At 39.0% G+C, this 288,358-nt stretch overlaps 4 protein-coding genes across 8 annotated transcripts in view; 2 read left to right on the forward strand and 2 right to left on the reverse strand.

Annotated features, from left to right (window-relative positions):
• Positions 1 to 17,613: 17,613 nt before the first annotated feature.
• On the forward strand, positions 17,614 to 59,508 carry MUC6 (mucin 6, oligomeric mucus/gel-forming). The gene is made up of 42 exons (XM_062495357.1): positions 17,614 to 17,665; positions 22,389 to 22,451; positions 25,726 to 25,966; positions 26,559 to 26,685; positions 27,860 to 27,947; positions 28,335 to 28,444; positions 29,380 to 29,587; positions 30,399 to 30,521; positions 31,175 to 31,295; positions 31,582 to 31,720; positions 31,894 to 31,998; positions 32,337 to 32,409; positions 32,703 to 32,840; positions 33,679 to 33,840; positions 34,385 to 34,479; positions 35,131 to 35,263; positions 35,900 to 36,149; positions 37,305 to 37,357; positions 37,462 to 37,571; positions 38,263 to 38,414; positions 39,157 to 39,298; positions 39,674 to 39,784; positions 40,149 to 40,334; positions 40,752 to 40,991; positions 41,405 to 41,561; positions 42,299 to 42,442; positions 42,996 to 43,058; positions 43,825 to 43,869; positions 45,185 to 45,373; positions 47,301 to 47,342; positions 47,568 to 47,801; positions 48,495 to 48,542; positions 48,986 to 49,274; positions 49,344 to 49,429; positions 49,950 to 50,372; positions 50,883 to 51,321; positions 53,715 to 54,166; positions 54,684 to 55,109; positions 55,180 to 55,182; positions 55,620 to 56,198; positions 57,486 to 57,588; positions 59,331 to 59,508. The coding sequence occupies exons 1-42, from the start codon at positions 17,614 to 17,616 to the stop codon at positions 59,506 to 59,508; spliced, it is 7,122 nt and encodes a 2,373-aa protein (XP_062351341.1).
• Positions 59,509 to 61,100: 1,592 nt separating this feature from the next.
• AP2A2 (adaptor related protein complex 2 subunit alpha 2) lies at positions 61,101 to 105,448 on the reverse strand. Of its 5 annotated transcripts, XM_062495347.1 has the most exons (24): positions 105,307 to 105,448; positions 91,746 to 91,814; positions 84,259 to 84,401; positions 83,454 to 83,647; positions 81,429 to 81,558; positions 80,349 to 80,450; positions 78,878 to 78,986; positions 78,248 to 78,398; positions 77,670 to 77,838; positions 76,386 to 76,523; positions 75,021 to 75,203; positions 74,593 to 74,690; positions 74,189 to 74,420; positions 73,230 to 73,403; positions 71,153 to 71,316; positions 70,923 to 70,942; positions 69,393 to 69,429; positions 68,413 to 68,495; positions 67,581 to 67,670; positions 66,643 to 66,766; positions 65,783 to 65,899; positions 65,531 to 65,600; positions 64,221 to 64,355; positions 61,101 to 63,491 (listed from the first exon to the last, which is right to left on the reverse strand). In XM_062495347.1, the coding sequence occupies exons 1-24, from the start codon at positions 105,371 to 105,373 to the stop codon at positions 63,414 to 63,416; spliced, it is 2,877 nt and encodes a 958-aa protein (XP_062351331.1). In that variant the 5' UTR covers positions 105,374 to 105,448; the 3' UTR covers positions 61,101 to 63,413. The 5 variants fall into 5 exon arrangements, with proteins under 5 accessions (XP_062351331.1, XP_062351327.1, XP_062351326.1 ...); XM_062495343.1 differs by lacking the exon at positions 70,923 to 70,942 and having other exon boundaries at positions 69,393 to 69,470; positions 78,248 to 78,395; XM_062495342.1 differs by lacking the exon at positions 70,923 to 70,942 and having other exon boundaries at positions 69,393 to 69,470.
• An 8,050-nt stretch (positions 105,449 to 113,498) lies between these two features.
• On the forward strand, positions 113,499 to 210,676 carry CHID1 (chitinase domain containing 1). The gene is made up of 12 exons (XM_062495209.1): positions 113,499 to 113,624; positions 114,752 to 114,901; positions 116,253 to 116,385; positions 117,307 to 117,351; positions 118,647 to 118,753; positions 120,070 to 120,131; positions 128,565 to 128,657; positions 146,307 to 146,408; positions 147,623 to 147,778; positions 206,077 to 206,157; positions 208,482 to 208,524; positions 210,550 to 210,676. Exons 1-12 carry the CDS (start codon positions 113,499 to 113,501, stop codon positions 210,646 to 210,648), a joined length of 1,197 nt encoding a protein of 398 aa, XP_062351193.1. The 3' UTR covers positions 210,649 to 210,676.
• A 24,069-nt stretch (positions 210,677 to 234,745) lies between these two features.
• The window catches only part of TSPAN4 (tetraspanin 4), a 181,063-nt gene continuing 127,450 nt past the window's right edge, over positions 234,746 to 288,358 (reverse strand). Inside the window, exons 3-7 of the mRNA XM_062494480.1 lie at positions 279,732 to 279,806; positions 246,579 to 246,680; positions 239,798 to 239,929; positions 237,694 to 237,777; positions 234,746 to 234,814 (exon numbers count right to left, since the gene is read on the reverse strand). Of these exons, the coding sequence (XP_062350464.1) occupies positions 234,746 to 234,814; positions 237,694 to 237,777; positions 239,798 to 239,929; positions 246,579 to 246,680; positions 279,732 to 279,806 (462 nt within the window). The remainder of the gene's footprint in view (positions 234,815 to 237,693; positions 237,778 to 239,797; positions 239,930 to 246,578; positions 246,681 to 279,731; positions 279,807 to 288,358) is intronic.

Raw genomic sequence — 288,358 nt, forward strand, 5'->3', positions numbered from 1 at the left:
TACATGCTATTACACCATTTACCAAATCATTTTACTTCTGCTCAAATAGATTTCTGTGATTAGGTATTGGGGAGGTCATCCACACATTTCCAGTTTGAATTTCTGAAGGTAGCATTTTCACATGAAATACCATGGAGTGATATCCCTCGCATAGGGTGCTTGGGAAGGGAGAGTCCTGTCAAAGCCTCTAAAGCAAATATGAAGACCCCCAAAACACAAGCTAAAGTGAATCTGAAGAGTCACTAATACCATTTCAATTATCTCTTTATCTAGTAGCAAATAGACCTCTTGCCCTTTTATATTTTATGTACATTATGCTTAAAGCAAGAATTTTCTTTCGAAATTATCTCCTTGTTCATCATATCAGACTTCCCATACCTGCAGTTTTAGGAGTTTCCTTTCACAGAAGGGAAGCAAGTGCGCAGTTTTACATACTCCTCAGAGGAGATGCTTTTCAGAGGGGGCAGTGCACACCAAATCAGTTTCTTTCCACTCTTGCCTTCTTACACTGTAGGGGTTTATAAATTGTGTGCTGCTCCAATGATGCCAACCTTTTGTTATAAACCAGCCTCAAAGAAACACGATAAACATTCCTAAATGTTGTTCAGAATGGCTGCCATCCTCCTTATCTTAAAAGGGGCCAAAGCTCAACATGGCCAGCACTTCCTCAAAGTTTGTAGCACAGAGGAAGATGCAGCTCCTTCCAGGAGCACAAAGTTGTTCTCAGGAGAAATGGCTGCAGTTCTGTGGTACCCACTCATCCTGCACAAAGGCCTATACAGCTCAGACTGCAAAGCAACATAGAGTAGGTGACAGAAGCAGAGCACTCAGTGAAGATGACTTCTTGATTAAGATTTGTCTTTGATATAGCAGCCAGTCACTCCGACTGACAGATTCTGAGGGTGAATAATACAACCATAAACTCATATCTAATTTTCTGTAGCACAGACTGGGACAAAGGAGTGTCAGTTTGTGCTGGTGAATGGATGTTAAGGGCACCCTGAGAGACACAGGTCCTGCTATAAACCATTGTCAGCCAAACAATCAGTAAAGACAGATCCAGTTCCAATGCTATCTCTATCTCTCACAGTATCCTCATCTTTGGATGGCACAAATAATTCTCTTCCTGCCTGGCAGAACAGTGTTTACCACACCCTGCTTAGGAAGGGTAAAGGATCAGTACCAGTGGTAGCAGGCATTAATAATGGAAGTGAGGGACATTAGAGATTACATGACAGCTCCCTACCCTAAAGCAGAAGTTATCTTGCTTTGCAACTCAGGAAAAGGCAGAGAAACTAGGTCTTGCAAATTAGTTACTGCATTTTAGACCTTGCAGGAAAACCTCATCCTAAAAGAGAAACAGCCTCTGCATCCCATGATTTCAGTCATGGAGTCCACCTAGGTCTGTAGGAGACCTTTAGGTCTGAACCTTTTACAGAATGCTGTTTACCATTTAAGAGTGCCTTGAAAGATTCTCTGCCTTGGGCCTGAGACACCAACATTTCTCCTCATCATCTCCCAGTGATTCCAGTCTTTCTGCCTGGAGATTACGCAGCAGGCAGCAGCAGAGAGCATGGTCCAGAACTAAGGGAGGCCCTGGCACAGGAAAGCAATGAGGAGAGGAGACATTTGGGGGAGGATTGCTGGGACCTTGGCCAGAAGTTGTGTCCTCAGACAGCAGGAAGGAAACATCACTAGAATACAAAGCAATCAGCTTTGGCTCTTTGAATAATCAATAACTAAGAGTAATGATTCTATTTAAAGAACTGCTCTTGTTATACTTAACTGGAGAATACAGAGATAATTGACAGGAGGCATGCAAACAATTCAGAGCCACTCCAAATAATTCCAGAAATTTTTTGAATTTTGGAGATGTGAAAACAAAACAAAATCTGCTAAGCCACAGAAAGAGATTTTCAGGATTCTCCAGTATCAAGCTGACAGTTAGCAAGATTTCCTTGCAAGTAATTGGTTCAAATTATTTGGAGCAATTGATGGACAAGGTGAGATCCTGGTACTTCCTCTAAGGGAAGGTCATGGAAAACTAGAGGCTAGTCAGCCTCACCTCAGTACTTGGGAAGGTGATGGAGCACCCAATCCTGGAATGCATTTTAAGGGACAGGAAGGCCAATGAAGTTCAATCAGGAGTAGCCAGCACTGATTTACCAGTGGCTAAATCTTCAGTAACAGATCCAACTCAAGTTTGTTCTGCCTGTGACAGCAACTGGTGATTGATCTCTCCCTATCCTTATCTCAACCCTTGGGCCTTTAGCTGTATTTTCTCTACTCTGTCCAGTTGAGGAAGGGAGTGATACAGCACCTGACATCCAGCCAAGGTCAACCTGCCACAAGTTCTTATTTCATATAGGCAATACTTTGCTCTGAAAAACTGTCCAATAATTTCAGCATTTGCCACAAAGAAATACTGCCAAAAGATGCCATGCAATCATGTTCCCCACATATGCTTTGCTTCAGACAATTCAACTTTGTCCTTCAAACAAAATCTCTATCCTTTAGAAAATATCCTTTAGATTCCATAGGTACAAGATGAGACAAACTCGTCTGTTAGACCAACAGTGCAAAAAAATGCCCATATGGAACTTGCAGAGATATCACAATCTGGTATCAACATCATCACTGAATGTAAATACTAAATAGTGACTCACTTAGTGCTACCAATATGTAAACATACTCTATCTGTTGATTGCGTAGTTAAAGTCCTGGAAAATCAGTGAAGAGTAAACACTTTAAATTTTCCTGGATTTCTTGATATAAAAATTATTGTTCTGGAGATTACTGACATACTCAGAATCCTGGTTTTCAGAGATACCAAAGTCCCCACTGACTCTCTTAGATTTGAAACAAGAATACTTATAATCAAGAATAATTAAAAAACAAGCAAGCATGTTTTGAACTCAATTTAAAAAAATTACAAAAAATCCTTTTATTTAATTTCCTGTTTATAGCCTAAAACTCATGAACTGATCCTCTTAGCATGCTACATTTAAATTGCCTCAAAAAGATTATGTTCTTGAGACTGCACTGGTAACTGGATTTTAAAGCAGAGCATATATAATTTGGAATAAATTACATCCAAAAATTTGCAGAACATGAAGATGAAAGTTTCAATAATCAAAATAGACCAAATCAACACCCTAGCTAAGTTCAGTGTAATACACTACATGTACATAAATGACCTTTGTGTTTTATTAGTACTGAGACAGAAAACAGACCGAGGTTTGAAACAAACTCCATTAGGTCTACACAGGCCAGCATCACTGATAAACATCAGTATTTTGGTATTGAAAAAAATAACTGGTATTGCTCAATACCTGCCATTCCCACCTTGCTGCAGACACAACCTGGGTGTGTCCTACCACACATTCTTTGAACCACTTTCAGTAAGTTCCCCCTGAGAGCGATGGGTTCAGGGGGCTCTGACTGACTGAGCACAGGCATTGTGGACGATCACGGACTCCCAAGAGGCATCTGAGGGATACACTACCTGGCAAACTACATCAGCCCACCTCCCTACTCAATTTTTTCAACAAGACTCAGTACACAGTCTGTCGAATTGCCTGCAATTTAATGTATATTTGACAATATTTTACCTCAAAAAAGAGCAGCTGGAGAGTAAAGCAGAAAACTGCCTCCTTTTCACCGGCTGTCTCTTGCATGAGGGCACTTCCATGCAAGCCGCCGGGCATCCGCAGGGAAGGGGAGGTTTTGGAAGTAGGTGGGAAGAGGGTTTTAGCTGAGCTCCGTGGAAAGTGAGGGAGCCTGTAGGATTAATGAGGTCAGAGTCCTGAGAACCCACAGGGGGCTGTGCACAGGGCGGCTCAGGCCACGGGGAAGGCTGAGGGGAAGATGCGCCCCGAGTTAAATCGCTGTGCTGTGAGGACGTTGTGGGTTTGTGTTTCCAGACTTCTCCCATTCTTTCCCTTTTGTTTCCAAATCAAAACCATTCTGCGTCTTATCGTTTTAAATGGTAATATTTCTAGTCTCTTTGTCAGGAAAACTCACTTTTCTTGAGAAGGTCGCTTTAAATCCTTCACATAGTCGGGCTCCACTTGCTCCAGCGCAGTGCTGAAGGCTGAGGTGCAGCTGGTTTTGATTAAGTCCTGAGGCCGGGAGGTGAAAGCGCTCCAATTGCCGAATATACCCTTGTGCTGAGGAGCACAGGCAGTGCCGGTGAACAGCTGCCGTGAGGACCGAGCTCTGTGTGGCGAGAGCCCCGGGCAAGGGGCCGTGAAGTGCCGAGGCTTTGCACAACTAAGGGCCGGGGCCGTGCGGCCCAGGCCGGGACACGCAGACACCGGAGGTGCTGATGGCTCTGCTGGAAGGCATCAGACTGGGTGCACGGACCGTGAGCGTAAAAACACGCGAAATCTTTTGGCGGGCACCGGCTCGAGCTGGTAGCTATGTTGCTATGTGGCGATTAAATTCCTCTGAGGATCTAGACATCCGGGACTCGGCTGTGGGAAACCCAGGGACGGGGCGGTAAGGAATCCCTGTCCGACTGTGTGAGTGTGGGGTGTGCGGGGAGCCCGTGGGGTCACCGGAGCTCCTGCCGTGAGGGGCCTGGACCCCGCTCAGGTGGTGGGAGTGTGCCACTGCTGGAGTGGCTCATGGATGGCTGGAAGGAAAGCTGCCTTAACAGTCCTGATCACAAACTATTGCTGGAGGATGAGGAATGTTACAGCTGATGTTTGCAATGACACTGAAGTCCGAAGTCGTTTTTAAGTGAGACTACGCTACCCGGAAGCTGGGGCTTTTTTTCTGCTAAAAAGAGACTGAATTGTGTAGAATAGACTGAGTATGGTGTTTCTGTAATTTTCCAGAGAAATGCTGAAAAATTACATGAATCACTGCATCTTGAAAACTGATTCAGTGGTTTATCAGTTTCTCTGTGTTGGCAGTAGTTCTGAGCTGCTGGACACAGCTTCTGGCCAACAGTTTCAATTTGTGTGGTAGCTGGGTCTGCTGTGTTTCACACAGCTCAAGTGATCAGCTATTCTCTTTCAGGAGAGCCTGCCCTAAAGGCATTTCATTTGCAATTAATGGGTTCAAATAGTTTGAGCTCACCAGATGGTTTCTTAATCAGGTATCCCCTTCATGCCTACATAAACCTATATTGCTGTTGGAACTTTGAGAGTCATTCTCAAGGCTTGAGTCTATCTGAATATGCCAGAATAGCATAGTCATAATAGATTTTTATGGGTAATGAATGATCAATGTTCAGTATAATGTTCAATAGCATGGGAGGTTCCAAAAGGAAGAGTTAACTAGTCATTGGAAAGAGAGATGCTCTTTAGCACTGTATTTCACTTCATATCAACCACAAGCAAGCTACTACAGCTATAATTACAGCTGGGTTTGATTTGGGGTGTTGAGGTGGGGTTGTGTTTTGGTTTGCTTTTTTTTCATTCCATTGAGGAATTGTTCTGTGTCTGCATATGCATATTTTTTTTTGAGTTAGAGACAATGCTACTGAGTAGCAGACTTTAAAGTATCAGGCCCATATAGGTAGGGATAGCATACTTGAAAATATTGCAGGTATGACCACCAAGAGTCCTGGTTTGTCACATTAGAAAGGACAGAATCACATCTCAGGAGCTTACTATTTTTGGATGCTTCTCTGTATTTATGGATGGATATTCACAGAACTTCATTGTCACAGAGGTAGGGAAGAATTTCTTTTTTTTTGTTTTTTCAAAATTTGAAGTAGAAGCCTGTTAAAAATTAAGGAAATTTTAAAAGAAGCCTAATGTTTGGATTTTGACTCTAGGGCACTGGGAGTTGAGTTTACCTGATGTGCTCTCAAGTGAATGTCGTATATATGTAGCTCAAATATGTCATATTGTATGGCTCAAATCTTCTTGAAGTTGCTCAGGAGGTTTTTTTCTTAGATGATCCTGAAGTAAGGTTATCAACAAAGCATGGTGCCATATGCAAGATCACAAGTCAGAGGTGCTTCATAACTGCCTTGTTAATAGAGCTTTTTGTAATTTCCACAATTTCTTAGGCTGTTGCTCTGTTTTTGTATTGCTACATTAGATACAGTGAGAACAGTACCGTTTGTGTTGGGGGATCAGACAAAAGTTCTCTGAATCAGTGAGATATTCCACTCAGCAGCAATCTGTAGCCATGGGTCTCATGGTATATTATTGGTCTTTATGTGGACCATGAGTGCTGTCAGATCCAGATCTTGATGATCTTCTGTGTCTCCCAGGTCTGCAGAAGACAGCTGGGAAACCATCATGTTTCTTTTAAAATCTGTTTTCTTTCATAATATGGACATTTTAGATGCTGATACCTAGCAGTACATACTTTAGTAATGATGAGAGTTTCTTACCCTTCCCTCCTTCTCAGTAGCCATGAATGGACATTTCCTTTGGCAGAACCAATAGCATGACTTCTCTAAATCCAGATGCTTCAAAACGGGCCGAATACTTGAAAAGGCAACATGAAAAAAACAGATGTTGCATCTTCAAAATAAGTAATCAAAAACTCAGAGTCATCTTCCATTTGTGTATTCTTATATTTGACTCGACTTAAGAACTTTCTTGTAAATATCTCAAAACCTCAAATGCTCAAGGATATCCTGATGGGGTGAATCATACTTATGTCATTGTTGAGATATCTGTTGAGTTTGGTGCTTGCTGATGAGAATTTTTACCATGGTCATTTAACTACTTTCTGCTGATCCTTTAGGATTTAATTTAGCAAGTAGGCACTGTTAAAGTGCTAAATCTTGAACAACACACAACATTATGTTCACATTTGGTTAAAACAAAAAATTGAGAATTATAGCCTTAGTGATAGAAATCAGTGTAGCAGTACAGGCAGTGTCTGAAGAATTTTGTTGCTTTTATCTGTGACTCTGGAAAAAACTTTCATACAGGGACAGGTTTATAACAGAAGTGTGCCTTCAGCAGTCCAGTGGATCCCCTATGGGACTTACTGTTAGGAAACCAATTGTGGAAGAATGTCCATGTAAGCATTAGTGTCCTCAACCCAGACTGTCAAGAGAATGGTCACGATTGTTATCTTGTTTGCTCCAAGACAAAGTTCTTTTCAATTAAGAATCCATTGTCAGGGTTTATCCCCAGCTGCTAACCAAGTACCACAAAGCTGCTCACTCACTTCCCCCTGTATCTGCTCTGCCATGGGATGGGTAGGAGGGTCAGGGAAAGGAAAAAAGCCCTGCAAACTCCTGGGTTGAGATAACAGCAGTTTAATAAATGTAAAATATAATGGTGCTAATTGTAAAAATTAATACTGATGTTACGTTACATTAATATTAATAATAAAACTTGGGAATAACCCAACTAAGCAAGTGGTGCACAATACAATTGCTCACTATCCAATGCCCACCCTGTCCTCAAACAGCAACTGTACCCATCCATATAACTCACTTCAGTTTATACGCTGAATATGGTGTTCTGTGGTGTGGAACATGCCCTTGGCCAGTTCAGGTCAGCTACCCTAGCCATGTTCCTTCCAGCTTCTTGTGCATCTCCTCACTGGCAGAGTGTGAGAAATTGAAAAATCCTTGCCCGAGGGTAAACACTACTTAGCAACATCCAAAACACTGATTTGTTTTCAACATTGTTCTCATACTAACTCCAAAACATAGCACTCTACCAGCTACTAAGGAGGCATCTAGCTCTATCCCAGCCACAACCAGGACACCCATGATGCAGAGTGCCTTAGCTAAGTTTCTTGGTGTACCATGGAGTTGCCATATGCCTTTGTAGAAAACGGTGGAAAACCTCCATCTCCCAACAGCAGCCACCCCACTGCTCTCAGTTGTGAGGAGAAAGGTCATTCAGGTTTAGCCATTATAAAATCTGCTGGAAAACACTATTTTCTCTCTCTCTCCTGTGTTCATCATCATTGCAAACAGAACAAAATAGAGGAAGAGACTATTAGCACTGACTAAAACAGCAGAAATGTTTTCACAGTTATTAATGTGTATCTGCTGAGTATAACACTTCATAGCTTGCAGCCCTTTGCAAAAAACCTGCCTCTGTCAGTATAGGCTGTAATAAATGGGTATTCTCAGATAGCAATGAGTGGCTACCAATGGTTCTTTTTGTTGTCTCCCATTGGATATAAGGCTGCTAAATATCTTTCCAACAAACAGCACAGTCTTTTCATTGCTTGACTGTAATAGAGGATAATAAACTGAACATGAAGCTTTCATTATATGGGAAATGATAGCCAATGAAAAATGCTGCAGAGCACCTTCCCATCAGTCCATAACAAGTATATCACATTATCCTTTGTTAGCTGTGCTGCCTTCCCATACACTTTCAAATCCCGAACCAGCCTTTCAGCAGGCTCTCGTCTGAATTCAGTATTCAGAAAGCTCTGACAAAAGGTTGTAATCCTCAGCAATGCTCTTCTACCAGATAGGCATCCTTTTTAATAAGCTGCCATTATACCTCAATGAGCTTACCTGAGAGCAAGAGAGGACTGTTCTAATGCTCGCTGCTTGTCACACATCATGTGCCAGCATTGACCTCAGCTTTCATAGTACATTTAATGGTGTTTATTAAACACCAGCTCTTTAAACAAGAGCCCCACTGTTACATCTTTCTCACCTTGGGGAAGAAGGAGTGTTTGAACTAATATCTGGCAGATGTGTCATCTTGTTTTGCAGTGCATTACTGGAAGAAAGCAAGATCATAAGTGGGATGCAGTAGCAATTAGTAAGAATTCAATATGATGTTTGAAGCTTAATGCTCAAAATAAAGGTGTGTGAGAAGCCCACTTTTTAATATCAAGCTAAGCAGAAGTCAATGAGGATGCTCCTGGAATTAAACTTCATTGCACCTGTAGTTGCAGTTCTTGCTGGAGAAGAAGGGACAGCACAAAGAAGGTTCTCCCGTTCTTTTCTGACTGTGTGAAAGCTCTCACATTGTGATTTCTGCTTCTTACTGAAGAATCCAGAGTCTGCCAAACCCCAGAGAAACCAGAGACATGCTTATCCGTGAGGGCAAGGAATACATGACATTTCCTGCACATTTATATAGCAGCACTCCACCACATCATGAGGAGTTGTAGTAATTGGTGAGAGCATATGTAAGCATTGTAAGCTTTAACTTCTCAGGTGAGATGAATGGAACACAATTAAATGAAATTCTTTCTCAAAATGTGTGGAAGATAGATAAATATGATAAAAGAATAGTTGAAGTTCCACTTCATTTATGTATTTGTTTTCTGTATTGTCTTAACATACTGGTACTTCTCAGATATGAATATTCCACTGCTTTTGAGGCTTGGAAAATATTACTTTAGAAGTACATGAGAATTTTATCATGGACTTCAGGAACAGTCAGCATTCATGGATGTATTAATTTTCTATTTAATTTAATGAAAACATGTAAACATAGTAGTTATTCAGCTTGTCAGATTCCCCACAGGCAATTTTGAGCTCTTGTATTCTCAACAAGCAAGTATTCTGCTGATACTTGGTTGAGAATTTAAGGTAAGAACACAATATAGAGCTCAGCAGCCACAGGCCTTTTAACCACTGTAAGGTTAACTCAGATGGAATTACTGACCTCATACCAGAATTACATCAGTGATTACATCACCTGCCCCTGCCATTTTTTCCCCTGCTTTGGGCCACGTGAAATATTTTGATTTGAGTTCTGTTCTGTTCTGTTTAGAGTTGTCATCCTGACAGCAGCACAGTTCTCTGGACTCACTAAAAAACTACTCAAGAGAGCAGGATCTATAGATTCATGCATAGCATATGTGTATACATTTATAGTAAATACTAGCAGGTGGAAATGCTGGCTAGCATGTTATAGCATTTAAGTCACCTAACTTATCCAAGTAAGATCTGAGATGCATTTAACCATGTACAGTTTGATTTCTTAGAAAGTATCAGCATATTGGACCTTAGAAAACAAATTTGGCAAATATCTTGCTTGTATTGGATTGTAACATATGTGCATGTTTTCTGATTAGCCCCTCTGCTTGTTCTTAAACTGAACAATGAGAAAGTAGAGATTTCAAGTCAGTAATTAATGGAGTGGAACATTTACCTGAAAGGAAAAATGAAATGGAAAAAAAGGTGGAGAACAACTCATAGAGAGCATCTACTACTAATTTAAGTATTACTTTAAAGAATAACACAAGAGAGTAGCCCTACTCAAAAGTGTAAGGACTAAAGTTAAGTCTGGATCCTACCAAAGCTCTGTGAAACAGTCCTTTATATTTGTCCTGTACTTTTGCGTATGAGACAACTACCCACCTGACCCAAGGGAAGAAAATCCAAGCTTGAGATAAAGATATAACTGCATGGCACAATGCAACAATTCAGTGCTATATTGTGCTGGGTTTAAAAACTGGGCAGTGCATTTGTCAAACTGAAACTGCCAAATAAAGGCAGTTTAGTGTTTAGCTTTCATTTTCCAACTGATTCTTCATAATTTATTATGTTTAATCTTCCTTAGGAACATCATAGTATTAAAAGTGCATGGCAACTTAATTACACAGATCTTTCAAATAGTGGGGGATTTTATCATGAGCAAAACCCATTCTTTCTGTACCAATGTGACCAATAATAACATGCAGATTTGATTCCATTTAGTCATGCACAGAAGCAAAGAGCTTTCAGGACAGAATCTGTAGCATTTATTTAGGTGAAAAATGAGGGCAAAGAATTTTAAATCTTTGTGAGAAAATAAGAATGCTGATATCTTTATTCTACATTAACATAAACTGGCTGCCAGTCTTTTCATGCAGTGAGGTCTTAATATATTAAATAGTCAGCTGAGAGAGACAGACATAACACAAACACAGCTGTCTGCCCTCAGAGACCAAGAAGATGTAAAGAAGAGTTGCAGGTTGCAGCTGCAATTCTGTCATGTTTGAATAATCAGATGTAAAGACATGCAAAAGCATTGCAAGTTGTTAATTCTTGTTCTTGTATGATGTTTATCATACAAGATTGTATAATTCTCCCTACAGAGAGCTCTCTGCCCGTAGAGAAAATAGCCATACTGTCCTTTGTTTTTGAAACTGTGCATGGAAACCGCCTCCATCAATCCCTCCACACTTTTCCACCCTTACCTTTGATTCATTCTTCCAATAACTTAATTTCTTTGGAAATGGAAAGAGATTTTGAAATTTGAGAATAAGATTTAAGTCGTGATTTTCAAATCTGTTCTATCACAATTTAGACATCTGTGAGATTCAGAACTTTGGCAAAGTGACTACAGAGGCTGTTTATGTGTGGTTAGTTGTTTTTTCTTTAATCCAAGTCAAACAAAATGCATAAAAGAAAAGAAAAAGGATCAGAATTTATCAAGTAAAGGGTAAACAAAAGTTTATGCTTGACTTTATTATCTTAGTAGATATATTAGCATCAGCTGGAGACTATATCTTCTAAAAGGCACACACATTAAAGAGCAAGTTAAATATGGATTGCCACTGACTTCCTGTTCCCAGCTCTTGATATTTGTGTAAATACAGGTACTATTTTACTTCCTTACCAGTAGAGGTCAAACCTTGTACTTAATGAATTCCTGGTTCACACAATGTATTTGCTTTTCATGCTGTATCTGTAACAAAATCTATTTGATTATTAAATTAATGGAGCTGTAACAAGAAACAAATAATTTTATTTTTTCCAAGTCCAGTTTGAACATTAATTGCAAACTACAGATTTAGCTCAGTTGTGTGGCAGTTACAAGTACCGCAATTAAGAAAACTTAGGATGTTTCAAATAACTTACTGAACTGAGTTCTTACTAAGCTAGGAACATTACATGTGTAATGCTTTCCATTCCTTTTCTGTATAATATGGCGTCAAAGTGCATGCTGCCCAGCAGAATGGCTGATGTATAATTCAGGATACTCCCTGAATTTCCCTTAGCAAAGGAATACTGATTAGTTTTTAAAGCCTAAAGGCCAAAAAAGTACCCAAACAAAAACCACTGATCTGTGCTTTCACAAATTTTTGTCTGTCAGATAAATGTTCTCCATGTTAATGTAAGTCAGAAGAAAAAGATTGTTTAGGAATTTAAAAAGTAAAATCAAATTGGTTTCAACATTTTCTGTTTGGGAAAAAAAGAGCACTCCAAATCTGGATTTAGTTCAGCATGAAGTCTAATCTGTCTGTAGAATTTATATGAGGTCATCATGAATCTTTTTTCTCTCTACTAGAAGCAAATGAAAATGAGAGAATAGGTCTTCCTCTCCTCTGCAGATTCCTTAATCACTAGAAAATAAGTTTGGCCTTTAAAGAATCTGCGTGGAGTTTTGTTCATGATCATATCATTTGAGGGAAATTTTAGTTAAAAAGTCAAAGGGAGACAGACATAAATATAGGTGACAGTCCTCCTACAGTTTCTTTCCACAATCCTATTATTCCACTCTTTCCTGTCAGCATTGTAGCTAAAATGACCAGAATTCAGGATTCTTATAGAACAGAGTGTGAAGCCCAGACCACTCCAGAGATCAGAATGCAAACCAGTTTGAGTCCAGCACCAACAACACAGGATTCAGAAGCAGGAGAAGAGCGTGTGAGCTGAGAACAATCAGAGTTTGTCTTCCCAGTGTTCCTGTGCGGGAAGGGGAACAAAGTATCATAGTAGCAGGCCTTACTTTGTTTTGTGTGGTTTATTCTTTTTCCCCAAATAGTTTTACTCCAGAAATATTTCAAATATTTTGTCCCTGTCCTCAGGGCAGCGGATACACTTCAGGGAACTGTGGGAGTGGCAGCTTTGTCAGCCTCTGGTTTTGGCAGGACATAAAGAGTGAACTGCACCAACCCAGGTCCCCACAGCTACAGTATCTGAGATATTCCTCACAGTGAATGCCAGAGACATGAAGCCAACACGAGGAGATCTCAGGCCATTGTTCCCAACAAATTATAATTAAAAGTTAAGTACCGATCTATGAAGTCTTTACCGCTATTAGAGGCATGAGTTTTAAATTATCTTCTACATTTTTTTTCTGACAGGTATATGGGAAGGACTTGACTTTACAGTCATTTAAGTTCAAAAGTATTTTTGGAACAGTATAAGAGTGCTACTTTTGGAACAGTGAGAGTGCTGTTAGTATTTCTTAGTTTGTGTTCACTTTCATCTATACACATTGTTAAAACAAGAAGTTAAGTACACCCTAACAACTATGGTCACTGTGTGTCTGTATATTGCATCCAAGCATAATTTACAATGTTAAATTAAATTGTAAATTTAAATATCTGCAGGCAGCTACCCAAGGACAGCAGAGATGGTTCCAGCTGAATGGCAGCCCTAACAGTCTCTTCAGTAGCAATATTTTTCTGGTTGCGTGTGAGGTATCTCAAATACTTCAAAGGTATGAAGAAAATAAGTTTTTTTGATTCTGGTGACCAAAAGGAAAGCAGATAGTGTGCATTTCTACTAAAACCATAAGGTGGATTGTTTATAGTGTCTGATAGCAAAATCACCCTAGGCTTCTTTTAGGTACTGTTTGGGGAAGGAGTTTAAGTGTACAAAATGCATGAAGAAAAGCAGCTGGAAAGGCACACAGCATTAAATACCAGGAAGTTCTAAAGCAGGGACATAGGCTGAGGATGAGGGATAAGCTGGTTATAATTTTTTGTAAATACTTCTCAGTAAAAGAATTCTTATTTACCACAATTGGAACATTCTCAGAATATGTGTCTGTTTTACTGCCAGTTTCTTTGGAAAGCATCTTGGCAGCAGGGACAGCCAGCTGGCTGTGTGGTACCTGCCAGCTACTCACACAGGAGCCCCTGGTGGGTGCCATAAGCTTAGCTCAGGGAAGCTGCACTATATGTGATCCTCTGCTCCCTGGATACATTACCTGAAAGACAAGGATGAGAAACAGGAAGAAAAAATGGGAGCTTGTTTTCTTCTGTTTCGCATGTTAATGCCAATTATGTTGTGCTTTTGGTTTATTTTTGAAAAGTGGAATGGTAGTGGAATTACCTTGTGTAAGGTGAAGCACCACTAATAGAAAATTAATAGTGTTACCTTGGGACAATCTGTACCGAAAAAACCCCTGGACTGTCAGACTTTCCTACTGAAATTTTACAGCTCATTGGATTGTAGGTAGAAACCAAGGTTCCCCTGCCAGTTATACTGAATGTCTCAGTCATAAAGGATAAAATACAACCCAGTTGATTTCAAGAGCCTTATTTTATGTAATTCTGATACAGCATTTATGAGACCATAAGTGTTATATTCATTATACATAAATGATTCAATCGTGAATATTTTAAAACAATTACTTGAAGGCTGGGCATCTGAAATAGTTTGGAAGTTAAAGTACAAATGATTTTAATAATGTAATATTAAAACAATTTATCTTAAAATTATTCAAAATTTGAATGAGAAAGGAAATCAAATTTCAGAGCTCAAAGACAAAACCCATCAGCTCAGCTGTTGTGTCAGATTGCTATCAAGCTGTGGCCTGAGTCTTTGCATTCCACTAAGAGCAATGGAAGCTTACAGGCACAAGCTTCCAAAGCAGGAACTTGCTTATACACCCGCAGGGATTAGGGCTAATCAAATGCTGTATTTTGGTCTGACTCTTTATAAAGATATGTAGCTATTTATCCAAGAAATAAGCAAGGCTGCTAAAATAATATACAATGCATATATTACAGGAAGTGGAATGTTTTCTTAGCAATCTGCATAAAAGCATCAAAATATTCTGTAATTGCTATACCTAAAAATTCTTAGAGTAATTAAATTATAGACAAGATAGTCTATTACATAGTTGAAATGTTGTAACTTTCTCAATTTGCATAATATCTGGCTTACATAAATTCCTTAGACATTTCAAAAATCTTCCAGAAGTATACATGATGCCAGAAACTAAACTATATTTCAATACTAAGAAAATGTTACTGGATACTAAATATGGCCACAACAGTCTCTGCTTACCTGTGCAACAGCAGTTTCTGACATGATGTTGTTACTAAACCAGTTATTAAGTGGGAAAAAGCCCCACATTAATTAGAGGCATCATTCACTACAGCTGGGCATACAGTATTTCACAAAGCTTTTCCACATAATTATCTGTGTACTGTGAACTCAGTCACTTCTCGCAGTCCTCAAGCAAATGCTTTTTTCTTGGTCTGGAGTCCTGACTTAAATGTAGTTGTAGATGGATGCTTTTGATTAACTGTGTTCACAACATCACTGGATGTCTCCATAAAATAATAACTTACTGATTCATAAGTATTTAGACTGATAAACTGAAATTCCTTCCAGGAAAGCTGAAAATAATATCTTTATTCTGACTTCTCAGACAGAGTGAGTAAAGAATGTTGCTACAAATACAGGAAACTGAAAACAACAATATTTTGGGTACATATTTGTAGTAATTTTTGTCAGCATCTGCATTTCTTGAGAATTTTATAAGTTTTGTATAGTAAAGACATAAAAGGTATCAGTAAACATAAGGGCTGCAAAGAAAAGCTTGAAGCCATGGTAATGGAAAATTAACTATTACCAGTGGTCTTAATTCCATGATGTCTCAGTTTGCTACCTTTGACAGTAAAAGTGATGCTCTCAAGCGCTCAGGTCTTCAAATGAGGAAGCCATGAAATGCTCATTGATGTCAGCTGTTTTAATTTATTACTGCTCGACAGGAAGATTATGAACATATATTACAAAAAACATCCTATTTGACAACAGTGATGAAATTTTTTGTCTCTTCTGTCAGAGAAAGGCAAATTTCTGTCTGAAACTCAATTATCAAGTTTGAATTGCTAGGGAGTGCCGTTGTCCCTTGTCTTCATAAAGAAGATACTTCTTAGAAGTGTAAAAAATTGAATTCTATATTGGATTTCATTAATAAGAACTTCGAGCTGATTTGCCAGAAATATTGTGAAATCTTAATGATGTATTTATCATAGTGTCAGTGTGGTTAGAGGTTGTTTTGAGGACTTACTATATTTTCACTTTGATCATGATTTTCAGAAGTGACAAGTGATTTTGTTCATTTACTTTAGGGCTTTTATAAAGCAGATGTAGAACATTTTCAACTGAATTTTTTAAACTTAGGATCTCAATTCTATTATCAACAGCCATATACTTTATCCACCTTCTGTTGCTGGGGAGAGGAATGGGGAGTAGTAAGGGGGAAAAAAAAAACAACAGTGAAAACTAAAAAGGCAGACCTTCACGTCAACTAAAATTTAGTGTTCTCATTTTAATTACAACCACATTGAGCTAGGGTTGAAATTATGTTAAGTCACTGTCTCTCCTGGGCTTCTTTCCACCACTCAGAAGAGGTAACTCTGAGAAATTTCCCTTCCCCTTCACTCCCCTTGCCTGAGCTTCCCCCACCTTCCCTTCTCTGACCCTTAATGCTCTGCCCCTGGGTGCTGGAGGCAAGAGGAAGCACCAGGGCAAGCACACTGTTTGCAGCTGTGGCATGGCTTATGATCTGGTTGTTGTGATACTGGCGGGGATGACAGAGGAGGCACCTCTTGTGGAGGCAGGTTAACAAGGAAAAGGCCCTTTCCCCACTTTCTTCAGAGGCTCACCTCAGTATTGCATAGGTGAAAACAGGAAAGGCTGAAGAAATTCATATGGAGAGATAACCCATGCATTTTGTGTTTCATATGAAAGGTTTTCTTATATCGAGACTATTTTTTCCACAAGCAATTATTTTGCTAGTGAAAAATGACAGGATCAAGCAAGCTCTTGTTTTACTGTCAAATCAGTGATGGCAGTGATGCTTTGCACACATCCAGTGCATTCAACATTTCACCTCTAATGTGGAGAGATTCAAGTGTAACGGAAGTGGAATTGATCCGTGATGTTGGTGGGAAGGTGGAGATTAAGCTGTGAAAGCTTCCAAAGTACTACAGTGCTATAGTCCCCCCATTTTGGAAGAGAGTCTGCCCTCTGCCCTTGGCAGTGCTGAGGTGGTGGGCAAAGGCTTAATTAGCTCCCTTGCATAGTCAGGAAATCAGCTGTGCCATGGAGGGACCTCTTTACCCGGGCAAAGTATCAGTTTGCTTAAAAAGTCACACAAGGGCAAAATTAACACAGTCACCCAGGAGAGTGAATGGAAGTTAATGAAAGAAGAGTTAATACAGAAATGTGAGATTTGTATCTCTGTTCATTCATGTCTTACCTTCTTTTATTTACACAGTCTTTTCAGCAGTTCCAAAACTCGTGCACTTAATTCTTCCACTTTGTGTGCTGGTCCAATATTATTCCTTTCCTTATCACCTAGTGATCCTAATTTGTGTATTATTTGTCTTTTTGCTTTTGAGTGTAATACCAAATTTGTTCAGTGAAGGCAGGTAGAAGTATTTGAGCTGTTACAAATAGAAGCCATTATAAAAACCTTGTAAGAATGATAATGAACTGGAGGAGGTTTGCATTTTCTTTTTTCTTCTTTTTCTAAGTGGCTTTTAGGTGTGTTGAACTTGATAAAGAGGAGATCCTGTTTGGCGGGTACTCTGCTGTTGCAATTTCTGCAAGCTGTGGGAATGAGGGAGGGCATTGCAATTCTATATATAAAGCATCCAAGCTTGAAGAGGGCAGCCTAGAAAGTGGCACTGCCCGCTTGGAACAGAGGGGAGCACTGAGAACACTGCCCAGGGAGGGCATGCATCATGCTCCCAACACTGGTACTGCTCATCTTCTGCAGTTTCCTGCACTCTGCCGGTAAGTTCGGGGTGCCTGGGCTCCTCTTGGTACATGGCTTGAAGGAAAATTGTATTATATCACATGAGGTTCAGGTTTTGTTCTCCTCTCTCACAGCTTGTAGAATTGAGTTTACACATTTTATTTTCTTTTGCTTCATCTTAAAACACAACAGGTTATTTAATAAATACGTGACTGAAATAAAATTATTCATTCATAACTATTTCGGAAAGTTGGTTACTGGTTTGTTGGATCCTTCCCTAAAACTCATTCCCTAGATACAGAGAATATTTTAATGGACTTCTGTTGTGTTTCTGAGTTGCTGAGTGCCTTCATCTTTCAGATGTTCATGATCAGTGTCCTAGTGATGTCATTGCAGATACATATTGTATATCTTCTGTGTAGTGTGAAAATCAAAATAATTTTTCTTTGTTACGTGAACTGCAAAAAGCATTAAGTATGAGCTATTTGATGGCATTTATTTTTTGAAGAATGATGTGATAGAAAGAATCCTGTGCTGGAAAACAGGCAAATGGTTCTAATCTAAAAATTTTACATGACTCTTAATGAATTCCTCCATATATTATTCAGTACAATCCTTCAGTCTTTCTAAGAAGTCTGTCTTACATTTTTAGTCCAACCCACCTGTACACCAGATGAATGTGTAATTTCTAAAGAACTATTTGATAGGTAAGTTCATTGGCTCTGTAGCTACCTGGCCACCTTACTCATTATTCCTCCTGTGCAGTTACCATTGGATTTTTTTGAGAATAAGCCCTTTTTTTGCCATGGTTGGGCATTGCTTAAGATTTTTTTTCTTTTAATCTCTTCTATATATTCTCTTTAATTGCCAGTTATAAGTTAGAATTTCAAGAAAAGATTTCAAGCTGCTAAAAAGCATACTTCACTTGCTTCAGGTTTGAATTTATTTCTTCTGTATTGTGTTTACTACATTTAATGAACCATTTAGTTCAAATTGCATGGAGACATTTATTGCTCTTAAATCACTGACTTAAACTGTAGCATGAAAATAATTAAAATATAAGCAACTCTAACCTTTTGTAGACTCTCAGAGCCAATTTCTAACCTCAGCTGTATTGTTATAAATCAGGTGTAACTCCATTCACTGTATTAGCACCATTGTAACCAATATCCAGTCAAGTACCTGAACGTGGGTCCTAACCCCAAGTTTTGCTGCCTCCAAGAACAAAATCTTAATCTACATGTCTTCCTATTTTAGATAATTGATGTATTGAAATAAATACTTGCAGTAAAATGGAAAACTGCTGTAGACACACAGCCACAAGCTTTATATGTAAGCTTGGCAGTCACAAATCAGATTTTTTTCTACAAAGGACTAAGTTGAATTTAAGAATAAAAACCCTAGAAGCAGGATCTAGAAAATTCTTATTTAGTAGTTTTCTTCTTTGAGATGTGTCAGTATTTCAGGTCCTTGGAATGCCTCACAAGATTGGAGACTGTGAAAACAGATTTCATTCTGTCAAGGGGAGATTTGAAATCAATTTTTGGATGTTGATCTGTACATTCTTAAATTGGACAATGTGCAGGGTGCTCATTGTTTGGAACTCTAGATCCAAGTGTTGTTTCCTTAGAATGAGTCAGATCAAAGCCAGGACTTAATTCTCTTCTTCATGGATCTGCATCCAAATTCTGTGCCTTTATTTTGTCTCTAGCTGGAAAGAAACTTACATATTGATTGAGCTTACATATTGATTGTAAGGACATATATTTGACTATTTGATGTGAAGTCTGATGGAAAATGCTAACTTAAGCAAATCAGTAAACATTTATTCATTTTGATGTTTTATTTTAATTTGTTTATATGATGTGAAATACTTAGATTGAAGACATTATAACCTGAAATTGGATTTTCCCATAGGGATGTTTCATAGTAACCATAGTGTAGGAAGAAAATTATTTATTTATTCATAATAAGTCCTGTTCCCTGACTGGCTTGTATTGCTGCCATGAGCTAGACAGGCTGACCACACAGAAACTGCATTTCAACAGATATAATTCTCAAGGAAGTTAGCCAGCTGGAGTAGAGTGGGAATTGGAAGTAAAACCTTCCTTTATCCAAGCAAAGTGAAACTCTGGTTAGAGTTCTACAGAGGTAACTCAAAATAAGTATTTTACGTCATTTCTCAAAGGAAAACAGAATACTTGCATAATGGTAAAATGTCAGTAAGGAAGATTTCAGTGCTTTAGAAATCTCATTTAACACTAGGACAGCCTTTTAATTAAAAAATTCTAAAATGATTGCAAAATAAAACTTCTGCATAGCCATAGCACTTGATACATGTGTACAATCTGCCATTTTTTGTGCTTCTGAATGGTTGATAATGTTGCCAGGAAGATTTCACTATTCAGACTTAAGTGTGAGAAAAAGAATGTAAATGCTGAGAATAATTACTGTGCTGTAATTAGTATAATAGTTTGATCTGACAGGTTGCAGACTGATTAGCAGATAGCAAATGGCTCAGTATTTGTTTTATTAGCTGTTCTTTGGGCAAAAAGTTAAAGTGGATTTAATATCCTTAGTTACTTTCAATCTAACTCTTGTACACCTCCATGTAATCCAGGATGATTATTATGCTCAAATTTTATCTAAATTCCAAACCTGAAGTATGTGTTAAATTTGTTTGCCATGCTTAGATGTTTGAGTTTGAAAAGCTAAGAAACAAGCCTTGTAAACTGATTTGTCTGTTCTAATGCAAAATATTTGTCCATTAATTGTTAGGCATTTTGCTTTACATCAAGCTCTGTAGATAGATCTGACTTGAAGTAATGTTTTAGGCATATTTTCAATTCCTGCAAATTGAATATCCTTGGAAGGCAGCTATTACACACTCCTAAATCCCATTCATGCAGCGTTTGAAGTTTAGGATTAAACTATAATGATTGGAAAACTGTAAAATCAACAATAACAGATTATTGAACAAATGCAGATATCAAAATCCAGGTAGATTTTGCTGCCAAAAAAAAAGGCAGCAGCAACTCTAGGCATGAACAGTGTTAGCCTGAAAGCCATAAACTGACTGTTCCTTTTTGTGGTGTACTTACTGTGATGCAGTTCACTAGGAACTTGGAAGGAGCATGCTGGATTTTGGAAATGCCTGCTGAGTTGCAGGCCAACTGTGGAGGTTTTCTAAAACCCTGGCAAAATTCCAAGCAGTTACTGGCCAGTGCTGACCAATTCTAGACAGCAAGGCAGCATGAGTAGGATCTATAATGATTTTGTGATGAGTGTCTCAGACTTGGGAGTGGCTGAGATAAATGTCATTTAAGCTATTAGAGCATTTAGGATGGGAGCACTTCTGTCACTGAACTTATATGCTTGATTTTTTTCCCCCTTATTCCTAAACAAGCATTGTATACAATTCTACCAGTATAGTATTTTACCTCTTAAAAACTTAGATTAGTTTATCCAGATAACATCTTTTTTCAGCAAATACTGTTTCATAGAAGAATTGAGGTGTAGACTGATGGGAATGTTGGAGATGCCTGCGTCTGAGATCCAAATCAAAAGGATGTTTTGTTCCAAATTTTGTTCCAAAATTCCCTCTTGTACTTTAATCTAGCCTTACATAAAAAGCCTCACCTGTTTTCCTGTAGCTCTTGAGGTAGCACGTGGCAAATATTACCTTACCTTCAGCAGCACAGCATGGAGTTGGTTGAGATTATGCTACAGCTGGTGAGCTCCCTGGAGGCTTCCACTCACTGCAGTATCCAAGGAAGCAACAGCACCCTGCAGAGCTGTATTGTATATATAGATATGTATGTGGATTTGGCCTGGTTTATTTGATGAAAGAAACCTTCTGCCACAACATTTTCTATGTTGCAGAAGATCCTAAACATGTAGTAGAGAATCACATGGGTTCTACAATACTTGCTCCTGCTGTCTAAGAAATACCAGACATGAGAAGATTTAAAAATGAGTAGTACATTTCTGAAGCACCTCAGGTCTTTATTCCTGCATCTTGTTTTGGTTTTTACTACCCAGCTATTGACTCTGAGAGCTCACTCCAGCAGTGCTGGAGGAAAATGATGAGTGAAAGAGCCTTTGGGTATGTGTGAGAATGTGGAGTAGTTGTGTTCATGCAGCAGGTTTTTGACATGGAAAAGGAGCCACACTGTGCTCAGCTTCCTTCCTTGGCTTCTCCTAACCAAACCAGGCTTTGTGAAGTGGTGCCTGGAAGGGAGCAGGTGACAGCTTGCATCATTCTACCTTAATGTGAACAGCAAAAGCAACAACTACACCTGGGGATTTCCTGCTCCTCAGCTCCAGATCCCACAGTTCTTGTGAGGAACACACGGTACAATACTTTCCTCATATTTTCACAGTTTGGCGATACCCTCCACTACTTCTACCCAGATGGTGAAGTAAGAACTCAAAAACACGAGGAAAGATTTATCCCATTTTTTAAGTACTGGATTTTAGTATGAAGTATAGGAGCTCTCATACTGCATAGAATTTCTGGCAAATTTTGATAACATTTGACTGGTACAGAAGTATTTTCTATTACTTAATTATGTAATTAGGAATTATGTGATCTTCCATGGTAATTTCCATTCAGATTTGTGTGACAGATCACAGTTATCTGTGCTAACCCTGCTTTGACTTGCAGCATGCTTAAAAATAAATAAATAAATACACAAATAAATATTCAGCTTCCTTTTGCTCAGAGGATACCTTCATTGTGTTGTGTTTTTCCTTCCACAGCTTTTGAAGGAAATTATTGGTCCCCCATTTTTTACCAAAAACAGACAGAATCTCTGCAACAAAGTAAGTATCTGACCTGGTTTTTAATGTTTGCATTCAAGTGTGAGTGATAACTCTATTCAGCATCAAGTCCATATTGCAGAAGGCACTGTACGAACCACATAATAAAAATAAGTCTTAGCCTCAAGGAGCATATGTTTTGAAGCATTCCATTTTAGAAATTTCAAATGAAGACTTTGCATGTAGAAAGATTATAAAATGTGTTGTCTAACTGTGGTAAGTTTTAAACTGAATTGAAAGTGCTTTAGTATGCCATGCTGAGGTTTTGATGCCTAAGGATAGAAACTGTGAGCAGTTTAATGGCCTTCCACATTTAGAAATACCACAGAAATTACTCCAATAGTGTATGTTTGATTTTCATTCCTATGTATTACTGCCTAAAACTATCTAAAAATATAGGATATGGATTCTTTTGATACTGCAAAATCCAGGAAACTAAATTAAGCTCATTCTCTGTATAGATTAGGTCTGTGAAAATGATTTTAAAGATTTCAGGTTAAAACAAACTTACATGCAAATGGGCAATCAGAGTGTGGAATACTTGTTCCTTACCTTCATTACCTTTATAGCCAGCAGCCAGAGGGGGGTCAGAGTAGGACAGATCTCTGCTTCAGCCTTCAGCTGTGCCAGCTGCTGCCACACTTCTGGTAGTTCACCAGCAGTTTGCCCTTAACTCTGAAGAATGGCTTGTGTGCATCTCTCCAGATCTGTATGCAAAACTAACTCCAGCCACCTACTTGCTGTAAATTTATGCTAATCCTTCTGAGTCTGAGAATTACAAATAGTAAGGTACTTCTATCTTAGTTGTGTAAAACAATGTGCAATTCCAACACAAAAAAAAAAAATAGCATAGCTTTAAAATATTTTAAATATTAAGTAGCAGAAGTATGGTTAGAAAGGCAGATATCCTTAAAATGTTAACTCATAATTAAAATTTAATGCTAAATTTCGACTGTAGTTATTGTGGAATTTTCTGCTACAAAGAAACTTTGGTTCTGTTCAAAATTATGGTAGACAAGGACTTAGAAGCCAGAGCACAAATGACAACTAAGCAGAAAAATCTCAATAGCCTCACAAAATTCCCTGAACTGAAAAATAATTGGAGACAGAGAGAATATCTGTGGAAGTATATGTGCCTGATCTGATGGTAGTGTTCCCTTGGGCAGGCTGTTAATGGTCACTGCTGGAAATAAAATACAGAGCTACATCAACCCTTGGGCAGAACCCACACTCTTTTTCACATATCCTTTTCTGAAGAAATGTGAGGCACTGACTTCTAAATTTGAAGTTCATTCAATAGTCATGTAGTTTTCCATGTACATGGCAAGAATGAATAAATGTCATCATGCTAATGTGATATATTTTATGGGACATGATGTTCCTCTGCTATGGGATACAGAAGGCTATAGGCCTTCTGAAAACACAAAATTTTCACAAGATCCTTTCTAAAATAATGATATCAGTCCTAATATTCGGGCGTTTTTTCTATCCTATTCTATGTACAGACAATCTTCCTAGTAGTTAATAATTTTAATGTTTTACACTAAAATATCATGCTTTACTTCTGCATTGGAAAGCAATTCTCTGTACTCCAAAGCTTGTTACATATCAGTGGTTGAATGAAATTCTTCATCCAGTTTGGGGAAAATGTGGAGGTGTAGAACAAAAAGAATTATATAAAATGAAAATTTATTATAATAAGCACTTTTTAGGCAGAAGAAACTGAGAGTGGCTTGAATTAGGAGAATTCTCATTCAGGATAAGCATGGAAAAGCTACATTAAGTTCATCCTTAAAGTAAAAGTAGTTGAAAAACTTTTGATCAGACAAAAAATTCCCAGGTATTCAAGAGATCATCTCTGCTGTCTATTCTTACAAGAGAAACAGTAAAGCATGAATATAGACTAGTTAAAAGAAAATCCCTAGATACAATTTAGTAAAAGCTGAACTCAAAAGACAAACACATAATCTGGACTTAAACTTCCTTGAGTTACTGACATTCCCATTTGTTATTTTTCTTTGATAAGATTGAAATGAAAACAAATACAGTGACTGTGCTCCTGTATTTATTGAAAGGGGCACCTCTTGCACTCTGACCATTGTGCAACCCTGGGTAACCATTCCTTGGCATACTCCAGGGTTTGTGGTCAGTATCTCTCAGGCACAGTGTTATTAAACTAGCTGGACTTGGGCACGAAGGATCAATGATAACAGTCAGCCAATTCCTATTTTCCAGTCAGACCTTCAGGACAGAACAGAAGTGTTGAAGAGGAGTACTTTTTGCCAACAGGTAACCACTCATTGGGAAAAAGTATTTTCTACATGATCTGGATAAAACCAGTAGCATTCTATAGTTATTTGATCTCCCCTTTAAAGTAAAAAAAAAAAAAAAAGAAGATGTTTTTGCTTTAAAACTGTAAATGTAAATTGCATGTAGACTTTGATAAACTTATCTGCTACTTTGTAACTCTAAGATATATTTTGAGATACCTGACCTTCATATGATTCCATAAGGAAAAATAATTTAAAAATTAAAGTAACAATCTAAGTCAAGAAATACAGAACCGAGGATGTGATTTTAGGCACTTCAATAAAATTGTCAGCTTCAGAGGGACTATTCAAATGCTGTAAGTAGGTGCAGAACTATCTAACAGCAAGTGCTGGAGTTGCATCTCTTTTCCTTTAATTCATTTCCACATCTGAAAATCTGTCTATTCAGATGAACAGCCCAGACTACTTCTTAAAAATGAAAACTGATTAAAACATTCCATATACTTATAAAACTGGGTGGAACTTTGTCACACAAACACACAGCCGAAAGAGTGTGGAATTGCAAGTTGGGCTTTGAAGACTGTCTTTGGATATCTGGTGGTTTAACAGTTAGTCATGATACTGTAATGCCCTAGCTTGGTAAATGCTGTGCCTGAGATGCTAAAGTTGCAAGCTGTCACCTTTGCAAGCAGTTCTAGTAGACTGAAATAAGAAGGTAAATCTTTATATTACCCATAGGAGTTGGAAGGATTTTTCCCAAGTTAGGGAGCTAGGGAATTCTCCTCTACTTACAGTAAATGAGAATTGCTCTCACTCCTAATATTGTTTCACTTCCTGACTTGAGATAAAATTTTGAGGTTACAAAAGAAAAAAAAACAACAGAGGGCTAGAATGTTGTTACAGAATTAATCTGAGTAGAAACTTTATAGCTTGTCCTAGTATTTTTATTTGAAATGCTAATCAGAAGGAGCAAATATGCTAAATCCATGTTTCATTTTCTTTTATAGTTTTGAGCAAGGACTCCTGTTCTACCTGGGGAGGAGGGCATTTTTCAACCTTTGATAAATACCAGTATGACTTCACTGGGACTTGCAACTACATCTTTGCAACTGTATGTGATGAGACCAGCCCGGACTTCAACATTCAGTTCCGTCGTGGGCTGGACAAAAAAATTGCAAGGATCATTATTGAGCTTGGACCTTCTGTTGTCATTGTTGAGAAAGGCAGCATTTCTGTTGGGAGTGTTGGGTAAGATTCTGCCATGAATGGGGTGTGAAGTGTTTAGAGAGGGCAGGGAGTTGTATAGCACGTGCACTAAAGACTGCTCTGTGTCAAAAATGAATTGACAAATTACTAAAGTTAACACACCTAACTGGACTCTACTCCTGTTGCTTCCCATCAAGCGCTCACACAGTACAACATTGTCTTTATGGGTTTCTCTGACCTTGTCAGTTTTTGGTCATAATTCTTATATTAAAATGCCATATCCTCAGGATAATCAACGTCAGTTCCAGCCCACCAACTTCATAGTTACAAGTTCTTGAAACATGTAACTATGCTCTAATAAACCAAGTGAAGATGCTAAGTCCTGTGCAAATATTCTCAGTAGTAGAATCACTATGTGACCCATTTTATGGTGATTCTTCTGTGAAACTGCTAACTTGGATTTTCAGTCAACAGAAATTTTAATGTGATTTGAAATATCACAGTTAAAAATGAAAAAAAAAATCTGTTTCATGTTGCTGCAGCTACTCAGACTGTGTGTGTGTATCATATCCAAAATAAATAACACCTATGTTATCTTGCTGTGAGGTTGGTTTCTCTTCTCACCTTATTTCAGTGTCATTCAGTTGCCTTACACCAGCAATGGAATCCAAATAGCACCTTATGGACGCAACATCCGCCTGGTAGCCAAGCTGATGGAGATGGAACTGGTGGTCATGTGGAACAATGATGACTACCTCATGGTTAGTAAAATGTTCTCAGAGAGCAGAGAAGAAAATTCTTTCTCATTTACTGAAATGGCAAGAACTCTCTGAACTTAATGGGTGCTTTTGCACCCATTTACTATTTGGATATTTATTCTTTTCCTGTTTTATCCATTCCTCTTGAAATAAACAACTTTACATGTAACTTTCACTTGCAGCATTGGTAGTTAGCTAAAGCCACCAGTGCAGAGATTCCTGGATACTTTTACACATTTTAATCTTTCCTCAGAGTATTCCAGCAGCTGCAGTGGTTTGCTTAAGAGGCATTGTTTAAAGTTGTGTAGAGCTTAATATTATATACTATAGTTTAGTCTTTTTTATTGGGCTTCCCTGTAGTTTCAAAAATCTTTTGGTTTCAATCATCAAGTGCTTCTACCTCTTTCTTTTTTCTTTCCTTTTTCTGAATCTTTTCAGGTTTTCCCTTCAAAATCCCCATTATATTTTCTCAGTGTGAACTGTGATATTATTGCCACAAAAAACATTGAATTTTAAATTGATTAAATTTGCTAAAACAAGATGCAGTGAATTGTCTGGGAGATTTATCAGCAATATTGTCACATATATAAGAGAACATGCTACTGTGATGGGTTAATCTGACTACAAAGAATATGGTTTTATTTTCCTGATCTAAGATTTTCATAATAAAATACTGTTTGTAGCCAGTAGTAATACTACCATTTTAGTCTCCAGAGCAATACAGAACTGAATAACCTTTTTCTGTAAATAGATTTTCATCCTGTAACCTTAAGTTTCTAAAGAGAAGAAACCTGAAATTTGTGCCCTGTAAGCGAAGATTTTATGAGGGCTTCAGCATTATTTTCAGTTTTTTTCCTGGCTCCTTAGAATGTTATTCACCCTCAATTCCCAGTGCCTTCAAATCTTACTCTTACTAAGTACTAGTTTTAAAAATCACTATTTGCCTATTGGAAAAAGACATCACTGTTTACAAAATTCTTCCTCCAAAAAAATCCCTGAAATTAATGAGAAGAATCAGTTTTAATCGGGTGCTTGAACTGAATTTGTTTGAGAAAGGTATTGCTGTATATAATAAGATAATTTCATTAAAGATTATTTTATTTATTATTTATGTAAGATAATTCTACTTAGGGTGATCCTCTTAAATGTGGTTTTTTTTTTTTCAATTTTATTTTAGGTTTTGGCTGAAAAAAAATACATGGGGAAAACATGTGGGATGTGTGGGAACTATGACGGTTATGAACTGAATGAATTTGTGCGTGAAGGTAAGAGACAAGGACACTTCAGACAGAAGGAGAATGAGTTGAAGTGAGTCAAAGTGAAAACTGAATACTGTGGTAGCATTGCTGTGTTTCAGAATTGAGTAAAGCAGTCCCATGAGGCACCAACATACCTCATATGATTATCCTACACTCTGTTATCTGCTATGAGCATAATATAATGGGTTTCTCACACAAGTGATAAGGACTCTTATCTTTTAGAAACAGGTGGTAAGGATCACACTCCCAACTTCCACAAGAGGCAGTTATTATTGGGAAGATTAACTAGTAGGACATTTAACAGTCAAAGATTAAAATCTGAGTTTTGCTACATCACAGCAACAAGTAAACAAATCAATGCAGTCTTTTTCCTTACAACCCTTCAATTTCCAGGTAAATTGCTGGATACATATAAATTTGCTGCAATGCAAAAAATGGATGATCCATCGGAGATCTGCCTGTCTGAGGAGATACCAATTTCCACCATTCCTCACAAAAAATACGTAAGAAAGATCTTGGCTTCTCTGCAGCATGACTCTTAGTGGGGAAGAGGGAGGGGCAAGATAGATAGATAAAAATCAACAACTGAGAGGCAATGGTTTTATAAAAATGACTTCCATGAAAACAGGTACAGTCAACATCTGTATAGCATGATATGAGAGAGAAAATGAGTTCTTTGCATTAAAATACATTTGAATAACAGCCCACAGGTTTTTAAGGCTAGATTTAAATCACTCATAAAAATCAACCAGCATTTAGCTCACAGCTTTCTGGAATTCCATGCAGGTCATCACAGGAAGTTCATGGAAACCAGTAAAGCTTTAAGAACTTTTTATCTGACAGCCAGAGACCTGACACTAAAAGCTCCACAGATTTGAAGATACTCACAATGCCTAAAACATTGCCAGATAACAGCACTGGTAACAGGGACAACCACCATCAACTGATATCTCTTACAGTTCTGAATGAAAAGAACATTAGTATGCCTGAGAGCCTTTGAGACCTCACACTGCAGCAGGCAGTGTGATAGGCAGCACAAACATGCAGGCAACAGAAATGCACCACGTGTATGCTCGAAGAGGAATGAATTTTTTGTTCTTTAAATCTGGGATGTTTTTCGTGGAACTGAATTGCCATGAGAAAACATATTTCTTGTGTGTAATGTTCTCAGCCATTTTTAGGGGGGTTGATAGTACAGAAAGTGACTTAATTTTCAACATAATGAGAAGTAGAATTATTAAATATATTAAGTTCTTTCTGTTGTACAATGGATTTATATTCCCTTCTATCTGTGAATTTCTCAATCATTTTAGCATTATTAAACCCTAGGGGGAAAAGCAAACAAATCAAGAAGATCATAAGTAGCAGTGTTATTCCATTGTGGTTTTCATATGAAAGAAACACCACCAGGAACAGTTTTCTTTCTCTTTTTATTTAGGCCATGATCTGCTCTCAGCTACTTAATTTGGTGTCCCCAACCTGCAGTGTGCCCAAGGATAGGTTTGTCATTCGTTGCCAGCTCGATATGCAGGACTGCAGTGAGCCAGGACAAAACAATTGCACTTGCTCTACACTGTCAGAGTATTCCAGGCAATGTGCTATGTCCCATCAAATGGTGTTCAACTGGAGAACTGAAAACTTCTGCTGTGAGTTCAAATGGTTTATTCCTGAGAGACTGTGCTTGAGATTTCTGTGTGTTAAATAGAGGGATAATGATAAATGACTGGAATATTATAAAAAAGTCTCTACTGTCTTTAACCAAACAAATTATTTTCTGCAGAGAACAGTGGTCTTTGATAAAGCTGTAAGAAGGAGAGCAGGGAAACCTCAAAGAAGAAGGAAGCTCCAAACATAGCTCATGTCTAGATCAGTGACAGTAAAACAGATGAACATCCACCAAATGAAAACTGTTTAACCTCTCAAACTTCCTACAGGAGGCTGCTTGCTCTAAGTTTTCTTATTACTGTATTACATTTTTCTTATTACTGTACTTGGAAAATTAGCTAGTGAAGAGGGAGCACTTTTAAATAGCCCCTGAAGTCTTTGAACCTTTGTGCTAGTAATTGCCATAGCTCCTTTTATTCAAAGATGATTTTCAGTAGTCCTTTTTCAGATGCTTAAGCTTCTTATTTACAATGACTGATTGGAAGTAAAACTTGAAATACTGTGGAAAATCTGATTTGTGGTACTTTGTTAGACTGTGGTATGACCTGTTTTCCATTCTCCAAGCTTCTGAAAAAATGTTTCCAATTTTTTTGTGCAAGAAAAATGAAAAAAAGCCAGAGTGAATATATATGATGGTAACAAAGAATACTCAGATGATGAAATAAGTATTGAGGCAGAATAAAAGAATGTTAGTGTCAGAAATCAGAAGGTCTTTTCCTTCCTAGGTGGTAGACAAAATATTCTTCCATGTTTACGCTTCAAAAATCTTAACACTCCCACTGTTTGTTGCAGCTGTGGGAAAATGTTCAGCGAACCAAATCTATGAGGAATGTGGTTCTCCATGTATTAAAACCTGTTCCAACCCAGAGTACAGCTGTTCCAGTCACTGTACCTATGGCTGCTTTTGTCCAGAAGGTATCATTTCATCACATTCTTAATGGATCATACAAATGTTTTTTGCACATATCCAGTCAAGTGGAATGGACTGCTTAATAATGAACTAGCTCTGCATTGCTGGACTGTTAGAACTACTCTTTCTCAGATAACATAATGTACCTGGAGTCTTGAGTAATTTTGGTCCTTATAGATGGTGCGTCACTCTTTGCAAGAACAGAGCTATAAATACATTTTCCTCACCGTGGTTTGTGATGGGATAATGATATGCCATCTGCTGAAAGTTCTTTACTTAAATATACATTGATCAGGCACCAGGAAGAGGTAGCATACTTCCTAGAATTTCTGCAATATTGTGGGAATTCTGTAAATTCCCTTTAAAATAATGCAAGATGAACTCATTGCAGAAATTGTGATTATTACTATCATTTGCATTTCAAAGTAGGACAGTTGACTGTGCTTTCATATGACGGAGTAATCAAAAGCTGTTGTCACTCGTTCATAATCAGTTTCATTTAATTAGGAGAAAATTTCCTGTGTGTTACGCCTCTGAGTGTGGGCACTGGCTGTGCAAGAACAGCATTCTCAGGCTAATTTCAGAAAGCATTCAAGTCATAATAACTGTAGTGTTAAGTGAGGATGGGGGAAAATGTTTTGTGTATCTTCTTTGGCAGGAACTGTTCTTGATGATATCTCGAAGAATCGGACATGTGTTCACATTAGCCAGTGTCCATGTACACTAAATGGGGAAACATATGCTCCTGGTGAGACAATGAAAGCAGCTTGTAGGACCTGGTGAGTAGCATTCATGACAGAATGAAAAGTACCTTCACCAGACAACTGGAAAATTTTGCCTCGCCTTTCACAGTTCGGGAATGTTTGCTGACAATCCATACAAGAGTTCAGCAACTTTGAATTAAGATAAGTAAATTCAACTGATATATGTAGACAATGAAAATCAAAGCATAGAAAACATAAGGAGAAAAGTGATAAAAACATCATATTTCATTATAGGAAGTAGCTGAGTTTTTAGAGCATGAAGAAAAGAATATCCTCACACAGAATTCCTTGTTTTCTGCAGTAAATGTGTGATGGGTCAGTGGAACTGCGAAGACCTGCCCTGCCCTGGAAGGTGTTCACTGGAAGGAGGGTCTTTTGTTACCACGTTTGATTCGAGGCCATATCGATTCCATGGGGTTTGCACTTATGTTCTTATGAAGGTAAAAAAATGCAGTCTACAAACAGAGAATATAAAATGGATAAATTTTAGTCTGTCTTTGGTTTCTTATTGGAACACAAACTGAGGACTTCATAAGATCCACATTTATTCTACAAATCATCATTTTACTGACTATGGCATCTCTTTTAACCGCTCTTTTCTGTTTCCCTCTAGAGTTCCAGCCTGCCACACAATGGAACCCTAATGGCTGTTTATGAAAAGACTGGTTATTCTCATTCTGAGACATCACTTAGTGCTATAATTTACCAGTCTACAAAGGTAGGTGTTCCCTCCACAGGCTCCATCCAGCATTTCTTTACTAGATTAACAAAATAAGTGCTCAAAGTCATTGCTACTAGCTTCAGCTTAAAAATTATGGAGGATAAATACTGATGATATGTTTCTGCTCATGTATACACAGTAAAGATCTCAGTTGCTACATCAACTCAGGAAGGTATTTTCAAAGTGAAAACTAAAAGCAGCATGTTATAATGTGAGAAAATGCTTGAATTATTATTTTTTTCTTTTACATAGATTGTCGACAGTGTAGTTGCTTAACTTATCATATAAATACTGTCTGTAAAGATAGTTACTTTTTGTTCCATGTCCTCTTACAGGACAAAATTGTGATTTCTCAAAATGATCTCCTTACTGATGATGCTGAATTTAAGCGGCTGCCTTACAGATCAGGTAAAAAAAAAGGGAAATGTAAGTTACATACAAATTAAATTAAATGCCTGTTTTTACACAACCCAGCATCTTTCACAATCTTTCAATTGCTAATACCAGGGGTTTTAGAGGAAGGTTAATGTCTTTCCTGCTGTTTTACAGGAAGGTTAAAGTCCTTCCATCTGTTCCTCTGTGGAGGGTTGTGTGTGGGAGAAGAGTTGTAGAGAGAGTGCTGGAACACTTGTATATGTGTTAAAATCATTACCTTGCAGTATCACCAACATCTCTATTTTTAAACGTGCTTGTTCCTTCAGGAGACATCACTGTTTTCCGACAGTCCTCCATGTACGTTCAGGTGCATACAAACTTTGGGCTGGAACTTGCAGTTCAAACATCACCTGTCTTCCAGGCCTACGTGAAAGTTGGATCACAATTCAAAGGCAGAACACTAGGTAAGTAAACAAGTCCTCTTGCAAAGGAGACAATTTAGAGAGTATAATTTTGAAAACTTAGTATTCAACTTTTAGGAAATCAATTTTCTTCTCCAGATTCAAAGAAAAAAAAATGCATTGGAAAACTGATTTGATTTTTCAGAAATAACTTTAAAATGAATCAAAGAAACTAGAGGTATCACATTTTTCATACATAATACAATGCTGTTCAGTGTTTTGTGTGTGCCTTTTTCAATATGTGCTTTCCTACACAATGAAGGAGCAACAAATAAGTCTGTGTGGTCTCTGCATCTTGGAGCACACAGTTCTTGGAAGGTAGTGCATGACCACAGTAAACACAATGAGCCCAAGAATCTGAAAGCTTCTCAGATGGTAATTACTAGAGATGTTTCTTGCACAGCAGCATTAGCCACACAAGCATATTTTGCATATTGATTATTGGGAATTAAAAAGAGGCTTTAGCTTTTACAAAAGCCTAAACACATATTCCTTGTCATTATGCATTTAATATACATAAGAAAACATGCAACTTCAAAAGTGTTTCATGGCCTTTTTCTTTTGCATTATTTAAAAATCACTTTTTTTTTCTAAAAATGGGAGAGAAACTTCTCTATGATTTTGTCACTGATTAGAAGCTGACACTCTTAACTTGAGGAGGCAGAGACTCAGTGACTGAATGTGTACATAATCAAGATTCTCTGGCTACTTGACCCCAGTATTCATTGACACTCTCTGTAGGGCTTTTGAATCAATTTTCTCACTGTTATAGAATGAAACATTTGCCATTGTGCACACATTCTTTAATTTCCGCTGTCCCTTGCATTTCTGATGTTGTCAGGTTTGTGTGGCAATTACAATGGAGACACTACGGATGACTTCATGACTAGCATGGATATCACGGAAGGGACAGCCTCCCTTTTTGTAGATTCCTGGAGGGCAGGAAATTGCCATCCTGCCTTAGAGAGAGAGACTGATCCTTGCTCTTTGAGCCAACTGAACAGTAAGTAGATGATGCTGTGGTAACTGATCTCTCCAGCTGGCTTTGTCCAACACTTCCATAAGCCCATACCAGGGAAATGAGAGAGCTGCATAGAAACAGAGAGGGTTAAACATCACAAATTTTGTCACCAACAAGCCATTTCTGCTTTTCAGAACACATACCAAGTGAAAGCTCATCAGGTCCCATTCTAGAGATCTGGGATTGAAATGATAAATGGGAGAGGTTTGGTCTGTCTAGTGAAACTGCAATGTCCATGGTTGTCTTAGGCTTGCTCAGCAGTACTGAGACTGAAATCCAGGTTTTGTCTTCCTAAGTCTCTATTGCTATTGGTCTTAAAAAAAAAAAAGGTGAAAAAGAAAAAAAGCTCTACTAAGCTGCTTGTACAAGAATAGAGTCTGAAAGCTAACAAGCTAAGTAGTTGTCCTGTTGTTCAGTGCATCATTGCCAAAAGTTCACCTAAAATACCAAATTTTTAAAAAAATTCCTTTTCAGTTCTTTCCCCCCTAACTTTCCCTTTTTAATGTTTATTGTTTACTTTCATTAGAAATATCTGCTGAGACTCATTGCTCCATTCTAACCAAGAAGGGTACAGTGTTTGAAAAATGCCATGCTGTGGTGAACCCTATTCCTTTCTACAAGGTAGGAAGTTATAATGGATGTTGTACAGAGGGAATCAAAATATTAACAAGATTGGACTCATCTGTGGTGTCCCATGCATTTAATCATCAATGCAAGAAGCTTAGGAACAGGTGTGGTTTTGAAAATTGTGTCTCCACCAGTCTGAAAGTCTGTTTGGTCACAGGCACCAGTCCCATCCCTGTGAATCAGAAAAAAATTTTTGCTCATACAGTTGTCCATGACAACAACTTTTAACTGCAAAGTATTGATTTTACCATGTGGATAATTGAACTCAGTATATTTGCCAATCTACACAAAACATTTTGAATATTGAAAACGAGAAGCAGCTAATAAACAAAAGGCATTCTTTACAGATCTAAGTATATTTTATTTACATCAGCAAGGCAGTTACTCAGATATTTTCCATCAGTTTTAGTTATGTAATAATACGTATCTTGTGTGATTTAGTTCTGTAATTCAGCACAGAATCATATTGGTTGGGAAAAATTGTTTAGATCATTGAGTCCAACTATAAATAGAACAATTCCAAGTCCACTACTACACTACATCCCTCAATGTCACATCCACACATCTTTCAAATACCTCCAGCATTTAGCACTTCCAAATTTCTGATCCTCAGTAACAAAGTACTCTCCATATGTTGGGTTTCAGAGGTGTGTCTACCAAGCCTGTAATTATGAAGAGACCTTTCCTTATATATGTTCTGCTCTGGGATCGTATGCACGAGCATGCAGTTCCATGGGTTTAATCCTTGAGAACTGGAGGAGCAGTATGGACAATTGCAGTAAGTACTGAACCACTTCATAGTGGTCTGTCATCAGGTAAGTAATGAGGAAATAGTGTTCAGAAAGAAGAGCTGAAATTGATAACAAATATCCAGCTGTTGGATACAGTTCTAGTGTCTGTCTGAACAGGGTTGTTATTTCAAGACTATATGAAAAAGATTATTTATATGCTCTAAGGTGAGCATATGGATGCTTCCAGGACTCGATAATGAAAGTACAGAATAGACAGAAAAATAAAGCCATCCTGTAGAATGAGAAAGAACCAGGGAAAACTGACTACAGATTTTATTATTTTGCAACTCAGACATAGGCAGAGATTTCACTGTTACTCAAAAATACGTTGATATTTCTGCTAAGCTTCCTTTGCATTATTGAATTCCAAGATTCACAAAAAAAGCTGTAAGGTGTTTTACCTGCATGAAACTTCTGAACAGCTTCATAGTTTGCTGCTAAGTCTCGGTCTGCAACATGTTCTGCTAGAGCTCCACATCCACAGGAAGAGAAGCAGCAGGAAGCATTAAGCATTGAAGCTGTTGACACAAAATAAGCAGCTCATAAGCAAAAGGACATAATCTTTCACACAAGAAGATGGTCAGTAAATGAAGGGTAACATACACTCCTGTCTTGTTTTATAGCCATTACTTGCACTGGCAATCAAACATTCAGCTACAACACTCAGGCATGTGACAGGACATGCTTGTCACTCTCCAACCGAGCCCTGGAATGCCATCCAACTGATATTCCTATTGAAGGCTGCCAGTGTCCTAAAGGAATGTATCTGAACCACAAGAATGAGTGTGTTCGTAAATCTCATTGTCCCTGCTACTTAGAGGACAGAAGGTACATCCTGCCTGACCAGTCAACAATGACTGGTGGGATCACCTGGTAAGTGGGTCAAGTTTAAAGGTGAACAAACTGAAAATGGACGTGAGGTGCCTTCATGTCTCAGTGAAGGGTCAACTGCAGTAAGCAGATAAGCACTACATAGCCATTTACTGCAGCAGGATGTGGAAGAGAATCAGAAGAACAACAGCAAGAAACCTTATGGGTAGAGATACAGATAGTTTACTAAATTTCTTTGTGAATAGTAAGCAAAAAGCTTATTTAATAAGCAAAGCAACATGAACAATCAAAGCTAAGTAAGGAATTGATTCAGAACTTCCTGTCAGCAGGCAGCTATTCAGACATTTCCAGGAAAGTATAAATTTTCTATGAATTATGGTTTGTTGGGAAGGTGGGTGCTGTAACTCTGAACATCCCTCCTTCTTCCTTCTTTACCTAAGCTTTTATTGCTGAGCTTGATGTAGTATAATATGGAGTCTTTCTTTGGTCAGTGGGGTCAGCTGTTCTGGCTGTGTCCCCTCCCAGGTTTTACTTAGAATGAAAATATTTTGCTTCTTAGCCTCCTCCCTGGCAGGGCAACCTGAGGAGCAAGAATGCTGGGACACTGTTCAGCACCAGCTAAAACAACATTGTGTTTATCAGCAATGTTTTGGTCACAAATCCCAAACATAGCACCACTGAGCTGCTACAAAGAAAATTAACTCCATTCCAGCCCAAGCCAGTATAGCCTCCGTTATTTTTTAATAGCATAAATTTATTTTTCAATACCTCTTTTTTGCCCTTTTCTACAAATTAGACATTAATAAACTACAAACATCCTTAACTGAACAGAAAGCATTTGACTTACCTTCAGCTTGGAAATGCTACAGAGAGTAATAGGAAATAGTGGCTGTGATCTGATTATTCCTACTAGATTTTGTCAACAGCACTTGGCTATATACAAACTTCTGGAATGACTTGATAGGCCATCCTCCTAGTGACAATTGCCTATTAGTGATAACAGGCTACTTTTCACTTTCCAAAATTGATGTTACTGTGTAATACAAAAAGTGAGGAGACAAGTTGACTCATATTCCACTTCAAAGGATAGGAAGGAGGTAGTAACATAAGTAAAACATTTTTAATAAAACCATTTTGCAAAAAATCAAAGTGTCTTTCTTAGAAGAGATTTTAATTGATTTTTCTTTTTCTTCCTAGCTACTGTGTTAATGGGAGGCTAAGTTGCACAGGCAAACCTCAAAATCCTGCAGGTATGAGTCTGATATTGTTTACTTTTGTGTTGTAAAATTACTACTTTGCTGTTCTGTTTGATGTTAATTTCTCCTCAATGTTAATTTTTCTTCCTTTTTCCTAGAAAACTGCAAAGCTCCTAAGAAATACATATCGTGTTCTGACAATTTAGAAAACAAGTATGGAGCTGCATGTGCCCCTACCTGTCAGATGCTGGCTACTGGAATTGAATGTGTGAGTTTCACACCTCTGGGTTTTTTATCGTTTTGAGAGAGGTAGAATATTTGAGTTGTTACTTAGAAGTAGACTACAGTGCTTCTAGTGAAATTAAAGGAATTATTTTAAATGACATGATGCAGTTAAATATCAGGCTGTGGCCACAAAAATTGAGGCCTCAATCCTTAAAATCCATTAAGGATTCTTAACTACATGACTGTAATCTCTTGCTCAGATACTCCATAAATTGTGACTCCATGTCAATGGAGATATGGGGTTTATGCTTCCTGTTCTATTTTTTCTCAACTCTCTTCTGCTGTTGATCACAGAATGCAGGAGACCTGGGCTAGGTGAAGATCTGGGCTGTCCTGATAGGGTTTTCTTGTATTAAGGGAACAGACTAATTGGAAGAATAATCTTCCTTGATATAAAGGATATTCTTATGTACTGTTTCGGAAAGACTGGTAGTGATGGAAGACAAATTTTTCAGAGTCTTTAGGTGTGTTCAGTATCTCAGAGCACAGGTATATGTTACAGCTTCAGTGACACTAGTTCAACTGACAGCATATTAATAGAAGGAACATCACAAAACTAAAATCAAGCCCAAACAGAACTTGGCACAAGTTCACTCCTGATATTACTCACATCCAGGATAAAATTCATCTCACATTCTTTTCTTTTTGTTTCGCAATCTGTTGGCCTTTCCCAGATACCCACGAAGTGTGAATCAGGCTGTGTCTGTGCTGATGGCCTCTATGAAAATCTTGATGGCAAGTGTGTGCCAGCTGAGGAGTGTCCATGTGAATACGGTGGCCTTGCTTATGGAAGAGGTGAACAAATCCAGACTGAATGTGAGATCTGGTGAGAATCACAGGGTTTTTCATTGCACATCCTCTTTTACATTGAAGTGCACAGTCACATAAAAATAAGTGTTTAACTGACTGGAGAGTAGGAAATGGCAGCAGCTGTAAGGAAGAAATACCATGATGGAGTCCAGGGATTAACAGAGAGAGAAGCTTAACATTTGGTAATATATGTATGGATAAGAGTCATTGTACCAGCTTCAGGGATAATTTCTGCCTTATATATGTTCAGGAATAAATTCATTCAGTAGAGCCTGTGACTGTAAATGATATAACGTCTAGTATTATTAATAATTCTACTTAGATAAAGATGAGAGCAAAATCTTTTCTGTAGATAAAAGCAACCACCCCAAAAATATTCCCATCTCTTTAGCAGCATCCTTTAAGTACTTTATTCCCTTTCCAGTTACTAATCTATTATTAAAAAAACATTCCCCAAACTACACAGAGCAGTGACTTCTGATTTCATTAGGAGCAAAAATAAATGGCTTATATATACTATTTCTTTCATGAAAAAGCACAAAAATCTATTTAAGGTTTCTTCTTTATTATAAATTCATTTTATAGGCAGTCCATAAATTTTAATTATGTTTCTCATATGAACTATAGCTTGGTCTCAGTGTTCATAAGTCAATCGAACATGACATCGATAAAAGTGGATGTGTTATATATATATATAATAAGCAGATGAACATGGCATTTCTTTGAAATCTGAGTGTGGTTTCTCTTCTCACTCCCAGCACTTGTACAAAAGGCAAATGGAAATGTGTTCAGAAAACAAGATGTTCCTCCACCTGTAATCTGTATGGAGAAGGCCACATCACCACCTTTGATGGACAGCGTTTTGTGTTTGATGGCAACTGTGAATACATATTAGCTATGGTAACCTGCTTCCTCCTGGTTGTTTCAGCAACATCTCTGAATCAAGAAATGATAATGACTTACTGAGTTTCTATATATTATGTTTATTTCAATACCTAGAAAGAAAATATTTAACTTCTATAAAAACATAATTTTCATGCAATTATAACCAATTTTAGATTTTTTAATAATATTCTTAAATAGTCATTGTATTCTGTACCAGCAAAATATGTCTTTTAGGGAAGTTGCGTCAGTTTGACCAGCAAAGCAGGGGTCATCACCTCCCAAAACAGAATTACTCATGACATTTTAAGCATCCTGTATTTTCTTATACTTCTGTGTTTTAATTTGGAAGGCTTCAGGCACAGTCTATTGAGGTTTGTTTTGTCTTTTTAGGATGGCTGCAGTGTTAACAGACCCATTTCCTCTTTCAAAATTGTTACTGAGAATGTCATCTGTGGGAAATCAGGAGTTACGTGCTCCAGATCCATCAGCATTTACCTTGGGGTAAGCTCTTCTTTCTGCCATTAACCAGCTAAATAGATTTTAAGAGGTTTTCTTCATTTTTGGAAGCTTTAGCTGTATCTTAAGAGAAAGGTCTTTCAAGTGAAATTATGTGCTAAACCTAGAGCCTTGGTTTTAGCAGGAAATGCCATAGTTTTTTGTTTGGGTTTTTTAAATTCTCATGTTGTGTTTCATTCTCCAAGAATCTTGTCTATATAGAAGCCAGGAAATTTTGGAATTTACTCCACAGTGAATTGCTCAGTCAAAAAAATACTGTTTTCCTGCTGGAGTATCACAGCATCTGAACTTCAGCAAGGAAAGTACTGAAACTTGGTAAGTTGCAACTTCCAGATAAATTTTCTTCCAGAATCTGACAATCATACTGAGAGATGAAACCTTTGCTATTTCTGGGGAAAATCCTGGTGTACAATACAAAGTGATAAAGAACGCTCTTCACCTGATGTTTGATATCATTATCCCAGGAAAATACAACATGACCCTTATTTGGAATAAGCACATGAACTTCTTCATCAAGATCTCCAGAGAAACACAGGTACAGCAGAATGATTTCCTTAAAATGTCCCTCCTTTCAGACTGAACTGCACATTTGAGCACAGTTGCCTGGAATCTCTGGGATGGCAAAGGTTTTCGAGAAAAGCTACTAGCAATTCATTTTTATCATTATCTCCAAAAGAGCAGAGATCCTCACAAGAGGCTAACTTCTAAGGGATTTCTGTCCTGCATTCAGGAAGTTCTTGAGCTAAGCGTTTGTAATTTATGCAACTGCATGTTTGAATTTGATCTCTGAATGATGACAGTTTACAGTTTAGAAGAGAAACCCATGCATAAGTACGTTACAAGAATTTGTAGATGACATTCACTTCTAAAGCACAGGAAACTGTCAATAGTCAAAAGGTAAGGTGAGAATTGTAACTTGCTGTACTGGTATAGGTGCTTTCATTGAATCTAGGAAACTATCTGTGGTTTGTGTGGGAACTACAATGGCAACATGAAGGATGACTTTGAAACTCGAAGCAAGTATGTGGCATCAAATGAGCTGGAATTTGTCAACTCCTGGAAAGAGAATCCTCTCTGTGGGGATGTGTACTTTGTAGTGGACCCCTGTAGCAAGAACCCTTACCGTAAAGCATGGGCAGAAAAGACATGTTCCATCATCAACAGCCAAGTTTTTTCTGCCTGTCACAATAAGGTAAGAATTTTTTTGCTTTTTCAAAATTTTATTTATAGGCATAATCTGTATTCTTCCAAATGCTCATGCTCCAACACGTGATATTCTGTTTGGCAAAATGTTTCAATAAAATAATACATGTTAAAAATGTTATGGCTCACATTTATGTTAATTTTCTTTTTTATCTGCACTTTATCAGCCCTTTTGTGAACACAGAAGCTAAGTATGGTATTAACTGGTTAGTTAAATAAGAGAGTTAAAAAAGAATGAAAACTTAAGAGTCAGGAATTAGTCTGTTGGTGATGCTTTTGATACTGATCAATGCATTTTCAGATGGTGAAAAACAGTGAGAAATGTGGATAATGTTGCAGTGGCTAGAGTATAATAGACACAAAATAATCTTGGAAAATGAATCCCTTCCTTTTGCCATGCAGGTGAATCGGATGCCCTACTATGAGGCCTGTGTGCGAGACTCCTGTGGGTGTGACATTGGAGGGGACTGTCAGTGCATGTGTGACTCCATTGCGGTCTATGCCATGGCATGCTTGGAAAAAGGCATCTGCATTGACTGGAGGACCCCTGAGTTCTGCCGTGAGTTTCCTTAAGCTCTACTTAAACAGGTTTAAGAGATTTTTATTGTCAGTATATTCATTTTGCAGCATAGGAAACTTATTAACCACTTTAAAGTTTGCATTTTCTCTGTGAGCAAGGAGTTGACCTCAGCCAGTTGGGTTTTGAAATCTCTGCTTTTCTGCTAAATTAACCAAAATATTTCAACTCTTTTTATCATGGAATAACGAGAGAGAAAATAACGTGGTCACAGAAAGCAGATTGTTTATTCTGCTATCACTGTATAGTGCACTGTGAGTTTGCTGGCAGAGAAGGCATGAAATTGTAGAAAATGTTTCATTTGAGCTCTGATGAAATCACCTTCTGTGTGGATGTCAAGGGAATGAAGACAGCTGTGATGGCTGGAACACTGTAAAACAGGAACATTACATCAAAGTGTTCCAAAACAGCAAATATAGAGGAAAAAAAGAGGATGAACACACTATAAATCAATGTTAGAGTTGTCATCTTTGAGAGTTTTCTTTCCACATTTCAGTATATTGTATATGAAAAGTTGTGGAAATGCCTGTATACTGTACTTGCAAAAAAGAAGCTGACTTCCATGAGTTAAAATACATATTTACATACACTTCAGTGAATGGCTTTTTATTCCAAATGTTAATTAATTTTGTTGTCCTTCTAGTACTGTGGAAATACGCCATTAATTTGAAAAAAAAAATAATCTGACTTCTCTATTGCTTGTCCTTTTTTTCTTTTAGCTGTCTATTGTGAGTATTACAATTCTCATAAAACAACAGGAATTGATGATGCTTCTTCCCATGGCTACAACGATGACAAATGCGACTGGCACTACAGGCCTTGTAACTGTCCAAATCAAAACTACAAATATGTCAATATTGAAGGTAATAACCTCTACTACAGTAAACCAGGAAAAAGTAACAATTGTTTTCAGTGCTTTTGTTTTTTTTTTTAAATCACTCATATCACAGTTAAATTATGGCAATCTAATTAATGTTATTTTTGAAGAAGTTTTGCTGATCTTTCCCTTACTAGTAGTGTTTTAAATACATAATCAACTCAGTAGATGTACTATATTTAGCTTTATTTCAAGTTCAGCCTGTCTGGAAGAGAAATTCTGACTTGCACCAAATTAAAATAATGCACTGTACTTAGGAAATAAAATGTGGAGAGAGCAATTAATATTTTTAGTATTTAATTAATTAATACTTTATTATTTTATTTTTAATAAACAAATGGATATAGCTGGAGAAACCAAACAAATTCCTACATATACAAAACCTCCTTCTGAGGTTTTGTAAATACTTACTGAATAGATGAGATTGCAATTGATATTATTTTTAATAACAGAAATATAATATATTTGATTATAAATAGTGTAAATCAAATGCCTTTCTCTGAGAAATGTAAAACAAACTTCTCTTCCCCTTTCTTCAGGTTGTTACAACTGCTCTCATGATGAATACTTTGACCATGAAGAGGAAAGGTGCATGCCATGTGGTAAGCAGCACTTTTTTTCTCCACAGTAACTTGAAAACCATACTACAATATTTCCACAGACTCACAGAAGATATTTTCTAGTATGTCTCAAAAAATGAGTGTTCATCTAAACATAACTTCATTTCAAAATAAACCCATTACTATATTGCATGTAAAATGAATTATAGGTGTTTTAATCTGTGTGAGGCACAGGCCCAGCAGAGATGTTAGTCTCAGAGGTATTTAATGTGTAGCAGAAGAACAGATTTAGCTACTGGACTCAATAAATGCCTTTTTAGAGTTTTGTTTTTTTTTTTTTTTTAATAATTTGAGGTTTATTACCATATGGCTTATTTCCATGAAAATGTATCTTATTAAATAATGTTCTGGATAGACTCTAGCTGGACAGTTTGGATTTTCAGGCAGGTATAAAAACAAAAACAAAAAAAAAAAACCTTAAGAACAAAATTTTTTTACAAAATTCTGTCTTATGTACAAAAGCATGTTCCACTATCCCTAAAAACTGAGATACCCTTAGCCATTAAAGTCATAACAAAGATAGGAAAACTTGCTTGTGTTCATTATAATAATGAGATGCATTGATTTCTTTGTAATTAAGTCCTTTGATGTGCATTTGGCCACTGAAATATGTAACGTTAAATACTTTTAGAAATAGCTCAATAATTAGCATAATTCTTGGAATCCAATCTAATGAGATTTGCCTTATCTGGGATATTTTAATATGCTTTTATTTACAAATTTAACCTGTTTTGCCTTTATGTAACAGGTCAAGTAAATGTTACCACCACACCCGAACCATCTCCTCCACCAGGTTAGTTTACACAGTTGACCAACTGTGTAACTTACACACTGATATTATGTCCTTATAAGTGTTTATGAAATCAGTAATGTCCTTTTCTGTGTGATAGAGCAGCATTATCAGTTTCACATGCATAAGGTAAAACTATGAAAAATACCCTGGTACCATAATCTCCTAGGCTGCATCAAAGGCTGCATGACCAGCAGCTCAAGGGAGGGCACTGTGCCCCTCTGCTCTGATGAGAGCCCACCTGGAATGCTGTGTCCATCTCTGCAGTCTTTAATTCAAGAAAGACAGAGGAGGGCCTCAGATAATGACCAGAGGGCTGGAACACCTCTCCTGTGAGAAGAGGCTGAGATCTGGTGTTCTTCAGCCCGGGGGCAGGGGGGAGAAGGCTCCATTGAGATCTCTTTATGGCTTTTCAGCACTTGAATGGGGCTTATAAAAAAGATGGGGACAGACTTTTTAAGCAGGGCCTGTAGTGATGGGATGAGGGGTAATGGTTTTAAATCAGAAGATAATAGATTCAGACTAGATAAAAGGAAGAAATTGTTTGTGATGAGGCTGGTAAAACACTGGATGATGTTGCCCAGAGAGACTGTTGAATCCCCTTATCTGGAAACATTCCGTTCAGGCTGGAGAGGCCTTTGAGCAACCTGACCAAGTTGAATACATCCCTCCTCATTGCAGAGGTAGTGGATTACATTATATTTAGTGGTCTGTGCCAACCCAAGTCATTCTATGATTCTGGGATGAATCTATGATGGAAAGAAAGGATCTCACAAAAATTTATGCCAAATCTTACTAAAGACTGGCCATATAACACTTCAACAGTTGAAGAAAGTCTTGATGGAATTGTGTGACTGACTATACCAAATCCCTGTAGCCTGATACAGGAAAGGAATCTACATATGCTGATCTTAAATTTGTTAGAAATTCCATTAATTTCCCTGAAGACAGATGGTATTGGAAAACTTTACATGTCAGTTGCATGAATAATAAAATTATGATTACTACTGGATAGTAGTTGTTCCATCTCTGCTGGTATGAACAAGTATTTATGCCAAATCCACTTTAAAGTGAAGAAAAAGGTTTAAAGTATCTCCAAGAATACTGGTTTAATGTATTCACTGCACAGAACAGCAAAGGAAGCAATGGATAACAGCTCTTCAAGGTTTGATCTAAAAGGTAATGGGTTTTATTAGTAGATACTGCTAATAGCTATAAAAACACTGGTTTTACTTTAGAAAAATTCCATTTATATAGATATGAATAGATTATTGAGGACTATTTCTTATCTTATTGTTTTGTTTTTTTTTTTGCTTAGTGACAACGGTGCAGCCTAAAGTAACAAGGAGCTCTACCACAAGCACACTACCCACAGAACCTAGTACTTCTTCTGCAACAACTCTTGCAGTTGAGACTACTGAGACTACATATCCAACAATAACTGCAAAAATTACAATTCCAAGAACTTCACCCTCACTACCACTTGTCACAATGAAGCCTACAACTGGTAGGTTTTTAGCATTATTGTCTAAAATAAATCATGATAAACTTGCTCTATACCTCTGTACATGGTTGAGATACCATTCCTAGGAATGTATTTCAAATTCATACAACATCCAAGCATTAGACTCCAAATCATGAAGAAGGCAAAGCAGGCTTCCAGAAAGGAGTTTATTAACCAGAAATGTTCAGAAGTGTAGATTGAAAGCGCATGAAAAGATAAAGAATATAGGCATTAGGTTAAAAACGCAACCAAAATATGACTCATCTGAGAAACAGAATTAGAGGTTCTATAAGCAGTGAGCAAGCCCAGCTCCAGTTGGGTTTATTAGCTCAGCTTCAGCCTCTTTTCCACTGGTTCATCTATGGAGTTCAAGGAGGACCCAGTCTAAACTCTGAATAATGTAAGCTAGCTGCAAAGCAGAGTCATACAGGTATCAGCGTAGCAGCGCTGTCTAGGTTTCTGAAGTCCTATTCTCTGGAGGATTACTCTGCCAGCATAGATTACTTTCTTATTCTGTGGCTTGTGGGGCCTCATTTAGCCTCATACCAACATGCAGTTCAGCTAATAAACCATCTTGGACCATGGCTGTCAGGGAAAACAGAGGTAAAAATAGGCCCCAGAGGAGTCAAAACCCCCAAAAGCTGACATTGTGACAGATTATTTGTGTACTGAGGCAGGAAGAGTCTATAGTATGATGTTATTTAGCTTTCAATACAAATTGCAGAAAGCTACAAGTGTGGCTTTGGATTTGGAACGTTATAAAAAAGCCAATGGACAAAGTCCATGTTATCACTTTAGCCAAAGTGACAACAGAGCTAACTATTTAGAAAAAAATGTGTTTTCCTGTATTAGATTTGTTTAATGTAGAAAATGAGAACAAAGACAGACATGAGACAATAGAGAACAAACGTAAGCATATGGGAACATGAATACAACAGTCACACTGAAAATATTCTAAAAGTAAAAAAAATAGCTCTAAAATATTATTGACTTCTTTATAATTTATCTGGTTTTAATTTTTCTGTTAATTGGTTACATTATATCTTTATCTTGACTGCCAAAGGACATACAACATCAATTTTTACCACACCAAACATGACTACAACCATCACTACCCCTTCCATAACTACCTCAATGAAAAGAACCTTGACCACTACACCAAAGTCTGTTGCCTCATCACCTTTTGCCTCATCAACCGCTGCTTCAACAGAGACAGAACAAGTAGGGATCACCTTTGCACCCTTCAAGACCACCACCAAAAGGGAGATGGAAACCTCCTCAATACCTACTCAAACCACAACTCAGAGCACAACTTTCAGCCAGCCTAAATTAACAACAGCAGGTAAATACCACTTTGTTATATCTGTCAGGTGAAGCCATCACTCACAAGACATACGTCAATATAATCTTTATAAAAAAATCTTAGCATTCTTACTAGTGGTCTTAACATTGCAAATAGAAAGGAAAGGACATGGGTAAGAAGTGTGAGTAAAATGGAAATTTGTCTTGCCAGCAGAGCAAGCTTCTGATATCCAAATACGATGTTAAGCTAACATTTCTCTTCCAACACTTCCTCCAAATTTAGACAAAATCTCTCTACGCTTCAAAGCAAGACTACAGAATGTATATTCCCCTCACCCTTTGTAAGAAATGCTCCCCCCCAAATATTAATCTTTTTGAATGTCTGACACTCAATATACAAAGAAGGACTGTCTCCTCTGAGGCTGTATGGCAACATGTATTACTACATTAGCAACTGACAGGCTGGGACAGTGTGTAATGGGAGGCCAGCTGTACACTCTTTCCCAAAGCCAGGTCTCTCCCACATATGGGGTGCATATATCTGGGTCTTCTTGTGCAAGCAATTACAGCTTCCTCTAGGAACCTTACCAGCTCCCAACCATTACTAATATTCATTCTTTCATCACAGAGAGTGAGGGAACCGAAACAACCACTCTGCACTACCCAGAAGGTGAGTAAAAGGGACTAGAGAGATGCTCTTGGACTAAGACTCTGCTTCACTTATCCCAGCTTTTCCAGATGATGGTCTTGCCCAGTTTGGAACACCTGGGAGGGGAAACGTGCATCCAATGAGGCTCTTCTCTCCTCAGGAGCTTCAGAAAATGGCAGGGAGTGTAAAATTTCAGAGACATCCTTCAGACCCACCCTCAGTTGACTTGTGGTTTTCTCTCTGTAGTTGTCACCCACATAAGAACAACGTTGACACAACCTGTGCAGCATCTTGTCACACAGACACAGACCACCCCTGCCATGTCCACCAGCAGCACCTCTGTCTCGAGAGAAACCAGCCCTGCCACCAGCCCAGAAGTTCCACTGACAAGGACATTTCCAAGCTCCAGCTCTTTGCCTGTCACCTCAGCTTCATCTGTTTCTTCCCTCTCCTCAACCCAGCTGGGAACATCATATCCAGGTAAGGCTCCCTCCTGCCCTTCCTGCTGCTCTGCCTGCTTCTTCCAGCTCCCGCCCTTCTCTCCTAAGCAGCACGTCCCACAAAGGCCTCAGTTTCAGTACTCATTCTCAATTGCCCCTGCTATTGCCATGGGACACTGGCAGCTCCTGGGCCTGACCCACACATGACCCTGACTGTATCCTTCTCCATGCAACTTCAGGGCTTTGGTTCTGGGGCACAGGCCACTATGAGGGTTCAGGCATCCATGAGTTCCTGCCCTACAGCTACCAATCAGACAAGCTGAAACACCTCCCTCTTCTTACAGTGCTGCCTTGAGAATGCACAGTGGGGCAGGGGTGAACAAAAGGCAGGGAAACTGGAAACACATCTCTAGGTTACAGCTCAGGACAGTTTTCACTGAGAGGCATAACCCAAGGCATCATCTCCAGCCAAAGGATGCCTAGGCTGTGGCACACCATAGCAGAGTGCTGTTCAACAAATATGACCTCATGGACCAATGCTGACCCCGAATGCAAGAGTGGAAAGTGGGCAAGACAGTGTACCCTCAACTCCAGCCTAAAGTTCTTTCTCTTAGACCCGTGTGCCAGAGTTGTCTAAGTGTTGATCCTCCTTTGGGAAGATGCCACAACATGCTTTGCCTAGAATCTTTCTCCAGGACTCAATCGTTCTTTTCTCTCATACCTTTCTTTGGAGAAAGGGAGCCAACCAGAGCTAAGACACTGACTACTAAAGTAGTAACAGGTGAGTGCTCTGGTCATGAAAGAGATAGGAGTCATCCCTGGACAATGCATCCATATCCATTTAGTAGCCACAGCCCTCCCATGGATCTTTAACAGAGGACTCTGGAGCTAGACAATTTCAAACTACTAGTAAAGAGGTTATAACTCTTCCCCAGTCAACTGTCCCAGGAAGGAGATGAGATCAATTCCTAGAGGTCAATCTGAAAAACGGTCAAGAACAAATATTTAGGAAAGAGAAACAGGACACAATGGAATATATTTAGGGTAATGGATAACTTCACTAACTGGAAAAACCGCAAAAACAAAAAACCAATCACACTTACTCGGGACTACGCCACCCATCCTGGACCATACGAGCAAAAAAGCTCCAAAACAGAAGACTCTGGTAACTCAACTGTCGATAGGCCAGCAACATAAAACTCACCTGTGCTTTCTTCCGCAAAGCTTTCACTGATGAACAGTCAGCTGCGCCACACACGGGTCCACCTGTGACCACGCACAAGACCAGCACAGGCACCTCCATCAGCAGCACCTCCAAGACCTCTGTCTCCACAGGAGCCAGCTCACCAAGCAGCACAGAAGCCCCTCTGGAAACAACCTCTCCAAATCCCAGCTCTCCAGCTGCCCCCAGCAGCCCGCTCAGCACCCGGCTGCCAGCCACTGCCACCACTTCCACAGGCTCCTCCACAGCAGCTCCCAGCACCAGCCCCAGGCCTACACCTACAACCCTGAGGCCCAAGCCCTCTTCCCCAACAACCAGTGCTGCAAAGGAGTCTCCAGTAACGGTGTCCTCTGCACCCACCACAGCCAAAACCAGCACGCTGCCATCTCCTGCCTCTTCCCCCTCCTCAACTGTGTCCTCAACCTGGCTCAGCTCCTCACAGCCCGGTATGGCTCTCTCTTACCAATCGAGATACTTCCCTCTGCTCTCTCATTTCCCTTCTTAGTCTCCAGTTGCACAGGCTGCTTGCACACTTGTTTGAGTTTTTGCTCCCCATTCCCCCTTCTTTCTGCTTTGGAACACTGATATGGCCTTACTTTGTTATGGCTCTCAGGCACTGGTCTGTCCCAAGTAGCCTGAACTGCCAGTCTCAGAGGGGACTGTCCGTAAGCTCTGCCTATTCCTGGAAGGGACGCATGCATCTCCACACAGGGGTCTCTTCCAGGAACAGGTACTTTGATCTTGTGTGTTGGAAGGCACTGTGTCCATTTCCTCCCTTTTTAAGACAGAGACGAGACAGCTTAAGACAGGACCCACAGCCTGAGTGTTCCCCTTTTCCCGGGAATACTCAGTGCTGCAAAGCCCTGCCATTCTTGCTTATATCCTAAATTCTGAGGCCTCTGATGCCCTCCATTTCCTGCTTTTTCTGCTCTCATCCTTAAAAACTCTGTGCTTTAGTTCCAGCAGCCTTCACCCATGAACAGTCAACTGTGACCACGCACAAGACCAGCACAGGCACCTCCATCAGCAGCACCTCCAAGACCTCTGTCTCCACAGGAGCCAGCTCACCAAGCAGCACAGAAGCCCCTCTGGAAACAACCTCTCCAAATCCCAGCTCTCCAGCTGCCCCCAGCAGCCCGCTCAGCACCCGGCTGCCAGCCACTGCCACCACTTCCACAGGCTCCTCCACAGCAGCTCCCAGCACCAGCCCCAGGCCTACACCTACAGCCCTGAGGCCCAAGCCCTCTTCCCCAACAACCAGTGCTGCAAAGGAGTCTCCAGTAACGGTGTCCTCTGCACCCACCACAGCCAAAACCAGCACGCTGCCATCTCCTGCTTCTTCCCCCTCCTCAACTGTGTCCTCAACCTGGCTCAGCTCCTCACAGCCCGGTATGGCTCCATCGTACCCCTTCTGGTGTTTCTCTGTGGTCTCCCTTTCCCTTCTTTGTTTCTAGTAGAGCAGGTTGTTTTAGGTTTTGCAATCCATTCCCAGGTTGTTTTGCATCAGCACGGTGCTATGGCCATCCTTCAGTATGGCCCTGGAAAATGGTCTCTCCCATGTAGCCTGGCATTCCAGTGTCGGAGGGGCAGTCCAAGTCCCTACACACTTCCCATTCCTTGGAAGGACATGAACATTCAGAAAGGGCCATGTTCCATAAGAGGAAGAGAGATTTTGCCCCTAGGAAGGCCCCCTGTCCATTTCTTCCCATTTAAGGGGCAAGTGAGCAGCAGCTCATGGACAGGACACATTCCAGGTCCTCCCTCAAACTTGAGAATGCTCACTGCAGCAGTACAGGACTTCTGGTTCTCCCTATGCTCGCAGTCTGTTCCTTTGACTAGTCTTCTTTGGATTCCCCTTCTGTCCTTACACACAACTGACCTGTGCTTCCCTCATGACAGCCTTCACCCATGAACAATCAGCTGTGCCACACACGGGTCCACCTGTGACCACGCACAAGACCAGCACAGGCACCTCCATCAGCAGCACCTCCAAGACCTCTGTCTCCACAGGAGCCAGCTCACCAAGCAGCACAGAAGCCCCTCTGGAAACAACCTCTCCAAATCCCAGCTCTCCAGCTGCCCCCAGCAGCCCGCTCAGCACCCGGCTGCCAGCCACCGCCACCACTTCCACAGGCTCCTCCACAGCAGCTCCCAGCACCAGCCCCAGGCCTACACCTACAGCCCTGAGGCCCAAGCCCTCTTCCCCAACAACCAGTGCTGCAAAGGAGTCTCCAGTAACGGTGTCCTCTGCACCCACCACAGCCAAAACCAGCAAGCTGCCATCTCCTGCCTCTTCCCCCTCCTCAACTGTGTCCTCAACCTGGCTCAGCTCCTCACAGCCCGGTATGGCTCTCTCTTACCAATCGAGATACTTCCCTCTGCTCTCTCATTTCCCTTCTTAGTCTCCAGTTGCACAGGCTGCTTGCACACTTGTTTGAGTTTTTGCTCCCCATTCCCCCTTCTTTCTGCTTTGGAACACTGATATGGCCTTACTTTGTTATGGCTCTCAGGCACTGGTCTGTCCCAAGTAGCCTGAACTGCCAGTCTCAGAGGGGACTGTCCGTAAGCTCTGCCTATTCCTGGAAGGGACGCATGCATCTCCACACAGGGGTCTCTTCCAGGAACAGGTACTTTGATCTTGTGTGTTGGAAGGCACTGTGTCCACTTCCTCCCTTTTTAAGACAGAGACGAGACAGCTTAAGACAGGACCCACAGCGTGAGTGTTCCCCTTTTCCCGGGAATACTCAGTGCTGCAAAGCCCTGCCATTCTTGCTTATATCCTAAATTCTGAGGCCTCTGATGCCCTCCATTTCCTGCTTTTTCTGCTCTCATCCTTAAAAACTCTGTGCTTTAGTTCCAGCAGCCTTCACCCATGAACAGTCAACTGTGACCACGCACAAGACCAGCACAGGCACCTCCATCAGCAGCACCTCCAAGACCTCTGTCTCCACAGGAGCCAGCTCACCAAGCAGCACAGAAGCCCCTCTGGAAACAACCTCTCCAAATCCCAGCTCTCCAGCTGCCCCCAGCAGCCCGCTCAGCACCCGGCTGCCAGCCACTGCCACCACTTCCACAGGCTCCTCCACAGCAGCTCCCAGCACCAGCCCCAGGCCTACACCTACAGCCCTGAGGCCCAAGCCCTCTTCCCCAACAACCAGTGCTGCAAAGGAGTCTCCAGTAACGGTGTCCTCTGCACCCACCACAGCCAAAACCAGCACGCTGCCATCTCCTGCTTCTTCCCCCTCCTCAACTGTGTCCTCAACCTGGCTCAGCTCCTCACAGCCCGGTATGGCTCTCTCTTACCAATCGAGATACTTCCCTCTGCTCTCTCATTTCCCTTCTTAGTCTCCAGTTGCACAGGCTGCTTGCACACTTGTTTGAGTTTTTGCTCCCCATTCCCCCTTCTTTCTGCTTTGGAACACTGATATGGCCTTACTTTGTTATGGCTCTCAGGCACTGGTCTGTCCCAAGTAGCCTGAACTGCCAGTCTCAGAGGGGACTGTCCGTAAGCTCTGCCTATTCCTGGAAGGGACGCATGCATCTCCACACAGGGGTCTCTTCCAGGAACAGGTACTTTGATCTTGTGTGTTGGAAGGCACTGTGTCCACTTCCTCCCTTTTTAAGACAGAGACGAGACAGCTTAAGACAGGACCCACAGCGTGAGTGTTCCCCTTTTCCCGGGAATACTCAGTGCTGCAAAGCCCTGCCATTCTTGCTTATATCCTAAATTCTGAGGCCTCTGATGCCCTCCATTTCCTGCTTTTTCTGCTCTCATCCTTAAAAACTCTGTGCTTTAGTTCCAGCAGCCTTCACCCATGAACAGTCAACTGTGACCACGCACAAGACCAGCACAGGCACCTCCATCAGCAGCACCTCCAAGACCTCTGTCTCCACAGGAGCCAGCTCACCAAGCAGCACAGAAGCCCCTCTGGAAACAACCTCTCCAAATCCCAGCTCTCCAGCTGCCCCCAGCAGCCCGCTCAGCACCCGGCTGCCAGCCACTGCCACCACTTCCACAGGCTCCTCCACAGCAGCTCCCAGCACCAGCCCCAGGCCTACACCTACAGCCCTGAGGCCCAAGCCCTCTTCCCCAACAACCAGTGCTGCAAAGGAGTCTCCAGTAACGGTGTCCTCTGCACCCACCACAGCCAAAACCAGCACGCTGCCATCTCCTGCTTCTTCCCCCTCCTCAACTGTGTCCTCAACCTGGCTCAGCTCCTCACAGCCCGGTATGGCTCCATCGTACCCCTTCTGGTGTTTCTCTGTGGTCTCCCTTTCCCTTCTTTGTTTCTAGTAGAGCAGGTTGTTTTAGGTTTTGCAATCCATTCCCAGGTTGTTTTGCATCAGCACGGTGCTATGGCCATCCTTCAGTATGGCCCTGGAAAATGGTCTCTCCCATGTAGCCTGGCATTCCAGTGTCGGAGGGGCAGTCCAAGTCCCTACACACTTCCCATTCCTTGGAAGGACATGAACATTCAGAAAGGGCCATGTTCCATAAGAGGAAGAGAGATTTTGCCCCTAGGAAGGCCCCCTGTCCATTTCTTCCCATTTAAGGGGCAAGTGAGCAGCAGCTCATGGACAGGACACATTCCAGGTCCTCCCTCAAACTTGAGAATGCTCACTGCAGCAGTACAGGACTTCTGGTTCTCCCTATGCTCGCAGTCTGTTCCTTTGACTAGTCTTCTTTGGATTCCCCTTCTGTCCTTACACACAACTGACCTGTGCTTCCCTCATGACAGCCTTCACCCATGAACAATCAGCTGTGCCACACACGGGTCCACCTGTGACCACGCACAAGACCAGCACAGGCACCTCCATCAGCAGCACCTCCAAGACCTCTGTCTCCACAGGAGCCAGCTCACCAAGCAGCACAGAAGCCCCTCTGGAAACAACCTCTCCAAATCCCAGCTCTCCAGCTGCCCCCAGCAGCCCGCTCAGCACCCGGCTGCCAGCCACTGCCACCACTTCCACAGGCTCCTCCACAGCAGCTCCCAGCACCAGCCCCAGGCCTACACCTACAGCCCTGAGGCCCAAGCCCTCTTCCCCAACAACCAGTGCTGCAAAGGAGTCTCCAGTAACGGTGTCCTCTGCACCCACCACAGCCAAAACCAGCACGCTGCCATCTCCTGCCTCTTCCCCCTCCTCAACTGTGTCCTCAACCTGGCTCAGCTCCTCACAGCCCGGTATGGCTCTCTCTTACCAATCGAGATACTTCCCTCTGCTCTCTCATTTCCCTTCTTAGTCTCCAGTTGCACAGGCTGCTTGCACACTTGTTTGAGTTTTTGCTCCCCATTCCCCCTTCTTTCTGCTTTGGAACACTGATATGGCCTTACTTTGTTATGGCTCTCAGGCACTGGTCTGTCCCAAGTAGCCTGAACTGCCAGTCTCAGAGGGGACTGTCCGTAAGCTCTGCCTGTTCCTGGAAGGGACGCATGCATCTCCACACAGGGGTCTCTTCCAGGAACAGGTACTTTGATCTTGTGTGTTGGAAGGCACTGTGTCCACTTCCTCCCTTTTTAAGACAGAGACGAGACAGCTTAAGACAGGACCCACAGCGTGAGTGTTCCCCTTTTCCCGGGAATACTCAGTGCTGCAAAGCCCTGCCATTCTTGCTTATATCCTAAATTCTGAGGCCTCTGATGCCCTCCATTTCCTGCTTTTTCTGCTCTCATCCTTAAAAACTCTGTGCTTTAGTTCCAGCAGCCTTCACCCATGAACAGTCAACTGTGACCACGCACAAGACCAGCACAGGCACCTCCATCAGCAGCACCTCCAAGACCTCTGTCTCCACAGGAGCCAGCTCACCAAGCAGCACAGAAGCCCCTCTGGAAACAACCTCTCCAAATCCCAGCTCTCCAGCTGCCCCCAGCAGCCCGCTCAGCACCCGGCTGCCAGCCACTGCCACCACTTCCACAGGCTCCTCCACAGCAGCTCCCAGCACCAGCCCCAGGCCTACACCTACAACCCTGAGGCCCAAGCCCTCTTCCCCAACAACCAGTGCTGCAAAGGAGTCTCCAGTAACGGTGTCCTCTGCACCCACCACAGCCAAAACCAGCACGCTGCCATCTCCTGCTTCTTCCCCCTCCTCAACTGTGTCCTCAACCTGGCTCAGCTCCTCACAGCCCGGTATGGCTCCATCGTACCCCTTCTGGTGTTTCTCTGTGGTCTCCCTTTCCCTTCTTTGTTTCTAGTAGAGCAGGTTGTTTTAGGTTTTGCAATCCATTCCCAGGTTGTTTTGCATCAGCACGGTGCTATGGCCATCCTTCAGTATGGCCCTGGAAAATGGTCTCTCCCATGTAGCCTGGCATTCCAGTGTCGGAGGGGCAGTCCAAGTCCCTACACACTTCCCATTCCTTGGAAGGACATGAACATTCAGAAAGGGCCATGTTCCATAAGAGGAAGAGAGATTTTGCCCCTAGGAAGGCCCCCTGTCCATTTCTTCCCATTTAAGGGGCAAGTGAGCAGCAGCTCATGGACAGGACACATTCCAGGTCCTCCCTCAAACTTGAGAATGCTCACTGCAGCAGTACAGGACTTCTGGTTCTCCCTATGCTCGCAGTCTGTTCCTTTGACTAGTCTTCTTTGGATTCCCCTTCTGTCCTTACACACAACTGACCTGTGCTTCCCTCATGACAGCCTTCACCCATGAACAATCAGCTGTGCCACACACGGGTCCACCTGTGACCACGCACAAGACCAGCACAGGCACCTCCATCAGCAGCACCTCCAAGACCTCTGTCTCCACTGAAGTGCCTCCAGAAATCTCTGTAAATCCCAGCTCTCCAGCTGCCCCCAGCAGCCCTCTTAGCACCTGGTTGCCAGCCACTGCCACCTCGCCGTTTTCTTCTGCTTTGGCCCCAACCATGAGCACAGTATCTTTGCCTACATCCCTGAGTACTGCCACATTTAGGCGTGCTGAAGGCACCACACATTCTTACTTCCAAAATACTACATCCACTCCATATGGCAAAATATCTTCATTAGCTGTCCCTACCAGTATCTCTGCCCAGTCCAGGCCAATGTTGATCCCCACTGTTTTATCTACAACCATTACCTTTGCTCCCCACGTTATCACTACGGCTTCTACAGAGTCTGTTGAAAGGAGTTCCCTGCGAACAACGACACTGACCACTGCTCACACGTCGTCATCTCCTCCTCTCACCTCTGGACTTTCAACATCCCTGTCCTCTGTTGTGCCATCAACAGTGCCACATGGTAATGTATCTCCATATCATTTTCTTTATCATGGATTTACTTTTAATTCCTTTTTCTCTTTTTTTTATGAGTGTAATAAGTTTTCTTTACAAGTCCTTTGGTTATGATTCTGTTTGTACCCATTGGCTCTATCTTTTCTTTTTGCCTTTCTGTAGTATATTTTAGGAAGCTATTGCCTGATCATATTTCATACAGGTTCCCTGCAATTCAATATTTTAAGCATTAAGAAGTGTGAGTTAAAGAATCTGACGGGATGCACTCTAGGAGAGCCACAGAACTTTTATTCTGTCATCTTAAAAAGCAGTGTAAGAAACTTCTTGTTGGAACAGGCTGTCCCCTCATTACCCTGCGGCCTTCCTGTTAGCTCTCGTATGCTCTGCACACTTGGGCATACAGATACAGCATCTTAGTCTATTGCCCACTGACTAGATGTCTTATTTTCCAGTAAGAAAATCCCGACATACTACAGCATTAACAGAGCCTCCCCAGCAATAATGTTCAATAATCTAGAACCCTCTCTCAGCAGGGAACTCAAGTGTGCTTAAAAGACCATGGTGCAGGATCAGGTGTGAGCAGTGCATGAACTGACTTCATAGTGTTCAACATCTTTGTTCTCCTTAACATAAACTTCAAACACTATCTGTGAACTCCTTGGAAAACCTGTGTTTTCAGTCAGCTTTCTGCTTCATAAAGTGCTTAGTGCAGTGCTTCAAGCCAGGAGAAAGCTGATGCACTGATGCACAGAATTGTTACCTAACATGTGGCATTAAACATTCTCTGTAGTAAGGCAAGTTGTAAACTTCTGGCTACCCATAAATATATCCCTAAAATTAGTAAATTAAGTAATTTTCAAATAAGTCAATTCTGTGAACCAGAAATAATTCTACCAGAATAAGCCAACCGGTTGTTCTCTTTGCATCTTTGCCTTCTCAGCAGAGAATTAGTTTTTCCATGCTGGAATGAATGTGTACTATATTCTTAACAGGATTTTTTTGCTCATTTCTAATTCCAACACCTTCTGTTTTCTTAAAAAATCAAGTTTCCTTTAAAAATTATTTTCTTTTATTGTCTTCCAGGGTAAACCTCTCCTGCAACTTTAGTGCCCAGTTTTAAACCTTCTCTTGCTGTGTAAATCACTTGTGACTTGTTAATTATCTCATGGAATAAGAATAGTTTTCCATGAAACCAAATATGGAGGCTTTTGGCATCTAACCAAGGTCACTCAAGAAGACCAAGACAAATTATAGAAGAATGTTCTGTTTTTTTTTTTTTTTTTACATTTGACAGAGCCTTGTAGAGAAGTTGAATATAAAGAAGAAATAACTTACAAAGGCTGTTCCACAAATTTCACTTTGAGCCGATGTGAAGGATCATGTCCATCTTCAACAAAGTAAGGATAACTGAGGCTGTGTAGTACTAAAGTTGTTTTCCTTATTCAGTCATCTGTAAGTAGGGATATTTATGAATTACTGTGCCTTTATAATCCGGGGAGGAAAATATGGTTAGAATCCACCCAGCAATATACAATGTTGCTGTATAAACCAGTTAACAGCAACAATAAGGTCATTTATTACACAGGAATTTACATGTAATTAAGGAAGGTCATCTCACTTCCGTAAGTTTTTGTTGTTTTGTTTTTTAAAAAAGCCAGACAGTAGTGCTGCAGGTTTGGAGGGCTTCTCTGTTGTTTTGATGGTTGGGGTTTTGGTTTTGTTTGCTTTTTAAAGACTGAAAAAACAGTTTAGACTACAAATACCTATATCAAATAGCTAGGACAGTAAAATAAGAAGTTTCATATAAGGTAAGTAATGCCACTTCAGCTGTCTTATAACATGCCCTTAATAGTATAATTCGGGTGTATTTTATAATTAGAAGGGTACTATCTGAGCCTGTGCAGTTCTGCTGCCCATTAGGAGAATTTGACAGGAAATCAAGGCTTCAAATACAACTAAATAGTGCAGCAGTATTAGAGTTCAGTTATTGGAGGGGAAAAAAAGTTACATTCCCAACAATCCAAGCCAACACAATATTAAAGAATGGGAAGCAATGAAGGGTTTTGTTCTTGCAGGAACTAATTTAAATTAATCCTGATGCTAAAAATTGTCTCCTTCAAAGCACATTCAGGTGTCCCCCAGCATTTTGAAAACTGAGTGACTGACCTTGTATCCTGAAAATAGACAAAAGGGCTGGAAACCTGGAGGAAGAATTTTTAGAGTTAAGGTTTGTCTCAATTGCTAAGAAAGTTGTGGTTAAAACCCAGTTTTAACTGAAACCAAGAAAACTTTTTTCCAGTTCCAAATAGGTTTTTCCAAAATTTTTTTCCCCTTAACTCTCTTTTTCCCATACCCGAGTTCTGGCCTGTTATTGATAGAGTTTCCCACTGACAAGGAGGAAGGCAGAACCAAGGCCAGGGAGGCTGAACACAGTCAGGAACCAACAGCGTAAAAGCTGCAGTACTTTAAGGACAGACTCAAATCTTCACCTGCCTATTCAAGCTCTCACTTCACCTACCTGTGCGCTCTGTTACTGTGAACTCTAATTATATGCAAGTCTTGTACCTTGTTAGATGACCTCACACCCAGAACTGGCATCATACAGCCATCACCTCAGACTCCAGCACTAACTGTTCCGAGGGAGAAAGGGGTTCTCCTTCCCCTGTGATCTGCAAATGGAACACACATAATTCAGCATCTGCGAGAGACATTTTGTAAACTCTCAAGTGGTCTAGTGCGCAGCTTTAACAAATTTAATCCCTAGTTACTTTACAAATATTCAGAAGGCCAAAAAGAGAGCAGGAGAATCAAATTCTATTAGTTTTCCAGTGAGGTCTGAGGCCTAACAGATGATGAGATCATAGAATCACACACTATCCCAAGCTGGAAAGGACTCACAAGGATCAGAGTCCATCCTATTCTAAAATGGAAGGCAGCAGCTCAGCACACCAGTTTCTGCATCTTGAGAACTTAAAATGGAGTCATTTCCCACATTGTAGTCCTGCAGTTTACAGAACCATTCAGCTGAGGGCCGTGCTCTTTCCTCTAAACCTCCCACCATAGGAAAGAGGTTCATTTAGGGTATGAGCCTAAAATGCTGTAAACAAATGCCAGCTGATTCTCCCTCCCTTCCACACAGGCTGGATGTTGAGAAGATGACCATCAGCACAGCATGTGGCTGCTGTAGGCCACTTGAACTTCTTAAGAAGCAATTCCAACTACCCTGCCAAGACCCAGATAACCCTGGAAGGAAGCTCACCACAGAAATAATTGTATTTAGTGGCTGTGTGTGTAACTTTGACAGTTGCACACAGTAGTCAGACCTGGTGGCTGCAGAAGCCGTTTTTTGTAATTAAACCCTGATCACAAGTTAATCCTCTCACAGTTCATTGCTGGGTTCTCTTGTACTGATTACACAGGACAGCCTTGCTGTCAGGCTGCCTGAGCAGCTGCCTGGACTGCCAGTGGAGTTACCAGATCAATTATTCCTGGTCAGGAGCAGGGTGGGGTACAGAGGCGGAAAGAAAGATCAGGCATGGAAATAAAGAACAGGCTCGGGGAGGGACAACAAATTGTTTGGCCTTGCTCAGGGTGATTTATTTAACCAGAGGCTAAAACCTGGCCCACGCACTGGGCAGTAACAAAAATTCAATGTTCAAATAAAGTAAAAGGAACTGAATTTGCTACCTTCTTTCTCCTTGACCAATTATTTTAACTGAAATATAGTCCATCAGATTCACTACAGTAAACTTGGACCTGGGGAAGAGGCCACTACTTCAGTGGGAGAAGTGATCTGTTCCTTGCCTTTGAAGGTGGACAGAACACATGTGTTCATCATTCACAGATGACAGGGTTGGAAAGCAAGGTGCTACATGACCCAAAAGTGAACACTGAGGTTTCCACAAGCACCCTTAGTGTCGTGGGACATTTTGAGAAACATAACTAACACACGGAGCAGCTTTGGGAAAAAGCAGGAAGCTGAGAGCATTTCTCTGCAAGAAATCAAAGCCCACAGGCATCTAACAGGATACAAAGTGGTTCACTCACAAGCAATTCCTACTTGCTGCCACACTAGACCATCTTTAGTTTTACTGCAAGTCATTTAAGAAAAAGCTGTATGATTTCACAAAAGCTCAGAGTGCCTTTTCTTCCCTTCTAGCAAGTTAAAAGAAGAATCTGAAACATACATTTAAAGCTTAAATGAGGTTATTTGGCAGTTTAGATTACTACTCTTCTACAGTGCCATCAACCATGCATGCAATACAGGCGTGTGCTGCTTAGCTTCAACCCTACCCCTCTATTGGAGCAGTTTACTGCAGCAACTCCTGCTCATGTACTTACTGTTGTTAAACACTCTACGGAGAAAGATCTTACATCTGAGGCTTTTTAAAGATACAGTATTTATAACTTGTAACCAAACAAGAACAAACTCAATGGGGGAGCAGAAATCTGTAGACCAGGTAAGACTCCATTGAACAAACCCACCAGTACTTCTCATTAAAGAATCACAGGAATTGTTCCACAACAACCATTCCAGAAGAATATTTTTATACCTTCATGCCCCCCAGACAAAAAAAGGACAGTTTCATCACTGTTCTAATCATTTATTTAATCTTAATATGTTCTTCTGATGAATATAGTCTAATATATAGTCTTCTATATGAAAATTCTCCACTTAATTTGACAGAACTTTGTTTTATACAAATAAGACAATCACCATAAATGTTACATACTGGAGTGTAGGTCAAGAATGAACATATGCTACCTGTTTTGCTATTCAGTTATTTTCACATGTCAATGCCTGAAAATACTGCACTTAAAAACAATAACACTGTTTACTGCAGAAATTACTTTGTCTGCTTGACAGGATACATCACTGGTAAGTTAACCATCATTCACAAAAAAAAAATAAAATCAAGTGTTTGTCTTTAATTTGTTCACTGTTCTGCTCATGGCTTCATTGAGCTGACATTTAATACAAAGAGTGAACAGTCATAAGCTTAACACAGTCACCACTGAAAAGACACTTTCCCTACCCCCCCCTCCTTCCCACATTTTAATGCACATTTTAGCACAGCTTGAACCAAAGCAAAGTGAAATAAAGTAGTGCAGTGTCTCAAGGTGTCCTTTAATGAGGGCACAGAATATTTTTTCAGGGGGACAGATATACAACAGGATTTGGAAAATACAAAAGAGAACCTCCTCCTCTTGTCTTTGCTAAGACTCCCTTTAGTTCAGCACATCAGATTTTAACAGAGCAGCCAAGAGCATGGTTAACCTAACTAATAATGAGACACAGAACATCGAGAGGCCAAAACAAAAGGTATTCCATCAGTATTTGCCAACTGCCCAACCTGACTGCAGGAACTGCCCACCAAGATTTTCAATGACAACATTTATGATTGAAGAGTCTTAAGTAAGAAGAATTTGAAAGGCCTTAAAGGGGCCAATTGTTCAAGAGAACTTTTGCAGTAAGACCAGGCCTTTAGCCCAGTTTTCAGCCTTAGTATCCATAGTTACCATTTCTGGAAAAAAAAAACATATCCCCCAAAATCCACATATCACAGCCAAACCTTTGTTCCTCATTTTTCACTTTTACTCAAGTATGATCAGGAGCCTTCAGCCAAACCAAGTGATAATCTCCCAGTTCCGTGATTTAAGGTCAAAGCACTGACGTCAAAAAGCAAGGCACACTCAATCATGGAGAATCCTGTCCCCTGCTGAGCACTGGGCAGCATGACAGCAGCCTCATTTAAATGTATTCTCAGTGTCACCACCATGACTCAACACCTTCATTTCCTGGGCACACTTGTCTGTATATGTTGTGCAGGCTTCCTTTCAATGATCATGAGGGAATCTTGACCTGGGGTTCCCTTCTCCTGTCAGCTGAAGCTGATTTTGTTCATCATGATCTGCAGCTCTTGCTGACACCAGCCCATGGTTTCTAACTGGGCTACCTCACCTGCTTTGGTTTACCAGCCCCTGTTGCACCTCAAGGCTTGAATAGTGTGAGCCAAAATTTCAGTCCACTGACTTCTGCAGAGAGGCTGCAAAGAGTTTGATGTTAAACAAGGTACAAAGACTTTGGCTGTAAAAACCACTAGAAAAACTGAGCATTTTGGGGTCTTCTACTTTCAGTTTCAACAGAAGTTTTCTACACCATATTGGGCATTTTACCACTGACAGGAAGGAAACTGCTTAGACACCAGTTATTCAACCTCTTGAGTCTGAACATTAAAGTACACTGGGGAAAAGATACTGATTAAAATTACATTTTCACCTAAGAGTGCATGCCTTACAGCCCTTCAAGGGCCCATTTCTTCCCACTTCTTTTATATAATACTAGTTTCTGCAGTTAATTGTATCACATCATTAGGACTATTACTTGTGAAGTCAGATGGCAAACAGAAAAAACACAGAACAGAATATTTAACTTCACTGAGAAACAACAAACAAGTATATACTCATTCACCCCCTACCAGAGAAGCTCACCTCATTAATGGAGATAAGCAGAAGGATTAAGAGTAGCTTTTGTGTTCAATCCAAAGATCGGAAAACATTAAGGTGTAAAATATTGCAAGATTAATACTTTTAAGACTCTGGTCCTGTGGCATTTTTCAAATGCAAAGATTGGTGACACAACATAAATGTTCACTTTAATCAGATTCAAACATATCTTCAAATCTGCCCTTCCATCCAGTAGACAACTTGTAGCAGTGTTCAACTTTACAAAGTTTTGACTCTACATCAGCACGGGGATTAACCTTCCTGAGCAGCAGTACATTGGTTTCCTTCAGCTCAGAGCAGAGGAAGTATCTCTCAAAGGTACTGAAGCAGAAGGTTTTTGAGCTATTTTCAGCTGAAATCTTTGATTGCCACAACTAAAACATTTCCCTTCAACAAGTTTAAAAGCCTGGCCTCTGCAAAAAAAAAAAAACAAAAAAACAAACAAACAAACAAAAAAAAAAAAAAAAAAACCACGGAGCAAAAGACAACCCTCCCACCCTTTGTGTAACACACTAAAAGCCATTTCTAATGGAAAAAGTCACTTCCCTGTACTGTACATTTTATAGTCTTAATTTCAAACAAGGGTCAAGTCTTATTAAGGCAGGGAGCTGGTATTGGTTAACATTGCAGTACTCAGACAGTGATGTACAAGACATTTATTTGCAGTATGATGACAGTGATGTAAGTGGAAAAACCAAAACTGACATGGTTAATATTAAAACTGTTCTGACAGCAATTCACATAATCTCTGAGATACAGCTTCTTTACTTGTTCGTAGTGTGAGCCTATACATCTGAAAAAGAACATAAAATAATACTTTTTAAAGGTTTGGCATTAAAGGAATGCACATTCAACAGTGAAAACTAAGTTACCTCTTGCTTTGTAAGCTTTGGTAGAAAAAAGATGTCAAAAACACTCAGAGGCAGTGAGCCACTGAGCAACACAGCTTTTTCAAACCACTGGGTGAACCAACCCTCTTCTTCAAACCCTTGTTGAGAATTACTGTTACTCGAGTATTTTTTGGCTTTAAAAAATGTTGTCCAGAATATCTGTTTAAGAGGAGAAAATGCTGTGGAAAAGCCTAAAGAACCTGTACAACCACTTCTTCAGGGAACAGAAGATAAAACCACCCAAATCTTATTTTTAATCCTTAGTTAATTTTGATAACACCTCTGTCAATAAAGTTTCAGTGAAAATACTCTTAACACTGTACTCACTTGCTTATGCTTTCTCTTGTAGCCAATTAATTTAAAACAGCAAAAGGAAGCATGCTTAATCTGGTCCTAAGTGCACAAGACAGTCTGGACTATTACAACGATCTCTTCCAAGAGGAAAGAAGTGCTCTGAAAAAGCAGCTTACCCAGCTGGGCCAGCTGCTACCATTTAAGTTCTTGTTGGAGCCTGCAGTCATAGACAGCTATTGCAACAGTGATTTTTAAATATCTTAAGGAGTTTCAGATACATAGAGATATTTAGTGTAAATGAGAACTTTTGTCTAAGATGGAGATAGTTACACAGATACCTGTGCCTGGAGGTTGGGTTCAAGGCGCAGCAAGCATCCAATCTGAGTGGTTTTTGTGTGTATGATACCAGCACCAACAAAGTTAGCAGGATTGGGATCTACCTCCTCAAGCAGGGCTGACCCAAATCCAATAATCTGCGAAAGAAACCCAGATTTACATGCGGGGAGAAGAGGACACAAATAGCAAGTATACCTTAACAGCCACCATCAAATAGCAAAACAAGGAGGAAACTAATTTTGAAGTCTTCAAGACAAATTCATTACTACAAATTTTTGAAGGCTGACCCTGATAAATGAGCTGTTCTATAAATAAGGCTCTTTTTAAAAGCAACTGAGAAGCAAGTTAAGATTTAACGTCAGTCTCCCCTCCTTTTTATATAGCCATTCCTGTCTTACACAGTCACTTCTGTTTTGCCTAAGGCAGCCAAAAAGTCACTTCCCTTTTCTGCCCAGTACCTCGAGTATAAATTAAGGCTTGAACTATCTTCCAGTTCAGTTTTAAGCAGTGAATTGTTGCTTTCTTAAACAGCTTCAAGTCTCCAGCTGCTACTGAAGACTGCATCTCATTCAAAGTACAGCTAGAAACTATCCATTCAAATCAGCACTGCCATGATCTATCACATAGCCTAGACTCACACTTTCACTGGATGATCCAGCTGCCATATAAACAAAAACGCATAAAGTTGCTTATAACACATGCTAATTTGGGCTGGGATAGAGTTAATTTTCTTCTTAGCAGCTGATTTAGGGCTGTGTTTTGGATTTCTGCTGGAAACAGTTTGTAACACAACGATGTTTTAGTTACCACTGAGCAGGGGTTACACAGAGCCAAGGTCTTTTCTGCTCTTCACCCCATCAGTGAGGTAAAGCTGGGGATGCACAAGAAGCTGGGACAGTACACAGCCAGGACAACTGAACAATGGGATATCCCATACTGTAAGATGTCCTGGCTCAGCATATAAGGCTGGGAAAAGAAAGAATGGGAGGATGTTCACAGCGATGTTGTTTTGCATTCCCAAGTAACTTACACCTGATGGAGCCCTGCTGCCCTGGGGATGGCCAAACACCACCCTGCCACTGGGAAGCACTGAACTAATTCTTTGCTTTGCTTGTGTGCTTGGCTTTTCCTTTACCTACTGAACTCTCTTAACCTCAACCTACAGGTTCTCTCACTTTTACCCTTCTCATTCTCTGTTCCATCCCACTGGGGGAGAGTGAGCAAATGGCTGTGTGGTGCTTAGTTGCCAGCTGTGGTTAAAAACGTGACCTGCCACTTGCCTGCACATGATGAATTAAAAAATACCACTCACCTTTGCTTTCGTGATCTCTGCATCCATTGGGTGCTTTGCTTTAAAGATATTCTGTACTTCCTGTTTTGGACTGCAAGACAAAGCAAGATAAATACATTATGAACAGCATTTCCAATAGCAATTAAGTCTACTGGGAGAACTCATGGCTTACAGGATTGAGTATGGGATGAGGCACTGCACCAGCTACATTCATTCAGAATATACCTTGCTCTTCCCTTGCCCACCACAAGAGCCCAAGTACAAAAGTCTTACTTGCTCAGCTGCTTCCAACGCTGAAAAAAGTCTTGAGAAGACATCTCCGTTGGCTGGAAAAATTTATTCAGAGTGATGGGTAATTTTACGGAAAGATTTTGAAATGTTCCGCCGTACCTGCAGATGGAAGAGAAAAACCACAGTGCATGTGGCAACCTCAGCACTGTCTCAGCAGAAATCAACCAAGCAGTTGAGGAACTGCTTATGATTCAAGTCCATCAACTGCACATGACATTTCTAATATACAGTTTCAACCTACTGTTAAATACATTTATTTTCTCTGCTTAGATGGCACAGAATGAATGGTCAGAACTGCTAATAAGGTTCTCTCAGTTTTAGCACAGCTTTATCCTTCTAGATAGCACACTAAGGGGTGAAAATATATTTCTGTGAAAATATACCAATAAAAACCAGTTTAGACCAGAACTCAGGATTTTATAAAGCTGAGCTGACACTAAGTGGACAGAATAAGATTCTATTTCTGGTTTCATACACTTCCAGGCCAAGTTATTTACAGAAATGTTCTTGGTTTCCAGAAGGGAGAAGTTACTGCGTATATTCCTGTCGAGATTTCTAAAGCAAACAGGAAGACTGCTGTTTTATATAGATAGCAGAGACAGAAGTCATGAAGACATTTTATCAGTAGCTACTTCTTGATAGTCTGGTTTGGCTGGGGTTTTCAACCACACTGTTCCAAGTAGATTCTCCCTAGCACCTTAAAGCTTAATTAGATCAATTTTTCAAGCTGTCTACCCAAGAGAGCTTTGCATGTCCATATTTTGCATTTCAGTCACAGGGCCATGCCAAATTTAACATCTTTCATCTAATTAATTCACTAACATTTGAATCCTTTGTTTTACCTGAACTGAATGTTCAGGATTGGAGCTTCCATAAAGTCTGACACACATTCGATGTTCACAACCTGCTGAACCTGTGCACCTCCATCCACTGTGGGGTCAACAGGTTTTGTCTGAAGATTCAGGCGTAGAAAAGTAGTTAAGGAAACAGATCAATGAACTGATAACTTAAAAAATGCACATCTTCCAACAAGCTGTATGAGGAATTAGCATCATGTTTTCACTCATTCTCTGTGTGCTGCTGAATGTTTAAAGCTGTTTCTGTACAAGAAAAGAGTGTGTGGGGTGTTATTTTTTTGTTTATTGGGTTTTTTTCATATTGACACATCTACAAGCAATAACTCTGAAAATTCTGAGTTAATTGCACAGCCTTAAAGAAAGATGCCCTTAAAAAGGTGTGAAGGCTCGGAGACCTCACAATAAAAGCAACAGGACTACTTTGAACATGACAGAGATGCCTTGAGTCAAACAAGCCTGATTATTTAATCTCCCAGAAATGCTAAATTTGCAATACCAAGCATTAAGGACCAGCCCTTAATTAAGAGCTTATTTTAAAGTACCATTATCTTGGCATACATGTGTTCCATTTCCATGTCAAGTTTTAGGCTATCTGCTAATGCAGTACTTGAAGGACACATTTCTACCTCTGCTACTTCAGGTCAGTGGCAAAAGTTACAGTTCCAGTACATATTTACTCAGCTTGATTTCTTGTTATTTCAGAAATAAAATTTGTGTTTATAACCAGGGCTTTAAGGAAAGAATTTTTCATCCCTGCTCAAGACTACTTCTTTCCACAAGAACATTCGAGAGCTATCAGCAAGTTTCTCATTTCTTCATGTTCAAGGACACCGTGCCTTGATCCAACGGATTTATTCTATTGTGCAGCAATAAACCACAAAAACCTAACAAGAACAGACAAATGCTACAACATTTAAGGATATTTGACTGAAGGTCATCTGAGCAGATTACTGTTGGAGTAAAATTCAAGAACTGGGTTGATGTCTTATTACCATAGAATATGAACATACGTCCTGGAAAGAGAAGAATGAGACATCCGAATTTTTAGGTCATGCAGTCACATTGAACTATTCATGCTTCAATTCCTAACACATCTTTCTACCTTTCTTTAAAACCACTTTTAAGAATAAAATACAGTTTAAATGGTTTATCTCACTAACACATTCACAGTTCAAAATGCAGTGACTTAACCAAGCCATTAGATCACTCCTACAGTAGCTGTCACACAGGCAGTTAAATCATCGGTGGAAGTCTTTAAATTGCTGGAGAATTTTGTTAAAATGCTGCCATGCCACTAAGAGTTTTAGAGAAAGGGAGAAGCAAGCAATTCTGCTGCTAGCCTGTGTTCAAATTTCATCTCTTTCCTAGATGGTTCCAGTATCTTGTGCATTCAGCCTGATCTGAAATGCACTGTGTCTCATATCATTACAATAAGTAATACTGCAAAATGTAAATTTTGACAACAATGGTCCTTTATGAACCTGGTTCCACCAGCCATACAACCAGGCAGAAAGAGCTGGGATGCTTGGAGCTTAATACTCCTATTTCATATCAGCTACCAAAACAATCAAAAAATTTAAGGAAGCAAGAGCCCACACAAAAGTCAGGTATGCACAACAGTGGGAGCTATGAAACAGCTTAGGCCTATAATGCTATTTTCCTCTTCAGCAGCTAGAAGTTGAGTCCTATCTGGAATATCATGCTGGCACTGTGATGGATAATGCAGACAGCCAAACACGGCACAACAGATCTTACCCAGGTTCTGCCGAAATTCAGACTTCAAGCCAATTTGTAGCAACTGATTTTCAAATAAGACACCATTATTTTTACACACAAACCTAGGGGAAGAGAGGGAAAACATGTTTTAAATTGAGGTGCACTAAACAATATTTAGAACCACAAAATTCAGGGTTTACACAGAGGATGAAGATTGCGGTTAACCTAGAATGCATCAATCTGTGAGAGAGGTCTTTGCAGAAAACTGCAGAGTTAGAAAAGACAACTTTACAATCAGAGCCACCACTTGTCGAACACTAAAAGAACTGACATTTTTATTTGATAGGATGTCTGAGAAACTATGAAGGAAACCACAATATGATATACACACAAACACTGTCTAATAAAGGACCAGGCAACAGATTAGAATTTTTCTTATTAGTCTTGAGAACTTCTGAAACTCATTAGGTTGGTGCAGAATTGAAAACTTTGAGGCTTTGACTGTTTAAACCTGAAAGAAAAAACCCTCTTTTTTTATCATTTCTGTATCACCTAAGCCAACTGAGAGATGTAGTTTTCCCACTTTGAGAGAGGAAGCCCGTTCTCCAGTGATTACTGTCCTTTCTATCACCCTTCACTTAAAAGTAGAAGAGGTGGTCAGCAAACATCTGCCTTTTGCATACAAGGCACTTAAAACACACTCCCAAATATCAGTACTTTTGATACGTACTCCTGGATTTTATTTATTTCCAAATAGTTAAAAAAAAACCATAACATACAACTGGCACTGCCTCATTTCAGAGCAGTGTGTGATAGCACTGACTTGTAAAGGCAACTCTAACCTGTGTATTCATGAGCCTGTCACAAAATCCACAGCATCCTCAGAGGCGTTCTAGTCACAAGTCTGACAGTACATGTTTCTTTAATTTTGCTGGTATTAAGTTAATGAACAATATAGTGTTGCTTTATAACTATATTCTGGAAATTGCCCAGCCTTGCAAGGTTTTAGTATTGCTTACTTGTGAAAAAGCTCATCAGCATCATGCACAGTATCAGCTGGTTCCTCAGAAACTACCTCAGATGAAGCCAGGTCAGGGCTAGTTCAGGCAGCACAAAGGAAGAAAGGCAGTAGCGACAGAGACAGCAGGAGTTAGTAAAGACAGCTTAGAGCTTAGTTACTTCTTTTACCTCCTTCCTCAAAAACGGCACTGCTGAGCTTAATGCACGAGAAATTAATTAGCTGCCCTAGCTCAGAACCCTAGAAAGGTTTTAGGCATTAGGCAATGTTTTCCCCCACCCCACCCCGACTGTTAGAAAACAGCAATCTCTCATGAAGACAGCTGAAGGTGCTCAGTAAATCTAAACCTCTTACAGAACCAAGTCCTTTTAGGTGTTTTACTGTGACAGCAAAATTGTTTATGTTCAAAGTAAAAATGGTAGTTGCATATTAACTACTACAAAGGTGAGCTTAAAAGCAGATGCCTCATCAACCTTAGGGACCCTTCTAATTACAGATGCACAATCAGTTCCTAAAAACACACAAGTATTAAGCATAGGCAAGAGTACATGGGCGCACAGAGAATGACTTACCCAAGCAACAGAATAGAAACAAAAAGAGGCAGGAAACGGTAAAAAGCAACTTCTTAGTATCATCAGAGAAGCATTTAATTATCTACAGACAAACCAAGGAATTGGGCATTGCTATACTTTCTTCTGCAGAAAGAGAAAACTCTTCCTAAGTAGCATTTGCTTATGAAGCTACTAGCATTAGTTCATTTTTCTACCCTCTTAAAAACAAATAAACAAAAAAAAGAAGCTTGTGTAGCTTCCTAAAATCCTGTTTTTGTGTTGTATGATCAAGTACCACTTCTGACCTTTCAGCAGAAACACAGGATCAAGTATTAATCACTGCAAACCCAAAACAAATGCACTGTCTGGTATAACATTTTGATCAAAGTGTCAATGATCCAGGCAAATCTGTTTCCCTAATTATGTCTTCTATATTAAGATGCAGTGAAAATTTGTTGTGCCAGTATTCAAAATTTGGTCCTTGACAAAAGTAATATGTTCTTGCCAAGTAAGACAACTGATTTTAAAGACACTCTGTGATTTTATGCCATTCATTGCCAAAAATTTAGCCAAATAATATTTGAGAGTAGCCACAGGGGCTTTTAATACTCATGGGATTAGTAACACATTCACAACTGTAGTGTAGGTACAATGTAATTGTAGCATCAAATACTCTTTAAAAAAAAAGAAAACCACTTGTTCCTTATCCCCCTTTTCAGACTCCTTTGTCAGACAGTAGCAGAACAACTGAAGTGTAGCATTAAAATCTGGGAAGCAGTATCTCTGGATACAATCCATCTCAGTGTTTCAGTAGCAGTTTGCCGTAAGTGGAGAGACAAGAATACTTTATGAAAAGAAAGTGAGAATAAATGTATTCATATCAAAACAGATAACCCCCACTTCAAGATGTAGGGAGATGCACAAGCAGAGTAATTTAACAAAGAAGCAAAACCAGCAGGAAAACCAGACAACTGTGTAGCAAATATCCTCAGGTTGAGTACTACAGACTCAGTTTTTCCACTAGAAGAGATATTCAGTAAAGACAGCACATCCAGTAGAGTGTCTAAGAACACCTCTCTTGCTGCAAAACTACCACCCAGGAATACACTCAATATGCTGGAACAAAACCAAAAGTTATATGTGTTTTTCCTTCAATCCTGTTTTAACAGACAAATTCTTCTTCAAATTCCTTTCAGGGTGACTTAATTACCTCGCAAAGTTGTCATCAGAACCAGGAGCAAGAGGTGCAACTGCAGAAGCTGCATCTGAAAATACATCCACGAGCAGGCTACCACTAGAGGAAGGTGGGGGAGCTGAATTGGTGACAGGGGCAGCACCCAGACCCAGCAGATCCGCCGATGGAGAAGGAGTAGACTAAGGAAGACAAGACACTTTGGTGTTACACTGCAACAAAACTACAACAAAGCTGTCTCGTTTGCATAGACAATTAAGCTATGGCAAAGTGCCTCTCCCATCCCCAAATCAAGGTTTGAATGGCTGTAAAAGGCTTCACAAATGCAGCAGTACCACGCTGAATTTCAACTTAAGGTCATTTACAGATGTGGTTTTCTTTTTTTTCTTTGAAGAATGTTATGTCCATCTGACCATTAAATAAAAAAACCCTGAAATTAATCTTTCTAAAATCTGGTTCTGCAGAAGAAAGATGACAAAAAATTACAGCTTTTCCCCTCTGTCTTTTCCCATCAGTTTCAAGGGAAAGTAAGCACTGTAGAGAATAAAATTCACATGTTGATTTTCTTTCATGAAGAATCCATCAAGAAAGCAAATGGCTTTTACACAAACCAAAATCACATGTCATCACAGCATCTTTAAAATTGACTATCAGTTTAATCCTGGGTTTCTGAAGCCTAGCAAATCTTAGAAAGAATGTAAACCCAACCAGCAACAAAAGCAGAGCCTGTAGCCAGTTCAAGCTGCAAACACTAGAGGAAGAGACAAGATGTTTAAACTGTTTTTTCCTCAAACAGAACAAGTCAAGCAGTCAGGGTACAGAATCATGCAACAGAGGCTGCATATACGTGCCCAAGTCACATGCAAGAATAAAGCATAGACTGTTAATCAAAATGGTCATGTATTAGACATTAGCAGCTTCCACTATGCCAGATAATCTGAGGATGAGTCATGAGATGCATTTGGATGAATCTGAAATCTTGTTTTTGTAAGACAACTCCAAGTTATCATATACTCCATACAGTACAATATAAAATTCCCTGGCAAAAGACTTTTAAGAAGCCAATCATTAGGACCTACTAAAAACAAACAAAGGTTGGACATCAAATTTCTATCATTTTTGGAATCTAAACCAGATAAAGCCATTGGTAAAGATAACACTGTGCAGTCTGTTACATGACCACAATCCATAAAGTGAAGCTTGTAAAGCATAATGCAATATTGTCTGCCAGTCACCTCAATTTGGAATTCAAACAAAATTTTACAACTTTTCTGCTGGAAAGAGATTTCTGTCCAATCAAAACCATTGCACTTGGAGTAGCTACTCTTACACACTGCAGTAACTAACTAGTAAATTATTATGCTTTAACAAACTGGGCAGGGAGCATGCTACAGTATTTCTTTCTCTAGATAATCTTCTACAGCATCTTAAATCTAATTACAAGTTATTCTAGGCATTAAAACCCCAAAGAAGTATTAGATTATGGAAAAAATTGATCCCACGAGCTTTAACTGACAATAAAATGAGAAGTTTCAGCTCAAGACAAAAAAAACCAAACTGTGGACTTGTCTAACATAACTGAATTCAAATAGTATTGCCAAATAAAAAGTAACAACTTTATACTGATTTAAGGACATCCCAGTGAAGGTAAGTGGTGTCCACTTCTATTAAAAACAATAACCCAAACCAAGATTGAAAATAACATGTTAGACAAAGCAGAAAAAATAGCTGATACTCTAAAATTCAAGTTAACTCCTTTTAAATATGTTAATTTTATAATCTTGCCCTCAGTGCAATTTCACCAACAAGGAGATTCACATTTCTAAAGTGAACAGCAATATTTTTAAATAACAAGATAAAATATTTTTTTAGGCTGCAAACTATTTGTCCCCATTTCCATAAGATTTCCAAAAGAAAACTGCATCCAAGATGCAGCGAGGGGAAAGCAGCTGTACATCCCCTGCTTTATAGCAAACATCCACAGCCTTAAGTTTCAGTTGAGAGGTTTTACATCCCCAAAAAGCCACTTTAGGAAACCAGTCTTTTCTCACTTGCACACCATCTAAATTAGTGAAATAACAGCTTTTAAACTCACAACAGCACTGGCATTGACAGAGGCAGGTTCAGCACTTCCATTCATATCAGAGCTCCTCTCCTTTTTGATCTCTTCCAGGTCAGTAACTGTGCCTGGACCTTTCTTCTTCTTCAGTTTAGCCAAAATAGAAGATTCCCTCTCTGGAAAGGGCGGCATTTCTTCCAACACTGTAGCCTTACCATAGGAAAGAAAGAAGTATTAGTTAAACTTCAGAGAAAAAGTCAAACCAGTTTGAGTTTTTTAAGAGACACACCCTTGTAGATTGCATAAAGCAAAAGCAGAAGTAGTTACCCACAAAGAAAATTATTATGCAGTTTTTATTGTAGTGAGGGATTGATCACTTTATTAAAGGAAAAAATTCTTCAAAACTTTCTGAAGTCCTTCCAAAGCACTTGCTTAAGAAGACAGGAGCATATCACTTTTCTGAAACAGTGATGTTAAATAAAAAAATGTAAATAATTAGATCACAGTAGACCTAAGGGTCCTTAAGTCAGGCAGACCTAAACTTCACAGAGAACACCCAAGCATTTATTAGATGTCAGAACCAAATGTGCAATGCTCCTCTCAGACCTGAGAGCACCAGGTTAAATCACTGAACTTCAAGAGACAAAACAATTACACTTTTCCTGCCCATCATCAATAAGTCCTCAAAAGAAAGCCCCAGCCTTTTGATACAGGGTCCTTTGAGGACCCTGTATTGTGCCAGCTTTCCCTGGCTTCTCTGCTCCAGATTAATATGTCTTAATGGTCATATGTCCCACTACAGCAATAACAACTTGGAATTTAGCTCTAAATTAAAGATGACTATAGCAGAATTAAGGAAACTAAAAGAACCAGCACCCACATTGTAATCCTTAATCCTGCACTGGGATTTCTAAGCAATCAGGTAAGCTTTAGTTGAGTTTAACTTGTTGACAGCTGAGTACTGCGTAATAAAGGAAATAAACCTTTATACCTACCAGTATATCAGTACTAGCAATAGTACTGAGCCTTAAATACTCAACAGCTCTCTGCTGCAGCTCAACATCAGCATTCTTTAGCTGACTGTCACTGCGCAGCACGTCTTGAATTGTAGTTTTGATTTCTGGAAACAAGTTCACAAACTTGATGTAGGTAGACAGAAGCAGGGCTCGGGTAGGAACACTACACAGATGAAACTTGGAATGTAGCAAGTTGAACTGGATGAGGGGACTTAAAAGAGGGAAAAAATAATTTGTTCAGTTTTTGTAGATATGATAATCATTATTATTGCATTATTAGCAAGAACTGAATGATTTGTTAACTAGCCTTTAGGGATGCTAGGAATTAAATTCTTTACAGAAAGCATTATTACTTCAACTCAGTATTTTAGAAGATGTTTTACCTTGATCTTGGATCACCTGCTATCAGATTTCCAAATTCTCCCAAGATATAGCCACCTACTTTTACAAGATTCTCATGACATGCTGGAGCTTGAAGGGCCTGTAACACATTAATAATTATTGATACACAATGTACAGAAAACCCCACCTTTTCTGTCACTTCCATTCCCAGTTGTCTCACCTACTTTCCTGCAAGAGCAGACCACAGATCTAGGCACTTACAGAGCATTTATGAGAAAAACATGACAGGTGGTATGATTTCACATAAGACTCTAATATGAGTATTACTTGATTAAGAGCACTCTTAGGCCCATCTAGCAGCACTGAGGACTTTTGATGACAGATAGAGCTCCTTAATATTCCCCTGTCACATCATGTGGTGCTTCCTTAATTCTTATTTTGAAAGGGAATTGAAAACAGTTACTCTCACCTCAAAAACAGTCTTTGCTGCATATCCTTGCACATCATCCCTGTTGATGACAATCTGAATAACTCGGTACCACACTTCTTCGCTGACATAGTCACCAGCAATGCGAATCAGATTCAGGATTGTATCCACATACCACGTGTAATCCACTGCATACTTCTCAGCGAGAATTGCGACCTTCAGAACCTGAGCACACAAGAGAACGCAGAAGGTTGGCTAGCTCTAAGAGCTGTATACACCTGGTGATGCCCACACTGATGCCCACACTGGCCCAGAAGCCTCAATTTCAGATACATGAGCTTGTTCACTTGTTCCCACAGCTGAGGTAAAAGGTGAACATTGAAATGCTGTGTCAGAATACAGCAGTTGCCAGGCACATACTGCTTTCCCCATAATGCATTCAAATATGCAGCATCTTTGTGGCTTTCCAACTGTGTACCTAAGTGATCAAGAGCAATTTATAGAACACTTCTTGTTCGCTATAAAACCACCATCTAAACAACCACTGAGACAGGATCAAATAGGAAACTGGAAACCTCTCAAAAAAAGGCAAAAGGAAACTTAAGATAGCAGAGGCAAATAGAGTCACCAAAGTATAGCTAACGTTTTCAGGTCATACTCAGATTCTTGTGTCCTGAAGCAAACAACTGGCTTCAGGGGAGACCCCACACAATTTATTATCAGTTGCATTTACTGCTCTTAAAAGAACAGATCAGTATATAGGAACAGAATGAAATTCTCACTATCTGCCAAGTCAGGGGACATTGCCAACAGTAACCAGATAGCACAAGACATAAATCAACTAATACTGTATTCCACATTCACTTCTCCAACCACAGGACTTCAGCACCCAAGCTAAATAACTACTGTAGGAAGAAGTTTTGTTTACCATCCTAAAAAGGTTTAAGTTGAGTTTTTCAACTTTTATCATACTGGTAGGAAAGGGACAAATATCAGGCCTCTTAGCTGATTATAAGGTACTGAATCCTTAGACTGAACATTCTCAGAGCATACAAAGTTCTACCTACAAATAAGTATTTACCACTCATTTTTGAAACTATTGGAGAATGACTAGAGTAGGACCTAACTCTCAGATGTAGAGAATGTGTTGAGGCTCACATAAAAAATTCACTTCACTTCCTAGACCAAGATCAGCTTTTAAGATTCTTACATTTCCAAGGTTCCCCTCTGCCCCCTGGATTAATTTAACCTAAGTTCTTTGCTACTAGACTACAAAGTAATGAGTTTTTTTGTTTGTTTTAGTAGTTGTGTCTGGGGGTTTTTTTAAGCCACCATGAAAAGCAATCTCTATTACAGACTATGCAGCAACCCAACCAGCTATGAAACAAATAAACACCAATAGCTTACAATTTCTTCTCTAATGGAATAATCAGCAGTCTCCAGATAATTGAGCATTTCAGCCACAATCTGCTGGGCATTGCTTCGGTCACACATTGCATACAGGAGATCTACAGCTCTTTGTCGTACACTTACATCTCTTTCAGTCTGCAAAAAGACACGGTCAAAGCTCAATATGATTTCATCTTTGTTTGGAAAGTACATGCAACTTAAGAGATGAAAGTTAGTATAATACACAGTTAAATTTAGAAGAAATGAATTTGCATAATTTTTCAAATGCAGAATAAACTCTTTATGTAAGATATAAGCTTGTATATATATCTATATATGAAGATGACTTTTAGTCATCTAGGAAGAAGTCAGTGGAGACTAAGCTTCCTGCTTCTAAATACTATCACAAAAATTCAAATAATCAGGTTTTGTTTCTGTAGCATACTTATTCAAATCTGTGCAGGTGCTGAAAGAATGGAGGAGTTTGTACAGAACACTTCAGTATTACACCAAGAAGGGTCAGTGAATCTATGCTCCACTATGCACTGAGTATTGGTACCAATGGCCATAAATGCACTGGTAACTGGCTGAAATTGCTGAATTATAACCAGGCCAATGAGCATTCAGCTACCTGTAGGTTTAGTGTCTGGCATTCCTTCTAACAAATGAAGTCCAGCTAGAACAAATACATACTTTGAACTTAGACAAACATAAAATATGCTACAGCACAAACTTGGAAGAAAACAAAGCATATAAACATCCAAGTGTGCAAGTAAATTTACATGCAAATCAGCCTTACTCTTTTGACTTCTGCTTTGTGACAAACATTGCATGGGAACGTCTCTTTCTGGCTTCTAGTCTTTACAATTCTCCAGTGCAACATGATCTGCTCTACCACTCCCCATAAGCTACTGCAGTGAAAGAACAGTGTCCAATACCAGAAAGACAGTAATAAAACCATATTCCCAGCATTCTCAAGTTTGAAATTCCACATTTTTAAACAATTATTCATCTTCAGCCCATACTTCAGCAAATAGCAGTTTTACAGGGGACAGAGCTACATGTATCAGATTTACCAGCCAGGTGCAGATATCAACAAGAGCTGACCTCTGTAACTGCCAACACAGCAAGATTTTACTGGACTGAGTTAAAAAACTGAAGCAGACTTCAAAGAATAACTCATTTGGTCCCCAGGTATTATTAACTTAACTGGGGACAGGGATCTTGGGGAAGTGGGGGGGAGGGCATTGAGGCAGGGGAGAAGACAACACTCAAAAACAGACCACACACTTCAATATTTACCTTCAATGCATTGATAACTGTTTCTATGTGTGTTTTCACAGCCTCATGTGAGAATTCAGAGCTGGCAAGCGTGCACATGCTTTCCAGTGCTAGGTAACGCAAATTAGTTTCTCGGTGCTGCAAGAACTGACCTAGCTGGTTACAGGCACGGACTAGTAGGTTTGGCTCACTGCACAGAACAGGAGAGAAAGTGAAAGGGTTAAAAGCAACAGGTTTGAGAACACTCCATTCAGAATACTGTTTTTGCAGTGGAAATTTCTTAAAATGCCTTAAAGTGTCTTGCTAAAATGCTTTGCTAGTGAAATGCAAATTCAGACACTGTGAGCAAATAACCTCTGTCGGATTAGAGCAGTGGGGTCAATACAAAACATCAAATAAAGAAGCAGCAAAACCCAAAGCTACACAGATTATTAACACTGTTCAGTTACATTGCTGTGGTTGTGTTCCAATCTAGCCAGCAACTTCATGTTCTTTTCTCCTCCACTCCCTCCCCCATTAAAATCTGATTAACTGCAAGACAAAGCGCCAGCTTTTCACTTTAAAAGCCCCTCTGATAACAAAGTGTTGCTCCAGCTCACCTGTCATGATGTATAATTAAGCTTATTGCCTCAAACAGGACAGCATTCTTCGCATTTGAGTGTTGCACTTTCTTTGACTTTGGTGGTTCCTGTGCTTTGTTGAGGATGGTTTCCAGGCATTCTGTCAGACGGCCACGTACCGCAGGGTCTTCTGGAGAAGAATGAGCCGTTGGACAACTTCATTTTGCTCCAAACCTTAGGTTTTCCCTAGCTAAATCTAAACTAACTGAACTATTCTGAGACATTAAAAACATTTACACTCCCCAACACACATGGGAAAAGAATTCCAAGCCACAGTTCTGTTTGGGTGAGAACAAAAGCCAAACACAATCTGCACTACAACATACTTCAAGGCTTTAATATAGTTGATAATTTTAATGAATGTTTAAAATGGTAGCTGCCAATGATTTTTAAGATGCACACTGGTTAGCCATTTGGTTAAAATTAAACACAACATAATTCAAAAGGCCAAGTACCTTAAAGCTACCAGAAACACTCAAGAGTACAAACTTCAGTATCTTTGCCTTAAGACAATGTGCTTGCACTCCAAGCTATAACACTGCAGTGCAGTAGCTCTTTGAAGCCAGTGTATGGCATGAGAGATGACCGGTGCTGTCATTTATGCATTACCTGGAGGTGGATAGCACTGTAACAGCCTTAGAAGTTTCACAGATAGCCAGGGAGCAGGAACAAAGTAGTATGTGTAGTCCTGAAGGTCTGTTGATGCAGAAGTTACAATCTGTAAAACAAACAGCCAGCACATCAGCTGCTGAAGTTAATTGATTCACAATCATGAATAGGACCTGAAGAACACTGTAGGTCACCTCTAACAGAAGCTTAAAATACTGTGTCACTACCAATGTCTAGTTCAGTAGACTAATTTGGTGCAAGCTGCCATACCACAGTAAATGCTAGTAATGGAAATTCAGTTTTGCAGATACAGTAGTCTAGAGAGTCTCTTCTGAAAGCCTATTTTCTTTCTTAAAGAATGAAGACAGCAATCTTGTAACATCAAAATGTTTAGCCAGACGCCTGACTTTCTCTGTTCCAGCAATTCACAGATTCAGCCAACAATCTGGTGGCTGCTGATAGGTGAGCCTGCAATTCAAATACAAGATACTGTGATAGACTGACCTAAAGCAGAAGGACCAACTAACACCTTCAGTAATATCCATACAGCAAAGCAAAAAACAGACAGCATTCACAGAAGAGGTTTGTATGCATAATGAAACGTGATACAGATTAGATTAGATTACCCCTCTTCACAGATTTCTTTTACCCCTTTTATTCTAGAGTAACCATGAGTTTGGCACTAACTTTGCTCAAAATAATTCTACCTAATTCTTACTGCTCCATTACAGAACAGCCTTTTACTTCCCTCAGCACTCCCTTGCTTCTAAGTATTATAAAAAATTCATAATTGAAAAGAAAGTAAACTGTGACCTACAAGTAATTTGGGTATAAGACTGCATAAAACTGGGTGTAAAAAACATTTGTGAAGTAATAGCCCCCCTAGTCTTGCACACCTTCCAAAACAGGAGGAGGGGGAAACAAAATGAAACAAAACAGTGACATCAGTTTTCCAGCACAGAAATGTTAACTTAGCGACATGGCCCTCCACTCCTCCCTGCCCCTGTTTAATCCCCTACATCATTTACAGAATATCAGGTGCTTATGATTATTAACTTAGCAGCAGCTCAAAAGAAGGAAGAGGAAGGCAATTTGTCTTGTAAGCAGCTTAGATGAAGTTAAAGCTACAGTCTGCATTTTTGAGGGGTTTGTATGAAGTCTGTAGAATCAGTCTTTGATCCAACTACTCTTTGGTATTACAGTAACAAAGTGAGGATTACTACTTGGAGCACAGCAGGGATTAAATTAAGAAAGTTTGGGCAAGCCAATACAGCTTTCTGTCCTGGTAGGCAACAGGCATTTAAACAGGTTACCTGAAGCACCCACATGAAGTGACACTGAATCATCTTCACATTTAATGGTACAGTAAACTAATCTGACCCTAGAAAGCTGAACAGGAAGCTAACCTGATCTAGAAAGCTAAGCAAATTAATCAACAGTGAAGTATTATCAGAGTCATCATTGGACTCACTCTGCTTAATCTAGACACTGCCAAGGAGACTGAAGTCTTAAACTCCTCTGGGTTCTTCTGTGCCAAAGTGGTGATCAGACTTGTAGCTGCAGTAACCACGCCCTAGGAAAAAAACCAAAACAAAAAAACCTGCGATTAATTTTCTATCAGTTTATGATGCTGCCCATTAACACTTCTCAATCCAACTGTTTCACAAAAAAATATGTTTATCCCCATTACAAAGTCCTACATTAAAAAACCCTTTATTTGGCCAGCAGCTAGACTAATTACACACCTGCAGAATCCAACAGAATTTTCAACAACATGATACTGCCATGCTTGCAGAGCATTTTATGCTCTTTTTTCTATTAGCTTTGTCTCATATTTGGGTAGTACATCTAAAATAAGAGAGCTGTATTAAAATTAAGCCTGGACACAAACTGTCTTATTGTACATGACAAGCATGAGCAGAAAAAATTCAATGCAGCAGATCATCCAGGAAAGAATTCTTACAACCCAACATGAGAGGGCTTTGTATAACACAAGCATCAGATACTCCTACTGCAGACTAAAGTACTCATTAATGTTGAAACACAGGTATTAATAGCCTTATTTTTATAAAGTAACTGGACTGAGGGGGGAAAAAAAGGGTCTCCTTTCTAAAACAATAGAGTTTTTTTAAGCATCAAAGTAAGAATGACATGGACACCATAGGAAAGGAAGTCTAAGCAAATGACCAATCAAGTCTTGAATTTTTAGTGCAGATCTCATCTTAAAAGGCCTAGGAAAATTCGTATTACACCTATCCAATGTGATTTAGTGTAACAAGCCACAAGATTCATGAATTTGCAGCCAGAGGAAAAAAGAACTTATACATACCATTCTTCTATCTACAGTGAAAAGGTAAACAAAGTCTTATTAAAATTAATATATACAGCAACTAAAAAAGGACAACTTCTTCCATTTTCTTCCCAAAGTCTGAAGACAACAGTAAGCCACTTGCTTGAAAGACTCAAGAGGAAATAAATTGTGATTTAACAGCAGAAGTCACATCATTCCCTATATACACTAGGCCCAAGAAGCATAATGAAGCTGATTTACCAAGTGCTGGTCATTGAGGAGATGCACCACTCGAGATGTCCAGTCTCCCATGGGAACAAGGTCAGGAGAAGTTCTGTACAAACGCAGCAAGCATAAAGCAGCGCTTTGCTTCACACTATCCATAGTGTCCCTGCAAAACATACACACCGATGTAAAAGGCACAGCAATACTTGCAGGACAGCTTTATGCTGGATTTCACACTGACTCAGCATCCCTGGCCAGGCTTTATCTTTTCAACAGAAGTTCACTGTAGTCTTCTCATGCTGAAGTATTTGTTCTTCTTAATTTTTCCAGTAAGTTTAATTAGTGACATTTTCAACGATTATAGAGGCGACTAGACATATGTAATGATTCTTTGCAGCTTGGAGTGACACTTCACATCTTTTTATGACAACTGGAAGTCCATCTCATCTGATCAAGAACAAGCTTATTCCAGGCTGACTGAAGTCATATAGTTCAGATAGTGTATCTATCTTAAGAATGTGACCAGAGGTGGATTTCCTGATAGGTTCTGTGTGTCAGATAGAAATCATGAACTACTGAACAGCTTCAACACCTACAGCTACAATGTAAGGTGCCTGGCAGCAAGCACACAATCCACAAATCTATGCACCTTGCCATCCCCGCTGCTGGCACAGAAATGGACTATTTTAAGGGCGGCATGCAACTATACTAGTTCAGTGAACTCCTTTTCACAAAGTAGTTGATTAAGCATTTTGTGTGATGCACAGACAACAGCTATAAAATGTACAGAGCACTACTAGTAAAAATTTTAAGAGGCAACTTATAATGTGCAGTCTTGGTAAAATGTTCAGAAACCTCTACATCTCCAGTAGAAGTTCAGCCCAGCTATTCTTCATGAATTTATCCATTTTCCATGAGATCAAGTTGTACCTCGGTTAAAAACCCTAAAGCAAAACCATTAACCTATTCCTCCCATCTCTAATTTATATTTAAGCCAAGAGAGCTACGCTGAATTTGCAAATGTAACTGACAATGCTCATTTTGCCCAAGTCACTTAGACAGACAGGCACACAAACATATTTCATATACATTATCTTAGAAATGCAGAAGGAATGACACCCTGAAGAGTGATCTCAGAAAACAAACATAGCTCCAAGTTTAAACAAGTCTGACCTGAAGGTGCTGTGCTCTGTCTGCAATTAGTGACCCCAAGTGAAATTTTTTGGAACTTTTTAAGGTTATCTTATTAAAAGCCCATGACTCATCACTGCAATATTGTCTCCATTACGCTACATGGAGAACAGCACCCCGCTAGGGCAGTTGCCTGACATTTAGAGTATTGATACAGTTCTTGCACCACATGTCACTTTTTATATTAATGTTACTTGTTATAAAAAGATCCATAAATATCCTAAAATGTTTCATATCCATAAGAGTTGAAATGCACTGTTTGCACTTGGACATTTTAAGTTTCAAAATAAATAAGCCCTATGATCACAGGTCCAACTTTATACTGACTCAACTACAGCTTCAGATATTAGGAGCTTTCAGCTATACCAAAGTAAGAAAGTTGGTGGTGACTATTTGCCATTTACACAAATTGCTATTTACATGGCTAGTAGAGGAAGTAAGAAAACTCACAAATCAATATTATCATGTTTCTTGTGAAGTTAGTACATTTACATAAGAACTTCAGTTTGTAACAAAATTTATATACTTACGTTCATTTATTTCTTTTTTCCAACAGGAAACATAAGGAAAGTAAAACTTGTGCATTTCAGGGGTATTCAGTACCACAGATTTATCCAAAACAAAAATCAGATCACAACAAGGCTGTGAAAAGCCTATTCAAGACACCAAAATTCTGAATTTCCATGTAGTCTTAAACTCCTACAAGCAACTCCACACTCAGGCAAGTGAAAGCACCTGCAGCTATTGGAACTGTCATTATACTGCAAACCCAGGGCTATACAGCCCGAGCACGGATTAGGGTGCTGCAATGGAACCAAGCTGCTGAAAAGTGTATTGGTGGTGTATTTTAAAGAGGCATGTCACACCTACCCAGCCACAAGAATTTTGGGAATTTCTCCAGCAAATGCTTCCGCCATCTCCCGGCTGCCCACATTGGCAATGCAGTGCAGAGCAAGGCCCATGAAGGTGGGGTTCCGGCTGGCCAGGTCATTCTTGATGGCGTTGTTTATCAGGCGAATGAGCTCACTGTTGGAGTTCACCAGCACGGAGATGAACAGATAGCCCTGTGAGTCACAACATGGAAAATCTATTTCAGCTGACTTCATTTACTGTGGCATTAATAGGAAACATGATTTCTTTGATACGTACTCTTCTCTCCAATACCAGTGGGCAGAAAAGGTACTTAGAGAGAAGGCTAGAATGATTAAGTGAATTAAACAAAAAATATTAAGTTCAGTGTTCCCCTAATTATCTGGTTTTAAGTGTATTCTCAGTCTATTCTGGCATATACTCAAAAGATCACTTTAGATGAATGGGGACCAACCAAAATGTTGGCTTATTATTCAAACACTAATAAGTTATATGCACCTGATAAAGACAACCTTACCTAGGGAGACAGAGAAAGATAGAAAATTAAAAGGCTACTTACCTTTTAATGCAAGACTTGAGGCAATTTCTTAAGAGTAATAATTTTATGCAGAACATACTTTTTTTGCAACTAGTTCAAGACTCCCTGTGCTCAAAAGGTGTTTAGATTTCAGAATCATTCCTAGAGCCAAAATAAGGCTTTAAGCCATGGCAGGAGGAATGAAGTGACATTCTTCACAGATTCCACACAGCTGAGGCAGGATATTAGATAGATCAGCTTATCTTTTATAGAGCCCAAGTTACTTACAATTTGTTTCTCTGTATATCTATTGGAACTGAGCAGGTTTACAGCCTCCATGTGACCAAAGTCGATGTCATGCCCCAGTAGAAAGATGAAGAGCAGTTTGCAGACATATTTTTTCTTACTGTAACCATCCAGAGCCTTGTCACCTGAAAAGCATGGAAACAAACAAATAATTAAGCCTATGTTGAGCTTTTAGCTGGTTAGTGATAATTCCATCTACCATTATCTATAACCTAAAGGATGGTGATGAAAGGATGGTCAGGAAATGATGCTATCATCTAGTCCTTGAGGTATCCTGCAGTGTCCTTAAGAGTATGTTCTTACTAAGATGCATTGCATCCATGTTTGCTCCATCTGGATTTTTTCACTTCTGCTAAGAGCATTTATGTCTTCCATACACATTCTCCTCTTAAACCAATTACCAAATCTTTATTACAGTAAAAGCGTTAACATGCTTTTCCCAGTGCACCACCGCAGAGAACTAAGTAACAATAAAAAATCTCCAGCAAGCTGTTTTAGACAGATCAGGTGACAATGGTCTATCCCAAAGACCTGAAGAAACACATGAAATGAGATTACCATGAGACCTTTAAAGTTTTTGTAAAATGAAAGTATTCACAAGTGTTCCAGTTTTAGAAGAAAAATGCACCCTAAATAGGTTTGGCCATATGTTGCAGTACTGCTGATTTTAGAAGTTTGCATAAGTACAACATGGAGCAGCACAGCTTCCAGTTCACTGGGAGACCATTGCTTTTCCTGAAGGGAAGAGTTACACATGAACATAACACTTTCTGTGTTGCATTCTCTCCCTACCTCAAATCAGGAAATAAAGGGGTATCCAGTGAATCAGGCAAGACTGACTGCTGGATAGTTCAGTCAGGGTAGCAAAATTCTGATATATATTGCTGCCTAAAAGGCTATATAAGCTCCTTTGTCTCAGTATTCAGGGCCAGGAATAAATGATCTGTCACATCAAGTGTGTATTCCTTAGTGATGGGCAAGCTCAGCAGGAACAGCACTGCATACACTAAAGCTTCAGTAAGATATCCCTCACTGCCCTTGCCAATAAAAGCTCTAAGCTGCCTTTTTATTTTACATTTAGCTGCCTATTACATAAATCTGAAGTCAAAAAAGAATCTTGATAGTACAGAAGTTGCTCCTTCTTCCTTCTTGTGATCTGATTCAGACGCATATTAAATTTGCCAGGCTACATGAATCTACAGCTCCCCTGGATTTTACACTACAATCACAGACTGGATAAAAACCAAGGAAACCTTACCACTACTAAATTTACAGTTAGGGAAGGAACGAAGACTAGCATTTGTGTGTGAAGACATAACAGTGAACCAACAGAAAGCACACCGGCCCACTGAAGTACATAATGCTAAAAGGTTATGTCTACAGGCTGCAACTATGCATTTTGGGGTTTGCTTTCTATTTTGACCCTAAACAAATATCTTCTATTTAATCTTATTTCAACTGAGATAAACTTCAGCAAACCACTGCTATTTTAATGAAGACAATGATATCCTTCTAATTTGGGTTTTTAGGCACCCGTTGATTTTTTAAACTGGTACAGACAGTGCATCAGTTGCCAACAAAAGGCTTCACCTTAAAGCTATTTTTATGTTGTTCAAAGAGGAGTCGTGTTCAGGTCCATAATACAGAAGCCAAAATATGTTACATTTTACTTCAATACAGGAAGCAGCACTACTGAAGATATCCATGGCAGTGAAATCCTGCTATACTGATCCTGTCAACATTCTCTGACAACAGCCTGTTCTTCAGAAAGCTGCCTAAAGACATGTTTTCTTCAAGTCACTCTTACAGTTTGCTGCCATAAGGCTATTTTCCTTCTGAGTCAGCAAACAAATGTAAGGAATTTTGCTCTCCTAGACATTGGAATTACTGTCAGAAGAACCAGAGTGAAACATCCAGTGGGAAATATTTTTTCCCCTTCTTTGGAAGCAATATGGCCAGAGGAAAGAGAAGATACTCAACCACGTCTGCCCTCCTGCTGTGACCTTCAAACTATGGCGTAAGCAGCAGTGAAGTATTCTGCATAATACTTCCTGTTATACTATTTTCCCAATAAAATGGCATTCAAGAGCAGAAACTTCTTCCTATCCCACCATAGTGGGGAGATGCAAATCAAAGGTACCTTTCCTTAGGAGAGGCAAGGAAAAAAAAAACAAAAACAAAACACAGGAAAAGGCAGTGACACCTTTGGTTTTCCAGTATTTTTTTCAGCTGTTTAGGAAGAGTTTCTACAAACTCTTAAGATTTGATTTTAATTGGTCATCTACATAAGATCCAGAAGGAAAAGAAATAATCAGTGAATAAACCAGTGGGGCTTTACATTACCTAGCAACAAAAAGCATTCTAACCCCTGACAAGCCAGCTATTCTAGGGGACCAATGAAAGGAAAAGGTGATGCTCAATACCATTAACAGATACTATTATGATTCACAGAAGGGGGCACTAAATAAGCTGAATCCATTTTAGTCAGTCTAAATCTAGTGGCCAAGGTCTACATAACTGAGGACTTACTACGGTATTGGATAGTGTTAATATGATTAGTTGTTTCTCTGAGATTCAGATACAGCAAAAGACATCAGGAAGTAGCTGTCATGTGAACTTTACCACAAGTGAAGACACCCCAATCAAGTCTCCAAGACCGAATTCCCAGCAGGCTAACAGGCTGAACTCCCTGTTAGTCTGTCAATCCATCAGCAATATACAAAAGTCAGAAGCATTAAATCTAACCTCTTATATTCTCAAATGACTGGTGTTGACTTTGGGATACCACGAGGGAAGAGGAGTACAGAATAATGCAACCCAACTGCTTAACAAAGAATGTAAGTGGATGAAAATATGTATACTTTGAACCACATCTCCTTTCAAAACAGACTATTTGTCAGAGCTTGGCACTCCCTTTTTTAGATTTAGGTCCCAGCTATTTAAAACATTATATCCTTCCAAGATACCAATATTTTAAGATTAGCAAGGTCCTTGGATCTCCAGGTATCTGAAGAATTTTTGATAGAAGCTACGCCATGCAATCAAGCACAAAACATATCACCATCCTACTAACAAGCAGCTTCCTTCTCCACCATGTGGTATCAAAGAAAAAATTGTGAATTCAGTACCTGAAACACCTTTTCTGAAGACAGAAAAAATGCTACACTGACTGCTTGCAAAAGCTCCTGTTCCTTGTATACAGAACTGAAGGCAGTGTGACAGTTCTCAGGCAAGCTTATAAACTAGACCAAGTTAGAGCTACTACAGCTCTTCTTCAAAGTCTTATTAGTTCCCAGAAATAACAGCATACTGGATTTTTAAAATTTTTTTATTGTTTAAATCATCTGAGCAATTTGAATAAAAAGAGTGCTTCAGTCATAGGTCTCACAATGGTTGTTTAACTCCAGCTGTGTTTTTAAGAAGTCTGTGACTTGGATTCTTATTGAAATTTTAACTATTCCTCTCCCTTCCATGTCACATTTACCAAGAGTTCTGAAGGTTCTATTTTAAACATTAATAACAAGTCTCATTGCTTAAGTATGTGCCAAAATAGTACAGCTTCCCCCAGTCCCAAGCAAACATCCGAACAAGAGCAGAAGGAAATGTCACATGTTCTGTTATCTCCATTGCAATACACAATCATTTCTTTCAACTCAGCTCATTTTCAAATGCTTTCAGGAACATTTGCAAGTGCTGCAAATCAAGTCAGCAGAAACAGGAAGGATTCACAACACATGTCAGCAGGTTTTGAGCACAGTGGGCATTTCAAAAGCTACTTGCTTTTCATGAAAAATTTATTAGTTATTTTGCTAAGAAATAAATTATTAACAGATGATTAACAATGAGTACTATTAAGAAATAATTATTACTTCCAAATTTCTGTGTATCACCTCCCTAGCACTGCAACCCAAAAGTTTTGATTTTCATTGCTCATACAGATCTTTCACACAGCCCTCTGAAAAGAACAAAATAAGGCAAGAAAGTACTGTAAGACCCCTTGGTTCTCAGGCAGCAGCTTCCAGCTCTAGTTTGGAGTATAAATTTAAAAACACCACCTGCTTTTCAATCGAACTCAGTGTACTTAAAGCCAGTGTGCTGCACCGTTACTGAGCCTGCCAGCAGCGAGAGGAGTCAGGAAAGCAGTTCAGTCCTTGGGATGTTCACTGGCAGATTAGGAAACCTGACAAGTCTAATCTCACTAGCTTTCACGTGGCTGATTGCTACCTTAAAATCTTAGCTTTTAAAACACACTAATGGCTTTTGCAAAACAGAATGGACAACACTGTTTCTTTGCTTCCTTCCTACACTGACCTCTGTTCGTGCAATTGGCAGCAATCCAGGGATATACTGTATCAGAAGGCCACTACTAGCTTAGGGGCTAAGAAAATGGAATTTGATTTTTATGAACGTAGCTACACTTTGACACAAGATCTGTATTTCTGCAGGAGTGACAGTCCAAGCCCTCTCCCATCAAACGCTGAGTATTTGTGCCAAACAACCCAAAATACAAATCCATAAACTAGTATTTATTCACCATACTACTAGCACCAGAACAAAGATCAGCCCTACAGCTCAGGTCATATTTGAAGCCTGATTTTACTTCCAACAATTCAGTTTGTCATAGAAGACACTTTAATATTTTACTGTGTGATTGCCTTCACACATGATCAGAAGACAGAGTGACTAAGCAGGCCCATCTTAAATATAAAGTGTATGTTTTCACAGACTGCCAGGAAAGCAATTTACCAAATTTACTGTTACATAGTTTCAGTTTGAAACTGATATTTAGAGCCTCATCTTACCTTCCTCCAAAGGGTTACTGTGTATTTTGGGAAAATAGAGAAGATTTGCTCAAATATGTAAAACAAAAGTCAGCAGAATAAAAAAAAAACAAAAAACAAAAACAAACAGGAAAAAAAGCAACAGTTAACAACTGACACTGGGGCACTTCTGCACCAGCCGAGAAGAAGATACACAAGCATGTCAGAAGTCTAGAAGCCACTCTTGTAACACAAACCCTATTAAGCAATCAGAACAAAACTAAATTCTAATGTCAGCGTAGGAAAAAAAGAACAAGTCTGAATCAAACAGAGAACAAAGTTTCTCTGACTGCAGAAACAGCTTAAAGATTTGTGGGCAGCTTCATTAATACACAAATTCTGGTTTGAGTGATCAAAGCGATGCAACAATTTAATACACCGGGTATTTGTTCACTCCCAAAGCAGTCACTCTGACACTGAAACTTCCAATTTGGTTCAAGCATGGGTGCAAAATCAGCTTACAGTCTGAACATGTAAAACAAAAAGGAATAGCATCTCTGCACACTTTACTCCTACAACTTCCCCTTTATCACACTGGTGTAGTTTCTCTCTACTACATTCTTATCTTAGTCAATGCAGAAGCATTTAAAGCAACTGTCAAGGACACAGTGACCTCAGCAATGGAGCTTCCTCATGCTTAGACAAGAGACACAGTCACCTTAAGTACAGAGATTCTAAATTCCTGCTGAGCTTTGGTGCACAAAAGCTGGATCAGAACCCAAAGCCATAGCACTGCTTGTCCAGAGATGTGAAACCTTATCCCGGCCTGATAAATAGAAGGGTATTTTAAACACCAAGTTACCCAAACATAAGGCAGGTATCAGGCTTGACAGCTACTTGCAAACTAGAACAAAAGTAGAAATACTGAGGCTCTGTCTGCACCAGTGTAAGACCACACCCTGCAAGTTACATGGGACAGGCATCCAGATACTGCAACACTGTGTACTGAAGCATACAAAGGCCCAGAAGTAGACCAGACTCCTACACTAGAGTACTAGTGTACAAGTACTTCTGTCAAGAGGTCTTGTTTCTTGGACCTTTCCCTGATTACAGCCATACAGACAGTCCAAAAGCTGCATCTTTGGCCAGATAGGGCCAGTAACTCAGGGCACCAGTATTCACCACAGTTATTTAGCAAGGGACTTCATCTTAAGTTCACAATCACACATTTGTCTTAATCCAAACCATTTAAAAACATTTTAAGGTCAGAGCTACATGAAAAGAAACTAGGCTAAACTGAGTAATCTCCACTTAAACCAAGAATAAAATGCATATGGAGGTCTCTTAATTTTTATATAGCCCTTCTGCAAGGAAGAACCATCCAGCATTAAGTCCATGTGGGACTCCTGCAGCAGAAAGATAACATAGCTATCAGCTCCTCTCACTCTCATGGCCTCAAGCAGTTACACAACAAGTTGTCTAAACACAACTTTTTCCAAACTGTGACATTTATGTTTTTGTTCAGACTTCATCAAGTTATTGTCTTCAGGTAATTAAAATTTTCCACCCAAAATCTATACAGATTTACTAATAAACCATAATGAAGATGAGCTACCAAAAGATTTAGACATCTTCCACTCAAGCTACTGAATGAGCATATACTCACTTTTATTCAAAACTATTTAAATAGTGCTTAACCTAGTGCTACACACGGTATGCAAGCTACAGTGATGACACTACTTTGCTGAAAGCACCTCTATTCTCTGATCACCACCTGATTTATGGTTCTACATAGCCAGAGATCCCTATGATAATTTCTCCCCTGCTTCACAAGAAAGCAGAGAAGAATTAACTGTTCATGTACTTTTACCTATTTTTCTAAGAGAAAAATGTAAACACAGAGGTGTGTGATGGCTTCTAATTTCAAAGAATTTCTTGAGTGTCGTGCACTGTGGTTAACATTTCCCTTCTAAGCTGCTGATAACACTCAGGTTTCTAAAGGTCTTCTTACACCTTTAAGAGACATACAACTTAAAATGTAGTCACAAAACAGACAAAGCTCAGGAAGTTATTTGTTAATGCATTGAGTATTCTTAACAGATATACTAATCTAAGCCAGGATAGCCAATTAAGGTAAATGAATTTACTACAAATCTAGCAGATTCTGAAGGCACATATATGATCTCCACATTGCAATGCTTTATCTAACTATACACACTGCCCCATAACTATTTAAACAGAACTTGCCACAGCCACTAGTGTTATAAGTCCATTAAAAAACATCCCAACTACTCCTTAGAATCTTTAAACTTTGAAACCACATACACAATTTCAATACAGCTAACATCATGAGTATTACCTTGCATTGTCTAAAAGTTAATTGCTGCCTCTTGGAATTAGTTACTGCATATCCTTTGTTTCATATTAATAATTTGTACTGCTGCAGCTTGTGGTCAAGATGTATAGCTTCAGAAACTACACATTTTAACATTAATTCTGCTAGAAGACAGCCTAACCCATTACTTCCTCAAAGGGCTCAGGGCTGAAGAGGGGGGAAGAGAACATTTTTGACAATTATTCTAACAGACTGCTGTAGCATTTTGCTTGAGTCAGCAGTTGGCAAAAAGATGTCCGAGCATGTAAAAACAAAGCCCCATAAAAGAATGTCATATGGAAATATATATAGTACAGCATGACCAAGTCACTTACCTTTAAATTTTGACCGAATGTTTGCTAGTTCTTTATTTATCCTCTTTATCTCCGCCTCTTTACTTTTGCCTGAAATGAAAAGAATACATATCAGGAGAGAGTGCTTTGGACATCCCTCTGCTACCCAAAGCATCTTTAGACCCAAACAGAAACATACATTTGTGAACACACACACATCAGAAGGAGTAATTACTCTCCATTTCCATCACTGGAAGTAAATGCAAACAGAGGTAACTTAAGCATCACTTTATAGAGAAATTAGAGAAGCTCCAAGGACCTTTCAAGAAGCTTTGCAGACTTTAGACAGTGTCACTTGCATATAACCTGAGAAGCCACTGCTACTGGCCTTCAAAATGCTCCAGCTTTCCTGTTCCTGAAACTGCCCAGAGAAACGTGAATTTTACTTCCTATGTGATTACTAAGTTGATAGTGCTTTGAAGGAGTAAGTGTCCTAAGCACAGTCTTATAAACAAGCAGCTCATGTTATTCCTCACCTTAAGGACAAGCAAATGTATTGTTTCTCTGTTGAACAGCCCTTCAGTTCAACAGCTTTAAAAACATTCTTAACAGACTGAAGAGGAAACACAGTAAACTCACAAAGAGTCCCAAGACTCAAGACCTCACACAGTTAGGACACAAGTTCAGACTTTCAATGTACCTCACGAAAGTAATTTGAAAACCAAAAATACTTAAAATTCACACTTTATTAGGTGACTTGGCAGTCTTACGCTTCTCAGCACCATCAGTATTTCATATCAACTTTTGATTCCAAGAATAGGTATTGGGATTTCTAGTTACATAGAGATTCAATTTCAATTCAATTTCAAATTCAATTCAATTCAAGTTACATATAGAAACAGCTGCAGTTTAAATTCTGATAATGCAAACTTATTCAAGTAATATTTGTATTGTCAAAACCAAAACAGCTTATTATTAATACTTATTATTACTCTTTAGCAATTTAGTTTTTGATGACTGAGATCCTACAGACATCTGGGTCCACTGTCTCCTATGTGAGTAGGAGCACAGAAGGGTAAAATAGCTAGTTCAGGCATTGTGATCAGCTGCCTGTCATCTGAGGGAAGCAAGTGAAGTACATTTCAGCAATACAGAACTGGACATTTAGCTCTGTTGTTAATTCAGACCTGTATCTACTCAAACTTTCACCAAGTCTAAAACTATTGTCCATTTCCAAAAGTTTCAAGCAGTTTCAAGTGTTCCAAACATCAACTAGCAGCAGAAAATTACAGTTTCTTCCCCTCCTCATCACATATATTTGCTACAAGATTCTGAGTAAAAGTCTCCTAGCCCTGTTTCAAAATGGTCAGCCTTATGAGTCATGGGGATCACATGCCCTGCGTTCACACCACGCATTTCCCCACACCACCGGGATCACAGCTACAGCCATCAATGTGCAGTAGGGGATGTGACAAGGCTTGAAGAGCAGATCATGACCAGCATTCTAAAGCACCTCCAATCTCACCCCTTTCTTTAACAGAAACATCTCACAGTATTTAAATATCTCACTACATTTGCATGCCCAAAAGCCTGTGTCACCCTATGACTGTTAATCTTCCCTTTACTATTCCTTTGTAGATCTTACAACAGGCCCTATAAAGGGTGACTAATTCAAGGAAACAAGTGCCTTAGGATAGTTTAACTGCAAGTATAAAGGAATCCCTTGCCAAGTAAAAATGAATCTAGATTTTGTAATTTCTTGACTTAGACTCAAAAAAAATAAACTGAAGTTTATATTTCTGAAACCAACTCTTGCATAAGATACAGAGAATGGGTTTGTATTAATCTGCCTCTAACAATGGCCACAAGAGAACAGACACAGGGTAGCCAAAGCACGCTGTACAAATGGAAACATTAGGCCCAAAACAGAAGCAACTACTTCAGTTTGCCTTGTCCTTTTAACAAAATACCTAGAGACCCCACATATTAGCTTAAAATTGAATTTTTCCATTCTGCAACAGTGTTTTGTAAGGGCCGCTGTTCTAAAGACTTAAGTGCAGGGTGCCTTGGCAGGCACTCCACAGGGCAAAAAACAACCCACAACTTCAGAGGTCAATAATTTACAATACCTGTTCTGAAACAAATTGTAGTTGCTACCTGTATGCACCTTGGTTTCCAGATAAAGCAGAAGATAATGTCCACACTTTTAATTTGACCTAGAAATTCCAATTAACTTCTAGAATGACAAAGCTAGAGAACGCAGAATAGTTCCCTCAGTTTATAAAGATGCACCTGTTGGAATCACAAAGTTTAACCAGTTTTCACTAATGTGTCATGCAACACATAATAAGTTTTGCTCTAATTTAACTTGTCAACCTAAAGAAAGCTGGTTTTAAAGTACTAACACTATTTATTGTGCAAACGAGCAGCAAGTCATACAATCTAAGACCTGAAGTGTCGTCCTTTATAGATTTTACATTTGTCTTAATTGGATTATTTGTCCTGTGCACACAGCAGAGATACTCAAGTGTTTGCTTCTAAGGCACTTGTCAGCATTAGGAGTTCATTACGAAACCGAAGCAAGTAGTTTGCTCAGGGGTCCACCCTCTGAGAACAGAGACCACAGTAACATATTCCAAAATGGTGCAAATGTTTAGGTAAATAAACAACACTCCAATTTTGTGAGCTATTTCTTTTTAAAAGCTTGAAAACTCTTCCCTTATTTTCAGCCATACATTTGCTTTGGATGAAAAATGTAATCTCCTAAAGCTATTAGTTTATTTTCCCTTTTACCATGGGAAGAGCTCATATCATCAAGACATAACCACAGTCCAGAGATTTTGTTCTTCATTTGTATTAACAGGGCAGAGAATATAGACCTCAGTCTGGGACATTGCTAGCCTGAGTAGGATATTTAGTTTTTATATTTAGAAACTAGGTCTTTGCTCTGTATCTTTAACCTATGTTTGTAAGGAAAGTGAATTGCAATATTTAGTTTGAATTATTAGCAATTGTTTCTGTAACCTCAGCAAGTGTGGTAATAATCACAATTTTAAAACGTTAAAAATGGGGTGAGGAAAGGGAAACAGTAATACATATCAGCCAAGATGAAATCAAGGCCACCTTTTCTAAAACCAACAAAACCTCCTGGCAAACCCTTCAAGCAGCATTATTTACCTGCTACACTCACAGATTAGCAGTTACTGGTAGAAATTGGTTTCTTTGTGTCCTAAGCAAGCAACAGAGCATTAAGCAAAGACTGGCTAAAATACTTCAGGAATCTGTGAAGTCAGCACCTTTGGCAGAAATAGTCTGCAGGCTCAGCAACACAAACATGGAAATCCCACCCCCATGGACACAGCTGTAGCAGATGTGAGATGACAGGAACACCCAGAGTTATATCTGAAGGTTCATTAACTCAAATTTTAGATCTTGCTTAGCACATGAACAAAAGCCTTTTTCGAATGATTCCTTCAGGCTGTTCTATTTTGAAGGCAGTATATGATGTCATCCACACTGTGACCAAACATAAACAGCACAGCAATTAGCAGATGATAAGAAGTTTAACTCCATATATTGAAGACCACATTGAACAAGTAAGTTGTACTTTATTATTAATTACAGTCCATGCAAGCCTGCAATTGTAGTTTAAAGAACAGCACCAGCACACCAAGTGCTAAATGCCACTGAAGGCAATCACACAATGCTGAGGACAACTCACAAATTAAAATCAGGCTGAAGTATCTAACCCAAAATTTCCTTAACTCCAGCAGTTATATATCGTATGGTAACTTTATTTAAACATGATTAACTGCTTATATTAGAGGATGACAAAACAAAAAATCTCACAGTGGAAGGCAGCTTCTGTTGTAAAGGTCAAAAGAAAAGAAGTATCATAAACCATGGACCAATTTTTACCTAGATCTTCTGTCCCACTAAGTGTGGAAGGGCGCTGTTAAAATGTGTTTGATTAACTGAGAAGTTTTCATCACATTAGTCTGACTTGCCAACACTCACCGAATAATTTCAATATGCATATTTTATTTTTACCATCACGAGAAACACTCAAGTAGTCTTTTAGGACAGTAAAAAGGAAGATGATAATAGCTGAAGGAGTGCAGTGCTGCAGGAATAGAGGCTTATGGTTCAGAGCTAACAAAGGCAATTGCTCTGCCACACTTTCAGGCTGTTACCCAGCTCCCAGTCTCATGAAATTATCAGAGCTGTGTATCAACAAAATGTTCTTTAACCACACCATTCAGCTTGGAGAGGCTTCAATAAAGGTCATGTCATGTATACAGACTGCTGGGTAGGACAGTAATTAAGCTAGAGCACAAGAAGATTATGTTCCATATGAGTTCGGGCCATATCCTTCTTACTTTCACTTATTCAGACTTCTACCATTTTAACAGACTATGATTAAATATCTGTGATAAGTTATTAAAAGAGGTGACTACAAGTCAGTAAGCTTTGGGTTGCTGTTTTGCTGCAAAGACATGTAGTCTTTGTAGCCTTACAGCCCTAGTGTACAAGTGCTGCTCATCTTCTCCAAGATGAGTACTGAGCACACAGATACCCAGCCATAACACAGTCCAAGGTGCTTATAGGTGATTACTTCATATTTGGCAGTTTGTCAGCCTTCAGACTCCATCATGCTGCCTACTGCCTTCATTAAACAAGGGAAATTTAGTCTGAAGAGCAGTATTATCTTTAATTACCATCTTGTTTAACAAAGAGTAGGAAAGATCCTAAGTCATGCAGCTCATCAAAGAACCAACTCCTATTCTTGTATTTCCCAGTAACCCAGGCTACAGTCAGCACTTCAGTACTGCTGAAATACACCTCCATTTCTCTGTTAGGAGCTCTGCATCACAACCTAAAGAATGAGAAAAGAGAGGTTACAGGAAAGGGGTTTGTTGAGTCCATTCATTTGCAAAGAACACCTGATGTATCTTAATAGTAACCTGGCAGCAGGGTTGCAAGGTTAAGTAAGTGCTTCAAGGTTAGAATTAGTGGGTTGCTTTGGCTCAGACAGTGACCTGCCCCATCAGGATTAACTTGTCGCTATACTAAATTCAGACTGTTTAAGGCAAGTTTGAGGCACACAACCCGTCTGTGCTAACTAGAACTGCTACTAGTTCTTAACTTTCATACAAACCACTTGATGTATTTCTGACCAAGTCTACACATTTATTTCCCAAAGGAAGAGAGAAGCATTTTTTCTACCTGCAGCTACACAAATACTGAGCAGAGAAATTTCTGCAGGCATGGCTTTGAGACACAAGTATACTGTCAACATTTAAAGCAACAAATAAATAAATAAATAAATCACAAAAGTTTAGATGCTCCTAGTACTCATCAGGCTCCAATCTGCTTAAGGCCAGGAGTCAGTGTAATTAAGCCCAGACAGACAATAATTTGTTTCGTTTGACTTTCTGTACAGGTGAGAACTGCTATACTGTTCTACCTCAGCCTTACCTGCCCTATGGCCACCTGACAATTTACGATTACAGATGCACTACTGCTGGCATGAACTATAAAGCAGAGGATAGCAGGCTCTGTTAGCACAAGGAAAAAGCCTGCCACAATTCTGTCATGCTTCTTTAAGGCCATTAATAGTGCGACTTTTTGTGGCAGTATCATAGGTCTAATATAACATGAACTCTGTTCACATTCAATTATCAAACAGGCCTTGAAGAGAGAAGACAAGTCTATTCTTCTGTTTAGGAGACAGAATACAAATAATACCAAGGTGAAGAGCAGGAACTTCGCTGAATTCCTTAATTGATAGGAACACTAACTTGAGAATAACACAGTTCTTACACAAAAGACAAATTCTCATTTTTAAAAGTGATGTTAGACATCTACCCTGAGAGCTTCAAGTCATTGCTTTCCAAACATGTTTCTGGTTATGTTTTCCTTAGCCTCTACATTAGAGGCATCCAAGCTGATTGGTAGCCAAACTGTTACCCAGCTTCCCTTCAGCAAACACTGATAGTTTGAGAGTCAGTCTGATTCAAGGCTATGCTTCTTAAGAGACAGCTACAGACTGTTCCTCAACATTGCTCTCATCCTGGCACACACATTGCTGCTACTACCTTGTACTGCTGCAGGTCAGTTTGGGAGGCAAACAGCCAAAAGCAAGATGGGTTTATCCAAAGGCTAAGTCATGGTAGCTTTACCACAAGAGATAGTGGCAGCAGAAGACATGACCACGTATAGAGCAAGTTCATCCGTTCACTGTCTAAACACACTTTAATTGGCATAAAGCAATCAAATTACCCACTTGTGTTTTCTACTGCTAAAACAGCCTGCAAGCATGATGCAAAGACTACACTACATTCTTGAATCCTGCTGTCAGGGAACAGAGAAAGAAACCGGTTGAAAGACAGGGAAAATCAAAGCAAATACTAGTGTCTCTACTGTAAAAATGATGGAGATAGAGGAAAATATGCATGTAAAAGTAATCAGTGCCTCCATTCTTGCCTTTGTGAAAGAGCTTTTATAGTGCTTATAATACTTGTTCATATCAGTAAATTAAAACACTACTTTTACCTGCCAGCAGGACAGATACTGGTGTTACAGCTCTAGAGGACAGATTAGCCATTTGCTATGCAGATCATGAACTTCATGAAGTAAAACACCAAATCCATACTCCAGCTCTCCATAATCTCTCAGCTGGCTCTTCAGCACAGAAGAGAGCAAAAGAAAGGCAGATAGGTTGCATAGCAATACATTAGAGTGGTCTGTTTGCCCATCCTCACATTATCAGTCCATCTACATAAATTCCTTCATTTGGTTAAACTATCTAGGGTGCTACAAAAGAGGTGCACTCTGAGCTGGAGCACGTCTGAAGGAGCTTGTTGGTATTTTTGTTTATAAACTCACTGTACAACTAAACCAAAAAGACTACAATAAAATACTGAACACCTTTACAAAATGTTAGTATGGCTTCACTTTTGTTCACAAATCAACCTGTTCAAGGCTGCAGAACAAGAAGCTTTTTGTTTACTGATGTGATAACATCCTGTTATGAACAAAACCAGGAATGCGCGCTGTCCTTCCACAAGATCTGTTTGATCAGAAGAAAGAAGTGCCTGTCTGTCATGTTGCAGACCATGAATGACAGACAGCTTGGGAGCGTTGTGTCTTGGGACATCCTGCTGTGATTAGATATCTAAAGACAGAGAGCAGTGACCTACTGCTATTTTAGAACACTACAGAATACATTTTCTAATATTCTGCACAGTAAGGGAAACTACTATCCACAGAACTGACTTCTTCCTCCACTATGCCACTAGAGATTTGCCCCTGTAACAACACTTCTCAGGAAACAGCAGGGAGTCACAGGCTTTACTGTAATCCACTAATCCATTAACTCTTTGTCTCCTTGTCCTCATAAGAGAAGTGAGAGCACAAAAGCAGCTCTCCCACAGAGATGTAATAAATTGCAACAATTTAACACAAGTTCAATGATTTTAGATGCTTACCATGGCTATTTTTTTCTAACCACCACAAGTTAAGAGAAAATTTGAGAAGTAACCAAGTAATAGCATCTATCTTAAGACCAGAATCTTTCCCTAAAATAACTGAAAGTGTACTGGAAGTTCATAGCCAAGTGACTTTGTGGCATACAGAACATCTATCTGGCAGTTTAGGTAGCAAAACAACACTGACTCCTATCAAAAGAGAAGCTTTAAACCAATAAGATATGCAAACAATAAGTGCAGGGTTAGGCTTGTACATAAAGCACCTCTTCCTCCTTCCTTGACTGAGCAGCATCCAAGCAGTCATTTCCTTGACCAGTCTTTTCACACTGAAGAGCTACACTCCCTTACACTCCCTTCAGCAAGATAAGGCACTATTTGCACTGATTTACTACAAGTCTCTGTGGACTCTCTTCTACCTTAGTTCACATTCGAACAGAAGAACAGTTTGAGGCCTATCCTAGTTCAGCTATCACTTCTAAACTACTGTTTCAGGGACCTTAAAATCCTTTCGAGCGGATTAATTAATGCAGAGATGTAATAGTCTCTGCAATAGTCTTTAATTTCCTCTTATCAGTCCTGATGGGCAGTTTTTATCCAGAGGATTTCAAATTAAGCAGTCCAGGGTATCTAAGGGAGAGGCTGGATGTCACATGAAAGATTCTAGCTCTTTACTATCTCCTCCATTACTTTCCCCTAAGCCAAACATGCACAGATTAAACAAGCAAAAAACAAAAACAAAAAAAAAAAACCAAAACAAAACAAAAAACAAAAACAGTAAACAAACAAACAAAAATCCCAGAACCTCAGAGCTCTTTGAAATGACCAGGAGCAAGCCAAGACAGAGAAGCCATGGGAAGAAAAGCAGTTTTGTTTTAGAGATCCTCCTCAGACTAATCTCATGCTAATTGTGCTTTCCTTAAAGCACTCTCCTGCAAATAGCAGCAAGTGATGCAAGACTTAGTGCTTATTATAGCACATTCTTAGGACTATTTTTACAGGCCAGAGACTGACCATATTAGATGCACTGCCACAGCCTTGCAAAAGCAACAGGAGAGCAAACCAAGATGCTTTGCCTTCCAATTTCTTCCAAAAGGTAAGTACATGTAAAAAAAGTCTAAATACTTCTCTAGGCAGTCAGGAAGTCCTACTTTACACTACACATAATGCAAACAAGAACCCACATCCTAGAGGAGCAATGCAGTAGCTTTAGCCTACACAGTGAAAGCTTATTACTGACATATAATAATTACTTACAGGTATCTAAACCAAGTTGTATGTGCTCAACTCACTGTATGTGAAGTTTGTTTCACTGGGTGACAGTTCTTAGAGAGAACAAATAATTCTATACATACCCATGTAGTCATTTAATCCACGTACATGCCCCTCCCACCTACAGCTGCAATACACTTCATAACTCACCATCCATTCAAACAGGTGATCATCATGTGATGAATTTAATGAAACATTTTTTTTTCAATCCCCACTTGCTGATCTGTAACCTGATGGACCAGTCCCAGTGCAGTGAAGCAAAGACACATTTTGGGAGGTTCAGCTTCAGGACACTATCCCTTGTCCAGTAGAATGAAAATTTAATGCATTAAGTTCTATGAGAAGAGACAGACCTTTGTTCATTATATTTGTTGGGTTTTATTAAGGAAAAAATATGGCCTGGGGCAAAAGAAACAGTAACTTGGAAGAAAACATACAAAGAAACATTTGGATAACAAACTAAGGAATCCTTCCTCCTTCTTTCCAACTTGTGGGGCAAAACTGAAAAGGTAAGACAGTTACCTAGCAAGGGAAATTAAGAACTGTCTTGTCCTCCAAACCTGTAACAAAAGCAGCTTTTGCCTCTATGTAGACACATTTCATCAACCCAAGAGAAACTGGCTTCCCAGTTTTACTGTGGAGCAGGGGATTACCAGTAATACACTTAATATTGTAACAGAAACTACTTCTACATTACAGCCTGCAAATGAAAGGAGAAAAGCAAGCTTTCCTGGTTTTCAGGGTGAATAGTAGATAGCACTATTGCTGCAGCAGAATAAGTTGAGTGACAAATGACTTAAAAGTATTTCATTGTGAGATAAGCATAAAGCTGTACTCAAAAAAATGAAAACAGAATCCTGATGATGTGTCTGTCAACTAAGACAGCTGGAGAGTTTATAAAGCACCATCGTGCATAAGCCAAATTGCTTCAGCAGTTCTGCAGTACATACACAAGAAAAAGACAACATACTATTTAAGAATAAATATTTATTGCATGAGTCCATATGCTTATAACATGCAGATCTTGTTAGGCTTTAGTTCATGAGGCACATAATCCATGCAGTGACAAGGACTCCTCCTGACCTGAACTCCTAAATTTGGACAGTACTTCATCAAACCACAGAGATCAGAGCTTTCAGTCCCACTCCACCACAATCTTTTGTACAGCACAGCCACACCTAAATGTTTTCTTGGTCACACCAACCAAGCACTAATTAACAGGGCTATCCTAATCAAGTACTGCAGTTTGGCTTTCAACCTGTAGTTTTCTTGTCTCTTTTCTTGTGTCTATGAAAGATAAGCTAAAAATCTACTTACTGCAGTAATTCATACAATGTTACAGAACAATCCAAATAAGCAAGTCTCTGGAAAAGTCCATGCATCTACTAGCAAACTGACAGACATCTAAAAGGGTTATTTTCTAAAAAATATTTTTACCTGCCATCTGCTCTAGGACCTCCCTATGCAAAATGCAGAGCCTACAAAAAGAAACTGCCCTGAAACAAAATTCTGGACAGCTATAAGGAACTGAAGGATATTTCATTTTCTTGTATTATCATATTTTGAAAATTCACTTGATCTTTGTATGAATAAAGAACATTTCATTTTGAAAGAAGATATTCAATATGACAGCCTCAGAGAGACTAGAGCAAAGTCAAAGTTCTAAGAAGCCTCTCTTAGCCTTGAAATATTTTACTATTGCTAAAAGTAGTATGCCAACTGTTTTTAATGAAAAACATCACAGACTTCTGAGAAATCAGTGTACTTTAAAATAGTCTACTTTGAAAATTGCATCTGACATAGAAGTATTTAAGACAAAAATCAAGAAGTTTAATAGATAAATTATGTGCCAAAAATATGTCTAAACACAGAAGTGATAACCAAGCTTTTAGGTATTAAAGACAGGCTGGTAGTGCAAGCTGCTTGTTCTCAATCAGCTACAGTTTTAAACACTGAAAACTACTATCAAGAAAAACTTACATGAAACCTGTACCAGACTGGTATAAAGACAGGCAAGACAGGCATCGGTCCCAACCTGTAGGAGAGTCCTACACTACTTAGTGCTGCAAACACTGTAGATACAAATGTCCAAAAATAAATCTTGATGTAAGGAGATCAAGCATTTCCAAAGTTAGACAGTCCAAATTCATGCAAATACCGTCCAGAAGTTTGAAATCACATGCTGTGCATCCACTTGAGTACACTCAGCACACAACTGCACTTCCATTTTTCAGCAAGATCTATAATGTAGAATCCTTATCTGTGCAGAATCTTTCAAAATACCACCCTATACACAGCATGTTTCACCATTACTCATAATCTGGAAAGGCTACTGGCAAACTAAAAGTGCCAGGCCTTTGTGGCAGGATTAAAAATATCTCTAAGAGTCCAACAAAGCCAAAATTTGGACTGAAATTAAGAATGCCAGCAGAACTTTGCACATCACTGTAACTATCAGATATTTAGTCCAATTTTAAAGCTAGAAATAGAAGTCAAGAGCTGCACATGGTGTCTAGCTTCCCTCCTGTGCCAGAAAAGGAACACTTGCTCTCTTTGCTAAGTCAAAAGATGCTGTTCACCTTAACACCTGCTACTTTTTGTTCTTGACAACATCTAGCTCCTCAGTGAAGAGGCAAAGAGGGAGGTTTAGCCAATAGTACCGCAAAGCCCAGAGTCTCCAGAGAGTACTTTTGTGAATACTCCAGGAAGTATTTTTGTGAATCTTAGTCTGTGTACACTAGCCCATGGTTAGCTGGCAGCACTCAGAGCTCTACTAAAGGAAAGGCTCAAATGCCATTCACAGCTATTTGGAAGCTTCATCCATCACCCACTAGTGGGAATTCCAGCTCTTCTGCAGCTGTTTAGAAGATGTTGCTACTTTTTTCATTAGGAAGACAAGAAAGACACACAAGTAATTACAGCTCTGAAACATCAATCTGGACAGAGACAAAACACTTGAGATATACCACTATTTATTTAAAGAGTCAAAGTGTTAACATTTTATTTGTATCACCAGTAAGTTATATCTTTGTGTCTCCTGCAGATAACTAGAGCATAAGAGGTTTGTTGTCCCATCTAGACCAAGGCAGCTTCAGCTCTGCTCCCACACTGCCTTGTGGGGAAATAAGTACCTAATTTACTATATCCTACAACCTTAAACTTTGTTATTCCACATCCCTGAACACAGATTACAAACCTAAGAGCCTGAATGTTTCTCTTGTACTTACTTCTAGCAAACTGCACTGAAAACAAGAGTGGACAAAGTTAACCAACTGCAAGATGTGAGACACTGATGAATCAAGTCATACAGCTTCTAGCTATATCAATGAAAACAATGATTAAAAAAATAATTGTGAATTGCATTGCATAGATACAACAGCAAGTCTTAACTGCTATGACACCAAGTGGAATTATATTACACGTGTAGCTTGCACAGAACACTGGGATACTGGAAAATGCTCACTAAATAGCAAGGCCAACCAGACAAAGCACAAGAGCATTTGTGTAACCTTGAATTGCTGCATTGCACATTCTATAAGACATCTTCTACACATACCAGAGTCAAGTCTAAAGCAATCTAAGGACCTGCAATTCTGTTTTGAAAAAGAAAAACCACCCCATTCAAACAGCTTCTGCTCTAAGGAAGGTTATCAACCTTGAATTTTACATATGAAGGCCCTGTTCACACATCTGGAAGTCCAAATCACCTGATTTTAAACACACTGCACTTAAATGATCTCATTTTACCAGTATTATTCTTTGCCAGGTTTTTTTTGTATTAGAAGTCATCAATATGAAGTTTTCCAAGCCAGCGTAGTTAAATAATCCCAACAAAAGCCCAGTAGGAACAACATAATTTGCATTAAAAAATTCTTCAAATCTGTTTATATCTTCAGAGAGAAGACCTTACTGCCATTCCTCCGTTGTTTTTAAAATAGCCTCAAGTGATCTACAGAGACACACAGGTGGACAAAATAGAGCTGTTTCATCACACCAACCACAGCGACCTTAGCCCTTCCCCAGGCAATTCCTGCCACATCATACACTTAGATCTCTAACTCTGATTAATATTAAACTATCGTAGGCAGTTCTCCGACAAAAAAGAAGACTGAGCACTGAGGTGTGCCCCTACACATAACCCTTCCTCCTCACACCAAGCAGCACTGCACACTCACAGACACGCTCCCCCCATTTCTCTCGGGAGGGGGGGACGGGACGACTTCCTCGCACCCCCCTCCACCCCATTTTTCATTACACCGATCGCAAGCTCTGAATTCCGTCAAAGCAGAATCTTAAAGCCAATTTAAACCAAGCCTAGGCATTCGCACTGCGGGCCCTGCTCTCCGGCGCCTACAGAGGCCTGTTTTCCATCAGTGACGTGATGAACCGAGAGCCGCTCAGGGATCTGGAAGGAGCCCAGGGACGCCTCTCCCTGCCCCGCCGCACACCCACCCGCGCCCCGGCACCGCTCCGGCGCATCGCGAACAACGGCGGCACCGACCTCCGGCACCCCCTCCGCCGGGGCGACCACCGCGACACGCAAGGGCGGGGGAAGGGGATGACAGGGGTGGCGAGGGGGAGGGAAACACCCCAACCCACCCACCCAAAACGCACAAACCCACGGGCAGATGCTTTATGCTACCCCCCCCTCCCCGCCCCCCCGAGCGCGTCGCCATTTCGTGAGACAGGAGCGCTCCGAGCTGCCCGCTGCGGGGACCAAAGGGAAGAGGGGTGCGCTGGGGAGGGGATTGAGGGGTGAAGCTCCGGCCCCACGGGGCACCCGCCCATGGCGACGGCCGGCGCGGCCCAGCCCAGGCCCCGGCCCCGGCCCCGGCGCCACTCACAGTTGCGGATATCGGAGATGAAGACCGCCAGGCCTCGCATGCCATCGCCCTTCGACACCGCAGGCATCGTGGCGCACGATCACGGCCGCCCCGGGACGCGACACGCCGAACCCCCGCAGCCGCCGCCCGCTCTCCCCGCGGGCTGCTTCAGGCCGCTCCGCCGCCGCCTCCGCAGCGCGCAGGCGCCGCCGGGGCTCCCGCGCCCCCGCAGCCGCCGGGCGGGCGCTGCTAGGGCGCCACCTGCCGTGCGGAGGCGGGAGCGCCGCGGGAGCGCCGGGCCCCCTGCGCCTCCCTGTGCCGCAGCCGCGGCGGGCGCGGTCCCCGCCCGTCCCGCGGGATGTGCCCCGGGATGCCCCCCCCGCTCTCGGGCATCTCCCGTGCGACCCTGCGGCCCAAAAGGGCCGGCTGGCTGGAGGCCGGGCCGCGGGGATCGGCCGTGCCGCTGCTGGGACGCGATTTCCAGTCAACGCCCGTGAGGGCAAACGGGCCCGAGCTGAGGTGAGAAGGCGGCAGGGCCGCGTCAGCCGTTGTGTCCGTGGGTGAATTCACTGCACGCTCCCTGCTCGGGAACAACCTAATCCCATCCTCTCCTCGTGATCCTAATGGCCGAGAAGTTGGATGGTTTTGGAAGGTGAAATACCGGGATTCGCAGGCACCTCAGAGGATGTAACTGCTGAGGGAGAAGGAGAGGGCCGGCCGATCGAGATACTGGAAAATTTCGCTTTACTGCTAAGCTTTGAGCAGACTGTTGATCTGGGATCTTATTTCTAAAATATGAAGAGCAAGGTACAGAGTCTCAGTGGTATAGTCCGTAAGAACATGCTTCTTCCCACAGGGTGGACTGCAGGAGGCTGTACCTTGGTCCTCCTCCTCACAAGGGACCCCCGAACAGTGCACGGGATCTAGTGCTCGTTCCCTGCATAGTCCCTATGAGCACTGACCAGCCCGGAGGCTGCTGTGTGCAGCTCAATCTTCAGGCACATCCCCCTTGTGAGCCTGCCGTCGGCTCTGTGAGTAGCGCAGTTGCTCTGTGTTCATATAGAGACTCCCACTCTCTGATTCCCTGGGCACGTTGTTCCACATGTTCCTCCCACACGTTCCTCCTGATGGCTGTAAACATGCAGAGTGACACAGTCCCACACCGAATCTACTCCCTGAAAACATTTCAAGGTTAAACTGTCTTAAACATGCTAAAGATGTGAGACTGTGCAGAGCATTTAATATCTTCAGCTGAAAATAGGTTCAAATGGTCTCAAAACTGGCCTAGACTGCCTAACCAAAATTATCCTGGGGGCTTCAGTCATGATGCAAGGAATTTAGTATGCTTAGTGGAGAATAATGACTTGTAGTATTATGGGGCTTAGGGTTATTGGAGATCAACCAGTCATTTCACCATTATTTCAGCATAGTTCAAGCCATTTCATGTCATCTGGGTTTTGGCTTTTTTTACCCCCAGTGAACTGAGCCCAATAGCTAGCTTTTAGCTACATTCTATCTTCCAGAAAGGCTCTGACACAATCAAATTCACTGTTGCCCTGGATAGTTTGCTACCATAGTTAATTTTCCTTGTTTAGAGCTTGCATCGTATTTAGATTCATCAAGGTCCAGTATGTTTAATTTCTTGATCCATTTCTCTCTCATAAAGATCTACATAATACTTGATAACCGCTGTCTGACAGTGGCTGTACACCTCAGGTCACCTCTCAAGGGTCTATTCTGGGTGTTTTCAGGATACATTGTTACAGGAGTGCTTTTTAGTTTTGCAAGTATCTATGAGAAAGGCAGGATGACAGCATGTGGTAGTCATGCAATTATCCCTTTGTCCCCGGATCCATTTTGTAGACCAAGTGCAACTACAGGCAGTCGTGCACAATTAGTCTATTATTCAACTCAGATTATTTGTAGGCTTTCATGAAGAACACTCTCCTTTTTCACAGCTTTACAAATAGATTATGATGCTTAATAATAATTTCCATGCATCTTTGAAGATGAAAATTTCCCATGTCACCATATGAGTTTTTTTCTGTGATCAGGGGAAAAAAAAAAAAGAAGAAATTTTTTGAGCTAGCCAAAATATTGAGCTAATTTCTACTCTTAAGAGCACAGTGACACCTAAAGGCTCAGTCTATCAGTCCTGTCTGTATTCCTGTCAATACTGCAAGTCATGCAGGTATCCAACTGCCTTTTCAGCAGCGGCTTAAATACTGCCAGCAGAATAGCTGTGGCAGTACCAAGCTAAGCATGAGCTGCAAATTCTGCTTGAGAACTGGGAAAATATCCAAGTGGTTAACCGTGGATGCCTCGTTTTGTAACTATACAGCTAAATGTTTCATTTGAAGGGGCTCAGTATGCAGTACACATACCCTGATTATTTTATGTCAACCTCCTTTGACTGGCTTTTCAAGCTTCACTATATTCACCTTGCCCCCTGTTTTTTGCCTCAACAAATGCTTGTGTGATCAGGACAAATGTGTAGGCATGTCTGTCCTTACTGCCTCATAACTTAGTAGTGCATTTCAGATGTCTTGGTAGGGACAAGGTAGAAATTTTATGCGAATAACAGCTAGCTAAAGGAGAGTCTGTAATGGTCTCTGGATGCATCCTGGCTGAAAGAAACATTGTAATATGAACTCAGCTGTTATTCAGCACAGAGCTTGCACCTGGCGCAACCCTTTGCAAACACACTGAATTGGTAATTCTGTAAAATATTTTGGTTTGAGCCTAACATCTATAAAACACCAGGCTGCCTAAAAACTAACATAAGTGGTTCTATCCATCCCAGGATGTTACGATTATTTAGTATATTTATAATTAGTGTAAAATCAGCATTAAAGGGGAGATAGTACCAAGAAATATTTTCCTATTACATAAAGCTCTTGGCATCACATTTATTTGCCAACAAATCCACAATGTTTGTCCCCTCCTTCCCATTTTATATGGGAGCTACTTTAAGTGGGTTTTTTTCAGGATTCCATTGCACTTCGGTAAAAAGACTTTAATAATTGCACTGACCTCCATAAAACTATTACCATTCATCTGAGTGTTTTCAGCTGATGAAGATCCAGTTTTGGTAACTACAAAAAAGGAATTGTTCCTTTCCCTTTGTTACCTCTCTCACATTTGTCTCACCAGTTATTGTTCTCTTCTGCTCCTCATGATCATTCCAGTCATTACTGGGAGCAAAAAGAAAAAAGAACACAGGAGTAAACAGAATTGGTGTCTCCACCATGCATACGCAACCATATTTCTGTACCGGACATTTAACATTTATTATCCCTAACATTTATTATCCCTAACATTTATTATCCCAATGCCTTCTGCCATGCCAGAGTATCAGATGTGCTGCTTTCAACACTACAAATCATGAAGTTGGGATAATATCATTATCAAGAAACTCTAAATTAACAGAAATTTGGGATGGATCTGGGCATAGAAGACCATGCATCTGCTTCACTGACAAGACTTTCAGAGGAAAAAATATTTCCATTTTTCTTTTCAGTGCAGAAGAATGCTCATGAAGATCTTCTTTACACAAGAGGGAATGAAAGAAGGGGGCAGTTCAGCAGAATAAGGCAACCTTTCAGTTCAGCTTCTAGGAGGTGTCACCAAACTGCAACCAAGACAGAAAGCAGGTCACAGGAAGGCAGGCTTCTGTTGGGAAGGACACTGCTAGGATATGCTGGCCTTGCCACTACATCATGATATAACACATCAATTTTTTTTATCAAGTCTTTTGGTAGGGTTATTTAGTCCCTGCAAGCAGCCTGTGAAATAACAGGGTTATCCCAAAATTCTGCTGCAGTAAAAACAGCGTTAACACAAGCCATGCTGCATGTGAAAACACAAACCATAGAAGGTCAAAACAGAAGAAAATAAAAAACTCAAAAACTCAAATATTTTATTTTAGAGCCTGTTAAAAGCTATCTCAAATCTGACCCTTCCTTTCTGCACACCCAGAGTCAGCAGTATTGCCTGCAGGTTCTCTGCAGCCTTACCTATATGATCATTTTGCCTCCAGGTCAGTGTGTACATTTTAGCCCAAGCTCCTGATTTACCTACACTATTTCTCAGAATCACAGAAACAATTAGTTTTGAAAAGACCTCGGAGATCAGCAAGTCTGACCTGTGATCAAGCATCACTATGTCAACTAGACCATGGCTCTTAAGTTTTTCTTAGACACCTCCTAGGACTGTGACTCCACCATCTACCTGGGCAACCCCTCCCAGCGTCTGATCACCTTCTGTGTAGGAATTCCTTCGAATGTCCAACCTGAACCTCCCCTGGCATAGCTTAAGGCCATTTCCTCTTGAGTCACTGGTGGCCTGTGAGAAGAGGCTTATCCCAACCTGGCTACAGCCTATTTTCGGGCAGTTGCAGTGAGCGATAAGGTCACTCCTGAACTTCCTCTTCTCCAGGCTAGACCTGGAGCTGTATCAGTCTGCTATAGCTTGGGCTAAATCAAGAGGCTCTTTATTGGAATTTGCAATCGCACTATTATTGGCATTTCCTTTCTTCAGCTACTGATGAGCACCAAAGCACCGCGGGCTGGGCCGCGGGGCCCGTCCGGGATGTGCCGCCACTGGGCCGGCCCGGAACGCCGGGGAGCCGGAGCCGGAGCCGGAGCCGGAGCCGGAGCTTGAGCTTGAGCCTCTCGCGGCCCGCCCTGCTGGCACGGCCCGCGCTCTCTCGCAGCCCCGGCGCTGCCCGGAGCCGGCGGGGCGGGGCGGGGCGGGGCGGGGCGCTGCCGCTCGCCCGCACTTCCGCGGCGGCGGCGGGCGGTACGTGGTGTCCGCGGCCTGCCGGGGCTGGGAAGGGACGGAGGGGAGGGGAGAGGGCGGGGGTGAGGCCGCGCTCCGGCTGGGCGGGGGCCCGGCCGTGCCGCGGGGGGGGGTGACGCGGCAGCCGGGGAAGGCCGGGGCTTCCCCGCCAGGTCCGAGCTCCGGGGAGGCCGCGGCGGGGCTGGCGCCCAGGGACTGATACCGCAGCAGGCGTGCTCGCTCCCTGGAGAGTTTGTTATCTCGAGAGTGTGAGAGGGAATTCTGAACGTCAAAGTGGAGCACTTTACAAGAGGAGAGGGTTTAATATCACCCAGGTTAAAAACGGCTTTATTCTCACTCTTCACTCCCCAGTATAGCTTTTATTGCTTTTATTTAAAATCGCATCAGCGGTATGCTTCCTGGTCTTCCTTTACTAAGTGATGCAGGCTCTTTCTGCAAATGTAGCTAGACTCTAGTTTCTTCTTTATAAATAAACTATAAACATTAAATCAGTTGTACAGTCGATTTCCCCTCCATTCCAGCACAGGCGGATTAGAGTGAGGAAGAAACATATGGTCTGGGGTGTTTCAGTGGGAATACTAGATTGGGGAGCAGCATTTCTAAGCCATGACAAATATATATGTATATATAGAGAGACTTCTATATGTAAATATGCCAACAAAGGTGAAAACAAAAGCTTAAAAGTTAGATCAATCACTAGACACAAATTACCTTATTTCATAAAGATTCTTCAGTTGTTTGCATTTATTAAATGTTAACATGAATTTTCTTTTTTAAAGAAGAGGAAAAAATTGTTGAGAGAGAGAAATTTGTTGTGTACTATCCATTTAGTTTCTTTGCTTGCTTATTTTGGACAGCTTAGATCTGTGCTAGCTTTACTCGCTTTTAGGAATGAAGATAAATTTAAGACAGATGACCGAGAGTATGTTACCTCATGTGGAGGCTGTGGTTAAGCAACTGTGACCTGGCTTGGAGAGAAACCTGGGATTCAAATCAGTTTGTCAAAAGACATTTTAAATTGTCCTTAGTATCAGACAAGGACATATACAGAGGCAGTCTTCAATTCTGTTTGCATTTTGCAGTGATAGAAGATATAAAGAGTGCCAAGCTCAGACAGTTCTATTGAGTTCAGCTAATTTGAGAAGTGTTAAAAAATGGTGGAGAGTTCATAGAAGAAATGTTTGCTGAAGATTTAATTTTATAAAGCTTGCAAAATGCATACTTATATTTTCCATAAACAGCATTTAAAGTTTGACCAGTTAATCTTCTGTTTTACAGTGATGCCGCCTAGTTAATTTTCATTGATGTTGTTAAAGAACAAACTATTAAAATAAATGTCCAACCAAGAGTTGATACTGGGATGTCAGTAACAGAAATCAATTTGCCACAGGCTCTGTGCTTCCCATAAATCTAGGAGTTGAAGTTGACTTCACAATAATTGACAGATGGATACGATCCTGTTAAGGAAATGAGCACGTTTTGATGTCTAATTAGAGTTCAGTGATGGTTTTTTAAGCTTCTGTTCTTCAGCTGTTAGATGTTATCTTCTTTTCAGGGAAGTGGATGCTGTTGCTAATTGTTTCTGAAAGTGAAATCAAACACCTCCAAATCAATATATACAAGCTTCTGGGAGAATTGATATCCTGTCCAAATAGTTAAGATTTGTATTGACTGTTCAGGCTCCCAATTGTTCCTCTCTGCAATAGTTTATAGATCTTGCCAAGCTAGATGGAACATAGGAGATACTGTCAAAAGCAACCTGCTTTGTCTCATTTTTTAGAATGTGGAAAACAAGGGGTTACCAGTGACCTTGAAGTCAAAGTAGAAGCATAAGACCTTAATTATTCATAATAGGGAATTTCAAGCAGTATAGCAATTTAGGTTTTACCACACTCTCTGGATTCAATAAATATTACAAGGCTTTCTGCTTTTATTTTGTGTTTATAAAAGACTTGACTAAAATCTTCAAGTAATTTTGTACATGGTACTTTTTATGTTCTTTGGTGATACTGGCATTGTTTTTTCCAAGCACTTCTGCCATCATCCTTCTACTTTGTTGCCTAATCACATATTCCTTTCTTTTCCTGCAGAGTCCCTAAATCCTACAATAAATACCTCTGATTTTTAAAATCTTACTAAGCCAGACACATACAAATACTAGTAAATTTGTTGGGTTGTTGATTTCTTGTCCGTTTCATTGAGTTAATTTCCACTGAAGCTTTATGATTCCTTCTGCCACAGTACTCAGAGGCTCAGTCTTATGTTGTGGGATCCCTCACCTGATGTTTTGTGCAGAAACAAAAGTACTCAGACTTTGAGCAGCACTTGTTATCAGTGCTAGTAGAACAAGTCTTGTAAATATGTTTTGTAGAAGTGAGGTTGTAGGTCTTCAGAGTGAGTGGTAGAGTAATATAGAAAGCAAGATAGTTTTTTAAATTCAACAAAAATTCAGAATATTAAAAAGAACCTATTTTCTTCTCCATCGGGATCTCATATTTATGAGAAGCAGCTTGATACAGATCTAGAGCTGTGGTTCCCAAAATGCCAAATATTTTTTTCTGTTTTCTCCTTATTCACAACTGGGAGCTAGGCTGGGAAATCAGTGCATCTTTTAACTGGGGAGAGGATGGAAAACGAACTCTGACACTATCTGATTTTTTTAAAAGTCTTCCTCCAGATACAAAGTGTGATAGATGAACACACAGCAGAACTGTTCTCTACTAGTTCTCAGTTCCTTTATCTGGAACTAGGACAAATTGTCAAAGTTATTCTTCTAGACAAAAGGACATGTGTCATTTCCCACCCCCCCCCCCCCCCCTTTTATTTCTTCAATTCTGTATCAGTGATTTGGCATGGAATTGAAAGCAAAGGTCTCACCTGTTACAGTAAAGGCACATAAGCTGTAAGCATATAGCTATAATTATATCTGTTAGTTAATTTATGACACACTGACCAGGCTAGGTAGGAGCAGAAACAAATGTTATCTCTTATTTGCTATAGAAAAGGTAAGGTGGTACAATAATTGTTCTAGTATTGTTAATAAATTTGTCTCAGTTTCAGCTGTAAACTGAAATAAACAGCTGTAAACAACAGCTGTAAACAGCTGTTGTACTTCTTTAGGGGGATTCTTTAAAAATAAAGCTGCAAAGGTCCAACCCATCTGTGATACAGCTGTTAAAACAAGGGACCAAAAAAGATGTTTGAGGCTAGAAATAATCTCTTTAAATGCTCTGTTTTTGTTGCCAGAGCAAAAGCACTGTTAAAACAATACTGTCTTAATAAGTCTGATTCTAAATGGGAGAAGATAAGAAAATTTATTGACTTTTTTAGACAAGGAAACCAAATGAAACTGTTATATTCCTCTGTTCACAGAGATTTGAATTCTTATGTTTTCAGGAGAAGATAAACTTGACATGGGGAAAAAGACCATGAGGCTTCTCTGTGCTTCACTTTCTCTTGCCATGATATGCTGGCTAGCTGAAGGTACCCTGTCAAAAACAGATGCAAAGAAAGGTGCTACAAAAAAAATGGAGGAAAAGGTAAGAGAAATAACTGAAATTCTTGTCTTATCTAATATGTGCAGTGAATTAATTGAACTTTGGTAAATGGCCTCTACCTCTGTTAAAACAGTGTTAATGCATTTCCGCTGAAACTTACACTCAGATAAAACTTGAAACTGTCCTTTCCTCCATCTTTTCTGTGTGTCACAAATGGTTCACTTCTTAAAGCTTCTGGAGCTTTATCCTCTATGTATACTGCAGAAGCAGGAAGTTTTTGTCCCCTCAGGGAACACACTTCCATCCCTTTGGCAACCAGAGTGGGGAACAGTAGTTTGGGCCAAGAGCTCTAGGTCATTTACTGGAATGGAGCCTTGACAGCAGGAATGCTGTATCCTGATGGAAGAGTTTGAAGATCCTTCTAACTAGTAGTTCTTTTGCAGGCAGAAATTATTCAGAGTCCCACAATAATCAGAGCAAGCAGAGCCAGCATGTTACTGTTTCCTGTCATAATGCATATGCATCTGTCATTGTTTGTATTACTTGCTCAGCATCTAGCAGGAAGCAAATCTCATCGGCAGGTAGTGAGGGTAATATAAGGTGTTAAGGCAGGCCATGTCCTATCCCTAAGTTCCTTACAATGAATCAATAGATGGCTTCTGCATACTCACCAAGCACATCTTATTAGATCTTCTCGTTCTGTTTTTATCTGCGGGGTCAGTTGAATCATCTTCCCTAAAGAAGAGTGTTTAAAATCTTGACCTTCAGTAACCACAATGCAACATGCTCAGACTAAAGTATATTCAGTTTAAAAACGGCCTTCAAATTCTTGGTTAAGGACTCTTAACTCCTTTTTATTATTTTGGGGGTAACACAACAGAAAGTATTGATTAGGAAACAGAACACCATAAGCTGTCATAAATTATGTTCTTTGCTCTTATAATGTCTTGGGTTTTGGTTTTTGTTTATATGCTTGTTACCTTCCAAACAAAGTAAGTTTACTGATGATGACAATTTCTGAGGACCTGTGTGTAAATCAAAATGCTCTGCATCATTTAAAAGGAGTGCTCAGAGTTTAATGATTTTTTTTGCTCTTCTTTTTAAAATCTGTTGCTATTGAAAGTGGCTGTTTCATATAACTAGTTCTAATAACTGTCTTCTCGCCACAGAAGCTGCATTCTGATAAAAATGTTCAGGACCGGGGATTGGTAGTCGTGGATCCAAAAGCAAAGGATATTATACTGGAACATAAAAGTTACTTCTCCAAGAAGATGAAGGAACAACATTTCCCAGGAGATGTTCTGGGATATATTACTCCTGTAAGTTGATACAATGAATAAAATTTGTGCTTTGAATGCATATGCAGCAGACTGTGCTAACATGCAAGTTTGCATCCCTGCTTTAAAAGTATTTTTATGGTAATAGGGGCTGCTGGTAAAATACAGTCAAATAGCCAGAGAAGTATCTGAGACTTGACTTGGGGTTCAGGTGGTATCAAACCCTTGTTCTCCCATCTGTCTCTTGGAGGATGTCTAGGTCATACTGTTTTTCTTCTCCCTAGTGTTGAGCAGTACACTTAAAGCAGGTACTGAGTGTGCAGCTGCAGTGGGAGCTGCAGGTTGTGCCTGGGTGGGAGCCCCAGGCAAGGGGCCATGACCTGGTGCTGACCCTTCAGACAGCAAAGGGCATGGGGACCTGTGGCATTGGCCTGGTGACTGGACACTGGGACACAGCAGGAGACAGGGCTCAGCAGAAAGATCCCAGACTATCACAGGCATGGAGGGCACAAAACCTGGGGATTCCTTTGTTGAATGTCCCTCCCCAGGTGCACCAGCTCAAGCTGCTTCTGTGTTATTGCACCACAATTAAATTGTTTTAAGGATCCAGACATCTGGGACTCTGCCATGGGATACCCAGGGCTAAGGCAGTGAGGAAACCCTGTCTGACTGTGTGAGTGTGGGGTGTGCAGGGAGGCAGGAGGGGCATCCCTGGGGTCACTGGAGTCACCCTCAGCAGTGAAAGTTTGGAAAGTGGGAGTGTGACTGCCAGACTGGCTCCTGGATGGTCAGACAGGGAAGCTTCCTTAACACTGGTTTCAACAGGCATGAGAGTATTCTCCTGTCAGTGGTGAGTCAGGTGAAGTTGCAGTGAAGTCAGAACAGGAGGGCTGCAACTCGAACCTGCTAAATCAACAGTAACAATTGTATGCTGCTGTCAAACTGATGTCTTTTGCTATCCTGTCTCCTTCAAAGCATTCTTTTTTGAATGATAAATGTTTCATCCTCTTTTTAGAGGATGCTTTTCACTTGCTTTTGTCTTACACTGCTCAAAAGGCAAATAGGTATCCTACAAATTTTCACCATTCTCAGGTTCTCTGGAACATAAATTCAGTCTAAATTCAAAACTGTGTGGGAATCTACAAGCAAGTTGCTGTAGTTCAGGTGAATTAGCACAATCTGAAGATTGCCTTTCGTGTAGCCATCAGAGCTTCCAGAGTACTTTCTTATTTAAATGAAAGCAATATCCCAGAAGGTTTCCTCAAATTAATGAATAGGGGTCTAGCAGATTATTGCGTATCTGTTAAAGAGTTTATATTGATCAAAAGTGAAGTGAACTGTATATCTTGCTTCTGAGTCTCTCACTTTTTTTTCCTCTCCTTTGTTTTTCAAGTGGAACAACCATGGCTATGACATTGCTAAAATATTTGGAAACAAATTTACACTAATCTCTCCGGTATGGTTACAAGTGAAAAGGAGAGGGAAGGAAAGGTTCCAGTTCACTGGGCTCCATGATGCTGATCAAGGTGTTACTTTCTTTTTCTTCAAATATGAATTGCAATAGGTAGCTTTGGCATACTGGGTGGATCTTGTTGGCTCTGTCTCATGGACTTTCATCCATTCAATTTTTTTGGGTTTTCTTCAGAGTGAACATCATTCTGTCCTCACCTGCTTCCACATGTGTACATTGTTTATTTGTCAAAAAATGTAAGTAGGAAGATTGGCTTTTCCACCATGCTATCCACAAAACCCCTCTTAAAGAAAGGGCAAAGATCCTGTACAGGGAAAAACAGTCTTTTGTGTTACACTGTGCAGTGGTTTACCTGTTGTGGGTTTTGGCTTTTTTTCTTTGCAAAAGCCTTTAGGCGAATTTGTTTTAGAAAGGGAAGATAAATTTAATTTGAAGACAATTTTTTTCCTTCATTGCGAGGAAAGTGGCAGCAAGTTTAAATTTCAGCTAGTATATACTAGTTCATGGCTTTGAAATTGATTCAATGTGAAATTTCATTTGAAATAGCTATAATTCTTACTATGTTAGTGCCTACTAACAAATTCATCCTAGTGCAATGACTGCCAAGCAGAGTGGATGGGACACTTTAAAGTACCATCTGAAAAAATCAAACATTCCTCCCAAGTAGTGCCTGGTGGCTGCAGAAGTATTCTGAGTATGCACTAGATTAGCTTCAACAGTGAGGCAGAACTAAGCAGGGAGGGGCTGGGCAGGAACTGTTGTAAGGCTGTAGTGAATGCTGTGGTGCAGGTTCATGGCTTCGTATTCTGTGCATCACAGGATGTTCTGTCTGGGTGGTTTATGAACTGCTAGTCTGTGGCAGGAAGATGTGTATAATGAAACTATGCTACATCATTTGAAGGACGCTTGAAAATATGTTGTCATTGTCAACATCATTTATATTTTATCAGCTATCTTACTTGATACTGTTTGACAGGCTGGATGAAAGATGTGAGAAAAACCTCCAAAAACATCAAAATAGGTGAGCCTCTGGTTTATGTTTGTTTGCTTACTTTTTATCTTCTTTAGCTGCTAGGAAAGGAAGGGAAGGCTTTCTTCCAAGTCTGTATAGGGAGGAAGGAAGATTACCTTAACACAGCTGTATGAAGAAGATGTCTGAGAAGAAAAAATTAAAGCAGTTAACTGTAGATAATTAAGTGTTGACCCTCTTGATGCCTTTATGTTTTGCCTTAACTTCTTGCCTCTGAATAAATCCTGGTTTACAGTGCCCTCCCTGGAGAGATACTAGTGTATAACACTGTGTGCCTCCCTGGGGAAAGAAGTCTTCAAACTCGTTTCCTTGGGGTTCTGTGTAGTTAAAAAGAAAAAAAAAAATCCGAATCTGAGTCAGTAAGATTTGTTTTGACTCTTTTCCCCTTGAAGCTGGGAACTCATGGGATGTGCTACCGTGTGGGTCTGTAGGGAAAATGGCAAACATCGCTGTAGAGATTTTGCTGTGCTAGACTTCTTACATTTGTCTATAGCAAGAATTCTGTGGAACTGTGAAATGCTTCTTGATTCAGAGGGGAGTATGAAATTTGAAATGTATTAGAAAAATTGAATGCTTAGTCCGATATTTTAACGTACTTCAGCTGCCAGAGGATGAAGCCTTTGAAATCTCTCTATACTCTTCTAAAACACTCTTTTACAACCATGGTAGTTAGAAGGGGCTTAGACATAGCTCCATGAAATCCATTGCCTTTTCCTGTGGACATGATTGTTGACTGTTCCAACAGCAGCTTTCCTGAATGTTTTTAATGTTTTGTGTTTTTAGAAAAAGAAATTACACAAGCTCAAGTGCTTTCCAAAAATAAAAAATTATCTTAGGACTTTGAGTTGAGTAGAAGAGTGAAGTAATATAGGGCTGTGTATGGTGTAAATTAGAGTTTGATGTTAACTTTTCTACCTCATTATTGTGGTAGAAGAGATGCACAACTTAAAGATTGGTGTCTCATGTTGTTGGTGGTTTAAGACTCTACTTGAGGCCCTAAGTGTGAGTTCAGTTTAGGTCATTCGATCAAAAAAAGGTATCTTCTCTTAGAACTTGCATCAGTGCTGATCACTAACTAAACTTAAAATGAAGAAGAATGTTCTACAGTGTCAATTTATGTATTCTGCTGAAGTTGGTCAGAGTGGAAAAGCAATTATCTCAGTCATGGAATATGATTTTCAGTAGCATCTCTGTGTGTATCTGCTGTATTCTGTTTCTGCAGAAACTTTGCAGTGTAGATAATAAATTCTTAATTTTCACTACTGATTGACAACTTTGCCTGATAGTGCCTCGAATTTTGTTTGATGGCTGGACTTACCAAGACTTTGAGAGTGTTTTTGGCAGTGAAGATGAGATAGAGGAGCTTTCCAAGAACATGGTTCTGCTAGCCAAGGTAAAAAAAACCCTGAAATAGTGTGAGATGATACTTGATTCCTTTTGTAATAGATGTTCTCATTTCTCATGATTTTGTATTCTACAAAATAAAATTTGTTCCAAACAATAATGAGGCAGGATTCTTAATAGTGTGTCTTAGTATGTGTCCAGTTCCTGTAAATATGAAGTGTAACAACGCTTAAGTGCAGGTGACTGTGAGTCCAATGTGAGACTACATCAATCTGATCAACATAACCTTGTTGTCATTGTCAGCTGCACTCGTGATTATTGCCTACTTTGAATTTCTTTTACATTTCTATTAAAAAGATAATTATTGAGAGGTGCCTAAACTGCTTAGTGGTATTTTCTAAAAGGCAGAAAAGGGGTCATGGGTGCAATGAGGACCCATTTCTGTAGAGGAATACATTCAGGCTCAGTATGGTAAAGATAAGGAGCCACTTTTCATTCCAAGAATTGCTTGCTGGATATGTGTTACTGAACAGTTTTGCTCAGGTCTGATCAAACAGTTTCCTCAAAATGTTAGAGACTAGGGAGAGCAGAAGAGGAATTTTTCTAAGGTTTCTGGCCAACCCCTTTCCTAATGGCTTTAGAGCTATGCCATGTGTGGGACTAGACAAGTTGCACCCAAAAGACATTCAGCATTAGTGGTTGATTCATGGCAGCCTGTTTATTTATTGTCAGAATAAGAGTTCTCACTTGCCACATGACATAAAGAAATCTTACAGTGCTCTAGTGGAATTTGGATGTAGAGTTAAACTACAGGATATTACTAGAGTAATTTCCTGGAACTTGTAACCAATACATCAATCTTAGGTCCTCAGTAACATTTGACCTCTTAAGGAAGTCAGCTCAAGTACAACAGTATCCTTGATCACGCTAAGAATAAATTATCCAAAGATAGATTAGTTGTGGTAGATATTTGGAATCATGTTGATGCCTAATTAGTATTTATGTCTTTAGACTCAAGAGACAATGAGTTTTTTCCCTTGATATAAATGTAAAAGTGTGTCAAATTATTTGCTTAACAACCATCTTTCACTAGTATCTGAATTTTCCTAATACAATATTGGTTAATTCTGTAAGAGTAGATATCATGGATAACTAATAGAGATTAGTTCAACTAAGAGCTATTAGTTCACCTTTTGGATGCTTGTGTTCGTTAAATTATGTAAGTTTTTCTTGGACTTCTCCATGAAGTGCTGTGTTAAGGATGAATCTGGTATAAGAATGCAAAGCATGTTCAATCTGTAATAGTACAAGAAAAATAACTGCATGGTCATTAACCGTGTGTTGTTGACAATTCTCTTTATTTAGAATGAAAATTTTGACGGTTTTGTAGTTGAAGTTTGGAGTCAGCTGGGAAATCAGAAGCAAATGTGAGTATAAATCTCTAGGATGCAATTCTTAAAAAATCACCTCCTTTAAAGTATCCTTTTAATTTGTCCATATTGATTTGAATAGGTGTACACTTCATTCTAGAACAACTAAAGGCTGTTCTGCTTGTCTTACAATGAAGTAGAGGGGTTTACCTCACTCTACATGAGATCAAAGATTACATAATAATCTTCACAGTGGGTTTAGCAGGCCTCGTTAGTCTTTCATACTTGAATTTTGCATGATATAACTTGTACAAGGATGTAGTGGGTACCTCGGTTGCACACTCACTTCCATGTTGGTACTGGCCTTTATCATAACACTGGTTGGGTTACTGGGTGAGGTATGAACAGTGTGATAATTTCAAGACCTAAGGTAATTGCCAAACTTCTGCTTCATGAGGAAAAGGCAGAATATGGTGGTGAAATTAATGATTCAGTGTGGGAATCTGAAGATTTTTTATTAGTTTCTCAGGAAATTCAGGCATCCATTTCTCTAAAGCACAGTGTGTCGTCTTGATCTCTGTTTTCTAAAATGTCTGGGGGAAAAATAGCTTCAGGAAAGCTGCACAGAATGCTGAGTTCATTATGGAAACCTTTCACCTTTCAAAAAAAGGTTACTTCAGGTTATTCTGGTTAGGGCAAATGCTGCTGACTGATGGTATATGTTAGTTACTTCTCAAACTGAGTGTACGATTAGCAGTCCTACCTTTTCCCTATAAAATTAATACCTGGGAACAAAAAACTGAAACTGCAGAATCTTTTTTGCTTTGTAAAGGGCTTCATCAATTGCCCTGCAATGAGTAATCCTTCAGCTATATGCTCTTGCTTATAATTAGGTGATTTGCCAGGTTATTCTTAAAAGCTTATCTGTATCCTGAGCTCTGAACCTAGTGCAGTGTCTTAACAATGTAGCCAAGAAGGTGCCTGAAGCAATTAGTAACTGCCAGTCAGAAGTGGGTGGTAGTGGTAATTGTATTTACTGTGCTTACTGTATTTAGGTAAAATCAGTAGTTTTCCTGTTAGTAAACATGGATATAAGACAGACTGTGTAACTGTCATTGTAAGACTCACTGAAGATCACTTTAAACACACTGGCATGAAAGTGCTGTATTGCAAATGAAACACATGAGCAAAGCATACTTTTATATTATCTCCACAGTGAGTTTATTTGTGGCATGGTATAAATACTGCATAAAAATGTACATGTATATGCTGCAGCTGCCAGGAGTGATGTTGGTTTAAAACAATGTTGTTTCACAGAATCACAGAATAAGATGAGTTCAAAGGAATCTACAAATATCATTGAGTCCTGCTCCTGTCTCTGCACAGCACCATCCCCAAGAATCAAACCATGTGTCCAAGTGTGTTGGCCAAAGACTTCCTGAACTCTGCCAGGCTGGTGCTGTGGCCACTTCCCTTGTGAGCTGTGAGCCTGTTCCAGTACCCAGACACCCTCTGTGTGGAAAATAAAATATCCACATCTTTTTTCTAATATCCAACCTAAACCTTCCCTGATTTTCCTCTGTTTCAAGACCTGATCTGATTTAAGTGCTTCATTGGAAACTCTTCAGTGGGTTTTTCCTCCTTTTATTGCCGTGTCCCTAGAAATGGTTAGGGTGTTTAAGTTGCACAGTGCCTTGGGTTGGGCTTGCAGCATTCTGAATGATGCCAATTGAGACAGAAAGCTGAAGCTGGGCTCAGTGTGCAGTTACAGCTGTTTTGTGAATATAGGAGACTCACATCATTACGTGGAAATTTTATCTTGTGATGCTTCTAAGTTGTGGGACCGGTGTCTTCATTTTGAGATAAGGTGTGTTTTCCTATCACTTGCTTTGATGCTCGATGGCTTGGCCATCCAGTGCCCCGGGAGTTTTCCCTAATAATGTTTTTTGGAGGGAACAGCCTCTTAGAATAGATCTTAAGGGGAAGAATTAAGTGAATTTATTATGTTGGCAAGCCTGTATTTTTATTGCACTTTGAGTGCTGTTACTTTGGGATCAGTTCATTCCATTTTGAGTAGCAGAGCAGAATTTTTTTCTGGGTAAGCATAGGTGGTCTTTTGCTTTGCTTGTTCCTGTAGGAAGAATCAGAGCAGAGCAATGCCTCCTTTAGCCCACAGCGTGGCAATATTGTAACGTGGGACGCACCCGATCTTCCCTCAGCTTTTGTCTTTCGAAAGTGGCAAGTATCGATAGTAAAAGTAAGTTCTTCACCTTGGGAAAGGTGGGGATTAGTTCGCAGGAGATGTCAGCACAGAGATGAACCCTAATCCTTTGGAGAGGTGAAGTGCTTGTAGGACGGGATTTGTGCATGCTGCAAATAAAGCACCTGTCATAACTGTTAGGTGCAGTTTAGGCTTTCCTGGTCCTTCCATCCTTCAAGGTCAAATACCTGGAAGTAGCCTAACCTGCTTCTAGTTAAAGGGACAAAAGATCATAATGATGCTCCTGGGAACAGATGTTTTGCCTTCAAGCTGCTTTCAGAGCAGTCTGACAATATGAGGAGACCTGCCTAGCTAATATAGTTTATTCATGCTATTTAATGTAAACATGTTTTAGTTTAAAAATAACATTTAAAAAATCCCCTTTTTTTTCTGGCATACAAGGAGTAATATCACATAAGCAGTTAGCAACAGGTTATTGAAACTAGGACAGGTGCATAAAAATGTACGGGTATACACTGCAGCTGCCAGCTTGCTTAATGTAATGTTAGAGCAGTGGTGTCGATCTAGGGAAAAATATTTCACAGAGAATCATTATGGTTTTCATTTTTCAAGTGCATACCTAGCTATTAAATGAATAAATTACACTCAATTATTCTATATATTTCATGTATCTGTGTTGAGGGGAAAGCTATAGAAATTATTCCTGTGGTGTTTTTAACTTTGTTATGGAAAAGATCTGTGATCCCATCCAATGCCCTGCCTTTAGTGGTGCAGGAACACTTGATACAGCACAGGTTTCTTTATCCGGTTTAAAATGGCAACAGGGGGATTAGCAGCCTGATATGGTGTTTCAGCTACAAAATCAGTGTCCACTCTCTAAAGACAATGTGCAGTGATACTGTCTAGCAGAGTGCACCCAGAAGCAGGTGAGTCTGCAGAAGAATCTGAAAACCTGCAAATTAGTGTCCTAACTCACCAATAAATTAGGCTATAATTTAAAAACTACTTCAGGTATCAGAAAGTTGGATTAATTGTAGCTGAAAGTCTCTTCTCAGTTGACCTCAGCTGAGCAAGTGTCACTGTAAGATACCTCTTTTCAATAGCTGAACCTGAGTATTGGATGGGCGTTCTCATAACACATGCCATCTCTTGAAGTTGGGGGTTAAAAATTGCCTAAAAGCTTTGTTATTATTAAATTATGTAAGAATCTTCACGTAATAGGGTAACAGTGCTAGCTCTTCAGTAACACATCAATCCTGTGACCAGCCTTTTTAAGAACCTGTGATCACTGAGCATTTTTAAAATTAGGTATACTCTGACACCTCTTTCTCAGCCCTTTGCATGTTTCTAGAAAACCTTTATTTTTGGTGTACTCAAGTCAACTTTAGAAATGAGTGAAAATTTTTCCTTTGAGGCCCAAGGAGTTACCTAAGAAGAGTCTTCAGTTTCCTGTTTATTCTAGCCAGCATCACAGATGCTAAGAAGTTGCTAAGAAGTTATGTTGCTGGCTTCCACTAAAACGTAAAATTCTATGGTTTCAGGCTCACTAAATAGCTTCTGTTTTATGTCCTCTTAAGCAGAACTAACTCAAACTAGTTTGGGTTTTTTCAAAAACAAACAAAAAAAAATTCAATCATTCTGGTTTGGGGTTATAGAATTGTCCTGTGATGCTTAGCAGACTCAAGTCTTAAATTATATAAATCCTTTGTGCTGCTTTATTTTGTGTATTCAGTATGTGTTGATTTATCAACATTATCAATTATTATAAGAGAATTACATGCCTGAATATATCTGCCTGCTTTCGTGTTAGATATCCTGAGCAGCTTCTTCACTGGCTGTTGACATAGGAGCCTTGGTGCCTCAAGTCTTACACAGCAGTGCTGTATGCATTCTTTGTATACTTTCACATGTATAAAATGGCATGTGGGTCTTCTGTTTAAGTTCTTAATTTTAGAAATAACACCTGTTCTATCTGAAGAACCTGAGTTGCTTTGATATGTGCATGTGGATCTGTTTTGGGGGCTTTATACTGACCACTTCAGGCTCTTGCAAATGTCTAATACAGATACTTTGAAGTACCCTCTGTAGCACTGCTACCCACTTCTTCCCTGTGTTTTCTAGGAATAGAATTATTAATATACAAATCACAGTGGCATCAAATTTATTGCAAAATGAAAGACTTCATCTAACTGATGCTGCTATTTTTCTCATGCTGGCAATTATTGCACAGTGAAAAAGGGTTCAGCTGTCCACCTTTTACCCTAACACACAGGAAAGTAGTGTTCTAATAGAAATCTAAATGAGCTATCTATCCTGTGCAGATGATACCTCAATTCTAATCTGTTTTGCTGCTTCTTATAGTTTAAACCTACTTCTTAAATAACTGTCTGTTTCTTTTTTTCTAAAACTTTCTGTCCTGATTTTGCAATAAAATCTTCCAAGTTATTTATCCCATGGCATTTAAGTTTAGAAATGTACATGGCAGAAATATTGAGAGACCTGAGCAAGAAAAGGTTCTTCTGCTTATTTAGTTAACATCTAGACAAGACCATGTCTCACTTACTAATCTCAATTGTGGGTGTTCTGGGTGGGTTTATTTTTCTTCAGAGACCTGGATATGTTGTGAAGAAGATATAATATAGTCATAATACTCTCACAGGCTGCATAAAAATGCACACAATATTCTGATCAGTCCAGCATTACTTGACAGTTGGTATTGCCATCACACAGAATCAATCTGAAGAACGTGATTTTTTTTTTTGTCACTCTATGCAGAAGATGACCTTCAGGCATCTTATCAATGTGGGTAGGAGTATAGAAGGAAAAACTCTTCTGGTAGTTGTATCCTTCATGTTAGTCCCTGAAAAATTAATCTATTAATCAAAGATTTTCCATAATTCATTCCTCTTTCTTGGTATTAACTAGGCAGTGAAATGGCAGAAAAGGGCAATTTCTTCTTCAAGTAGACAGCTTTATTTTGTCCAATTTTCTTGACAAGACATAAATTTTAGGGAGCAGTGACTCCCAGTTTATGCAGAAAGGTGACTAAAGTTGGAAAGCTGCAGAGCTTTGAAGGGTGGTGTAACTGAAGGGAAGGGTACAAAAACCTTTCATATCTTCTGCAAGGCCTTTCAAATGCACTGACATTCCACTCTTGTGCACTGAAGTAAACTCTTCTACAAGGTGTCCAAAACACAGTAGACCAGCAATGCTGGAAAAAGTGATTTGTAGAAAAATAAGCTTGTGACAAAGTATAGGTGATGAAAATTTGGAGGTCTGCATACTTTATAGAGGACAAGGTACTTTGAAATCATAAACTCTTGGAAAATTTACCTACCAAATAGTAGTGATAAGAGAAGGCCTGAAACAGTATGAATGAAATAGACCTTACTTAGCTCAACATAGACCCTTAAAGCTGCCAATATGTCAGTAGCTACTCTGAAGTTAAACTTGACTATAGCGAAGTGTCTGGTAAATATTTATTGAAGCTTTTTTAGAATGATTGATTCTATTTCTACTTTCCTGTACCTCATTATAATGTTTAATATGTCAGTAGCTTTTCTTTCAAAATTGACAATGGTAACATTGGAGAGAATATTGCATTTAATACACTGGAAAACACTGTTGGGACATAGGAAGATTTTAATTTATAGCACAATAAATGAACATTCTTCTAATGCTCTTTGGAGGAGAGGGAAGAGTGCACATTTGATTTACTTCATCTGCTGTCTTGGCCAGCACATGGAAGTGAGCCTAAATTAAGTCTTTAGACATTAATCCTGCCTGATTTGCCAGAAAATTTTTGGGGCCCAGAACCCTGGCTTGACAGATTAGTGAATAGATATTAATCTGGATTTCTTGAGCAAAAATCTGCAATTGCCCAGCTGTCTTTTTACTTCTTGACCTCCTTCAAGTTGAAGGTAATTATTTTTCAGCCAGATCAATACTGATTGAATTCTGTGGGGGCAGGGTAGGAAGTGGCTGTTTAGGTGTAGCCTGTTTTAGAGTCCCAAGTGCACCAACAATCCAAAGTGCATTCCCACCCCTTTTTCATACCACAAATCTCTGTCCTCTGTTTACAGTTGTAGGTTATGGTTCTACACTTACATGTTTCAAAAGATGACCTTTTTTGTGCAGTCACTGTTTTTTTGGGTGTATCACTGCCTTTATGGACCAGTCTTTGCCTCTGCAGAATGGGAGTGAGGGTGTTAACCTTGTTTCTAAATGAAAAATATGTTATTTTATTTTGTACCTATGCTAGGTTCTTTCATCCTATCTAGCCCTTCTTTTTATCCCCTTATATTCTAAACAGTTAAAGTTGGCAAATGTTTTGCATGGTGTAGAGTTCTCAAAGTTCCTACAGCTAACAAAGGCAGCCAGGCAGAGAAGAGAGACCCTTGCTGATGAACACTGTAAAATAATCTCAAGGCGAGAGGAATTGATTCTTTGGTCAAATTTATCTTATATATAGCATCTCTGACATCTAATAAAGGTTGAGTTATACTGTAGTTTGGGCATAATAAGTTAAAAAGTTCACTAAGCCACAAGATACAAATCAGTGGGAAAGCTTGCTTACCTAGTTCTAATACTGATTATAGCTTTTGATAAGATTATGTCTTGTGGGAGTTGTGATAGATGTGCATGTTTGTGTCAATAAATGTCAGTTTAGCTTAGTGTTGTAATTTTTTAATGTGTTCCTATGGAAAATGATTCTTCTATGATATAATTGTTTTGTCTGAATAGTGACACTCCTAATGTGGAATGAATGTGGTAAAGTAACAGGAGGGAAGGAATGCTGTTGGTTTCCCAAAGCAAGAATGGTAGAAGTACATGCTGCAGACAGACCAAAATCTGATTCCTGTAATCCCATGTCTTCCTCCAGAAGATAAATATAGGTGGCAGTGTGATTGTTCATTGTTAAGGGCTGTTCAGCACAGCCAGCTCTCAAACTGTAAGCACAAATTATTGCTGATACTGAGAAGGTGATAAAACATGCTGTTTGTTTGCCAGGATTTTGAGAATGATGGCTTTTGTAGGCCCTAGGAAGTTTTCATCAGCCATCAAACCATTTCAGGGAAAATGGAACTACTTGGTTACCTTTGGATAATTGTGAAAATCAAGCATAATTACTGTGATGGATAATTATATAGGCAGAGCAATATACTCAGGGGAATATCTCTAGGATTATACTGCCTTGAAAGGCATAACAGTACCAAGATGTTTCTGAGAGTTCAGGTCTAATTCTGTTTAAGTGGAGCAGACAGCTTGGATGATGGCTTTTGTCTATTCCGCCTTTCCTACTTAAGCAATTTTAGCCTCCTGGAATGGATGGTGAAGCTGCTTTCTATTTGGTTCTAGTTTTAGTGTAGTCCTAAACAGATCTAGAGTTCTATACTAATATCATCTGACTGTGTTTGTGGATCCTCCTGGCCAGTTGGAAAATAGGAAAGTTAACTTTGTTCTGAAAAATCAAATGACTTAAGAAAGGCACTCCGAAGGGCCATGTTTGTAGTGCAAATTTAAGATAATATTGGATTCGTCTTAAGATGACTTTGAACTTTGTTTCTGTAGATTGAAGGGTTTTCTATTAACATCACCGTTCCAGTTAGGAGTGCTAAAAACAGTTTGCATAAGAATTTTAAAGTTTATTTTCCTATTGAAATACCAAGAATATGGGTATGAAGATCAGCTTTTGTGGAAGTCTTTATTTAAATGATGCAGACAGAAGGTGCTATTTCCAGACATTGTCAAAAATGTATTTTGTAGGTGTATACAGTGAAGTATGGAGAAACAAAAGGATTATTTATATAGGGAGTAAAAACAGCAGAAGAAATGTTTCTAAACACAGGCCTCAGAAATATCCCATGAAGAGTGCATGTTTTGCTGTGAAAGCGTCTTCACAAATTCTTGTGTGTAGCAACACAGTGACAACTTTAATATCTTCAAAAGCTTCTTCTTCAGAACAGAGTTTGGTTCTTCTATTGATCTAATTCTTTTCACCAAAAATGACCTCAAGAGGTGACCTGCTCTGATAAAATATGTTGGCTTGTTTTACATGCTAACAATGAGCAGTGAGAGAGTTCATAGTCCTTTATGAGGGTAAACCTAATCAGTCTTCCTAATTGTTTTTTTCTGCTATGATCATTTGCAACAAATTGTGTTTGTCTCTCTTGCCAGCTGCATCTTTTCAATAATACTGTTACTTGTTCTTGTCAATATTTAGCAGCAGTTTTCCTGCCTTTCCCTCTAATACTATATTTATATTTCAGGGAGTTGGTTCACTTGCTCACTCACCTTTCTGAAGCTCTGCATGAAGCACAACTTAAACTCATACTGGTCATCCCTCCTGCAGTTACAGCGGGGTGAGTATTCCTATTCAGATAGCAGTTTCCAGGTGAGAAATACCTTCTTGTCTGATAAACAGTAAGTTCAAAGCTTTGTTTAAAGCTTTGCAGTTTAAAAGAAGAAATTATTCGGGTTTGATTGGTAGTCCTTTCTCCATCCATGTTGCACTGAATAGTCTTGGTAGCTATGTGCACTTCTACATGCCTCTTAAAGATTTTGGATGTGATAGAGGAGCCAACAAGGAGAGGTGCTATGATGGACCTTGTTCTCTCCCACAGTCCAGCTGAGGTGTCATGAGAACAGAGTAAAGAGGCAGAACCCCCTCCCTTGACCTGCTGGTCACACTTCCCTTGGTGCAGCCCAGGATGTGGTTGGCTTTCTGAGCTGCAAGTGGACAGTTGGCTAACAATTGCACAGTTGGCAGTGCAAGATTACTTTTTTTCCCCCAAGTTTCCCTTCTTCCTTTAAGCTGTTCAGCAAACTTACGCTTGCATATGAAAACTCAGAAATGTAAATCAAATAGAGAAGCATTTTTAAGTACTTTTTCAAATGTGAGTTAGTAGACAGCTAATAAAAAATATGACAATTTCTTATTTTTCTCACTTTGGGCTGTACAGCAGTATGGATAGGCTCACAGCCAATAGAGATTATGACAGTTTAACAGCACAGTTTCAGGACACTGTTGCACAGCCTCCTAAATTTCTTGTAGGCTGTCACATCTTCCAGTGTATATTCATTTTCACACTGCCAAAACAGGCTGAGAAAATTGAATGCCTGAGCAGTCTGGTAAATGTTGCTTCTGTGGCTGGTCTTTTCTCTGCAACGACCCCTAATTTTTATTGAGTTTTATGAGGAGGCCATATAGCATGTTGGGGAAATAAAGCATTTCCACTTACAGCTATCTGTGCAGACTTAAATGGATCTGACTGAAAAGATTCAGGGATCCTGTAGAAGGTGACTAAAAGGTTGTCTCTGTGCTGCAATCAGTTAGCATCTGTCCTATAACTGTGATGTCACCTCTCCTGTAGATTAGTAATGTAACCCCATCCAAACCAATTCTGGAATATAGCTACTTCCTACCATCTTAAGACTGTAAGCCCAGAATAATATCTACCTAATTTTGTTCTTCAGTAGCTGCCTGAAATCTGATTGCAGTTTGTCTTCTATGAGTATGTACTTGAGGGTATTTCTTGTTTCTTTATATTTTCCTCCATTGCATGCTATAGCTGATTTATATCCTTACAAGGAGTAGATAGTTTAATGCAAAAATCCCTTTGCCTCTGTGTGGGGCTGGCCACCCAGTTTTGATAGGCAAAGAGAGAGAAGCAATGTGTTGAAGACTGTGGCAAAAGAAAACAATAAATTCCATGTAAATTGGTAAAGTAGACAGTTTTGTAAAATACTACCTGTGCAGAGTCCTTTACTTAAGGGACTGAAGGCCTAGCTACATTTTGACGTGATTCCTTCCTCTCCATCAAGCACCTATGCTTTTACCTTGGCTCTAGATCATTAGTCCTCTAATTTCTTGCAGATTTCTCTGGAAAATGTGTGCTGGTATGCCTTTGCATCACATGACTTTTCAGCTGTACTAACAAGTACTTTGGGTTTCTTCTGATTTGGTTAAATCAAAAATATTGTAAAATTATAATGTCTTATCTCCTGTCTGTCATTTATTCCAACCTTTCATGCTGCCCTCTTATGTCCTACATCTCATCCCAATTGATAATTACTTAAAAAAGTAATTTTCTGTTGCTATTAATTTTAGTCTTTACAGGTAAAGCAAAAGAGAACATTTTAAGCATTTTCTAAAATGCCTTATCAGTGACTGCATCACACAGATGCTTTTTAAAATGCTAATGCATGCTCTGGTAGAATTTAAGTAATTGATGTAAACACTGTTCACATTTGAAGTGCATTTGTGCTTTTGGTGCTAGGGAGAAAGTAGGGAATAGCACAAACCTCAACATTCCTGTTCATTGTGCTACTTAGTAATATTACCAAGGTCAGCCAGAGAGACTTAAATCTGTTTTGTTTCTCTAAGTCATGTGGGGCTCTACAGTCTGTTTTTTCTAAATCCCTAAACAAGAGTCGGAGCCTCTATAAAACCTCTGTATTCTTAAACATGTTTTGCCTGGACCAGAATTTGCATTTTTAAGGTAACTATCTTTCAGGACTCTGTTGAACACCACACTGAGGTTTGGATCTTGTGTCATTGCTGCCTCCTGCTGTCCTGTGTATTGACACAATAGTGGGGTCACAGTTCTGAAACCTTTCTGAACTGGGATTTAAGGATGCACTCCTAGAGCTGGAAAGAGATGCCTATCTAAAGTGCAATTCTTAACCTGAAATGACTTTTAGATACCTATTCCTAAATGACCTGTTTGTAGAAGAGCTGTGAGAAATAACTGCTGTAATTTATATAAAAGAATCTGAAAGTCTCATTCCTCTAAACCAATTATATGTATCTTTATGCATTCCTAAAGTTTTTGGGATTTATCCATAAACCTTTATGGCCCAGGAGAATTCAATAATCATATTCTTTTCAATCAATCATCTTACATAAGCCACCTGTCTCTGTCTTCCATGTATGTGTTCTTATTGCATTAACTAGGAAAAGCACCTTAAGTTTTTGAGTAAATAGGTTGTTGCAAATAGATTCATAACTTACAGAAGCATCTTTAAACACTCACAATGTCCATGCATACTTTAAAGCTTAGAATTATACTGGATTTAATTATCTCAATAATCAGAATTCTGAAATTTTCTTTCTACCTTACTTGACTTTTTGGATAGCAGCTGTACTTGAAAATATTTGATTTATAGGATACAAGACTTGAACTGAAAAGTGCTTCCTACTGCGTATTAAATATCTTGTGTCTTGAAACTCACTTTGTGTTTTAACACTTCCACATGGTTAAAAGCATGCTTTAATGCATCTTACATTCTTTAGTTCTTGGAATCACTGTAGTCTGTGAATCAAAAATGCAGCAAAAATATTTATTTGAAAATAAGTACCATCAAGAATCAAGTAATATATCAGAGTTCAGCAGCTGGCAATAGACTGATAAAGGAGACATGAGCTGTATGTGGAGCATTCTACCCAACTGGGATGTTAGGAGCTGAAACATTGTCCCTTTTGTGTTCTACCGTGATTAAAATTTGAAGAGACCATAGTTGAATGTAAGCAGTTTATTTAGGAATTTGTAATTTAGACTCTTTTGATATACATTAAGATCAAAGCAGTCTGTCAGCAAATGCTATCTGAAAGGAGACACTTAAGAGCTAAAAATGCTAGTTTGCTGGGGGAAAACCTGTCTGGAAAATGTAGCACTGCACATGAGATCAAGTGTGGGATGCAGGAAGAAAAAATGTTGGATCATCTGTTTTTCTCAAATTCTACTTTTGAAACAGAAACTATGAGAGGCTGATCCTCTACTGAACCTTGCTTTAGTAACTGAAGGTTCCAGTGGTGCCTTTAGATTTTAGTTTGCTTGTAAAATGTTCTTGTCTAAAAGAAAACTTCACTCTTTAAATCCACACATTTTTATAACTTTTCACAACATTAACCAGAGGCAGTTGAGCTGGCATAATGAAGAGTAATCAAGAGCTGGGAATGTGTTTGGATACTGACTGGGAGGCAGGAATCTCTCTAACAAGCTTTACTGTCACAGAGAATGCATGTAGAGCTCCCATGGTGGAAAACAGAGATTGTGTTTTCATCCACCTGATGTCTAGGAATTGCATGATTTTCTGCAAATGTAAATGATTTACAAGAGAGAGGAACAGCAGGAGCCAAAGCTATTCTTTATGAAGTGTCTGTAATATTCTGCCTTGTGGATTGGAGTCTTGCAGTTGCAGATGTCTGAAGAGACGTGCAAGGATTGCAGTGATGTGTCAGTGGTTGCTAGAGCAGATGGTTTGCTGAAGACTTCCACTCTATCTTTCAACAGAATATCTCAAAAAGTTAGAATTTTACTGCTTTTAACATGCAGTAACATGCACATATAAACTATGGGTACCATTTCTATAAGGTCATTGGGTAGCCAGGCATATTCTGTCTATTGCTGATGATGAGTAACTCCACTGGTCCTACTAATCCTGGCCTTGGTTAAATTCCTGCCTTAAATTTATGCAATTCAGTGTTTTATTGTGCTGCAGAAATTATATTGGGGAAAGATGTGTGGATGTTTTTACACTGATTTCACAAGCATCTTTCCAAATAGGATAGCTTTGCTGGAGTGAAATACCTTTATGCCTGAATATGCACTTGCATAACTATGTTGGGAGGGTGGAAATAAATATGGCAAATGGACCTTGAAATTTGGTTGCACCTGTTCTTGTAAGTCATACGCATTGGGTTGGTTATTTTGTTTATCTCTACTTAAATTCTTTATAATATTACAGATGTATTCTCAAAGCAAAAAGTGAGACTTTGTATAGTAACTCTTTTCTGTCTGCAAGTAAATTGAATTTCATCTTACTAGATTACTGCATGTTTTGTCCAGGTTCAGCAACCATTTTGTCCACTGTGTTTCCCAATTACTATCAGGAAAACAATGAGTAAAGAAAATTAAGTTTATTTACATAAGATATCATCAGAAGGAACATCAGTAATGTTCCTGTTTCTTTCTGCCTTGACAAAGAACAAAGAACAAAGACAAAAAGTTCTTGGAAGCTATAGGTATGGTGCTGTCTTCACAGAGGTTCTCAATCTATCAATGGTTACATAACCACTGCCTTCCTGGCATTTGTAGTTTATTACAGACTTTAGACATACAATATAAATATGTTAAGTCTCAGTATACATTCATTAAAAGCTGTTCACTTTGTTAAACACAGTGTTAAATAACTCTGGATTTAGGTTGTTAGTAATTGCTTTCCTTGGGCTTTTATCATCCCCTGAAATATGATCCTTTGGGCAAAGTAGAAATAAAAATGGCATTGGTTGTGTCACTTCATAATATAATACTATACTCTTTATTGACATTTTGATGGTTAGGACATGCACTAGGCAGTTTATCCTGTGTGATGGATATCCTTTTAACACACCTCTCTTCAGGCTACAAGACAGTAGTTGCTCCTCGAATAACAGATGATTCTTTTTCTCTTGATATTGTACAGAATCTGTAAATGAGAGAAAGTAAACTGTGAATAAGACAAGTAAAGTCAGGTGCTGAGGTGAGGCTGCACTGTCAGATCTGTGGTGGAGCACTCTAGTGTGCTGCCCAGGGGGCTTTCCTAACTGAAAAGCCCTCAGGGAACTCCATGAGGAGGTGACTTGGTTGAGGAGTATCCAGGAGTCCAAGAGAAAAGTAGATTACAGGAATCACACCCTACCTTCCCTGGTAGAGACCTTTTAGGCGAATAGGGCACATGACACAGAAGATTCCCTGTCATCTTTCTATCTGACTGAACGTTTGGCTTAAGGGATAGGGGGCAATGGTGACAAGTTCTTGCCTGTTGCAGTGCTTGTGTCTCCTCTGCCATTTCCCCACCTTCCCCATTTTGTCACTATTAAGAGTTTCAGAATTACAGATATAGCTGGTGCTGCATTTCTGAGGAAAGAAATATCAAAAATCTGCTGAAAAATCTCCAAAACTTTGGGGCTTTGTATGTATCAATCATAATTAAAATGCATGGAAGACAGTCTTAGAAAGAGATGGTTTCAATTGTTTAAGAAGCCTCAGGTAACACAAAGTAGCTTTATACTTTTAGTAATTTTATCAAGTCTAGCATGATAAAAACTAGATATGTCAAACCTTGATCCTTGGTTTAAGTAATTGCATGCAAAATAGCTGCTGTTCTTGGCTGTGTTTTAATAACATGCCTGCCAGTACAATGCAGAGGTCAGTGAGCAAGATGGTTTCATTCAGCCTTGTGGGACACCGTATTGGGAATTATTAGTAAGAGTGAAGCACATTGTAAACAAACCACTGGAGCTGTTGCTGTCCTCATGACATTCTCAAAAAATGCTACTATTGGCAAATTGCATAGAGTTTAGCTAGAATAATTTGTTATCTCCTGGATAGTTTCTGACAGCATATATCAAAGCAGTATTTAAATTAAAACCAAACATGTTTCTCCCTGATAAAAAGTACTCTTAATCTCACAGTTTCTAGAAAAAAATTTGTCTTTATTGACTTCTTGAGATGCACAGCTGTAGTGCAGCTGCTTTCATTTTAAGGCTACAGGAACCCAAACCACTTTCTCTCTGAACATAATGTATGTTCTTGTCTCATCAAAATACAGCAAGCATCCCCAGCTTTGGATTTCATATTAACATATGTAAGGAAAAAAAAAATCTTTAGCTTATTTTCTTGTTAATTAAAACTTCTATAGGTATGTATTATCAGTATTTTCCAGCACCAAACTGCCACTTCTTCAAAATTAACATTTTGGCTACTCAGTTTATTCTTTATTCTTGCTGCAAAAACATTGTGGATATGAAGTACTATCTTAAGTATCTTCAGCCTTTTCTTTGCAGAGCTGCTGTGCAGTGAAAATTACCTTCCGGGGTCTATGCAATCTCTATTACTGCTATCCAGCGGCAGTTGACGCTAGCTTAGTTTTGCTACTCTGCCTCTTGGAGATTGGCATGAGGGTAGACATGTTGTCCTTCCGCTCAGTGTTGTCATGGTCTTTTCTGTTTTTCCTCTAAATATACCTACATATTTGACAGAAAAGTATGATGTATTCATTCAGATAATGAATAAATGCTCACTGACCTCACACTTCCTCAGCCTAATGGAGACCACAATTGACCAGTGTTTTGCATATGTGGTAAAGTAGGTGTTTTGGTCTTTTAGAAGCTGATTATGAACAGATACTTGCAATTACATTTTTGTTTTATATCAGTAATGTGTCATCTTTAGAAGTTGCTGCAAATTCAATTGCCTTGCCATAACTTTGTTTATGCAGAATATGTTTGTTGGTTTACTATTCCAGTGTATATATACACACTGTTTTCCTTAGGAGTATTTTCTAGCAAGTAGCAATTCTGAAGTAGAATATGCAAGTAAACCGCAGGGTAATTTTTAGGACAATGTATGGTAAACAAATTCAATGAAATTATAAGCAGCTTCTAACATGTGTCTGTTTTGGAGTGAAATGGAAACTGTCACTTTTAACATCATTCTCAGGAAGAACTATGTGGGACAGAATGTAGAGCTTTGAAATTTTGGTGAGTAAATAATGCCAGGGATCAAACCAGCTGGAAACATACTGTTTGTTTCAGAGGAACTTTCCAATTACCAGATTATGTCAAATAACAGTATATTAGAAAACCAACTTTGTAGAATACTGTTTATTAAGTAGGATTTTGCTTTACCGATACATACACTTAAAATAATGAAAGGTTAAAATATTTGTGAGAAGCCTGGTCATAATAATCTTAGCTTGTCGGAATCACTAATACTGTTGCTGATTTTTTTTTTTTTGAGCTTTCCACCTCTCTAATCTTTCTCACTTTGCTTTCCAATTTGACAAATGAAATCACAGAAAAGCAAGGAATTCTAAAAACTTTTTTTTTTTTTGTAGAGTTACTAAGTATGTACCATATATGCTCTGCATGCTTGGTGTTGCTGATAAAGAAATTTGATGCTGGGAGACCATCTCTTTGGATAATCAGGACACAGAAAATAGGACTTGGGAGGGAAAATCTGAAAGCTACCTATGCACATTTTCTTATTTGTTGTGCCTAGTTGGTAATAACACTTTGCCCTTCATTGTTTCCATAGTTGTCCATCTTCCTGTGAGTATCCTAAAAAAAAAAAGGGACTGTCAGGAATATGGAGACTACAGTTACATATCAAGAGATTTTGTAATTGGGCCCTGTGCATGAAATTCAGCACTCAAGAAGACACAGAAATCACTCTTAAGAGGGCTGTCTAGGCTGACTGGTGTAGTCATTTTTATTGAATGTTAGAGAACCTGTGTAATATGTTTGATTCAGATCACAAGATACAGCTTGAGATACGAGTTTATACTGAGAGAAACAGAAAACTCAGTAGGAAATTATTGCTGACTACTGAGTAACAGTTACTGGAGCAAGTTTAATAATGTTTACAAATTATGGTAATACTATTAAATCCTACCCAGTCATACTACTGGGTTCATGTTTTTTCCTGTATAAAGGCTCAAAGTATAGGTCTGTCAGTCACATCTCTTTTTAAAGTGAATGCTGTTAGCAACAATAAATCTGGATGCCTGTTAATGGCTCTAAACTGCATCTGTTTCCCTTGCTGATGACTTCCCTGGTTTTGCTGCTGTTTGTTGGGCTGCCAGCTCAGTTCAGTGTGGCTCTGACTGCAGCCATGAGATGTTCTATGCATTTTGCATAGATTCAGAAAGGACTCAAGAGGAACAAATCTATTCTTAGAACTGGCTCTTTTAAAGACTATACCTTGCAATATAACATCAATGCAACAAAGGTCTGACTCTACTGATGTCTTCTGAAGCAAGTGCACGCACGTGGTTTTGAATTCCCATTGGGGGAATCATTGAAATAATCTGTTGGTCAGCTAACAACGTTCTAAGAAAAGAAAGGGTGGAATGTATTCCTCTGCATATCTGTCATTTGTAGCTCTACCAATTCTGAGCCAGCTGGTGTAGAGCAATTACTACATAAGTTTCAGTATTAAGTTGGAAAACTTTCCAAAAAACCGAGAAGAAAAATGGTGAGCATTTTATGCAAGGAGGAATTAAGGCTACATTTGGTGTGTTAGATTTTTTAAATTAGGCTCATATGTTCCAGAGTACAAGCTTGTTTTGCATGATGTTCTGCTATTGGAGCATGGCTTGCCTGGGCATTAAGCCCTGGCATGAAAGGCACTAGAGTAGTTTGGAAATTAGGAGAAGCAAATGGTGACACATTGGATGTTCATTTGTGCATAGTCTTTCTTAAATGGCTCCTATGAAGAGACTGAAGCAACCTAACAGAAACAGCATGAAAGGAGAAGAGTTGACCTTTCCAAAAATCGGACTGGTAAATACAAGTGTCAAAATTATTTTTTTTTCTTTGGTAGTCAGATTGTCTGGTTTTATCAAATGTGTATTTCTTATGTTGACTTCAGAGTTTTAGATACACTATATTTTCCAAGTAACTTAAGAATTTGCAAGTGGCTGGTCTGCCAGCATGCCTCAACTCTGAGGACAGCAGTTTTCATGCTTATTTGTCCCTAACCGTCGGCTGAGATTTCATGCTTTCTTTTCAGGACCTATATTGCTTGGTATGTTTCCTCTTCTTGACTTCTGCTACTGGTTTATACCAGATGGGCAACAGGAAATTAGTTTGGCTTCATGGAAACTGTGTAGGCTACTCGGAGAGCAAGGATTGCAAAGGCAACAGCTGGGAAGGGATGTGGGAATTAAAGAAGAATGCCAGCCCTTATTGTTCTGCAAAAAATTTATTAGGTATAGAGATACCATTCTGCTTCCTGATAACAATATAGCAAGTTTTCACTTGTCAGTCTCTTAAAATTTACAGTCCCCCAGTGATATGAAGCACTTGGAGTGTATGAAGGAACCACTCCCAGGACTTTTGTGTTGTGAATCTGTAGAACTCAGCCATAATTTTCTTGCTTGTCGAGCTGCCTAGGTTTTGTTGGTTTTAAAATACCTATCTTAATCATTTCTATCTGAGAATTTGGTAAAGAGATTTTTGCCATTGAGAAAATTTGAACACAGTCAGTAATGTGATTTGTGGTTTTCAGTAGAGATGTTTGTTTATTTTAAATTGTGATCTTTTCTTTGGACAAGGGACCAATAGCCCTTATGCTATGAAGCCATCTAAGTGTCAACATTGCTATCATGAAATAAGTGCACCAGACAAAGACAGTGCACAAGTAGGGTTGCAGGTGCTTACTTTTGAATTTAAGCTACTATTCAGAATAGTAGTAGAATATAGTATATTGGAAGGTGCTGATAATAAAAAAGAAGTCAAAATAAAATATAACTACATTACTTTTACTAGAAGTTTTTCTAGCAAACTCTTAAAATCTACAAATGAATGGATAGCAGAACTCCCTACTACTTGCTCTCAGACTACCAACAGCTTTAGAAGGTTCTGCCTAATGTCTAGCCCCGGTTTGCTCAAGGAATTATCTTGGAATATTGGGTCTGCTCCAACTCGTTACAAATGAACTACTGAACTGTTGTGTTTCCATTAAAATTCTCCTTTTTCATTTGCTCATTCTTTTATAATTTGTGTCTCTTGGGATGATGTTTCTCTGACTTAACAATAAGGTGTCCTTTCATATTATGTAAGCAAAATGTGATTTGGAGATGTTAAGATGGGCTTTGGATGGGAGGGAATCTGCTGCTTTTGTTTCTGCCTTCATCTGTTCCAGCACTTGAGTGTATGAAACTGGGAGAGTGTTCTCTGAGTAAAACCAGATGAATAACCATGACTAGAAGAGTGTATGTGACCAGAGGTGATTGCACTGGTTTTATGGAATAACCTTTCAGTTTGATTTTTAATTCTATTTTAAGAGGAATAAGACTTTTGTACAGAGATTGTTACATACATTAGTGAGGAGGACATATTTATAATAACTTGGCATTTGTGTTATTTGTTTCTCCTGAAATGGGCTGACCTTTACACTGTGGTACAATGGACATTTTTTGGGTTTGAAATGTACAGTCCCTGATTTGTCATATTGATCTGGGTTTGTAGGCCACAAGATCAGATACTATGTTTGGATCATGCTTCACCTTTTGCAGTATTTTGGCCTTAGAAAGGAATTAGAGAAAGAGAAATCTGTATTTCAAAAGCTGGGGAAGATACATGAATTTACTGTAAGCATCTGCATTTTCTGAAATGCCTGAGTAACATGCATCTCTGCAAAAGCCTTCATCTATTGTCTGGGAGGGTGTGCTCCTGGAGGGAGAGAGGTCAGAGGTGGAGAACATAGTGTGCTTTATACAGTCTCTGTTCAGCTGCATGGAGTTCATCCCCCACTATGTAGTAAATCTGCTTTTGTCTACCTGAGGAACTCTCTTTTGTTGGTTAAACATTCATTATGGTCATGTTCTTTTGACAGCAGGGATTAGATCTGTAATTATGTTCAGGGCTTTGAGCAGCAGTATTGTTTCAAGGTCCTGTTGCTTACTTGGCTGCTTCATACAGTGTTGTTATAGACAGACCTTAATTCTGTTTTTAGCCTGATTTCTGAGGTAATAAGGTGTCTGTAAGGTTTCTCTTACATTTTTCATCTCTCTGCTAAAGCGTCTTTGGCTTTTGACCAGTTTCAAAGCAAATTAACATAGGCATAGAATTTTAATAATCAGGTTCCAGTTACTTCATGAAAATATGCAGCTGGACAGATGAAGATAAAATAATTTTTTTTCCCCAAGACCCAGCTGTAAGAGGGCATTGTAAATGAAACATCTATAGGACACCAGAAATCTAGTTGCAAAACATTCATGCAAACTGTGATCCATGTAGAATTGTTTTCTAAGTACTGATAGTGGAAAATTACTTCAGTGAGTTGTCATCTTGAGAGTTTTGAAAAACCTAAAATGAGAAAAATGAGATAGGGTAGTTACAAAACTGTCAAGAGGATTTTTTTCAGAAAAGGAAATGGTTTCAGATTGAACTTGGTTACACATTTGACTGTTTAATTACCAATGCCTATAATTGTGTGATGAACAGGGTAGACATTTAGCTCTTCTGTTTTCTATAGAACAGACTTCATGCAGGAAGAAACAGTGAATTTTTATTTAATGACTGTGCATTAACTGAATTCAGTAGTCTGTGTTCATAAAATGCTGTAGCATTATATTGTAATGCTCCTATCTGCAACAAGCTATGAAAACCAATAATATCTTGTGGTGAAGAAAGATTTGCAAACAGTTTCTTTACAGAAAATTATACATGACAAGAAAATTAAGTCATTACTGAGCAGCTGACTTCTGAAATGGAATCATAGTGGAAACAGAAAATCAATCAGTTTCCCATTATGAAGGCTGTTCAAAGATGAGGATATAGGAAACTTCTCTTTTATAAAGGAGGGTGAAGGTGAGGTAACCCTACAAGAATGCAGTTTGAATTTGCAGGGATAGCAGTCGGTTAAAAGACCTTTTTTCTCCTAATTTCATTTTGACAGTAATTGTAGTGAGACAAGAAGTAATTGAGATTTTAGATTCATTTGAAGGTAAGTGAAAGCAGCTTTCATTGTTGAAGTATTTTTTCCCAGTCTTTCGAAATGAAAAAACTACAAACTCAAAACCTTACAAGAATACTTATCAGTAAAGCATTAACAAGATTTTTGAGACATATGACTGTATGTAATTTGGAAGATTCGGGTAATAAACCTTCTAGGTTGTGAAACAAACCCCCCTATATTTATTTTAGATATGAAAAGATAGAATAGTAAAAAGAGGCTGTGGAATTCTAACCGGTGTATGTGGAAATAGCAAGGAAAGCAGGTGGTTTCTTTTAAGTCTGTGGTGTTGTCCCCATAATAGAGATTTTTTATACATGTGGCAGTGTGCCATTGGGAAATGTTGACAAGTTCTCAGGAATGTGTGCAAATAAGACTTATGCTCTCAGGGGAATCATCTGTGAGTTCTGCCAGGTTGCCATTGCTCTCTTACTTCAAGGGGAGAACTTCTAGAGATTATGTTGTATTCCTGAGGCTTTTTATGGGAAGGATTTCCATGAATGTTGTATAAGGCAGCTTTTTTATTGTTAGTTAAAAGGAAAATACGTCACAGAATTAAAAAATGTCCACTTAAGGTAAAACAGCAATGAACTAGAAAGGCAAAGTGTCATTTTCCCTTTGTTTTTGTTTGTCCACCCCCTTTCTGCACACCCAGCAGTCCCATGCCCTGTTTTCTATCCTTAGTGTTAATAATTTCCCTGCACTGATAATTTCTACTTGTAGAAATTTTTGTAGAAAGCCACCTCTCTGAATTCTTGTTGCATGGTGCCTTATCCCTTAAATGTTGAGCAGGAGTGACAGACACTTTTAAGATTAATTCTAGATATGTATTTTTACAAGGCTAAGTCCATATTTCTTACACATTTTAATAAATATTTTAAAATACCATAAAGAACAGATACTGTATCCATTAGAAAGTCTTGTTGGTCCAAGGAATTTAACTGAGTGTTTACATTTGGCTGGTATTTTAGAAATATAATCCTACAGATTTTTCTAGAAAACAGAAAATTGAAAAATATGGGATAAATATCATTTTATATTAACAGATGTTTCAAACCAGAAAGAAGAAAAAATAAAGCTTCATTTCTTTGAGAGATGCTTTTTCTTTTCAATAGCAAGGAAAACACATTCACCACAAAGTGTTAATTTAAAATATTAATTATATAAGTTAGAGTATACAGTTTGATTTTCCTTTTACTGTGGAATTTTATATCATCCTCATTACCAGTGTCTGAGCATTTTCAAGTCACTCCTTAAGTGACAGAACTGATACCTGTCACACTTTTGATATCTTTTCTTATAGAGATTTGCTTATGCACTTCATACATTGCATAGGTATACTCTTGCTTAGGTATTTCCCTTGCCTGAAATGTGCTTGCCAGGCAAAACCACATATCCTGTAGTGAAAGTAGACCATGAAGTGTAAGATGAATTTTTGGGTCTTGAACTGTCAATCATAAAAGTAGGTTGAGTGATGACTCAAGTCTGAACACTTCCTAGCTTTGCATTTGCTTTTCACAAGAGCATTTATCATTGCCAGAGAAGCTCTTTCATGAAAACATGGAAATCATACTGTGTAAAGAAGACATAAAAATACAATATAATACCTGGTTGCATAGGTTGAGTCATAATATTGCATTGCCACATTGAAACTGCTTTGAAAGGGGCTAAAACCCTCAGTGCTTTCTCAATAATAGTACAAACCAAATCTGTAACTGAGGCATTCCCTGAGTAAGTTTAAGGCCTATTTAACAGTAAAAAACTGTCAAGTATCTCAGGTTTTTTTAAAAAAATTGTGGTTCTTGTTAATAGTGTAAGGCAATGGTTTTCAGCAATCCCAGAAAATCAAAAAAGTCTTTCCTTTCTTCTCAGTATGTGTTTCATTGAGGTATGCACAGAGGAGCCAGGCTTGCTTGTAGATTCAACTTACATAGTTCAGATTTTCAGTTGATTATAATTCACATTCATGTATTTTGTTCAATCCAAATTACTGGAAACCCCCTGTGGATGCTGAATAGCAACAGTTGATACCAGCAGGAATGCTGAGAATTTCAACCTTTGAGGATATTCATAGCTGAAACAGTGCCCTGCACTCTAGTAGGGTCAGGGCAGTGTCACCAGGCTCATCACTCGTGTGACCTCCCTAGTCCCCCTGCACCATGGAACAGTGCTGCCCCAGGGAGCCAGTCCTGGCATGGGACAATGTGGGGAGCTGGAACTTCACTGTCTTCACTTCTTCTCCCCCCATCCTGCATCATTATCCTTCTCCCAGCTCTGGGAGGGTTTCACGATCTTGGGAGAGGAATTCGGGGCTGAGAGGAGCCCTGGCTTGCTCAAGACCAGTGGAAGTTTTAAGAGCAGATTTGGAGACCAAACTCAATTGTTACTCTTGCCTCTCCTTCAGCAGTGTCTCTTAATCTTCTTTATAAAGTTTTAAAATTAAACAAGTAATGTTATAAAGAAATCCCAAGTGAAAGTAGAGTCTGTCCCAGTTTAGCAGACTGGAAATATTCAGCAAACTGGTTAAGTTATGCCGAATTCCCTCCAAAACAGTGGGATTTGGGCTCGAGTGTTTTAGCAAACTGGGGTAAACTCTAAATACAGACTCTTTTTTTTGGTCTTTATGGAGGTTGGAACCTTAGGAGAAGGTTCTTCACCCAGAGGGTGGTTGGGAACAGGCTCCCCAGGGAAGTGGTCACAGCACCAAGCCTGACAGAGTTCAAGTTATGTTTGGACAATACTCTCAGGTACATGGGGAGGTTCTCAAGGCTGTCATGGGGTGGGCCAGGAGTTGGACTTTATGATCCTTGTGGGTCCCTTCCAACTTAGTATATTTGATGGTTCTGTGATTCTACATATATTGCACAGAGTTAATAAATGATGATGAAGCTTCTGCCACTTCACTGACTATTTTGGAAATTGTATTCATAGTTTGGAAGAATGACAAGCTTTTGACTTAGACTTGGAAAGTATTGTTTTCATGGACTTTGCATATTCTGTGCCAAGTCTCCTGCTTTTGTGCTGGATTTCTCAACAAAGTAGGCAGTAGAACATACCTGCCCTTGAGTTAAGTTTGCGTAAGTATCAGAATAACTGGAAAACCTCCAATTTGAAGTATAATAGCTGTTGAAAAAATAATTAGGTTTTATCCTCGAGTGCCAGTTTTTTTTTTTTTGGACTCAGAACAATTCTAAAGGCATGAATCAAATAGGCCAGTGGAGTTTCCAGTTTTCTTCCAGTGGAGTTTCCCAAAGTGTTTGACTAGAGCAGAGTTGACAGGTGATACTCATTGAACTGATGAGTGGTGCTTGTTTTTTTGAAGAGTGCTGCTGTTTTAACAGTATACATTAATGGGCAAAGTGTATTCATTGCAGCTGGGGTTGTTCCAAGTTGGAAATCTGTGCCCTTGTCACTCAGATGGCATTCCTTTGTCAAAGAAGTAGTTGAGTTACAAAATTGCTTTGGAGAAAATTATGGCAATATCCATTTTAACCTGTGGGTTTCTTCTTAAGTTACGCATGCAAATTTCATTAAAGTACTACCTGGCTAAATCTATAAAGCAATCCAACTTGCCCTAATATCTAATACGCATTATAATTACTTTTTATGTTTTTCCCTTCAAGAATAATCACAATCAATTTACTGAAAATGTGTTTTGATGGAGTTTGCATTGGGAAATTGCTTTGCCTTAAGACATCCAAGTTGCCATGACATTATTTCAAAGATGTATATATTATTTTAATTCTTGTAGAACAACTGTAGTTTGCAATTCCAGTACATCGCAAGCAGATGACTGTAAAAGCCCTGAGGTTCACCAGTAGGGTCCAGAAGTGAAGATTTTTAAAAAATTTGTTTACAACCCTTGAAGGAAAAGAATGGGATTTCTCCTTCCTGTGACCAGTATGGCAGTGGTTGTGAAAATCTGACAGGCATGTTATGTGATTTAATCTGCACTACTTTGTAACCTGTATTTTGTTCACCTCTTTCCTTATGCAGTAGAACACAGAGAGTCCTTGTGAACTGATAAATGAACGCTGTTATGCTCTGGTGATCCATGCAGCACATATTGTTGGATGTAAAATTTGAACACTGTTCCAAAAGGGATAAAGGTCAAAATATGTGATTTTTCTGTTTATTACTTGCATCTGTCACTGAGCATCTTTTTGGTTTTTACATTTAAGATGTAATGTGAGTGGTTTTAAAAGCATACCTTGCCTAGACAAGGCTTGGCTTCTAATTTCTAGATCAAGTTGCAGCTTCTTATACGATTGGGAAAGTCTGGATTCTCCAGTCTCTCCCCTCTGCTCTCTAGAGGAATCTTGTACAATCCTGTAGCTCTGCCTCTTAAATGGCAGAGATTCACCACAGAGTTTGTAGCAGTTAAATTACTTTTTTTTCCCCTTTTCTCTTCTTTTGAAATGTCTCTCTATGTACACTGCTGTCCCAGATTATTTGGGACAAAATTTATTATTTTATCCTGCTTCTCTACCTGTTTGTCTCATGTTAATATGCTTCAGAGGCTTCTGGTTGAGGACAGGGTTCTTCTGGCTGTAACTTCTCTATTTTAGTCCAGTCTCATCTTTGCAATGTGATTAAGGTTGCCTTATGTTGCCTGCTGTGCTATTTGTGCTGCCATTTTGAAATTACAAATTCTCTTTGAAACAGATTCAATGTTTTCAGGCAATTTTTGAGAATTAATTGTTTCCATCTGGAATGATTGAAGGAAGTCAGTAGCCTCTCTGGGTCCAAAACAGACAAAATATACACCCCCCTCACCCATGAAGATAACGTAGATATTAATCCAGGTCTGTATTTTGTAAATCAAGAGTAAGCAAGAAAAGGGGGAAAGAATGGTTTTCTGTATTTCATAGCAAGATATGCTGAAAGCATAACTTGACTTTTGTTTCGAAAAAGTCATAGAATGGATTTCTTCTTTCTTCTCCCCTGCCCAAAGAAAGAAATGGATCTGTTTTTGCCTAAAGAAAACAGGTTTTCTTTCTTAAGTATGGTATAAACTGAAATTGCTCTTTTTGAGGTTAGTAAAAAAATTAACTTTGGTTTATATTTTTCTATTAACAGCTGCTCCCATCCATTTATTTAAGTATGCCTCAGAGAACTTAGTTTTCTAAGTGTCAGAACCAATTCAACAGCCCAGGAAATTAAAGGTTTTGTAAAAGCTTTTAGAGTTCAATTGATTGCTACCTAAAGCAATTTGATTAGTCCACAGCCCTTATAATCACTATTGTAGCTGTGCTGGAAATGCTTCTTTAGTAAGAATGCTATGGAAGTATGATTTTTCCCACTGCCCATCTACATAGCACTGATTTTTTTTCTCACCTGTTTGTTACAAAAATGGCACTGAAATACATATTTTATTGTTTTTGCCACCTCAGAATGAAAGTATTTTCCTATGTGATCAAATGATATGAAACCCAAAGGAGAGAATAGGCCTGCTTGTTGTAGTAATTTATCTCTTCCTGTTTCTGTTTTGCTTTGATTTGAAAGGACCAACCAGCTGGGAATGTTCACAAAGAAAGAATTTGATCAGTTGGCCTCAGCAATAGACAGTTTCAGTCTCATGACTTACGACTATTCAGCACCTCATAGGTAAGACTCCATCTGACATCAGAAAGATCTTTGAAGGAACTGATTCCCACTTAGGTCTGCTAGATTTACAGTACAAGTTAATTTTTTTTATTGAAATGGATAGTGCTTTGTACTCGTATGATACTAAAGCTCTTGATTAGCAATTAAAACAGATGCATTTTTCAGAAGCTGATAACTCAGTATATTTTTAAAAGCCATATGTATCCAGGGTTTGGCTATTAGGAGAGACTTTGTACTCCAGCTAAAAAGGCATCCTTTTTAAACTATAAAAACTTTTTAAACTGACACTCTTTTCCAGGCCAGATTCTTTTGGTTTGAGTTATTTAGCACAGCTCTGCAGGATAGGTACACTAATAATCTACTAATAATAACATTGTCAAACAAATCAGCTTTAAACAATTGATACTTCAGTTGCCTTTAAATATGAGCACAGTTCCCAGCAGCATTGCTCTGCTGTATTAGCATGTTGAGTTTTAATGGCACAGGTATAATGAAGGCTTTGAGGCAGATAATTAGTGGGGAGTAGCAGATGTTGATATTTATAAGCCTGGGATATCCTCTTCTGTTACCATGCTAGTGAGTGATGTTAGTTTGAGAAAGAGCCTGCTCTCCTCTCCAGTGAGGTAGCAATAGAATGAACACAATATCCTGATGTTGCATACATGACAATTCAATTACTTTATGTATTAAGGCTATACTTTTCTTCATGTAGCTTTTTTAGGTGCTTCGTAGGTTTTTTTCCTGTAAATAAGTGTTTCACAATAATTTAAACTTGTCTTGCTTACCAGTCAGTAATTTTATAGTTCCTTCTGCAAGTCAGTGGTAGATTTTGTCCCACTGTATTTTGCCAGTTTGCAGTAAAAATATTGAGGAAAAAAACTGAAGCCATACAGAGTTTTGAGTTATAACATAGGCATTGTGCAAGGCCCAGTAACAATGTGCTGAGGGAAACCTTTTCTTACCCCTAGGAAGGAATTCTGTGTCCCTTCAGCTTAGAATTGAATCAAAAAGTCAAGAGTGGGGCAATCATGTTTTGTGTATCAGCACTTCAAGCTACTGAAGAATGTGCATTTAACCTTCATAGAATTGTAGGGTCATCTTCACTTATTTTTGTGTGCCATAATTTGTTCTTTACAATTAAACTGGTCAAAAAGAGAAGGCTAATTATGAACATGTACTTTTTCTGACCAGTTTGATTTTTGCTAACTTGACAGACCTGGTCCAAATTCCCCCCTTCCCTGGGTACGAGCTTGTGTTGAACTACTGGATCCTGATTCAAAATGGAGGAAGAAAATACTTTTAGGACTGAATTTCTATGGCATGGACTATTCTGCTTCGGGAACCTCTGGGGAGCCAATCCTTGGCAGCAGGTATGACTTCTTTGGATATTAAGTACTTCTGAATGATATATTCTCACAAAAATTAGAAATTTGCAAGTATTCTTTGTTTAGAATTATGGCTGAGTTAGAAACACAGAAATGGCAAAAGTGATAAATCTGCACATGAAATAGTAACTCACCAGTTATAGTAAGACCTGTAACTTCTCTTCCCTGTACAGAAATGCAGATAGATGGCACAGTTATCCTGTCAGAGCTCTTATACAAAAATGGCTTGTGTGGTTTCCCCCCTTTCCTCTATTCATGCTTGTACATGCAGGTTGACATCTTTGAATTAAAAATGTTCAGCAGTATTCTCTTATGCTCTGTATCATTTTGGGGGTTCCTGCAGTTGTCCTAATGATTCTTTCTCTCAGCTCCTGAAGTTGTTACCTGCTGTTTTAAAATTTGATACTGGTTTCCAACAACAATATGTCACCAAGTTTCTTTTTGGTAGAAAAAGCTGCAATAAGCTCACTTGGAGAGAAAAATCTATAACAAGATAAAGGGAAATATTCCAAAACCAGCTTGAAATTTTATATTGATTCTCAGAGGAAAATGGTTGGTTTTACTTTTGGGTAATAACCACCTGTAATAACAGTGAGCTTTGCAGAAATACAGTCAGGGTATGGTACATCAAGCCAGTAGAAAAACAAGAAACACTCAGTGAATTTGACAGGAAAATCAGGTTTGTTCAGAAATTTGTTATTAAATTATAAAACAGAATGAAGCTCAGTAGAAGCAAACCTAAAGCACACAAGGTGACTGTTCTCACATTGACAGATTACTACGTTCATTACCCCATTGTATTTGAATGCAATAACAAATTGCTGTTTAGACATTGAAATACTGAGGTAGACTGTGTAAGGTAAGGTTGACTTTTTTTCTGTCCATGCCTACAGTTGCACATACACTCTGTTATCATTCCACCTGCTTCTGCTCCCTTCCTGCTTCTTTGCTCTTTGCAGGGGTAAAATACTGTAGACACAGTTTTCTTCCAGTGCTGATCTTTGAATCTGACTGAGTAACAGAAAAAGGTATTTAGCAAGTATTCCAGAATGACTTCTGTAAAGTTAGTGGTGGTGGTTAGGCAGGAAGAATACTCAATAGTCCAAGCACTGTTGATTTACAGACCTAATTATACAAGTTCAGCAAAATTATGTAACTTCACTGTAGTATTTGCAGCTCCTTTTGCAAGTGGAGTGTAGCACGATCCAGCAGAAGAAAAGATGCTTGTTTTTTTTCTGAACAGCAACTTTGAAATTAAGTTTCCATTTGGAAAGCACTGTGCAGTAGGATGGCATCTACTTTTCATAGATTCTTCTGGACTATATTATAGTATTAATTCATGTTGCTTTTTAATTAATGGCAAAAATATCCTAGCCAAGAGTCATGTATGATTACTTTAAGTTTACTGAAAGAGGCTATTTACCTATATGTAGGACACTGGTGCACAGTGTGGTTCTATTAACATATTCTTCACTGACAGATCATGAGATTTGAAGTTCTCCGGATATTTATCAGAAGCAGGGTTCTGGACAAGGTCTTTAAGAGGCTTTGAATTTATACATAAAGCACATCAGTTTTCCCTTTGCTGTGTTACCCCTTGGTCAATGGTTATGTTTATTTTTTCAGAAATACAGCTCTAAGCATGCACAGGTATATATGTCATGTAGTAATGTAAAAATAGAATAGATTAAAGGTAAAAGAGCTTCAAAATAGGCCAAACTTCTGAAATAAAGAAAACAGAAATGAAGGGGGTTTAGTGTAAAATAAGCTTTCTGCCACTTAATTGGTTTCAGGCCATTTGTAAGGAAGTCCTTTGACCAGCAAAAAGTGCTGATGTATTGATTAATTTCACCTTTAGGGCACTGTCTGTATGTTGTAGTGATAGTGAAGCTGAGCTAAAGTACTAGCATTAAAAGTAATTCAAAGTCTGTTCAGTTAAGTGCAGTCTGGTGTGTGTCAATTTCTTTGTTGTAATTTTCTGCTCAAGTTTTTGCATCTGAAATTTATTACAAGTACAACTCTCCAGCATGTCAGTGCTCTTTGGCACACAGTAGGGTGCACAATTTCTTGTTGAAACATATTCATTGGAATCTGATCCTCTTTAAGAAGAGAGATGGAGAATTACAAGATTCAGGCAAACTGTGTATCTCAAGTTGTTTGATGTCAATGTATTATGCACCTTAATTGATTATTAGTAAAGTGTTAGCATAGAATTGCATGCAGTATGCAGGAATCTATGATGCTATTGTGTTTGGTTTTCTTTAGGATAGGAATTACGTGATGGAAAGAAATGCTGAACATAGGTAGATTTTGTTCACTATATGTTTTTTTCAGTCCAGAAATTCATAAAATAACTTAAAATAGAACTCCTATTTGCATAGCATATTATTTTTCAGTGTTTTCTTTATTGCAGAATGTAATCTAAAGGTAGAAGTACTTAAAAAGATGTACAATCTATTCATGTAATAACCTGTTTCCTTCATACACACCATAAGAAGTAATAGGTGTCTATGTATATGTTTGCATATAGATATAGATATAGATATAGATATAGATGTGTCTCAAGATTAAGTGAAATGAAAACAATTTTTCTCTTAGAGCAGCACAATGTAGTTTGTCCTTGGGTGTTGTTACAATGGGAACTACAATTTATATTTGCAGCAACAATTTATTTCTTAAAGCTCAGTCACAACTATTACTTATTAATACAATGAGTCAATCACAGAGATTACAGCACTTCCTGGTACTTTAATCAACCAAGTACTGTTTGGTTAGCTGCAGGGAAGCTGCATTCCTGTGTATAATTTCACTGTGAAATAATTTTTATGAAATCCTAAGCTGGAAATAAAGGTGTTCTGTATGTGATTCTCCAAATCATCTGTAGTGCTTCTGGCAATGTTTTCTGCCCTCTGGCTGTCAAGAATCAGGTGTCTGAATTGTTAAGATGCAGAGATGCAGTCATTCTAACTTTCCACTGTATTAAAATCCTGTCAGAACATAACCATCTGGCGCTGCTGACTTGCTTTTCTAGTGATCTCCTTGTTCCAGCACGGCCTCTGTTGATACTGTGACCTGACAGTGTTTCCTCTTCACCTCATAAGTGTATGTCTTGGGCAAATAATTTTTCAGTATACTCTGAAGCTGAAGAAATGGTTAGTCTTTCTGACAGATCTTTACCTTTGAGTCCTTTTTGGGACCTGCAGTGGGTCAGCAAGCCTCTCATTGTAAGGAGCTTCTGACTTGCAACATACTTTTTCTGCCTTTAGCTGTCTGTCCTACAGAATCTCTTTTCATCATTGGGACATTACATTTCAGTTGCAGTTTTGTTTTGCCTTCTTATGGGAGGTTACACAGCAGTGTAACGGTGTTTTTCATTCCATGCCATCTAAAATCAATATCCATTGTGACCCAGGCCAAAAGGGAACTGATAAACTTCATTCCTAGCTGTGATTAAAAGCAATGTAAATCAAAGGCTGTCATGTGGCAATGGCGTCGCTTGCATTTAATAAATGAAAATTCTTTATTGAGCACCTCCCTGCTAAGTTTCATGTGAAAATGACATTTTGTCCTTTTTTTTTTTTTTTTTTTTGCATAGTGTTGAAAGAGGGAAGATACAATCTATAATGTTCTACCTGGTTCTGTATAACTTTTGAATATATTCTGCATTCAAGCTGCTTTTGTTCCTAGCATAGCCATTGAAAATAGATATGTGCATAGCTCCATTATTTTGAAACTATGCTTTTTGTGCTTACCTTTTATTTAAAGTAATTTGAATGAGGACTTTTATGTTAATTTTAAACATTTAAGAAGTTTGATATAATAAATTGCCAGCTGAAGCAAGGGAGAAACTAATTTTACAATGCATTGTGCTGTTCAGAGATACAAAAGAAGATGACTTGCAATCTATATGAGGATGCAGAGTTCTACTGAGAATTTCATTGGCTTCCTGCCATTCTGTAAATACCACATAAAATGTGGTACCTAGAAACAGTTAGAGGTGAACTTTTTCTCTGAATTATCATGGCAGTGCCTTCATAAGCAGCAGTTTAATATTTGGGCCAATTGTGACTCATGATTTTGTCTTATAGAAGTTAGCAAAACACTTGTGCCAGAAACTCTTGAAGCTGCAAAGCTTTTACAATATTTCTCTTTGTGCTGTAATTATCTTAGGATTTCTATTACTTTCCTGTATGCCAGGATTCTGTATCCTCATTTAATCTATTTTGTTCATAGTTCATGGGATTTTGGGGAGATACTAATATTTCAAATAAACCAATGTGCCCATTAGCTTTGTAGGACTGAACAGCTTGATCTGTTCACCTCTCTTCTTTACTGAAGAAACTGCTAAGCTATTTCTTCTTAAATTGTACTGCTGGGTCAGATGGTAAAATCATGGCAGTGATAGGGAGAAGTTACAATTGGGCCTGGAATCAGAAATTATTTCTGTATTACAGATGTCTAAATATATCAAGAGCGTTTCAAAAGTTTTATTCTATTAAATTCCTTCTGGAATATTCTGGTATATGTGTCTTCTGTGGTATATCTGCCCCCCCTCCCTCCCTTTAACAGTGGAAGGTGAGATTGAGCTGTTAGCTAAAAGCATAAGATTAGTTAATTCATGTAAGGTAGATAGAACATCTTACAAAGTAAAATTGTGGGTCATATTTCAGCTTATCCAAATTTACCTTGTGATGATAAATAAAAAAGCTGCTATAATTGTTTTTTTTTATGCAAACATATTCTTATTTATTTTGAAGTGGGGGAAAGGGGGCTTTTATTTATTATGCAAATGATTGGTTCTCAGGTTCAGTTGTTCAATGGCATTGGCTGTGGGTTAGTGTGTATATCTCAGTGAATCTGCTTTAAAAACTGGCCAGTTGTGATATTCATTTTAAATGGTGGGCATGCTATTGTGAAATGTGCTCTTCACTGTCTCCCATGGGGTTTTTTAGCAGTAAATTTGCTACAGGCAATATTTAAGCAGTCAAATATTGAAAAAAATAATAAGGATGTAGTTCTTTACTGTCTTGTACTCCAATCATTAGCATGATGAAATTAGGAAAAACAGTTCTGTGATTTAAAACTAAGAGCCAGAAGCATTTACTGTAAGGTAAATTTACTTGTGTGCCTAGATTTGCATGTGGGTGTTCGTCCCTGGTGTAAAGTGAAAGAAACTCATTGCTCTGGTAGCCTTCTTTGGGCTTGTGAGATAACTAATGGTGGACCTAAAGGCAGTCCTAGCTCTGATTGAATCTCTTCAGATACAAGATGATTAACAAAGAATGTAAAACAGATGACACCATATATGTATGCAGATCATGCCACTGTGAATCCCTTTGCTCCCATTGCCCCATCCTCTCTCATGCTCAGTGCTGAAAGGGTAATGATTAATTTTGTCTGGTGCTGACTGTCCCTTACAAGATACTCCTTGTGTTCAGTTCCACTGCAGTCCAGTTGGGTGTGAAAAGGGCCTCCTGAAAATGCTTAATGACTTTATACCTAGAGCTGGGTCAATGCATTGTTCTCATTCACTGGACTGTGTGCACTATAGATTCCTCTGGGAATCTACAGATACTGAAGGCGAGGCATCCTATTTTGGAGCCAAAAGACAGCAACCTGGGTGAAGTTTATCAGCTATACTGGGACTTGCCACCACTGACATGGATACATGGGCTAAGGTGTTGCCTCCAGACAGCTGGATATATTTGCCTCTTATTTCTAAACAGAGACTCTTTGCCCTTTTCCCAAAGTAAAAAAAAATAAAAAAATAAATACAGATCCTGCAGTTTTAGATTGATTGCCTATTCTCTTTACTAGAAAACTGGCAGTAGTGAGGTAATTTGTATTTTGTTCAAGGAGGTGCATTGTTTGATGTGTAGTGTATGCTTACGGTGGTTTAGCAGACACGCTTTTCTTTTAAAAGCAAGTAGCTTGGAGGTTTTCTGATCTTAAACTGATTTTTCAGTCCTCATTATCTAATTTTAACATTAATCTGTTCAGTGAATTGAATTGCTGTGATTGTTCAGGAAACAGAATTAAAATGAAGTTTCTCTATAAATTTCTATAAGCCTATTGAAACTTTTCTGGGTATCATCAACATAGATTTAAAAGTTGAAATGAAATTTTTTGGTAACTCAAATGTAGTTTCAGTTGGTTGAATTTATAGGAAGACAAGTATATACTCCTTCATTAGCTAAAGAGCACCATTTCCAAAGCTTTATTTAGCAAGCTCTGAAACATAATGTAATCCCTGATAAAACACAGCTCTTTGCTTTTTTCTTTTTTTTTTTTTTGTGAAATTATGTCTTTATTACTTGGCTATGTGTATGCTGTCAAGCTGACTGCCACAAAAGTGGTGCTGGGGACCCAGGGCTTACACTGAGTCTTTGGGCCTTTTTCATTTGCAGTGACTGGTCTAGTCCTATGAGCTGGAACTCATTAGCAGTCTGAGTGCTGCTCCAGTTGTTTCATCCAAAAAAAGTATCCATTTTATGCACTCTGAGACTGCTCCACCATGCAGAGTAAAGCATGGTGCTAGTTTTTGTTGTAAAAGTTCCATCCTGATATGAGCTGGGAGTTTGATATTGGCAGAATTGCACAACCTAAATGTTTCCTTTCATTTTGACACAATGCTTTAAAACAGTATGATGAAAAAAGAAGATAAGGTAAAGTTACAAAACATTATTCTTTGGATATGGTAGTGAAATATTTCTCTAAAAATAATACTACATTTCTCAAGACTTTTTTTTTTGTCCACAGTTCTTTCAGAGGGCAAGAATAAATGTGCATGTTTATTGCAATTCCAGAGAAAAGTAGCAATCACAGCAGCAAAGTATTCAGAGTGATCAAATTACCAACAGAAGGACTCAATAACCAAGTGAAGAGCCAGTGTGGAATTATGTAAGATTTAGGGATAGCACTGAAGCCTTGAAGTAATACTTACAGGAAATAGTAATGGAGCATATAGCTATATAGTCTTTGAAGTAATAGAAGTGCAGGTGTGTTCCACAGCATTAACAGCTTTTGATTTGTGCAAACAGCTTGTTTATACTTTGAATTATACAGCAGATGATTGAATAAGGTTTCTGGTGACAACATTCAGTAGTGGTACAATGTCCAAAATTTTTTTTCTCTATAATTTTATGAGCTATTTCAGTATATTAGTCATGTCAGCAAACAGAGTGGGGTTTTTCCACTCTAAATTAATTAATGCCCACATTATGAAAATGGATCTAAAAATGTTGAGTAATAAATTTTACCTAAAATAAGTTTTTGGATTTTGGGATCTAAAAACAGGAGTTGCATTTCAGAATGTTGCTATGTTGCTGGAATTCAGTGTTGTTCATGGTTAAAATGGAAATCCAGGCAGACTTTGATACTATGTCTACTAAACATACAGTACTATGAAAATTATTACAATTTAGTTATTTGGAAATTCAATCAAATTTACAAGAATATACCCAAAATATATCTATATATCCTAAATATATAACTTAGTTACCATGTACCCCTATGTAGTTAACCATTTCTTACAGTTCTATGTATGTGATTTTTGTGTTTAAACCAAGATTGGTTTTGTTACACTATTTTAGAAAGAAACTGTCTTTGAAAAAAGTTAAAATCTCTCCATATATAATACATCCTTGTAAAACTTTTGTAAGTAGCTTCTGCCTTTTGTTACTTACCTGTCCTTAAGGTTTGGGAGGAAAAAGAAGAGGCCTCTAGAGGGGTATTTCCTGTGAAGTTCAAGGTAACTGCACTGCCTGGCTTAGAGCAGGTACATCCTCTTTACTGCTTGTGAGGAGGATGTTGAGCAGGCAAGAGGGTTAAAGAAGAGACTCTTAAGTTCTGTGACCCAGTTTGTGTGAGATTGGAGATAGTCCTACTGCCAGCCTCTAATGCTGGATGGGGGTGTAGATGCAGATGGTGCTTGCAATTTTGAATATGAAATAATTTTCTACAATGGTTAAAACCTAAAGGATGTTGTCTTATCTATAGGGTTTCTTTGCATTTGCCAAATTTAGAGATGTTAGTATTATACAATTTATTTTCTTTTCCCTGTGAATGAAAGCAAATATCCCTAACTCCTGGGCTTTGAGCCCAAGTAAATTAAGAAAATAACCTATTTCTAGCTGAGAAGGAGTTGTGTGTTAGAGATCTGTGCTTTGCACACTGTTCACTTGGAGCCATAAATCCAGAAATGTAAAAGTCAGTGAGGCTGTCACTTTCCATATTCATGCACCGCTTTGAATGCGTTTTAATGGATAAATGTGTAGTTACATTTCACTGGATTCTACATTTTATAGTAAAGTGACACTGGACAGTTTGAGCAAACTCAATATAGAAGTGGAATATCTTTTAGTATTGACAGCAGAAGTGAAAATGCCTATTGATAATAATAATCTATTGAACTGGTCCTAGATTTTGGTATTTGTGGATTGTAAGCATGTGGAGAGAAATCTATGGGTCCTGCATCTTTAGGGAGCCCTTTATGTACCAAGCCTGGGAAGCCAGTAGGGTCATTGCAGGTTGCCATTGATGAGCCCTCATAGTCCCGTGAAAGCATGGGGAGAGCAGTAGGGGAGCATGCTGTCTCTGCAGTCACCATGGTAATTTTGAGTTACAAATATGAGGTGAGGGTCTCATATCACCTTGATTGCTCCAACTTACAAATTAAAATTCTTACTTTCCTCAGAATTTTAGTGGACTTTCTTTTTCTGGACACTAAGTCTTAGCTGAGTCCTGGAATTCTTGTTTAGTTTAATCCTGTATTTGGATTTGCATATTGAAGGACTCCTGAACAAATCTGGTTTTGTTGATTGATGCATCCTTGGGAACATGAATTAGGAGACAGGAGAATGGGTAGAATAGTTAGAGATGAATGGGAAATAGTTTGTCATGTGTAATTTCTCTTACAGTTGACCCTGAAAACCAGTACTATGAACATCTCTATGTGTAAAGTGGATATCATGTTGCAACTGTTTAAATCTGAAGTGTCTGTGTCTCTGTCAACCTTGCTTGAAGATGCCATTTTTAGACCTGCAAGTTGATAAGGGCAACAAACACAGTGCTTCGATTTAAAGGCATAGCCAATATGGCAGTATTTGTGGGACACTTTTTCTGATTTATATTCAAGAGTAATTTAGTTGTTTGTTTTGTTTTTGTTTTTTTTAATTCTTCCTCAAAAATCTCATAATGAAAGAAACTTGATGAATGTGGTGATGAAAACTGTCTACCAAAAGCAGCATAATCTTAAGAAAACCAAGTTAAATTTGAGTCAGGAGAAACTGAGGTGCTTGCTAAATATAATGTAAATTTAGGTATCTCACCAGATTAAAATAAAAAGCCTTTTACCACTGGTGGTAGTTTGTCAAGCTTACAGGGAACTGCACCAATACATTTCAATCTGATCTGAAAACCTCTTTCCAAAAATGATGAGTTTTCATCTTGCTTCTTACCCCTAGATTATTCCTTGAGAAAATCCATAAAGGGAATATTAAGAATAAGATGTGCCTGGAAACCTGTAGCTGAATGGCAGCATTTATTCAGCAGATGAATTAAGAATAGTTGAAAATCTGTGGGTTTTTAAAGCAAAAATCTGAAACTGAATAATGAGCTTGCCTAAAGTAAACCACTGTTAATTTGCAAAGAAACCATTTGCCATTAGTCTTTTGTGAAATGGTTGTTATCAAGCTGTATAATAAAGGACTGATGGCATCCTTTACTATTTACAGGAGTTTTTTCCAGGATAAATAGTATTTTATTAGAATCTGTTTTATAGTACTGTGAGAAAGAGATGTTTAAATAGGGGTGGATTAGGAACATAAAATCTTCAAGTGCATTAGAAGATAGACAAAAACAGTAGGGAGTCTATGGCAACAGAAAAACAATTTGTTCTAAAGAACTCAGGAATATTGTACTTGAGCAGGAAAAGATGTGGTTTTAGTTGCAGTAAGAATAAATGTCGTCAGAAGTAGTTGTCGTTTTAGAGCATGGAAAAAAATGACATGGAGAAAATTACTTGGAGCCATTTGTTTCAAATTACATTAACGTGCATATTTTCACATGAGCTGCTCAGATTTCCATTCTAAATAATTTCCATTCACTTTCTCTAAGTTCCCTGCACTTAGTTACTAGAATTCCCTTCTTTGCATCGGACACAATTTACAATCACCTCTTCTGCTCTGCTCTATTCTGACAGCTGTCATTTGTAATTAGAGTATTTCTGTTCACACAGATTTGATGGGAAGTTATCCTTAGAATTTTGGTGCTGTTATTTATGTACATTCTGTGTAGAAAAACCACCGAAGCAGCACAGTGTAATTCATTCTGATACTTACGGAAGGTTTCAAATTTTAAGAATGAGTTATTTTCAAAATTGTTTTTCCATCTTCTTAGTGTCCAAATTCCAGAATGTGTTCACAGACCACTAGAATAGTATTAACTAATCTAGGGCATATTTGCTGTTAGATTATTTATATTTTGGCCACTGTCCTGACTATTTATTGGATTCTAACATTAAATTACCTGCTGTTTAAATGTTTCTCTTCCTACCTCCATCAGGAAATCTCTGCAATTATTTTGGCAGCTTTAATTTCTTTGGTATGTGAATTTTAGTAATGGAATATTTCTTGAGCTGAATTTTTTTAAAAGATGCTACTTTATACAATGAAACCTTTTGTTCATAGGATAATGATTTTATTCCAGAGCTTATTTTCACATTTGCAATCAGCTTGCAATCTTTTTTCTGATTGTTATTAGGAATAAGAAACACATTTGACATTTACCTGTTTTAGCATATTTTACACATAAAACCTGCATCCAATGAAAAGCTACTTGTTAATGAAAATGAATCCTCAGCTGGCGCTAAATTACATATAAAGACAAGAAGAGTGATCAGGGGAGAGAAGGCTTTTGAAGTTAACCTTCCCTCATTTATATAACTGTATAATTTGAAAAATGCTGGTATATTTATTTATTCAGTACTATGATGTCAGTTTTAAAGCTGATTTTACTTTCCACACTCTAGTTGTATTCTCTGGTAGCCAGTTCAGGCTAAGTTGTACTACCAGTATTTGTAGAACTATGGGGGAAAAATCCTTGCAGGAATAAATCTGTGTCATATTTCATTAAAAAAAATGTTGACAGTTTCTAAAAAAATCCTGTGAAACAGTGGCACAAGTGATAGAATTATGTACTTATTTCTTGCAAAATGCTCAAATTCTGAATTTAACCTCTTTATGCAGCTGCTTATTCCAGTATGTGTCACAGTGATTCTCTGCATGTAATCTTTCACAGCTGTTAAATTTTTGGAGCATCTTGCCATTGAATACATTTATCTTTTCAAGAATGCCTAAACCCCAGGTGGTTGTAATATTAGGGTACTGGGTGTGAGGTACATTGTGGATGATCATGTTATAATCCTCTAGTACGATCACACTAAATCTCCTCGTTTTCCCTTCTTTTCTTTCTTTTCAGTGTTTTGCCACTTTAATAGTTGTAGTGACTACCTGCAGTCATGTCTCCAAGTTTAACAGAATAATAATCATTTATCAATGGAATCCTTATCTGGAATTATTGTTCCACTATTTTAACAAATAGAACGGCACCAGATACTCAGTTTGTCTTGAAGCAGGCATCAAATTAAAGGGATGGATTTGAGACCTTTGACCAGAACTTCTGAATCTCATTGCCTGTGGCTATGCTTTTAACTGAATAATCTGCCTTGCCTTTTCCTTTATATTTAAATACAGCTTTAATTTTTTCAAGTTGAAGCTGTCCTTTAATCAACCTGACCTTGGAACATGGGGCTTTCCACCTTCAAAATGATTTTTGCTGGCACAGTCATACTGAGGCCTGCAGTCTTTCACTACTGGATACTGCCAACATGGTTTCTGAGGAGAGGAGTGCTGTGCAAATATTTCCCTTTCCTTTGTATTTTTATTAAATCTGTATTTAATATGCCTCAGTATTCATGATAACTAATGGTGCTATGCCAGGGGCAGCAAAGCCTCCCATCACCTCCAAAGTAAAATGTTGTATGAGACTAGAACTGTTGTAAAGTTTGGAAAGCAGATTATAGGAAAACCTGTTCAGAAGAGGCATCCCTGGAGAGAGACCCCTATTCCTTTAGCTAGCAAGATAAAAAAATCAAGGTTATGTTTCTAAAGGGAAAGTAATATAATGGTGAAAAGGCAGAATTTTTGACGGATCTATACCTGCTCTTTCATTTCCTTTCTCAACGCTGTTGACTTCACTATGAAACCTTAGCAGCTTATTTGACCTCTTCCTCTTTATTTGAACTGTTATGAAAGCAAACATGTATGTATTTTACTTCCAGGAGTATTACTGGTAGAAGATCTTCATTTGAACTTTGGCAACGATTGAGATTTTTAGTACAGATGAAACAGCTTATCATTAATTTCAATATGCAGCTTGGGCTTTTGTAGTGATTCTGTATCTAAAATTGAAAGGATACCACTTGAAATTAAAAAACCTGTGGTGCATTTTTCTGAGCTATGGTGAATATAGGTAATGCAAGAACACTCTGCTGTAATAGGATAATAAATATTTGGCTGTCAGCTGGAGACCTGAGCTGGTCTGTGCTTTTATTTTGTTTTCCTTGTTTTGAGGAAGGAATATCTGATTTTTCCACTGAAGGAAAAAATATGTTTCACCTTATGCAGAAATAGCTTTCAGATGTTTCCAGTTTCTTGAGTTATTTTAATCGTGTAAATTTAGTCACTTAATTAACATTTTCTCTCATTCTTCCTGATTCCTCTGATTTCTCTTAAAAGTTTTCTCTATTAACCTTGCTTCCTGCCTTGTGTCATACAGCTCAAAATCTACTATCACTTACTATTTGTTGATATTTAGCCATAAACTATGACAGTCTTCATGGATGGAGTCACTTTGCCTTTTCTCTCCAGACAATTTGTTTGAAGGATAGATTTTTGGCAGGGAGAAAAAATGGCAAATATGGAGCCTGTTAAACAAGTGAAACCTCTACCAGCATTGCTGAGGGAAAAAAAATCATTCACTCTCATGGGAAGTAAACTGAGCTTTTGCTTTCTAAACATGTTTCATACTAACAGTGGTTCAGGTAAATAATTTTTATCATGCAAGTGACAATGCAAGAATGATCTCATGAAACAAGCCAGAGAACTCAACCTTTCTCCAGCCTTTCAGTGGATAGCAATTCTGTCCCCTTCTCTTTATGTTGCCAGAGTTACTGGCAGAGAATAAAGGGAAATCAGAATATTCTGCCTTACTTGATAGCTTACTGAAAGGGAGATTTTATGACCTTTTAAAGCCTTGAAATGAATGAAATAAATTCAGAGTTTGTCAAGTGAATGGCTTTATTGTAGGGTGGGGTTTTTTTTGGCTTTTATTAAGAGCAATCCTGTAACACTGTTCAAGAAAGGATCTTGGATTGGATTTGGAAAAACGTGTTTCTGAAAATGTTGGCCTTTAGTATTTTATCTTCCTTCACAATGTTAGTTGGCAGCATTTTCCTTCATTATAACTTAGTCATTTTACAATGTTCTCGTTGTAGTAGAAAGAACTGGTCATCTCAAAACTATGTGTTCAAGGATAATCTGAGCTGTTACAATGTTTTCACCTACTTTGAAATTAGTTTGAGTAGATTCCAAATTATTTTTCTTTTTTTATTCTTTTCTATCTTATTTTATAGAGTAAAAGTTTTGAATCTTGTCCATCCAAGAAAGAATAATCTTTGTTGGAGAAGGATACATGGTACTGTCTTGTACCAGTACTGGAGGTCCATTTTAATGGGTTTCCTCTATTCTGGAAACAAGTAACAGTCTGATATCATTACTAGTGCTGTAAATCTCATTACAAGTTCTGTTTCAGCTAGATATTTGATCTGTGATTTTTCAGCAATTTATTCAAAATCTCTTATACTTCTACTACATATTTTAATTTACATGTTCATGTCATGGACAATTTGCCATGTCCATGCAACTTCTCTTATCCTACTTTGTGCTAAAGCATAGTTTTAAAAAGTGATTCTATTTATAATTCCAATTTCTATCTATTTTTAACTCTGAAACATTGAAATAGAAAGTTCTCGAATAAGAATGCTTCAAGCAGGTAGTGAATGTGTTATCTTCAGAACCCCTTAAACCTTCTCCCACTGTTCCAGTATCAAAAAAGGAACATTCCTGATGACAGAATTGGAATTTACCTAATCCAAATAAGGAGACAGAGTTCCCAAACAAAGTGATTATATCAACATCCAGTATTGAATCCAAGATCTGTCTGGGGGGAAGATGAGCATGTTAATCTTAAAACAAATTGGAGATATAAATTAAATATTGGGACTATTACTGGACTTTAGATCATCCTGAGCTACTTGTATTGAGAAAAAGATCTGTATTTTAGGCAGGAACAAACATGAAAGGGAGTTAAACAGAGAGGGATGAAGGAGGGATGCTAAACGTTCACAGTTGCATAGAAATACTGCAGTATTTGAAAAGTAGAGAGACTAGCTGAAGAAATTGCATGAAATGTATTTATTTATTACCATAGCATAACCCATGTTATGGCACTGATAAAGTGCAGAATTGTGTTTTCAATTGCTAGGAAATGTAAAGTGTATGAAAACAAAATCGAAGTATTCATTAGAGTAGTCTGAAAAAAAGAAAAAGGCTGTTCTGAGGACAGAGTTTAAGTAACTTATGTATGGAGATGCTAAGGAGTGATTTTTGAACTCCTACCAGTGAAAAACAGGAGCTCTTAATGAAGTGCTTGAAGTTTCACTGACTTTTATTTGCTTTTGAGAAGCTAATGCATGTTTCATATATGCTAGTGTTCAAATACATGGTTTGGTTTTATTTGATAAATTTCATATTCTGAATACTCTACACTTGGCCATCCAGATTATTATTTTTTTCCTAAATTGCTTAAGAAAGTAATTTTTTACTGCCTCTGTTTGTCAGATTGTTCATACAGTTTTTCTCTACAACCTTTTGGTGCCTTTTGCATATATAAACTACTTTACACCGTGTTTGATGAAGCTCTCAAATATATGCAAACTGTTCTGAACATAGAAGAGAGTTGTGAAGAGAATAAGCCTTTCTACCATAAGCTGGTTGCTGGTTGCCAGAGAATCTGTGTCAAGCTCAGGGTGTAGGAGACTTCATCTGCTCAAGGTGCAGGAAGCTTCACTTCTCCTGTCTGCTGTAAATCATGTATTTATTTTGTTTAGAGTAACTTATGCCTGTGCATTTCTCCCTGTGATTCTTTAGATGTGGATTGCAGGGAATGTTGCAATAGCTTTTTGATGGGTAGACTTAGCTGGTGGGATGCTTTCTCCTTGACCATATGTAAATTTGGGATTGAAAAAGGTATTCTTGTCACATTCAAATGTGTCACATTCAGGTAGGTGAGTTGTCAGGGAAAAATGGTACTTAGCTATCTTACATGATTGCTATTTATCAAAGATACTGTTCTTGGAGAACTAAGGCTATTGATGTAATAGGCAGTTTTCTGGTAAATAGGTAAAAAGTTGTATTTTTTTCTCTCAGACTGCTGTATTCACCCTTCTTTTTTTTTTTTTTTTCCTTCTTCCTTTCAAAATTCTTTGACAGATGCTAAGGTTAATGAATTTTAATTTTAATTTGGCCTTTTCTTTGGGTTGCTGACAGTTTCTTCTATGCCACAGAGACCTTTCTTTTCCAGCTCACTTCATGTTTCAGTAAGAAGTAGAGTATCTGATGGAAGCTTCTTCATGAATAAGTGAAGCCCTCTGGAACAGAGCCAAACTCTGTCAGAACTGGCTCCCCGATTCCCAGTCTTGTGTTTTACCATGGCTTGAGAGATTAGATTCATTAACCTCTCAATAGAAACATGTCAATGCTAAAATCCCCCAGCATGCTAGACTCAGCTTATTAGAAATCCCAAAAGGCCAGTTAACATTAAAGAATTAACATTTTATATTCCAGAAGTTAATAGTAGATTCCTCATTTGGCTCCATTCCATTTCACTGATGTGGTAACTTCTTAGGTGCTTTTCCCTTTAGAATTAGCAATAATGTTATTTATCTGAAAAGAATTGTTTGATTAAAAAATCTTTTATCATTGTAGAAATAGAACCACTTTCAGTATAAAAATGTAACTTTATTGTAACATTGTCTACATATGTGTGTGGAGAGCAATGCATGTATAGAATATGGCATACTTTTTAGATATAATAACACTTTCTAGAGTTTTATCTGTACTATTGATAACCTGTACAGACTTTGCTATTTATAGAAGAAAATTAAATCCTATTTGAACAGGTCTAAATGCATCCATATATTAAAGCACTGGGTTTAGTTCCAGAGTTCGTAGTCTAAGGTAAAATGAAATATAATTTCCATTGTCTTTTGACCTCAGGAGCTTTTTTCTCTAATGAGAATGAAGACTGCAAAATAATTTGAGTAAGATGGAAATCATTCTACATCAGTCATATTACATGGCTTCTGCTCAAGCTTCATGTGATTGCTGGTTAAAATCCATAAAACAAGAAGTAAATGACCCTTTATTAGCAATACATTTTTGTGTGTATTCATCTGCTACTGTGAGCAAAAAAAGAAATTTCCATTTTGTCTGGCTATTATAAGAAGCATGAAATAATGCTTTTGAATCGCTTAATGTCATTGCTTGAAATGGAAAACAGTATTTTCAAAGACATTGCACTTTGTTATTCAGAGCCACGCTTATCAGCCACCATTATTAGGACATTTAGCTGCTATTTCAAAGCACAAGAGTGGAACAGGGGTCATTAGTAGGGAAATGAGAAAGAATTAAACTGGCAAACCCGTGCTCTGCTCTGCCTGAGAGTAACAAGAACAGCCACAAGAAAAAAAAACAAGATCGGGGGATCCTGTATTATTCCCCTGTCATGCAGAAATCAGTAACTTAAACAAAAAGAGTGAACAAGGACAAGTCCCTGCTTGGAGCACCAGTCAAACTTCCTCTTTGCCCACCTTGCCTTCCCACGTGCTTCTACACAGCAGTGATGAGGCTCTGGATGTGAAAGGCAAGTCAAAGGATGATGTGGATGATGGCCCATCTACACCAGAGATACTGCTGAACAGAAAGGACTGGCGCCTGTATGATGACCACCTCCACAAGGAAGAAAAGATGGGCTGTAGTGGTAGGTGACTCCCTCCTGAGGGAAACAGTGGCTCCAGTGTGCTGGAAAGACCTTCCTTGTGGGGGAGGCTGCTGTCTCCCTGCCACCTGAGCTAAGGACATCCCTAGGAAAGCTCTTAGGTGGGTGCAAACCTCGGGCTATTACCCTGTACTGCTCTTCCATGTGGGTGACAACAAAGCTGCAGCATGTTGTCCAAGGGCAATCAAGAGAGATGTCATGGTTTGTAAAAGAATTCAGATCTCACCTGTGGGCAGGGATATTGGAAAACAGCAAAAGGGAATGATGTGACATTATGTCAGTACTTCTTTATCCGTTAGGAAGAGCTCATGGAATGCTATTTACCAAGCATTGCTACAACCCAGGGCACACTTGGCACTTTGTTGTGTGCTGCATCATTGTATGGCAGTAAATCTTTTGGCCACTGGCAACTGGTTCCAGAGGTTGCATTTTTCTCCTTCTTAATTGCAGTCCTGCAATTGTGTGAGCTTTAGTTATGTCAGAACAAGAATACTGCAGTCTCCCCTGAGGATGTTTTATCTTCACCCACTGGAACAGTCTAGAATATATATTTTGATGAGATTACTGAGTGGTGTGTCTTTGGAAAGACAAGCCTGAATCAACTATCTGAATAAAAAACATAGAAGTAATGGATTTACAGAAGTGTTTTCCACTTAATTAAATGTATCAGCATCATTAGAAAAAGTAGTCTTTTAAAATACCAAAAGTCACCATGGTTTCTGTAAGAGTAAACTGTGACCTTTTGCTTCAGGGATTTGATCAGAGGAGCTATGATCCAATTGATAATTTCATTTACATTTGGATTTCTTTTCTTTCTTTTAGAAAGCATCTGAAAAAGTGCCTCAAAAGATCAATAAAGAAACACAGTTGTAGAGAAGTATTGAACAGTCCTTGTTATGTACAATGGTAGTCACTGAGGAAATAGGATCAGAAGGATGACTGCTCAGAATAAGTAGTTAACAACAGCATCATTCCTTTTAAGTGCTTTTTCAAAAAAATGCCTGAGTGATTCCAGAATCACATTCAGTAGAGAAGAAATATCCTATATGTTTATTTTCCAGTTATACACTATTTTCAGTGTAATTTCATGGTTTTGTTGTCAATTTAAATGCTTTATTTTGAAGAGTTGGATGTTAGAATATTAAAGGTTTTGGCTATGATTAAAGTTAAGAATAGCCTTCTTCAAAGAAAATTCCAACCAGGAATTCAGTTTGTTTTGCAGATTTAGTGAAGTAACACAGATTTCTGCAACAGAAAGTTGTACATGTCTTAACAAAGCAAGTATGAAAATTCCTTTCAGTTGCTTTTGTTCAGTGGTTTGGTATTTGTAGTGAGGGTCTTTCTCAGGTTTGCTATGGTTTGGGTTTTTCTTGAGGGTAGTTTACTATTAGTCTTTACAAAAACCCAATAAACATTTCCCTAGAATATTTAACTGAAGAGCAGCTGTTCAGTGGAATAACTATAAGGGAAGAGATCACTTCTGTCTACTGGCGCTTCTTAGTTGCATTTATGCTTTTCAGTATGTGGAATTCCTGATCTGCACAATTTGAAAATCACCTATGAGATGTGCCTTTGTACAACCAATTGGAACTCCCATAAGATTTGTGAGGAGTTGTAATTCAAGAGGGTTTTGCTTTCTCTGCAGCTAAATATATAGCATGTCGCTTAAAAAATTATATATACAATCATACTTGTTTAAAATGTAAAAATTCATATCTGTTTTTATGTACAAATAGAAACTTGGATTCACTTTGGTAATTTCTAGAGAATGTGATTTCCATCAAACCTGAAAAGCAAAGCCACTTTTCACTCACACATTATCCTGGGGCATTATATGAGCAGTGTTTTTTTCCAGGATTGGCAAGATTTTGTATTACTTTAATGCGTTCCTTTGCACAGATGTGCTGCATTTCAGAGTGATATTTTTGTAAGCTCTTTGAGATTCAATACTGAGTGACATTATTGCCAATATGATCTTAAGGACCTTAAGTCTCAAAAGTCTTTAACTGTAAATACCTGCTCATGCTCTACTTCCATATTTTTGGAACTGAAGAATGCTTTGGAAGTTGATGCGATTCTCTGCTGTATTTTAGAGGTTTAGGGTTCTTTCCTGTTTCAAAAGAAACAAACCAGTGTATCAGATATTAATGAACATTTTCTGAAATGGCAGTGAGTATTCTCACAAGGGCCAGTGTCTACTATTGATACACTTACAAAAATGCAGTAAAAAGGGTTCCTTAATGTATGCTGTAAAAATTTTTGCCAGTTTTCTAGTGCATTGTCTTCAGGGGGTAAGGTCACCATTGCACACAGTGTTTTTGGTTAAGAAGCCAGTTGAAAATGAAAGGAGGTTGTTTCCAATCTCTCTGTTCAGTCACAGTTTAGGTTTCATTTTATATTCTTTTATCTCCGGATAGGTTGAACTCTGGGATATAACACTGTTGGCAACACTTGCTGATTAAATTTGCCATGACCTCTCAATATCACAGGGCCACACCATTTTCTTTCTGCTTCTAGCTCCTCATTATTTTAGTGGCACTCTTTTGCAGTTAGGGAGGCTTTTTAACTGATGTTTGTGAAACAACAGGCACTGTAATTTGGTGAAAGCATGGAATGTTGAACATACATCGTGACTGCTGTTCTCATTCTTATGAGAGCTGTATCTGCTTTACATACCTGTGAGTGGGCATCATGACCCTTTGTATAACAAGTATTTGGGAAGGTTGGAAGAAAAAGGGATTTCCTTTGGAAATGTTTTTTTAGTTTAAGTAGTTGTTAGACCAGTGTTTTCTTTACACATGTATTCTTGGAAATATTAGGCAAGCTTAGAACCTATTGATGTTAACAGGCATGGTGTTTAAGCTAGTTACAAGGAAAACTTTGAGTCCCTCTATGACTAACCCATACGAATGAATCTATATAAAATTGAACACTGAAAACACTTAATGCTAGGGAATGGTAGATGTTTCCTAAGGCAAATTTTGCACACTTGACATTTTATCTGAAAGAAGCACTTCCTTAAAGATACCTCGATCAGGACTTGTGTGTTAGCTGTTTTTCTGTTGCCATTTCTAGTCTTACTGAGTGATCCTTCTGAACATAATCTTCCTGTAGGAGAATTAGCTTCTAGAGTGCATGCTGGGTGATCTACATGTGTATAAACTGTGATTGCATAGCAGGCCTCTTCAATGTGTTTTGCCTAAGTGAAAGTTGGAAATTACTTCCTAGTTGCTTACTGTCCTTTCAATCTGCAACTTCGGCAAAATAATTGTTGCAGCTTTGAGCTTTAAGACATCCAGTATTTCCATTAGTGATGTTTTCTGGTTAAATCATTCATAAGCTGGCAATTTTTGCTAATCCAATGATTGTGTACAGTTTCTGAACAACTCTTTTACTAAACCACATTCATATATGCATTCAGTAATTATCTCAGTAAGCACATCACACGCAGTGTTTATAAATGGATATGGATCAGCTGCATGTCCCTTACATTATTGTGGGCTTTTGAGCTAGCCTTCCAGTGTCTGCCTACAATCTCCTTTTCAATTACTTTTACATTCAACTGTCATTATTCATAATGGAAGCTTATGTAAGCTTTCTATTTTTGTCTCATTCTAGCTGTGGCATATGAATAACTTTTAATACTCTCTAATAGAAGTGAAATTGCAAGTACATACTTCAGGGTATTTTCTTACTGAGATTTGCTAATGTCTGCAATTCATAAAGAAATCAGTGGTCAAGCTGACTGTTCTGCTGTCATTCAGAAGAAGACAACTGTGTGGTAAATTGACATTCAGAAGCTTGTAGCTAATTACACTGGATAATAAATATGCTTCCTTTAACAGTAGCTATTAGGAGAGGGTATGTTTGAATTTTATGTGTTCCTTCAAGATCATGTAATTTTGAAAGTGATATCCAGGGAAAGGCTCAGCATTTCTTAAAAGATGTTAAGCAGATGTACCTTGAGTGGTGTCAAAGAGCCGGTACTTGTCAGAAAGGCATAATTCTTGTGATGGATCAGCAGAAGCATAACTGCCATACATCAAGGGAATATTTCAAGATCCAAAAGATATTATTAAGGCATAATATTTTGACTTCTATAAAATGAGAGTTAGGTTGCTTTCAGGTAATTAGTAGTTTACCAGAGAAAGCAAGTTCTAGTATCTGAATCACTCTCTTGAATAATGCTTGCCAAAAATTGTATGCAAACATTGTATATGCTAGGACATTTTGGCTTTCTTTGTTCATGTGTCTAAGGTGCTTGCTCAATGTATTCTAAGTGCTTTATGCAGGTTTTTTTTTTGTTTGTTTTTTTTTTTTTGTAGGATTAACCTTTGTAGCTTAATGTGTTCCCAAAAACAATCAGGCGAAAATTACCCTTTTTTTATGATCTAAAGGTGATGCTTACCACCAAAAAGAATTCCCATGTACTCCATCCCTGTAGTTGCTGCTGTCATCTGTATTCTCAGTGCCCTCTTGGCTGCCTTGACAGTACTTGCATGATGTGCTGATGCTTGACTAATTTTCACCAGCTTCCCCACCTCTTCTGGGTCTTTTCTTTTTAAATCATGGGCTTTTTTCCTCTCTGTTTTTGTGTACAAATTTCATAGATTGAATGAAAGATGTAGCAGTCATCTTGGGGCTGAAGACAAGTGGTAGAACAAGTATGCCTAGAATTTGAAACTCTCTTAAGCAGCATTCCTCTCTGGGTAAACATAGGCTGGGTTTGGAGGTGCTGGATGATGGGAGGATATGGATTCTACCTGCCATGCATGAGTGTGCTGTACTGTACTGATGATGCTGACACATAATGTTGAAGGGCTGAAAAAACACCATAATTTACAGCCATTCTTAAAATTGGACTGTTTGACACTTAATTTGACCTGTTTCAGTTGCCGTATCAGTGCTGGGTAAGAGCACATGGTTTCTTTCTTTTTTAGTACTTCTCTTGCAGTGCAGTGATGTTGCTGTACTTCAGCTTTGTGGAGAGTTTTTTGTAATCTTAGGTCAAGTTAGTGTTGCCCTGTCTGCCTCTGTGATCTATTGCAAGAGGCCAACAGTCCGGATTACTAAGCAGAAAACTACAGTAAAGTTCTTGACATCTCTTCAGCAAATTTGTCTTTTTCCATTATATGGGTTTCCTATACAATATCTCTCTTGTCCATCTTCCTTCATTCTAAACACTGTCATAACCAGTCAGTCTCAGCAAACAAAGAATATGCAGGAGACCTCATATCTAATAATATAAGAAATGCAATCTCAGGGAGGGAGCATTTAATGACAAACCCCACTTGTGTTATACATCATATGCTTGATTTCAAAATAAGGCTGCTGGGGAAGGGGAACCTGGCTTCATTCCACTCCTATTACTTTGATGCCAGTGCCACTAATAAATGCCCTGAGCCTGGAGAGGGATTGTAGGTTGGCAGAAGAGCAGCACTGCAAGGCAGCACAAAGGAATTACAGACACTTCAACCAGTAAGTCATCTTCATTGGGGGCCCAGCTTAAATGCCTCTTGCAAACACACACAGCAGGAGGAATAAGCAAGAGGAGGCAGAGAGATGTGAATGCCTGCAGGGCTATGATCTTGCCATCATGATGACTGGAGCATTGCAATGGAAGGACAGGGGTTCTTGAGGAAACACAGGCAGTGGAGATGAGGAGTGGGTGTCACTGTCTGTGTTAATGAGCAGCTGGAGCGCATGGAGCTGGAGCTCTGCCTGGGGATCAATGAGAAACAGAGTTTATGGGTCAGGATTAAAGGAAGAGTGGTGTTTAGGGATGTAGTGCAGTAGGAGTTTTTCAACAATTCTTTGATATTTCAGTGAGTTTATTTTAGTATTCATGTGAGTGCCCCCATTCTTATGTAAATTGAAAACATTTAATGAAATGCACCGTCTTGTACTGATTAGATACTATTGTATGGAAAATCTACTTGTATAGTAGTCTGCTAGATTATGAATATGAAGTCATTAACTTGCAAATTTATTGGCAGAAGCATCTTCTAGACTTCAGTGTTGCACATCAACCTTCTGCTTTTAAGCTAGAGAAATAGCAGTTTGCTGTCTCATTCTCCACACAGAGCCAAAAAATAAGAGGATGGGCAGGAATAACTTAATTGCTTTTCTCCTTAGTTGCCTTTGAAAAAGGCTGTAAAAAGTTGTGGATAAAATATACTTTATTAATTATTTAGAATTAATTAATTTTTCAATTTTAAGCTGTTTCTTATTCTGAGATGGTTTAATGAAGCTGGTCAGGTTAGACCTTCCAATACATTTGATTTCACACTTGGGAATCTGTCTTACTACTTTATGTTAATTGGCTGCACTTAACCTTGTGTGCCAAAAGGATCATATTCATAGGAAGATGTATCCATTTCACTGGAACATATGCATTGAGCTGGGGCTCTCAGCTGGCCTGCTGAAGCCAGTACCATCCTTTCTACTGTTTTGTGAGAGCTGTAAAATTTTCCCTGAATTGTGTATATCCAACTGGAGATTTTTTGTTATTTCTGTGTGTTTAAATGAGTGGTCAAAAAAAGGAAAGGTTTTCTGGCAAGTAAGATAATTCCAAGGTAGTAGGGTATTTATTAAAAATGCACACACTTAAGTTCATCTGCTGTCTGGGGTTTAGATGATAGGATCCTATAATGCAAAAAAGAGTGATCTTGAGGACACTGAAGCAGAACAGGTGACTGTGCAGTACTATCACACTGAGTGTGTGCACATATTTATATATATTCTGTCAACACAATTTCTGCGCTTCTGTCAGTGATATATGGTGTTTGCCCTGACTTTAAGAACTTCACTGATGAGCAGTTTAATTTCAGAATTCAGCCAGGAACTGGACTCTGCTCATAATTCTCTTACTGATTTGCATGGCCTTTGGCAAATTGCCCAATATATGCATTTCTAGGTTTTGAAAAATGCTGGTACTTATTTTTGTACACTGCTTCTGGGGGAAGCTAGCTTTAGAGTGAAAAATTGCTGAATAAATTAATGTTTATTTCTATATATTAAGCCCATCACTCTAGGATTTCTTCCATATTTAGTTCCTCAGGCAGATGTTCAATTCAATAATATTTTCTTTCTGGTACAATTCCCAAATTTATTTTCAGGGAACTGAGTTTTACAGAGGTGGAGAAGGCGTGAGAGAAACAATGGATGAAATCTCTCTGAAACGCTCAGTTTTTTTCATGCTTTCTGCACTAAATACATGGCTAAATGATGTATTTTTGTATCATGAAAATTAGTGGGTCTGTAGTAGCAATAATGCTACTACTTCTCAGTGTTTTCAGCATAATGTTTCTAATTTGGTTTTAGCAGAAGTATGCAGAACAGTAAAAAATAGTCTTCCTTGAGAATATTTTCCTTAACTATTTAATTTAAAAAAGTATAATGTACATAAATTAAGATGAGGATGTAAATGAGAGATCAGAGAAGTTCCCAGTACAGTGCAATGCCAATTACATTTTAATGTTATGAACTACTGATGGATGCATATGTGTGAGATATACATGCATAAATCTACTTGACATTTCTTTGAGAGCCTTCCTTTTCAAATTTCCTGTTGCTTGTCTATTTAAAATCTATTTAAAATCTCATGCCTGTTGAGAAACTGTGACACCAGCTCAATTTCATTTTTGCAAAGAAACATAATACTAATTTTTTGTGTGTGTGTGATCTTGTAAAAAACCCAATGAAATTCTATTTATTCTAATATATGATGGAGTGAACAGGTTGAGTTTAGCTTAATCAGAATTACCAAAATAAAAGTATCTCGTATAGAAAGTTATTTAAAATCAAGTAAAGTAACACTTCCATAGGTTATACTGTTGAAGAAAGACTTAAATGGGTACAATGAGGATAATATTCTGCAAAATTGAGTCTATAGGAAAAAGTAGGGGACAACAGTTTTTTTTTACAAACTCCACACATGTGTTATGGGCAGCTGTCTGAAGGCTTGCCAGCCTCTGCATTCTCGTGGGGGCTTGTGAAGACAGGCTGGTACAGCTAAATATTTACAAAAATACAAACACACAAAGCATGGCGCAGCTCAGGGTTTAGACTTGAGAGTTTGTGTGCACTTGTAAGTGCTCACTCGTGACCTGCCTGCCTGATGTGCCACTTCAGTAAGGGAAGCCTGGAGGTGCACAGCCACTGCAGGACTTCTGATGAGATCAGTAGACCTCTGGCTGCCTTCCTTCTCCTGCAAGCTGTCCTGGGACAGACACGGTGCCAGCATGGAAGGATGTTTGGCTCTCCATCTCTCTAAAGCTGCCTTCTGCCCATGAACCAAATTCTTTCAAAATGTGCTATGACAATTAATTAATTAGTATATGTTAGCAAAAACTAACAAGCTAGTTATAACTAGTTTGTTAGTGAAGCAAAGCAATAAAGCTCAATGAAACATTAATTTCAACAGTGGGAAGATCATATATTAGGAGAGACACACAGACGTATGTTGCTCATACGTGACTAATTACAGATATGTGCTGTGTTTAACCCATGCTGTGGCTACCCCAGAGAAACTGTATTCCCACGCACCTTCCATTCCAGCTGAATGCAGGAGGGCACCCATCTGATGAGAATGGGGTTGTTCTGACCATCCAGCATAAGTTGTCATAAAACAATCAGTAATTATAAAATTACTTCAACCTAGGTCCAGCAAAAAGGGTGAGATTTCAGTGTTTTTTTCCTTTGGATTTTTGTGCTCCCTCCTTTGATGTTTTGTTTCTGCACACAGGTTATGCCTGTTGGTGGCTGTTCCTCTAGGGTTTTTTTTACAGTATCTTGGCCAAAAAAATACTAAAATTTTACTGAGATTAAGCAATTCATCTGTCCATATTTCATTCAAGTTGTTGTTACTGCACATTTTGATGCCTTCTGAGAAGAAGGCATGTTTTGTCTTCCTGCAAAAAATAAAACTCTACATGGCAGATATAGACAGGAGCTGTCACCTCAATTAGCAGCAAAATAAATTTTCAAATATCCTCAGTCAGCTGTTTCTATCAAAACCAGTTGCTGTTTCTAAGGAAAGATAGCATTCTCCAGGTTTTGGGTTGTTGTTTTGTGGTTGTTTTTTTTAACATACAAATCTCATTGCATTCAGATAATTAAAATGCCGTAACAGTTTTCACATTTCATTGCCTAATTAACAGCAATAAAGGCCACACTAAATCAGATTGCATCTGTAATTTCATCACTAATCGCACAAGTGTGAGTGTCAGAATCATAATGAGATGCACAAATCTGGAGGTAATGAGGCTATGGCTGTCTGGGAAATTAGAGCAAGTGCTGGCACAAATTGTACAGCAAGGTTTTTTCCCATTTTATTAATTATATGCTTGCACAGGGAATTGTAACCAACTCAAATTACTTTAATTTGTGAAATTCATGCTCTAGCTATGAACCTGACATCTGAGCATGTAGTTGGGTTCCCCATCCCTCCCTCAGTGCAAAAATTGTGAAACTTTTCAGTGCCCTGAAATGTTTGTTTTGATGTGAAGATTTTGACATTCTAACATTCTTTTGCAATGCTGATGGCAGCACTGTTGCATAGTGACCATTTAATGCTGGTGGGACCATCCTTCTATGTAGGATACCAAGGCTTTCTCAGATGGAAAGGAGTTTCAGTAATACAAAAATTAAGAGTATGGCAAATAAAAATATTTGGGTCATACATAATGACTGGTATAATTTAATTTCTTCTCTTAACTGGTGTAATACTTCTTTGATAAACTGAAAAAATACCAATTTGAATGTTTTAGTCAAGTGGAAGTATAGTTTTGCATTCTAACAAAACCCTGTTGTAGTGCTACAGACTAATAAATACTGATTGAAACTTTATTCCTGTGAGGTTGATTGATTTTATGAACAGATCATGCAAGTGTTTTAGACCAAGATGATTTAATGATTAGTGCTGATTCTGTCTTGAGGCTGTATGATAAACTGCTGAGTAATTTGGATGCTTATATGTCTGGATTTATTTTTTTGGAACACGTACATGTTTTATATTGATTACCAAGGATCACAGTGGTCTTTCTCACACTGAAGTATAATTTGGTAATACTTAGCACCTAAATGTCATACTTTAGGCTTTTGTTTTAAATGCTACTAGAATGGTACATGGAAAATCTTCTGTAAAATGCTCATAAAATCCCTATTCATTATATCTATATTCAGTTTCTATTTTGTAGTAATGTTTCTAATCAAACAGTTAGTATCATACCTGCTGTGATTGCTAAAAGGGTTGTTCAGAAGGGGTTGAATGAATTATGTTTCCTGGGTCATGTTTGTTATGATTTTGTAATGTTGTAAAAGTGCCAGTGAGTTTGATGATTATCTTCAGTAACACGATCAACATTTTAGAATATTGACAATACTGCAGTGGGAAATGCTTGATTTATTTTTTCCCTAGATAAAGGTTGTTAGTATCAGGTAACTCCTTGTGTTAGGAGTTAATAGCTAAGAAGTCTGTTCCAAAACCCTGCTCTAGTCATACTGATTGCATCTTTAGCTGTTGTAGCAGCCAACAGTGCTATATTTGTTAAATCTGACAGAGATACTATTTCCATTTTCTGGTAGTCACCAGGAGGAGCTGGTGTGTATTACCATGTAATGGATCATGTTCCTGGTAACAGACTGTATGAACAGCCATCTTGTGTGTGAAACATATATTGCTTGGGATGAGAACTGTCTTTCAGTCAATCAAAACTAAACCTTGGTGTATTTCATTGCCTCTTTTCTCCAGACTGGCATGTGGTTTTGCTCACATTTCCAATCTTGTTAGGTCTTTTAGGTCTTTGAATTAAAGGAAAACGGTAGTAACTTGTAAAACCTACAATAGCACAAAAAGTTTTTCCTCCATTTTGTTTTTTTTAATCAGCCCAGCTGGACTTACTCAGTGCTCTGCAGATAGTCTGTGTCCTTAACCAGCAGGTGGGATTTACCAAGGTACAGATGAAGCCATACTACACACTGCTTGCATAAACCCAGTACTTACATCTTAATCTTCTATTAACAGATGGTGTTAGAAGAGATTCAGCGTCATTTTTCAACGGACTTACTGATTGCTACTTCAGGAGAAAATTGTATTTGTGTCCTTTCCTATTTGGTACCACTTGCTCTTAAGAAATTTGATTTAAAAGTTGAGGTTTGACAAAACCACGGTTCTGACACCTCCTATGTGCTGGTTGTTCCATCTCAAGATGCTGTCTGTCAGATGCTTGTTTTTAGATTCCTGTTCCCTGGTGAAAGATTTTGGAAATTACAATGCCCTAGGAGATTTTGCCCTTAGAGGACCGGTGACAGACTGCAGTGTAACCCACACAGTCAGTGGTTGTGTGCTCTGACCTGAGTTTATACCCAGTCTTTGATGCATAGCAGGCGTATCCTCTAACCTCTGTCTTAGAAGAAAAACTTTCAGTGGAAATTACATCATTTTTTTCTCAATTTTTGTTCATCAGATTTTCCCAAAAAGCATTAGATATTTTTTGAATTCAGCCTTGTCACGTACCTGTAAATATTCTGTGACCTTTTATTTGTTTTTGAGAAAATTATGTTGTCCATCATATTGCTTCAGAATTTATTTATTATTTGCGACCTAGTATTGATTTTCTGTAATCAGGAGCTGACACTGAATTTTTTTTTTAGAGCTTTTGCATGTCTGTGAATATCAAGAAGTATGAGGTTTGGGAACAAGGAATTAGGGGAAAGGAAACTATGTGCTTTATCTTAGTATTTATTTTCTAGATCAGTTTAATTTTTTTCTTTCTACCACATACCTTTTTAAGTTATTTTGGTTAGATAGACAAGAGGATCTCAAAAATCCCAATAGGTGCCCCATGACATTGGTGCCATGCACAGGATGAATTCCATCTAGCCACCAACACAGCTTCTTGGAGCTTCCTCAAGCATGGAACTGAGATGCAGGAAAGTGAATTTTCTCAAACCTGAAAGGCAGAACTGTCCCAGGTTCTCATACATTGCCTCTGTGTGGATTTAGTATTGTAAGGATCTTTGAATTTATACACTGAACTGGTGGGATTCTAGGAAACTGTCAGAAAGCAATTGAATGTACAAGAGGGTCTGGAGTAGAAGCAGCAGCTCAGCCCTGAGAAATGAATGGGTTTTATCTACAACTTACAGGTGGCAGAGCTAGTCAGATATCTGTCAGATATCTGCATCTTTTCTTCCTCTTCCCTTTCTTTTCTAGGTAAATGGGTTTAACAGATGCCTTTTTGAAGGGTAAGAAATACTGAAACACGATTAAAAATTGAATATCTAAGCTTATCAGTAAAGATGATCTAAAATAATATGTGTAAAACTCTTAAGCAGTAGTAAGAATTGCAGTTGACCTAGTTTTTTGTGACTTGATGAGCTCATACTGGCTTTGAAGGTACTTAAGCTTTTGTAGCACAAACTGTTATTCTGAAATGTGATTATCCTGTTGAACTGTGGTTAGAGCTCATTGTAACTTCATTCATTATTCAGAAGACTGTAGCCTTAATAGTAGCTTAAGATACATGTCATGTATTTGTAATGAATTAATTTGCTTTCAGCATTGATCAATGCTTAATGTGTAATTAGTGAGCAGATTTAACAGTCTGCTAGGATGATACTCTCTGCTACATAATCATTGTGTTCGTATCTCACAAAATCTGGGGCAGAGAGAGGCCACAAGAGAAAGGTTTTCACAACAGCACTGTTGTTCAACAAGCAAAGATAATACATTGTGTGTTGCTGGATTTCAGAGCATAGTATTTGTGTGTTGTGTTAACACTGAGTTGGTACTGGAAGGCAAAGTAGGATGCAATATGCATTTCTAACACTGGGTTTAGAATTTGAATGTCAGGAATGCATAGCTGTGCTGCCTAAGGTTGTAGTCAGATGGGGTCAGTCTCTTCTCCCAGGTAACAAGTGACAGAATGAGAAAAAATGGCCTCAGGTTGCACCAGGGGAAGTTTATAATGAAAAATTTCTTCACTGAAGGAATGGTCAGGCATTGGAACAAGTTGCCCAGAGAAGGGGTAGAATCACCATCTCTGTGAGTGTTCAGAAGACGTCTGCATGTGGCACTTGAGGACATGGTTTAGGGCTGAAGATGGCAGCTTTAGGTTAGCAGTTGGACTTGATGATCTTAAAGGTCTTTTGAACCTTAAAAATTCCATTATAAGAGACATACAGTTTTAAAATTCACCCAGGATGACTACAGCAGTTACTGGAATTAGATCCCTCCTCTGTGTGTGTTTGTATGTTTTGCTATCTTACGTTACCCTTAGACTGCAGGGTAATTGGAAGGTCTAGAGGGACTTGTTGCTAAGATCACCCTCCCTCCCCTTACTGAGCTTGTACAGTTGTAAGTACAGAAATTCACAGGCATAACAAAGCTCAACTGTTGTACTACTGTTCTCCATTCAGAATTTTACAGAGGCGTCCTGTAGAAATAATATAGAGCAGTATTTGAGGGCTTCTATTTATTCAGGCATAGAGTATTTGCATATCTATCTAGAAGGAATTTATGAATTAATAAATAAGTAAACACTTATGCATTTGCTTCATAGAAATTTCTGCAAGTATAGCCCCATATCAGAACACTTGGCCTATGCTCTTTACTGGTAAAAGCCTGGGCACAGGCTGCCCCAAATGCATGTTAATAAATGGCTGTCCTTGGATTGTGTGGGTCTGAAACCCTGAATATACACAGCACTAAACAGCTTCTAACAAGCAAAATTCAGATGATACTGCTTATGTCACACTGATTTTCTGGGTTGCTCTGAGAACGTTGGAAGAGCTGGTAATGTCATATGGACAGCTGTAGTTCAGCATGGCAGTCAGCTGTTCACAGGCAACAGCTGAGCTGTTTTAGGGAGCACTCATGATGTATTTAAGCACAATTTTCATATTACAAGCAATTAGAATAAGTGGTTTATGGAGAAAATGAAAATTTTCTGCACATTAAATATGATAATTTTATTTCTTGAAGTAGAATTCATATAAAGTTGCACTTTATCTAATAATAATTATGAAATAGCATCCTTTTTCTAATTCCAGCCTGCCAAATGTTCGGTTGCTGAATGTTTTTCAGTGCAAATACTTGCTGAGCCATGTGAGATGGTGAAATGGCTTGAACAAAACAGAAATCCTAAATCAGCCCATCAGAGCACTGACTTTCTGGGATTACTAGTTATGAAATGAAGACACTTGAAAGGCTTTAAATTTGTTTAAATTAAACTATTTAAACATTGTTTAAAATGTTGATTTTCCATACATTTTAAAAAGATTCTTCTGACTGCAGCTGTAATTTAATCTAGTGCTCCTCATAGGAACTGTTAAGATATAAAAACTGGTGTGTCATCACTGGGTACAAAACTGCAGTGAGAGTCTCCTGTAAAAGGAATATCAGACAGGCAGAGTTTGGGAGAGCACACTGCTCTAAACGTGGGAAGAATGGCAAGCATCACTCACTGCAGCAGCTGTAGCAATTAGCCAATTAAACAGGTTTTATTGATGATCTGTAATAGCTAATAAACTTTTAATGACTATAAAACACCCCGTGGATCAATCTTGCTATTAACAGGCTGGATCATAACCAGTACTTGTTAATTCTAACTAGCCTTATTGTTGGGATATCAAAGGAGTAAGTGGACTATATGCCAATTGTAAAAGTGGAGACATCGTTCCAAATAAATTCTGATAGTTTAGAGAATATTTGTAATTTACTTCAGCAGATAAAACTACCATTTTGAAAAGGAAGGGCTGAGGGCATCTTTTTAGCTTTCCATGTCATTAAGGCAAGGATGACACTTCCAGCCATCAGGCTATAGCACAATCACAGAAAAGCTGATAAAGAAAACCAGGAAGGTTTGAGAGGATTAGAGATTTTCTATAGTTCTGTGTAATACAAAACCATCTCTTCGGGAATCACTGTTCCAAAACCCAGGGCTTAAGTAACTGTAGTAACTACTTGCCTGGTACTGCATTTTTATCTGATTGGCTGAATGTTATTTTTCTCAACCAAAATGGTTATTTGATCTTACATACTGGCAGCTTGGGCCTATTTTTTAATGATAAAACCTTTTTTATATTGCCTATATTTTTAAGATAAAACATAGAAGGCTAATAGGGAGATATTTAAGGATTAAGAAGTTGTAGAACATAAAATGTGGCAGATAAGATACTCCTAAAAGTTTTAAAATACCATACATAGTAAAGAACTCAAGAAGTATTTAATCAGTATTACTGTTATAGGATAAATTCATTGGGATTGCTAGGATTTTGAGTGAATGACATATAAAATGGAACTGCGAATTTATGGCAAGTTCTTACCAAATTTCCAAGCAGCGTCAATGTTAATAGTTTGCATTTTTTGATTTCTGATATCACATTTTCTTGTGGTTAGTCCAGTACTGTTACTTCCATCATACTATTACCAAAATGTTGGTTCAGCTGAAGATTCAGATTGTTGTTCAGGGAAATTGCCGTGACCCATGCACATGCATCCAATTGTGCACTTAAAGACAGAAAATAATATTGCCTAACACAGGTCCTCTTTCTAGCTCCATGCATGAAAAGCACTTACCTCAGTGTAACTTGAAGTCCATATGTTAAGATTTCAAATATTAAATTTTTGCACAAAACTATAGACTTCAGCTCTCTAAAACAAGAGTTGTTTCATGTCCTGGAGTGTTTTTCTTTACCTTCCTCTTTGGTACAGCAACGTAATGGAAATCTTCTGCACCTAAACTAACTAATGAGGTCAGAGCTTTTTGTAAATATTTGCAGGTGTAGCTACCAGAGAAAACATTCCCAGTGTGAAGTGTGTGAAAGAAACTGTAGCACAAGAAAACCCCCGCTCTTAGTAGATGAGATATGTTGCAGCCAGAATCAGGCCTATTACTGTCCAGGCTGTCCCAACAAAAACTTCAGTTACACTGCAGTTGTTGCTAGAAAATTACCTTTGTCTTCTTGGCTGTGAGTTAATTGAAAGTATAAGTAAGTAAGTAAGTAAATAAATAAATAAATAAATAAAAGCAATTCTACTAAGTAACATTTTAAATGAAATCTATTATTGCATCAATTTAAGATTTATCTGTAACAGGTAAATAAATAAGAACCAGTAGAAGAACTGTCAGTAAACCAGTAAAATGCTGGCTGCAGCTGACTTCAGCAGGCCTTTCTTGTCACTACAAAAACAATATAAATTCAAAAAACAGTACCGTGTGTAAAATGCCATTTGGTGGTCATTTGGTTTGCATCTACTGTGCAGTCAGGTAGTTAAACTTTTTCATGTGGGCTGTAACCAAATCTTTTGTCAGGAGTGAGTCAGGGAGATGGGGTATGGGGGTCTGTGGAGTAACACCAAAATACATCTGTAATATACTCTTCCTATGGTATAGAATCAGTACACAGATAAATTCTCCAGAACAGTTGACCCAGCTCTCTGAGACCGGCTGAGATGTTTACTTTCAACTTTCAGCTGTTCTAATTAATGTGCTGAGATTTCTTCAGGGATTTCACAGAAAAATTAGATTACTACAGTTACTACTAGAACAGTCTTTGCAGGAGCTGCAGATAAAAAGGCTGGGCAAGCAATGAAAGTGTGGCAAAAGCACCACTTGGTTCCATTGCTGCATGTGCAGGTTGCTGGGTTTGAAGTTCACCATCATCCTTGTACTTGTCCCTATGCTGGGTCTTGGTTGGTTACAGTACTATCACTTTCCTTGCTTCCCTGATAGTTTTCTTGGAGGAAGATCTTTGTTTATTCCCTGGTAATGGATTGTACTTTGCAGCTGTCTAAGTTCCTAAATGTGCATGAGTCCTTCAATTCCACTGTTAGCACAGATTCTTTCTGAGCCCCTGCTGTACAGTTTCATTTTGCAGTTTGTCTTGTCAGATGTTTGTGTTATTTAGAGGAAAAATTAACAAAATACCCACTGGGTTTTGCTAATAGGTCCAAGAAAACAAACACTCTTCCACTTTAGCTAGAAAAGGAAACATACAGAGAGCATAATAATAAATGTCTGTTTATTTCTTATGGGTTTATTTTCCTCAGTTAAAGTACTGTTTGAAGATAAGGTCAGAGCCTCTAGAAGTTTGTTATTCCCCTCCTGCATAAAATTTTTACCCTTCTGCTTAGGAAACAAAAAATTGTCTGCTTGCTATTTTCTCACTGAAGAGCTGTTATGTAACCCCTCATTTTATAATCCTTTGTCTCTCCCAGGCAGCCTTGTCTGAGCATCCCAGTTCAGCAATACATTTAGAGTTAAAAGTGAAGGAAGTTTTGTCTTACGTAGCAGCCCTCGTCCAAGGTTGCTCCCTCTGAGTAGTTGGTCAGCAAATGGTTGTTTATTGCAGCTGGCCTTGAAAAGCAGATGCTGCTCTGACAGAGAACTGCAGAGTGTGTGCACCCTGAGGCCATAACTGCTGCCATGTTTTTATAACCTTAAGCAAAATTCATAACTTAGTGACATTCTCAGAATTGTCAGAGGTGGTTGATGGAAATACATCTTGAAGAAATGATATTTAAAAGATTTATTAGGGACTACATTGTAAGATCTGTACTGCAGAAAAGGTTGTGAAAAGCTCATTGTGATGTTGCTTTTGGATAGAACATGGATGGAATGGCAATGCAAAAGCTTCTTAATGCAAGTGACAGTGACACTGTATTTGCTAAGACATGGATGTGGAAGAAGCAAAGACTTTGTGACTTTTACAAAATGTAGTTGATCAATGCTAGGATTTGTTTTTGCTTAAGTCTGTAAAAATTATGAGGAGGCAGACTGCACACATCTATTTTTTAAGTTGCTGTAAGCAGAAAAGAAATTAGGTGCACTGGATTGCCCAAGTTCAGGTTTTCATTTCAATTACATTAGTAAATTCTATTTCTCTATTTCAAAAATTTTAATTTTCCATGTTTACATAGTCAACTATTTTGTTACTCTTCTCACTTGCACAAAATATAAAGGGCCTTCAAAACACTGGACTTTTTTTACACCTCAGTAGTGAAATGCAGAAAGAGAATGGCATTGAAGTATTTCAGTTTTACACTTAGGACACAGTTTGATTTTAATGTTTTTCTATTCTGGCTAAATTGCATAATTTGCCCAGATTAGGTATTACTGATGCAAAAATTGTTACACCAGGTGACATGAAGATGCAGAATCTTTAGGTTGGTAGTTGCCTAAAATATTAGAAGAGTGATAAAAGTTACTTTCATAACTAGCAAAGATTCATGCTGACAAAACCCTAGTGCAGAATATTTTATCTTTTTGTCCATTTTACTTGTTCTGATGAAGCAGCTGACTCAGGAGCTGCCAATAAAATCTTGGTTATGCTATAGGTGTATTTTCATTTTAGAGGGATCACAAAGTGGGGTTAAATTGTGATGTACCGGTATTTAAATATGTGCAATTTTACAGATTAGCCTGGTCTTCTTGACAAGGAAAACAGCTTTATTCTTTTATGGGTTTATGCCTTATCCTGAAATGTTGCTTTGTTAATTATTACTGTAAGATGAAACTTTGAGGGATTGTGCACTTACAGGAGGACCAAGATTATCCTATGTTGTAGCCTAAAACTGCAAACTGGCAAGATATATGTGTGCTTTGTGATCTCTGAAGTGCTTTTTATTTATCGAGTTTTTGTTATTTTCATTAGAAAAGTAAAGAATTCTCATCTTTCACTTCCACTTGCAAGTTTCCAGAATTTTTATCAGTCTGTATTTCTTCCACAGCATCAAGTGTTGTATCTCATGCTCATGACTTGCAGTTATGAAATCTCTGAAGCAAATCTCAATGAACTTCCAACCATAATATTCAACCATGGTACCGTTGTAGTACCACCTACATTTATGATGTTGGGTTGCTTGTATTAAGTTTTAGAATGCTACAGTATGTTAGTATGTTCTTCAAGTTATGTTTAGAGTTTTGCAAATAATATGTTTGCTGCTTTTTTATCACAGTGATTAGAAAATAATTCTGATGTGTTTGTTTATTAATAGAGAAGTTTAAACTATTGTAACAAAAAATCCATTTTTGTATTAACTGACATTACATTGGCAGCAACTCTTTTAGAGCCAGTTGGTAAGCAGTCTGTTTTAAAAATTAATATGTTCTCAATAGGACAAGTGAAAAAAAATACTAGTAAATGTAGCTTATCTCTGTTGAATTGCTGAAATAACATGAGTGATTAAAAATAACAGTCATTATATCAATGTTCTTACATTCCAAGGTTTAACAGACTTTAATTCAGAAAAAAAATGTGATCATGTTTAATGGCAAATTAGTATTACAGAAACCACATAAAAATGATAAATCATGACTTACTCTCTCATTAAGGCATTTCGCAGGATATATGCATGGTGTGTATTTCTAAAAAACAAATGTTTTACCGAATTTCAGAACCTGTGATCCTTTAATTATGTTGTACAATTACCTCAACAAACTAGAGCAGTAAATGCCAAATCTGCTGCAATTAACATTAAGAAGCTGGTTCTATTTCTAATGCTTTTCTAAACACTGTAAAATTAATACACTTACTTAGATTCACCTTGGAGTTTTGTCTGTTTCCAGGCAAGGCTTATGCACCAAACCATCACTTGTTGCAATATGATTCAGTGTCTCATCTGCCCTTTGCTGATTTCTCCTGAGTCAGAAACTTTGCTGGTGATTGATGCTTTCTGTTAATGTTTGTTCCCATATGGAGATTAAACCATGACTGATGGAACTGTCCCAGACCTTTTCATTTACCTAGATTTCTCCCTCACCTACTGCAATTTCACTTACTTGCCCTGTGGGAAAACAAAAGTGAAATAGGTTCTAAAACCACGATAAGTTTTACATTCACCTAACTGACAATACTTATGGGCAAAGTAATACAAATGATTTATTTCCTGGTTCAAAGGAATGTGTAGCTGACAGTGGTGTTACTGGAAGTTGGTAAGAGCTAGTTAAGTTAAATGTGACCCTTAGCTGAATGTTGCTGTATAATTTCTTGAAATGTTCCTGATAGATATCATGAGCTTCCAAACACCAGAACTGGGGACTGCATTCAGAATACTTTATGAAGTTAGTGAAACAGTTTATCACTTGTAGTTCCTGTTTCTGTGGTGCTTTCTTATTAATTTATAATATTTTGTTTGACTTCTTGGGAATTTTTGAGCGCTAGACTGATGCTGACAGAAACAACCTATATAAACACCAGGGTAATTTTTTTGGGAGAGGGCAACTTATTCAGAACCCATATATTTTTCTTATGGTTCTTATTTTGTGTTTATTGGCATCCTTTAACTTTGTTGTTGTCATTTTATTTGTGACATAATTTGTTTCTCTGAGCTTCTGCAACTCATTTTGGTCAAGTTTGGTTTTTAATTGACTCTGAGCATTTTTGTATCAGCAAGTTTTGCAGTCTTGCTAATTTTTACAGATCTTTCTGTATATGGAGTGAACTGCAGAGGTCACAACACATATTTGTGAAATGCTGTGCCTTCTTTCTGTTGTGAAAACAACCACTTACTGTTGCCAGATAAACAGTCCATATGTCTAGTAATTTGATGAAAGAGCCTTATTCAGTGCAGAACTATGAATTCCTACTCGGTATCTTCTTTCCCTCTTGAGAGGGTTTGAAGTCAGAGAAAGCTAGACTTCTGCGACATCAGAAATAGAAAATTACGGAAAAAATTCATATAACAGCTGTTCTCTCTTTAAGGGATGCATCTGTATGCCCAATTTACTTGCAGTCTGCCTTTGCAGTGCCCTTGGTAGGAGATACATGCCTGCATCCTTTGGTCACACAGATTAGTCCCCTTACCACAGAGCAGTTGTTGCCTTCCAATTCTCTCATTTCACTTGCTCACACTTTAATCTGCAGCCATGCTCTGCTCCCACTTACCCACTGACAGAAAGTAGGAGACAAAAACTTGTGGGATGATGCAGCATTGCACTGCAGTTCTCTGGAAGTGACCCTGCCTGGGGGCTGAGCCTGGGAATGCTCAGGTCGTGCCTAATACTTGTGCAGCATTTTCCAGTATATGGGCCGGGCTGATAAGCTTGGAGAAATGCTGCCTGCAGTCCTGCCTTTGCCATATTCTTTCAGTTGATCCCTCTGTAGGCTAATGTGTAACTGGCAGTGACTGGATGGTGTGCAGGTATTTCCCAGAGTTCCACTGCCAGCAAAACCACGTGATGTGCAAGTTTTGGGTTTGAAATACATTCACTCCCCCTTGGGCTTAGTGTTGCAGAAGGGCGTGAACACCATCAGACAATCTTTGAATTAATGAATATTTTCAGGAGTGAATAATGTATAAACCCAGCTCTTAGTGCCACCAACAATCCATGTTGTTTTATAATGAAATATACATTTCTTTTATTTTGAAAAACATAAAGTACATTCATTTTGTGGGTAGTGCAAAATTTATTATCTTCTTAATTATTAATTTCAATGCTTTTTAAAGTTTGTAGATATGTTTAAGTGACATGACAGATGACCACTCCGTCCCTTACCAGGTCTTGAAAGAAAGTATGATAGATTTGGACCTCCTAAGGCCTGAGCCTTCTCTTTTCCCAATTTGTTTAAATACGATCTCTACAGTCTGCAACCCAGGTTGCCCAAAGCATTTGATCACCTAGTTCTTCCTGAAGTCTTCTGCAGCAAAGGATCTTAATAGAAGGAAAATGTGTGGAAGTGTTTGAGGCTCTGTGCTTGACCACCTGCAAGGCAGTGCCCAGTGTGTTAGAGGGTCAGAACTAGCATGCAGGTGTTATGTTACTCTGCCATGTGCAAATTGGAGATAGAAGCATTCAATTTGTGTTTCATGACCTTGTGTATTTACCTTAATAGTAAGGATTTTTTAAAAAAGATTATTTATCTTTGTAACTGACATAGAGGAATGGAAATTTAGACTTAAGAAACACCAGTAATAAATTATAATTTGTCAGGTCTGCTTTGTTATATCCAAATGACAAACAAGAACAGCTGTGTATTGCTTTTGACTTTCATGTTTCTTGTATGAAAGAAGCTCAGGGTTTTCTAACTTTGTTTTGTGCAATTTATATGCTTTACAAGTTGCATTTGTTGGTAAACAGGACACTAGGAGAAAATTTTTAGAGTACCATTTTGGGTAATCAAAAACTGAGATGAATAATTGGTTTTGATAGGTTTTCAGGTTTTCCTTGTGAGAAATTCTCAAGTACATCTTTACTGTTTTCTAAATGCTGCTATTTGAAAAACTTGGTATTTTGTCAGTTCTTTGAAGATTGTGCACATGATTTTGAAACAGTCAATTGCAAACCACAGGATGCAGTTCCTTCAGCTTGCTGAACTGTCATTGTAGTAGCCTCCAACTGCTCTGTTTTTCCTAACATGAACTACCTTCCCCATGTAACCACTGCCCATTTTGAAAGTCACCATGGTGATTTGCCTGAAATAACTCAGCAAGACATTTTGCTGGATTTACAGGTGTAAGATTACTGTGCTGCTTACTGCTTTTAACGCGGTTATATTCTTTTCAGACGCAGTTGTGAACTATACATTCCTTCAATTACCAGGGCTCTTCCAGTGCTATTCTTTCCTGCAATAAACTGTTCTCTCTGGGCTTTGAGACCTTTTACAGTTGTAGATGTGGTTGTTCACTTAGTCCTGTACATCTAATTTTATGACATAAAGAAATCAGAAATTTGTTTTTTGGTTTTTTTCTTTTTTTTTTTTAATTAAAAACATAGTAATATTCCTTTAAGTCACTGTACTCCCATTGTAGCTAGGAAGCTGCCCAGTATTTTGATTTACAGACACTTCAAATGCAGCAACTAATGCTCTCACAGAATGAGTGTTTGACACAGCATAACCACTGGACTACAGTGTGACCTCCCAAGTAATTAATTTAAGAAATTCTTATTTCTCTGGAAGTTACATTTAAATTCAACCATTGTACTGTCTGACACATCAGTCTTAACAGACCACATACTTCCATTTACAAGGTCCTCTTCTACATATGACCTGGTTCAGCAGGGGAGCATTCCACGAATTACTTCATTCTCTTTGCTGACATGTCTCACTGAACGTCACTCATTAGCATTTCCTTTGATCTGTTTAATTTTCTGTCAGTGAATTAAAGCTGAGTTTCACATTCAGTGCATATTGAATATCTGTGGGGCTACTTTGAAGTACTGTTAGCTGGGTCTTGTTGCCTGATTCTCTTTTGCGTCATCTGGGGCTCTTGCTGAGGATCTGACTTCTTTCCCTCTGCTGAGCAAGTGCACTAAACCAGACCCCTTTACTGTTCAACTCCTGCTGTGAAAGGCTTGATCAGCAGCTGGTAGCTTTTCCTTGAATGCTAATTTTAGATTCTCTAGGTAGCTAATTGTGGCCTAAGGAGAACTGAAAAGCTTTACAGCCATCAAGTATCTCACCATAAAGCATTACCTTAGGCTTTAAGCATTGCCCTTTTTTCATGGGGTATTTAACCTATTCAAAAGCTGTCTGGACACAAGCCTGAGTAATGTGCTGCAGAGTTTGAGCAGGGAGGTTGGACAAGATGACCTCCAGTGGTTCCTTCCAACCTCAGCCATTCTGTGATACCTAATGCTTTTGAAAAGAAAAAGAGGAAGTAGCAGAGAGCAAGCAGATAAATTGGTGTGTCTAATTTCTATTTTCTGCTCAACCTTCTGTACTGGTATTCTGTTTCAGAAATTTAACTCATATACCACTATAAGCCCTGAGCCCCCTTTTTCTGTGGGCTAAACACCCCTGGCTCTCTCAGCTGCTCCTCATCAGACCTGTGCTCCAGATCCTTCCCCAGCTTAATTGCTTAGCTGAGAGTGTTTTCTAGAGCTTGTTAGCTTGTCATTTACATAATACAAGGAGTTTTAAATTATTTGGCTTGTACAGAGGAACATGGTCAAATCAGGTTTTCACCAAGCAAGGATTGTTACCGAATGCTTTATGGCCCTTTCCTATGTTAAATAAAATTTCAGAATTTCTTTATGAACAGCACATACAAATTAGACCTGAGTCTCTTTATGTAAGGCTTTAAAATAATGTTGGAAGTAATTAATATGGGCATGATATCCAGTGCGGAGTTTCAACGTGTCTAGTAAAAGCAAGTACAGCCTTTTTTATGTTGGGGATAGTCCATGTTAATAAATGACTTGTCTGAGACCATAAAAGAGAGGTAGGAGTAGAAAAGCAGCAATAGAACATTTAACTCATAACTGTTCTATGAGTTAACCCCTTGTTCCTGCTCCCTCATTACTAAATAACTTAGATTTACTAAATTGGAGCAAAACTTGCTCTCAGCATCTAATTCAGCCTTTTAAAATCATCATGAACTTCAGCATGTTTCAGCACATAATCTAGGTATTAATGTGTCTTATGAGTAGGGTAATGAACAAGGTATTCTATTCTTCTGTCATTCTTCAAACAAAATTCATGATGTAAACTGAGTAATTTTTGTTCACATCTGATATACTGAGTGATGATGTTGTTTTCTATTCCATTTTTAATATGTTTGGGTAAGTATATTGACTTTTTTAGTACTGATATACTAGTAACCAGGCTTATTGGTATTTTAATTATTTTGTCAATCCTAATGTTTCTATGTTTGTCCTTAAATCTTATGTACAGTTCATCTTTCTTTAATCTAGCCTGAGTTCTGAAGTTTGTTTTATTTTCAGTCTCACAGTTCTGTCCTTTCCTGATGTTTTTCCTGTGCTGTACATAATCTCCCTCCATGAGTTTCTTCTCTCTTTGACTGTAGGCCAGTAATCCCTCCTAGATTTCTTCAAATGAAATTATCTTGGTTTTGTTCTGTGCTTTTCTTTGTGTTTATTTTTAAGAGCACACTTTTTTTCAATATTTACTATGTGCAAAATTCAAGTAATTTCAGTCACATTAAGTGTTTCCTTATGCATGCTTGGGTTACTAACAATTCCATTTCTCAAGCTCTTCCAGAGGTTTTCCAAGACATACCTGGTGACTTGTGAATTTTTGGCATAAAAATACAATAATTTTTAACATATATTTAGTGTTGCATACATTCCTAGAAATTTTTAGAAAATTTTCTTTAAAACTAGAAAATCACCTTGAGAAAAATCCGTAAGAGATTTAGTAAAATTCTTATGAGGAGAGACTAAAATTTTACAGAATAGTGTAGAGTGTAACTGGAGTGGTGAGACTCAAAGTTGATGTTTAAGAATAGGCAGAAGGAGCAGAACTAATAAAGGAGTGTGCCATTGCAATGAAATCTCTACTCTGCTGTATTTCACTTTTTTGTTTTCCAGAAGATTCATAATAAACACCACCATACAGTGACTCATATAAATGCACATTTGACTTGCAGAAATAAACAGTTGTAAATTCATCAAAAATTTTCTGAGAAACTAGATTTCACAAAGTTGCTGTGTTAAATTAATCTTTGCTCCTTTCTGTAAAGCTTTTTTCTGAATTAGAAAGTTTGTGTATTTCTGAAATAAACAAAGCAAGCAAATATGCTCAGGATCTAATTATATTTTTATTGTGAAAAAAGTGAAGTAAATATTTTTTATTATATGTCAGTGTGTTTTCTATGCATAATTTCTGAACTTTATAGAATCTGAAGGTGTTATCATGGATTGGTTTGGATTGGAAGGGACATTAGAGATCATCTTGTTCCAACCCTGCTGCCATGAACAGAGACATCTTCCACTGTCCCAGGTTGCTCAGACCCCCATCCAGCCTGGCCTTGAACACTTCCAGGGATGGGGCATCCACAACTTCTCTGGGCAGCCTGTTCCCGTGCCTCACCACCCTGACAGTGAAGAATTTCTTACTAATATCTTATCTAAATCTGTTTTTTTCAATTTAAAGCCATTACCTGTCACTACACACTTGTCCAAAGTTCCTCTATAGCTTTCTTGTAGAGCCTCTTTTAGTTCTGGAAGTTGCTCTAATGTCTCCCTGGAGCTTTCTCTTCTCCATGCTCAAATACTCCCAGCTGTCATCCAGTCCTCACTGCAGAGGTTTTCCAGCCCTCTGACCATCTTCATGGTCTCCTCTGTACTCAGTCCAGCAGGTCCATGTTCTTCCCACATTAGGGGTCCCAGATCTATTGAAATGAGCTTATGAGCTACTGATAGTCTCCCTGTTGTTTATGAATTAATATTGAACTTACTAGCATGCCAAATGCAAGCATTTCAGATGTGATACTGTATCGCCTTTCTTATGTGTTCCATGGTTCTAAAGGTGAACACTTTTCTCACTTTCTAGCAACACAGATTAATCTGACTTTGCAGCTTTGTTTTTGAGATACCCTGAATCCTGACATGATTCAGCAACAGAATCAAGGTCTTACACATGCACATTTAGGATACTTATCTTCAGGGATACAGGTTATTATTCAGGTAATAATTCCTTATAATAATTCTGACTCAGACTTGACACTTGAAATAGAGTGTGGCTGTTCATACTGGACTTGCAAAATGCAATAAGGGGAAGAAAGATAAATGTACACTGCATATAGATGGGGGGAAATCCAACCAACCAAAAAAACCTGCCACTGATTATTCTTTTACTGACAAACAGTGAAAAATAGTGTGGTATATTTTCATTAGTTCTGGACCACACTTTTTAAGTCAGTCCTCCATATCATCTCCCATTTTTGTTACTTTAATTCACATTGCAGAGCAGTCTTGAAATACGCAAAATTAATTTCTTTTGGACAAGAGGTCCAAGATTCTGCTATGGAACCCTGGGGTCTAGCACATAAGGAAAGTCTCATGTGAGGCATTTTATAGTATTTTCTCTATTATTGAAAACTTCTGTGTGATGAGAAAACAGCTTCTTGATGACTGTCTAACAAGGTATTCTTGCATGATAAATCAAGACAGCAAGATTCATAAGCCTCCAGAATGCTTTGGAATACATAAATTATAGAAGTTATTAGTATGTTTTGCATACGGTGATTGAATAGTTATTTTAAAATACACTTTCAGTGCAGTTGAAGTTAAGCAGGCAATCAGTCAAGTTTTTAGAGGTGCTGACGTTATTCTGTGTTTGCTTGCGTTAATGAAAATCACCATCTTGGCTATTTTTAGAAAAAAGATGTAAAGCTCCAGTTTCAATTTTTTCAGTGCTGACCCATGCAGGAAGATTATTACTGTACATAAGGGCTACATTCTTCACTATATGTGGGGATGGAGTAGAGTACCCAGTAACAACATCCTACAGTCTAACAGAACTCACCTCCCACATGTGACTTTCATTCTTTACTAATGAATGTATTATGTATTATGTATTCTAAAAGACTTCTTTGAACCTTTTAATTTATTTTGCTTTATCTAAATATGATATGTTAATATGAATCCTGTGATTAGTTCTCATGCATTTGTTCTGTTCGCTGTCTTCCATATTAATGCTGGGGTGGTAAAGATGATGAAATTACCCTAATTTTTACCACTCATACAGTATGTCTTAATAAGAACTTCCATAGAAAAATATTTCATATGAATCTTTAGAGTTCCATACAAGTTTTAAAATAAATAATTTTATGTACAGATTTAAAATATTTTGAAAAGAAAGTAAAACACTGAACAACGTTATCTTATAGACTAAGAATTTTATGCCTTAAAGTACTCATTAATTTTTTTGTAAATTTCCTGTAATGTATCTAAAAATCAAATTCAACATCAAAACAGCTATTGCTGTTTGCAAAATGGAAGTTAACTAATTTTGAATATTAAATAAACATTTTGAGTTTGTGTTCATGCATCTTCAAAAGTTATTAAAATACTTTAATGTTTATGTAGTTTCTTAATTTATGATTTAATGAGATACCATTTTGGAAATATTTGTGGAACCAAATGCAAGTATTTGTGTACTAATGTGTGCAAACATTGACAATCAGAGGGGAAGAGTTTAGGATTTTCCTATTTGTTCAAGGAAGGAGAGATACCATTGATTTCATACTGACAAAATGGAAGGCGTGTGGGTGACTTTCTAAAGAACTTTTGAGTCTTGGTTTGATTCACAAATTGATTTAACTTGCTAAAGATGTTATCAAGAAAGAAATTTAGGTGGTGAAGGCAAATATCAGACATCAGTCAAGAATTTTTTCCTACTGTTCTATTTGATGTTGTAATTAGGGGCAGATAATATCGCTATAAAATCCTAATGATTTCCATCCATTTTGATTATTGGAGCTGAACTTTTTCAAGACATTATTTAGACTCTGGGTAAAAATATAAATACCTGTGTTACCTTTAAATTTAATTTTGAGTAGCCCGTAACTCATATGAAAAGGTAAGAAAACTTGTAGATGTTATTTGTATTTCATTATAAACATCATACATTGGCTGGAATGAAACATCTCCTCTGGTTTTGTGAAGCCCATGTGTTGTCTTCCTGCATTCAAAATTATAGAACCAGTTCTTTACAGAATGATGTTTTCATATCTGTAAAAATTGAGCACCTCTCTGAATTCCCTTTGAATTAATAATCTTTTCATTGTGTTAAAAATAAGACTTGAATCTGAGTGATCAACCAAGTTCATGTGGTGAACAGTATAATCTATGTGAGCTATAAGATTGAGAAAAGTGCTCCTGAAGTTACCCAATCCTGTCATGTAATATATTTGTGCCAATTTAGTAATTTCTTAGCCTCCGTTTCTTTCCCTCTGTGATGTTTTGGGGAACACAATGTAGATTATCTGGAATCACACAGAGAAATTTAAAGAGTCGTTATAATTTTTGGATATCTGACTTGATTTTTTTTTTCAAATAATTTTTTATAATGGTGTTGCCGTATTTCTGAAGAAATAATTATACATCGTGGCATCTTTAGTTGCCTGTGTAGGGATAATTCATTGTTTTATCATAAAAAGATCCCCATCATTATTTACTGGATTGGTATTGCTTCTGTCTAGTTTAATTTATAACGTTATCCCAGTCTTCTGTCCTCGGAAGAAGAATTTGTTTCCACATAGGTTTTTTATTTTAATCCATGGTCTTCCCACCTCTGTCATAATTGCTTAATATTTATCCATTATCCCATAGTGTGAAATGCTGTGACAGTGTGATGGTTTTGTGAATTCTTTCAGCACTCTTCTATTCAATATGTTCTTATTTTGTTGTAGGTACAATTTAGAACAAAGATGATACATTTGAAAGTGAAAGTGCAGAACAAAACTGTTCTGGAGAAGAATATGTAGTACCTGCCAGTCAAGTTCATTAAGTCATGTTGTTATAGCAACTGGTTAGCCTCTTCCAAACTTAAAATATCTTGTGTTAAATAATTAGTGCTGCTTAATTGTATTTTATTGCAAAAAAGGCAAGTAATTAAAGAGGCTCTTGCAATGGCTGTGGGGCAGGAAAGGGTCAGAAACTTCTTGTAATTGGAATATGTTTTGTGAATATAAATTAATAGATCTAGTAATCTATCTCTTCATTCCCCAGGATCATAAAAAGTATCCAGCATATTTGAATTGCTGTTTCTTGCTTGGAAATATTAATGGATAAAAATTACCTCTTGTCCTCAATCATTTTTTTTCCTTTGCTGTAGTCTGCTTAGGAAATCTGTAACATATGTGATGTATTTAGCTCTGTCCACATAGACAAATGGCCCAAAATAATGCATTTTGGATTTCTCAGGGCATTTCTCTGTATTCTGGCTGTCAGTCATGTTTTACAGCAGGTTCTTTTCCTCCAAGTTTGGTCTTCTGCATGAAAACTTTCTGAGCATCTGATCAAAGACAGCAGCCATCCTAATCCACAAATACAGAGCTTTGTGGGAGAGGAGAGATTTCTAACAACATAATATTTGGGATTCCAAATCAGCAAGTGCCCATATCAGTCAGCCAAAAGAGTTCAAACCATCTCAGTTATGTTTCTTTGCTTGGTTTGTTTTGTTTTAATTCAAAGAAAGTATATCAGAAAAATATGTCTTTATCTTAGGAGCCCCACCAGTACTCTGTGATAGACGTAACATAATTCCATCAGGAAATTCAAATGCTAACATCAGAAGCATTTTTGAAATAATTTTTTAAATTATTCACTTTCCCTAAAAGTGTACGAACATAAGACATATACTGATAATTACTCACATGGATGCAAGACACGCCCAAGCCCTGTCAGCCAGGTGTTCAGCTGAAGTTTTTGGAAGCAGCTGCTAGAACTTATCTACAGCATCAAGTCCATTATAATAATGCAAATGGTGTATGGGAAGCAGTTAGAATATAGGATATCAGGCTCCTCAAAAAAAAAAAAAAAGGAATAAAAATATAGAACACTGCTTAAGGGCAGCTTTGTTCCAATATTCCCACTCTTTTGCATAAAGAGATGAAAATTATCACCAATCATTCCAGGAGTGTTATGCCCAGCTGGTTAAAGAATTCTGGTCTTAAAAAGTGCTTTCAATTGTGGGCAACTGAAAAAAACTTGGCATCATGTCCCACCTCCCAGTCCTGGCCACTGGTCCCTGGACACGAATGGGGGCCTTTAACCCTTAAAAAAACCTCACCCCCCTGATTAACTCCCACAGGGAGTTATTCCCAGGTGGCATCTCTGCCATATGGTTTTGAAATAGCTCTTTGCAATGAAAAATAGAACTTTTCTTCTCCCCTCAGGCCTGCCTGAAGGTAGAAAAGTTGACTTGTTTTTGGGTATGAACCTTTCAGAATCTTGTCAAACATAAATCAACAGAAACAATTTTTTTTTAAATTAAACAAATGCTTTTCCTGAGCCTTTGAAAGAAGCAATGTTCCCTGATGAAATCAGGAAAAAAAAAAAAGAAAACTTCTTTCCGTGACAATTGTTTCTAAATTGTGCTTTTTTTTAAAAAAGAAAAAAGATGTTTCCTCATTCCATATTATATCCATCTCTTCCGCCACTATGCTTTTAGTAATTGATCCTTTGCAGTATTTTTCACTCTTTAATCTGGTTTTTGACTTTATGGATTTGCCTTTCTTACATGCATATCATAATGTTAATATTTAACTTGCTTTGCTTTACAGTTGGTAAGTGTTTAAAGGACATTCTTCTTTTATTGATTACACATCTGTACTGGTGATTGCTCCATGTGTTGGATAACTTGTGTGGGTAGTGCAAAGTGATAGCGTTTTGAAAGTGTTATTGCAATTTAATGTGTTTGCATATGGAACAACATTGGAGACAGAAATGCCTGACAGTTTTACCTTTAGCAGTATACTCAGATTATTTGTCAACTCTTACTGTCTGAATTTGCTCAAATCATTGCAAAAGGCAAGCTTCTGTCATTCAAGCACAGCAAAAGAATTTATTTTCTAACTTCCCCAGATGTTAACAAAATTTAGATGTACACAGATCCCACATATTCAGAGTATAATGCCCTTTTCATTCCTCCTTTAAACCAACAATTTCTTCAGCCAACGGAAGATCTTTTGAGACAATTAAAACTAAAAGTGCTGTTTAATTAAGGATTTTTAAAAATTATATACATACCTGTTAGAGGTAAATAGTACTGCATTTTGAAATTTCCAGTTATTTTAAAGGGGGCAAAAATGTGGCGGCCATAATTTTGTCCCTTGATTTGCAATCCAAGTTGTACTGTTTGATTTAAGTAACAGCTCTTTTGGAAATAATTTTAAATAAGCTCATGCACATTTCTTTTTGCTTTAAAATTTAGTCTTAATCATAGCAAATTTTATCAGAAGGCAGATATGTGTGCTCAGCAGAACTAATATATATATATAAGAATATACAAATATTTTTTGGACTTATGGCAAAGACAGCAAGATGTTCTGCTGTTTATTCATGATGAAAAGTGCGAGGGTTTTCTTTAAAACTGAAAACTGTCACATGAATATGCATCAGTTTAACTGAATATCAAGAGATTTAAAATTCATGTTCTCAAATATTTACTTAACTGCCCTGATGAAGATAGTTTCTTAAAAGGGCATAAACTTCCACTCCCATCAGTTAAACGATAGTTTATGACTTTGTAGCCTGTCTTCAATTCAAGTCATGCCAAAAACTGAGGAATTATATGATATCTAGATTATTTTAAGGCACATTAAAAATGTATTAATCCTCTGAGATTTGCATTTTTTTGTGAGAGATTAATACTCATTTACATGAATTTGTCATTATTCTCTCTTTTCAAAAAACAAAGTCTGAAAGTCTTGCATTAGTTCTGTTGGTGTGCAAGGTCAATTGAGAGGAGAAAGATTCCTCTGCTAAGCATGAAAAATTAACTCAAAAGTCAGCAGCAGTATTCTTTGTTCTTCACTTAACTTGGTCCCAATAGATGGAAAAGAGTATATAGTTCGTATCTTCATGGGACACTGGAGGTTTGGAGAATTTACTGCTCTGCTGTAGATTTTCCTTTAGCATAGTTAACTTCTCTAGTTACATTCCTCCCTGCCAAGGATGGAATTTATGATTTCTTTCATATGAAACTATCTGCTGTATTAAGCTTGATAACTTAAATTTATTGCTGTGCTTCTATAAGAACTACATGCCAGAAAAACTGTCCCTGAGCTGTTTCTTTTATTTTATAGAAGGTATTTGGTGCTCAGGTCCTCCTTTTGCCAATACCTTTGGTGGTGCTTCTGTAAGTAGCCAAACCAGTCATTCACAATAGTAGTGGAAATTGTAGGCCTGATGTGATCGTCAGCTAAGGGACCTGAACATTCCTCTGAGGCTGCTTGGAAGTGCAGATAGTTTTCTTTGTCTTGTTCTCAGCACCTTGTGAAGCAAATGGAATCCAAATAATGGTCAGCTTTTTCAGGGTACAGTCTCCTACTGTAGTTAGTTTATTTCAATGTCTGAAGTTCTGGTTCCTTGCAGATAGCTCTGCTTCTGTCTGACCTAAACAATTTCTTCTATTTTTGGAGAGACAACAGAGGCAGCATTTCATTCCTAAAGCAGTTGCTCACCTGGGTCAGTTTTACATCCCCAGAGTCCTGCAGCCTGAAAATTTTGTGCTCTGTCTGACTTAAGTCACTTGAGAGCAAATCTTCCTTTTCAGTCATGTCTTTGTCCCATCCTTGGTGCCTTCTGCTGCTTGCGCCCAATGCATGTTCCATTCATTTCTCCTTTGCTACCAAGTGTGTCCTTCCCCCTGCATGGGGCTCAGCCAGGGCATCCTAGCAACCCTCTGCAAACAAGGCATGAGCACCTGCCTGGCACAGGCCCCAGGTGAGACAGGCCTGAGGTGGAGGCTTGGAGAAAGAACTGCACTGCTCCTTTCCTGACACAGGGTGAGGAAAAGATGTTCCTGCTGGCTTTTGTGTTTCTTACATCTGCTGGATGACATTGCTATTGACCTTGTGTTGTGTTGGGCTGGTTTGAATTCAGGAATGGTTGAAGGGAGATACAAGAAGTAACCAGAACAGCTAGGAGTGGTATTTAATTGCATTAAGATCATCTAACCTTTTAGAAGAGGATGGAAAAGAAATGTGATTTTTTAATATGTACCTTTTTTAATGAAGGAGGTATAGAAGAATTAAGAATATCAAAGTAGGGGAGTTTGCACTCAAAATTCATTTTCATACCGGAGTGGATCAAACTTCATCTCCTGTACACTGAATTAACTGAATTTGACCAGGCTCCAAATCCAGTATAACAGTCTTCATCAGTAGTCTGTGTAGCACTGTGTGGATAGAGCTGATTTGTATACTTTGAGCAAGAAGGAAGTCTGTGAAGTTTTTATGATGTGACTAAAAGAAACCCCAGCAAATCCAATCTGACACACAACAGAAGTAGCATCGTTTTAGTTTTTGTTATTTACAGCTGAAGCCGAGCAGCAGATATATTAGTGGATCTGAACTTTGTTCATCCTCACATCCAAAGATAAATAGCCTCACTTTTTCAGATGCAGTGCTTATTATGTCCGTTCTTAGAAGAATGGAGCACAGTATTTTACTTGAAGTAATGAATCTGAAAATGCTTCAACCTCAGCTGAGTGTTATTTAAACATTTCAGGAAATGGACCCTTAAATTAGCAGTTTTATCTTCAGAGATTTTATTTTTAGGGTGAACCTGCAGGTTCTTGAAACAAGCCTGTAGGGATAAACAAACATTAGTTTTCATCATGTTGAGGAGTATTTTTAAGCTGAGACACTCTGTCTTGTCTCAGATTCTGAGACAGAAACTAAGGCAGATTATTGGGTGAGCTGGAGCAGAATGTAAGTTTTTATGTATGGTCTAGGAATACTAATACTTTTATCATTTCTTGATGATACATTGCCTTATAGGAATCTATTAGGACATGTGTTACTTCTATGAAGGATGGGCATTAAGCTTCTGTAGTATCAGTGCAGTAGTATGACTCCGACTGAGGAAAGAATGACATGTTGGCTTCTCAACAATGTATATTTTCAGTTTTCCTTTAGAAACAGTCATTCTGCTGAACAGCAGTGTGCTACTGAAGGCACACAGATATGCAAACCTTCTGCCTCAATCTAGTTGTGTCCTCATTGTCTAAAAAATATTTTTTTACTTAAAAATCAAGGTCTTGCTTTCTTTAAGGAGATTTCTGTATGCTCCTCCCATATCCACCATTTTTAGTAAAAATCTTAAATATATAGATGAATGTTCACACTTTCTGCCTTGTGTGTGATTAATTCTGTTCATTGCTCAATATCTAAGTAACTCTGTGTGGTCTTTTTTTGATAAAGAACCACTATTTTGGTTATAGTGAGAAATATAGCATGCACTGTATTGCTTTCAGCTGTACTTGACATTCCCATGGATAATTTGCCAGTGTACCACAGTGTAAAGTCTCAGGTGGGTCTCTCTATAAAACCCCCGTGAAGTTAAATGATAATAGGGGGCACTATTAACATGTAAAGCTCTGTACATAGAAATAGGTAATGTTTATGTTTTCTGTAGCCACAGTAAAGCATCAGAAGGGTTTGATGCTCATTGTTTCTTGAGACGGGGATGCTTCTGAAAAGCTTGACATTGTCTACTGTGTCTCCTGAGATCTGTAAATAAGGAATAATTTTCTGTCTCTCTGCAGCTGTGTCCAGCAAACTATTATTGTTTCCAATTTTCTTTGGGAATACTGAACAAGATGCTCTTTTGAAGAGCCCAGAGTAATGGTAAAAATGTCACTGAGATTCTGCTTGTTCTCACTGGGCTGGTGTATCATGGCAGAAGGTATGAGGTCAGTGGGTTTGTGTGAGGTTAGTGTGGAAGTGCTGAAAATTGTCATCTATCAAGTTAGCAATGAAGTATTGTGAAGAAATCAATGAGAATGATTTTATAAAACTTACTGAAAGCAATACACCCAGAAAAACTACTGCGTTGGAAACCAGTTACTATTAAAATAGTAAAACTATTCTTATTGCCTTTTAAAACAGAGCAAGGTTCAAGCAGCAAGAGAGTTTACTAGAGAAGGATGATGCTTGTTTATAGATTTTTCATTTCTAGGCTGCTACTTGGATATTTTAACAGCTAACTGATTGATTTCTTTCTTCAAACTGTGTTTATAAGTTCTTCTACATTAAATAATCTAATTATCTTAACAGAATTATTTTTGAATAATATACTCTGTAGACAGGATTATAGTGTGATCTCCACTCCTCTCAGATTCATGAATCTTCAGAGTAAAAATTATTTGAATGTTAATGCATTCTTGTGATTCTGTAGAACATATATAATAGCTCTCTTTTTCCTGGATAACCTATTTGCTTTTGAAAGAACTTGTGGGGTTTATGTTATGAAAATCTGATTTCTTCAATGGGCAAGCAAGGGATACAGTGCTATACAATGTTACCAACTTTTAAAGTTGGAAGCTAAATTGTAAATATGGTATTATTGAGTGGAGAGAGGAGATGAGTAAAAACATACTTAATTGATCCTGATGGAGCCAATGTGGTAAAAGCTCAATTGTTCAGTCTGTTGCTGATCTTTTTTACTGCACTGTGTAATGCTGTATATATATACATATACACACACACATAAATAATATTATGCCGTTAATGACTCTGTTAGGTTTTTCATAAATTTATGCATGCTTTCAAAACTATTTTAAAGGCTAATATCTAAAGACTGTTAAAATGAAGGGCATTTCTGCCTTTTGCAAGCTGCAATTTTAGGGACTGAGTGAGAGAGAACTGAAAATCTGTATAAAATCTTTTTCCTTTTTCAAATTTTGATCTTTTTGTATTTTTCTTTATTACCATTTAAGGCATCATTTATCAAAACTGTTAGTTTCATGACTAAATCATTCAGTAGCTTATAGGATGGTCAGAATTTTTGCATTTGTTTTTTAAAAACTATTTTCTAAGCAGCAGAGAAGGCCCAAAAATTCCCACTTTCAAAAGCTTTTTTAAAAAATGTCTTTGGATTGTATTGTTCCTTGACATTTTGTCTCACTTAAAAGGAAGTAACTTAAGAAAAGCCTTAAATGGTAAGTGTCAAGGTAGCTAAAATTGAACAGTAAATAAAAGGATGTTTGACTTACAGGTTATATATACAATCCCTCTGAAAAATCTTGTTTTGAAGATGGGTTTCTGCCCATTTACGGACTGTCCTGATGTACACAGAGCAGTGGGGAAACGGGCTGGTACTTTTTTGGAAGATAAGTACTAAGAACGTTCTTAGGGGTACTCCTGTGAAAACTGTTTTGGAGCCATTTCTGTCTATTTGTTTTGCATCAGAACTCAGAACTCTTGAGCCTTAGAATACAGCCTCTTGTGTGACTTCTCTTACTTTTATTAAGAGATACAGCTCCCTATAAAGGGGGAGAATGGACCCTATCCAGATGAGTCTGAAACGTGTTGCCATGCATAGGCACTGCTGACAGTTATGGAGATGCAATTCCTGGTAGGTTCACATTTTAATAACTAAGCCTATTGTAATTGAGGAAAACTGAAAAGAAAATATATGGTATAGATTTTCAAGCTGAGTAGTATTTCTATTCTTTGAATCTCTCAAATTTGGTATAGTGGTAGATAAACTCAATTTTCTGTAGCAGGAGATAATGATCATTCTGATTAGAGACCTGTTGCTTCTAATAAGAGTTTTGTTCATGTGAGAACTGGGGAGAAAATACAAAGTGTTAGAAAAGAGCATTAAAATGCAATGTATGCTCAGTAGTGGTTTCCTTTTCACTGAAGTTTTTTGGTTGAAGAGTAATTCAGGACTAGTAAAGCAAAACACCTGAAGATTAAAAAGTTTAACTTAATAAATAAATCCTAGTCTAAGAATTAAATATGAAGCTATCTCTTTTCCCAGAATGTAAATTTTTATTGCAAAAGATATACTAGAGACTGGTTTCTTTATATTTTCAGTGAAAAAAGCATTATCCATTAAGATAAATACCTTCTTCAGGGGAACTAAAAATTGTGGGTTTTACCTTAACATATTCCAGGAGCATGCCATTTTTCATGTTTTGGAAGAAAAGCATCTTAGAAAAGAAACACCAGGCATAAATCCTGTGAACCTTTCATCTGGTCCCTTTATTTATTCATTGAATGAACAGTAAAGTGCAATAGTGTGTAGGTGTAGCCACATCGGGGTTGTTCATAGATAACACATCTTCAGCAGGACTGACTTTACAACTACTCCATAATATGTATGTTTTGGCTTTTCATTGACTTTGCAGAAGGGAGTGTTTGCTTTAATGCAGAGTGTTTGTAACCAGTAATACCTGTCAAACAAATAATAGTTCTTGTTGGAGTACCAGGAAGTGCCCATTCTGACAAAGGCATGGCAATTTAAGTGAGCCAGAATGGCACTAGTCTATGTTAGAACGTGTATTTGCAAGGTGGACATGCAGGTGACACGTGCCTTTTGTTACTATTCCTGATGATCCATGCAGATCTATCATTTCTGTGTGTTGCATTGGTGCTTCAGTAGAGGCTGGCATCAATAATTCAGATATTTCATCTGTGCTGACCTTGTTTCAGGCTAGCACCACAGAAATGGCATGACTTGCTCTGCAAATGGTCCCAAACTTCCCAGGAAATATGTAGTGCAAGGCTGTGAAGCTGAGTTTTTAGTATTTTTCATTCTCTTAACTGCTGAGGCAGCTTGGCAAAAGAAGAAAGGTAATAAGTTAGGAGCTGATGGATGAGGAATTAGTCCCGATAGCAGTATAAAAACAGAAGTGAACTGGCACAGAGGCAGTAGAAAGAGGGATAAATTAGAAAGAGAGGATGAAAAAATAGTAGTAAATACGAGCTGAAATGTGTAGAGTGAGGTGAGGGGTGGAAAAAAGAAAAGCTGGCTGTGGTGAGCTTTTTGCCCCTTTCTTTTTCTCTTTGAGAACCAGAAAATGTATCTAGAATTTAGCTGTCCCAGACACATGACATTGCTTGTCTTGTTTGGTGTGATGGAGAATTTTGCTTTTCTATTTATTTATTTATTTAAACAAGTGCATGTCAAATATTTGTTGAGTCAAGTACTTCCCCAGCTAGGAGATAATATATTGAGAGTGCCTGGTAAGCATTAGTTTGAGTCAAGTGTGTTGTGATACAGCTGCTGCAGTTTAACACAGGAACCTTTCCATTTAAGATGCACATGGCAGCATACCACAGAGCTAATAGGAAAATATGGCATATCTTGGAGTTCTTGCCTTCTTTCTTTTACTGAAAGAAAAGGAATCAAGTAAAGGGAAAATGACAGCAAGAAAGGAAAGGGCTATTCTATTCCCAAGTTAGGGCAATAGAAAACCCATGGGAAACAAATGTGGTTTGCTGATGCACCTCTTCCGAACTCTTCACAGCAACTTTGTGTCTGGTTGAGAAATATAAAGCTTGATTTTCATTAGCGTTGAGTATGGAATAACAACTGAAGTAAATGAGAGCTTAATGTTTTGAACATGGTGCTTGAAATTTTTGTTGTCCTTAACAGAGAAATGTAAAGTCGAGTTCATATGTTTCAAGTAGGCTCCCTAAGAGTAATGGAAAGCAGTGACAATTTAGGGGCTAATACTTCTTTTTTCCCCAACTCAGACTTGTAGCTAGTCTCATCACTTTAGATTTGATTTCAAGATGAACTTGTTCATTTTTGCTGTTACAAACTATGGGAATAAATGCCTAGAGACAATAGAAAGGGAAATAAATTCTCTGTGTGTGGTCAGGATGAGTGCTCATTAAATGTGGTATATGCCTTAAGAGTTTTAAAATAATAATATAACTTTTATAGAATAGGGTATAATAATTGGTTCCACTTGCATTTCTAATTTTAAAGCTTGTTAATAAGTATTTTGAGCACTCTTTAATTGTGTTGGGAATTTTAGCAAGCAAAATTAAGATTTCCCATCTAAAGTCATACATTCAGGAACAAAGCTGTATGCCAGAATACCTTGGCTGGTAATTCTTGTTTTCTGGTCTGGAACATCTTGGTACCATATTCCATACGAGTGTAGTGTCCTGTCATCACTGAAGTTATCATTCTGAAATGGGACAGTTTGTTAAAATCTGTCCTTAAATTTTAAATATACAAACCTAGATCTTTTTGCATATGTTTCTAGTGTGGCAGCTTAAAATTTTGTATGTCTTAAAACAGGATGAGCAGGTTCCAAAGTCTAACTTACCCTATTTGAAAAGGTCCATTCTTCCAGGGCATGTGTGTGTATGGGAGAGTGAAAGAGCTCTCCAAGCTTCCATGTGCTCACATGTTCCCATGTGTTTGCTTATGTAGATAAATCAGTGCCTGGTGTGTCTTCATTTGACATAAGTATGAAAGAAAATCTTTTCTAAGCCTGCTAGCAGTAGGAAACAATTTACCAATATATGAATAAGCAAGCCACAGCTAAAGAGAGATGATGATCCTGGCAATGCTGAATGTTTTAACTGCATTTAGAAAAATACCAAATGAGAGAACAAATATTTTTCAAGCTGAATAATACAAAATCTTTCTGTTTCTTGATGTATAATAGTGAGGTGGAATTTCAGCACTGATGCAGTCAGGATAGTGGCTGACGGAAATTTCTTAATAAGAAATAAGATGATTTGAAGGAAATGTTTCCATCCAAATCCTGTCATAAGCAGAGAAATTATTGCAAGAATGAGACCAATTGTGGGAGGTGGCTTTGATAGATTTTTCAAAAAGAGATGGCCAAAGATGCAGGTTAAAACATGCATAAGAAACAGGGTAATGAGACTTCTCATTTTTGTGTGGCACCCATGTGGCCTCTATCACTGGCAGTAGCTTGCCATCTTCTGGCCCTCTGACATGTGGCAGCCAGCAGCTTTGTTTCAGTTTTGCACTCAGAAGTGGAGACACAGTCTCTGCACTGAGAGGATAGTATGAGCTATAAATTTACAGCATACCAGCCTTTCCACCCCCATTCCCCTTGCAGGGTTTTGGGTACCCATAGTACTCTATCCTCACTTTGTGTCAGGGGAGATAGATCATTCCATGTTTAAAAAGCCCATGCAAGAAAATAATGCCAAGAAGCCAGTGAAAATTCATTTGCAGAGTTACTTAGCAGTGAACTTTGCTTGACAATTTCACTTGTAGAAGATCAGCTAAGCCCCTTTTGTAGAAGAACTTTCCTGATGACATAAGACTCAGAGTGCAGGACACAGCTGTGTACAGACTAAGGATGACTTCAGTTCCTGTACTTTGGCATATGGGCTTCAGAGTGTAGAAATATTAAAACAGTGCCTTCATGTGTCCTTGCAGATTCGTCAATGAACATTAATTAATTCACAGAGTCACACACAGTCACAGAATGAAAAGGGGGCCACTGGAGGCCATCTGGTCCAAGTTCCCAGCTCAAGCAGGGTTCTCCAGACCACACTACTGGGAACCCTGATACCTTTTGAATATCTCCACAGCCTCTCTGGGAAATCTGTTCTACTGTTTGGTCACCCACATAGTAAAGTGTTTCCTCATATTCAGGTGGAGGTTTCTGTGTATCAATTTCTGCCCATTGCCTCTTGTCTTATTGCTTGGCACCACCTCCTGACACCCTCCCTTCAGATATTTATATGCAACACTTCCGAAAATAAACAGCCTAAAAATGTGAACATGAAATTGTAAAGTGGTTTAGGGAATTTGTTGTCAGCATGAAAATATTTTTGATACCATGTTCAACATCTAAACATGGTAAAACTGCTCTTTCAGAAATGTCTGCAATGTAATTTCTTAACTGCTTCTTAGAAAAGTTAATTCCATATCTATGTTTTTAATTTGTAGGTACATCGAAATCTTGAAGGAACACAAGCCAAAAATTGTCTGGGATGAAAAAATTGCTGAACACTACTTTGAATACAAACAGTGAGTTACATTTATTAACTTACCATTCTGCAAATATTTTTGGCCATGGGCTAGTGACTGTAGTATGCAGCTGAATTCAACAAATGGAAATTCTGCTGGTTGTGATCTGTGTGTCAACACTGAACTGCAGCATAAAAGAGTGTTTGGCATGAGAAGAAAATCAGAGAAGGATTCTTGAAATTGCATAAACTAGAACAATCTTTAGAGGATAAGTCTGAAGAGTCAAATCTTTAGAAAGTATCCATCAAAGTTATCTATTGAGTGTCAGTTAATTAGAGGCTCTGAGATGAGTACTGTGAGCTGTCAGGTAATTATCAATAACTCAGCCAGAAGTAGCTCTGAGAAAAATCTATGGTACAAAGGCCTGGTTTCACAAGTCCTTCTTCTAAAATTGTTTCAGTGAAAAACTTCCAGTAGACGGAATGGACTGTAGAGAAATATAATAGAAGTAAAACTAAGTGACTTCCAAGACAAAGTTTTTGAAAGAACCAAGAGCATTAGGGTAATAATGTTCTTTGTCCTCCCTTGTTCATTATGAAATGACAAGAGGATTCCTGATCTAGGAAGAATCAGTTTAAAATACATTTAAATAAATAAACCCAGAAACATCTTATTAATCCTCTGATAATTTGCTGGTTTTTTGAAAATATACCAAAATATGCAAAATGGTACAAACAAATCCTACCACTTCTGCAAAGCTGTGTCTTGTACATTACTTAATGCATTGTTAATGTGAAGACACACAACTGAAAAGGAAGAGCAAAACACATTTTAGAAGCTTTTAATAAAAACAATAAAAACAATAAAAACTTATTTATTTCCAAACCAATCTTGTCTAAAATATTTTTTAAATATTAAAAAAAAGAAAAAACAAAAACCAAAACAAAACCTACAAATCACCCACCTTGGTAGTTTTAGTTTAATTTTCAAGATGTTTCTCAGCCTGTAATTTTCTTTTGACTTTTATTTATCAGAAAAAAAAAATCTGTTGTTCATCAGTGTTTAAATTTGTTTTCAGTGTTTGTATGAGAGGACTGGGATCTGTATGCCCTCATTTTAAATTATTTAGTATCCTGTTGCAAAATTACTTTGTACCAAGCAATTACAATTTTTCATGTTAACTAAAAAGGAATTCATCAGCAGCTCTGTTTAACTGATCTTTAATGTCCAATCCTGTTGGAGACACAATAAACACTAGGTGAAAACTTGCTCTCAAAAGTGTAACTCTGAGGACTCTGAATGGCATGCTTCTGGGATTCATGTCTGAATCACATTTCTTATATGGCAAAATGAACTTGTGGCAAAGGGAGAGGTTGTCAGTGGTACTTCCTCTTTTTTCTTTGAATCCAGCCTTTGGAGGTTCTTGTGTGGGGCTTCCTGGAGGAATTTTGAATACATGAAGCCCACTCTGTCTGAAAATTACTCAAAATGTCACTTATGCTGTACTTGGCAGTTCTGTGTGGTTCAGCTGGCTGCAGGGGAGGGTTATTTAGGGAACTCTTTTTCAGTTACTTTTTTTTTTTTTTGCAAAGCTTCAGTTATGCTGGACAGGGATGGGAGCCAGGCCTGAAATATGTATGCTCCCCTGATGAAGCCTCTCACCTGGAAATCTTGCGTGTCTGCAGTGGCTGAGAAATGAAACCATGAATCTTTAAGCAAAGCACAGCTAATGATTTCATGTAGCAGGCAGAGACTGTCTATTACAAATAGTTGCAAAAATCTGAGTGCTTGTCCCAGTACACAGGCAAGTATTTACTTGTTTAAGTTGTGAGATTTTAAGGGCAATTCCTTCTTGGTCTGTCCATGCACTCTACTTTTTCTCCTGGCCTAAGTGGTAAAGTGGTGCTATGAGACCCCTTGTAACTCATCCTTCTCATTATGTGAGGTTTGAAATGCAGCCTTGGTATTTGTGCCCCGTATAACTTGCCCTGTCTGTGTATTTTATACTGCTGGCAGTTTATATAGCCTGAAAGATCCAATTCAGGGAATTGGAGAAAATATTTCACAGTTTGCATCAGAAAACCAAATGTCTTCATCTTTTTTAGATGCACATTTAGCAGGCACAACTGTCTGTTACAATTTGACAGTTTTGTCATCCAGTTGCAACAAAATATCTCAGTGTTTACTCTGAGGTGGTATCAAACCATCTCTGCTGTGAGATCTCTTCTTGGATCCTGTTTTCACTGTCAGTCTTTGCACAGTATCACAGAATCTCAAAATTATTAAGGCTGGAAGGGACCAACCTGGTTTTGAATTCTAACATTATTTAAAGTCCTGATATCTCTCAAAGCTACTTGTGACTATTTGATTTTCTTGTTTTGCAGAAATAAGGGAGGAAAGCATGCAGTCTTCTACCCAACACTGAAGGTAGGTGCCACTTTCTCAGGTCAGAGGGCTGTAAGAAGACAGCCCTCTGTTACTTGACCTGTTTCATTATTGAAGTCATTATTCATTAATTTATTTCAGAAAAAACTGAACTGAGTTTAGGCTTCTGTGAAAGAAGTTTGCCATCATGTAAATGTTATGTAAATTGTTATGATTCAAAGCTTCAGCTGCCTATGCAAGAAGGTTGGTCTTTTCTCTCATGCATAATGGGGTTTTATGGATTTTTGAAGATAAAGCATGTCTAGAGATAAGACACACCAGGACAAACTGGTGCTGTGAGAGGATCTGTTCAAGTGCACATCTCATGTACTATCAGACATGTTAGCAGATTCTCAGACAAAAAACCAAAGACATTTTCCTTCTCATCCTGGTGGCTGGAAGCTTGGAGAACTTTTGCCTTCCTTTGTAACAGGAATTTGATTCTCCCTGTCAGCCTGCATCACCCTGTTTTCTTTAGTTCTATTTCTGTGGAACATAATTTAGTGTTTTGAAAACCTGTACAAAATAGTCTGCTGAAGAGCAGAATACAGAATAGAATGGTTAATTATGGCCTTAGTTCCTCGGAAGTTATCTTTAGATTCTCTCAAATTAAACTGAAGTTGGTGTTAAACCTCTGCTGGCTTTTAGTATTGGAGGTGAATTGCTTCTGTAGTGAAACTACATTATATTTACAGAGACCAGAGACCTTTTTTATGGTTAAACTAGTATGAAATGATCTCAGGCTTTGATTTCCTGAACAGGATTGTTATCTTAAGCAGTATGAGTAAAAGGATATTTCCACTCATTAATCTAATACAGATGGAAGTACTATCACATAGAGCATATTAATTACCATGTCTATGTTCTTGCTAGTGCTGCATGTCTGAGAGTGTTAGAAAGTTTTATTGTGATTGTATCAGAGAAAATACAGCTTGTGCTGGTATGCTATGTTTTCTTCATTGTCACTACTAAGCAGGTTAACAACACTCATTCCTGTAAATTTCTTACATTATTTCTTCCCTAACAGATCACCACTCAGCTGTGGTGATTACTGAATGCATGGACATGGGTTTTCTTTCCATTTTCAGCATGCTTGGAATTAAATATTTTGAGATTTGTTTGCTGGTCAAGATGGTTGGGAAACACTGAATGTTATTACCTCATGAAAAATGTGTTTCTTTCCCCTTTTTAATGTTATAATCACTGACAGGTTGTTCAAAATTAGTTTGCTCTTGACTAGTTAAAAGCAGTAATGAATGTCGGACCCATTGGATCTGTTAATGATGCTGTGATACTTTATTCTGTTTCCCATGGAAATTATTTTTAAGCACATCCCTAGTGTGAGTAGTTTAAACATTGCAGTGCTGCAGTTAAAAGTAAGAAAACCTGTGAGCAAAAGATTGAAAAATAATTCTTTTTGTTTGAACTGAAAAAAAAAGGGCAGAATGTGAATTCTGGCATTGCTTCCCTTATTAACCAATGGCTAAACTAACTGCTCTAAATCAATGGCTGGAGCTCAAAGAGATACTTTTAATTATTATCTCCAAAAATCTCCGTAAAATAGAATTTTTGTAATGTAAATTGTGACACTGTTGTGGGAAAAGGAAAGGGTAGGCAAGAGATCTTGATGGTGTTTGACAAATTGTTCTGATCATCTTCAGTGATAAAGTTTTATTTTACCCCTGAGATATTTCTGGGAAGACTTAGCATTTCTGTACGCTGTGAAATAATAGCCTAAATTAGAATAGTCCTTTGCATAGTTCATAACTCTGATTTATTTCTGTGGCATTTTGTCAATTTAGCTGGTAATCTTTTATTAGGTCATTGAATTAACTGGTACGATTAACTGTCTTTGACTGAATGATTGCTTGCTAACCAGAGAGCAGTTGAAATGCAGGTGAGGTTTTTCAGTAGCTGGTTCAAGGGTAGATGTTTTTAAAAGGTCTGATAATGGCATGAAGAGATGGCAGTATGGAGTGTCTGGGATCTCTGACTGAGACATGATTGCTTTATGTGTCTTTCTCTTAGTCCATCCAGTTGCGCTTGGAGCTTGCAAAAGAATTGGGCACTGGAATATCCATCTGGGAACTGGGACAAGGCCTGGACTATTTTTATGACCTGCTTTAAAATGAGAGATGATCTGAGAAAGACTTTATTTGCTTCACTGAGGTTCCACCTTCAATTAATCTGGTTATCCTGGAGAGGTGATTTTTAAAACATTTTTTGTAATTTATATAATATCTGTGTTAAACTTGCATTTTTTTTCCCAATAAAGAATCTTTTTCTGATTTGCCACACAGACATGATTGTTGGTATCTGATAAAATTCAGAGTAAAAAACCACGGAAATTTCTCTAAAAGCAACTGAATTCCAAGTCATTGGAAACAGACCAACATAGCTGGATGGAGTCAGAGTTGAAAATATTTTCTGAAATGTTTTCTGAAGAAGTAAAATGGGAACTTTGATGCCATCTGATCAGAGTTTAACATGGAGACCTCTCAAAGAGCTGCTGGTAATAACCAAAGTAAGAGAACAAATAAATCTATCATATTACACCCAGCAAATTTAAAATCTGCTGGGCTTTCTGTGTCTTGTTGTCTTCTGGTAACGTAAGTGAACTTAAAACGTAAGTGAACTTAAAAGGAGGGGAGACCAATTAGAAGACTTTCCCTCAAGCTGGTAGAAAATCAAGCATTGACAAGCTAAGCTGTTTGCTCTGTTTATTTTGTCATTTTAGTAAATTCCTTAAGTAGTTCAAAGTCCCAGTAATTTCAATTTATGACCTGTTTCTAATTCAGCTCTGTCACAAGAGATGCTCTGTGATTTCTCTATTCTGCTTAGCCTGCTTGTTGTCTCAGTTACTGTATTTCACCCTAGAGTTTGTGGGAAGTGTAGCATTCAGCTACAAAGGCTCTAATGGTAATCCTGGATTCCATGGGCATGATGGATTCCATGTCCCCAGCAGACAAAGCCCCAGCAGCTCTGACAACCCCTTGACTTTAGGTAGGCACTGTGAATGTCACCAGCACCTTTGTGCATGAAGCTGTCGTTTTTCAGCTGCACACATTGGTGCTTTTGTCTCCATAATATGGACTTTTTAGGAACCCAACAGCTGGAAAAACCCATCAGTTTAAAAACAAAGCCAAGAAATTGTGTTCCTGCCTCTTGGTTTATAGTATTTGTGTTTGTAGAAATCCACAGGCTTCAAGGCAATTTCTTCTAAGGAACTAAGAGGTGCTGGGAATTTGATGAGGGTGTCATTGGTCACCAGCAGAGACTCAGGCAAAGAGCTCTGTACTCCCACTGGTGTTCTTCTTGCCACTTAGAGTTGTCACAAAGATGACTGCACTCCTCTCTTCACATCCACCCTTCCCAGTAATTAATCTCAGCGGGGAATTTATCTGCCCCTGCTGTTTTCAGCAGAATAAATCCCACTGTAATCCACCATTGATTAAAGAACTATTGATCTTCACCTTTCTGATTTAGTTCTGGCATCTCTCAACTTCTCACACTGCGACTATCCAGCTGGGCTTACTAATCAGGTTTCTTTCGTCCATACCATTAGTAGTAAGATAATTTGCTACATGAATCCTTCTGTTCAATTAACTTCAACTTTCTAGTTCGTTCAAAAGCAATTTAAAGTCACTCTGGCAATGGTATCTAGAATAGCACAAGAATTAAATTCTATTACACTGGGTTTTTTTACTTTCAGTGGCACTACTGAACCAGAGTGTCTCAGAAAAAAATACTCAGAAATGGAAGGGGTTATGTTCTGAAATGGCATCCATTTATTATGTTAGCAATAGGTAGTTTCCCAAATTGGATGTGGGGAAGAAAATGATATTTCATTTTAGCTTGTTTCCTCTCTAGAAAAGATATATATAATTTATCACAATTTTCATTTTGCTTATATTCTGTGATGATTTTTTGTGAAGTTCATGATTCCTGATTGTCTCTGAGTATAGCTGTGTTAGAAAGAAATGTCTTTTCCATCCTTAGAGGTAAAACAAATACCTCTGTGTTTCAAAAAGATAAAACTAATTCTTGCTGTATCACAAAAAATAAATACAAGGTAAGTACCATATAGGATTTTGAGCCATCCATGGTATATTGGTGCTTGAGGCCAAGAATGTTGCCTTTGTCTCTAAAAGGAAATCACATTTCTTGCTTTAGAAATAATAATCTAAAAGAAACAAATTTGACATTATTCTTAATAATGAAATTCACTGTTAAAAAAAAGGAAAAAGAAAAAAAAAGAAATGAGCATCAGAAGGGCCGTGAGCTCCAGAATGAAAGCAGAACAGCTTCTGATGGGTTGGTCTTGCATTTCCCTAATTTTTCAGTATGTAGGAAAATCAAGTTGTCTTGTAATAACAGAGAATCGACAAGTAAGTGAGTCACTAGGAAAGCAGCTTTCTTTTGAAATTGGCACTCATCATATTTATGAAAAGATGACACAGGAGAGAGATGCTAGTATGAAAGAGGGTCCTGAAGAACATGTCTTTTTAGGAGAAGTGGGGGAAACTGTGTGAGGAGCAGAAGGTGGGAGAGACTACTGAAGTGGCAATTGATGATTTATTCCTAAATAAAAAAAAACAAGTGTTCCTAAGATGAGGTACTTGGCAGGGCAAGGCCAAAGATACTGGACATAAAGGGTCAAGAGTATGACTGGGGATAAATATTCAATGTTTCTATTAAAACAACTTACACCTAGTATAGCAAGCAGTGAAATGGAAGAGTATTTAAATAAAACACAGTATATTATCATTAAGTTTTCTAAGATACATTTAAAAAAAAAGTTTGCTGTATACAGCTCTATTGCAAGAAAAGTTTCTTTGTTGCAAGAAATTTCCTGTCTTGCAAAAAAATTTCCTTGTATTTGTATAAGATCTGCAGCACTATGAATGTAAAGGTATCTTTGATCTACCTGATGCCAAGTAGAGATTTTTTTCCAACTGACCCTTGCTCTTATTTCTGGATGATTTTTTTGGGGGGGTGAAACTTACTCAGGGTTAAGATAAATACATTTTTCTGCACGATTTTTATAGCATTCACAGAGAAAAAGAAATAGCAGCTGATTCTGTTGCAGCTGGCCTTTCCTACAGAGCTGGTATTTTTATTGTCAGTTCTCATCACACACATCATTTTAACAGGTATTGGGCAGGGGTTGTATCTGTATACAACTAAATATCTTCCCAAGACACAAAAGAGGGCTTATCTGGGTGCTTGTAGAACCACACGGACCATTCTTCTGGGATTTCAGCATCCCATCTTATCTCCTGTGGTAAGTGTATCTTGAAAAGTTGACCTGCCATAACATCTTTGTAATGAGAAGCAGATTTAACAGACCTGTGGAAAATAAGTTGTTTTGCTTGTCTCATTGTGAGGTGCTACTTCTTAAAAAAAATTTGCTGTGGTATGCTATAGTTCCTTTTTTTATCATATATAGGTATGAAGCTGCAGAACCAAGTGTAGTTTCCAGGTAAGAAAGTCCTGAGAGAAAGAGAAGAGATAATGTGATAAGGTAGACCAAAGGATGACAATACTAAAACAGGTTCTTTAACCGCTTCTTAGTTATAAAGAATTGTTGAGTGAGTTGCAACAATTTAGTATTTATGGTCTCAAGCAAAAATATGAAATGCTTTTTTCATTTCTGCCATGAGCTACCAGTGGTAATTATTTGTAAGAGTGGAGGAACTGTTTTGTGCATGCTCATCTGTGGAGACTGCAAAGCTAATGGATGTTCACAGGAACTGTAATTACAGTCTCTCCTGCATTTGGGACATGTCTTTTGAAGTTTACTGTTTTGATTAATACACAGTACAGCTCTGTGACTTCAGTTAAACAAATGGCAGCACAAAGCAGATGGATTCTAGCTCTGCAGCTTGAAGAGGTTGTATGCAGCTATTTCCTGAAAATAACACTCGTTCAGTGAGTGCTTTTATACATAATAAGTGCAAATTTAGTAAGCCTGAATTGGTGTTTTGTAGTCTGCCAGGCAATCACTTTGATAGTCTGTGCTGGGAAAAAACATATCTTTAGAAAAAAATCCCAGCTTAATATGAAAAAGTAAGTGGAATACAACTGGATTAATGCTGCTTGTTCAAACAGTTGCAAAAAATAATTAACATCACTTATCTTGTTAGTATATGAAATTAAAAGTAAAATGTCTTTTAAAATACATTCTATTGGAATGAGAACATTATAACAAAATGTTGTTTTGCAAAAAGACTGCAGATGAATGGAATGTAAGACTCAAACTTTAAAAGAGTTTATTGTTTTAGATTCCTACTTATATCAGTTACCTCTTCTGGATATATTTCAGTGTTTAATTGGTGACAGTATAACTGACAACTGTTTTAGTAAAAATACTGTAGAAAAACTTGTATGCTGTTTTTCCTAGCAAAAAAACAAGGAAATATCTTGCAAACTCTTAGTGAAATAAGCTTTTACTCTGATTTCCAGCACGTTAGAACTTATTTTCCATTTAATTGCTGAGACCAAAGCAGATGGGCACTTTTGAGCTGCCTTCATGTGGCACACAGATTATCATATTTTATTCCATCATTGTGTGGAGCTCAAATAAGGTACAATTTAGCAATTGTCTAGTGTGGGAAGGCAGAACATAAACTGAAACCCTGCGCCCCCCCCCCCCCCCCCCACGTATGTCAATTTGCAGGTGGTTGCACAGGTGGGAGCAGAGTTTAATCACAGGGCATTCACTACCTTGCCCACCTGATTTATTGAGAGCAGTAATGAAGATCATGTGGAGATGTTTAGTGTAAATAAGAAGCATATTGTCTTTCTGGACCTCCTAACTTTCCTTATTTTACTTACAGGAAGCCACTAATCTCAGGAGAGACGTACATGCACATAGTGGCAGAAGGGTACAGACCCTCTCATGTCTAGATTACACACCACGGGGTTTTTGCATAAGTGACTTCCTTTGCATAAGTAAGGCTTCCCAGTTCACTGCATTTTTCTGCAAATCCATGAGCAGTTTCTCAGAGCTGGGCTATTTAATTTTCCAGCTTTGTCATCTTTTGCTGTTGAGTTCCTGCTCTGTGTATGGCTGCAGCAGAGACTGGCTGAGTGATCTGCCTCACCCTCCTCAAAGATTAGTGAAGATGGAGTAGAAGATTATGGGATTTCAACAATCTCCTCCAGTATGTAAAGTCTACATGTTATAGTTACCTCTGCTTCTCATCCTACTCCAAAAGGTAATACTGAATTTTGTTTTCCTTTATTTTCAAGTGTTAAAGCAGTTTAAAAAAACCCCAAAACATACAAACATTGCTAATTTTCAGTAAACATTACTTTTGTATTACTTTTCTATTCTTCCTTACAATCTCATTTAGGAATGGTCTAGGTAGGACTTTTCAATATATTCACTTGTCAGTTTCAGTATAGTCAATAAGTCAGTTTTCTTCCAGTGCACTGATAGAAAGCATATACTCCATTATATAGTGTGTTTGCTTCCAGTTGTGGAGGATGGAACTGTGACTATAGCCAGTAGGCAGAATTACTGCCTGGCATAGGAAATTATTTAGGACTCTGTGCGTCCATTTTCACCCAATCTTTACAATTTCTTCTCTGATTTTTCAGGTGAACTCGTGGGGCAGAGAAGTTGCTATAGATGATTGGGCTGTTATTACAGGTTTTGCAATCTTTTCATGTTTTCCTTTGCTCCTTTGGGAGCTGAACAGAACAAATTCTGTGAGCAGACATGTTTGTATATAATGAGTAGATGAAGGCCCAGCAGTAGCAGAATCAGCATCCTTTGTGCTGTGGAAGTTAGGGAAAAGGTGCCTGGGAGTGTTGTGTGTGATACTGAGAGAGAGAAGGAGAGAGTAATTTATGCCATTTTTAAAGCTGGCTCCCTAATCCCTGCAGTTATTAGAGTGATATTGTAGGAGGAAGTGTGGCAAAACTCAGCTCTGCTCATGGCAGCTACTCTGGGCCGATTTCCCCCTTGTTTATAGGTGCTGTTTCAGTTGCTGTGTTAGAAGCTTTGGAGTAAAACAAGTGGTTATGTTATTTTTGCTCTGTCGTTCCATGTCTTAATGTGGAAAAACCTTTGCATTAATAATATTTTTCATTTTCCTCTCATTAAAACAACTGCTTATCCTGGCTAAGTGAGAGCCCTTGTCTTTGTCTGGCACTAGAGCTGGAGTTACTGAGGAACCAGGTGGAGGTGTTTGGCACAGTTCGTGCAGACCACTTCTGCTAGCTTAAGTAAATAGTCTCTTCATAAATGACAAACAGTCTCCCTTTACAAATATAATCTTAAAGTTGCATATCCAGCTTAAAATGAGTCCTTCTTGGTTTTTTGAATCTTGGTATATTGTGATGTAATTATCTGGAATTAACACTACAGTGTTTTATTTAATGATGCTTTTAGAATCACAGAACTAAATTGTTGTCTGTGGTATGAGGCCTTTGCATCTCACTCCTGCTTTTTAGCTCAGAACATTCTGTTAAAATGAAATGACATTTGCTGTTAGCTGGGAAGTGGTTTAGATCGACTTCGAGTCGCGCAGTGACTTTGAGTCAAATAGATTCCATCTAATTCCTCCTATCTCCATTCACATCAGCTCTGAAATTATGGTTGATGTAAGGATGCAAATGCACACAGGCGATTAGCTGAGTACAGGTCTTGAAAGCCTGGTTTAGCAGATTATTTATTATTTTAAAGCACTGAGGGTTAAATTGTACCTTTAACATTTGCTTTAAGATTTGGCATTACTGTCTTTGATACGAGATCAGTAATTTTTAAGAGGTGGTTTGGTTGGGTTTTTTTGTACAGAACCAGACTTTTAAATTGCTTTAGTAAGAGTTAAATAAATAAATAAAAGGGGCAGGGAGAATAATCATCCTCCCCAGAATGAAAACTTTCCTGTTGTGTCTATATTAATATAGAGTGCTTAAACCTCTGATCTCTGAGCAAGGTCCCAGTTTTGTGTTCAGATTTCATCTCTCCTTGGCTACAGCAAGTGATCTTACCTACCCATGTCTCTTTAAGGTGGTGGGCAGGGTGGAGAAACAGTGTTTGTGGCTGCTTGAAGGGGATAAGAGAGAGGCAATGGGGCAGAACAGTTGCTTTCAGAAAAAAATCACTTCCTCCTTCCTTTTGTAGGACCTGCAGAGAGATAGACTTAGCAAGATGAAACCCAAACTTCCGTGTTCTGCAATGATCCCTTGGCATTTTTGAGCACTGTCTGTCTTGGAGCCTAAGACTATGAAATATTTTGACAGGCTGTGCTCTGTCCTTGGCATATATATTTGTCAAAACTGAGGTGACTCTTTTGATGGCTTTTCCCAGTGCTTTTTAGCAGAGCATTAAAAGTTATTGAGTGGATTTTGCAGATGACAACATGAATGTTGTAAATACTTGTTGCCTCCCCAGGTACCCAGCTTAGTGTATAATCTGAGCTTCAAGTGTGTGCAATATTAAACTCATCACGGATATGAGAAGCATTTTCATTTTCCTTTTCAGGGGCCCTTGGTTGTTATGGATAAATGCATTGGGAAAAAAGGTACAGTGGACAGTGTTCCAAATAGTGCACAGCCTTAAACAGACCTGGCAGACAAAGAACAAAGTGGAAAGAAAAGGAAAAATTATCTTTGTAGTGCCAGGTACTAAATCTGTCTCACAGTCAAATGGAGTGAGATTTTTGACTTTGGGTGTCCTGGTGGGCATCAGGCACAGCATCACCAGCCAGACAAGGGAGGGGATTGTCTTGCTCTGCTCTGGAGCTGAGGCAGCCTCACCTCCAGTGCTGGGGGCAGTTCAGGGTGTCACAATATAAGAAAGATACAAAAGTATTAGAAAGTTTGTAAAGAAGGTGAAGGGTCTAGTGGGCAAGCCATACACTTGACTTTTTTCAGCCTGAGGAGACTGAGGGGAGACCTTATTGCAGTTACAACTTCCTTGTGTGGAGAAGAGAAGGGGTGGACTCTGATGGCCTCTCTCTGGTGCCCAGGGACAGGGCCCGAGGGAATGGCCTGCAGCTGTGTCTGGGGAGATACGGGCTTGATATTAGGAAAAGGTTTTTCACCCAGAGCATGTTAAGGCACTGGAACAGGCTGCCCAGGGAAGTGATAACAGCACCAAGCCTGACAGAGTTCCAGAAGCATTTGGGCAAAACACCCTCAGGCACATGGTGTGGCTCTTGGGACTGTGCTGTACAGGGATATGAGTTGGGCTTCAGTTATCCTTGTGGGTCCTTTCAACTGGGGATATTCTATGCTTCTGTCTCCCACCACATGCTGGTTAGACCCTGCTGCTGAATTATGCAAACCAGAGCAAGCCAGAGCAAAAGTAGGAAAAAAGTAACAAAAGTCACTGGCACTCTGAGGGTCTTTTCAAAATAACTCACTGCAGAAAAATCTGATGGCAACAGGTTGGGGTTGTGTGCGTGTCCAAGTGAACAGAGCACACTGCCCTTCTGAGTGGTTCTGTAAAAACTGATGAGTCCTTCCCCTCACCACCACACACTGAGGAGAAATGGCTTTGCTTTTAGATACAGGGACAAGTTGTTATGCAAAGCATAAATGGAAATAGTAATTTGTACAGCATGCAATCAGGTGGAGGAAATAAGTACTGCAATAAGTCATAGAGCCACAGAGAATAGCTGTATCTTTAAAAGGCCTGAATATTTTCCTACTCATGATGTCACTGATTATACACTTGAAAGGGAGCATAATGGTGTGTTAGTCCTCCTGCCATAACGTGGATTTGCTCTGAGGCATCTTCTCTCCATCCCAACCTGGTCTTTTCTGCATGTTGTCTGGGTATGCTGAAAAGATGAAAAGGAGCAGGATCTGTAGTGGATCATGTTTGCAAGGCTAACCTTGTGCTTTTTAAACTTGCTTGTGTATGTATGTGCTTCAGGGGATGTACCTCTCTCTTTTGAGACTGACTTTTTGGTCTCTGTGTTTGATGTCTGAGTCAAACTGCTGGTCAGCTTTCATTTCCAAGCTGTTTTCTCTGTAAGTGAAAGCTTTTTTGTTATTTTTTTCCTGCTGACATTCAATCACTGTTGGTGTTCAGGGACCATTGCTGCTTAAAGATCACACAGGCCCCATTTTGCCACTGACTTGCATGTCTGGGAGCCCATTTGTTTTCAAGGATTTTTGTTGTTTCTAATTAAAACAGAATTTAACAGTGCAGCTCAGCTTGACTGCAGCTCTTTGGATGAATCTCAAATGAAAGCATAATTCTTCTTCATCTCGTGTAGACTCAGCAAGAACAGGAGGAAGCAAAAAAATAGTAATGCCTTTCTCCCATCCTGCAGGAAGTTTAAAACCTTTATTTGGAATGGAAGAGTAGATGTTGGTTCTGCACAGTGAAAAGGAAAGCACTTCTGAGAACAGAGCTATGCCATGAAGTTGTAGCTTAACCCGTTTTTATTGATAATGCTATTTTTGTAATAAAAAAGGATTTTAAGGTTATTTGCACAGGCAACATTAAATAACTCACTTGGGGCTTTTCTCGAAGTAAATAGCAGCATCTGAAAGAATTTACTTCTAATTTCAGGGCAACCCCAAAATAATGAAACCGTTGCTTATTGTGAAATGTTTTACAGTGCTAGTATCAGGTACTTAAATGTGGGCAGTTTCTTCATGGTGATGGGGATATGTTACTCAGACTGACTGTACCCACTAAGAGAGCAGGAGGAGAACGGCTTGACTCCTGCACATGAAAATGGTTTTGAATTTCTGGTTGTACTGGAGTGGTCTGGAAATGCAACACTGAAAGCAGCAGTACCTGGTAAGCCCTTGGAGTATCTCTTTATGCAGTCCTTTTCTTTCACTGTAAAACTTTGCTTTCTGCCAGACAGTAAAATCTGTGATGCTCAGCTGAAAGGATTCCATTAATAGCCCATCAAATGTGCATCATCCTGGGGAAGGATGTTTGGTGTAGCTTCCAGATTACCTGTGTCCTGATAAATGTCTGTCTTTTGCTGTTATTATTGGAATAGAATTTATGGCAAGGAAAACTTGACTTACTTGTGAAAAGATTATAAAAGAATTCATTTAGAAAGAAGCTGAAAAGCTTTTTTTTTTTTTTTTTTAATGAGTCATGGATTGTTTTGCAGATTATCAGAATAATTCCCTCCTGTGCTTAACTAAGTAACACATTATTTTTCTTCAAGCTATTTTGCACCTCAAGTATTTTGTCCATTAAAATGATTCTGTGTTTTGGGTTTGTTACTTTTATATAAAGAAGCATTTGTAAGCATGTGTAGTTAGTATTTCTAAAGACTGTCTTTATAAAATAGGTGTTCAAGTATGGAATAGAGCATGAACAAACCAAAGTAGTTTGACAGAAAAAAAACAAACAAACTCTTGGTAAATGGAAAAACATTTCATTATCAAATCCGTATTGTTTCAAGGACTGGCCTGTAGGTCTAACAAAGGAGTTTGAATATTATTTATTTATTTAAACTTTGTCTCACTGCAAAGCTTACATTTTTCTGGCCATATGGGCCACTAGTGGATGAAGGACAAACATCTGCAGAGTTCTAGATAAATGTTAAACCCCCATTCCTTTAGAAATTTAAATCTGAGCTACTGGCATTCTTGTAGGTAAAAAGCTTGGGGGAGGAGGAATTGGAGACAGGACAAGCAGACTGCAGCTGCAAATTGAGTTTTGCATATTCAGGAATTAATACATGGGTTATGTGTGTGTGAATGACACCAAATGCTGTGGTTGTTGTAATCCCCTTTTAATAAAGGGATTGACTTGCAGTACAAAATGACTTACATAATTCTGCATGCTGTATTATTTGTTCCAGGGAGTCTGAAGCCTTATGTGTTCGCTAGCCCTCAGCACCTCCTTTATTAGACTAAATGCAGAAATTGCTTTTCTGAAATGTTACTTGTGGGTATCAGGAAATGAAAGTACTTTGTCCCATACTGATGGCCCTGTAGATGCCAAGGATCAGAGAAACATAAGGCTGAGTCTCCGCTAAACCTCTGGCCAAAATGGGTCCAAATGGTAGTTTGCATTTCAAGATCTGACAAAATAATGGATATTTTTTGTGAGTCTATTGGTTTTGCAACTACTCTCTTGATCCCACACATGTAAATATTATAAAGAGAATGACAGTGCCCACATGCTACCCATGTCAGAGTGGTGCCCACTGGCATAGAGCAGGAGAGGGTATCCACCAGCCTGTGCTGAGGTCCCTGCTGAAAAAGCATCAGGCAGTTGCTTGGTGTTTTGCTTCATTGTGTTTTACCTCAGCACTAATTCTACTATTCTAGTTTTGTTTCATCTCTAAGTTTGCATGTGTACACACAGACTCTAAGCTCCTTATTTCTTTAATTTTTGGGCAAGAACTAAGTTTTGCACCAGTGGTGTCATGCCTGACCATTGTTTGATCTTTGAGTGTGTCTAGAAAGGGAAATTCAAGTTTGTTTGTAGAGAAGCTGATGTGGCTGTGATTCCTGACACAGAGATTTCAGCGTGCCAGCTCCCAGGGAAAGGGTGATGTGTGAGAAGAGGAGCAGGTCTGATTCCAGCAGGAAGCTTGGGTTGAAGAGAAGGGTGCAAAGAAAGAAGACAAAAAAAAAAAAAATCTGTAATCTGGGAAGGTCCTATTTCTACAGGCAGTGTAACAAGCCACACTCCATGTGATCTCACAGGCCTGCTTCAGGGGCAGCAGTGCTTGCACTACAGATCTGCTGTGTAAGAGGCAAGTGGCATTTCAGCACCCTGTGGGTACTTCCTGGCTCTTTTCCAGAAGATAGGTCCAGAAACAGGATACTCATTTGCTGCTGACCATTTCCCCAGTCACCATCTCTTCTACTGTTGGGTCTAGTGGAAAGCCTTACTAGTATGAAAATCTAAAATTCTCAACTAAAATCTCTCCTGGTTTCTCCCAACCCACCTCAAGTTGTTCTGGATCTAAAGTGATCCTTCTGAAATACAAGAGGAAAGTAAAGTGTCTAACAGGATGAGCCCTGTCCCTGTCAGGTAAAAAATTATTTTTCAGAAAATCTTATACTGGATACACATTCAGGTTATGCATTTTAGCCTAATTTTTAAGCAAAAGCTATCTTAGCTGAATGCTTTTAAAAATAATGGAATGGAAAGTCAGAGAGATCAAGTACCAGTACTGCTGCTGGTCCTGCTGCCTTTAAAACTGTTTGTCTTTCTCTTTATCTCTAGTGTAGCATTATTAGAATACTGCTGTGATTATCTTTCTAATTCCTAAGCTGGCATTTGAAGGCCAGGAGAGAGGTGACCTTTTGTCCTTCAGAGGTAAACCTGTGAAAGCTGGTCTAGACAACTGGAAGGGGATGTGACTGTGGGGATACACAGCCTGCTTGAAAATGAATGGATTCAGTACCCAATTCTCCTGCTAGTTTGGGGATATTTGCTTTTATCTAATATTGCTCTCTCTATATATATATATATGTGTGTGTGTGTATGTATATATATATGTGGGAAAATGTTTATCTTCTGTGTGCTGTTTAGAATTTCTCAGTCAAACAGAAGTATTTAAGATTAAGACTTTAATATTTAATAAGCTCTCAATTGTTAGAGAGCAGTGAGCCTGCCAGTGTGAGATTGGGCTGGCAGCTCAGTGGATTAATGGAAACATAGAGCTCAATTTAAAAGCCCTGAATGATAATCTTTAAATGTGCTTAGGTATTGTGGTTGTGCAGTTTCCATGGGGAATCATCATATTCTCTGCTTCAAAAATTTCACTGAAGACTTAACTGAAACTACAGCTCAACTTTGCCTACTGGGAAATCTACTTTGATTCCTTGGGCTTATATTCCTTCTGTGTGCATCTGTACACCCAGAGCGTAATTCCTTGTGGGGTTTTCACTTATCATATTTTTTGCTGCAGGAACAATTTTGCACAGACTTGAAAAACAAAAACTGCAGAGTTGAGCAACTTTCCTACCTGAACAGAGATCTTGCTTAGGCTTTCAAACAGGAAAGTGTTGCTATTTGAAAATACTGAAGTGAAAATTACATGTATGCTTGTGATTTGTGATGTCAATAAAGCAGACAGAGGAAATAGGGTTCTTTTTAAACTCCTGTAGGTGAAATTCTTTAGGTTCACGTAACCTGTTTCAATAGTACTTCATTCTCTAATAGAGATCTGCATAGTCCCACTGCAGTGATGGTGTAGACACAATGTGGTGCATTCTGGGATGTCCTCAGACAGACTGAAAAGCTTGAGAATTATAGGAGATTTATTTTCTCATTTTTATAAGGACTTGCCAGTCTGAAAGGTGTCTAGACTTCGAGTTGCTTTAGTTGTATATACATTTCTGGGGATTATCTCAATTTCAATTTTATTTGCCATTTCACTTCATGCTATAAAGCTTTCAGGGAATCTTTCATTTCAGTGAGAGCTCACTAAATGAAAATGAAATAAGCTTGCATCATCAGCACTGAGAGTGGCAGTGTTATCCTGAGTTTCTCTTAATACTTCACCAGAGCTGCTTGTGCACATAAGGTACCAGGGTACTCAGTTGTTCAGCACTAGATCTGACTGTGTAGCTGAATACTCTCGTGTTCTGTGTAGTTGCACAATGCTAAGAAAGCTTTTTCAGTTGCAGGATACCATGTCCCATGTAACAGTGACAGAACAGCTGTGACAGATCATGTGTGACATGCTGAGCTCCTTTAAGCCATAAAATGGTTTGGGTTGGAAAGGACCTAAAGATTATCTAGTTCCAGCCTTTGGCCATGAGCTTCCTCTAGATCAGGTTGCTCACAGTCCCCTTCAGCCTGGCCTTCCAGGGATGGGGCATCCTTTATGTCCTCTGAGCAGCATGTTCCAGTGCCTCACCACCCTCACAGTCAAGAATTTCTTTCTAATACCTATTTCTTCTCCAGCCTGAAAATCCCAACTCTCTCAGCCTCATCCTCATAGGAGATGTGCTCCAGCTCTCTGAGCATCTTTGTGGCCTCCTCTGGACCTGCTCCAGCAGGTCCATGTCCTTTTATGTCAGGAGCCTCAGAGCTGGATGCAGTACTGCAGGTGGGATCTCACTAGAGTGGAGTAGAGAGAATCAGTCTCGACCTGCTCACTGCTCTGCTTTTCTTTCTGGGATACAAGCATACATTGCCAGGTCCTGTTGAGCTTCTTGTCAATAGCACTTAACTCCTTCTCCTCAAGGCTGCTCTCAGTCCTGTATTTGTATTTGTGTTTGCCCAGCCTGTCAGGATTTCCCTGACTCAGGTTCAGGACCTTGCACTTGGCTTTGTTGATTTTTCATAAGATTCTCTTGGGCCCATGTCTCCAGTCTGCCCAGGGCCCTCAGGATGGCATCCCTTCCCTCCAGCATGTTGTCTGCACACTTGCTGAGGGTGCCCTCAATCCCACTGCCTACATTGCTGACAAAGATGTTCAACAGTGTTGGTCCCAACAGTCCTCCTGGACCCCCAAGAACACCACTCTTCACTGGTCTCCTCATGGACTTGGAAAGTGACCATCCAGCTGGTTGCTTTGGTTGCTTATCCACTGAGTGGTCCATCCATCAAACCAGTCTCTCCAGTTTAGAGACAAGGCTGTTGTGCAGGACACTGTCGAGCTTTGTACAAGTCCAGGTAGGTTGTATCAGTCACTCTTCCCTTATCCACCTCTGTAAGCCCATCAGAGGTGGCCACCAGATTTATCAGGCACGGTTTTCCCTTAGTGAAGCCGTGTTGGCTGGCCCCAGATATATCCTTGTTTTCCATATGCCTTAGCCTTTTTTCCAGGAGGATCTGCTCCATGATTTTGCTAAGCAGTGAGGCGAGACTGATGGGCCTGCACTTCTCCAGTTATCTCACTTTTCCCTTTATAAAAATGGGGGTTATGTTCCCCCCCCTTTTACAGTCAGTGAGAACTTTACTGCACTGCTATATATCTCAAATATGATGGATAGTGGCTCAGCTACTTCATCCAGCAGTTCCCTCAGGACCTGCAGATGTATCTCATCATCCTCAGCATTTTTCAATAATGTTGAAATTGCATATAAATTCAAGGCCACTGCTCCTCGGATTGATCTCCTGCTAGGCTGGAAGAACTGAAATTTGGAGGATGTAAGAGAAATCAGTGTCTGTACCTTTTATAGCTGTTCATCATCTGAGTATTCCTGTGTCCTTCACTAACTTGGTGAACCTGCTGCATGTAGGACGGAAACGGATGGGATTGCAGTCTGAAGAGAACAGGAAAGCAGCTGGAACAGGACACGGGGCCTGTTCTGAATGGGCTCACCATATTTTATAGGATGCTGCTTTGTACCTTACAGTGGGGAAAACCAGTCTGCTCAAGTCTCTGGTCCATTTCCAACCTTCTCTCTTCATCTTAATTTACCTTTTTTTCATACCTATCATTTTTATTTCCCCTTTTCTTCCACCTTTCCTGGTGCAGACATTTGGATAAATTGGAGTCCTGTGCCACCCATAGCAAAGATTGCTTGCATTGGAATACTTTGGTTTGGAGAAGACATGCACATAGATGTTTTGAATGTACATTAACTCTTGATTCCGTCAGGAACAAGAGAGTGTGATTTGCAGCAAGCTTTTAATTGTGCCAGTTTTTCCTGTGATAATTCTTTGAAACCTGTGAGCACTGATTTCAAAGGACCTTTTGATAATAAAGATGTTTTGTGTCAGGGTAACCAGCTGTGGTGCACAGTCAGGAATAAGAGAGTGTTTAATAAGGAAGAACTTCAATGCACGGACTTCACAGGGAGATTTAAAACTTCAATTTTTATTAGCACCAAATATCAAGCAAGTTCCATGACAACAAGCTGTACTTCCAAGCTGGTGAATTACTTTGTTTAGGGAAAGTGAGTTAGTAATTATATGACACATCAATTCAGTCTATGTACTCTCTTGTGTTTGCATTTTCAAATTCATAATTCCTTCTGTTGTGCACAGGTCTGAGTTCACAATTTCTGTCCTTCCCCCAAAAGTTGGAGTGTTTTCAATCATGAGGTTTCGAGGCAACTCTGCCCTTGAGAGACCATAACTTAGCTGCTCACCAGAATAGTCAATGCACCTCTGGCTTCTAGGGGATATATTACTGTTTCTAACACACTTGTGTGTCCAGTTCCTGCAGCTGAGCTTACAGCATGAAGAATTTACCCCAAGAGCTTGACTTGTACTTCCATACAGCCTCCCTGTTCAACTAATGCCAGCTTAGCTTTCTAATGACATTAACACGGGGCCATCAGTGGGGAGGGAGGGAGGCTGTGTGGTGTTCTGAGATTGTTAACAAAGCTTTTGGTGACTGTGATAAGAGACCTAGTGTTGGATTATAGAGTGAGAGGTGGGGTTCCAAAAAAGCATTAGAATCAGCACCATGCAGGAGTGCTCTTTTCCTGGAGTGTTTGCAAATGCTTCATCCTAATTGAGTCTGCAAACAGCTCTAACTCCCTTAAGGGAGGGAGAGGGTTTGTTCCTTGAGAAATAACAGCCTGAAAATGAGACAACTGAGAGTTACAAAAACACATTTTTACACCTTTTTTTTTCTTTTTTTTTTTTTTAATTGAAGTTAGTTATCTTGGACAGTTGGGCTGCCACAGTACAAACTGTGGGGATGCATATGCTGCCCTATACACCTTAAGAGTGTGTGGGTGCAGGTGACTATTTCAAAAGAACAACTGCATAATTTCTAAGATGAGGCATTTTTTTAACTCAGTATCCTGGGTGCTTATTATTCAAGGTGAGATGTAATATCAGAATCTGTTAATTGCATCTGTGGCTGATACAGTAACACTGAACACGTTTCCAACATAAAGTGTGTTTAAAAAAATGGAAAAAGAATCCCTGCAGCATTAGTCTGCCTGGAGCATGCTAAACAGCCAGTGACAGTTCTGCTTGATAACAGTGCTTGTCTAGCCATTTGCAGGCTTGCATCAAGGAACTGAGGACATTAAGAACAACTGGGATTCAGTCACTACACAAGTCCAGGACCAGGCTGCATTAATGACTCAGTCACAGTCCTTGTTCTGCTCTGTTCTGTAGAGACTGTAGTCTCCCAAATCAGTATTAAACCTGAATTTTGTAAAGTCATGCAACATGTCTTACCATTGGGCACTAAAATTTATAGGCAAACAACTGAATGCCCTCCACATTTGACAGATTGGGACTGCAACCGATCACCTATTTTTGTGTGTAGAACAGCAGATTTAAATGGCAGAGGTGGAAAGGCTGGAGCAGTGATGGACTTAAGCTTTAGGGCCAAAGAAGGGCATTTGTGGAGGAGGGAGATGATGAGGTGCATCTGAATAGACTTTGAGAAACCACTTCCTGAAATCCCAGTATTTCTCCCCAGGATGAATGCTTTACACCTGAAACTCTTGTCACTGTCCATATGAGACACAGACACATAAGCAAGATACATTAACAGTTAGGAATTTTCTATGCTGTACTTTGCTTTCTACAGATTTTTGTTTTCTGTGTATTTAACTATATACAGTTACATGTTTTATTTTGTTGCCTGTGATTTGAACTATATTCTGTAATAGCAGTACCATGGGAATATAAGGGGGAGTTTATAGTGGATAATTATCCCATCCTTTCAAATTATTGTTTAATTGCAAGTACAGGGAAGTCTCTGTTAAGCAATTGTGTAGTAACAAAATATTCTGCTCTGTCTAAATGATCTCTACATAAAAGATACCAGGGATTTGTTTCAGGAATCAGTTCAACTGGTCAGCTATTTCTTCATTAAAAACCCAAATCCTAAGATATAGAACTTCTGTTTAGCTCTCTAACATGCACTGGTGTAGATTTGGTAGTGAATGTTTTCTGGCTGTTGGAGGGAGGATTGTAAACAGAGCTATTCTTGCAGGTCAGCAAACCCCAGGATTTCTAGTGAACAGACAGTATTTCCATGGGGAAACAGTTCATTACAGAGAGAGACAAGGAATCAAGGCACAGGGTAAAGCAGCCTATCATAGGCAACTAATGGGACTTCAGAAAAAACAGCCTTTCAAATGGCATTTGCCATATTATGTCATGTCATATTAATGACAGCTTTCTTATTTCTTTGGGGGTTTTAGCATGGTAAGTAAGAAACATAGGGCTCTGTGTTTTGCACTTTTGGTATGTCAAGACAAAACTTTGAATGAAGCTTCATAAGTTGCCCTTAAAACTCTTTGAAAATTTTTGGCATGCAGACAGCAAGTACTTTGTTTTACACCGCCAGAATAATCAGCTAAGCCTGATATTTCCAGGTTGTGTTAAATGTACTTTGGAAAAATAGCAGGATGTGGGGTGAAACACTCATCTAGTTGATGATTAAAGTAGGAAGAGCTCTGTCTATGCCAACATGTAGTACAAAAGCAAAGACAACTGCTATAACTACTGGGGGAAGGTACACTGGGCTTAGTTGTTTGAAACAATGGGATCTTAAAAAATCAATAGAGTACTCAATTACCCAGGGTTAAGCTCTAGTAGACAGGCATATTAAGCTCTAAAGCTAATACTGCTGCTGTGAGCCACGTATTTCTGTAAGCATCATTAAGTTATTGTTCCTATAGTATAGAACCAATGGTTAGTAAATGAAATTGAAAGGCAATATGTTAAAATCCATGTAAGAAGGATTATTTTAAATGCAACATGAAGAAATTGTGAAATTCATTGCTATACTGCAAGACTAAAGTTTCACAAAGTCAGAAAGGGATTAAAGATAGATGTGGCTAATGAGACCATCTAGTGGTGCACTTAATGGAATTAAGACAATTCAAGCAATGTAAATATCTCTCCTAAACTGAGTGAGCTGTAAGAAACTTTTACCAAAGGTCTGGATTATCCTTTATGATGCTTCCTGCAACAACCTCTAAAACCTCTGGGTCTCTACTTCTCCCATTACAATTTCAACAGTACACCTGTGGTATTGTTCAGAATGCACAGTTAAGAGGCAATTTCACTTGTGAAGCTGTTTGACCTGTAGGGTACAACAAATTGTATAAAAAAGGCAGTTAGACATGACTGGAGATAACATACCTGGCTAACCAGACATTCTTCTGATCTGACACAGTACAAGTTCCTAGTTGTTCAATTTAAAAACATTCTGGTGTTAATTTTTCAAGTTTTTCTATGTAATTTCAGAATGTAAGCAACTACCTCAGAAAAAGAAGTCTTTTTATTTCAAAGCCATCAGTAACAGACAAGTTGTGAACACAAAATAATTTGGTTTGGGTCTGAGTATTTTTTAAACACTAAACCTGATCTCCCAGTAGATTCTGAATTGTTACTGACTACCATGTACTTTCAGGTTGCCTGCCCTTAAGAGGAAATAGGGGTGTAAATCTACCTGGGAATAGGTAAGCCACTTAAACAATAATAAAACAAATTTGTAAGGAAAGATAGGTCAAATCAAAGGGAATGAGAAATGACAAAGGAGTAGAACACTGTAGGGTTTTGTTAAATTGCATGCAGTATGTGTGTGTGTGCACTTGCACACAAACACATCTTTGGGGCTGTAAAGAATCACTGTTTAGCTTGTAGTGCAGTTGCTTACAAAGAAAACAAAAGACATTCTGTTGTAAACTTTAAAGAATATTTAATAACTTTTTAAAAATAAAATGTATATTTTAAATTTTGTTCTTTATATGAAATGCACAAAAATGTACCACTGTAATTGCAGCAAAATCCAAAGAACAGAGGAGACCTGCCCACTGTGGTAAGATACCAGTGACAAGGGAGAATTCACAATGGAATCCAAACAAGATTTCCCATGGCAAGTCCCAATGTGTTTTCTAACTGTCAAACTCAATATCTATGCAGATCGTTTACACTTAGCAAATTCTTGCAGATAAATTAGAGTTAAATAAAGAATATGGGTTTAAAATCAATGCCACGATCAACTGCTGGTTTCTGTTGCTTACCTTTGGTGCCACATTTATAGCACAACACCGAAGCCAAGGGGTAAATGAAAGGTTGGGAATTTGTCCTTGCTGACAACCTCCTGTCCTACCCTGGGAAGATGTAAGAGGCAGCCCAGTCACATGTACTCAGTGTAACCAGTTTGTATTGGTTTGTGAGAAGTGAGGGTTTGGGTGGATTCCCTTAGAAGCCCTATTGCTGATGCAAAGCAGAGTATTTTTTTACAGCTTCTGTGCAGTTCCTTCCTCTCCATATTATAAATCCTACAATGCTGCATTTAAATGCTAATTATTGATCAAAGAATATACCTTTATGAGTTTGTTTGATTTTAGTGAGGAGACCAAAGAACTATTAATAGAACAGAAACTGAAGTGAATTTCAGTGATGGTGCACTGTATGATGAGGAGCTAAGTAATTATGTTGTACAAGTAATAAGATTTGGCTGCTAGTGCCGGTACAGGAAAATAAACCATATTCTGTTAAATACATGGTTTTGGGTTTGGTGGGGTTTTTTTTTGTTTTGTTTTCTAATAATTGTGAAGATGAACAGCCAAAAGCATATTGGACTGAATCTAAAAAGCTAAGTCCTGATGCTGCTGAATTCAGTAGGTTCAGCCATATGTCCTGTGCCTTCATATCTTGTCATTAAGCAGAAACAGCCATGAGAATAAATTAGGAGTATTCCTTTATTGCCTTTGGTTCTGTCTTTAATTTAAATGTATTGAGTCCTCCCTCATGTTTAAAGATAAGAAGTCACAATAATATAAAAGGCTTTACTAAAAGTGACAAGACACTAATAGAAGCCATTGGAATGACTTTTCTGTTGCTCTGCCTGCATTCAATATCAGCAGTCTTTAAAATGAGTATTATGTACTACAGGTTGCTTATATATAATCAGCCAGTTTAATGTGAAGTTTTATGTGTAAAATGGAACTGTCCTTTTTGGGCTTATTTTTTTAATATTTTATTTAATTTTTTTTTTCAAATATTGTTGCTGTTACACATTGCAAAATATTCTCACCCTGTCAGCAGAGGAAGGATGCAGTGCTTTCAAGAAAATATGGTAAGTCTGAGGCTTGTAATATGCAGTGTGTTCAGAGGTATGAAACTGGATTGTGTGCTGTAAGCACCCTAACAGCTGTTTGGTCTTGTGGAGAGAGTAACACTAAATATACAAAATAGTCCAGTTCAAATTATTAACAAGTTGCAGTAACATCTCAGTTGGTAGCGGAAGGGTAGTATTCAAATACAAATTTTTAGCAGCAATGTGTGATTGGGATGTTTTTGTTTGTTTGTCTGCTTGGGATTTTTTGGTTGGTTTATGGTTTTATTTTGTTTTGTTTTTTCCCCTAACTGTATGTTTTTGTTGTAGTGACTGGAATTTACAAAGTGAATGTTGCTCATACTCCCTTTAGGTACTTGTTTTTGAAAACTAAGGCAGTTTATCTTGTAAAGACACCTAAACTGTGGAAAATGATTAGAGGAAACCACAAAATGTGACTTGTCTCCAGTCTGCTTCTCATATTTTGTTTCCACTGAAGCTTCAGCTGAAGTCTGGAAGTGTTCTCTAAGAGCTCAGCACATATTACTGTGAGACTCACAGGAGAAGGGTTTGTGATCTCTATTTTCCCTACACCACCATCAAGCAAATTGATGAGAGCTGCTCTCTGTGGGAGTTCTGCACAATGGTTTGCTCCCATCAGCTGAACACCATCAGCCTGCTGTCTCTGTGTTAATTTTTAATGGCAGGGATCACTACAAATAGACTTCTCTACCTTTTATCTGTCTCAAAAAAAAAAAAAAATCAATGTTTTATGAATGTATTCATCACTCTGTCATGCTGATTTCAGTGGTAAAAACTCACAGTTGTCAGCAGGAGCATTCCTGTGTACAGACCAAGGCAAGAACTAATGGTACAGCTAACCTAGAATTGTGTCTGTGCAGGTTAGAACAGAGTAGGAGAGGGAAGGAACAAACTTACACCATCTTTTGCTGAGCAGGACAGTCTGCAGGTCAGCCTGGGCTCAAGAATCAGAGAGCATGGAGACTTTGGCGATTGCAACACTACGAGTGAGCCTCTTGCTTGGAGTAGAGGGCACCTGTGAGTGTGGGCTACTTGCTCAGCTTGGATTTGTTGGGGCTTGTTTGCATGACAGTAAAATCCTTTAGTAGTGGGGAGGTTGCTGTGATAGTAATTGGAAAGCCACATAAAATGCACAACAGTAATTGTGCCACATAAAATGCACACATTATTTTTACCTTAGCCTGAACAGCTAAATTCCCCACGGGGGTAAAATTTTGGAAGATAATTGCTCTTTTAAACACCAACTGTCCTAAGCAATTTCCCAGAAAATATTAAGTAGCTCATGTCTGAGAGTGAGAAGGTCTGCAGGAAATCAGCAAAGAGACATAAAAAACCCCACCCAAATCTAACAAGTGAGAGTGAATCTTTCAAATAATGAAGGTCCAGAAAAGGGTTGGTTATGAATGTGAAGGAGATTGTTCAACAGGCTGTGGGTTGGCAACTCCAGCTTTGTGCTGGAAATTGCTTTTAAATCAAAGCATACAACATGTCACTCAGAGCTGAGAGCTGCTGTTGTATGCAGCGTAACTTTCTCTATGAGCTTGATGCAGACTTGATTCCGGTCTGCAGGAATGGCTGCACTCAGCTTCCTGGGATAACACAGCTCCACGATCAGCTCTCTGCTCTAAGTGACAGTGGCTGAGAGCTCCTCAAATGCTGGCTGAAGAGAGCAAGCCATCTGCATTGCTCTGTTTGCCTGTTCCCTGCTTTGTCCTTTCCCTGGGGGTGCTTTGGTTTCTCCCTGGCACACATGCACTACCTGGAGCTGTTTGCTGGCAGGGAATTATTTGTTTGAACAATAGGACACATCTGATTTTTAACTTCATCACCAGAAGATGTGCACAGGAGGGTACTACATCAATTACTTCAGTTATCAGTGAACGGCTGTTCCCTGGCTAAAGAAAGTTATGGTTTAGATTTCTGCATATCTCTGTGATTCAGTGATATTCCACAAAGTGTGGATTATATTCTAGCCAGGAGCTAGGTAAAGGAAAATGCATCTGAAAAAGAGCAGTGAGAAGTGACTCCAGTTCTAACAGAGACTGATGTGTCTTGGCTGCTGTCAGTGTGCAGCTGGGAGAAAAAAAAAGCTAAGCATAAAAGCATCTGAAGTCTTAATAACTCTCAGAAAAATGACTAATGTGTGAAAGATTTTTCCTCAGCAAGGCAAACTCTATCATACCTGCAGATGATATTACCCCAAAGTAAATTAATGAAATGGTGACATTCAGGGAAGGAACAGCTGACAGCTTTGTACACATCTTCAAGTGTGGAAATGAGTGATATTTTTTGGCAGACTTAGTAGAAGCAGGGATGATAAAAAATAAAACCATAGTAGACTGACAGAGAGAGCCCACTCACAAGTTGTTTACTGAAATGAAGATACAGCTGAAAGTAATTACTTGTTTCTCAGAGGTATAAGTGATAGTGCCTGGTACAAGAAATAATACTTGGTTTTTTTCAGTTGGAATGTAAAATAGGCTAGAAAGGTTTCCTCTTTCTGAGGTTAGATGCTGGGTATTTTCACCTCCTCTCAGAAAAGTATGTGTTTATGAATGTAATATGTATAACAGACGCAGTCACCCATCTATATGCCACTGGCAATTAGGAAGTGAGGCAGTGTCCAATATTGTTTTCCATTAACAGCCAGGATCTCGCTGTACAGATTCTGATTAAAAGCCTGACTTTGCAGCGCATAAGATTAAAAATACTCCTTTAAAACAATGTATTTCTGAAGATGATCCTCTCCTGGCTACAAAATCATCTTGAGACACTTGGAGGCAGGGCTGCTTGATCTTGACATTTTAGCTGTGTGCAAACTGTAGTAAAAGTACAATTGCATTCAGTGCTAGCTACTCTGTACCTTCTTGCTGAAGAACATTTATTTTCTATGTCCTTGCTTCCAGACTGAGAAATGTGGGAAGGCAGCCTGGCAGCTTTTGCAGAGGTTGCCTCAATGCCATCTTTTTCTAAATGGATTTGCAGTCAGCCCCTGGTAAGCAGCCTCTCTTGCCTTGCCACAGGCCATGGAAAAGGAACCATTGCTTTTCTGGTTTTCCTCTGTTTAAAGACAAGGCTGCTTCTTACCTGTGCCAGTTCAAGTACTGACTTTTTCTTTTCTTCCTCCTTCAGTAAAGTGGGGTGATTCACAAAATCTTCAGAAAGATAGCATTATACACAGTTTATAGTACAAAGGGGGGGAAAAAAGGTCAGATGAATGAGCATGAAGGAGATTTCTCCTGTGTCCTTTGAAGGAGAAGCAGAAAGATTGGGAATGGTATCTATGCACAGTAGGTGTCTGCCTTGACTACCTGACAATACATGGTCATTGCAAAGGTGAGTCCGAGAATCTAAGAGAAAAGAAACAACAAACAATTGTTTTTCAGTAAGTAAAAAATCCCTATTTATTGAAACAAGAAAAAAAGAGAAGAGCATGACATTAGTATTTTTCACACACAGGAGGCCATGTCCTATTCTGCTTTTCCTGCCTGTTCATGTCCTTGTTCTGTTTCTACAGTCTGTCTGCCTTTTGTCCTTATCTGTATTGCTGTCTTACAAAAGGACCAGTGAGAGCAGGGGAGAGTTGATTTCTCCATCAAGAGCAATCACTAGATACTGGGAAGAGGAATATTGAAAAAAAAATTTGATGTCTTTTGCTTAAAAATGTTTTATAGCAGCAATCCCCAGCTGTGTGGGTATTCTGTGGGTATCCCTGTAGCTGTTGTTTTGAAAGGCATTGGGTTAATCCCTGGCCCTACGGATGCTGTGGTTTACTTGACTGTACTTTACTTTTCCAAGTGTATGTGTGCACAGGTCCCTGTGGGGGAATCACTGGAGACTGAACATGCATTAATCATGGCCATCAATGCCTCATCAACAATGGATGTGTTTTTCTACTCTGCCTATTCAAGAGAAGCTGCAGGGAGGTGGGGGTTCCTCTCCCAGCCAAGCACTGACCTGTTGTGCTGCCTCTGGTAGATTACTTCATCAAAAGGGGATGGGGGAGGGAGAGAGTCTTATTTTCCTTCCAGCTGAGTACTTATATGAATGTACTAAGTGCTTCTTGTTACTTTCCCTTTGCAACACCAGTGTAAGAGTTGTCACTGAAATTAAGGTCTGCCAGGTAGAAAACGTTAGGGTATGAATTCTGTTTTAAGCACTTAATTTGACCACTTCAGACTTAGTCTTTACATGAGTAATGGTTCCTGTTAATGAGTATTTTGAAAGAATATATGAATACACACACACACATGCACCCACACGCATAAAGTTGTTAATCTCCCTCAAGTCTCACTCTTCTACAGTGAAATCAGATTATTAGGTTTTTGGTGTGCTGTTTATAGCAAGCACTGGTCTTTTGGAAGTATCCCTGAACTCTGCCTTCTGCTTCCTGGTGAAGGAACACCTTCGGGGACAGCTACGTAACAAAGCACTGGTGGCTAAATTTGGTTTATAATTTGAAGCATGCACGGCTGAGGAAGATTCTTCTGTTGAAGATTCTTCTGTTGCATGTGCTGTATGTTCTTCAAATTATGTCACTACATGATTCTATAAGATGCTTAACATGAAAAACTGTCACAAGCTATGGGCAAGAACAAAACTGAAACAGCAGCAAGAGAGGGAGCCCAGCTCATTTTAGGTGACAGTGCACAGAAACTTTTGTCATCAGGGAGAGTCAATCACACCAGGAAGCTGGAAGGCAGACTGAAAATCTGTTGTGTTCTGAGGTGTTTGCCCTGCACAGCATTTATTAGGAATATGATTTTGCATTTTTAAATTGTCTGAAGTGTTTCCTTCCATGCAAACCAGCAATGTCTTTCTGTCAGGACGATAGCATTGTATTAGACCTTTATTATATTTAAGGTATTTATGAGAAGGACTCTGACCATGAGCTACTGGGGGTTTTTAGTGTATCCTTTAAAGATACCCTAAATGCTGAATGGATGCTCAAAAGCTGGTTTGTTTTTTTTTTTAATTATGGTAATATATTAACAACAGTCATAAATTGTCTGACATATGATTTCTGCTTTTTTTCTCTAAGCATATCTGCTCACTATACTGGAACAAACCCCAAAACTCTCCTGAATTTGAGCCTGTGAGGCGGCAGGCATTTGCATTAATAAGTTGCAGCCAATACATGACATATGAGAGAGTAAGATATGTGCCATTCTGCCTAATCTGTCATTAGTGGGAATGTGAGTAGAACATTGATCCCAAGCTGTCTCTTGCTGCTGCTAGTGGCATACCAGCCAAAAAAACAAAACCAACAAACAAAAAACCAACAAACAAACAAAAAACCAAAAACAAACAAACAAAAATACACACACAAAAAAAACCACAACAAAAAAACACCAAAAACAAACCAAACCAAACGACCATGGCTTAATTTGCAGTTACATTGTGTTAATTAGCTTAGCAATGCCATGCTTTGTGCTTGCATGTTGAGTGTGAGAGGGGGAGCTGGCAACTAAAGCAAGATCTTCATTGAATTTAGACAAGGGACTTGGAACCAGCCTGAGCTCCCGCACAACTTTCACCTGTGTAGCCTGAGGCTGTGCCACTGGTGCTTAGACTGGCACAACCATAGCAGGTGGGGTTAAAGGCACAGGCAAGGTAAGAGACAAAGGGGTGGACAACAGATTCTTCTCTGACTAAAGTCACAGTGGAAAGAACTGCAACTCAAAAATCTGATAGGCAAGGCTATGCCAATCATACCCACAGAGTTTCCCTGCCATTAATAGCAAGGGAGCATAGGTTTATTGGCAGGGTTGACTAATTGGGCACCACATCCTGATTTGTAATTTACCCTGGGCCTGAGGGTTGAAGACTTAAGCTACCTCTAGATTACATTGAAGTTGGATATTTAACCTAAGTCCTCTCTGGAGAATAGCTGGACAAATACAAGTACCCTAAAGGCAGTTCGTCCTACTCTGACTGGAGTCTGGAGTCTAGTTTCCCCTCCCAAGTCCAGTTTCAGTCTTACATTAATCACTTGATAAAGTGCCAGCTCTTTGCAGTGCATCATAAACCACTGTGCAGTAGTCTTAGAGCTGTGTCTTATACACAGCATTTTAACTAAAGTAAAACATAAAATACTTAAATCTTGCAGAATTTTCCTCTACATCATGCAAAATTATTAAAATATGATGGAGCAGAGTATATATCTGAATCTATGGTTACTTGTTTATTTACAATTAGTTAGGATTAGAAAATTGATATTAAACTGTACCTGCACCATAGCTGTGCACAATCCAAAGATTCCCACTGCCAGTAAGTTTTCCTGGAGCCATATTTTCACAGTTTCGTAGCAAGGCTAAAAAAAAAAACAAAACAAAAAAACAAAAAAGCAACCAAACCAAGAATATTGTATTAGCCATAAATACAGCTCTACTCTCCTGGGAATATACACCCAGAGAAAAAATGCATCTGACCTAGCTGCTAGGTAGCCTGCATTATCATTTCAGTGCTGGAGCAACTACAATGTATTTTTGGGTTGAAGTTTGAACATGGAGTACTAATCCCAGTGACACAAAAAAGTGCACCTCCAAAATGCTGCAAGAGCCCTGCTCCACATAAAGTCAGCCAATAACTAAAAACATTGTGCTGGTTTTGGCTGGGATAGAGTTAATTCTCTTCATAGTGGTGGGTATGGGGCTGTGTTTTGGATTTGTCCTGAACACAAGGTTGATATTTTTGCTATCATTGAGCAGGGGTTACATAGAGAGGGATTTTTGGTTTCCCTATTGAACTTTATCTCAACCCACTCTTTTCTCACTTTTTACTTTCTGCTTGATCCCACTGGTGGGAAAGTGAGCAGGCAGTTGTGTGGGGCTTAGCAGCCAGCTGGAGTTGAACTACAACAAATAAAAAAGCACTGGGTTTGGGTCCTCTTTGCCCTCTAAAACCCAACCAGAAGCAGTTAGAACCTTATAATGAGGCTTTCATTTTCTCCATGTTTCGGGGAAATAAACACTTCTTACAATACATACAGACACATGAAACCCAACAGTCCCAGTGCAAGTGGCTCAGTAGCTGCTCCTGCTGGACATGAGCCCATTTCATGCCATTTTCCACCCTTTCAAACTGTAGTTCATTATTTTCTTCCTGCTTTAAATTCTGCAGTAGCTGTAGCCCTGTTTTACTGGTCCAGTTTCAGGGAGGGTGGAATTGGCCCAAGTGAAACCTTTCTTTAAATAATAATGTCTGTAAGACAGCCTTGTGCAAAAACAGTGCCACCCTGTCTTGTAAATGTTCATGGCCAAGAATCGTTCAGCCTTCAGTTTGGGGCTTTTACATATGTATAAAGAAAGAAATATTAATTCCCATTAGAAGCTAGAGGGTTAACCTGCACTGATTTTCTTGCTACCCTGAATAAAATAGAAGAAGAACTTTTCAGTCCTTAAATTAAAGAAACTACCTGGAGCTACTCAAGAAGTACAAGGAAGCTGTGTTTGATGTGAACTCAGCCTCTGTGAGTACCAATCCATGCATATAAAATCTCACTAGAAAGTGGCCAAGAGAGCTTTATTCATTGTCTTCACAAACCATTAGAACCAGCAAAACTTAAGTTATAATTCCACTTCATCAGGTGGCCTTACTCCACACCCCTCCTGTGTAATTGCACTACCTGTAATTAGCACAAAGAATTGCTGAGCTAATTTCAGAGACATATTTAGGGTCTGACTATCTATTCCAGAAAGATCTTGCTGAGGCCATTGTAGGGAAATTATCCCATGGAGTTTTGAATTTGATTACAGGCAATTGCAGAAACTCAATGAAAAAAAAAATGCTGCTGGTAACTCAGCAGAACAGCTCTCACTCTTCTGTGCAGTGGAAGCCCCTGAACAAGAGCTCCTGGTGGGAGAAGAGTGCTCAAGGCTTTCACAATCCTCTTGCCTCAGGACTTCCTGGGCTGTGATAAGCTATGGCTGCTGCTCCAGGCCCTGTGTGTACATGAACCATTTTCCTTTGTTGCTACCTGATCCCAGTAGGTGGGACACTAAAAAGGACATTCCTGCCATTTCCTAGCTGGATGTCACTAGTCTGCGCTGCAGATCAGTGCTGGAAAGGACCTGTCTGCAATGTGAAACAACAGCTTAGAGCCTACTTGAAAGGAAGCCAGCTCATAAAAATAACTAAATAGGGGGTTTCATTGGAGGTCAAAGGCCATAACTCAACCGAAGCCTTCTGAAAGCACCTGATGAAAGGTGAATTAGGACAGATGAATGAGGTGCACAGCTTAGCATCTGTGCAGCCCTGCAAATGACTACCTGCCTGCCCTTCTTCACCTGGGCTGCAAGGCAGCTGCTGCCATGTGCTGCAGAGCTACTCACCGCTTTCCACCAGGTCCCTGGGGAATGGAGCCCACAATTCTCACTGAATTCTAAGCAGCAGGAGTCTGGCACCCGGGTTGTGTTGTACACTTCAAACCAGTCCGTGTAGTTGGAGACTCCACAGCATCTGAACTGGAAAAAGATGAACCGAGGTGATACCGTAAGCATGATCCATCACTGACTTCCACCTGTTCTGACTTTGCCTCCTGGAGCTTGACACTCTGCGCATTTTGATTATACCAGCAGAGGCTTGAAATTTTAAAGAAATACAGCACTTCCTCAGTTTTACCCAAACAGACCCTTTTCTTCACTCTTTTATATTATGTTTTAAATATGGCCTTGTATGGAGCTGATGTTGAGGCAAGAAGCAAAGACTCCTATTTGCAGTGGGAGGATACAGCAGGAACTGAAACTGGACAACCTCAGGCAAGTACTGAGATTGAGTTATTGACTGACCAGAATTATGACAGCTGTTTGCAGCTTGTCAGGAAAAAAGATATAGGTAAGGCACCCAAGGGATGAAGACACTGGGATGTCTACAGCACACTACTTCTGGGATAATGACTGAAGTAAACAAAGTGAATTTGTCACTAAGCTGTTAATTACTCATCACCTTTGAAAGTTCTTGCCAGTCAGCAAAAGATACATTTTCTCCTCTTCTGTCTGTGGTGCAGCTCTTTAATGTCATCATCTGATGCTGCTCTAATAGCTGAGCCTTAAGTGTCTGCCTACAACGACACGGTGAGTCGAGATCACTGAGTTGTGAGCAGAGATCACAACACTGCTAAATTGGAAGGTCTGTTCGACTTTAGAAGTGGGATGAAAGGTACAGAGACACACAATGGTACAGGGAATGGCTCTGTGGCCATCTTCCCCTTGGGAATTGGTATATTCCTGTGATAGGAAATAAGCTAGGACTCATTACCATATAGATGTATACACCATCTGTCACCCCTATGCAAAAGTATGAATTTGTTGGTATTTAGACACTTCAGCACCAATGGGTAAAACAAGACAACACTGGGCTGCAGAACTGCTCTCTGCTATTCACAGTACCTCACACTTTTTCAGGGCTATGCCAGCCACCTACATAGTCCCCAGAATTACTTGCCAAGATCATATTTTTTTTTTAGATGCGATTTTATATAAGCCTGAAGAGTATTTTTTGCATCCCTATAGAGAGCATTTCTCTTGTTTCTGACAGATTCATAACCATGCAGACATCTGCACCACCAAGGCCAAAGACCTAATTGAGATCCTGATGTTTACACTGGCTTGAAGGAGAGTTTTCCTTTGTTATGTAATAGTTGTAGAGTTCACGCTGCAGTAGAGTTGCAGTGTTCAGGTCTTGTTGCACACACAAAATGTGCCACTCCAAACCCATAGAGGGCAGAGGTGTCACACGCTGCCTCATGCATCATATGCTTCAAGCACTCAGAAAGTACTCCTTAATGGAGACTTTTCTGTGCTCATAGCAGAATTTTTCTTCTGTCAAGGAAAAGTCAGAAAACTTTCCTGTACTAACATCTATCTCTCCAAGTTTCTGCTCTGAATTTTGATTCAGTCCGTGGCAGGACTCAATCCTCCACTTGCAAACATTTGATTTGTAAGTTTACAGGCTTCATTTTCTACAAACTGACACAAAACTAGAAAAAAAAAGTTTGTGCCTTTCTTTTATTTCCTGTATGTTCCTGCACAGAAAACAGGAAGTCCATGTGTAACAGGTCCCAAAAGTGGGTAGGAGCAGCCTGGAATACATGGCATGCATTTGAGGAAGGCTGGTTTATTTGGAAATCTAACAAGAAGAAGGTCTTGCAGGCTGTCATCATTAGAGTCAGGAGGCAGCTCTTTGATAGACAGTGAGAAGTGACAGCTTGTAAACAGCAAGCCTTAAAAATGTGGCTCATCTGTGATGTAGAGTGTGCAGTGGTAAGGGCTGAGACATTTGAGTGATGTTCTGGCCAAATACAAGTGACACAAGTTTGCATGAATCAGAACTAGACTCCTTCTCCCCATAATAATGCATGGCTGAAGGTGTCAGTCTGACAGACTAAGGAGATGAAGATGAAGCACAGGTTTTGTAGCCAAGAGCTCGCTAACAGGCTGAGGACAGCTGTGCCTATGGAGCCTGTGAAGCAGGAGGTGGCTAGGCCATGAGCTAGGATTGGGACTCCAAGGAGTAAAAACTCCTGGTAAACCACAAGGTGATAATAGGAAGGGATGCAGTTGCAAAGATGAGCTGCAGCTGAACACAAACTGCCTGCCCACACAGATTCTCTGTACAAGAACACAGCAGACACAGCAATAGGAGAATGGGCTAAGAGAAGTTCAAGGTATAAATAAAGGACTTAACACAGGATCAGTGGTCTTGGGACTGGAGGAAATAATGTCTGTAACTACAGCTGGAAGAAATTTCTTTGGAAGACAAAGGATGAGCAATGGGATTAAGCAGTGGATGATCCATAGCCCTACTTAAGAGGAGGTGATGAATACAGCAGAGTTCTAACACCACAGACACCTGAGAAATCAAAAGCAAATGAGGGAACACTGCTCAGTGAAGGCCAAGTCCTGTGACTGGTATCTCTAGGGAGCAGGGGCACTGATCCATGGTCAAAGATGCAGGAACAAGGACGCAAGCAGCAATGGGATTGAAATGGGTCACCAGTTCAGATTCAGCAAAGAGCTCCAGCTAGAAGCCAGAAAGGCAGATAAGCTCAGAACTCAATAACTCAGAGACTTCACTATGGATGTCCAAGTAGAAAAAAGAGAGTGCAGGAGTGATTTTGGATCATGTGACAAGCAACTGATTTATCCCAGGTTGATGCAGCTGAGCAGCCAAATTGTTGAGGGAGATGGGTCAAATTTCTTCTCAGTTACAGTGGTCTAAATAAACATGAAAAGGCATTACACAGCAGCAAAAGTGAGCTGAATTTGCTCCCTTTAGTGAAGCTAAAAGGTTTTCTGCATGCCTCTCGAATTACTGCTCGGTTAGTTAAAAGTAGAAGTGCTCAAATATTGATCACAAAGATGTTGGGGATGAAGCAACATTTTAAAAATTAATGTCTGCTTCTCATTTTCTAATGATCTCCACGTGTGACTTTAACCAGTCCTGGTGGGTAAGGAGTTTAATGCAGTTCAGGGTAACTTACTTCCTGAACTATCAGAATTTTAGTCATGTTTGAGAATCATTTTGTAAGCTTTCATAGTCTTCGGTCACGACACACAGAATTCATCTGCTTGTGTTTCTGATCCTTTTAAGGTTTGAAACGCTATTGAGAAAGGCTAGGAGTTTGGTTAGCTGAAAGTATTAAAAAGAAATCAATAGAATGTTCTGATTTGAAACAGCTCCCTGACCTAGAGGCTTACTGGGACTGCAAAATGAGTCCACTGCCTTTCCTCTCACACACTTTGCAGGTTTGCAGCTTAACCCAACTCCTTTATTGGTAACTTGAACACCTCAGGCATCAGCCAAAACTGCAACTTCCTCTTAAAAGACAGGCACTGTTTTTTCCTTGTTTCCAGTTTCTTGGAAACGGTAGGCTTCTGTTAAAAAGAGGAAAACCATTTCTCAAGGCACAAAGGCTTCTGAAAAGAAAACCTTCCTCAAAAGGTGCTCAGGCCTTTCACACTTAGAGAGACGCCTAAGTCACCTCTGTCACTGTGTGCACTGGGCATCCACACTCCCAGTCAAAACTTCCCCTCTGATTTGTGACTGGCCAGTCCCACAAAAGTCAAAGGCCGTCTAAATTTGGTTCCTTGGAAAAACTTTTTCCTCCTTTTTACAGCCAAAGCTGCCATACACAGTAGTAACTAATGAATGCAGGATGGGGATGGTTTCTACCTAAGTAAATCTTGGGAGAAATTAACAACTATGCCAGAGTGCCTAAGCTACAGCTTTAACCACTGCTGAGGCTCTGAAAAATACTTTTACAAAGAAAAGAGTGCAAATGCAGAGGGGACAAAGGGCTCATTATGATTTCTGTCCAGTCATGTTTTTTAACATGGCACTTTTAAAAAGTTTTTTTTTGTGATGCTGCTGTTTTCCATCCATATACAGACACAGCCCATGGCTTAATCAGTGACTGATGTCTCCCATGAGGAAAAACACTGACCTGTATGGCAACGTGGTTGCTCTTCTGTGGGTTTTGTTGAGAGCCTTAGGAGACAGGATGCAAACAGCAAGCCTGGGCTGGGACTTCCCTTGCAGAAAATTCCCTTGTATCTCCCTAGTCCTCCAATCAGTGATTACACTCTACTGATTAAGGATGTAAGAGATAATGATTATTACACAAAACCCCCCCAAGTTGGCATTTAGATAGCTCTATTCAACTGCAAAATGTTTTACATAATTACCCATAATGGGATTGTCTTTGCTGCACCTCTGCAATAGTCTATTCCCACATAGTTTTGAAAGATACATTTGAGAACCAATTATGCAGAGTGGCAAAAATGGATCTGTGGGAGCTCTTAGCTGTTCTCCTCAGCACTCAGCATGGGGAGCACAATGACTCTGACACTGTGGTACTGCCAAGCTGGCACAAGGTAATTTCACAGTGGCCATGAAAGAGTGATATCATATCCCCTGGCTTCACACTGCCCTGGGATGGCATTTTTTTGTCATCTTTTGAGCTCCCAGAAGTTAGCTAACATGAGTTTAATCTGAAGCTTGTAAGGCACTCTTTAAACCATAATGGGTTTCAAGACCAAAGGAACTATCAGGACAAATGATTGATCTGCATCACTACAGAAACCACAGACTATTGAGTCCTGCCTCAAACCTAAGCTGGTCACTGAACACGACCATTTCCTTCAAGCAAAAAGCCAGGTCTTATTCTTTATAGAAAAACAATCTACTGTGCTGCTGTACAATGGCATCCTACCACCAGATAAGTTTAACTTTTTAGCTCCTGGATCAATTACAGAGCCCTTTTATCTCATCAACCTTTTCTCCTTCCGGCTCTCTTTTTAAGGACTGCAGTCACATCACTACTTTACCTGTTTATATATTTAAAATTTCTCACCATAATGGCACTTTCCAAAATGCTTGTTATTCTTTTACATCTTTTCTGAATCCAATCAACTTGTGAAGAGTTTGAAAAAATGTGACTATGTTAACTAGCCATATCGTATATTGTTAAACCTATTTTACACAAAGGGGAGCAGAAGTATGGTGTTTATATCCCATAATAGTCCATAGTCCCATAGTCCTCCAAAAACTGTTTTTCCCCCCACCTTTGCTATATGCTTTTAAGAATTCTTGGGCTGTTGCTAAAAGCAGATTAATATGTACACAAACATTTTAATATTAGTAGTTTTTACTACACATAATTAAGTTACTGTATAAGAGTAAGCTTTCTAATAGTGTTGGATATAAGCAACGATATTAAAAATTTTATCTGTATTTCTCATTGTTTACTCTCGGGCTAGCATCACAAAATGCATTTCTCTTGTCAGGTAATTGATGCCTTCTCATATTTGTTGTATTGGAAAAAGGAAAAAGTATTGGAAGAGGAAATTATTAACAATATTGCAAGATGCTGAGGCCTTTTAAAAGTAACTGAAATAAATTTTCACATGATGTTGTTGGGATGTAGGGCTGGAAGTGGCTTGTTTGCTGGACCTGAGCTGTTTGTCTTTCACACACAAGAGTGTTGTAGGCAACCTACTGCACTCAACACAGAGAGGTCCTGCAGACCCAAAGATCTGGAGTTTGGCACAAGAAGTTTGGCCAATCAGTTCTTTTGCTCTGTTAGATATCTCAGATTTTTAATTTCTCAGATTATTTCTTTGCAGCCTGTTGCTCCTGTTACCTTATATTGTCCATAAGAGGAGACTTTGGGAGCACTGGGAGAGGTTATTGTCTTTGATCCACTCAAGACATCAGGCAAGACTAAACCCCTCCTCTCTGTACCACACTTGCATCTCTGGAGGAGATACTGAGAAAGATGCAAGATTTTTTGAGTGAAGCCAAGACAGTGCAAGTGCTTCTGCCTAAAGCAGAAGAAAAACTGGAGCACTTTTCCATTCAAGAAGCAGAGAACATGAAATCAGAAAGACCACCCCCAGGAGAACTGACTGAACGGAACATGAAACAAGAAGTACAGAGCTAATAAACCTGAACGTCAGTGATGGTGTTTCCTCAGACAAGGACTGGAGGAGGGAGCCAGCTACAATGTTCACCAGTGCTTAGCAGATGAACACTTGCAGAGGGCTGTCAGAGGGTCAGGACAAAGGAACAGCAGTGACAACACAGCAAAAAGCATTCCCAGTCCACCTGTGATGGAGGATGATTGAATTCTGCTGGGGAAAATGTACTGACTGTAGGAGGAGGTTGCAAACACCATGGTCATTTTCATTTTTATTCACTAGTGGGAACAATAGTAGCAGTGAAAGGAGACAGGACAGAAATGAGAAAGTGGTTGAAAAGGTTCTTTGTTATTGCCCTTCATCCCAACATAAGCCACTCCTTTGAATTTAAAGAGAGGGTACTGCTTGTTTCCTGTCTGACCAGCTCCTTCACCCTCCACATAGCACAGAACTGCATGATATTTAGGCATCAACATAACCTTCTAAAAGGAATAAGTTATTTCCTGTCAAAGGAGAAATAAATAAAAATTACCGCTTGTTACAAGAAGCAGACAGTTCAGTTGCTAATGTGCTGACTGGGTGGGAGAAAGAGAATGGCTTGGGATTTAGAGGTTTGATTAGGTTCACACCCAGAACATGCTGTTACAGAACCCAGAAGGTGAAGAGAAGGAGGTAAAAGAGAGCTCAGACTTACATCTGTTTGAATGATGCTCCATGCATTCGTGAGGCCAATATTTCCATCTGTCCCATACAAGTGAAGTCCTTTCTTCAGATCCCGCTGAGCATACTTGTCAATCTAAAATCAACAACAAAAGGCACAGAAATCAAAATTTGCTGAGTATCACATTTCAGAATCAAAGTGCACAGAGCATGGAGATGCTGGACAATGGTCCTATACTGAAATGAAGAGAAGCTTAACCAGCACTTTGTAAATAACATGAGGAGCTCCTCTTCTGAGTTTATGTTCCTGTTTCCCATCACAGAAACCTTTAATACATATTTTCCCTTCTCACATAACTACCAAACTACTACAGGGAGACTGGATGCAGTTTAACCACTCATTTTTGCAAATAAGCCTATCTATGAAAACATTCATCTACACACAGCATTTCCTTTTAGCTTAGTATCTTTAATTGTGACTGAGTGCATTAATGTGTACTCTTCCATACTGGAAAACAGACAGACATGGTGTGTTCCCTAGTGATTGCCCCTCTGGAACTCCTCATTCCAATGGGGGTGTGTCTAAAATGATGTAACCAATACTAATTTGGAGTTAACAGAGGCAGCAAAGGTATTCTGCTTCTGCCATACACTTGGGCTTTATTTCTGCTTTGTGCAGTCAGAATTGTTTTCTGACTGCAGCTGCAAAAAAGGTGGACGCAAAGAATCTTGCACAGTGTAAAAGAGGAATTTTTCAACCCACATCATAATTATTATGGGGAAAATATAAAGTTCCTCAACAATATGACTATAAAAATACTATGACCTCCAAAGCTCACCACGTCCAGGAAACCTCTGCTGTAAGTGCAAAAGATAGCACTTATCTGTCCAGTTCTTTTGTTTCCTTCCTGACAGTTTACCAGCATCACGTTGAGCCAGTAATAAAAGAGCTTTGTGGCAGCACAAGAAACAGCACAAGTTAAGATTAAATACAACTTAATCTCAGCACCTTAACTATCATGCAAGGCCTTTCTCACAGATTCCTTTCTTGAAGAGTAGGTGCTGGGATCCCCCTGTAATTATCATGTAAGCTGCTTTTGGCTTAACACAGATTATACAGTCATTGGTACATTAATTAGAAGAGAACACCAAAGCTGAAAGCTGTCATTAAATTTGGAATTAGTTGAGAAAATTACAGGCAATAAATTATAAACTTGTATGTGTTGGGGATTCCTAGCATTCATTTAAGAATTAGATTGAACTGTGTTTCAGCTCTGCATTTACCCTCAGCTCCCTGTGTCTCAACTGGACCTGCTGTGGTCTCCAGCAGAACTATGAATTAGGATGGAAGGGCATGGTTGTGATGCCAGTCTCAGAGAGGCTTGGAAATTTAGTTAATGTCCTACAGAGGCAGTGAGGTAAATTAATTGTTGAAAAACTCATTCAGAAACTGACAGAGGTGAAGAGGAACAGGGTAACTAAGGGCAGGTGGGGACAGAAATCCAGCTAGGCGATCTGTTACCTTGAAGTTGAAAGAGAAAGGTTTATTTTGAATATTAATTTATCTCACCTGAGAATATCTGCCCTGTAGAGTGAGACAGCTACACACCAGCCTTAAGTTCATATCAGCACTAATATGGAACAAGGGAGAGAACAACAATTCTTATCTGAAGGGTAAATGCCATGTTAACAAAAGGATACAAAATGCAAAGTTTGCATTTCCTCACTCAAGTTTTGTTTTGCAATCTTGACATCCTATTTGAGGTGGATACTAACATCATGGTAATTTATTAACATTCATAGAAGATCAAAGATTTGTTAGTCCATGTGTGCTTTAACATGGTCTCAAAAGTTTGTGTCACCAAGCATTCCTGCTCTTCCCAGAGAAGCCTCACTAGCAAGCTTTCATTTTGCCTCAGCAAGTTGCAAGTCTTCTCTTCCTCATAAAATTGACCACTCCTCCTGCACAAAGAGTTCAAGAGTGCCTTTATACTGGGAACACAGCTGGAGTCAGATTTCCATATTTCAGACACTGTGTAACCAGCAGAGAGCATTAATCAAGAAAACAGGCACTATGTGACCAGTTTTCTCACTGCTATTTCAAAAAGCCTTAACATTAAGTCCTGCACATGGTATGACCCATCATTATTTGTTGTTTTAAAATTAAAGTGCCTTCTTGAATCTCGCTTGGAAGAGGATGTAATTTTTTTTTGAATCCTACACCCTGCGTGTGTCTCATTGCCTTCTCTCTCCCTCCTCTCTATGCAGCTTTGAAACTTTGACAACTTTGAAAGAGGCAAACACAGGTTGTGGAACAGTGTTGCCAGATTTTTTTGCCTTTTTTATTTCACATCTATTGACAGGGAAGGCATCTGGAAATGCGAGTTTTACACATATACACACATAGAGAGCTTTATATTGATTTGAGTGATGGTAAAGGTAGGATTTTACACTATTCTCTCTTACTGAAGTTGTCATCTGACCTTCTAATCAAGTGTGCTGTACATACAATAATGTCCTTCTCTCTGAAGAGCAGCCGATTTAAAATCTCTTTGTCACAGAGCTACTCCTTGAAGCATTCACACTCTTCTGTTTGCTTACACTAGGGTCAGAAAGGTGTTGACCAAACCCTAGGAATAACCTTGTCCAGAACAACTGATTTTGTGGGTGGCACTGGGCTCCAAGTAGAAAAGGGGAACAGGGATCAGCCCTGGCACTTGTGTCTGCAGCTATAGTACCAGCAGGAAGCCCCCCACCCTCTGTGTCTCCCCTGTTTCCATTTGTTATTAATGTGTTACCTTGCACCAATTAATCAGTGTTGACATAGCCTTGGACTTCCTAAGAGCCCAGACCAAATTAAACAGGAGCACTGCTCTCATTCCCACTGTGAGGAGCTCAGTCTCTACATGCAGTCCTGTTAAAAGCACATTGACCTTTGCTCAAATAACCTGTGTGCAAGGTTATAAGATGGGTACTTTTCCCCCACTTGAAGCACTGCTTGAAGCTGTAGACATATGATTCCTACTGGCTTTAACTAGAGAGTAGAGTAAGTAAAACCCAAGGCCTATTTGTGGGGAACAGCTGGCAAATGCTCTTCCAGGTCCTCCTGTTTCCTCCTATTTCCCCAATTTTTTTTCCTTCCTCAAATTATTTTTTAAGAGTACCAGGAATTTTTCAATATGCCTTTATTCTAATTGTAAGTTTGATTTAAATGAAAACTCCCAAAACACCCCCAGCTGTCTCTTCTGCCTTTAATTTGAATTTTTCAGAAAATGATCTTTCTGAAAATGAAATGCTGCGCCACAGTGATTCATCACATCTCCTGACAAATGATCCTACCCAATATTCACCAGTCTGTCAGCTTCCCTTGTTTGTCTCTGAGCTACCAGTCCTCAGCCAGGCAAAATGTCTATCTCAAATCAGGACTGCAGTATTATATTTAATATTCTGCAATTTGAATATGCTGCATTCTTCCATACACAAGCCAGGCCCTTCACAAATCACAGCTCTAGTGAAGTAGCACAAAGAAGAATATCAGAAACTATCTGCAGGCAAACTGTTGCTCTAAATGAGATGCCTGTTTTTAGACATGTGGAATACCAGAGATTCCTTTAGACTAAAGAGTTTCTGAAAGATTTGGCAGCAAGAACCTTTTATCAATCTGTTAGTGAGGAAGAGAAAATTTATTTTCCTCCTTGGGATTCATTGGTCAACAGATGAGAGGTGAAAGCTTGAAGCTGGCACACCATCCATGTAAATTCCTGTGAGCCCTGGGTTCAGACATACTGGAGCCTTGCCCATGCTTATCAGCTCCATCAGGTTCCAGTGGTGTTTCTGGTAGGTTTAATGTGCCCCAGTGTGGTGATCCACTACAATTCATGCCTTCAAGAGAAACACTTCTTGGAGCAGGGCATGCATATTGCTGCACTTTTTTCTAAGCTAAGATCCTGTTCCTACTGCAAAGAGCAGCAATACTTTCTCAATGACTTCCATCAGACCCTAATTGGGCTCATAAATCTCTCACTGTCCTATTACAAAGACTTTCTAAAAAATATATACTGATCTAAGGTGGATGAGTCATGTGCAGAGAGTTTCAGGCAATGAAGGAAACTCACTATTTGAACTGAAGAAGGGAAAGCTGCAAGAGATGTGTCAGGACTGGAGAGAATCTGCCACAGAGGTCAGGAAAAGTGGCTGGAAGCTGGATGCAGTTAGAGAGAATGGGCAGGGATCTATCCGAGCCTCACTTAAACTACAGCTGGGACAAAACATTACTTAAAGAAATCTTACTCCAGCCTGCATATAAATCCAGGCAAAATTTAAGTGTTTCTTTCTTAACCTGTATTCCTTTGAGACAGCTACTTAAGCTGTAGCAATGTATATGTTAGGCTGCTTTTACTGTCAGCTTTGTCCCCTCATTGCCTCTGAGCAGAACTGTGCCTGGCTGGCTGACAAGCCCAGCTGGAGAAGCCAACAGACTTCAAGAGGACCTGGGGCTGTCAAGACTCCACCTTGTCTCCTCGGATAAGACAACCTTAGAATAATTGAGGATGAGATAAAAACTGTGTAACAACAGCGACAACAAACTCCTGCTTAGCACATACATGCTGAAAGCACTACATGAACATTCTGCAAACACCCAGGTTCATAATTAATTCCATCTCTGTTTTACAGATGGGGGACTGTAGGGGCCTTCTCAGTTCCTGGGGGTAGTTTCACAGATTTCTCATTGTCTGTCTAAATGAAAGGTTTTTGAGTTTATGTACTTATTGTTAAGGCATGAAACAGAAGACAAATACCGTTCGCTGAGAAGCCCAGTCCTGTAATTTTGCTGCTGATAAGCAGAAGGAAGTGCTTTGAGCAGAACATCTTGGGCAAACAGGAGGATTGTGTCTGTGCAGAACACAGGTATCAGTATTTACAGCTAATATTACGAATGTGTTTGATCAAACTGAAACTCCAGCAATACTGAAGACACAAAGTCCTCCCCCTGTCCCAGCACACTGAGAGGGAAGGTGGCTTTGGTGTAATCTTCTCTGGAATAAAGGTCAAACGAAGGCTTTGGGGAGATTCTTATTAACTTCTTATGAACTTGTTGAAAGCATGAGATGTCACTTAGATTGGGCATAGCCTTCAGGAAAAGGCCAGAGGATGCCAGCAGCATCCCCAGCTTTCTAACCTGCAGGCAACTGGAGACTTTTAATTTCAAGCCTCAATGCTTTCCTACCACAACCTGAACAAAACTTCTACCCAAAAGGTCCCCTGAACTGGAGAAAGCCTCTCAGCAGTGCTCCAATATAGGTAAGCAAATATTCTTGACCTTTCTGGTGATTGCTTCCCCTACCTCTTTGCCTCTCCAGCAGAACAGGAGAGGCTCTAAGGAAATGACAAAATATCCAATAGTTTCCCACTGGGCAAAACTTTTAATTTAATGCCTTGATAATCATTCTCTACAAATAGCAGGGAGTGGGAAATCGAATGTAAACAGAAAGTGCCTAATCTATAAGGTCATTTGTGGGAGCCTTTGCCTGCTAAGAAGAGATGAAATTGATTGTACCAACAGGTAAGGCTTGTCCTAAATGAGATGTCTCCAAGCCTGTCTAGAAGAAGCTGACAGCCGTAAATACTCTTCTCACCACTGAAATCTTCCTTACACCGTCTGCCTATAAATAGAAATCTTTTAAAGATTTATGAAATAACAGATGCTGCATGAGTTTTGGTGATATTTGGCCAAAATATTGTTAATGGACAATATATTAAGGGACAATATATTCATTTCTTGTCAGTATCATCAATGTCTCACACCTCCAGAATGCTTTACTCAGCACTGTGGGATTCCCTTCCTCGCTTTTTCCCCAAATGTAAAACAAATGACTTAAAGCTTAGGTTTTGTTTTGTGGATTTTTTCTGTAATTGCTTCCTTTAACACAGAAACCTACTAGCTAGTGAATTCTCTTCTCCTACCTTAACTGCAAAAGCCAGCATCAGGCATCACTTTATAGATCTTCTAAACTTCAGTAATTTAGTTGAAATACTTATTGGTTTAGCAGTGTTTGATATCAAGAGAGATGTACTGGCACTGGCTGTGTAACTTCAGAAGAGTAAAGAATACAGGAACAGAAGATCAAAGGATATGGTCTGGGAGCTGAGAGAATGAATGTTTCTGAAACCTACTGGCTTAGGTCAGCTGAGGTAAGACCTTTCAGCTGTGCCATAAGCTCTCTACACAGTCTTGAAAAGTCTCTGTTCATCTTGTTTCAGCTATTTGTAAAACATGAATAACCTGACTCTAGTCATGCCATAAAGTTAATAATATAATAAATAATTTGCAGTAGGCATTTGAATACCAAAACCAAACTAGAACAGAATCTGAGACGACAAATGGAGTTACTAACCTCAGAGAAAGAGAGAGAAAAAGAGAGAGAGAAAAAGAGAGAGAGAGAGAGAGAGAGAGAGAGAGAGAGAGAGAGAAAGAAAGAGAGAGAGAGAGAGAGAGAGAGAGAGAGAGAGAGAGAGAGAGAGAGAGAGAGAGAGAGAGACCTTCCTTGCACTTAAGAGGTAAAACAGGTTCATCAGGAAGCAAAAGGACAAGTACATCTTGCACTGGCATGGAGCAAGCAATTGGTGAAAATGTAAGCGAAAGAGTCTCCCTCTATGTGCTCTGGCAAGAACCAAGAAGTTGCAATAGTGTTTAATAAGAAAGTAATAAAGTCAAAGAACTTGGGTTTTTCAAACCACTGTTTCCTGGGGCCACGGCCTGTGGAAATAATTAACTGCAGTTTCAGTCACTGTCTTCTGCCCACAAGCAGAAATCTTGCACTTAAGTGCAGGCATCAGCAACCAGCCAGGCTGCAGAAAAGGAGCCAGTGAAACATCCCTGTACTTACCATAATGTTGAAATGCCAATGAATGCCACAGCAGCTTTAATGCCTCTGTCTTACACAGAAGATCACAAGGGTGGCAAGTCACTGGACTCTGCAACTCAAAATTTTTCATGCAAGAGCAAATCCAAAGGTTTCCTGAAAACTGCACCTGATATTGCCCAAATGATGCCCTTAAAAGTCCAAGGGAGAGACAGGCATTTTATCATTGTTTAGCTTCCTATTGCTGCTGGTGTAAGGGGAAATACACTGCTCTTTAGCCAGAGGCCACTGCCATGTAATCTGTTCTTAGGCACAGCAACAGCTGAATTACTTGTGCGTCAGGTCCCCAGGTTTATTTAAATAAAGTACATCATAACAAGCTCAGAGACACAGGCTCAAAATGTTAAGCTGCAGCTGTGCAGTTTCTTGGCTCATTTAGAGAACTAAGCCAGTAGCAGAGCCAACAGCTTATTTAGGCTGTCTGTCTCTATGGCACCTGAGTACAGGTAATTCCCAATGAGATAGTCCAAGATGCCTTTAAAAAAACTCCAATCTTCTTTATTTTTAGTGAAACTATGGGTAAAAGCTTTAAATAGGAATTCTTGGCTCTCTGCTTCTTGTTTCAATGGAGTTTGAATGCTGCAGCAGACCTGGGGAAAGGGCTGGGTGAAACTAGGCAGGTAAATCAAATCAATTGCTTACTCAAAAGCCTGACATTGCAAAGCAACTATAATGTTATTAAGTCAATTCTTCTTAACCATTATGGATTTTGGTGACAAAAGCCTCATCAGCCATGCTGGAGGAATTTCAGGTGAATGAACACTGAAGTGCATATTTTTTGTGACATACCTAACTACAGAGCATTCAATGCTGATTCTGTAGAAGGAAACTTTTGTTTACATATAAATAGGCTCATCTTCAGATAATTAAAATGAATGGGAAAAAAAAGATACCCATCCTCAACAGCAGTGACACCAGCAAAGCTGGGAGTTATTGTGGTCTAACTGTGCCATTTCTTTTCCAGAATGAAACTCCCCTTGCAGCAGATTTTTTTCATATACTTGCTCCAAAGCTGACTGACACAAAAGAGCTTCTGTTCCCTTTCTCCAGTTACATTTCCCACCAACTGTTGCTCTCAGCAAGCCTCCTCTGCCTTCACACATCAGCCTCATGTTCCACAGATCTCACAACCTACCCTCAAAGCTCTCTCCTCCCTCCTGTGCCACCCCTCCTACTCACTTCAATCGTCTTTCCCCACACATGGTCCTGATTCACTCCTTTCCTTCCTGTCTCAGTAAATGGTAATTTTGGCTTGGTCTCTAGTGGCCACAGGACCACACCTGTGGCAGAGTGTAAAGACTGCTCTGAACTATGGTCATGTATTGAAATCCCAAGCATACTGAATCCAGGCCAGCAGCAAAGGCAAACGTTCCTTTCAAAGCCTAGGTTGAGCATATTCCCAGGTTATCTGTATTCAGACTCCTTGCTTTTTGTTTTCTTTTTAAATTTTAAAATAGATAATCACTTTCATTTGTCCTCAACAGTCATCAGTATAACCTTAGATAAGCAAAATGAGAAGGATGCTAATTAACATGATACATGCTGTTGAGTCTTTGTTTGCCAAGAGACGTGAAAGGTGGGTTGCATTTGTGTTTGTTTCGAGTGCTAACAACCTGTTATCTCTAATTACTGCAGGGCCAAAAAAGAGCAGCAAAATACCACCCCCCCATCACCTAGGGATGCACATGTCAATAAAGCTTTAGATCCAATTAGCTGCCACAAAGGCTTCAAGACTGCAGAGGCAAGTGAAAGAAGGGAGACAAGACACTTCCCTTGCAGGAATGAATGACCGTGCGATTAGGTAACAGGAAGAGTGACATTGGACACATAATCCTTTGCAGATGCTGTGGGCTGGAAAAGGGGAAGGCAGCACTTTGCTCACAGAGATGAAGAACTTGGCCATTTGCCCACTGAGCCATTTGCTGCAGCCATCCCATGGGATCAAAATTGGCTTCAATTATTTACCGTACTCATTTACTTAGCTTAAAGGTGAATGAGAGAGCATTCAAATAAGAGAGGGCACCACTAAAATATCAGAGGAGGAGGGATAAACAAGCCAAATCATGCCCTGTGCTCCCACTGTGGTAAGAGAACATGGACAAGGCTCCCACACCATGTAAATGTGGGCTATCTGCAAATCCATTTATCCAGCTAACTTAATTTCCTCATACATTTATGACTTTGATAGAAAAATACAAGCCAAAATACAGATTTTTCCACTGCTGTAAGGTAAAAACAACTCTGCAAACATCAAAACAATTACACCCACTCTATATCAGGCTTCTGGTGTCACCTGAGGCTCGCTGGGGCCATGGGGAAGGCTCTGAGCTCCTATGGTTATTCACAGGCTTGGGCATTGCCACCTCTTGGTGTCAGAGCTGCTCTGCTGAACACAGATCTCATCTCCACTGGCATCAGTAACAACTGGGCAAGCTGCAAAGCTGCTGGGGGAGAGGGCTGGCTAATTTCCTCACGGGTAGAAATTTTCCCCATTCCTTAGAACAAGGAAAACAAACGTCTGCTGATAAACCATCTTTTTCTGAGCTGGAACTAAAAGAACCATTAAAAACCAAACAAAACCCACTGAAGGGTTAAAATCTGCTACTCTGCCTGGAGAAACTTGTCTGGAAAAAGTGATTCTGTGGAAACAGATTGAAAGAGCTGCATCTTCCTAGATCCAGGGAACGTTAATCCTTAGGGGAAAGTGAGGTTTGCACAAAGCCTGCTTTATTATTCTTAAGACAAGCTTTCCCTGAAATTAACTTACTTTAAATAAATAATACTGTGAGGAGAGCTACCATCATCCTTGGAGGGAACAGAGCAGCAGGCAACGTCAAGTGCACTCCAGTGGGCTTCATTCCTGTGGCAGCACGGTCTCTGCTCAGCCTGGAAGTAGGAAATGTGCAGAATGCACCCCTTGAAAGAAAGGGCACCACAAATCCAAGATCCAGGAAAACCAGTGGCCTTTGGAGGAAGAGCTGGCCACCTGGCAGAAACTCAACACCAGTGCAAGAGCTGCCTAGCCAAAGAGTAGAGAATGTGATGATCCCCTCATCTATCTTTTCTTCCTTGAAAAAATATTATTTTCTTCCAATCACATGCATGTGTACTTGGAAGAACAAAGGATATGCTAAATGCTAGCTCATCAGCTAGCAGGAATCTTCCTGACAATGGAGTTGCTCACATTTATGCAAGTTGGCATCCTCACATGGTGCCTCCAGTGGCTCAGACTCATGTTTCTATGAGGATACATGCAAGCTTGGAAACCATTCCCTCATCAAACCCACGACCCTGACACCATGGGTATTCTGACCTTCAGCAACTGGAGTTTACTGGGTTTAATCCCCAGGTAAGCATTTCAGTGATGATATCATAAACTGGTAAACAAAATGTCTTGGAAAGCTGGTAAATAACCAAAGCAAGAGAAGTCAATAACTGCTATTAAATGCCTCCCTTGTTTTAACAAAACAAACAATTGCAGCTCTTCAATGCACTTCACTGAAAGCAGATTTAATCGTGAATGGAATGATTTGGGACTCAGTCACTGCAAATGAATAAACTACATGGAGGTTGCTTTCCATAATAACAGAAAACAAGCAAATAACCAAACTGCCAGTCACAATTATATGGCATCAAATGCAGGTTTCCAACACTCTCTACTTCCAACAATGTCAGAACAAAGCTGCATTTCTCACTGGAAGTCACATGAGTTGAATGAAGAAGGAAATATGGTTGATACCCCATATGTTAAACAGAGATAAGTGACAATGCCTTTACTGAGAGACTGGATGCTCCACACAGAACAGAATTAGATGTACTGTATTTGCACAGAAAAAGTGACTTTTACCAAACGAGCAGCAGCCACCTGGCTAAGTGGCACCAAAGGTGCTGTGTTTTCAAACAGGCAGTGTTTGAGCTTAGGACCTCAAACGAGTTTCTGCCATGTGCCAGAGCCCCTTCTAGGAATGGCACCAAGACGCTCGAAGCAAACCAGGCAGACTGAGCCACTGTCCATGATGGTCTGGTTTGCTCAGGAAGAGTCCCTGGGTGAGCTATCCCTTGGGGATTAGCAGAAATCAAAGTGAAAGCTTAAATCTGCCACATGTGACAACAGTCCCAAGAACATCTGTGAGGATGTTCCTCAGCTGCCTGTGGCTTATTTTGAATTTATTGTTCATGCTTCTACCTTTCAAAATGAGCCTCTCTTTCCTAATTAAGAGACTGACTTTTTGCACAAGAAAAGTATTAATCCCAAGTCTCTCCTTAAAGTGGAAATTGTCTGCTCCCTCTCATCCCCCTTGAATTCTCTGATGTTCATTAACACTGCCTGCAATAGCTCTAAGACATTTTTTTCCGTAGGGCATTCATTTTGGTCTCTCTACCTACCTAAATTTAGTAGTTTTGACACCTCTGAAAAGCTCAAATTTGACTGAAATTTGCTATCAGTGTCAGGGGTTATGGGGGTACAAGAAGAAAAAAGAAGTCCCTGCAGCCACATTGAATGTATTTTAAGAAGTAAAATTTACCAAAAAAAAAAAAAAAAAAAACCACCAAAAACAAAAACAAAAAACCCAGAGGATTCATTCACTGGGGCTTTTAGTGGGTTTTTGATCCAAAGTTATTTGGTATTTTTCTGATGCTATGGAAGGAAGCATAAAAACCACTCCTAATGAAATTTTGCAGATAACACACAAATGCCATGCATTAAAGAATCTGCTGATATTGCTTGTCCGGCTTGTTTACAGAGCCTCAGGGCTTATCCAGACAAATACCAGAAAAGACACCTAAGAAAACACATGTGAGGTCACACTACAAGACTGGAAACTATATTCTGGAAAGCAGGAAACCTGTGGAAGGACTGAGGAAATGGAGATGGACATGCTCTGAGGGCAGTACTCCCAGCTCACAGAGGAAACAGTCATGGGTTCATTCAACATCAGCTGCATAAAGGCAGATAATTGTTATTACCTCTACACTGCTGAACTGATACCCATGTTTTCAAAAATCTGCTGAAAATTTGAAAAGATTCCAGGGAAGACCTACAATAAAAAGCCATCACTGGGAAGTGCACTTCCTTCACATGACTAACATTATTGGAAAAACTAAATAGAGTGACAAGGTCAAAAAGCAGTGTAATTGCAATCTTCAGGTACCCACATGAAGCAGCAGTTCTCAATAGCAGACAGCATTTTATTCTATCACAAAAAGACATCATGAGAGTTAATGGTTAGAACTCTTAAGACAGACAAATGCAGGATAGAAACAAGGCATAGTTTTAGCCATGAAGCAAAAATAAATCCTTGGAACAAATCATTGAAGAACAAGATGCACTCAATGATACCTTTAAACCAAGACTCGAGAATTTTGTAAAATTACAATTCAGATGTAATTAGTTTGATGGCAAGAACACTGATTGAAGCACTATAGACCACAGAGGACTGCAACTGTTTCATCTGGTCTTAAAATTCACAGATCTTTCCACCAGGACAAAATCTTCCATGGATAGGGACTGGATTATTCATGCCGGATTATGTCACCTATGCCCTGCACTTTGACCTTTGCTTCAAATCCATCCTGAAAGAACAGCTGACAGAAAACACATCAGTCTCTCTAGCACATCCCATCCTGGGACTCAGGCAATGCTCCTTTTAAACTGGCACTTGTGATCTGGAGAACAAATGCTCCTCCATCACAGCCGGAGTTATCTCAATGAGCTCTGTATCTGCCAAATCCACATCTCCCTTGCCCATGTCAACACTGCCCATCCTCTGGGAGCTGTGTCATCCAAGATACAGAGGCCAGCTGCTCCAGAGCCACCATCTGCAGCAGGCTCATTCATGTGCCCTGCAGCACATTCATGGCATTTATCTTGGAGGCTGCCTTCATGAGGCTTCCCTGGTTACAGTGTGGGAGCCTGCAGGCTCTCAGCCCCCTGGACTGTGGCTGCAGGGACAAGTCAAGCCTGAGGAGTCACAGGTGAGCAGCTCCAAGATGTATTGCCTTAACTCCCCTGGTACAAGCAAGGACATTTTAGTCCCTCTTATATAAAGTCAGGACTCCAAGATAAACAGCATAAGGTGCCTTCAATTTAACTTTCAGCAATGAATGCCCCATGATTATTTTGCAGTCCAAACAACTGAGTTATTCTGGCTCTTTTAGGAACTCTCTGTCTCTTACCTGTCTTTGTCCTTTATCTGTCCTGCCAGCTACTTCCCTAAGAATTTGCAGCACTGGCTTGTCAGGGTGTGGGATCACCAGGACCGTCTCCAGATCATACCCAATTAATGCTTATAAAGTCAGGCATAAAAATGCTGGAAAAGGCATTTTTAGCAAGAATGAAAATCTGTCTGAGACCAGTTCTGCTGTTTATTCATCACTGATAATTTTCCTTTAACACATATTCTTCCTTCTGTCAGGAGACTGCAAAACAGCCTGTTTGGTTCAGGATGACAAACAGCAGAACCTAAATATTAAATAGTAAAGAGTCAAAGAATGCTTTTTGAAAAACCTGTAAGTAAGAAAGAAAAACCCCACAAAATCCCACAAAACCCCCGAATTAACCCAGAAGCATGAAAAAATTGCTGTCTGGGATTAGTCTACACAAGTCACTAAATCCAAAGGAGCAACCCTGCACTTTTACCAATATTACCAGCTTTTGGGGTACTTTGAGAAGTCCCATAGTACTGGCATGTTAATAGTACTGGAGTTTGTAAAATATTCCAGATACTGAATCCAGCAACTGTAGTTGAGAATTTTGGCATTTACTAAAAAAGGATTTATTATAAGATGCTGAAGCCTTGTGGCTTATGCTAAAGGTTTTAAAATATTAAAACAAAAGGCAAGTCCCCTCCCCCAGTTTAGCAAGAAGAAAGAGTTGTATTTGTCATTCTGCCTTGCTGCCATGGTTATCTCACATGATTTCATCCAGTGAAGGTTGGCAGCTTCCCAGCTCTGGTGAAACTGTGGCATAGCTCCATGGGCTGATGATAGGACTATTTAACAGATGCTGTTGCTATTTAGACTATTTATACTTGTTCAAAATCTCACAAAATAACAAGTACTGGACATACAGTGCCATCACCTAAGCATCAAAATGCACTTACAAAAGTTACTAAAGACCATTTCCTTCTCATGATTTGCCTGTGTTTTTTTGGTTGTTGTTTGTTCCTTTTCCCCCCAGTCAGATTGTATTTAAATATCTTTTTTTTTTACAAAGCATGACCACTTTAACAAGAGGCAGTGACCAAATCCCCTCAGCTGTGTACCCGTGACAAGCAGGAGCTCTCAAGTAGTCATGCAAGAACTGCTTCACTGTGCAACAATCTGACAACAGATGAAGTCTTTGCTATGCCAACTTTCACCTTTCTTGGACTTGGACTGCTGGAAAATGCAATAGTCAAAAAATTGTTAGAATCTGTTTATCTATGATAGCTTTTCCAAAACAGAAAAGAAAGATACAGGATCAGGTGTTTTTCCCTATTCCTACACTTCCTGACATAGTGTTGCTGAAATTTTCACCATCACACCTCTGAAGACAAATGGAAAAAAACCCCAAACAACAATCCCCCACCAAAAAAAACCACCAACAACAAAACAGGAAGAAGAAAAGCACAACAACAACAAAACAAAACAGTGGCTCCAATTACCTTTTTAATCAACACAGAAAACATGTTGACTGTAATTTCAGAAGACTGTGCAATCTAGTGTTGCTTTGGGATACAAAAACCTGGCATACTCTTCTCAGTATGGTCAGGTAGTGGTTGGAGTCCCTGTCTATGAATTTTGGAAAATCTGGAAGTCATCAAGAGAACTAACAAAGATGAAACCCATCAGTATCACTTGAAGTGCTGCAGTATATTAAGACTGAAAAGGAAAACCACAACTCTCAAACCCCATTGTGTCACAAGATTGAGTGGCAGCAACTCTGACAGGAGGAAAGACTCAGGAATCACCAAGACGGAATGTGGGATGTAAATCTCACAGGAGTCAGAGTGTCCCTGGAGGATGAAAAGTTTTGGGAAACTGGCTATGTGACACAACAGGCAAACATGCCAGTGAAGAAATTTCCACTGAAGGAGGAATGTGCCAATGCTCTCTGCTGCCAGCACTGCCAAGGCTCATCAGCACCACTGAGAGATTTGCACAAATGAAACATGGAGGGCTCCAACATCACTACAGAAAGTCTTGGGACAGGGACTGGATTCCAGTTGTTCTGAAGCTGCAAAGCCACATCCCCACTGATTTCACTGAGCACTAATAATTTATTTGCTAGCTTCACATTAGTGGTACAACTGGCCTTAGCGCCAAATGCACACAGAAGTCTGTGAAAGAAACATTCAGTCAAGAATCACAAGTGCTGTAACCTGGAGGCTGAGCAATGAAGAACCAAATCCATCTTGCCAAAGGTAAAGTCTCATCACGTAGACAAACAATTTGTTGACAGATAAGTGTGCTACAGACAATCTAATCTTAGAGCTGAAACCATGCAAATAAGAAGTAACAGATATTCAGCTTTTGCATAAAGCAGCTTTGCAGATGAAAAATGACACCCAGCCTACATGGAATAAATGAGAGGTCTGAAACAAGCTTCAATTACTAACCTCATTGTGCTCACCATTCCTTCTACAACATAAACAGGACAAAAGAAATGCTCAGATTAATCAGCCGGGGCTGAATTTCTTCCCACTGAGACACTCATGCAGACATATGGGGAAGAAAAATAAAATCATTTAACAAATTAGAAAAAAAATAGTGCCAAACTGAGAAAGCCGTGCGCTCACGGGATACTGCTGCACAGTAATTATGTGAGGGCACAAAACCATAATTTCTGAAACAACCAATGTAATTTTTAATACTAGAAAAGATGAACCCAAATTTTGATGAAAAAAAAGGGTTCAGCTACAGGGTAAATTCAAACAAAGTGAACAGATAGGAGATGAAGTCTATAGCAAGATTATTAAAGCAGAGTATTAAAGCACTCTGCTCACCCATCCCTTTTTTTTGCGGGAAGGGCTTTAATGACTCTTATCTCCTTGAATTTGAGGGAAAAGAAAGGACAGAATCAACAGGATAACTATGGCTCTTCTGGCTATTTTAGATAGATTTATAACCGTTTTCAAATTGCATTACACATCCAAAATTTAGAACAGGAAACTTTTAATTTTCTTTCACAAATCTAATTAACTAAATGAATGTGCTCCAAGCAACAGCAAATCCCTCACGTGCATTTTTGAGAAAAGCAGTTCTCATGAAACTGCAAGCAACACCAGGCATCCTCTCCCACACAGGCAAAGTAGGAGCCAAAAGGGACACTTTAAGTCTGCAAAGGAGACTTGGGGTTATAAAAGTTTAACCCCTTTTAAAAATACAATAGCTGAGAGCTTCAGGGTATTGTTTTTGTCCACAGCAGACAAGCAGTCTGAGCAGTTTGGTAATGAGGACACAAGATTGAGAAGTAGGATTAGAAACCATCATTCAAAGCAATGCAAAGAAAAAAGAAAGAAAAAAAAGCCAAAACCGAACCCAAACAGACAAGAAGGAGACTGGCACTCAGAAAAACTAGTTGCAGCAAAGATTAATTTTTTTTCTGCTGGATCATGTCACCCACCCCACTACACACCAGTAAGAGAAAGCTCTGGCAGCAAGAGACAAATTGCTATTTGCTATTACCCTCATAATAATGCCTACAGAGCCACCTCTGTTTTGCCCTGATACATAATTTATAGAGGGGAGAAAAATGCCACCATTGAAATTACTTTGGCCCTGTAGTTTTTTTTCTGCCAGAGATGATTTCTTTGAGATCTAATTCGTGATTTGCAGGCTTCATTAAGTTTTTGCAAGTAATTTTAAACTTAAATCACCATTGGCAAATCCATCATTTATTGATAGAAACATTAGGACTCTAATGCAGTGTGACTTGTGATGAAACAAGATAGGAAGGGATTAGGGTGGAAAGAAATGCTCCTTTTTGCCACGGAAGACTGTTTCATCAGGAGAAAATAATCAGAGAGGGAAAAAATTAGTTTTTCTCTGTCCTGTCATTTTGAATGAAGATCCATGAAGAGTTTTATAAGTTGTTAAAATTATCTTCTAAAACTTGGGTAAGGCAATACAGCTAATCTCAAGAAGAATTGCAAGGAGTAAGCTTTCTGTTTTCTTCTTGTTTACAGAGACACTGTAAGGATGGGGTGCAGTAGAACTCTATCCTATAAAAGACAAGGGAGTAAACAAAAGCATGCCAAAGCAAATAAAACACAACATAGAAGCCCAGATATTTAATCCCTCACCAAACTGAATCCCATGATTCTGGCTGAGGACATGTTAAAACAGCAGAAACACTATGACTATTTTGATTAAAATTTAAGGATTTAGTGTGTAGCTATTCCAAACTTTATCAAGCAGATAGTTTCCAAACATACAGCATTCCAAGCACACTTTTCAGGGGCCTGTATCTATCTGATCCTACCACAAAGAATCTCCTTCATGCTTTGTAGCTCTCTCCCTTCAGTGCAGCTTTCCACACAGACAGGGATTTACTTCTTTTAATATTCCAGATAGCAGTTTTGTTTACTGCACTTCATTTACCATACCATTGTTCCTCCTGTCCAGCAATCATAGTTTCTGGCCACCCATTCTGAACAGATAAAGGAAGCATTTCACATACAAGTGACGTCAGTGCAGCTCCCACAGAAAACACAACTCCAAACGAGGTGCAAAGCACTGTTGTCAAGGAAAGGTGGGTGATGCACAAGCAGAAGTCCCTGCATCTTAACTCAGCACAAAGTGAGGCTGGACCACAAGAGTTAACACTTCCTGCCCACACAAAATATAAGAAAAAGGGATTAAACAGAGCTACAACTCCCTACAGCACAACACTATGCAACAATGTGAAAAAATAGGAATATTTGGTAAAATTTAAAGAGAGAGGATAACAGGGTTACTCTGTCTGAGATATGCTCACTGACAGTGAGGTTGTTTCACTCATGATCAAGAGATGACTGTCTGGCTGCTAAGCCAGATTTCACCTATTTTAGAATAACTACCCTCATCACTTTGAGCTGTGTGGGTATTTCTGTGACTTTCTCATCTATTTTTCATATATAAATAATGAATAAGAATATATGAGAATAAGAATATTAAATAAGCTGACTGCAATGCATTTTAAATAAACCTTCTTCTTCTTTTTTAGCTCTAAATTAAATGCAGAGTAAGCACCTCTGAAATGCTTGTGGCTAAATTTACCACTGGGAATTTAATGGGTGTGCTGATGAAACATTTACATGCACCTGTTTTGGCCATAAAGAGAAAAAATTTGCACCTTCAATACATTCAGCTTTACATCCAGCCTCTCCTCTGCCATGACTGCCTGCTATATGTACAAATGAAAGATTAAATGGGGAAAACCAGAAAGCTTCAAAGCCTGGACTTCTTTAAAAAAAAAAACATTTTCAGACAGTGTTTAGGCCACTACATATGAGCTGAGATTTATAGAGTACGCCCATTCACATTTCTATTCTGTTTCAATAAATGCTATTATAAAGTATTCAGACTAGTAATAAAAAAGCTATTAATATGTTTCCTCCAAACTAATCAATTCAATATGGGGATTGTGATGTTAACACTACTTTACATTACTGCCTTCATAATTTCTCATTCTTCCAATATATAAAATAAACAAAAGGTTTTTGGATTCCTCATAGATTCATTTTTATCTCAAAGTGAAAGCTGTGTGAGATTTGTGGCTTCAGACTCATAGCTGGTGATAAGCTTCTCCTTCCTTCTTCTTCTCAAACTAAATATATAAAGAGAGTTTAACAAAATTAATTGCAGCATTCACTGTTCATGAATTTCTATGCTTGTGCAATTCGTTTCCTTGCAGATAGTGAAGCAAAAGGGGATTCTATTGCTGCCAAGGTTACAGGATTCATGAGTCAGGCCTGCTCAGGACTAATGGGGAATAAGTGAAGAATCCCCCTCATCACTCCTATCATGAGGGGCGAGTTTTTAATTGCTTTAAAATACTTGGGGCCATGGGATTACATTCCTTAGGACAGAGGGACAGACAGAACAAATGCAGCCAGGAAAATCCTGAACAGACATTTCTGCCACAATTTGTGTAATGTCTAGTAAGAAACATTACTCCCAGTTTGGGGACCAATCATATTCATATTCATCTCTAGTACAATGTAAAGCCCCTCCCTCAATCCCTTCATCCACAACTCTAATCTTTGACCCAGGCATGATGCAAGAAAGGCAAAATAGGCTGTGCTCCCTGAGAAAAAGGCAGCAGCCTAAAACCTTCTCTTTCTCCCCACCTAATCCCAGTGCCCAGAGCTGCTGACTGGAGAGGTCAGAAAAGGGACCTCATCCCTCTCCAGGACCATTACTGAAGCCTGGGTGGGTGAGGTGAAGCCACAGAGCACTGCAGGGTCAATCTGGTGCAGATAACAAACTCACTCTCAGGTGCTGAGTACACTTATGAGAAATAGCTTTATTTGCAGGAAAAGACCTATACAGCCACATTTCCCAAATCCTAAAGCCTTTCCTGTACATTCTGAGACAATCCAGGTCTGAGGAGGGATACTGGTACATCCAGTACAGATGAAAGCAATCACCCAGAAAGCAATGAGCATTTCCTGAGTTTTCCTGGATTTTTAAGTTAAAGGGTAGAAGGACGATTTAATTTCTGACTTCATAAAATGCAATCCATCTTTCATTCCCCACTCACCTTTATAGAAATCTGCTGAGATAAAAGCCTTGTTTAAATTATTCTTCCATTTCAGTTTGAAATGGATGACCAGTTAAGCCGGCAGTTCCTGATAAAACAAAGGAAGTGATCCAAACCTACACACTTAAGAACATGAAGGAATTTTTACCCTCCATGTTCCCTATTGCAAAGGGAATATGACAGGCTCAGCACTGTGGTCACAGTCCACAGAAAACAGACTGTTAAGATTCCTTCCTACCCGGGGAATTCTTCCCTTGTGAAGCAAGTTGCTGAAGTGGACAGTGCCCTGAAGCACGTCCCACCACTGTGCTGTTGCTCAGGGTCACTCCACCTCAGAGATGACTTGCACACATAAGAAGGATTCTGGGTACTACACATCCCAGAATTTTCAGGAACTATCAAAATTCAAGCCTCTCTGAATTATCTCCAAACAGGTCAACAAGGGAGAGACATCCAAATCACTCTCAGCTTGAAAGCACATTTTTATTACATAGGATGTATTTAACATCTGCCAAATATAATTTCCCTTTAGCATTACTTTTTCTTTTTATCAGACTCAACCACCACCACTTCAAAGAGCACCTAGAAATTGCTTAAAACAACCTCTGTAACAAGTGTCAAATGCTTGCTTTCTTGACTCCACTTAAATCTGTTCAATCAGAACAAAAGTTTTCAGCATGCAACCTAAAATTCCCACTTGGAAATTGTTTCAAGGACTGAAGGTGAAGTGATGGGCAAGTCAGAATTGACGTGGGGACCTCTCAATGTCCTCTTCTCTTGGAAGGTTAGAGCAACCAGGGCACTGCAAGCTTTCAGAGATCAGAACCTTGATCCTCTTAATTCACACTATTTAAATTGTGGATTCATGGTGCTAAGCTGAACAAAGCAAACAGTCTTTGAGGAGAAAGAGAATAATTCTGTGACTGAAGAAACATGCTTCAAGTACTGCATCTCATCAGCTCTGTTTCTCAGTTCCTAAATGTGCCACATTTCAAAAGAAAATCTACATAGAACAGGACTACTCAACATTTCTCTGATAAATTAATCTCCCCTAGAAAAGTCTATATGGAAAAATACTGAGAAAGAGTAATACTGGAGTCCTTGAATTTTACATGCTATTGGAAAAAAAAAAAAGAGATTAATGAGATGTATAAATTCTAAACATAAAAGCTGTGGAATAGATGAGGACTTACCAAGTGACCCTTACAGGCTATTCCACTACATGGCGTGCTGCTGAAGTCAGAAAAAATTTCCACACAGAGTCTGTGATTTAAAATATGTCATTTAACTGCACTGACACTGCTTCATAAAGACATGTGGAAAAGGTTCATATGTTCACCTCTAAACTTAGCTGTTGGCATCTACCTGGCACACAGGACAGAGCAGGAACCACACAGGAAAATTCACACCAGGACATGCCACAAGTCACTTGAGAGTGTCACTCCAGCCTCACAGGGAAGAATAAAGCTGCCCCAGGCACACAGCAAACCGGTTTACTCCAAATAGCCAAGCTACTCCAGCGGAACATTGCTCAAAATATGCCTGGAACGGGTAGAGGAATGCCTTTGGATCAGAAAAGTCTCTCATAACTATTTCTAGATCAAGCAGGGAGTATAGCTGTGCACCTGAGAGCCTCATCCAATCTCCTCAAAGAGCTACACAGTAATGTTAACAGTTCTGAGGTGTCCAAAGAGTGTGCTAGGAACTGCCCTGGATTAGGAGCAAGGAACCTGAGGAGTTCAGAATCCGACTCCTATGGATTCACATGGTCCCACTAATTACAGGAAAGCAAAAATCCACATTCTCCATTTTACCATACATAGCACTAGCTGATACTTGAATACAAAGAATATAACTGTAACCAATGACAAAATCTAATAAAAGAGCACGTGGAAAAAGGATATATTAAATCCTCAAAAAGTCCAGCTGGATGTGGAATGAAGTCTTTCCCTGCTGCCCCCTTAGCAGTCTGATATCAAGCATATTCCAGGAATTCAAAGTATTTTTAAAAAGCAATTCCAAGTAATTAGTCAAAGCCTAATTGGAAAAGCAGTCATTTCAGTAAGTATCACTGAGGAAAAGCTTTAAGTAGCATGTTCAATTTTAACTCAAATATTCTTCTTTGTTTAATCACTTCAAACTTACGGTATGCACCAGTGGGAGCATTTTGTTATTGGAAAGCTTTTGCCATTACATGCCTTCAACAAATTACCATAAAACCCAAAAAATTAACTCAAATGGTTGGTAGACATGCAGATTTCAGATACACTCAATTTCCATAATTTTTGTTAAAAGTGATGACTATTGCAGCAGATGCCCAAAATTAATATCCAGAATGAGACAAAAAAGGCTGAAATGGGAGTGTTAACAAATAAATATGTTATCTGCTCCAGGATATGTAGTGCCCTGGTAGGCAGCACTTGGGATGTTGCTTTGCCAGCACAATGACGGAAAGTTCTGAACAAGAAATGCCAATATCATACATGACAAGAGAGGACTCTATCCCACGAGAGGCGGGAGAGTTCTCGAACACTGGAAGAGAGGAAATACCACTCCTATGTGGTAGTCAAGAACATCATGGGCAGTCAAGAACATCCAGGAGCTACGGGCTTGGAATTCTCACCTCCATCCCTGGGAAGGGAATAGAGCAACCAATCCTGGAAACCCTTTCCAAACTCATGAAGGACAGGAAGATGACTGAGAGCAGTCAGAATGGGTTTACAAAGGGGAAACCACAACTAACATTACAGTTTTCCAAAATATGCCAACCAGCTGTGTGGGTGTGGGGGGAGCGGTGGATGTTGTTTCCCTTGCCTTTACACAGCCTTTGACACCTGTAGCTCTGCAGAGAAAGACCTTGGGGAATTTGTGGACATTAAGTTGACCCTGAGTCAGAGGTGCACTCTTGTAGCAAACAAGGCCACTTGAGAGTGGTTCAAAACTGCAACAGGTTGCCCAGAGAGACTGTGGAGCCTCCATCTGCTGAGATAGTCAAAACCCAACTGGACACAGCCCTGGGCAGCCTGCTCTCACTGCTCCTGCTTGAAGAGAGGCTTGGACTACCACATCTCAAGAAATCCTTCCTAGACTAAACAATTCTGCAATTCCATGCCCTAGCATGGATTCTGCACAGTCATTGAGAACAGGGATGGAAAAGCCAAGTTGCCACAGCAGAGATTAGGAAATTAACACCCAGAGGAATCTATATTACGTTAATTACATTTCTTTTGGAAATGTGTGATCTTTCTGGAGCCAAAATTCAACCAATTTCTTAGCAGACAACAGCATCCCACACATTCTGCATCACAAGATATTGACATTATGCTTGAGAACAGAACTCCCTAATCATTGCAGCTTCCAGGCAGTGGATCTCCTACAGCACTGGAATACATCATTCCACACACTCAAGTGAGCATTATTTGTATCAATCAGTTGGGAAGTGGGAAAGAGTTTTAAAAATACTAAAATTAAGGATAATAGCTTCATGAAAGACAACAGGCAGCTCCCACTGACTTCACTTAGGGCAGGATTTTACCATACACAAAGTGGTGAGTTGTGCATTCATTTTGTGCTGACACATGATACTGCACCATGCAGATAAGCTCCTAAAAGGCTTTAAAAGGATATGGCAAAACTGTGATATCCAGCAGCACTTCCAGTGTCCTAGTCTTACTCATCTAATCATCTCTCACTGCAGCTCGTACATGCAAACTGACACCTCCATGAAAGAGAGAACACTTAGGGCAGGCAGTGGGAGAAGCAATCCTCACTGCTCTCAGTGATAAGAGTCATTATGAAAGAGCTGCCCCTGCCATCTGCACATAAATCAGTGTCAAAGCCAGCACCAACCAGGTTTCCAGCAGAACACCCAGCCCCGGGAAGCCACACCTGGCTGCTCAATGGTCACCTGCAGTGCTGGCAGCAGCAAGGGCACTCTGCTGACATTTACTTAAATATCAGTCCTACTTCAAGGCATGCAGTACATTCTTCCCAGTTTTCTTCACAGTCCTCAAAAGAAAATAATTTTTCTTTTTTTTCCCTCACAAGCTGACCGACCTTGAAAGAAACATTTCTTCTCTTTGTTTGCACAGATCCAGCTGCTTTTGTGCCAACTACAATGCATTTCCTATTCATAGAGGAAAAGGTGGACCTGAAAGAAATCTACAGGATATTTCCTTGGGTGTGCTTGTTACACAGAGAGTAATGGTGATTCTCTTCACAGCTCTAAAATATCCCTTCAACCATTTTGATTAATTCAAATCTTGTTGCAACTCCTCTGGTCCTGAATTTTTAAAATAAAAACTAGCTGTCTTGTGAGATAAATCTGACAAACATCTGGTTCTTAATCAAAACCTTACATGCTTTGTGACTTTCTGCTTTCATTATCTCTGGATAGAGACTTTTAGTAGTTTCTCAAATATCTTCAATGATCTTTTGTATCTTTCCATTTTGCTTCATTTACATAATTTACCAATTTAACATGCAATTCAGTTTCCACTTCAATATGCCCTTCAAGGTGACCTCTGAAAAGGTTTCCTAAATGCTGAGGTTAGGACTTTGTCAACAGAGGCAGCATCAGCACTGCTGAAGGAGATGGCATGTCTTGTTCCACTTTCCTGTGGTTCGGAGGCAAGGTGCAGATGGCAAAAATGACTGAGAGAACAACATCACCCTTGGCAGCAAAGTGCAAAATGGAGAAAGCAAGAAAATAAAAACATACATTGTTGTATTCCATAAGCTATCACAGAAATCACCTAACTCGTTAAGAAATTGTATCAAAGACAATTAGTAGCAGGAGCAGGGGAGTAATTTGATTTAGACAAGAACAGCATCTCTGAAAATTCTCCCTTCTCAGGGATGTCTTCCCTGCAATTCAAAGACATAGAAGAGGGTGCAAAAAATGACTGCAGTACAATAAAGTGAATTAAGATTATGACACAGTCAAAACAATTTTTTGCATAAGCCTTACTCATTGCTAATTCCAGGATACTGCAGCAGAATTGTTTCATATTACCGTCATCCAAATTATCAGAGGCACTGTACGTGTCAAGTAAGAAATGTGTACACTCAGAAAATGTAAAATAAAGCTCTTACTCTGCTCCCTGTCAAGACATATCCCTTTACACAAAATTTATTCTATCTTCCAGCTCAGTCCCTTCCCACCGTCAAATCAATCAGGGATTTTGTTGCACACAGATTCAGGGAGACCAAGATCTCAAATTATTAAAGATTATTAGTTCATACTAAGCATGATTTCAGAGAGCAGGCATCAATGATCACAGATTGGTAATCACTATTGATTATGTTGGTTTTGTAAGTCTGGGAAATATTGCAAAAGGTAAAATGGCTGGTGTCCAGAAAGTTGCTAAAACTCCTTCCTTATGCCTGAACTTCACAAGAAGAATTCAACCCACAAAAGTATCAGTGGAAAGACTACACCACCTTGCAGAGCAGCAATATTTCCAATGAGAAGCCTTGGACATATCAGAGAGTTTGGGTAATACAAAGTCCCTGAGCATGATTTGTGGCCTTGAAGTCAACACACTCCAGCCTTAAGAGAACCCAAAACTGGTAATGGTTTGGAGCTGCTGATCAATAGACCCCTGTCTCAACTAGTTCACTGCCTACCACTGCTGAGTTAAACCAAAGGAAGGAGTTGAAAAAAACCTCAGCAGCAAATTATGCCTAATAAAGTGGTCAGCCTAGCTCATCACTCTTTAACTGAAGCTGACAAATCCAAGACAAGGACTGTATGCTACTGACCTGCTTACAGTCTGATAACACAAAACATCATCTTCCCCTCTCTTTTTCTAATATGTAAAAAATGTTAAGCATTTAGTTTACTGTCATTTTCTAATGTTGCCTGATACACATTGTGACACATCAAAAATGTTCATAGAATGAATAAAAAATGTGCTGTCTTTTTCAATATACTACCTCAGACATCCCTCAGCATTTGACACTGCCTGCATTTAAATGCCTAAAGCTGCCTTAATTATTTATTTTCTCGCCTTTCTAAACCAATCTTTTCTCCTGCTATTCTTCCCTTTGTCAAATAAAATTGTATAAAACCAGTGCCAGCAGTTAGAAGAGCTGCAATCTGGGGTCAGTCACCAGCTAAAGCTGCTGTTGGTGAGGTGTGTGCAACCTGGTGCCACTCACTTCACCTCTGACAGTACTCAACACTGGTGTGCACTCACTTCCAGATCCACCCAGACGTTGAAATGGCTTCTTATGTGGCCACATCTGAGTCAAAACTGAGTAAAACCCTGGCTTGTGGAACAGTAAGGTCCCACTCCATTCATTCAGATATGAGAGCACTACACATTCCCCAGGATGTGGCCTTTAACATCACTTCTCGCAGTCAGCAAAAGCAGAGCTCAACTATTCACGTCTTGTAACGCTCTTTAAGGGATGGATGGAAAGCACACATGTGCAAAGTATTTAAAAAACACCACTACAGCATACCAGAGTCTTCCTTGGGAGAGGCTGGTTGAAGACCTGAACCACTTATATTTTGTCTGCTATGAAACCTGAAACTTGAGGTGTGGGAAACAGGTAATTGTAAAATGCTCCACAACAGACGTTATTTGACATGGTCCTGAGATCATGAGTTAACCTGTAATTAGAGATTGCAAACTAGCAAGGAGGAGGCCCAATCACATCTCTTCCTGCTGTAGACTGATACATTACCAAATATTTATCAGGAAACCCTCGGACATATTTAGTGCTGTCAGGAAATAAAAGATAGATCTGGCTGGCTTTAAGCCAGGCACAATGGCAACAACAACTGTGTCCAATTCATCCATACAGATAGGTGAATTAATATTCCAGTTAGCCAGGGTGGAGATTAGAACTGGATTTCTCCCGAGAAAAAAAGCACTATTCCTGTGCAGTGGGACACTATGGAAAATACTGAACTTACTGCAATATGAGCAAAAATCCATACTGCCGAGGATGAGACACCCACCTACATCTTCATTTCTGAACTCAGCCAAGGTAGGAAGGCAAGAGGCATAAAGAGCTGGCAGGCTGCTGTATAGTCTGATCTTTACAAAGGGTATTTCTGTTAGGCATGGAGCTTAATTCAGGAGAGTTTGATTTTCCTTTCCCTGCACCCATTCCCCTGCTAACATTTTATTCAAGGAATCAATTAGGCCTTGATCAACCATTGATCGAGAGTTCCCAGTGGGGAGCCCTAATGCATTTTATCTGCAGCTATTGTTCCTAAATACACCTATTTCTGGGCATGCACTTAATTCTTTTCATCAATACTGTGCTATCCTTCAACAAGACTGTTAATAACATTTTGGAAGTGCACTTTCAGTGAAATCCTACTTAGACAAATGAATTAGTGAAACTACTGGGATTTCCTTTGGTGTGCTTGTTTTTTTCAGATGCACAGGCAAATAAATTCCATGCCCCTCATCTCCTCCTGCCTAAAAAAAGGTTAAAGTGATGTGTTGGAGTTCAAGATACTAAATGGAAAGCTGTTCAGAACAAATGGAAAAAGCTAACCAATAATGCTTTGAAGTAAACATTCATTATTTTTCATTAAATTCCTTATGGAATGAAAGATGTGATGCCTGTTTACACACTCCAGAACTCTTCACTGTCATTAGCATTTTCCTAGCAATATTTCTTTTAAAGACCCATAAGGTGCAGATCAACTTTAACAAGACTTGAGCATATGATTAAATAAGTCACATGGGTTCAAGCATGCACTTAGGTTATGTGCTGAACAGGGAGAGATTTAAACCTATGCCTGACTGCTTTGCTGAAAAGAAGCCAAAGTAAATTGGCTATAATTAAATTCTTTTGATGAAATTTTTGCAACTCCCTATTGTGGGACACCAGTACTGAAATGCTAATAAACTAGTTTAAATTAAGCTTATTACCAAGTAAAATAAACCACAGAGACACTTCTGTCTTTTCTTATTTTATACCACCATTTATATAACATTATTTTGCTTTAGAGAAATAAAATACTTGACCAGAGCTAAAACATCCAACTCACAGAGCAGTAATTGCAGTGCATCACCATCCAGGAGGCAATCTATGGATTCCTCCGCATTTGCCTGCATTGCTATTCCCGATGATCCTGAGGAAAATCTTTAGCTATATCAGCACTCACTGTGAAACCCAAATTCCAGAACACTTCCAGAGAGCAGGCATATGCCAGATTGGTGGCCCTGATAATTTTAAAGGTCTTGTACAAACAAACCAAATGGAACTTTAACTGGAAAATGAAGCATTAACACACAGGCTGCTCAGAAACCATTGCATATATATGCCAGAACTTGCACATCCTCACAGAAGTACCAGAGAGAGTTCAAATTGTCCTAGTCCTCCAGAGAGCCTTCTCTGCATGCTGACAAGAGCACACACTATCCACACAGTCTGTTCTGAAATTATCCCAGCCCTGCACAGCAGCAGGAACAGCGCTGTTCACTGTGGCAAGAGGATATAGGCACCCAATAATTCTACCACCACTCAAGAGCTCCAAAAGTAAGAGGGGGATGGTGTAGGCAAAGTCAAATGCTGATGGAGAAACATTGCTAGAAAAAGACCATCTGACTGAATAGTGGTGTGGTGACCATTCTGCCAGTTTTGCAGGATTTTCCACAGCCTGTTGTTTTCCAGTTATTTACGACCACCTCTAAACTGCAAAGTTTGGGTGACCTTGTCTCTTCACTTTAGGCTCTGTTTCTCCACTTTCAGCACTGTTAACATGCCCTGTGTGTACATTTTGGACAGCCCTGTGGGCTGTGCTGACTGGGAACATGAGGTACTTCATTACCCGAGGAGACATTTCTGCTGCACTGTCAAAGGCAAACATGGAAAACTTTTAAACTCTCTTGACAGAAGCTCAACGAGAACAAGTTTCTGCAGTAGACTTGAACTAAAGTTTCTATATGAATAATTCTATCACTTTTTGTGAACCCCTCCCTCACACCAGCTCAGCAGGATCAGATCATTTCTGTGAGCAACTGCACATGAGTGCAGCAGGTGGAAGAGATTCTGTTTTTCCATTTTCTAAAGCCAAATGTTTAAGAGGTTGTGAGGACTGAGCTATATTTGAAATCATATCCACTAAATTCCAGCCTGCTGTATTTGTATGGGATGAGGCAAAGTATCAACCAGAAATTAAAACAATTTTCAATTTCTTCTCAGAAACAAACCAAGAAATGCATCAATCTACAGAATATATTTTTGTAATGTAGCAGCAAATGCTATATTGAAGCAGCATGGAAAACAAGAACATTTTCACACATTTCATGAGAAACAGAAGTAGCCATTATTTTTCAATCCTCTGTGGGCTGTTCTGGGGGCCATTTTCAACACAGCCAAGCAGGCATGGAATTTAGGCTGCAATTTTCACAGGGACCCAAGCGAGTTAATGGTCTAATCTTTATTGAAAATTCTCATCTTAACTTCAAGTTGCCAATAGCAGTAACTGCTCCCATAATCAAATATCACAGTCAGTGATTCTTCAGTGCTTTTGTTCTTTCCTGGCTTATGTTACTCATATTGCATGTTATGTTTGACATTTAAAAATAAGAAAAACAAAATAAAATAAAACCCCAACAACTTAAGCCTTCCCCCCTCCCCCACCAAACATAACACACACACTCCCCCCAAACCAAAAACCAACCCCCCATTATGGTGGTTTAATTATGTTCTTTCATTTTTGGGCACTATATAGCTCTGCCTGTAAATCAAATAAAATGCAGACATCTACTGAAAAAAAAAGTCACCTATTATAGCTGCAAAAAAGTAAATATGGACTTTTCTTTTTCTATGCTTCCAGGAGAATCATCACAGTAAAGATAAATACAGATGCTAAAACCAGGAGGAGTATTCAAGTTAGAACTGGTACAAGACTGTGCATTTTATTAGCATAATTCACATTCTAGCAGGATCCAATCTGGTGTTGAAAAATGTGAGTATCCAACTTCTGACAGGATAGGGCTCTACTGCTTTCTCCTTATCACAATAAAATTAAGGTTAACCCTCTCAGTACTCTGTGGATCTGTTATAAACACACAGAGAGCCTCATATAGAAATGTCAAACATATAAAAATGCCAAGTGCTGCTCTGTGTATTGATGGAATCAAAATAAAACATACTAAAGAGAATATTCTGCCTATAGATAGGCAGCCATGCACATAACCATCCTCATGACTCCAGAAATGTCACTGGAATTTGGACTGCTTCAAATGGGGACATAAATGTAGCCTGAAAAAATACTGCACTCAGAATGGTAACAACCTACCTTAGTTCTCATAATCACACCAACTCAATTGAATACCCAATCTCTTGGCCTGGTATTTCTGACCTCAAAAAATTAAAAGCCACACGTTAGGAACTTTTATATGAATGTGTGCAAATGCCAACAGGAGTTGCCAGATCCCTCAGGTGCTCACACTGAGCTGAAGACAGCCTAAGAACCAGTCCCTCTGCTGGTTTGGGAACAGCCAGAACAAAATAAAAGGGCTATAGGTTTTTTCCTGGCAACCATCCTATATGCATTCCATCACAGCCCACATTCACTTCTGCAGAAGTCACAAGACTTGTATTTTGCAACACAACTAGTCAGGACACTTGGAGGAACACTGAACAAGGTGTGAGCTCAGGCCCTGCCAATGAGATCTACAGTGCAGTTGCAAGAGACAAGGCACTATCCCTCTTCCTTCCTACACTCTGGATTCCTGAGCTTTCCCCAAATCCCCCTCTCTTCACAATATCACACTGCATAGTCAGCTCAGAGAAAGAGTTGTGAACTTCAGGGCAGCATTTATGTCATGACATCAAGATGAACCTTTATCCATCAAGAAAAAAAAAGATGACATCCTGAGGCATAAGATCAAGTTGGCTGCTTAGAAGCTCAGAGAAAATCAAGTCACTAGAATGAGAGGCAGAGGCAATTTCTGGGCTTCTTCCAGGCTGACAAACGAGAACAGGTCAGTTGAGGCTGCTTCGAGTCCTAGTTCACCTCCACAGCTGCACACCCCTCCACAGCAAGCAAATAAAAGCCCCGTGTCAAAAATCTATCTGTGAATGGCTGTAAAGAACTTTTGCCATGATGCTTTTTGGTAACTAACACAGCACTAAAGCAACAGTCCCAGTGATGGATACAGAGAGACTGCTTCAGGACCCAGGAGCCCACACCCTGTGCCCACACACACATTGATGCACACCCACCCTGTGGCTCAAAGTAATAATCTACAGAGTCCTTTTCTGCACACAAAACTAACCTTACTTTCTTCTGATGGACAAGTGTCAGTGTAGAATGTTCCTTCACTGATTTTCCAAGGATCTACATAAAATGAATCACTGCAGTGGACTTGCCTGGGTTCACTACTTCCCCATACACGTGGCAATATTGTTTTTCACAACAGGAAAGCCAGCACACAAACCCCAAACATGCTGTATGAAAATATTAGTTTTAGGCTGCTGCTAGTATATTTATTCTGCAGTAGGCAGGACTGCAAGTGTAACACAAACTATTGATTTCCTCAGTATAAGATTTAAAGTCATACAGGAACATTAAGAGCCTCAAATTTGATCATCCACAATACCCAGACTACAGCAATTTGTTAACTCAGTAAAACTGCATTTGAACTGGAGCCCGTATTTTAGACTCTGTTGTGATCTTACAGACAACTGCAGGGTACTACCTCCTGCAGGTAGTCAGTGAATCAGAGGAAAGTTAATTTCCTGATCTCTTTATTAAGAATCAATAAAAACCACTGCAAACCAAGAGGCTGGAGGAGGGAGGGAATCCTTGATACTTTTTTACTGTTTTTACCTCTGAAGAATGAGGACGAACACTCTCTGTGACACACCCATCAACCTAACAGCACTGACTGCTTTATGAAGAAAAATACTTCACTGGTTTCTTTTCTTTCCCCCATACCCACACATTTACTGATCTATCAGCCATCAGCCTCAACACCAGCCAACAAGAGTTCTACCAGATGATGACTTAGAACATAAGAAACATTTATTTCATTAACCTAATCTGAAACACTTCCATGTATTTCCTCCTCTGCGTTCAGGAGAGGTCTTTATTTTAGGTCTGCCATTATTTTAGAAACTACTATAATTACTCTTCATAAGATCTCCTAAGCAGATGAGCTCTTTCCCAAACTGAATCTAAGTTGTCTCATAATCCCGTTTCATGGCAATTCTCTTCTACGTTTCTCGCACTGTAAATAATTTCTGTAACCAAAATTCAACATTATATTCACAGTGAGGCAAGTCTGTTATACAATGACAGTATTTTCTAACTGATTTTCTTTCAAAATATAACCAAGTGTGTTTGGGTTTTGGAGGTCCACTGCATATTAAGTAGACACTTTTACTCCTGTATGATGTGTAGATATTTCTGCCAAGAGCTGACAAGTAATTCAGAATCCAATAATACATACAAGTAATTTTAAGTTGTCCCTTCTACCGTAATTACCTGCCAAGTTAATTCCATGTTCCAGCTACAGAACACTGTCTGGTAACCTAGATCTTTAATGTCCTTCAGAAGTGCACCTGCCAATCACTCACGCACATAACTAATATAATATCACTCATATCACTAATATACTACTAATTGTATTAATAATTTATTTATTAATGAACACAGCGTTGTTTTGTTCTGCTTTTTTTTTGCTATTGCCTTTCCATTCCTGACAAAAGTGTTTACCACTCATGTGCCAGATGAATGCTAGCTCATGGTAAAATTTTTCCACTTTCCCTGTGATTAAGTTCCCCTTAGTCTTCAATTGCAAGGGACTTTTGATTTTGATTGAATAAGCAGGTAGCACAAAATTATGCCCTTGTTTTGGATTTATTCACGTAAGATTTTTTAAAATAAAAGGATAAAAATAATTCAGGTAGGCAATATTGCCCTTACAACTGAAGGAACAATGGTCAAACATAAGTAAAATGTGAAAGCACAAACAAAACCTGTGTTTGTTGAACTTTCATACATTTACTTTGGCTTTCCACTAGGCTCTGAGTACACATGTAATGCAAGAAGCAATGTGGAAAGATAATGAATTTTATACATTTCCCTGATCTGAGGACACTTCCTTTTTAACAGTATCAGTGTGGCTCTTAAACCATAAACATGTTTCTTTTAAAAATCCTATTTGCTTTGATGGGTATCTCTTCCTACATACACCTAGTAAGGTTTGTTGGCTTATTTGCTTTTTTTTGTGGGGTGTTTTGGTGTTTGTCTGTGGACTTTCTGGGGGGTTATTTTTGTTTCCTTTTTTTTTCTTTTTTCTTTTTTTTCCCCCGTTAATGACAGATGCACTTGGCAGCAGCTGTGACCTTGAGTTGTACACTTGAGCAAGCAAGACAGCCCAGTCCTGCCAGGCTGCTTATGCATTCTGAGAGAGCTCCTTCTGAGAGGAGTGTCTCAATGAAGACAGAAGCATGATGTGCATACCAACCCAAGTGCTTCATGATTTATTTATAGGGGAAAGGGGCATATAAATTTGCTGAAGGGGAAAGAAAAATGAAGAATTTGACTTACCTTGTCGGTGTAGACGAAGAACAGAATCACAACAGTGAGCTCCAACAGAAATATAATTAACAGCATGATAAAAAACTGTCAAGAGAAGAAAGGACAGGGGATAAAACAAAAGCAAAAACCATCAACATCTATTTCAGCTTTTTCTAGATGCACAGCAAGTACATTCAGCAGATCATGCAGAATGGGGAGTGGGAGTCATATAAGCAGCAGGATACAAAGCTGCTGCAACTGAAAAAGCAGGTAAAGGACTAGTCAGGAAACACCACAGTGTCTGGGCATAGGCATGGCTCATTTATAGCACTGGTTTCAGTAGAACAGCCTAAAACCCCACCAAGAGCAAGCCAGTGCTCTCTTTGACAGCAAACCTTGAGAAATCTTCCCGTGCTAGGTTTTCTTTGTTTTCCCCCCCACTGGGTATTAGTGATGATATCCAATGATATCCATGAAATCCACAGCTTAACTTCCCATGGCAAAAGGAGATAGCCTGGGCCGTAAATCATAAAGCTCCTTTCAAGGGTAATTATGGGATCAAGGAGGAAGTGAAAGGTGTACCATGTTAGCTTTATGAGCAGTTTCAGGGAACTACACAAATCACTCATGAGTTTCAGTTGAAAGCTGATTTGTACTGAAGACATCAAAGCAAAGTTGGGCCACCTCTCTTTCTTCCCATAAGCCACAGAACTGCCTAAAACCCAGGAGTCAAAAGCTCGAAGGACTGGATAAAAACCTTCTAACGCAGGGTTTTCAAGTAGATTCTCTAAAGCTCTGACTGACTTCAGTGAGAGGAACTGCTGGCAATGCCAAACACTTCTGGGAAACCACATCCTCTGCATTTTGTTACCACACTGGATGGGACTGCAGCAGCATCAACACAGCACTTCCAGACTTTAGAGTGAGCGCTGTCAGAGCATTAAATGAAATGGAGTTTTGACTAGATAGGTAAAGGAGAGAGTAATTTTGGAAATTTTTTAGGCTGAGGCAAAGGTCCAGCTCCCTAAAACACAAAATTCACACACTTAGCAACCTGTAAGACTAGAATTCTAATACTGAGCAACACCAGCTTAATTGGAGTCCTATCCCCAAGAGAAAAATGCAATTACTGTCTCTTCAACCACAAGGCTGCAAACCTATAAAAGTTTAATAGCTACTAAGCCTTTATCAGAATTTCTGCACTGCCTGGTAAGCCAAAACCAAACCTTTGAACCCATGGATTTATGTGACTGAATGGAGGGCAGAAAGTCACAAAGGGGGAAATACTTTTCTTCCCTGGTACAATTACTGTGTCTACAGAAGTCATTGCATTTTGCCCCATGAATCTTAAATTATTTATTTTCAAATTTTCACCATCAGTATTTTTACACCTGCCTGACCCTAATACTGGATCCTATTACTGCCCAGTTTTGAATCACAGACCTCATTTATGTCTGTGATCCAAGTCTATTTCCATATCATTACCATCCAACACTGACCTTTTCTATGGCTTTCCAAACCTGTCTTGGTGCAGCTTGCTTATTTTTTACAATTTTAGCCTGCTGCATAGCATTAACTGGAACAGGACAAAGCATATTCCTCTTGTAAAGATGCACAGACATTTTCCTCTATCTGTTTGGCTGTAGAGTACTTTTGTACTCATCCATAAAAGCACCACTTTTCCAAAATGTGTGTGCGAACTCCATTTTCCCCCTGTGAAATTCCCTGGTATAGACAGGATTGCATGAGACAATTTCTAGAACAAAGGAAAAAGACTGTTTGTTATCCATTATACACAGTGATCAGCACTTCCTACCACAGGACTCGGTTTCATCAGCTTACCATTTTGCCAAACCTTAATTGTCTGTGCTGATATATTCTGTGCTTGTTTCTGCCGAAAGGATAAAAGCTTTTGGAAGAACATCAAAAATAGCACTTCAATTACTTCTAAGAATGAAGCATACATAACAAAGTATGCTATTTTGTACAGGTTAAATTTCTGTTGCTTTAATTTGAAGTCCTCTCATACTGCAGTGCTTAGAGTAAGGAGCTGACACAGTGCAGCTCCATTTCAGGCACAGAAATTTCAGCCTTTTGTCTTACCCAGCTACAAGTGGATGTTTTTGGGAAAGTTATTAGCTTTCAAGAGACTGCATTTCACAAATCATAGAGATGAGAGGGCTCAGCAGCTAAAACCTGCAAATCGTACACCCACACGGCTCACACACAACCAGACAACCCACAAACCATCCCACAGATCTTTTCTGCTCCTGTGGTGCCTTTCTGCCATCTCCCCAAAGCCAATAACCTCCAGTCCCACTTCACAGGACATGACCTGGAACAGGTATGTCCAGGAACTGGAATAAAACTTAGGTATCTTTTTTTTCCTGTGCTCTCACAAAAGTTTTTCATCCCCTCCCCGCATACAGCAGCATGGAAAGAGCACAGATGACACCACGAGTGACTGCAGGAGAAAGGCTATCCCAAGTAAGAACATTTTTAACAGCGGATGGGGAATGGTCTGGCTTAGGATATGATATCTGGCTACAAGTTTTAGAAAAACTGGTCTTACAAGCAGCAGACAATCCAGGCAGGAGACAGAAGGGGGGGGGGGGGGGGGGGGGGAACAGCTGTCCACATGGATTCCCAGAAGGAACAAGGCCAATGAGAGAATGGTGGCCTGGGGAGGGCTCCATGCTGGAGCCATGGGAAAAAATAGAGCAAGAAATGAAGAGTGGCCATGAAAGAAAAGCACCCTGCACTGATCCCCATGACTGAGTATAATGTGCCTGGAAAGGACTAGCAAGAGGGGAGGAAAGGTGTCTGGAGGGAAGTTGAGGTGTTTTCTCAAGTATGTAATTGTTTCTTAATACTAGGATCAGTAATTAAAATTTCATCTTGATTGGCAACAAATGAAGTGAAATTTAATGTCTCTAGAGTATTTTCCCCTACAACACCAATTCTGCTAAAAGCTACCAGCTTCAAACTGGAGCAGGGAGCTGCTCTTGCCAGGTGTGCCATTGTGTCCACCAGAATAAGGAGGCTGGACCTTCTGGTGAGACCCTGATGGTGTTCCTGCCTTCTCCAGGTCATAGTGGAGAAATAGGCATGACACTGATACCAGAAAAAATGCTAAAATTGTGGAGTCAAGCACTCAAAATTTAGGAAATACCAGAATAAAAATCCTCTCAGAGATGGTTATATATCATGTCTAAGTTTTTCCCTACACAGACTGAGAGGATCTTCCAAGATGGGAATGTGGTTTTATGCACTGTCAATGTTGAAAGCCATATAGTGAAACAAAACTAATGTACATTGTTCAGAAAGTCAAAATCTAGATAAGGACTATCCTTTATCTCCACAGAAAAATATCTCAGTTTTATATAAAGTATCCAATTCTATCTTTGTTTTTACATTTGGAAACATTAGCAGAGCCCACATAGCTATATTACAGATAACTAACAAGTATTATGAATCCCCACATGTGCAGACAGTGGGGCTGTATCTTTTATTACAAACATTAATTGAGATCAACCTCAATGCAGAGGCTTCACACTCATCACTTGGTAAAAGCTACAAGCACTTGCATGTCAGCTCATCTGCCATCCCCCTTCTGAAGAAGAGTTATACCTGAACCCAAACCAACACCTTGGAAAGCAGCAATCAAGGTTTCAGCCTGTGCTGGCTGCAAATCAAGGCCAGCACACTGCGGCCACCTGCGATTCACCAGACTAAGGTGCATGCACAGACACATGCACATCTTGCTCCTCTCGTCCACAGCACCTTCCAACACCAGGTCGCTTTCAGTTCCATCCTCAGCATCATCCCAAAGGGAATGATGGCCAATCTAAGGCCAGACCCAGCTTGGCATATATCATTCAAATTCAGAAGGAAGAAACATGAACTCACTGAAGGCACACAGCACCTAAAACCCCACCACACCTGCTGGAAACGTTCACAGCTGCTTTTCAATTGAGTTCTCTCACTGTGGTGATAAATACTGAGAAGAATAAAATTGAGTTTTGTTTGCTTCATTGGGGCTGTAGGCTATTGGTATAATAAAGATTTATGCATGGAGAAACAACAATCCCAAAGCAAAGCATTCATGTGAAACTCCATAAAAAAAGATTAATCTGACCTTGTACAGAGAAATGCTTTACCATACTACTTGTCAAACAGTGGGATGCAACCCAGCAGAGGTTCAGTGGAGAGGTCCCTACCGCTTAGCTTTTCATAAATTACACCTGAAATAACCCCACAGAAACTTTGATGAGGAGGGAGGTAAGGTAACACCCTTCTGTCTACCACTGCTGATTTCCAGCCCCTAAGAAAACTAAGGCCAGTTTCTTAGCAGCTGCTTCTGTATTCTACAAAGCCTTTGACTTCCCCAGATTCTCATTAAAGGTATATGAAGTATGCAACTGCTACCAAACCCACCTCATGGATAGAGGAGAAGAGGTCCCAACTTTCAATTCCATCCCCACTGGTTCTGGACCAGGCTTTTGACTCACTGCTTCCAGTTTTGTTCATTCAGGCTATTGATACCAGCTGGAGAATCAAGAACTGTACCCTGTATACATCACTTAGAGCATGTTTCCATTGCTGCTCACACAGGCAGAGAACAAACTAATTGTATTTTCCTCCCAAACAAACAAGATTCCCTGCTTTCTCAGATGCTCCAGACACTTGCCTCTCCGCATGATGACTGACATCACACATTAATACACAGGATTGGGTCATCTGCTTCCCCACTGCCTCCCCCTCCTAAATCTTCTCAGTAGCAAGATCATGTTGCTCAAATTGCCCATCTCCCCATGTCAGGAGTAGCTGATCTTCTCTCAGTCTCCCAAAGACAAAAGTGACCCAATACAATGAAAACCAAGGGGTAACTGTCTTGTTAGCCTCCTAACATTTTGCTGTGAGACTGTGATATAGCTGATGGCAAACTCGAGACTGCTGTCTTTCCACTGCTTGCTGAAGTAATGCTTTTAGTTTGATGGGGGCCTGTCTCAGAAGGGGACAGTAGGATGTCAGTGTGCCAGACCTGGCACACTTTTTTTCAACTTAGATCAGGACAGGAGACAGAAACTTCTTGCAAAGAATCATTCAAATCCTCTTCAACAAGCATGAAAGTAGTAGGAAGACCTGAGAGCCAGCTGTTTCTTTCAAACAGGGACACACTCCTAAACAATTTTAAAGTTCACAGCCTAGCAAATATATTACTTACACCAGACGGCAGATAAATTAGCGTAAACTTCCCAAGAAACTGAACAAATAACTCAACAGACAGCCTGTGCTGTTTTCCATCACACTTAAACAGCCTACAAGGTGGACAGTTGGCTTCTTTTCTGACAGACACTATGAAGTACAACACATGAGCAGGGAGGTTGCTCCTGGAAAATGCTCCAGCAAGGTAACTTCCCTCCACCTGCACCAACTCCCAGGATGAAGAGGGAAAAGAAAAAATGGAAAATTTACAGCCAGTCCTTCTTTTGTAACATCAACTGCAAGTTTGGTACTGTTATGATACAAATGATACAAACATTTTGCCTTTTAGAGAGGCTGGATTACCAAATCCTCACTGATTATCTTTTAGTATTTAATTTCACTTCTGAATGAATACACACCCCCAGAGAAGAAATTACGGACAGGTCTTTGGGGCAAGATAGTTGGTCTTAATAGCCTGGAAGGGTTACCACCAGCTTGTCTGCCTGCTCCTGCTGTGTACATATATAACTTTCTATATAACTTATACATATATAACTGCTCAAGAATGAACCAGCTCTGGCTGCTAGAAGACAGAATCTCTTAGAATCATAGAAACACACAGGCTGTCATTGATCTCTGGGGACCACCTGGTTTAACCCCTTCCTAAATGCACAGTCAACAACATGAAGCTGTACAGAGCTGTGCCCAGTCACCTTAGGAGCATCTCCAAGGATGAAGATGAACAGTCACCCACAGCCTCCCTGGATACCTTTTTCCAGTACGTGACGATATTCATGATAAGAATAATAAAAATATTCTGCATCTCTAATTGGAATTTCCTTTGGTTTTAATCTGTGCCTGTTCTCTCTTGTACCATCCCTGTGAATCCTTCCAAAAGGATAGGATATATTCCAAAACATAAGGATATGTTTTCCTTATATTGTACTACAAGATTGTTGAAGACATGAATAAAATATCTTCCCTGCTTTAATTTCTTAAGACAGAACAAACCCAGCTCTCTCAGTCTGTCCTTGCACATCATGTGCCCCACAATCATTACAGAGGCTCTCCACTGGATCCCTTCCCTTCTGGTATTCATGTGCCTCTTCTACTGGGGAATTTTAAATAGGGTTAAGTACTTTAGATGCAGTCCTTTTTCGTGCTGGAAGAATGGTGTCATTCTTCTCCATGTCAAGAAATGTAAAGGAATGTGGGGCTTGGTATGGTCCACAAAGACCCAATTACTAAATTTATCATTTTAATCTGATTTGAGACAAAGGCATATTTGAAAGATCTCTGCTTGATTTTTAGATTGTAATTTGATATGAACAGAAATGCTGTCAAAGGTAACCTCACATCCTGCACACATCCTTTCCTTCTCATCCTATATTTAATACTGAAAGCATAAATGGTATCTGTCCTTTTTGAATAAATTATGTCAAACCTTTACCTACTGTCATGGAAAGAAAATGAGCTCTATCCCTGCTGAAACCAGGACATCTAGAAATTCATAGAGCCCCATTTTAAAGTCAGAAGAACTTAATGTATTTTATAGGAGCCACACTTTACCGAGTTGCCTGAAAATTTAGTTTTCCTTGAATTTAATATGCTTTGTAATTTTTCTATTATTTCATAATGATTATATTATTTATATTTAAATATTATTTAATGGATTGAGTGATGATGTCTCATTACCACAGTTGGCATTGTTAAAATCTTTTATCTTCCTGAAGAAGTGTAGCATCTCCATGCCCAACCTAATTATGCTGACAGATGCATCAACAAACTTTTATGCATTAGTCGAGAACCAAAAGAGGTAACACTGTCAGAGATTCTGAATGCTATAAACTATTGCCAAATTTACTGCATATTCCACACTTTTGAAAAATTCAAGCTACCTAAAGTAAGTCTGAATCAATGCCAGCATTGTCACTGAGATACTGAAAAAAAGAACTCCAGGTACTGGAGAACCATCCACTCTTTATAAAGGTCCTGTATTTTTCCCATTGTTGGATCTGGCTTTGTAAACAGAGAAATATGAAGCTCATCCTCAAGCATTTTCAGACTTCCCAGAATAGCTTTTTAATAACATATTGGTACTTGACTTTTACAGAATAAAACCTCATATGGTACAGATTTTGTCAGCACTCAAAAAACCCCAACAAAACTTTCTTGACTTTTGAAAGCAAAAGTGTTCAATGTATCACTTAGTTCTCACAAGAAGTTTGATTTAACATAATTCCCTGAAGGCATCTTGATCTGGTACATTAGTAGGGAGTAGGAACATTATGGAAGAGTCTCTTATTTTTTTAAAAAAAAATCATTTGATTTTCTTTTCTGAGGTACTGAGCAAGGAGAGGAGAACAGAAGAAAAAGTGCAGTGGGAATTGTACTTAGAAGTGACTTCCTCTGCAGCCTGGAAGACTTGTAGAGAAAAAGACAGAGCAGTGAATGAGAAATGACAGGACAGTGCTCAGACTTCAACAATAACTGGAATTACAGTCAACAAAACCCCAGTGTACTAATCTACTACATGAACTTCAGAGCAAAAGGGAAAGGGCAGTTTGTTTCTACCAATTTCCACCACAGTGCATTCTGATTACACATCCCAGTACCAAAGGTTTTGCTGACAGTCAGTCTGAATGCTCCTTCGATTAGTTCCATGCATTTGCTCCTACTTACTGCCCTTTGCAGCACCACAAATATTTCCTTTCTGTCCACAGCATTTATATTCCTTGAATATTTGTAGATTTATGTCCCATCTGAGTCCTCTCTCTCCCACGTTGTGCATATTTAGCTCTTTAAGTACTTCCTTGGAAGTAAATCTCTTTAGTCTCACAATCATTATTTTTTCAGCATAAAAATGATAAGTTTGCTCATAAACTGTAAAAAGGCAGTAATGTATATGAGCAAACTTATGAACAGAAACTCCATTATGAAAACGTCATGTATCTAAATTTGGTTCATCAGCTATTGTTCTCTGAAAGCCTTAATGGCTAATTCATTATGGTTGTGACAAAGCCTTTCATGCCTTATGCTTGCTGGATATATAGTACAGCTCTGTTTATGTTTGGGCTATATATTTTATGAATGTGCAAAAACTCCTGCTGATCAATAAAGCTCAAAGAAATCTGCAGTAATTATTTCTGGGAAAATATACAACATATGCAGCCTTAACACATTAACAGTGTTTCATTTTAGTCTCATTACTGCTTACAGTTGGAATCATCCAGTCTTACTGCATTAGCGAGTGAGAGTTGAGAGACCTGATATTCCCATACTATGCATCAAAGGATTTTAAGTGGTATTTTATGGCACTTCTAGTATTTTTTCATATTCTACAAAACTGACTCAAAATCAATGAAGTGTCATCAAATGTTAGGCAGGTACCAGTCTCCTATCACAATAGAGGGTGGGTGTAGGTCCTTTAGCAGATCACAGGTTCCTTA

Source organism: Cinclus cinclus, chromosome 6 (assembly GCF_963662255.1).
Source record: "Cinclus cinclus chromosome 6, bCinCin1.1, whole genome shotgun sequence".
In the NCBI taxonomy this organism is placed as follows: Eukaryota; Metazoa; Chordata; class Aves; order Passeriformes; family Cinclidae; genus Cinclus; species Cinclus cinclus.

Coding starts and splice junctions, on each gene's coding strand:
- AP2A2 (XM_062495342.1), bottom strand. CDS start 105,373: ATGCCTGCGGTGTCGAAGGGCGATGGCATGCGAGGCCTGGCGGTCTTC. Junction 74,421..74,592: donor GCAGGTGATCCAAGATCAAG/GTAAAACATCTT, acceptor CCCTCTTTTAAG/TCCCCTCATCCAGTTCAACT. Junction 65,900..66,642: donor ATCCTGAACATTCAGTTCAG/GTAAAACAAAGG, acceptor TTCCATCTGCAG/GTACGGCGGAACATTTCAAA.
- CHID1 (XM_062495209.1), top strand. CDS start 113,499: ATGGGGAAAAAGACCATGAGGCTTCTCTGTGCTTCACTTTCTCTTGCC. Junction 117,352..118,646: donor CTCCAAAAACATCAAAATAG/GTGAGCCTCTGG, acceptor TTTGCCTGATAG/TGCCTCGAATTTTGTTTGAT. Junction 206,158..208,481: donor CACTACTTTGAATACAAACA/GTGAGTTACATT, acceptor CTTGTTTTGCAG/AAATAAGGGAGGAAAGCATG.
- MUC6 (XM_062495357.1), top strand. CDS start 17,614: ATGCTCCCAACACTGGTACTGCTCATCTTCTGCAGTTTCCTGCACTCT. Junction 27,948..28,334: donor GAATGAATTTGTGCGTGAAG/GTAAGAGACAAG, acceptor TTCAATTTCCAG/GTAAATTGCTGGATACATAT. Junction 56,199..57,485: donor GCCATCAACAGTGCCACATG/GTAATGTATCTC, acceptor TACATTTGACAG/AGCCTTGTAGAGAAGTTGAA.